The sequence below is a fragment of the Salvia hispanica genome, chromosome 2, assembly GCF_029641045.1.
Source record: "Salvia hispanica isolate PSC_SH4W2 chromosome 2, Shi_PSC_v1, whole genome shotgun sequence".
Classification (NCBI taxonomy): domain Eukaryota; kingdom Viridiplantae; phylum Streptophyta; class Magnoliopsida; order Lamiales; family Lamiaceae; genus Salvia; species Salvia hispanica.
This window is the reverse complement of record NC_142693.1, coordinates 65498555-65776325: the sequence shown is the minus strand read 5'-3', so window position 1 is coordinate 65776325 and position 277771 is coordinate 65498555. Positions and strand designations below refer to the sequence as shown.

Below are 277771 nucleotides of genomic sequence, written 5' to 3'. Positions count from 1 at the left end.
TAGTTTAACAATGTTTCTTTCTCCACTCATTCTCTCTCTAATGTGTTTTCATTTCTTGTATTTTCTTTCAATTAAGCCCTCTTTTCTCTTTTTGTTCTGAAAATCTAAATGGAGTGTACAATTTTATTCTAAATCGCAAGAGATGGAATGATGGAAGGGGCTGAATTGAAAATTTGAAGAAATAAAAGGCTATAATAGTGAATATTGAAATCTGCCCCATGCCACAGTCTGCACTCCTCGGTCGGTCCTACAAATCTGCAAATATTGAATATTGAATATTGAATATTGAATATTGAATATTACAGAAGGCATTGGGCTTACAACTTGGTCCATTACTTATTTAATTATTGGGCTTTATTAGATTTTTAACTTTTATTGAAGCCCAATTTTCCAAATTACACAACTTTGCCGAGTAGTAGTCGACGTCATTTGAAATTACTCGTTACAATAGCAATATGGTAAAATTTGATAATCAAGATTCAAGTATATAGGTTACATACACCTTATGATATGGTGTATACGTCTGCATATCAGTACAACTTTATACCTATTTTGAATTTGTGATGAGCCACAATGATATTCGACATAATTAATTGGTTGCATGTGGTCTAATATTATTTCATTCTTATTAAAAAAGTGGATGGAATAAAGTTAGTGGAATATAAGTCTTATATTAGTTTTAAATGAAATGTGAGTAAAAATGAGTTGGTGGAAGGTGAGACCCTACTATTTGTGGTAAAAGTGAACCGGGACTCCTATTCACGGATGGACTAAAATGAAAAAACGGGAATCTTATTCGCGGGCGGAGGGAGTAATGTATAGGTTCACATCTGACATGCTGACCATCTCTGTAATCCCAACTTCCTCTGCAATCTCTCGTCAAAATATGGGTACAATGAGCATCCACTTTTACCATTTCAACAATTGAACCTTTTCTCATTGAAGAATCTATGCTTCTGTAATTGATATAATAGTGTTTCACTTTCAAATGCTAGGTGCTTATTTTCATGATAACACTAGCCATGCCTAGGTGATCCATTAAATATACACTCACGCATGTATGAGGCAAATGAAAGTGATTTTTTATAAAAGTAAAAAATGTGAAGGTTGAAATTAAATGTAGTATCGTATATATACATGAATTAGTGTAGTTGGAGTACAAAAGAATAGGACTCTTTTATGAGATATGAAAGTTGAAATCATTGTTAAGTACTTAAGTAGTTTTGACATGAATCAATAATCACCTAATATGTAATATCCGCAAAAAAAAATGTTTAGGAAATGTATATCGCATGAGCTATTATTGTATGACTAATTGAACAATATATTGAAAACTATTTAGATTTTGTAATTTTTATATCGAGATTGGATACAATTCACGCGGATTTATCGTCAAAATTTGTTAACCAAGAAAGTTGAAATTTTTGCTCTGTCTATACTTGACTAATGCTTAAAAAATTGAAAAGATAAGAAATTTATCTAGGAGGAGTACGATCTTATACTTAAAATTCTAAATTAAATACAAATGCTACACCTATGCTCTATAATTAAAAAAGTAATAATAAAACAAAGAAGTGGAGCCATTTCCATGCATATTTAATCACTTTCTTAACTTGAAATATTTAAAAAAAAAATTATTTGTGTTAATCTAGTAATGAAATGGTTAATTCCCTATATCATATGCTCTAAAATGAGTAGACCGTGGCCACGATCTCTAGAATTTCTATTTATTTATTCATAAAAAATAAATAATTAAAAAAAAAACCAAAATATTTGATTAAATTCTAGTATGTTTCTTAATTTTGAAAATCAATCAAAAATAATAATGAACTTTGAATATGCTATAAGTAATATAATAAAGAAAAATTATGATTGCCTACATACTAGTATAATATATTGGTCATTTTGTTCAACCAAGTGATTTCTATTTCTTTATGCTAAGTCAAGTTTAATTCATTGGTACTGAATAATGTGATATCCACTTAGTATAATTTTTCTAACTTTCCGACGAAAGTTTAGCATAGAATAATTGAAAATCCAAGCTTCATAATTTCAAAATAGCACGGACCGAATTAATTTTTTTCTTTCCATCAATTTCAATACACGCATTTAAGGGCCCATCCACTTTCAAATTTTCTTTTATATATATATTCAGTACGGGCAATGAGACCCATTCAGTTTTAATTTTGTTTATATACATCTTCCTTAAGCGACGGAACTAGGAATTTTAATAAGCCAGAGCTGAAAATTTTAAAATTTACTATATCCGTCCCATTTAAGGTGATTCACTTTTTTTTTTTTTTTTTTAACTTATCCAAAATAAGATGACACATTTCTACTTTTAGAAACTTTCTTTCTCAATACACTCGACCACTTGATCTCTCCCCAATTAAATATTCAACTATCTTTTTCTCTCTATTTAATACTTACGCTCACCTTTTCTCTTTTTAATTAAACACATTAATCAACAACTCTTAAAATTTAGTGCCGACAAAGAAATGTGTCATATTAGTCGGGACAGAGGGATACTAATAATATTAGTAAAATATTAAATTTTACATATAACAAGCATTAGCATTAGATAATTTAATTGTTATAGACGAATCGTCATATCAGTTTTCATTGTTTGGGATAATTAAATACTTTGTGATGATTTGATTTTAGTGGAATTAAAGTATGATAAAAGTATTTTATAAGATAAAAAATTAAACAAATCAGACCCCGATCCACCCTTATACAAATATGTTAGGGAGAACAAAATAAATAAAATAGAGATATTTACATCTATTTTTTCTACCATTGACACGTCTAAAGTTTTACCGTCGTCCAATGTGTAGTGTGTACTACTATAGAGCAGTAGTATGTATTGAATATAAAAATCAGATCTTGTCTACTTCTTCCCTATTCATCTTTCTTCTCCACTTCCCTTTTTCTTCTTTCCATAAGTCCTCTCATTGCATACATGATACACATTTACAACCATTTCTCTCGGTCCTCTTCTCCACTTGGTCGCCCAAGTTTGTGTTCTCCTACCTAATTAAATTTTCAATTTTAGAAAATCAGGCGGCGGGATTCGTTGGCTCGTGAGGACGGCCATGTAACGGGGAGTCAAAGTCTGAGGCCAGCCCATGTAGTTCCTTCTTTTTCTCTCTTTTCACCACTCCCTCTTTACCTCTCACTTCTATCTCTTTCTATCTTTTTCACACATCTCCCTAAAGCTCACATCACACATATTGAAATGCATAATCTCTCATTTCTACCACCTATCTCTATTCGCATACAACAGCTCGAACTATGCACCCTCGCGGTGTTTAAAGAGCATCCTAACTGGGCGGGCACCCTCTGCTTTGGTGTCATTCCTCACTATTAGAGTGTCGGCCCAATTCGGACGTTGATTCAGGAGGACTCGAACGCCTATAATTTCCGTGTAGGAGGATACGCCATTTCTCTACTCTTAGCACTATCGGCGTATCCTCCTACGCGGAAGAATGGGGAAATCCGAAGCCATTTCTCTACCCTTAGCACCATCGGCGTATCCTCCTACGCGGAAGAATGGAGAAATCCGAAGCTGTGTTTTCATGTTCGATCTCCAATTTCTCCAACTCTTCTAGTTTGTAAAGCTCAGTTTTATATTTGGATCATGTTGGATTGTGTTTTAATTCACCTATGTTATGAAAGATTTATCTTTTTTATACGTAGTACTGGTTAAATACTTAAAATAGATATGCCGATTGGTATATAATACTAATACTATATGTTATATATAAATAATTAATTATATCTATATTATATTATTATGCTCATTGGTAACAATGTGGTAATTGAATCCAATTATGATTTTTACATTACTCCTCAACCATTGGTGCGATTTGTGGAGGTTTGCCGAAACTATTTACATATATTGTTAGTGAAAATGTAACATACTTTTAAAAAAATATGAATAATGTTTGTAAGTTTTAAAGAGTTGTAGCATCATATCAATGATGACTAACAAAATCAGTTCTCATTATAGTCGTTGCCATGAAAATCCCCAAATATCCCATATAATGTACTAATATTTTATGAACAACTCACCTTCTTGTCCAAAGCTCCAGTATTACTAAGTTGCACAACACATCCACTTCTCAAAAGAAAGAGCATCAAGAAACAAGGTTGATAGCATCACGAATCACAATGGATTCAAGATTCAACCTTTCGTAACTAAGACAAGTTCAAACACACTACAAAAAAGTCACACTCCAGTTTCGAGAGGCGATCAATGGACATTTTCAATTTGAGAGATAATTGAATTGTAAAACATTTAAAAGCAACGCAATTGAAGACTAAATGAAAGTCTGTGATTGGTCAGTTTAATGTTATTATAAGATAGAGACAAAGTTTTAAGGCCTTCGATGCCATGTGATCAATATTAATTCCACATATATATATATATAATATATATATAATTATATACTCCACTATTTAATTTCATATAGTACTATATTTTTTTCTAAAAACAATGCTAAACGTGCGTCAAACAAAAGTGGTGTATCATATTCATATCATTCCTCTAGTACTATATACTCCATCCGTTCCACAATAAAATCACACTTTGCCATTTTGGTCCATCCTACAATAAGAATCACATTTTCTTTTAAGAATTAGACCCTTATTATGAAACTGACCATGAATTGTACCCTTATTTCGAAAGGGGACATGTAAACTAATTATTTCATCTTTTTTAGTTATGGCAAACTCAAACCACCTCTTCAAATTGCAACAATCTGGAATGGACATATCGACCACCAACTCTTTTATTTGAATGTATCTATGTGAATCTAAGACATGATTGATCATACTTGCATACTTAAATTATATGTACAAGAACATGTTATAAGCTTAAGAATAACAAACATGGTGGAAAATATTTTAAGATTTAATTTAATGAAATGTTAAAAGTTCATAGAATCGTTTAAACATCTCTAAGTCTTTGTTTAATTCAAAATAACATATTTCTAAATATAAAAATATACAGACTTATTAAAACATGTAATAAGCTCAAGATCTTCAAACACAAAAAGTTCTGGAATCAACCAGGCAAGTAATTGCTTCAAAAAGTGAAACCTAATGTTTTTAGTTTTACATACACTACTTTTTTAGGTGCATTCAATTGGGCTTCATCTTTTCAAATAAAATTTTTTGTTAGGCTTTTCAAATAGCATAATCTATCGTGCAAAATCTAAAATCAAATTCAAGAATTACACAAATGATCAAATTAAAATGACATCAATAATTGTCTCAACAAAGCTAGAATTGTCATATCTAAATTATTATAATAACAACTTAACAAGGTAAAAATTGTTAGGATTATGAACATATATTTATCATTTCGTCAATTTATTCTTTTGTGCATTTCACAAAAGAAACAAAATTGTGTATGTAACCTGACTGGTAGTAGTAGGACAATAACAAATAAAATAAAAAAGGAGTAATACTAGCTTATATGATGTGGATGGGCCTCAACCGATCAGCTCTGAGACCCCACTCCATATGTCCCAATTCCATTGAAGTCTCACCAAGAAGAAAACAAATATGGTTATGATCCTCTTCAACCAAATCAAATCAGCAACCCATCCTTTTTAAACCTATGAGACCACCATACTTTACCCTTTTGTACACCCACTCCCATTTTGTACTACCACCACAAGAAATGCCAACCACCAATTAATGAGGGTATAGGAAAACTAAAGTAAAGGAGAGCTTTATGCATCAAGTTAACGAATAGTGAAGGATCAGCTCCCCTTATCCTCAAGGTACCCCACAAGCTGTGGAAAACAATTACTTCCCATTGACCTGAGTTTTAATAAATGTAATAGAAAGTGTGTTAAAAAAGTTAGTGACATGTGGTTTTGTAATAAAATATGAGTGAGAATGAGTTAGTGGAATATGAGATCTACTACTAAAAATGGTAAAAATGAAATGTGACAAATTTTTAACGATAGATCAATATAGAAATAAGTGACAAATTTTCAGCGACGGGTAGAGTAGTAATAGAAAAGCCAAGGAGGCCAGATTTGTATCATAAATAATACTCCATCTGTCCTATAATAGGTGTCACACTTTTCTTTTTTAATTTTCTTTAAATGTTTCCTAAACATTTTTTCTCCGGACAATAATTTTATGTTTATTAAACAATCTTAATAAATGCTAGATAATCCAAGCTAATTCCCGTTGCGTTCAAATCATGACTGACCTCCATTATTGGTTAAATTATCTAGATTGTGTGTATAAATTAATTATATATGTACATCTCTTCTTATAAGTTTGGTTTAAATTATTTTACGAACTACTCCCTCCGACCTACAAAATATGTCACAATTGTGGGACGACACCCTATACATCATCTCTCTAGCTCCCGTGAACTCTAAACCCTAAACCATTTTAGGTTAACGATGTGTTAGTTTGGCAAATATTTTTTTCAATGATTTGAGTGAAATATTAATAGTAGTATAAATTTTGATAATTAAGTAAATCATGAAGTGTTGTCCCTAAACAATAGACAATCAAAGGCCCAGTAAGGAATTACAACTTAGGCTGAAATCATACCACACGTGCAATAAATCTATATATGTGTGATATATGTGTACTTAATGATATAGGATATAACTATTGAAGAGCTAAACTATTAATATAAATATTAAAAATCAATACTACAGTACCTCCTCCGTCAGCCATTATGAGTCTCGGTCACTTTCGCGTACTCATTTTGTAAAAATGATAATAAATAGTAAAAGTGGAGAAATGATAAAATAAGAGAGAGAATAACTTAGATAAGACTCTTCTCAACATTATTCTTTATCTTACTTTACTATTTCTCCACTTTAACTAATACTATTTATTATCATTTTTATAAAATAAGTGTCCAAAAATGACCGGGACTCTTAATGACGGATGGAAGGAGTACAATATTACTACTTGAGAAATTTTATCTCCTTAACAACATGTAGATAAACGTCATATTAAAAAATCTGATACTTGTTCCCTCAACTACCAATGGTTAGATTTGATTAGAGTATCCCAAATAAATACTCAATAATCTTTTATTTCTTGTTTCTACCCAACTTAAAAATCTCAACTACCAATCTATTTTTAAGTATATTTTAAATACTCCATCCATCCCACATTTGGAGTCACATTTAGTTATGGCACGAGTTTTAAGGAATTGGTGGAGTGTGTAATTAATGAATTGAGACGGTGGAGTGTGTAATAAATGAAGTGAGACGATGGAGTGTGTAATAAATGAAGTGAGTCGGTTGAAAGTGGGTCCTTTTTGACTTTTTGGTTTTTTTTATTTTTGTTTTGGTTTATTTTAATGTAAATAATTACATTTTTATGTAATTTTGATGAACAATGGGATAAAATTGTATGACCAAATATTAAAATTCTAAATGTAACTCTAAAACTGGGACGAACTTTTATCGCAAGATGTGACTCCAAAATTGGGACGGAGTGAGTAATTCATAATTAATTATCTCAACTGTTTTATTTGCGCATGAGACTCCGTGTTCCGTGTAATATTAACTCCCGAATACTTGATTTGGTATTATGTGGAATTAGTGGCAATTTGAATAAAAGCAATTCAAATTGTTGGATCAGTATTAGTAGCGAGATCTATTCATAGTATTAAACATTAGTGGGCCGTATTATACATAGTATCAGCCAACAACTAAGATTAAGACAGATTTGAACGTTAGAGCATCGTCCGTCACTGCAGCATCGCAGACGATGGGTTAATCATCGTGCGTGGACGAAGTGCGGACGATGCTCATCGTCCGTCGCATCATCCGCCACTTTGGCGTCTCGGACGATGCTCACGCGTTTTTTTTTTTTTTTTTTTTTTTATTATTATTTAAACACTACAATTCGCTACCATTTCATACGCTCCAATTTCACATCTCTTCAATTTCTCTTCAATTATTCTCTCTCATCGTCTAAAAAATGAATCCCGACGACTACGATTTGAGTACATCGGATGGCTATAGACGGGCCTTGACTCGAGCCTTGTTCGATGCCGTTAATGAAGCCAAGGCGGAATGCTTGGCACAAATGCAGCAGGAGCAGGCGGCGACAGCGGAGGAGGCGGCGCGGGTCCCTCGCCCAATACGACGTCGGACGTATGTCCCCCGTGAGCATGACGTAGCGCACGAACGTCTGTTCGCAGATTATTTTGCCGAGAATCCAAGGTGGGGCCCGAATGTTTTCCACCGATGTTTTAGAATGAGCCGAGATCTTTTTCTCCACATTGTGCACACGTTGGAGGGACGTGATGAGTACTTCCAGTATAGGGAAGACGGGATCGGCAGACCCGGACTTACGTCATTGCAGAAGTGCACGGTTGCGATCCGCCAGTTGGCCTACGACACAACAACGGATATGTTCGACGAGTACCTTCACGTCGGGGAGACAACTGGCCGCGAATGTCTCAAGAAATTTTGTAAGTTAGTTGTGGAGGCTTTTGGTGACACATATTTGCGACGCCCGACTGCTGATGATTGCCAGAGCAGGATGCGGATGCACAAGACGGTGCACGGATTCCCTGGGATGCTAGGGAGTATCGACTGTATGCACTAGCAGTGGAAGAACTGCTCGACGGCATGGAGAGGCCAATTTACCAGTGGCTACAAGGGCAGCCACCCTACGATGATCCTGCACCGCCTCTGGATCTAGCATGCCTACTTCGGTGTAACCGGGTCGAACAACGACATCAACGTCCTCAACTCGTCCACCATATTCGCCAATCAGTGCAGGGGTCGCGGTCCGGCCATCCAATTCACTGCCAACGGCCGCACACATCATATGTGGTACTACTTGGCCGATGGCATATACCCAAGGTGGCCTGTTTTTTGGAAGACGATCAGCTGCCCAATTGGTGAGAGGAGAGTCTTGTTTGCGTCAAAGCAGGAGTCCGCGCGGAAGGATGTGGAGCGGGCTTTTGGGGTGCTCCCATCGCGGTGGGCAATCGTGAAAGGTCCGGCTCTGGTACAAGGAAGTCATCGCTGACGTCATGTATGCGTGCATCATCATGCATAACATGATAGTCGAACAAGAACGTGGACATGTCACCAATTGGGTGGATGATGAAGCCGGATCTAGCTCCAACAGGGCGACCTCGCCTGTCACTCGAGGATTACCGATGGGCATCGGTGCGGTTCTACAGCGACTGGAGTCAATGCGCAGCCAAGAAGACCATACTCAGCTCATGACCGACATGATTGAAGAAGTTTGGAACCGCAACTGCCGCCGTTGAGAAGTTGTAATTTTTTAATTTCGTATTGTAATGTTTTAATTTTAATGAAATGAAGTTTTTTTTTTCAAATTTTGAAGTATTTAAATATTCAAATAATAGATAAAATGCTTAGGGCGTCGCTTAGGACGGGCTATAGTCCGCCCCACTGCAGGTGGAATGGGAGGAGGATAAAATGATGACGTGGCGGTGCATAGGGCGTCGATTAGGGCGTCCCACTATGGATGCCCTTAGAGTCGACCGGGACTATGACCTTTTTTGTTGTCACTCTCTCCTTTGTTGTCACTCTCCCCTTTTTCTTAGTTTAAAGTTAAGAAAGTGATTAAATAATTGTACTAGAAGATATGGTTCGAAAGTATGCATGAAATATTGAAATCTGCTCCACGTCTTTGTTTATTTAATACTAATAGGGTATAGATGCAGCTAGTGTATATATTTAATTATACTATAAAATATAAGGTTGGAGACATTCGAAAATAAAATCTATCATGTTGTCAATTAGTATATGTAACGAACTGCAATTCGTAACACTTTATAGGCTAAAATAATGCTGATCGTATAAGACTTTAATACTTCATTAATTAACTTATACTCCGCACTTACTACTAGTATTTTTTTATCTCATAAGCATCTATGTAGTAGTATAAGAAAGGATCGATCTAATCTACCTATAAAAGGTCAATTAATAGTATTAATTTCGATTAATATTCATTTGTTTACTCACTATATAAAAGGAGTATTAGCTACACCTCAATATCTCATGCCACATCACCTCTTCACCTCTGAGTATATTTTTATTAGCTAGATGCTCCTTTTCATTGCTACTCAAAACTCCTTCAATCAATTTGAACATTAATCCTAATTTAGGCATTCATAGAAGCAAGTGCATACAGCTAGCAACAACTCAATTTTTCCCTGCAATCTGTTAATTCACAATAATTCAACCTTTACCATTTCAAGAATCTGTTTCATTGAGAAAAGAGTGAATGCTTTTGTACTTGTGAACAATACTCCCGCCGTCCCATTATAAGTGAGGTGTTTCTTTCTGGCCATGTTTTTATGAAGGTAATAATAAATAGTTAGAATTGAAAAAAATTAAAGTAAGATTCTTCTGCAATGAAAATACAATACTCCCCCCGTCCACGAATAAGAGTCTCGTTTGCTTTTTCGCACTTGTTTTGTAAAAATGATACTCCCTTCGTCCCATAAAAGTTGAGTGGTATTCCTTTTTAGTCTGTCCCAACAAAGTTGAGTCATTTCCTTTTTTAACAAAAGATAAAACATCTAATCACTCTTACTTTATTCAATCATTTACTTTAGTCTCTCTTATCTTTTCTACTTTTTTCATCTCTCCTATTTATTTAATATAATTCTTAATTTCCGTGCCCAAAAGTTATGTCTCAACTTTTATGGGACGGATGGAGTAATAAATAGAGTCTTGTCTACATTATTCTCTCTTTTAGTTTATCATTTGTTCACTTTAACTATTTATTATCATTTTTATAAAACAAGTGCGAAAAAGTGAACAAGACTCTTATTCGTGGACGAAGGGAGTACGTTATTACAACTTTTACATTATAAGAATATGATACATTATTGCAACTTTCTATTACAAGAATCTGATTTCAAGGATGAAATACTTAAAACACAAAAATACTTACTTAATCTAAAAGATATTAGAAATTGATAACTCAATATAGTTGAATGTGAATGACTATTATCGTTTTAATATATTTTTTACTAGAGTACATTATACTTAATTTATTTTTGTTTCATAATTTGTTTAATCAAGATGTAGAGTACATAAAAAAACCGTCATAATGAACATAATTTTTTAATCAAGATGTAGAGTACATAAGAAAACCGTCATAATGAACATAATTTTTTAATCAAGATGTAGAGTACATAAGAAAACCGTAATAATGAACATAATTTTTTAATCAAGATGTAAAGTACATAAGAAAACCGTCGTAATGAACATAATGACCATTAGTTAGTTGAATGAAAGTACTAAGAAATTAAGTATATTTATGTTATATACATAGTCATTTTTTAATTTATAATTTTAAAATTACTGAATAATGAAATAGTTGGACGTGAATGATTGTAATTATTATATCAAATTTATTTTTTTTCATGATTTTGAGTCAAGATTGAATACACAAAAAAATTATATTTAATGATCATCAGTTAGTTTGATGATAGTATTATGAAATTAAGTCTATATACATGTGGCCGTTTTATAGTTTACAATTTTAAAAATTATTTAATAAATAGTTTGATACTAGTACTAGGTTTTAATTTATTTTTTACTATTAATTTCATAAATTTGAGTTAAGATGTAAAGTACTCAAGGAAATTGACGTAATGATGTTTAATTTGTGATATGAATTAATTAAGTATATTTACTAGTTATTTTTATAATTTATAATATTTACTACTGTTATTTAATAATGGCATAGTTTGTTTTGAATAACTGTTTATTAATTTATCCTTTAAAATGATTTGAAATCATTTCATTTGTTTTAAGTTTTAACTATTAGTACCAACTATGTAGCATTTGGTTAGGCGTTGGATTGTTGAACTAATTTTGAAGGGTGTGGGTTCCAAATTAGGGTCATTTGACTCAACATGTGTTGGTATGTTTATGAGAATAAGGATAGAGAAAGACTTTAATAAGAAATAGATTCTTGAAATGGTGGAAATTGAAGTATTGTGAGTTAAAGGATTCCATAGAAAAATTAAATTGTTGCTAGCTGTCATGCACTTACTACTAGGAATGCCATAATTAGGATGAGTATTGAGGTGTAGCTAGTATGTTGTGAAAGGGGACACAGTCACAAACCCAAAAGAGTACTAGCATTAATTGACCTTTTATAGGTAGATTTGATAGACCCTTTCCTTTCAATAACAATCTTTAATTGAATTAAATAAAAAAAAGCTTGTAAGAACCTTTCACAATTGAAAACAAATAAACAACCCTAATCTCGAGGATGAAATACTTAAATAATTAAGTAAAACACAAAAATATTAAACTAATCTAAAAGAGCCCACCTATATTAGAAACTGATAATTGAAAAAATGAAATTTGACAGGAAAACACAAAAATATTAAACTAATCTAAAAGAGCCCTATAGTAGAAACTGATAATTGAAAAAATGAAATTTGACAGAGAAAAGATAGATACACATAATTGTATATATTTAATGACCCTCAATTTTTACTTCTTTGATTAAAATTTTTACCTTGCTTCTTTTTCTAATCTTGTCATTATATATTTATGTTCATAATTATTACTCCGTATATGGAGAACAAGAAGCCACCTCCAGGCTCCAATCCCAATGGCTGCTGCTATTAGTACTCCCTCCGTCCCGGCTAAGATGACACATTGCTTAGCCGGCACGGGGTTTTAGGAGTTATTGGTTAAAGTGTTTAATTGGAGAGAGAGAATGTGGGTGTAAGTATTAAAGTAGAGAGATAAAGAAAGATGAATATTTTAATATGAGTGAGAAAAAGTGGTTGAGTGTATCAATTGGAGAGAGAAAGTTACCAGAAAAGGAAATGTGTCATCTTAGTTGGGACAAACTAAAAAGGAAAACATGTCATCTTAAGCGGGACGGAGGGAGTATAAAATTGGGAGGACTACTAGGAAAGCTTGATTCTTGTTATGGATTGTTTGATTTTGCTAATTTGTGGAATTTATGGTTAATTATGTCCTGAAAAATAGCCTATTATTTTTATCCTGGTTATGTAGTCATAAGGATTCTGGTTTGCATTTTGCTGCACTAAATGCTAGTAGTTCGATTTTGGATGAATGGTATAATATACAAACATATTTACTAGTCTCCATTTTTGTATTACATATGAACAAACCGCAGCCTCTCCTCTTTCTATTTCTGTAGTATTTCTATTCTGATTTTATAGGAGTAATTAGGATTAAACAATGAAGACACTGACACACGGTAAGAATTGAAAATATTTAGCTAAAATATATGTCTGTCCTTAATTTTTTTTTTCTTTCGTTTAAATACTGATTTTTTTGTAAAATCTGAAAATAATAACTGGCGTTATATTGTTGAAATAAAATATTTTTAAAAAATGATAACTATAATTAATACAGTAAGAGTATTTGAAATTGAATGCCCCAAAATAAATGTTAATGAAATTATCAAATATATAAAATAACTAACAACGAAAGAAAAAAATCTTGGATAACATATTTTTGAGATAATTATTTTATTTCATGAATGATAACTATATTTAAACTACTTTATTAGTATTTAAAATTGAAAGATAAATATATTGCCAATTAAATGTTAATCAAATCACCAAATATGTCAACGAAAGAGAAAAAAAAAGCACAATATATTTTTGAGCTAAATACTTTTCTTTGAAGAATGATAATTATACTTAATATTTTCAGATCTTACAATGTTTTTGAATATTTAAAATTTTATGGAAAAAAGTGAAAGAAAGAGAAGGTACAACCGTACAATGTGTTGACTGATCCCATCCCGTGAAGAAAGACATAAAAAGCAAAACATGGAGCTGAGATATAATGGCATCCCAATTATTCCTAATCTCTCTCTCTCCCAGTATTGTGTATAGACAGTATAGCTGTATAGCTGTTGCAGGGATACAATTTGTGGGCCTGACAAATTGTTTCACTAGTTAATGTTACTCCCTCCGTTCCAGCTAAGATGACACATTGCTTAGCCGGCACGGGATTTTAGGAGTTATTGGTTAAAGTGTTTAATTGGAGAGAGAGAATGTGGGTGTAAGTATTAAAGTAGAGAGATAAAGAAAGATGGATATTTTAATAGAAGTGAGAAAAAGTGGTTGAGTGTATTAATTGGAGAGAGAAAGTTACCCAAAAAGGAAATGTGTCATTTTAGTTGGGACAAACTAAAAAGGAAAACGTGTCATCTTAAACGGGACGAAGGGAGTACTTTTTGTTGTGCATTTATAATAAGTATTTTAAAGTTGAAATGTTAATGCATTTTCCATCCTTTTCTTTTTACTTTTCAATTATATGAGTGAGTGGTCTCGTCAGAAATTGAGTGAGTTTCAAGATTTACACAAGAAAGAGTACCTCACTTTTATGAATTGCAGCGTTTCACTATTTGCTAATTATGGAAACTATGCTTTGAAATACTATAAGGTTTACCCATGCTCCGTGACAGAGTCAAAAATTTTAAATTGGTGGGCCCAAGTTTTAGATACTCCTTCCGTCCCATTAAATATCAAATATTTGATTCTGACATGTGATTTTTGTAGTGTTATTTTGTAAATTATTGGAGAGAGATGAAAAAGTAGAGATGATATTATTCATATTTTAGGAAACGTTTCGATTTTAATGGGACTATCCAAAAGAGAAAACATTTCATTTCTTATGGGACAAAGCGAGTATTTTTTTAATATCAGCATGGCCGAAAATTGTTGCAACATGGGCAATAGAGAGTTGCAAGAGATATAGATGAAGAATGAGAAAAATATAATATTAGAGAATGCATAATAGAAATTAGATATATATATGTTGGTCATCGTTAGAAAATAAGTTGCAAGTAAATTGAAAAATAAGACTAAAAATCAGACATGAAAATAAATAGCAGTTCGGGTAAAATTCTTGGATATAAAAGTGTAAGAAAATAAAACTAGGACTCATGAATATAATTCATGTATGAATCTCAAATGCAATTTCACCTAGAAATCTGCGGAGTATAATTAATTATAAAATTGTTAAAGCTATAAATGATCCCAAAGATTAAGTATTAAATTGCGAATAATAAAATAGACACAAATTTATATGACAAATAAATATGTCCATACAGTCATTTTAAACTATAGGGAAAAATCGAAGGAGTGTTATGGATATTGTTTGATTTTTGCTAATGTCTCCTCTTGGTTTTACTTTGGATATTATTTGTGGAATTTATGGTTATGTCCTGAAAAATAGCCTATTTCTGGTTTGCATTTTGCTGCACTAAATGCTACTCCTAGTTCGATTTTAGTTGAATAGGGTAATATACAAGCCAATAATTTCATTATTACGTTAAACAAAAGAATGGGCCAGTCCCAACCCACTAAATGATGTCCCTATGTTAATTTAATTTCACAGATTTGTCATGCTAATAAATTGTGAATGGTTTAAGATATATATAAAAACTGATTGTTATTGGACATTTCTTTTGAGGATAAAGCTAATGGTTTAAGATATATATAAAAACTGATTGTTATTGGACATTTCTTTTGAGGATAAAGCTATGTGGCCATAATTTGGCTGGCCATAATAGGGCATTATGGTAATTATAAGTAACAAGCAGATCATAAATTAAGTAACACTATTTAATGTTTATGTACTTTTACTAAACAACCCTTGACCAATATTAAAAAATTCTTTAATATACTTTTTGGAAATGGCGTGAAATATTGAAACGGCAAAATGGAGATAGTATAAAGTTAGTTTTAGTTAAAGTTTTAATTTATCATAATTTATTTATTTTAGATACTTTCATATTAGCATTTAAAATCAAAGATAACTTAAAATTAACTTATTTATATATTACGGAGATTTGTGTGTATACTGATTATTAGTATGAAAATTGTAATATCTTTACAATATACAATATTTAATTCACGCTATACAAAAACAAATTACTAAAAGTCAAAAAACATATACGCATTATTCCAATCTCTATTCCCTTATTAACTAAAACAATAATAAAACTTCAAGAAATCCACACTTTCCTCTTATTAATCTCTCTTGGCATAAGTAGTTTTGTTTTAAGCAAAAATATATGTCAAAATATTAGAGGGTACAATGTACATATATTTGATGCTTTTATTCGGTGATTTCACAGCCATTTTACAAAACTTATTTTAAATTTAATTTTTATCTACTTCAAATGTTTTTTAGATTATATATGTATGTGGAGTCCAAATTGTCGTATTATTAGTCGGATATATACAAATATACGAGTACTACTTATTTAAGATACAAATACAATATATTCTACTACTATAGTAAGTAAATATATTCTACTACAAAGTACTAGCATTAATATTTGAGGACATATTAGTCTTTAAAAAATTGTTATTCTCTAGATGCATAAATTTCAACAATTGAGCATTAATTATACAGAATTTTAATAATATTTTAAGATTATGGCTGGCCATAATGTGACCATTTAGCATCACTCTTATTTTGATTCCTAATTAAATCATGGAATAGAGTTAGTGATAAATTTACATAAATTTTATATCCATAATTGGACATTTTATAGTTATATAGTAATATCCACTCATTTAATCAAATCTTCCCATCTCTATCTCTCTAAAACCAAGCATTCCACAAATTAATCAGTCAAAAATCCAGAAATTCAGCCTCAATCAAAAACCGAAATAAGCAAAGATTTCCTCATACATTTGATGATGTGAAATTGGAAGTAAATGAAACTGATTTAGAAGTAGAGGAAGAAGAATTACTAATTAAGTTACTAACTGATTTGTAGAAAATGTGCATGCTTGATTTTAGTATTTAAAAGTGTGAAAGAAAAGGGGTGTGTATGTATAAGAAAGACAGAGATATAATATAATAGTACTACTCTTTTCTGAAACAGATTCTTGTAACGTGAAAGTTGTGATAATGTATCATATTCTTATGATGTGAAAGTTGTAACAATGTACTGTATTTTCATTGCAGAAAAATGAGATATCAACCAACATCATATAATCAGAATCATATAATCAAAATCAAAGCATTTAGGCAGAACCAAGAAAAAATAACCAAATTAATGCACTTTTAATTGAAATCATGCCAGTTCTCAGTTCCTAATACTTACTACCACATGAAGAGGCACTACGAAGAGTTTGCTTTGCTACTCTAAAAATGTCTACATAGTAGACACTTCACTAAATTTTCTCTGTATACTTGATTATTAGCTAGACTGAAATTATAGATTATTACATCGTATAAAAAATTATAAACTCAATTATGCAAGCCCAACTTTAACTAATATAAATTCCAAAATTATGCAAGTGCAATTCCACACAAAAATCATGAATTAAAAATATCTGCCATATGTAAAAAACAAAGAGGAAAAGGTAGAATTAGAGATAATTGCAAGAATCTGCAATTACATTTGATTTAATACATTCAAACCGCAATTACATCCATCCGAAAAGCAATTACATTTGAGTTAGATATTAGAGCTAACTCTGACAACACCATCATAGGGCTGCAAGTGACGGTTGAAGAATTCAACCTGACGAGGCCCCGACAGCGTCAAAGAAGGTCTTGACCTCAAAGTCTCACAAATCATTTGCAGAAGTGCTTCTTCCCTTTCAATTTTCTCTTCTAATTCACGCACTTCTTCCGCAGCCTTACTCAACAATTTCAATTGATGGCTCACATTGCTTGGATCCATTTTGCAGCGGTGAACACCAAATAATACTACTCCTACTAGGTTTTAGCTTATTATATAGAGCTTCAGGAGAGTGTCGGGCCTGTGGGCCGTGGGCCGTGGGTTTAACTTTCAATTTTATTTCTCTTACTCATATTAATCAAATTTCATTTGTACATGCCTTTTTAATCAATTACTGTAGAATAATAGTACTATATTGTACCATTATGCATCATGTTTAAAATTATACTCCCTCCGTCCCCCATTAGGAGTCACACTTTGACCGGGCACAAGTTTTAAGAAATGTAAAGAAGTTTGAAAAAGTTAGTGGAATGTGGGACCCATGTTTTTATATTAGTTTTATAATAAAATGTGAGTGAATGGAGTTAGTGGAATGTGGGACCTACTTACCATTTATGGTAAAAATGAAGTGTGACTCTTAATTGGGGACGGACCAAAATGGAAAAGTGTGACTCTTAATAGGGGACGGAGGAAGTAATACTTCATCGGTCATTTTAAAAATCGATCATATTTTTACCATTTTAGGACGTCGTTAAAAATATACCACTTTTACGTAAAAAAAAAAACTATTTTCTCCGTCCCACAAAAGATGTCACACTTTCCTTTTTAGTTTGTCCCATAAAAGATGTCACATTTCCCATTTTAGAAAATATTATATATCACATAAATATTAAAATTATATTTTCTCTCTCCATTTAACACACAAAATAGAACCTCCTAAAATCTCGTGTCGTCCCACAAGTGTGACATCTTTTGTGGGACGGAAGGAGTATTTTTTTTCACTAATGACAAATGAGGTGGATCTCATTCTTCACTAACAATACTTCAATCACGTTTTCTTTCTACCTCTATCTTACTTACCGATTGCACATTAAAACACGGGTTGATTTAAATGTTGTCTAATTTTTGGACGGATCGTGATGATATATTAAGGACTAAATTTCCAGTAAATAAAACAAAATATATATTGTATAGATGTATTGCTAATGCTATGTTACATCAGATATTTTTAAGTAAGGTAGTATGGTTTGGTGATAATGGAATTGGAGTGAAAGTAGTGAGGAATAAGATGGGGCCATAACTCACATGCCATGGAAATGGAAGAAGACTTGTACAATTTCTACCCAATTGGAATTCAAAACCAAACAAGATGGGGTCATATTTTTTACTTTGCTTTTCGTTTATTCTCTTTTAGGTACTCACGGGTTCGGCCAAGATTGGGTCAAGATTACGACCTTTGTATTTTAGTACAAGGCCCTCCACGACCATACATCAGATTTAGGTACAAGTCTTTAGATGGTATCCAAAGCTTCGAGATCCCTATTATTTGTTGTTCAAAGACTCTTCATCATTTACTTGATATATTTCAGGTAGGTTACTTAATTAAGAAAAATTATAAGTATATTAATATTTCACTCAATGGCGTAGCCAATATTTTTATATTGGGGTTTCACACTATTATTAAAATTATTGCATATTTTTAATATCGGCAGTACGAGAAAAATTTGAAAAGTTATGATAATAATATAAATTAAAGATGCATACAATAACAATATATATGACTGTTTTAACAAGTACTACTCCCTCCGTCCCGCTTTAGCAGTCCCATTGACTTTTCTGCCATCTTTTTGTAAAAATAATAAAAAATAGTTAAAGTGGAGAAATGGTAAAGTAAGAGACACAATAATGTAGATATGACTCTTCTCTATATTATTCTCTCTCTTAATTTACCATTTCACCTCTTTAACTATTTTTTATCATTTTTACAAAAAGAAGGCAGAAAAGTCAATGAGACTGCTAAAGCGGGACAGATGGAGTATTAAGCAACATCAATGACCATCAATGAACAAATAAACAAAAATTATAAGTACCAAATTACTAGTGTCAGAAAATAAAAAAGTACTCCCTCCGTCCCCCATTAAGAGAGTCACACTTTTCCATTTCGGTCCGTCCCCAATTAAGAGTCACACTTCATTTTTACTATAAATAGTAAGTAGGTCCTACATTCCACTAACTCAATTCACTCACATTTTATTATAAAACCAATATAAAAAATGGTCCCACATTCCACTAATTTTTGTAACCAACTTTTCTTTACATTTCTTAAAATCCATGCCCGAGTGACTCCTAATAGGGGACGGAGGGAGTATTAATTAATTAATTAATTACTAACTATGAGTATAAAAAATAAATTATTTAATAGACAAATGAATTAGTAATGAGAAAATTGAATAAAATAATTTTATGATCTGTTGGGCAGTCAAACTATTATTAGTGTAGTTTATTATCAAAATGCGGATCCCACGAGTAGTAGTGGGATAAAACAAGAAACTATGGTAAGGGAAAAAATATCCTCCATAAAATGATTTTGGGAAACAATGTTAATTGAGATTTGAAAATATTAAAAAAAAAACATATTTAAGACGTAAAGAAGGTAAGTGAATTATTATCTTCTTCTTGGAAATGCATCACCTCCTCCTCGATTTCCACCATGGTATAATATGGAGTATATGAAAGGTAAAACTTGTAAAGAAAAGCAAACATCATTACACAAAGAGGTATGAGCTGGGGCTGGCAATTTTTGACACGACACGATAACACCCACGAACCGACACGAAATTAATGGGTTTGGGTCAGATCTTATCGTGTTCGTGTCCTTATCGGGTCGACCCATTAAGGACACGAAAATTTCGTGTCGTGTTCGTGTCGGGTTCGTGTTATCCGTTAACAATGCGTGTTCGTGTTATCCGTTAACACATAATATTTTAATACTATTATTCTTATTAACACATAATGTTTTAATAGTATTATTATTATTATTTTCATTTTTCAATACTTATTTTTGTGTCATTAATGGGTTCGTGTCGTGTTGACCCGAAACGGTTCGTGTCGTTAATGGGTTCGTGTCGTATTCGTGTCTGAGGGTAGCGGGTCGTGTTCGTGTTCGTGTTTGAGGTTTTCTTAACGAGTCGTGTTCGTGTCGTTATCGTGTCGACACGATAACGACCCGACACACACGATTTGTCACCCCTAATATGAGCACAAGACTTGAATATAGCATTGTCTCAATACATAACAAATTTATTCTGTTGTTTCAATGGCTGTTGACTAAAACCTTTTTAGCTGATTATTAATATTTTAATATTACCCCAGATGAAAAAGTACCATGAGGTATTACTCCTAATAATAAACATGCACTTGTTTTTTTTCAATGATTAATGGAATGGGCTGAAGCTGTTAATAAAAGTTGGTCCATTATCTTTTATATTCTATCACAAGCCCAAAGACCAAGTCCCTTTCTATTTCATCAACTAGTATTACCCACGCGATTCATTTTTTTTTATTTAAACTTATATTATAATGTAAAATAATTTTAAAAATCTATAAAAATATCATTATATAAAATTTAAAATCATAAAAATATATAAAATTAAAAATAATTATTAAAAAATATATAATCAAACAAAGAAAAAAAATAACATACAAATATATTGATGGGTGATTTTGGAAAAAATATACATACATTATTATTAACATTATGATAGCTTAATTAAATTATTATTTACTTTAACTTCAATGTTTTCAGTTCAAAGCTGCTAGTATATTGAATTGGAACCGTAATTTTTTAAATTTCTCTTATTTTGCACTTTTCAGAATTTTGGAATTTGTATTAAAACATTTTTTTTTTCGTAATAGAGAAATACTAGCCAATTGAAATATAAAAATAAAATTTGAAATTTAATATGCAAATATGTTTAATATACACTTAAACTGGTCACGTATTGAATTATTTGCTAAAATAAATAATTAGACTAATATGTATCGATGTAATCAAATGCAAACTCTAAATAGAAATTAAATTTGAAGCAAATAAATCAATACAATATTTATATTTTTGCAGTGATGTTAATCCACTTTTAATATATTAGTAAAAATTTCATAATTATGATGTTTATTATCAAATTGATTACATTTACGATGTTAGCTCTATATTATAAATAATATTTTACCCAATTTTTGAGGAGATATTTTTATCGAATTGATTTTGAATTATAAATAATGTGTCACAATATATATTATTAATTCCAAATTACAATATCAATTTTTTCAATAATATAATTATTCACACACTAGTATTTAGGGGTGTGTCAATACAGCATCATTATACAGAAATTCGAATGAAATCCTTTTCTAAATAAACGTTGAACGGTAAATATATCATTATATTTTATTAATTAATCATCATAAATTTATCTTATTAAGGTAAAAATGTATAAAATGTGCAATTAAGGATGTGAAATTTATGCAAATTTACTAACTCAATTTCATGATTTAATCAGGAATCAAAATAAATGTCCAATAACAATCAATTTTTTTATATATCTTAAATTATTCACAATTTATTAGCTCGACATATTGATGTGAAAAATAAATGAAAGGCGACATCATTTAAGTGGATTGGACCTGGCCCATTCTTTTATTCAATTCTACTATATTAGAATAATTTGTTCAACACAAATAAAGAAAGTTATTGTTGTGTATATTAACTATTCATAAGGTAATAACTTCCATCAAATCCAACTTGCATTAGGTTGAAGCAAAATGCAAACCAGAATCCTCATTACTACATAACCAGAATAAACATAACCATATGCCGCTGCTCAGCCGCGCCTCCTTCCCACAGCCGCGGCTCATCTATAGTGAATGCTCAAGTTGTATAAATGGAATATACATTTTGAAATGAATCAGTGATACATATCTCGTCAATCATAAAATTAATTAAGTTGTATCCTTCGATTCCAATAAAATAATACTATCAACATTAGGCCCATTATTAAAACTCAGAGGCAAACGGACATTGTTATATGATCAATTCTAGTTAGTGGATACTACTATACTAATACAGGGGGCACATAATAAAATGTATGTGACATGTGATATACATCAGAAATAAATTAGTGAAATTGAGATTTTTTTTGATAATATTGATAGAAAAATTAAACAATCCATAAAAATATTCAAGCTTTCCTAGTTATTAGTGAACCTGTTGTTTCAAGAGCAATCAGAAAGGAGTAAGAGAGAGACTTTTATACAATTGGGAAGAAAATACACACAACAAACTAAAAGGAGTAAGAGACTTTGTATACAATTGGAAAGAAAATACACACAACAAACTATCTTTGGGAATCATATAATTAAATCAAACATGTTTTCCAATAAAATGCACTAAAAGAATCAAGAAAAGGGCATACTACATCAAGATGCTTAAAATCATATGCCATTCAAGATGTTCAGAGAGTAATATTTATAAAAATTTACAGTCAAAACGCTAGAAATTTTAACTAATCAAGAGTTATGCGTTTACAAACTTATTTCAAATGGGGTCCATGTTTCAATAGTGTACAAATTTTAGAGCTCAGAATATCTTGGATGAAGTTAGAATTAAACAACACATTTAATTTTCACATTTCAACAACCTATTTTTTCATAAAAGAGGCCTATGTTTTGTATGCGACTATAGTTTTTCATGTCTATCTCTCTCTTCTCTCATACACACAAACACACGCACACAAAAAAAAAAAAATAACAAAGCGAAGCGTCTTTTTCGTACACGTTTAGGAAAAATGATACTATATAATTATTAGAGTGGAGAAAGCTAAAAGCAAGAGAGAGAATAATATAAATAAGACTGGAACATATAAATGTTTGGAACGCGCCTCCCTCCCACAGCCGCGGCTCAGAGAGAGAAAAATGATACTATATAATTATTATGTTTATTTTTAATCATTAGTCTCACGCGACATCATATTATCAATTTTGTCCACCTTCAGTATATTTATTTTTTAAAATTATAAATTTAATATTAAGCTTATATTGTCATAACTAGACGTTATATAATAAATTAAAGCGAGAATGTACCATCTATTATGAGACGGTGGGAATATTTTATAGTGCAAGTAAAATCATCATTACATTAATTTATGGGGCAGTCGTTACGTTGTTTGATGCATTTTTTTAAATTTGTGTTACATTAATTTGCCCTTTCATTATTTAAGGAAATTAATCACGATCCTTATAATCTTCTCTATAATTATTCTTCACATATTTATGTTAATTTTGTTTATACAAAAACGTACTCCTACCTAATCTTTTGATGAATGGTTTATTTAAATAAAAAATATGATGATGTTAAAAAGATATTAATAATAATTTATACAAATAGTTAAATCTATATACACCTATATTTATATTCCATATTCAGCACCGCCGGACCTAATTCATCAGCCGATAGGTCCACAGCCCACCAAGAACATAAGACCACAATCCCAACAAATCTGACTCAACAAGATTGCAAGATTACGTTTAACATACCTCCAATATATCCCCAAATTCTGATTTACTATTTAAAATACGGTATACCGGAGTAACGATATGGTAACGGTGTTAAAAAATTATCATAACACAACTTTTGATACGATACGTTATGACATTCTTGGTGTGATATACCGTACCAATTTCAAAACAAATGTAACTCGGGATTATAATTTAATAAATCAAGATTGACTATTGTTTTAAAATAAATTTTTTTTCTGAAAAGTATTCGAATCTTCTCTATATATGTAATTTGTGTATGATCTAGGGGTTGAAACACATGACTACATTTTATACATTCTTGTATTCGTGCCCCTTTTTTTTTTTTTTTTTTTTTTTTTGCGTTGAAAAATCATGAAATTTGAATAAATTTTGATTCGTTCTGCATTTAAAACTTAATCAGAAAATTCATTAAGTTTAAATTTGTTTGCAATTTGGTAATATTGATTTGATATGGTCATAGTCGAATGATAATATGTAGACATCATTGTGGGTGAATTAAAAAAAATCATCTATTCATACAAAAAATAACATTGTTCAATTAAAAAATATTTGTAATATAGGAGTATTACATATTGACCGATGAACTTTTTTGCCATTAACTAATTGCAATGAAATCCAAATTTTAGGAGATGGAAATATCCAGCACATGTTCTGTCCATCCTACATCTTATTTATGATTTTCATTGTATCTATATTCACGATGTTTATAGTATTGATTTTGGTTTTTAAACGAAACCATTTTTTTTTTGTCAAAAAATATACAAATTTTTTTAATCTTTTGCATTTTGACCTAAATTTTACGAGTAATCATTAAAATTTTTAATCTTTTGCATTTTGTGATATATGTAATGCATACATTATTTATTAACATATTTTGAGTTCCAGCTTAGTTTTTATTCATTTATTGGCAACGCACACATGTAACATATTAGATCATTGAGGCAAAAGTATTGTTTCGATATTAGAGTCTTGATTTAACTTTTTTTTTTCTTCCATTTTTGTATAACTTGAAAAAGATATTGTATATTAGTATATTTATTCTAAAATGTATGGTTATTGGATATTCAGAAGGTTGGTTTAATTCATTAACCTTATATATCTACACACATAATTGTAGTGTAAATTTGAATTGAGCTCTTTTGAGGGATAAATCAAAACAATCATGTAGATTGCTTTGAAGTTTCTCTTGCATGTGACCTTCATACTGGAAAAACACGAGCATTTAGCATACCTTAGCTTGGTGAAGGTCATAGATAATAGATTAACACTTTTTGTTAGGATTGACACTTTCAAAATTACATGGTAGTATAAGAATAAAAGGTCATTTTTAATGATATTTGACACTTCTAAGATGCCTGCACGGTGCAGATAGATCTAACGCCTCTCTTACTTCGTCCTCTCTCGTTTCTCCTACTTTTTTCTCTTTAATTTTTTTCACTCCTAAAAACATGTGCCCAAAAGATTTGCCTCACATGAAATAGGAAGGAGGGAGGATATACAATGCGATTTCAATTTGACGGTGATAAATAGTACTACATGCAAAAAATACTCCATCCGTTCCATATTATTGGAGTCATTTTGTCATTTTGGTGCGTTCCATAGTAGTGGAGTCATTTACCTTTTAGATAAAAGTTAACATATTTCGCCTCTCTTACTTTACTCCCTCTTACTTTATTCTTCATTTATTTAACTCGCTTAACACAATTTTTCTTAATCTAGGTGCCGAAAAGAAATGTCTCCACTACTGTGGAACAGAGGGAGTAATAAATTAGCCTCGACATTAAACACTTGGCTATAAAAACGTATGATAAGAGATACACACAATCGCCCTCGCTCGTTAAATAATTCTCTATAATGAAAATGTGAATTTGTGTTGTCTTTAATTTCATAAGATTGATTACAAGAACCGAATGTGAAAACATAAAACAATTTAATAGGACTGAAATTGCATGATCCTTATAACACTACAATTTATAAAATTGTAGTTTTCCCATATATGTTTTTTTTTATGTGCAATGTCTAAAAATAACATTCGCTGAACAGCCTCATGAACTCATATAAAACTTGGGTTATTTACGAAATTAATAGGGCGTAATCTATTAATTAAATGAATACGTAATTTTATTTATAGCTAATTGTTTATTTATTTCCAATCAGTGTCGCATTAGTTGTCAAGAGTTGCAAATCAGAGCCTGAAGATATATAAGAATAAGCTATACTTTTTTGTTTTAATAAATGTTTAGATTTAAAATTTCTTCTTTGCATAATAAATTCAATTACATTTACTATAAATCGGACATTGATATATAGTTCTACTTTTTACTAAACTTACAATGTTATACTTAAATAAGAGTTACTCAATTAATAAATTTATCACTGTCAACAACAAATTACTTTAATTAAACTATGATTACTTGTATGGATTAACATACGGAGTATTTGTTAAACGTAAAAATTTTACTGTCTATACAATATATAAAAAAGGGGAGTTTTGGAGAAATTTAGAAGATTGCTATTTAATTTTAAAAATTATATTAAATTAAATATATTTAATTTAAAGACCATTAAACGTGTAATTAAATCAAACATGTTTTCCTACAAAATGCTATAAAAGAATCAAGAAAAAGGGCGTACTTGCATTTAGGCAGGACCATGATAAAATGATTCAATTATGCACTTTTATTTGAAATCATCTCAGTATTTGCAGTGGTTATTCACGACAAGATGAACCTTTCTTCTTTTGAACTTTTTTCTTGACAAGATGAACATATATATCGTGTTATGTGAGTGATTTTATGTTGAAACATGCTCTGTCTTGAGTTGTCGAATCTCGAATATTTAAATTTTGTCTATTAATTTTTGTGTCTTTTAAAATTTCTTCATATAATTTGATTCTTTCAAACTAATTACACAAGAGACAAATATTAATATTTATTTAATAAAATAATAATATAATTCATGTAATTGTAAGAAATAATGTCATTAGATTTGAGCCACGAAATTAAGCTGGACAAATTAAAATCTATTTATCATATCAATATTCAAACTAAGCGAGGTTATAATCAATAGAAAGGCATCAAACAAAGCATGTAAAGGAAGTTATGGAAAACTATTAAAGTGCATAATATTTATGTCTATAACTACTAATCCAGCCCTTCACAATAGTTAGTCGGAATACCACTTATTCTCTATCTCATACTTGTGCAACTCCCACCATCTAATAAAACTAGAACCCGTGTCATAATGGACGAAGGGAGTGTGTTGAAAAATCATGACGTGCACGAGCTAATGCCACTTGGTCACAGGACACGACAGTCAGTTTCTGGAGAGCTTTAGCATTATTGATGACGTCCAAAGCCAGTTTCCGTTGCCAAGAAGAGCCAAAATATCCCGTGATTTCCATATATTTTACTGGCAACTTTGCCCCCAGTTGTTGTTCCAAATATCCTGGTGCGGATTTTAGATGTCGACACCCACTACACTCTGCAGCAGGAGTAGGTTGATCCAAGCCCTTCACTTCCCTACACCCCTCACACATTACATGTTGACCAATAAAGTCACACTTCCCTACACTCCTCGCACATTGCAGGTGCATCTCTTAGAAAAGGATTTCAACCGAGAAGAAAAGATGTGGAAGGGAAGGATTCATTTTTATTTCTATGTGTATTTTCTCTTAGAAAAGGATTTCCGGAGATACTGATTGCTGCCTTGTTGTCGCAGTATAGTCGACTACTTTGGGTAGGTGGAAAACTCATTTCTGAAAGTAACCTTCGTAGCCATAAGATTTCTGTTATGCCACTTTTTACTCCACGAAATTCGGCCTCCGCACTTGACAAAGCTACTACCTTCTGTTTTTTACTTCTCCACGTCACCAAGTTTCCTCCAAGAAAAGTGAAGTACCCTGCTGTAGATCTTCTATCATTTGGATTGCTTGCCCAATCAACATCTGTGTATCTGTCAATCATTAAATGTTCCTTCTTCTCAAGGAATATCCCATATCCAGTTGTGCCTTTCAAATAGCGCACGATCCTCAATGTTGCCTCCATGTGACTCTCTTGGGGTTGGTGCATGAACTGGCTTACTACCCCTACAGCATAGGCTATGTCCGGCCGAGTATGTGCAAGGTAGATCAATTTTCCAACTAGGCGTTGGTACTTTCCCCGATCAGTCAACTTGCCTCCTTCTTCAATCTTCAATCCATGGTTCAGTATGATTGGGGTTTCTGCCGGTTTATGGCAGCTAATCCAGCGCCGATGCCTCCCGTTGGTGGCGGCTCCTTCAATTCAGGTTTGAGGACTCCGGAATTGATGGCTTCTCTTCGAATAATCCCATATGCTTGCTTTACTGTAGGAAGTGGATCTTTGTTGATGATCTCCTTCTTAACTGCTTCATACTTGTGATCTAGGGCTCGCAGGAATTGGTATACTCGAAACCTCTGTTCTCTCTGGTTGTATTTCTCGATTTCTGATGGGTAACTCATCGGGTTTGGGTCTCGGGTGTCAATCATGATCCATAAGTCCTGAAACTTGTTCCATAATTCCTCCAATGTCATTGTTCCTTGTCTCATATCGTATGCTTGTTGATGCAGATCCCATATTTGGACAGGATCTGAGCCGCTCCCATATGTGATAGCAAGTCCGTCCCATAGGTCTCTTGCCGTCTCATACCGGGATACCTCGTTTACCAGGCTTGTCTCGAGGTTGTTGATGATCCAATTGAACACCGTATCATCCCGTTGTTGCCATTTTGCGTAACCGGGATCTTCGATCGGGGGAGGTTTTGAAACTCCAACTATGTGGGACGCCAAACCTTTTCCCCCAATCGCTCGTTTCATGAGGGTTATCCATAGAGGATAGTTGTCTCCATCCAGTTTGGTTTTCACGGTGACTTCCCCGAAATTCTCGGGGTGGTCGGGTTGAGTAGGTTGGGTTGTTGCCTGTGGTATTACTGGCTTTATTTCTGGTGGCATATTGAAGGTTTGTTTCATGAATGCCACAAGTTGTGCAGCGAATTCGGGTGGGAAGCCAGATTGGCTGCCCTCGGTTGAGGTTTTTTTTGGAGTTTCTGGTTCGGAATCTGACATGGTTTTTGGTTGGCTGATTTGCAGGTTCTCGGTTGGAAAGGGTTAGGCTGAAGGCCGAGAAGGGTTAGGGACTATGATGACTCTGTTTCTGAGTCCCATGGAAGATTTAGCCTGCTCTGATACCATGATAGAAATCTATGGGTTCCATCCTAAAACTAATTGGTGATAGGAGGAGGGCCCATGAGACTTATATACTAGTTTCAGTTTTCTTTTGACACCGATGTGAGATAGTTATATGTTATTTTTCTAGTTTTAATTGCCAACACCCTCCCTCAAACCCTTCAAGGTGAACTTGGAGGGGTTGGGCTTTTTTTTCTGATCGATTGGACAACTGGCCCAATTTATTTTTTTTTGATCGGTTGGACCACTGACCCAATTTTTTTAAGCCCAGATATACTGCTGGGTCAGTTAAATTTGACCCATATCGGCGACCCGCTCTGATACCATCTTAGAAAAGGATTTCAACCGAGAAGAAAAGATGTGGAAGGGAAGGATTCATTTTTATTTCTGTGTTTATTTTCTGTATAGTCTTTACACTCTTTTATAGGTAGAAATATGTGTAACTAAGGCAGAGAATAAATCTATTCCTAATTGTAGCAATTACATATCAATTATATGCTAATTGTATTCTCTGCAATCTTCTCCCGGCTTAGATTATTCTCTGCAATCTTCCCTTCTTGACAGGATCCATGTCCATCACTTTCCCACACTCCTCACATTGCATCACTTCCCCTGTCTGATACATAAACTACAACACAAATTGAAAAAAATGCATCAAACAACATAACGACTGCCCCAAATTACAATTGATATCCAGTTAGTTTAAAGTTAATGCATATCTTTATCACAAGTTTTTCCAATGAACTACATGCTTCAATCAAACGGCGCACATAGTGTTGAAAAGGCTCGTCATATAAAAGATAACCGTTCGTGTCAATCACCAACTCTAGATGTTTTATATTTACAAGATCAACCCACAACAACTCATCATGATCAAGATCAATCTGCAAATTAAATTCACATTTATTATTGCTATATATACGGAGTATACAAAAAGAAAAAAGAAATTGAAGAAAAGATATTACCCAATACACAAAATAATAACACTCAAATGTAGTTGAGAGGCGTAGTAGTTGTAGTTGGTCGCGTACGCAAGATGGAATTTTGACAAGGAGCTCAGCAAGCGTGAGTAGTTCAGGAGTTTCTTGAAAATTGAGTTTGGTAAGCTTCGGAATGTTACTAAGTTTGACGGCACATCCAGTTGACAAATTATAGAGCGTTAAAGAAACGAGGCTTATTGCGTCGCGAATCACTATGGATTCAACCTTCCAAGCATGACATAGTTTTACATGCTTCAATTTTGAGTGCCCAACTATTAAGACATTTTTCAAGCTGATAGATGCTTCAATTCTCAAGCATTCAAGAGCAAGATAATTGAAAACCAAAAGCTCAAAATCTTGATCGGTCATTTTTATTACATTGCCTAGATACAAATCTTTAAGGCATTTTATACCATATGTAACTGGAAGTCTTAGAATTGGACCCTTTTTGCCATACCGACCACAGAAACATATTTTTTCAGCTTTCTTAATTAGGGCAAACTCGAACCACCTCTCAAATTTGTCAGAATTGTCACATTGTAGATAGTGCACATCCACCACCCACTCTTTTATTTGAGTGTCTCTATGTGAATCCAAGACATGATCGATCATACTTAAATAATTTGATTTTGTGTCAATCATATCTCTAAACTTTGGGAAATTGAGATGAGTCACGTAGGCATGGAGATGTCGCCAACAAGTTGAGAGTATACAAGTCAAAGTAGCTTCTTTCAGAGTCAATCGAGAGATTATAGATATCAGAATATCGCTAGGTAGTTGGCTGATTCTATCTTCACATGCGCAAGTCCAAGTAGCTTCATTCAATTGCAGTCGAGAGATTGATTAGCTGATACTATCTTCATGCAACATCTGCAATATTTCACATATTATAATTACTCTACATCCAATTAAAAACAAAAGCAGAAGACAAAAAAAATCATTTGCAATAATTCACTTATTAATTATTATAGTTACTCTATAATATTTTTAATAAAATAAGAGAAAAAGAGACGCATAAAAATCTTCACTAAAAAACATAAACTTCAGTTTGATTGAGTAAAACATACCGTTTGCACGCTTGGTCTGCTACGTTTCGACGTAGATTTAGTGTACTCTAAGAAACAAAAATAGGTGAAAAAAACAATGGCTAAAAGGTACAAATACTATAGAGAGAGAGCAATTGTTTTTTTAAACGAAATAAAGAAAAATTGTTGTATTAATTGACCTTTTATAGGTATATTACATCTACTCTTTCTTTTCACAACATGGGGAAAAAAAAACTATCTTAAATTGAATTAAATAGAAAAGGTTCTAAGAACCGTATGAATGGCAACCTTTCACAACATGGAAACAATAAACAATCCTAATTAAGGATGAAATACTTATAAAAACACAAAAATAATTACCTAATCTAAAAAAAATCCTATATTAGAAACTTATAATTTTAAAAAAAAAAGAAAAGAAAAGGAATTGATACAATTATTAAATATCGAAGATAAATTTTAAAGACTGGGAAATATTTGATAGAGAAATATTTACTCCATTAGTAATTTGCACTTTCATTATTTAAGGAAATTAATCATGATCCTTATAATCTTCTCTATAATTATTCTTCACATATTTATGTTAATTTTTTTCATACAAAAACGTACCTAATTTTTTGATGAATGGTTTATTTAAATAAAAATATGATGATGTTAAAAAGATATTAATAATAAATTACTAAAACAAATTTATAAATATCAAAAAAAAATATTGACTAATATATTTATTTACCAACATATTTCTATAAATATACAAATAGTTATATTTATATCCCCTATTACTTTCACTTTTATTTCTTTTATTTAACTATAGAATTTTCTTATTCACACTATTCAAATTCGAATAAATCAAATTTAATCTTGCCATATAGTGTCCATGGCCCATTCTTATGTTCAATATAATAATTTGTTCAACACAAATAAAGAAAGTTATTGGTATATATATTAAACTACTATTGACCAAGTAATAACATTCCATCAAATCCAAGTACTAGCATTTGTTGAAGCAAAATACAAACCATAAGCCTCATTACTACATAACCAGAATAAAAATAATAGGCTATTTCAGCACATAACCATAAATCCCACAAATAATTTCCAAAGTAAAACCAAGACACATAACCAAAATAAAACAATCCATAACAAGATTCAAGCTTTCCTAGTTGAACTCCTAACTTTCCTCTCAGTAATCCCCACAGACTTCTCCATACTCAGAGCAGCAGCCATTGGGATTGGAGGCTTCTTGTTCTCCTTGTTAGTGCTCCTCAGCGAATACCTCGGGGTCCGTGCCTCCCGCCTCTCGGCCACCGGCGTGGTGGTAGCAGCAGCAGCTGCCACGGCCGCCTTCCTCCGGCTGTCGAACTTGGTGGCCTCCACCCTCTTCTTTGCAGACTCAACTCTAACACCAAGGTCATAGGCAGGCTTCTTCTCATACCCCTCAACTTCACCCTTTGCCTTTCTCTTGAAGAGCCTCTCATTTCTTCTTGCAGAGTACTCATCATACATCCTCCCCCTCTCAAACAGAGGGCTCCTTCGACCCCCGAGAGCACCTCCATCGTTGAACGAGGAGCTCCCTTTTGTTCCAAGCTCTTGGTGCACCATTTGTGCTAGGGCCCTTAGCTCACAAGAAATAGTGTGGTATTCGGGGCGAAGCCCGGATTGTTCCATGTCCCAGCTGCGGTTGGGAATCTGGGATTTTGTGAGTGAACCTGTGTTTCAAAAGCAATCAGAAAGGAGTTGTTCCAATAAAAGGCAATAAAAGAATCAAGAAAAAGGACATTGAGTTTAGGCAGAACCAAAATAAAATGATTCAATTGTGCACTTTTATTTGAAATCATCTCAGTATTTGCAGTTTTTATTCATGACAAGATGAACATTTCTTGTTTTGAACTTTTCCCCCTCATAACTATTGATCAAATCACACAGTTTCAGGGACAAATTCAAGAAAAATGATCGAATCAAATCAATAAACCACACTCCCTCACAGAAAACCTCAGCTTGGATTAAATTAAGAGTTTCACGAAAACATAAACCGATTCCTCTCTTATTAAACAATCGCACAAATTGATTACATACAAAACCTAAAAAAAGCATTCCAATAAACAAAATCCACAAATTCTTCGAAAATCACAAATTATCAGATAAATTAAAGAAGAAAACAGATCGTATCAAATGAATAACATCCCCACACTCACCGAGCTAAAACCACAGCTCGGATCGAAAAAATTATGCGTTTCTGCCTTTCAAAAACACAACACTAAATTCTTCATTAAACACAATCTCCTCTTAAACAATCGCACAAATCGACTACACACAAAAACCTAAAAAGCATTCCAAAAAAATACGAAATTCAACCAATTCTTCAAAAATCAACCTGGCGGAGTGCGGGCGACGTTGTCGGCGGCGGGCTGCAGAGGCTTGCGCCGTGAACGGAGGCGAATCGGAGACCTTGCGAGTGGCGGCTTAGCGCTTGACCTCAACATCATCTTTGAAATGTTAAATCACAGCGAAAATTCAACGAATTCTTCAGAGAGAGAGAGATTGAGAAGAGAGAGAATGGTGAGGGATTTACTATTTTATTTTTGCGTTTTTATATATATATATTCGTCGGCAGTTTGAATTTTTAATTGGGGGGAGCGTTTCAACGGTCATTTTATTGATCGAACGGCTGAGATTGATCCATTTTGAAACGGGCGGCGATTGTTACGTGCTTTAATTAGGGTTTAATTTGTTACTAATTGTAATTATTTGCAAATCCCAAGTTTATTACTGAATAAGTAGTTTGTAATTTAATAATCCAAAGACAAAAACAGTCCATTTAATTTAATTAAGTAAATAATATTTTGAAAATTTGGAATCCTAATTGTCAGAATAAAAATTTAATACTACTATTACATGGAGTACTAGAATTTTGTAGTACATATCTTCATTTTTCTCGATTATTATATGACAAACTTTTCCTGAATTCGTAAAGCTAAAACTGCAGAACTTAGATTAAAAAAACTGTTGAATTTAGGGTATGAATATTTTAAATTTTAAAACCGTCTATGTAACGCACTAACGCACAGCAAATATTTATTTATTACATTTGATTTCAATAGATCATTCCTGTATATTTACGGTCATAATTATTCAAAAATCATAAATTTGCATGTTTCATAATTTTAATATTATATTCACTTTGATGGGTCTAATTATATAAATTAATCACTTGTTTACAGCCCATAAAAATGAACTACTACATAGCTATACAACAGAAAATTATAATACACATAAATAACAAATTGCTAACATTTTCAACTTGAAAAATAAAATTAAATTTGCAAACATTGTTGCTTCACTCAACATAAATGTGCTCTAACTATTTTTATTTATATGTTATCCGACCTTTTGCAAAATAAAAATAAAATTTAAAGACGTCTCTGCATCCGACATGCATGTATCCGACCTTTGCAAAATATCAAGTCAACTTTTTAGCAAATGCACATTTATTTCAGCAATTTATTTCCATAATAAAGTCAATAAGAGAATTCGATCATTTTCTTTGACATAAAAGGTCTTCAAATATTGCTATCACAATATACTTATAAATTGCTATCACAATATAATTCCTACGTTCATAAAAATAGAGATTAAATCCTCTTATTAGCCAAACAATATACTAATATTTTCTTAGTTTACAATTACATCACATAAGTTTTACTTTACTAATTGTGAGACCGACAATAATGTTATTTATAAAATTAATCAATGCCGTGACATTGATCTCTGCACCGTTGATCCTCAGATTAGTTGAGTTTGTAACATACCATTGGAAAATTTGATATTTCTATAAATAACTAAAACTATTAAATATCACCTCAAATTCAGTCGATGCATTTATAACATTGTCTCAATATCCATATGCTTCTTTTCACCTCTAACGAATTAAGTATTGAGGAGTTTGTCGTGTCTAGAAAAGTTTCTTAAGTTTAGAAACTTTTTTATATGGAGTATTAATGTATTATAAATCGATTTTGAAATTTGTGCTTGGTGCATTATTGGAACAACAAAAAACAACAAGAACTATTAACACCACATTGAATTGTTTCCCGTGCAATCGATATGACAAATATCGCAATTAGATTCATATCTTGAAATTCTGGCTCTACTTAAGTGCCAAAAAGTGACATGGGACAAATCTCTTATCTTGCAACTGATTTCATACCATAATATTTGACCCTTCTTAAGTGCCAAAAATCCCATCTCTTGCAACTAGTTTTAGTTGGTCCTATTAGGCCATCATTTCAAGTTCTCACCTCAAAAGATTAACTTATTAATTAGAGAGCTCATTTGATCTATAAACTTCATATTTATAGTCCGTACATCGGGTTTCGGTCCATATTAATAGTGAATCATGATAAAATTTTGGAAGGGACGAATCAATAGAAGTGAATTGAATAATGAAGCGTATTTTTTATTTAATCTCACAAATAATTAAATTTGAACTCATTCCACCCTTGGAGCAGAATTCATGAAATTAAATTCTCATTGACCTTTTGCAAAGTGTCAATCTGCAAGCATGCAGAAAAGAGTCAATAAATTCAACCATCTAAACAAGCACATGCACTGGTGGAACGTGCAATATCATTTTTTTCTTCATCTTCACACACAACACGGACTAAACCAAGCCAAAAAAAAAAAAAAAACTAGCTTGCCCTAATTAATCCGGCATGGCTGCGAAGAAAGTGGCGATCATTGGAGCCGGGATAAGCGGCATTCTCGCTTGCAAGCATGCTCTCGAAAAGGGGCTTGATCCCGTTGTTTTCGAGGCAAGAAGCTGCGTTGGGGGAGTGTGGTGCAGCACCATAGACTCGACCAGGCTGCAGACTCCCAAGGAGTATTTCGAGTTTTCGGATTTTGCTTGGCCGGATTCTGTGGCGGAAGCGTTCCCGGATCACAGCCAAGTGCTGGACTATGTTAGGTCCTATGCTATCCATTTTGAGGTTGTTCCAAGGATCAGGTTCGGCTCCAAGGTTTCTTCTCTCGACTATTGCTTGTCGTCTGATGGTGACGGTGGTGGTGGTGATTGGAGATTGTGGGGTGGGAGTGGTGAGGCATTCTCATGTAAAGGGAAATGGAAGGTTGTTGTTGAGAATGTTTTGCAGCCTCTACAGCCACCTATGGTGCTAATTCTCTCTTTCTCTATGTTTTTTTCTTTTATTTTTATTTTAAATAAAATCCTACATATAGGAGGAAATTACAAATGATGTCAAGAGGGCTCGAACTCGGCACCTAATACAATAATGTTTAAGCTCCTTCTGCTAGGACAAAGGCTCTAGACTTCTCTCTTTCTCTATGTGTGTGTAAGATATGTGTTAATTATAGGATGAAAATTTGTGATTTTTTTTAAAAATTGAAGTAAGTTTAGATATTGGAGTTTTATGTGTTTATGAATTGCAGTATGTAAAAGTTCAGTTATGGCATGTTTTTTAGTGTGTGTGTTTCTTTTATATATGAAGAATTTTTTTTAATTTGTTTGTTGGGGAAGTTCATTGATCTATCTATAAATTAAGTCATCCATGACCAAGAATATTTTTTGTGTTGATGAATTTTTTTGAAGGTGTATGAGATGGATTTTGTGATCCTTTGCATCGGCAAGTTCAGCGATGTCCCAAACATCCCAGATTTCGCCCCAAGCACGCGTGCCTTGTTCAAAGGCGAGGTCCTTCACTCCATGAACTATGCTGCAATGGAGAAAATCCATGCAGCAAAGTTCACGGAGAACAACAGAGTTGTTGTTGTTGGTTTCCAAAAGTCCGCAGTTGACACTGCAGCTGAGATCGCCAAAAACAACGGTAAGATCACCCAAAATCGAGCATTTTTTCAGCATAAGACCAATGTTTTTAACCCTTGTTTGTATTTTTTTATTTTTTAGGTCCGAAGCATCCGTGCACTCTGCTCTTCAGAAGAGTGCACTGGGCTGGTTCAGAAGATATGGTCAAATTCACATTCAAGAATTTAACCAGATTTTCCGAACTAATGGTTCATAAACCTGAAGAAGGGCTAATTCTATGGTTTTTAGCCCTTATACTCTCACCTTTGGTAACTATCCTCCAACTTTTTTTCAAATGTAGTAGCTTATTTTTGGGATAAGTATTTTGCTTTTTATTTCGAACTTTGGCTTATTTTTGAAAAACATTTTCAATTTACCTTATCTTTAGAAAATTTGTCAAGAAAAAGTTTGGCGATATAAAAATGAATCGCCTCGAAAAAAATTTATGTGGATTTCATGCAAAAAATTCCGATTTGCCCCTATTTTTATCTTCTTTTATCTAAAAATTTTGATTTTTAACTTTTTTTCATGGAAAATAATTCCACATAAAATCCACACGATAGTCAATCGAGTCGATTTATACCATAATCAAAGTTTTCTTCAACTTCAAAACTATACAAAAATAGACACAAATTGGTCACATTTTTTTTCAAGAAAAGGCCAAATTAAAAGTTCGGGTAAAAAACTAGGAATCGTGACACTAACCCGTCCACGTATCCCGCAGCGTTGGATCTTCTCGAAGCTCGTAGAATGCTACCTCCGATGGATCTACCCTCTCAACAAGTACAACATGATCCCCGAGCACTCGTTCCTCAAGCAAATTTGCTCGTGCATGTTCATGATCTTGCCTCGAGATTTCTACGGTCGAGTGAGGGAAGGGAGCCTCATCTTGAGGAAATCCAATGTGGTAGGATTCTACGAGAAGGGCCTCGTCCTCGATGGTGGGACGACCCATTTGGAGACGGACGTTGTCATCTTTGCCACTGGGTATAAGAGCGACGAGAAGATTGCTGGGATCTTCTCGTCGCTCGAGTTCAAGAAATGCATCACTGGATCCTCAGCTCCCTTTTATAGGTAACCAACCGATTTGGCATTGTTACATGTTTTTGGGCCTATTTTTATGGGCCGGACCGCTGTTGAACTATAGCCCAAACTTTAATCTCGTAGTGATTTTAAGTCCAAACTTAAAAATACAATGAACTTATATTGTATTAATCTAATTTGTTCGAATGTGACATAGTTACCTGTCACAAGATGTCACGATTTTATTTAATTCTTCAAAAATTATGTCACTACTAACATTTTTGTCCCAGGGAGTGCATACATCCTAGGATCCCGCAGCTCGCGATCCTAGGATACTCGGAGAGCCCGGCAACGTTGTTCACGTTCGAGATGAGGAGCAAGTGGCTGGCGCATTTCCTAGCGGGGAAGTTCCGGCTACCTCCGGTGGCGGAGATGGAGGCGAACGTGAGGAGATGGGAGGCAAACGCGCGTCGCTACAGCCGCGAAAACTACAAGAGGGCTTGCGTTGGTGTGATGCTGCAGCTGCATTGCAACGATGAGATATGTAGAGATATAGGGAGCAATCCAAAGAGGAAAAATTGGTTTTTTTCGGAAATGTTCTCTCCTTATCACCCTTCAGATTATGCACATTTGTGAATTGTTTTTAGTATTTTATTTTATGGACGTTAGTTCTTGAATCAGTCGAATCAAGTTAGTACGGAGTATAAATTCCATGATCAATTCATACCAAGTGGCATGATGATGTGGTATACCTAGGCATGCACAAACCGAACCGAATCGGCGGCTGAACCGCCGGTTTGTAACCTGGAACCGGAAACGGGCGCAGCGGTTTGAACCGCCAGACAGTTCGGCGGTTCGGACGGTTTGGTTCAGGTTCACGAATTTCGGCGGTTCGGACGGTTTGGTTCAGGTTCACGAATTTCAGAGATCGGAATAAAAATTTTAAAAAAATTATTTTTATTTCTAAATATTATACTGCTCGTGCGGTCCCTGCCCTCTCGGCGACCCCTTTCCATCGATGAACCATCACGGAAGTTACCATTAGGGTCTCGGGAGCAATAACCCCTTTCCCAAGGTTTCTGTTGGCGAAAATTAACATCATTGAATTCCTCTCCATCCTCGTATCCCAGCGCAGGTTCTATATCACGAGACAAAGCGAGTTCCCGGTTCTCAAACCGCCGATCAGTCTCATCTCTCCCGCTGTACCGATCTCTCCCTTCTCGGCCATAGCGGTTCCCTTCTTCGCGTCGCCCGCGTTCCCCTGACGGGCTGTCGCGAAAACTAGAAAATTGTCGTCGGGGTTTTATCCCCCAATCCCCTGTACTCTTTCGACGGAAACCATCATCATCACCATCGCCACCCTCCTCATAAGCTAAGGGCGGTTCAGTCTCGCGAGAAAGAGCGGAGCCGAGATATCCGAACCTCCGATCTGTCTAATCCCTCCAAACCTCCAACTTGTTGAATCGATCCAATAGACGGTCCAATTTGTTCCCCACCGATTCATCCTTACGCGTCTCATCGGATGGGCGAATCTCCAGTTCTGTATCATCAAACGAAGGGCGATTAAACCCTCCAAAATCTCGATGGCCCACCGGATGTTGACGTCGCGAATGGCCCTGCTGGAAATTGTCCGAGCTGGACGATCCCCACACTGCCCTGTTGTTGTTAAATCTTCTCATGAGTACATAGAATGAAAGCACCAATTTGTTAAGGACCTTCTCCTTTCCTTAACTGCGATCTGCAGTGTGTCTGCGGCGATCGAAAAGTGTTCCGGCGCCCTTCGTCGGGTTGGTGGAAATAATAGTTTCGAGTTGTGCGCGAGTTCCTCCCGTCGGGCAACGCGATAACTAGGCTGCTGATAGAATACTCCGGCGTCTAATCAGGATCGGCGGAAGGAATCCAAATTAGGATTGGAAAACATACGTTATCTTTGGAGAGAAATAATAATAATAATTCATTAATTGGTTGAATGAATGAATGAATACAATATCTCCTATTTATAACACTAGAATACTAGAAACAAATATTTAAACAAATCTAGAAAAGATACGGTAAATCAAAAATAACTAAATAATTGAGATTTCTAATGGTATGAGATCTGATATGGATGGAGGCTGTGTGCGCGATGAAAGCACCAGTTGATTCATTAATTGGTTGAATGAATGGAAATTTACATTTGATTCGGACTATAATATTTTTTATGGCTTGCCGTTTCAACGTTACGTGCGCCGTTTGATTGAAGCATGTGGTTCATTGGAAAAACTTGTGATAAAGGTATGCATTAACTTAAACTAACGGGACATCATGTTTAATTTGGGACGTTGTTTGATGGATTTCTTCATTTTGTGTTGCAGTTTGTGCATAAGCGGATGGGAGAAGATCAAGCCGTAATGTGCGAGTGGTGTAGGGAAGTGATGGACATAGTTAAATCTGGAGAGTGTGTAAAATGTCGTTGTTTGGAAAATATGGGCACATATCTACGACATGCAGAGTGTAACTTGTCTGTAAAGTATTTGGAAATAACAGGATATTTAGGCTCTTCATGGCAACAAAATTTGGCTTTATACGTCATCAACAATGCAACGGCTCTCCAAAAACTTACTGTAGTGTCTTGTGATCAAGAGGCGCTAGCTCGTGCACGTCATGACTTTCGACATACTCCCTTAGCCAATTTTGACACGGGTTCTAGTTTTATTGGACGAGACACGTTGTACTGGTATGATATACATAATAAGTGGTGTTCCGACTAATTTTTGTGGATAGTCTAATATGGAAAGACTGGATTAGTAGTTATAGACATAAATATTTATTTTAGTAGTTTTTCATAACTTTCTTCAAATGCTTTGTTTGATGCATTAGTATTGATTATAACCTCACTTAATTTAAATTAGAGATGATAAACAGATCATAATTAGTTAAGCTGTGTCGATTGATGAGATATGTACTATTGAATCGTTTCAACATGAGCACGTTCCAAACATTCGTTCAACTTTTTTAATATTGTTTAATTTTTCCTAAGTGTAATTCAAATAAGAATTTGATCAGGGGCCAACGACAAAAATAAACCAAAGCTGAATGAAGATGGCACATTATTTATTGGTTGCATTTTCTCTGCATTTAATGCAGCTGTATTTTCATAATAGTGGCTTAAATTAATTATGTTCAGAAATTGTGCTCACAAATTAGTATGTAAGTACTAATTATGAACATACATATAATGAAAAGATTAGAAAAAAAAAGAAGCAAGGCAAAAATAGTAATGGAGTGAAAATTTTAACCAAAGAAGGTAAAAAATTGAGGGTCATTAAATATATACAATTAAGTGTATTTATCTTTTCTCGGTCAAATATTTCCGAGTCTTTAAATTTTAGAGTGAACTACAAAATTGACCTCTAATATTTCTTATAATAACTAAACTAAAAACATAAATCATTCTTATAATAACTATTGAAAAGAAGTAAAATATTTTAGTTAAACTAAAATAAATTCTAATTTCTCAATTAGGTTAATATTAAAATTAAATAGAAGATGTTTAACTAAAATATTAAACATAAATCCTAGTATTTCGACAATCCATCTTCTATTTAGGTTAACTAAAATAAAAACATAAATCATTCTTATGATAACTATTGATAAGTATTTTAATTTATCAATCTAATTAAATTTACAATATTTATGGATTAAATGAAAATAATATTTTAATATAAAATAAAAAATATATAGTAATAAAAATGAGAAAGACAAACATCCTTGGTATTTCATTTATGTTAAAAGTGAGGGGAAAAGGGTATAAAAGTCTCAAAATAGTGAAAAGGGGTCTGAAATGATATTATACTCATACGTAGAGACTTACAATGCATTTTTTTAAACATGGGTACCTCTAGCGTTCGACTTGTCATACGTAGAGGCCAATTTTGTAGTTCACTCTAAATTTTATCTTTGATATTTAATAGTTCTATCAATTCTGTCTTTATTTTTTCAATTTCATGTCGTGAAAGGGTTGCCATTCCTACAACATGCTATATTTACAATCTGCCATGTATTCTTTACTCGATCTAATCCACCTATAAAAGGTCAATTAATAGTAGTAATTTTTTTTATTGCGATTAATATCTTTTGTTTACTCCCTCTATAGGGTTTTTCCCCTTTCACACAACATGTTAATGTCCTCAGTATCTCATACTCAAAACTCCTTCACAGGGCCGACAATCATTTTATACACAAACCAGCACTCGTCCTAATTTAGGCATTCTTAATTAGTAGCAACTGCACAACCAGCTAGCAAACATTCAATTTCTTGCATTCCATTTTAAGAATCTGTTTTTTCTGAAAAATGATTGTATGCTTTTGTACTCGACCATACCAATTTGTTGTCTCTCTCTCCCTTTTCTCTCACACACACCGATATACACACATACAAATGATCGTAGTATGGGCAGAGGAATTTTGATTTCACATGTTGATTCCAAGAATAAACAATTTCAAATTCCAATTAAACCCATTTTCGATTTATTTTAATCTAATATTCAATTTTTATTCTTTTTAAGAATGTAATCCAGCTCAAATTCCATATATTTAGACAACTAATTTCCATTCAATTATTATTAAGAAAAAATAATAGCGTAGTAGGTGTTGAGCAGGAAGGTAAAAACGAGAGGATTCTCCTAATCTCCTCTACTTTAATTTTTTGGCATAGTATTTATTTACGAAAAGCATTTCTCTTGAAAAAACCTTATTTATTTCTCTACTTATAATTGGGAAATTCGTCCCTTAATTAATTAACAGTTTTGTTTAGTACTGTAAAGTAGGAACACAAACATATACTCCCTCCGTCCCCCATTAAGAGTCACACTTTTCCATTACGGTCTGTCCCCAATTAAGAGTCACACTTCAATTTTACCATAAATAGTAAGTAGGTCTCACATTCCACTAACTCAATTCACTCACATTTTATTATAAAATCAATATAAAAAAAATGGGTCTCACATTCCACTAACTTTTTCAACCAACTTTCCTTTACATTTCTTAAAACCCGTGCCCGGTCACAGAGTGACTCCTAATAGGGGACGGAGGGAGTATATTATTACTAGAAAACACTGCATAGAGACAAAGTAGGAAAACACACAAAGTGGAGAATCCAAACGGAAAGATGAGAGAAGTAAGGTTAGAATCTAGGAGAGCTACAGATCCATAATAACCTAGTTTCAGTCATTATTACTACTGCCGAGGGGATGCATAGAGCCTTCCCTCTTCCATGTCCCTGTATTAACCGAACCGAGAAAAAGAGGAAATGAGAACACAATATAGGCAAATATAAATACCAAGAAAATCAATTATACCTTAATCGGACACAATTGTGATATTGTCAGTGTGATGCTCAAGCACCTTGCTAACAATATCCATCACATCCTGGTCAACGCCTCTAGGCATATACACGGTGCCCTTCCAGTCGGCATTTTCATTCATGAGGACTTTAAAGCATTCCGCCTCATGCAAGTCCCCTACTCGTATGAAGGTGAGGGTGGATGCCAGACGGACATCTGTACTCAACATCCGACCAAATACTTTAGCTTGGAACGATTCCCCCAGCTTCTGCTCTAGAGGGATTCCTAGTTGAATCAATTTAGTAACACTCCATTTACTCAGATCCATGAGGAAGAAGAGTGTATGGGTACTGAGGTGGAGTGGTGCGAGTAAAGAGGAGAAAGCCACCTATAAATAATAAAGAGAAGGGAGCAAAGTTAAAAAGTGGCCCGTGAGCTTTCTCAAATCATTTTCCCTGTTCGCCATTGTGTTGAAATGAGAGATTCTTTTAGAGAGAAATGTAAACAATGTATAGTATGTACTACTCCTATACAGTAGTTTGTGAGCGAGGTAAAAAGATGGGGCCATAGTGTGGTCGAGGCTCACCCGCCTTGAACGGACACGGGTCCATAAACTTGCACAGGTGGACCCGTGCTTGTAATTTTTGCAGTGTTTACAGAAATCACGGCTGCGGTTACTTTTGATACCGTGCACCGTTTTCCAGTGCTCGGTGATAGGTGGTAGAAATGAGAGATTATGCATTTCAATATGTGTGATGTGAGCTTTAGGGAGATGTGTGAAAAAGATAGAAAGAGATAGAAGTGAGAGGTAAAGAGGGAGTGGTGAAAACAGAGAAAAAGAAGGAACTACATGGGCCGGCCTCAGACCCATTACATGGCCGTCCTCAAGAGCCAACGAATCCCGCCGCCTGATTTTCTAAAATTGAAAATTTAATTAGGAAGGAGAACACAAACTTGGGCGACCAAGTGGAGAAGAGGACCGAGAGAAATGGTTGTAAATGTGTATCATGTATGCAAAGAGATGAATTATGGAAAGAAGAAAAGGGAGCGTTGGAGAAGAAAGATGAATAGGGAAGACAAGAGCTGATTTTTATATTCAATACATACTACTCTATAGTACTCCTACTATAGACGGTAAAACTTTAGACGTGTCAATGGTAAAAAAATAGAGGTAATATCTATATTTTACTCCTTCCGTCTCAGATTTGTAGTAACATTTTGCCATAAAAATTCGTTCCACATTTGGAGTAACATTTAGAATTTACCATATTTGTGTAACATCCCAGAACAAAAAAATATATATATATTTCGACGTGTCAAATAAATAAAGTATTATTTTATACTTTATGTTTTGTTCCTGATTTTGTATTAGTAATCAAGTGTTGATGTGAGAAAGAAAAATTGATCTAAGAGTTTGATGTGCAAGAACATACGAGAAATGGTGAAATAATTGTTCGTGTACAAGTTTAGTCCAAATGGATATTAAATGTCCATTTACATATAACAAAGTCTCTTCTCTACAAGTGAGAAAAATACTAGTAAAAAAATGGTTTCACTTTTATCCAATCTAGTCACTATGAATGATGATCAAAGACAAAGATGGCACTATGCACTTGAAAGTGACATCAATGCACACGAGAGTATATATATATATATATATGTGTAAATATATGTGTATGTGTATCTATTCATGAGTGGTGTGAATAGTAAGGAATAGTGATGAATAGTGAAAGACTATTCATTGTCACAAGAACTCCTCTTCATGTTGTAACTAAAAGGAATGGAGAACATGCATGACTTTATTAATTATTATCCACTTAAGACTATGAAGTCTAGAACGAATTATGGTCCATGGTTAAAATACATTGTTACTCATTCTCTGAAATTTTGGAAGAAAAATAGGCAAAAAATACACTGAATTTTTGAGCTTACACGTAGAAACAGTCAAAGCATTAATTATCATCACAAAGAATTGATGATCGTATCTGAGCTCTAATACCCAATCTTCGATTTATGTAAATATATTTTACATTTTTAGAGTTTTATTGACACAGATTATTCTAAATACAAATGAATCAAGCACTGGTGTCAAATCAAACACCAAAATTATATTCCAACTTCAATTTATTTCTGTATTTTAAAAATTAAATATAATAACTATCTCCAAAAATTTAAAAAAAAATTACTAACAAGAAATTATATAAGTAAATTCTTATGAGCTCAAATATGTTGACCATACAATACAGTGATACACCCAATTGCATAAGTAAATAAGTAATCTCAAATTACAATTTCAGATACATTACTATGATCAATTTTGTGCAGATTATATATAATATTGTCCAATACTCATAATCATAACGTATGGTGAAACTGTCATGGGAGATGCTTCAATTCTCCCATTACTTAAAAAAGTACTCCTACTAGTTTATTCATTTAAGTTTTAAATTTGATTATCAAATTAAAATATTAATAAGAATTGGAATACTATAATAATAATACTGGGAGAGAGAGATTAGAAATTACAGCTGCTTTATTTCCATTTAGGAGAGGGAGAAGCTGACCTCTTCCACTTACACATTTCTAAAATACACTTTTTTTTTCATTATCTCCCATTTTATATCTCAGCTCCATTTTTGTCTTTCTTCACGGGATGCGATCAGTGTAGAAGAAAAATATATTTTAGCAGTATCCATTGATGCTGATAGGACCAAATTAAGAAATCCAACACTGACCATTAACCAATCATCTATTTTAACCAAGTGTACATAATTGCATTCTCAAAAAAAATGTGAAAGGACCTTAAATTAATTTAAAATGCATTGTCGTTATCCATTACTATAGCAATATGGTAAATCAAGATTCAATAGAGAGATTAATATTATTGATAACATTTACACTATAATATGGTCATACGTGTGTGCACATGATCAGCAGTAGTACAATTCCTTTTCTTTTTCTTTTTCCTATTTTGTGTGATAGCCATAATAATATTGGGAATCAATTAGTTGGGGTTATTGATATGTGTTACTTGTTTGTGTTCTAAATAGTATATTTTGTTCTCTCCCTCTACACACACCCAAATAATAAATGTAAGTTCATGTATGTAACAAATCTGACCAATATCGCTTTCTATGAACAAACTTCTGATTTAGTTTATTTTATCATTAGTAAAGTAATTACTTGAAATGTATTAATTTTCCAAAAATAATTTGATCAGTGTAGAAATAACAAATATTAATAGTATCAATATTTTAACAATATTCATTGCTTAGGACCAATATTTAATAAATATCACTAAAATAATTTTACCAATAGGACCAATTTAAGAAGTCCAACACTAACTAATTATCATAATCTGTTTTAACTGTGGGCAAATATTTTTCCGTCCACCTCAATTCTTTCACATTGACATGGCCAAGCACATAAATAAGCCAAATTACTAACATGGTTTTTATTTTTTAAACATCATGACTACGAAACTATCCTAATAAGATCGAACTTAGCAAAACTTTTAAGGCCCACTTTAATTAAATAAATAAACAAATACAAAATTTAAACCAAATTAAAAGCGCTGCTTTTGTTTTCGTATTCGATCATCTTCTCCTTTTTTGTTAAACTATTTTCCTTTAATTCCCTCATACCATTTACAAAATAGACAGGGTTGGGTTTGGATTACAATTTTTAGGAGTACACCCAAATATGGGTCTGCATTATTGGAGATGATTTTTTTTAAATCCAAAAATATACAGTATTTTCCAAGATCCAATGATGAGACAAATAGATTCAATGGTTCAATGCTCTTTATGGGCCTAAGTGAAGGAGAGATGGATAATTTTTTTTTAATTATTTATAATTTATATTCATTAGCCGGAAATTATTTAGTCCGTGTATAGCACGGGTGCTAACGCTAGTTATAATCAAAGTCTGACTCATTATTTTGATGAATAAATTTTTTTGAGATGGAGAAATAAGCATGTCAAAATTAAAACCACGTTTATAAATTAAATGGGCCGTAAAGCCTAAGTGGCTTTAAAGAATTAGCTCGCCCACTGTAAAGTTCGAGATTGGGCTAAGCCCAATTATATTATGTCCATAATCCACGTGTTATCCATATGCATAATCTTTACCATTAAAAAGTCAGACAAAATAATAATAACAACTAAAAAATGTCAGTACAGTGTAAACAGAATATCAATATTTTGTCATTCGTTAATATTTTTTAATAATTCAAATTATAGTTTGAAATTTGTACAATATTTAGATTTTGCATTTTAACACAATCTATTTGTACTTATATTTTCTCTATCAAGGAGCTTTTAAAATTTATCTTTGACATTTAATAATTGTATCAATTCCTTCTTTAATTGTATCGATATTTAAAATTGATACAATAATTGTATCAATTCCTTCTTTATCTGTATCAATATTTAAAATTGATACAATAATTGTATCAATTCCTTCTTTAATTGTATCGATATTTAAAATTTATACAATAATTGTATCAATTCCTTCTTTATTTTTTAAAATTATCAGTTTCTAATATAGGACTTTTTTAGATTAGGTAAGTATTTTTGTGTTTTATAAATATTTCATCCTTGAGATTAGGGTTGTTTATTTGTTTCCATATTGTGAATGGGTGCCATTAATACAACCTTTTTTATTTTATTTTATTCGATTAAAGATTTTTTTTTTTGTTCCCATATTGTGAAAGGAAAGGATCGATCTAATATACCTATAAAAGGTCAATTAATATAACCAATTTATTTATTTCGATAAAAAAATTAATCTGCTCTCTCTTTAGAGTTTTCACCTTTTCGCCGTCGTGTTTTCCCCCCTTTTTATTGTTTCTTCGAGTACACTAAATCTATGACGCAAACGGTATGTTTTACTCAATCAAACTGATGTTTATGTTTTTTTAGTGAAGATTTTTTTGCGTCTCTTTTTCTCTTATTCTTTTTTAAATATTATAGAGTAACAATAATATGGTGAATTATTGCAGATGGTTTTTTTTTTTTTTTAATCTTCTGCTCTTGTTTTTAATTGGATGTAGAGTAATTATAATACGTGAAATATTGCAGATGTTGCATGAAGATAGAATTAGCAAATTATCTAATAAAATTTTGATATCTATAATATCTCGACTGACTTTGAAAGAAGCTACTTCGACTTGCATACTTTCAACTCGTTGGCGACATCTCCATACCTACGTGAGCCATCTCAATTTCCCAAAGTATAGATTTCCGATTAACACAAAGTCAAATTACATAGGTATGATTGATCATGTCTTGAATTCCCATAGAGGCACTCAAATAAAAGAGTTGGTGGTGGACATATTCATTCATAAATGTGACAATTTTGATAGGTGGTTCAATTTTGCCCTAAGTAAGGAAGCTGAAATAATTTGTTTACGTGGTTGTTTTAATAATAAGGGTCCAATTCTTAGACTTCCAATTACAAATGGTATTAAATGCCTTAAAGATTTACATCTATCTAGGGAGTATAATTGAAATGACTGATCAAGATTTTGAGCTTTTGGTTACCAATTGCTGTGCTCTTGAATGCTTGAGAATTGGAGCATGTACCAACTTGAAAAATGTCTCAATTGTTGGGCACACAAAACTAAAGCACGTAACCTTATCATGTGCTCGGTACGTTGAATCCATTGTGATTGGCGATGCAACAAACCTTATTTCCTTGACGTTATATGATTTGGGAATTGGATGTGCCGTCCAACTTAGTAATATTCCGAAGCTTACCAAACTCAATTTTGAAGAAAGTTTTAATTTACACATGCTTGCTGAGCTCCTTGTCAAAATTCCATCTTGCGTACGCGACCAACTACAACTACTATGCCTGTCAACTACATTTGAGTCTCATTCTCATATGTCTCGGGTAATAACTTTTCTTCAGTCTCTTTTTTCTCTTTATATACTTCATATATATAGGCTATAGCAAATATTTATAAATGTGAATTTAATTTGCAGATGGATCTTGATCATCATGAGTTGTTGTGGGTTGATCTTGTAAGTATAAAACATCTAGAGTTGGTGATTGAGACGAAAGATTATCTTTTTTATGAGGGGCCTTTTCAACGCTATGTGCGCCGTTTGATTGAAGCATGTGGTTCATTGGAAAAACTTGTGATAAAGGTATCCATTAACTTAAACATCAATTTTAATTTGGGGCAGTCATTACGTTGTTTGATGCATTTTTTTCAATTTGTGTTGCAGTTTATGCATGAGACAAGGGAAGTGATGCATGCAATGTGTGAGGAGGTGGGGAATGGATGGACATGGATCAACCTGCAATGTGTGAAGAGTGTAGGGAAGTGGACATTATTGATCAACAAGCAATGTGTGAGGGGTGTAGGGAAGTGATGGGCATTGATCAACCTGCTGCTACTGCAGAGTGTAGTGGGTGTCGACGTCAAAAATTCATACCAGGATATTTGGAACGACAACCGGGGGTAAAATTGCCCGTAAAGTATTTGGAAATCACGGGATATTTTGGCTCTTCTTGGCAACGTAAATTGGCTTTGGACGTCATCAATAATGCTAAAGCTCTCAAGAAACTAACTGTCATGTCCTGTGACCAAGTGACATTAGCTCGTGCACGTCATGATTTTCGACACGCTCCCTTCGTCCATTATGACACGGGTTCTAGTTTTAGTGGACGGGCTGAGTTGCACAAGTATGAGATAGAGAATAAGTGGTATTCCGACTAATTGCTGTGGGGAGTCTAAATATTATAGACATAAATATTATTCACTTTAATAGTTTTTCATAAATTCCTTTACATGCTTTGTTTGATGCCTTTCTATTCATTATAACCTCGCTTAGTTTGAATATAGATGTGATATATAGATCTTAATTTGTTCAGCTTAATTTTATGATTGATGAGATATATATAGCTGATTCATTTTGAAACGTATATTCCAAACATTTATACAACTTGAGCATCCACTATAGCTGAGCCGCGGCTGTGGGAGGGAGGCGCGTTCCAAACATTTATATGTTCCAGTCTTATTTATATTATTCTCTCTCTTGCTTTTAGCTTTCTCCACTCTAATAATTTTATAGTATCATTTTTCCTAAACGTGTACGAAAAAGAAACGCGTCGCTTTGTGTTTTTTTTTGTGTGCGTGTGTGTTTGAGTGTATGAGAGAAGAGAGAGATAGACATGAAAAAGTATAGTCGCATACAAAACATAGGCCTCTTTTATGAAAAAAAATAGGTTGTTGAAATGTGAAAGTTAAATGTGTTGTTTAATTCTAACTTCATCCAAGATATTCTGAGCTCTAAAATTTGTACACTGTTGAAACATGGACCCCATTTGAAATAAGTTTGTAAACGCATAATTCTTGATTAGTTAAAATTTCTAGCGTTTTGACCGTAAATTTTTCATAAATATTACTCTCTGAACATCTTGAATGGCATATGATTTTGAGTGGGTAGTTAAGTACTCCCTTCGTTCCATAGTAATAGGGGCGTTTTTCCATTTCCGTCCGTTCCATAGTAATAGAGTCATTTCCCTTTTTAGTGAAAGTCAACACATTTTTCCACACCTACTTTACTCTCTCTTACTTTTTTCTATCTCCATCTCTCTACCTTTTTCATTTTCCACTTTATTCTCTCTTTACATAACTCACCTAACACAATTTTTCTTAATCTCCATGCCGAAAAGTTTTGCCTTCATTACTATGGAACGGAGGGAGTATATGATAAAGTAAAGTTCAAAAGAAGAAATGTTTATGTTATCATGAATAACAACTGCAAATTCTGAGATGATTTCAAATAAAAGTGCATTATTTAATGTAGTATGCCCTTTTCTTGATTCTTTTAGTGCATTTTATTGGAAAACATGTTTGATTTAATTATATGATTCCCAAAGATAGTTTGTTGTGTGTATTTTCTTCCCAATTGTATACAAAGTCTCTTACTCCTTTATTTTGTTGTGTGTATTTTCTTCCCAATTGTATAAAAGTCTCTCTATTACTCCTTTCTGATTGCTCTTGAAACAACAGATTCACTAATAACTAGGAAAACTTGAATATTTTTAGGGATTGTTTAATTTTTCTATCAATATTAACAAAAAAATCTCGATTTCACTAATTTATTTCTGATGCATATCACATGTCACATGCATTTTACTATGTGCCCCCTATATTAGTATAGTAGTATCCACTAACTAGAATTGATCATATAACAATGTCCGTTTGCTTGTGAGTTTTAATAATGGGCATAAGGTTGATAGTATTATTTTATTGGAATCGAAGGATACAACTTACAGCTCGAGTACAGAATGAGTTCATGTAGTCAGTGCCAAAAGAATCTGAAATGCAGTTGAGACTTTCACTAGTATTTTTCTCTGTATGCATACATGATTTTCTTCATAGTAGTATTTGTTAAAAGGAGTATTTTTTTACCTCTTTATTATGGACTTATTCCAAATTCAACAGTGAATACTTTGAAGATATTGATCGACATGGGAGACATTGAGAAGACATTATGGATCATATTTTAACAAACCCGTCCAACTAAATAATCTCACAACTTATTTCACTACTATTTTTGTACTGTTAGGGGGTGTTCGGTTTGCAAGATTGTATTCGGGATTAAATTTGTAGTGCGTTTGGTTCATGAGATTTAACCTCACAACTCAATCCTAGATGGATAATCATGGGATAATTAGTCATAGCTAACCCCCTTTGACTAAAATAATCTCACAACTCAATCCTAGATTGTATCTTGTATTATTTTATCTTGGAAACCGAACACATCTTAGATTCTAGAATTTCAAAAGTATTAGATTCTATTTATTTTTAACGTATTCTATTTATTTCAAAATATTTCTATTATGAATTATATTCTAATTTAAATTACAAAAACCAGCAACTGTTTTTGGCATCACTGGATCCTCAGCTCCCTTTTATAGGTAACCAACCGATTTGGCATTGTTACATGTTTTTGGGCCTATTTTTATGGGCCGGACCGCTATTGAACTATAGCCCAAACTTAAAAATACAATGAACTTATATTGTATTTATCTAATTTGTTCAAATGTGACATAGTTACCTGTCACAAGATGTCACGATTTTATTTAGGACAATTCTTCAAAAATTATGTCACTACAGACATTTTGTAACAGGGAATGCATACATCCTAGGATCCCGCAGCTCGCGATCCTAGGATACTCGAAGAGCCCGGCAACATTGTTCACGTTCGAGATGAGGAGCAAGTGGCTGGCGCATTTCCTAGCGAGGAAGTTCCGGCTGCCTCCGGTGGTGGAGATGGAGGCGAACGTGAGGAGATGGGAGGCGAACGCGCATTGCTACAGCCGCGAAAACTACAAGAGGGCTTGCGTTGGTGTGATGCTGCAGCTGCATTGCAACGATAAGATATGTAGAGATATAGGGAACAATCCAATGAGGAAGAATTGGTTTTTTTCTGAAATGTTCTCTCCTTATCACCCTTCAGATTATGCAGATTTATGAGTTGTTTTTATTTTATTTTATGGATGTTATTCGAATTGTAGAAATGGTTAATTGCCTATTTAATTATGAAATGAGTTTGTCTAGCGTATTTTAAAATTGGGATATTGACATCTAATATCATGAAACTTTCAAAAAGTTGGATTTTTCCCCGAACTTTAAAATTGGCAAATAATATCACGAACTTTACCCCGTGTTTGTTTTTTCCCACTAATGAAAAAATTCCCAAAAATAATATTATGATACCGATTTTTTTTCGTAATTTCTCGACAACAATTTTGAAAGTTTCAAGTTTTTCAATTTTTGAAGATAGTTTTTCTTAAAGCACACCCTCCAAAATTGTTTTTCAATCTATTAAAATAACATGAATTTTTTTATTCGTGGAAAAAAATAAACACGGGGTAAAGTTCGTGATATTATTTGTCAATTTTAAAGTTCGTGGAAAAATCCAACTTTTTGAAAGTTTTATGATATTAGATGCCAATAACCCTTTAAAATTTAAACGACGAATCATCGACTTTCAAAATTTCCGATTGTCTCATCTAACTAAATTTATTTTATTTTTATTCAGTTTTTAGTTTTCAGTCCCAAAATAGCATTATTCAGACATCTGGATAGTCACGACTCACAATAATACACGTTTGCGACACTATTCATCTATACGAGCAAATTATGAATTTTTAAAGATTGTGATTTGTTTGAAATTTAAAAGACACACAAATCAAAATTTGACTAAACATGTAATTGTTCCAATAATTAAATCACCATGAAATCATTGCTGTGATTTTAACGTTTCGAAAGTTGTATGACATATCATATTTTTAATTTATACATACAGATCTGTTGGAAAGTTATGTGAAAATTGTATATCAAGATAAATGTTGCATTATTTCAGGGAGTTAACGTAATATAGAAAAAGTTTTAAATTCATTCTATGTGTTTTTATGATATAAGATCACATCATATCATAAATTTGCTAAACACATTATAGTATTTACTATTTAAAAGAAAAAAAATTCGCAGAATAATCAATCTACATATTTATATCGCGCGACTACATATATAATATCTAAATTCTTTCAATAAAGATATGATAATTTTAAAAAATAAAATTATTTCAAAATTACTCAATTTCTGAAATGGGAGTTGAAATAAATTGATTACTAGTTTGGCACATAATCAAATCAATAATAGTAGTAGTATATTGATTTGATGCATTTATAATCGGATTAATGGTCAAAACCAAAGCAGTTAGTGGTCACTTAGTGGTCTAATTACGGTTCAACTCACCTAATTACATTAAATAGTTTCCTTATTTATTGCGTATAACAATAACATTAAATTATTTCTTAAGAAAAAGGTAAATGACCGATTTAAAGAAATAAGTATAATAAAAGTTTTGCAATTAATAAGACTTTAGCTTAAGTTGTTATATTACAGAATCGTTTATATTTATAAGTAATTATTTTCTTAATTATAAATGGAAATTTACCAACAACGATATTTATATATACATAGATAGGATATAAGTGGTTGATCAGCTGATAAACATATTAAGTGAATAAATCAAATTAAGTGAGAATTGGACTAATAAATGTTATATCTAAAAAATATATATCTCCAAATATATTTCCATACAACATTTGTATGATTTTAAGATTATAGACTTTGAGTTAATTTTATTCCTTTGAGTAAAAAATACTACTTGTATGATTTCACACGATCTTCCAATTGCTTAGACTTTGAGTTTAATTTTATTCCTTTGGTAATTACTCCCTCCGTCCCACAAAGATAGTCCCACTTTGACCTGGCACGAGTTTTAAGAAATGTAATGAAAAGTGAGTTGAAAAAGTTGGTGGGATTTGGGTCCTACTTTTAAAGTATTAGTTTTATAATAAAATGTGAGTAGGAATAAGTTAGTGGAATATGGAGTCCACTACCAAAAATGGTAAAAAGGAAATGGGACAAACTTTGTGGGACGGACGAAAATGGAAAAATGGGACAATCTTTGTGGGACGGAGGGAGTAATAAGTAACTTAAATTTGAAATTTCAAATATTAGCCGAACTCCATAAATATCTAATGCATCGAATACTCGTTATTGGCTTAAATTTCACAGCCTAAAAGGAATATGTGTAATTAAGTCAAAGTATTTGAACCTAATTGATCATATTGAGAAAGAAAATCTCATTCATAAATTTAAAACCCAATTCATAAATTACATTACTACTTTGAGAGTGACATTTCAGGTGCCATAATTAATTTAGTTGACAAAATAAATGCTTTTCTTATACCACCAATCTCTTAATTTTGTTACACGTAATATTAGATTCATCGTCGAATTTGAGAGTTATGTTTTCCGTATAATAGTATTTTGAAAGTATTTGTAGATGGCCGAAAAAGTAAATTGTGATCCAATTTTCATGAATGGAATGAAATTGAATCATTTTTAAAGAAATTGAATATTAACTTAACAGATCTGGAATATTATTAATTTAATTAGCATGATTTTTGGAGTAGAGAAGAAAAAGATGTGTTTAACTTGCATTTACATGTTCATATAATTCAGTGGTCAAACCCTAAAAACACAAATCTCATTTTCCCCCAAATTAACATTCATTCACTCTGTACTTGGCTCGATTTCTACTCTCATCAACACGCAGTTACATACACCTATACGTACACTTGCATATATACATCACATGCAAACACGTTCGCCCATTATTAATTCAAGAGTCGTGAGGATCTGGTGGAGAGCTCAATTTCGCCCTTCTAATTCCGTTGCAGAATTCCAAAGGGGTAAATTTAGTTTTCCAATTTTTTTAACTGCATTTTGATCCGTGGTGATTTTTCAAGTGATGCGGAGTTGGATTTTGCTTCCGTTTCAGCTGAATTTGATGTTAGATCTGTGATTTTGGCGTGTTTTTGCGGGACTGAATGCGATCTGGGAGAATTTAAGGGTTTTGGGATTGGGACGTTAGATCTGATGGTGGTGGCATTTGAATGAATTTGAATTGCGGAAAATGGTTGATGTTTTGTGCTTCATATGTGAATCTAGGCATCTGTGTTGAAGATGAGAGTTTAAATTCTTCTTGATTTGCTAATCGATTTAGGATTGTGTTACCAGTTTGGAGTTTTAGATGGCGATTGATTTGGTGATCTGATTTATGTGATAAATACTTTTTCATCACTAAGATTTGGATTTTTTTTTAAAATTCTGTTCCATTATTGTCTTATAAATTTCTAGATTGATCAAGTATGGAATTAAAAACTGCTGCATACAACCATGGCTATATATATATTTTTTCATTGATACACTATAGTAGTAGTAGAAAATGTGTCCAACTGGGTACTTATTCTATAGCTGTTTTTTAGCTCAGAAAATTGTTTTCTGAGATTTATTTATGCTGAATCTGTTTAATTTGTTGCAGCTTTTACATTGGGGTAATTATATCAATGAAATGTTTAATAGTTGGCTTAGACCTTCTGACTGAAACAGTGACCATACAGGATATTTAGTGGAAAGATCTTTGGTTGGATGCGGTGGTCTTGTTGCTACTTTATGGTCCTATCAGGGTAAATATCGGCCCCTTGCGACACGAAGAAGGGAAATATAAAAGAAAACAAGATGCCATCAACAAGCAAAGCTGATAAGAAGGCTGCAGTTGATGCAGCAGCATGGATGTTCAATGTAGTCACTTCAGTTGGGATCATAATCGTCAACAAAGCACTAATGGCTACTTACGGCTTCAGCTTTGGTATAATTTCAGTCATTTATCAAGAGCAATTATTTCCATTTTGCATTGGTTGGGCTTAGCATGCACATTCGTGATCAAAATTTAACTATCGCTTGAGACATGCATATTCTCATGAACATTTGTTAGTGATTTCTGTAGCTTATGTTCTTAGGATAATGATGTATGATTTCGATTATTAACTTCTGTGGATTCCTTGGGTGTAAAAAGGAAGAGGAATGTTCCTTCTTGCTACTGAATTTTATTAATAGTCCTGCTCCGAAGCTACTTTTGTCTCTAGTTTAGAAGTTATAGACAATGTTATTCATCTTGATAATTTCAAACAAAAATTGCACTCTCTATGAAGAAACAAGTGATAAACAGATAGCAACTATGTTTTCGCCACGAATTAAAACAAGGAGGTAGCCTAGCTGAACTATAACAATGATATTTTCTGGTTTTAATGGTGAATTTTATGGAAAATGCTTCAACTTTTCAGTTTCTGTTTATTGTGGTTCCATTATAATGCAAGGTACTTAACTAGTTCCACTTGTGCAGCAACAACTTTAACTGGTTTGCATTTTGCTACCACAACCTTGATGACGGTTGTTCTAAGATGGTTAGGTTACATTCAACCTTCTCATCTACCGTACTCGGAGCTTCTTAAGTTTATCTTCTTTGCAAATTTTTCCATTGTTGGGATGAATGTCAGCTTAATGTGGAATTCAGTGGGATTCTACCAGGTATTTATTTATTGATGAAATTCTTTCATGGGTGTGTATATTTGTCCTTAAGATTTATGAATACACCCTGACCAATTTTATAGTTATAATTTTGATGCTAATGACTAAATTACCCTGAATTCATCTCTTGATTCTGGCCGCAATCTGCACCTGTTTCTGGTGGCGGTTGGGTGATCTTAGTGTATTTGTTTTTCTTCTCAATGTTCTCATTATGAGACAAAATTGATCCAGCTATTGGGTTGTTTGGGTCAAAGGGATGGTGGATGGCAGAGTAGGAGTGATGAATCTGATGATGGTGGGCTGTGGAGTTGAAAAGGGAGAGGAGATGAATTTGGGGTATTTTAATGTTTTGCTATTAAAAATAATTTGGGTACCTAGTAGTTCGGGTGTATCTGTGGATTATATGGACGTGAATATGTTCGCCGTTCATCCTTAGTGAAAATTTATCATTCACTAGATCAATAATTCTTGCTTCTCTTGCATACTTTCAGATCGCAAAACTGACTATGATACCTGTCTCCTGCTTGTTGGAAGTCGTGTTTGACAAGATCCGGTATTCAAGAGACACAAAGCTCAGCATCTTGATTGTTCTCCTGGGTGTTGCAGTCTGCACAGTTACTGATGTGAGTGTTAATGCCAAAGGATTTGCTGCTGCATTTATTGCAGTCTGGAGTACAGCACTGCAACAGTATGTAAGTTTCACTTTATTCACTATCGTAATGCCATACTTTCTTTCTAAGTAGTATCATATTTCTTCTTAGATGTATGGATTTGAGCAAGAAAGTGACTACCTACGTATACTTGGTTTGTGAAATCGTCACATTCTACTGCAACAGTTATACTTTACTCTTAAATTGTAGTGAGTTACATGTCGAGTGAAATATGCCCTTGAGTGCTATAATATGCTTCCAGTTTTACAGAATGTCAATCTCTGTCTGTGCCGATACCCGATAACTATTTTGTGCTCTTTTTGTATGCATTATTTGACAATTATATGATTGTGATTTGTATTTGCAGTATGTTCATTACCTCCAAAGGAAGTATTCCCTTACTTCCTTCAATCTACTGGGCCACACGGCCCCAGCCCAGGCTGGATCACTATTGTTGTTAGGCCCGTTTCTAGACTATTGGTTGACAAGCAAGAGAATTGATGAGTTTCAATTTCATCTTCCATCTCTCGTAAGTATCCCCACAGCCTTGTCCATTTGTTGTTCTTTATTGTTGTCAATTTTCCCTACCAACTTGCCATGAAAATTGTTGCATGTCTGGATCACTTCGCCTCAGGGTGGTGAAGGCTGTAAAACATTGCCAAACTGAGTCAACATACAATATAACCTTAATATTTTCCTTTTCAGGTGTTCTTGATCCTGTCATGTTCTATTGCAGTGGGAACGAATCTCAGCCAGTTCATCTGCATAGGCAGATTTACTGCCGTTTCCTTCCAAGTCCTCGGCCACATGAAGACTATCCTTGTGCTGATCCTCGGCTTCCTATTCTTCGGGAAAGAGGGTCTGAACATACAAGTGGTGGTTGGCATGATCATTGCCGTCATTGGGATGGTCTGGTATGGCAATGCCTCATCAAAACCCGGTGGCAAAGAACGACGCAGCCACTCAATGCCTAGAAACGGTCAGCAGAAGCACGGAGGGTCGCCAGAATCTTCTGAAGCCGATGAAAAGGTGTAAGGCTCTCGAACAGTCTACATGTTAGCACACGAAAAAAGGTTAGCTCACTCCGCGATTCTTTTATGGTCTGACTCTAGATACAGTGGAAACTCCAAAATTGGTCCTTAGTAGAGTCTGCTCATACAAAAGCACAACTGAGGATTAAACAAGAACAGGAAATTTTGTATTTCTGATAAATAGTGACATTAATTCCTCATAATTTATAGTGTCGTTTATATCAGAAGGGGTGATTATTTTACTGGTGTTGTAAGGCCTATTGTGCATTATGTTTTCATGTAAAATTTGTATGAGTTTCACGTTGTAATGTGTAAGAAACCAAGAGAGATTTTTTGCCCCTTTTATTGTATTTTGAGAATTGTTGATTGCTTTTTAAATATGCTGATATATTTACAGAGTCGAATACTACTACATCTCAAATTATTATCAATGTTTCAATTCTACCCTTAATTAATACCAAAACTATGATAAATTATGCAAAATTACTTGTAGGACATTTTTCTCGAAACCTTCATACTTTATATTGATTACATTATTTTTACACATAATTGTTTAGTCTCCTTTCATAGCTCCAAGAGTGGAAGAATATCTTTTCTATTTAATTCTTTTAGTTTTTTTGGGCTATGAATTGGTTTTCTATAATTAAAAGGGGTAGGCTTGGGATTTAATTTGAACCCATTTTTCATATTCACAATCTTCTTCCAAGAAAGCCCAAAATATTTTTGCATTCGAAGGTTTTTAATTATTTGAAATAATGTTGAACCCTCATCACAACACATCATATGTTCATAGAATCATAGGGTAGTCTACTTCTTAAATGTAATTAATTAGTTTAGTTTAGTGCTAAATCACATCATACAAATAGAATATTGTCATGCTTTCAAATTTCAAACCGACCAAAACTTGTCCACTAGTTCAGTTAGCATGGGTCCCACACAGCTCCGACAATGACACCATCGACGGCTTTGGTTGCGCCACGTGGGCATTGGACGGTCCTAGATTTTCTTTCCTATTAAATTAGTGTTTCATGCTACTCCTACTTGGTAATTAATAGAGTAACTATCAATGATAAATTGACACACAAATTTTTTTGATTTTATTTTTTATTTTACGTAGTTGACAAATTTTAACTATATAAAAATGAAACGACCCTTTATTCCATGACCCATTTTCATTCCAGATTGTTCCAAAAGCTTGGCCTTGTGGCCCCAATAAAATAAAGATGATTCTTTTCTACTACTATGTTTTTTGATGTTAATACATTGTTGTAAAGTGTCACTTTATTGGTGGGACGATAACTTAACAACTTGTGATACCTTGTATAGCTCAAAATAGAAATCATTTTCTCAAATTTATATAGAGTCACACTCCTGTGAGGACTCACTCACAGTGTGTTGTCGGACCGGATCGGACTCGGAAGGATCTCGTGACTCTCGATTCTGAATTGATTTCTCTTTGTTTTATGTATAATCATAATAACTTTTGGTTATATTAACGATAATTTTCACGATTGTTATGTAATTTTGATTTATAACAAATGTAACTTCTATACAACAGATTGTGGATATGACCCATGGGTCGGGGGAGTCAGGAAGGTCCGAGCCGACCTAGCTAGCACGCAACATTTGGGTGTGGGTACTAGAGATTACATTATTTATAATATTACTTTAATTATTTTTAATTTGTAAAGTTTTGAGAAGCCTAATAAAACAATCTATCAAATAATTTATAGTACTATGATAATTCTTGCAATAACTTAAACAATTGAGTGTTGGATAACATTACGTGTTCAATGACATCATTAAGGAAACTTCGAGAAACTATACTTACTAAGATTTCTTCTGTTCCAAACATTAAATAATACTATCTCACTTCGGACATAATTAAAGATTGAAATATAGTTAATATGCATTGTAACGTAACATTTTTTTCATCGTTATCACGAGAAAGATAAAAATGTTAGATTGGATAAAATAAAGTAACGTTACTTTCATGGATTATGACTCACGAGGTATATACCTTTTCTAACACAAGCATATATATTATTATAATATGTGATTTTTTACTATGAGACATTATACAATTACTACACGCAATTAATTTCTGACTATGAAAATCATATGTCACAAGGTTAAAATATTGGGGCTAATTACATTTTATATTTGATATAGGGTCTAGTTGTAAATATAGATTTTATGTTTAATTACATTAAAAATTAACTTAGTATATATTGAGTTTTAGGAATTATAAAAAGCAAATTTCGATTGATTAATTTATTAATTATATGATTAGGACATTGATATATTTATACATTACATTGTAAAGGTCTGCACCCCCCCTCCCCCACCAAATAAAAATATTTTTGGGTGACAGTATTATATTTCCACCGCAAACCCACGAAAGTGGGAGAAAATAATTATTTAAAGGCATGTCCATTTCTCTATTTTTATTTTCTTTATTTTTGGGCTTGAAACTTATTCATGTTATAAATTTTCAGATAGGTTAATTTCATATTTTACCATATCTTAAGATTATGATTTTCCGTGGGGTGATGAACTAATGTCAATTTTAGTTCGTTCACCAAAATTAGTAATACTATCTATTTATTTAGTATTTAGGGTAGATTTTTCTTTGCAAATTTCATTTTTCAGAATACTTCCAATCAATTCTTTCTCTCATAACTCTTTCTATTTTATCAATTTTACATTAAAATCTACATTGTCCATTACTAAGGCCAAGTATATAAGTTAAGGATTCTCATTTGGGACTGTGGTAAACTCTATAGTATTTTTTGATAGTGTGACTAGTATGAAAAGGGGTAAGGTCTAAAATTTAATCTTTAGCTTTAACGAATGTGTCATTGAACCACGTGGCATTAAATACGACTACTCACATGAACATTATATTTGCACGTGACAGTAATGCATTGCTCACGATTATGAATGCACAACGGTTTTCATCCAAAAAATATAACAAAAACTCGCACAAAGATCTAATCATAAAGTATACGTGTGTGAATCCATGACATATATATCTATAATTCTAATGTCATTATGGGATTACAGACTCAACTCCCAAGTCTCGACCTAGCCATCGAATTACGACTCAACGCCCAAGTCTCGACCCGTCCATCGAATTACGACTCAAAGCCACCATGTGTCACAAGACTCTTCAAAAATAAATATATATTCTTTACATATTAGTATAGTGCATGCTCAAATATTTGGTTGCTCGTGACATGTAATAATCACATAAAACTATGATGATAGAGCATACATGCATAACCCCATACATACATATATACACATGCATGTAGTGTAGAAAAGCATCATAGACATGAAGCATACCCATGAGAGTGGGTCCCACCAGCCTATGGGCAAGTTGGGAAAGGAAAAAAGGAAATAAATAATCAGATCAGAAATGATACTATGAAGATATAAAACAAGAATTTGGTTGAGCCACGTCTTCGTAATTATTATTATGGATTAAAAACTCGTAATTAAAATAAAGAAATATTCTTTTATATCTAAAGCTTAATCCCTATTGGATGCGAAAATATCCAAGGAGTAGTGACCAGATATTTTGAGCTGCCCGTTTCAATCGCAGCCACCGAATTCTCATTGGCTCGCTAGGCTTTTTGCCTCGGGCAGCTGCTGCCCGTGTTTCCCGACATGGACACCCACCACTAGGCCAAACTATTCCTTTTTACATGTTTATATATCTATCTACAGCTACTCTTTCATCTCTTTTTTTTTTCTTTTTTTTTTAATTAAGGTGAATATATTTGAGTGGATTCTTGGAATATTCGAAATTAAGCACGTATCAACGACGAAAAATGTTACTCCACGAACATGAAATAGATCAAGGCTAGGATTTGTATTTCGGCTGATAGATCATTGGATACTGATTGAATTTGAAATTCAATTATTTTAAGGTGGGACGATTTCGTATAAATATTTGCTTATATTACTTATTTATTGTCTCACGACTTATTACACTTCTGGTTCTTCGGATATTTGAATTCAAGTGTATCAACGAAGAAAAATGTTACACGCGACGCTTGGATCATGAAAACGATTAAAAGTAAAAGTACAATGATTGCAATCTACTTAAAATTGGAGCAAGAGAGTGCTTCAAACACTGTGCAAATTGCAAATTGCAAATTGAGATTTATGTATATTAAACCATCAATGAAACAAATCAAAAAATACCAATATATGAAGAACAATTACTCACACTACACATGACACATCCATGCATAGTATCAAAGAAAGTCAAATCAAAATGAAACTTATATAATTGCACTGGCACATTAAAATAAAAATTAGTGGATTTTAAGTCAACCCAATAACACTTGCGAAAGATGTGGAATATCTTCTTATTTTCATACTCAGAATATTATTTATTTTCTACCTTTTACTTAATAACCACTTTCAAGATTTAAAACTCCTTTAGTTTTTCAGTTATGTGTGAGACACACCATGCTGTTATGGACCTTATGGTAAACCTAATTTAAATAAAACAATTAGATATATTTTCCGACATATAGTGAGGAATATTAATGGACCTGGTTAGTTCCCACAATATTTATTTACATTAGTAACCATCCATCACTTGGTAGTGATAAAATGCGAACTTATATATTGTACAAACTCAAAACTCATCAACACAGTTTCAACACAATTTCAATACAATATCAACACAGTGCAAAATTTCAAGATTTTAATGTCAACACAGTATCAACACAATATCAACACAGCATCAATCATTGACCAATGTTGAAATTCTGTTGACATTTTCCTGTTGATGTTTTTTGTGATCCGTTGACATTTTTCAATGGTCCAGATCATGGTTTTGAGTTTGCACAATATTTAGAGTTTTCATTTGATCACATTCCCCATTGCGTATACGATTATATTTGATCACCTATAATTAAAACTATACGAAGTATTATTTATAACTATAAATTCAAAAGTACTTACGCTTTTTTTCTCTTAAAAACAATAATTTAGCATCACGTATATATCTATATGATTTAGGAAAAAAGATGGGAAATACAAGTTGACAACATGGTTTGCTTTTTTTAATTTATTAGATATTTGACACTATTGTTTACCAAACTATTTGGCTGAAAGTATATAGACATAAACCAACTATGCACAAACTGACCAAACATCGAAAGAAGTTATTTAGTTAGTTTAGTTACATATACATTTCATTTATTTAATAAGTAATAGTACTCCATTAAAGACGTCATTTAGCTAATTAATTTAGTTATAGGTTATTTTTTTTGTGAAAAATGTTTTAGATTTTCTTGGAAACAAATTAACAAACAATATATGTTGATTGTCGAGGTCGTAGTTTGATTTTGTAATAAATTATCAAAATCAATTTAGTGCTCAGGTGCTCTCAAGTCTCAACTCTCAAAAAATTAAATATTGTGGGAATAATTTCGAACTTGATGATAACGGAGTATAATAAGTATTAATAAAGAAAGTATACACTCTGTACAACTTATAAATGTGCTCAAGTTATGATTTAATATCCATCAAAATAACATCTAAAATTTTCTCTATCATAGTATATTATTACACAAATTAAAATATAGTATATTTTTAGTATTGGAATAAAAAAGTTCTATTGCATGAGAAAAATTTTGCTTGTTGCTTTAAAATCTTAGTAGATATTTTTAGTATTCTCATTTACACCACGACGACTAGAATCTCCAATCTATTGAATAGAGGAGAAGTGCTGCACTACATAGTCGATTTTTAAATCTTACTACCTTCGTCCAACATTAAGTGTTACATTTAGTGCGAACACGAGTTTTAGAAACATAAAGAAAAGTGGGTTGAATAAGTTAGTGGATTATGAGTCTCACTTATACAAGATATTAATTTTATAATAAAAAGTGTGAGTAGAATTGGTTGGTGGAATACTTACCATTTATGGTAAAAGTGGAATGTGACTCTTATTATGGGACGAACCAGAATAACAAAATGTGATACTTATTGTGAGACGGTGGTAGTGTTTCTTGAAGCAGTCTTATTTAATTTATTAAATGATGAATCTCCAACCTATTGGATTTAATTCTCATGATGATGACATGCATGGTGATTGACATGATTAATTGATGTACATGGCATGCCACATGGCTTAGCTGAGGCATGAGGAAAATATCATAGCCACGTATGCAGAAGGGAGATTCCAGTTAAAGATCTCATTCTCTCTCCCATTTCTCTCTCTAACCTCTCTCTCTGTTTTCTCTCTCTAATCTCTCTCCACCCAAAAAATCCTACCTCGGAAACTGCAGCCTCTTCGTCTCAGGATACAGTAATTACTCCCCTTGTTTCGCTCTGATTTAACACTCAATCCAGGTGCGACTGTCTCTGCTTTCATAATTAGTATTGTTTGTGTTAGTGATTTGTGATTTAAATTTGTTTAGCTCTAGAAAATGCTGTGATTTAAGCTTCCTGAGAGGATTAGGTATCGGATGATTGAGGAAAATTACGGAACTGTGCTCAGGCAGAGCTTGTGTTTTGATTGCTTCAGAATTTAGATTTACTTTTGAGGATGATGATTTATTCCTAAAGGGAAAGGGAAAAGAAATTAAGTGAAGGAGTTGTTATACTGTGGCTAGAAAAATGCAGTAATTTTTTAGGTGTTGAGTTTTGGAGGATTTTAGGAAATTATTTAACTCAGCTGGCACAGAGTTTGTATTTAGTAGCTTTGGATTTGATTATGTTCGTTATAATAAGTGCTTCTTAATTAGGAAAATAATTGAACACGAGGAGATTTATACATGTGGATCCTCATCATAATTGAACTTATTTGGGTTTTAACTCAGATTATATAAATCATTTTAGTTTATATACTGTTTTTTAGGAAAGTATGTTTAATTCATAATTGGTAAGATGTAATCTTTATAAAAATCAAAGATTAAGTATAAGAGAAAAAAGTGCAGTTGAGCTTAATTTTCTAATTTCTGGTGGATAAAATTACGTTCTTCTTCTTCTTCTTCTTAAGGTGCCAAAGTTTGACTATTTGGATGAGGTTTACTCTTTGACATAATCAAGTTGGTTCTGAGCTGGTTTGACCACCCCCCACGTAAAGTGGTTAATTCGAACTTCCATGATTTTGTGGTCTTGCAGGGCACACTCTGTACACTCAGATTATTTCGTGTGCAAGCTTGCATGCTGTAAATTTCTTCCACTATTTGACTCTAAACTTGGAGCTATGTTGCATCCATAATCAATGTTTGAACGAGCTATCCTTTTAATTTGGATTCATAAAATGCTGAATTATAGTCTGTTGATCCTGGATTGGTAGAGCTTTTATGGAAATCGTTGCTTTACTTACTGCTTGCACCTTGCTTAAATAGATAGGTTTATGGCAACATCAAATGAGAAGTGGATCGACAGTTTGCAGTTCTCTTCATTATTTTGGCCGCCTCCACAAGATGCAGAACAACGAAAGGTGTATTTCCAAAATTAAACAATTGTGGCTCCACATCCTGATAAGCTGCAGTCTTTCATTTTTCTTCTCTTTTTGGGTTATAAATAGTGCATGGTTTAATTAACCCTTTTTGGTAACAGATATTTTCACTATTTTATTCATATTATAATTTGTTACGATTTATTTTATAACTATTGATCTCGTATACATGTAATATTTGTTTCTAAAGTTTGTGAATATTTTTCCTTTCAGATACTAACATCCTAAATGAATTATGAACTTCATTGTAGGCTCAAATTACTGCATATGTTGAATATTTCGGACAGTTCACCTCAGAACAATTTGCTGATGACATAGCAGAGGTATTTTCTTTTCACTATGACATGTTATTGTTATCTAAATAGAAACAACCTAAAGGGGAAACCGTTTTCTTTTTTCTTACAGTTTGTTTGTTTGCTGAAGCAAAATTTTCTTAATAAAATTTTAATGCTTGTTTTGCAGTTAATCCGTAGCCGGTATCCGTCCAAGGAGAACAGACTTTTTGACGATGTTCTTGGTATTTTTCATATAATGGTTGAATTGTTATATAAAGTTCATGTTGCTTCGTGATTCCCTTTTAACTTTTATTTTCCTTCTTTACAGCTACTTTTGTTCTTCACCATCCGGAGCATGGCCATGCTGTTCTACTTCCTATTATTTCATGTATTATCGATTGCACACTTGAATATGACAGAAGTGGTCCACCATTTGCTTCTTTCATTTCCTTGTTTTGTCCAAACAGCGAGGTACTACGAGTTTACCAATTTACTGCCTGTTATTACTCTGAATTTGCTTTGATTTCATTTTTATGTACTGATGTGATGTATGTGTGATTTCTCTCCACTATCAGCTAGTATTTCTTTTATATTGTCTCCTGATGGCATTATTTTCTTTTTAATATTTGAACTGATTTTAAATACTCAAAATTCAAAAAGATACATGGCAGTGATTATATCATCTTTAATTGCAGAATGAGTATTCGGAGCAGTGGGCCCTTGCATGTGGTGAGATACTAAGAATATTGACCCACTATAACAGGCCAATTTACAAATTGGAACGCCATGAAAATTTACCCGATAGAAGTAGCAGTGGAGATCATGCATCAACTAGCAAGTCAATAGATGGAGAGCCTTCTTCTTCACCCTCCTCGCTGGCAGAGAGGAAACCTTTGAGGCCACTGTCTCCCTGGATCACTGATATTTTGCTTGCCACACCTCTTGGTATAAGGAGTGATTATTTTCGATGGTAAGTAGTGCCACGAATGGACTGTTGCACGCCAGCACTTATTACATTATTATCCAAATTCGAAATTACACCTTACTGTTCGAAAGAAACTAAAGATTGCGACTGTATACCTCATTATTATGTATCCTCAAATTTTTAAAAATATTTCTTCCCGATATGCAAATTTTGCATGCATGATCATGTACTCCTTTCATTATGCATCTTTTATTGAATTAAATTGGTTTGCATCCAAGGTAGCTACATAAATGTCTGACTCTTTTCAACATATTTTGTAGGTGCGGTGGTGTTATGGGAAAATATGCTGCTGGAGAGTTAAAACCGCCTATTACTGGTAAGTCGTGTTTTCATCAACAAGTCTATGTTGAACATTCTTTTAACTATTAAAAATAAAGTCACTCTTGTTGCCAGAAATTCTTCTGTTTTGCATTATAAATAGCTTAATCACATTCACTGCCGTATTGCTTGACAGATTTGGTAAGTTTGGGACTTTCCACAAAATCATTTGGAAAAAGAGCTTATTACCATAAGTTTGGTTTAGTAATTTATGGAAGCAAGTGTCACTACAATATTTTTTTATAGCAGATTGGATACATCTGTTATGGAGTAATATTGATATGTCTGCAGAGCATCAATGGAAAAATAATGTGTTATCTCATATTAAATCAAATAATGCTCCGTAAGATTTTTGTTTTTGCACCTTAAATGCTCTTTATAATGCTCACTACCATACTAAATTTACAGCTATTTGAAACTCTGGTTTGTCTTTCTGACGTTTTAGTAGAGCTGAAGCACAACCAATTTTCCTGACAATAATTATTACCACTTATAATCTCAGCCACTTCTCGTGGATCTGGGAAGCATCCCCAGCTTATGCCATCAACTCCGAGGTGGGCCGTTGCTAATGGCGCTGGAGTTATACTTAGTGTATGTGACGAGGAAGTAGCTCGATATGAAACTGCTACTTTGACTGCAGCCGCCGTCCCTGCACTTCTTCTTCCACCTCCAACAACACCTATGGATGAACATCTAGTCGCTGGTCTGCCAGCACTTGAACCTTATGCACGTCTCTTTCACAGGTTTGTTTCTGTATTCGTGTTTTAGTAGATACAAGGATTCTATCATGAGGTTAATTTTCCTTTCTGGTTTTAGATACTATGCAATTGCTAGTCCAAGTGCCACCCAAAGGCTCCTTCTTGGACTTCTAGAGGCTCCGCCCTCCTGGGCTCCAGATGCTCTTGATGCTGCTGTACAACTAGTGGAACTTCTTCGAGCAGCAGAAGACTATGCCACAGGCATGAGGGTATATTATACTTACTCTTCTCTTTCTCTCAATCTACAAACTTCTAACAATCAATTGAAAATTATAGGATCAATGAGCGAAGTTGCAATCCAAAGAATATTAGATATAAAGTCAAAAGATTTATGTGTGACTAATCTGAATATAGATATGTTGGCACTTAAAAAGCTCTAGGTCTATTGTAAATGGGAAGATCTGTCTCTGATTAATCTGCATGAAAATCTTGATTGTTTGCTATTATGATCCAGCTCCCAAGGAATTGGATGCACTTGCATTTCCTACGAGCAATTGGGATTGCGATGTCTATGCGAGCTGGAATTGCTGCAGATGCTGCAGCTGCCTTACTTTTCCGAATACTTTCTCAACCAGCTTTACTTTTTCCCCCATTGAGACAAGTTGATGGTATTGAACTTCAGCACCAGCCTCTAGGTGGTTATATTTCGTCTGAAAGAAAGCAGGTACTTCATCTGCTAAAGGCTCAGAATGGCCGTAATCTTGACATAATTTTGTTTGTCAATCATTCGTGCATTTTAACCAGCAGCTGCTTATTATTTTCAGCAACGAGAATTGCCAGCAGCAGAAGCTACAGTAGAAGCTACTGCCCAAGGGATTGTATCTATGCTTTGTGCACATGGTCCAGAGGTTGAATGGCGAATTTGTACGATATGGGAAGCTGCTTACGGTTTGATACCTTTAAGTTCTTCTGCAGTTGATCTTCCAGATATCATAGTCGCAACACCACTGCAGCCTCCCGTACTATCATGGAACTTGTACATTCCTCTTCTTAAAGTACTTGAATATCTTCCTCGTGGAAGCCCATCCGAAACCTGTCTTATGAAAATATTTGTTGCTACCGTTGAAGCAATTCTACAAAGGACATTCCCACCTGAGTCCTCTAGAGAACAAACTAGGAAGACCAGATATATTTTTGGGTCTGCATCCAAGAATCTTGCTGTGGCGGAGCTTCGCACAATGGTTCACGCACTATTCTTAGAGTCGTGTGCTTCTGTAGAGCTTGCCTCCCGCCTTCTTTTTGTTGTCTTAACTGTCTGTGTCAGCCATGAAGCGCAGCCCAATAGCAGCAAGCGCCCCAAAGGTGAAAAATCTCATTCTGAATATGTAGGTGAAGACGGGTGGAAGGAAAGGGAATCAGAAATTGATAAACAGTGCAAGAAACAGGGGCCTGTAGCAGCATTTGATTCTTACGTTATTGCTGCTGTTTGTGCCTTATCATGTGAACTCCAGCTCTTCCCTTTGATCTCAAAAGGAAGTAACGGCGTAGGTGCGAGAAATGTTTCTGACATTGCTAAGCCTGCGAAAGTGAATGACCTGTCCAGTCAGTTGCAGAGTGGTATTGATTCAGCAGTTGATCACACTCGCAGAATATTAGCAATCCTAGAGGCCCTTTTCTCTTTGAAACCATCTTCGATTGGCACTTCTTGGAGCTACAGTTCAAATGAAATAGTGGCTGCCGCTATGGTTGCAGCTCATGTTTCTGATTTGTTTAGACGTTCAAAGGCATGCATGCGTGCTCTTTCCACCCTGGTGAGATGCAAGTGGGACAGTGAAATTTATTCTAGGGCGTCGTCCCTCTTCAATCTGATTGATATTCACAGCAAAGTTGTTGCGTCTATAGTCAACAAAGCTGAGCCATTGGAGGCTCACCTACTCCATGCGCCATCACTGAAGGAAATATCTTCATGTTTTCATGGTAAAAAGCTTAAAAATTGTGGTAGCTGTCGCCAATCAGAACCAGATCGTCCCTCTTTGTCACCATGTGAAAACTTGCCTCGTTCTGAAGATTTAGTTATTCATAGGAAGTATGATTCTGGCGAAGCTGGAAGATGTTCAATGGACAAAGGAATTGCAAATTTCCCTATAGATGCTTCGGATTTGGCCAACTTCTTGACGATGGATAGGCATATAGGATTTAATTGCAGTGGGAATGTTCTTCTGAGGTCTGTCCTTGCTGAAAAGCAAGAACTATGTTTTTCTGTTGTTTCACTGCTTTGGCACAAACTGATTGTTTCACCTGAGACACAACCCAGTGCTGAGAGCACGTCTGCCCAGCAAGGATGGAGACAGGTATGAATTGAACTTCTCGTTCGCCTTTCCTAATTGTGTACTTTTTTTTCGCCTCCCTTTGATTGTAAGCCTAATACAGTGTTTATTTGTTTCCATTGAAAAAATTTACAGGTGGTGGCTGCACTCTGCAATGTAGTATCGGCATCACCAGCAAAAGCTGCAACAGCCGTTGTCCTTCAGGTCCCGATTTTGTTTTACTTGAATTTCTGCTCTCAATTTATTGTGAACTCTCTTTCGCTAGAGTCAATAGTTATTATATGCATTTCAGTTGTGTTTGTTTTATCAATTACATACCATCTGTTTAGTCACTTTCCTGGATTTTATTTGTTTGTCAGGCGGAGAGGGAATTGAAACCTTGGATTGCTAAGGACGACGATCTTGGGCAAAAGATGTGGAGAGTCAACCAGAGAATTGTGAAAGTGATTGTCGAGTTAATGAGGAATCACGAGGCCGCAGAGTCGCTAGTAATTCTTGCTAGTGCATCAGACGTCCTCCTCCGTGCCACGGACGGGATGCTTGTTGATGGAGAAGCATGCACTTTACCTCAGCTGGAGGTAAAATTTCTTCGGATAGGAATTCCCATCTCTAAGAAATAATGCCCGTTTGTTGTATTACTCACTTCTTCGTTACCTGAAATATCGAACAGCTTCTGGAAGTAACGGCAAGAGCAGTTCAAGCCGTGCTTGAATGGGGAGAGTCAGGATTAGCAGTTGTAGATGGCCTCTCAAACCTCTTGAAGGTACTAAAAACTCTTCTTCATCACGTCTCGTGTCCAATGCATAAACGCGAATTCATAGAAAACGACGTGTTCCTACACTTGTTTCTGATCACAGCATGGGTAATTTATTTTGCAGTGTCGCCTCCCAGCCACAGTTCGCTGCGTTTCTCACCCGAGCGCCCATGTCCGCGCGCTCAGCACCTCGGTTCTCCGCGCAATCCTACACAACGGTTCACTGAAGCCAAAGACCAAACCACCGGATGTGAACATAATCCACAACCCGCGGTACCAGCAGTACTTGAACAAGATAGGCACCATTGACTGGCAAGCTGACATCGAGAAGTGCTTGACGTGGGAAGCGCACAGCCGGCTCGCAACGGGGCTGCCCATCGAGTTTGTGGGTTCGGCTGCGAAGGAATTAGGGTGTGCTATATCTGTGTGAAAGTAGAGGCTGAAATTGATGAAAGGAAGCAAAAGGTACTATAGTTGGGGCTAAGTTCCATTATCGTTTGATGTTTGTTTGAGCTAAAGAAACACAACTCTGACTCAGACTGCAAAATAGATATTACCACTCACTCTTCTTGTAATAATTTTCTAGACTACTCCCATGTATCCATATCAGTTCTTATTGTTTGGATAACTCATTCTCTCTCTCTCTCTCTCTGGTGTGTGTGTGTGTAAATAATGATTTTTTTACACTTTATTTGGCAATAATCACCTCACTTTCAAAGAGTTATGAATTCATATCCAACAAATTAAGTATTTTTTTTGTGTGTGGAAGACAGTGGAAATGTGGAGTCTTAATTTGATAGTGTATTGAATGAAATAGGCAATGAGAAGCAATTTCAAGTTGAATAATTTTGTACAACATTATATAGCATACTATAACATACAGCTTCCTCACTATATCCACATTGTTAAATCAAGATCAACTATGAGATTGATCGTTAAAAGCTTGACACGGCCTCCAGCCCGCCTTCCTCGTCCACTAGTGTCTCGAGATGGTTCAACAATAGATTGAAGTCATCGTCGCCTTTGAGCAGGCTGAGACGAACGTAGTGGTCATCGACGCTGAACCTGCTGCCGGCCCGACCGATGATGTTTGCTTCCCGGAGAACTCTTGTGCAATCTAGGTCTTCTTCTCTTTCACATTTCACCCATGCATAACCTAACAATATTATTATGTTATATTAATATAGCTATTTTTTAAAAAGAGGGTGAATGAATAATAAACAAATAAATAGTTTTGAGACAATTTTTGAAATGTTTCAATAACACCACTACATATAGTTTGATCATAGCAACAACACAATCTTGAATTCTCCATCAAATTCAGGAATGCAAGAAACCAATTTTTATTTATTATTCTTTTAAATAAACATCCAAGTAATATTCAAGATTTAAGTCCAGATGATCACCTGGAGAAGGCCCCCGAACTTTATCAAAGAAGTTGCAGTACAATGGTGGGATTTCTTGGATGGAGAAACGCTTCGACTTTGAGAAAATCCGGCTTATTTTTCCCCAACGAGCACTCATCTTCTCAAATGCATAATCGAAGATCTCCTTGCCATCTCCACGAAGAATTGCTTTCATAAGCTGCAGAGCTCTAAGTTGAGTCTCTCTTGAGATTCCCATCTCTGCTACTGATATGTACATCATCATGTTGTTGTATACTTCCTCATCTTTCACGAGAGCCCATCTGTCGTCAGACATCGAGAAATCTGAGGTTTTCGTTGTGGTGAAACAGGGGAGGTTGCAGCCTTGTTGGTTACAAGTTAGAATTAACAATTGTGATCTTTCCAAATTATTGAATGGATTATTCTAGTATGATTTAATTGCTGATTTTGTGGTAGAATCAAGAATGTGACATGATATTTTTTTATTTACTAAAATAAAAAAGGAATCTTGAAAAAGAGTGATAAGCAATGTGGTGAAACAGGGGAGATTGCAGCCCATTCTTGAAAAAAAATGGGAAAATGAAGGATGAATCGTTACCCGAATCTGCTTCCTGCATGACCGGTGAGCTTAGACATGGTAAAAATCATGACATCCTCATCAGCAGGGGAAGGAATTGCTGTAAAATGAGGCCAAAAATAGGCATGATCATAAATAGCTCTGACATTAGGTCCTTTGCACACAGCCTCCTTCAGATTCCCATCTGGATTGTTGGGGGAGGTCACGAACTCGATCACGTTCGTGTTTGCATACGAGGCGTTGCTCATCAACGAGGCTTCCCCTTTGAACGCGTAGTTCTTGTTTTGGAAGAAATCTGTTTGAGTCTTGTAAAGCTACAAGATGGAAACAAAGTTTATTAGAGGATGGATTTAGTTAGCCATTTAGGGTTGTCAAGGGAGGCGAACCGGGTAGAAAGGCGCGGATGCAACGACGCTTGCTGGGGAGGAGAGGTTGGCGGAGAGGGCGTAGACGGCTGCGTTGAGGAGCTGTGTGGATCCGCCACCAAAGACGATGTATTTGCCATCGGTTAGGGCGTTTTTGGCCACGTGGTGGAGGCGTCGGATGTGGCTATCGAGCACCTCGGAGATGGCGGTCGAGCCGGGGAAGCTGTAGCTCATTCTGTGGCAACCTGAGATAAGAACTGCACTGCTGGATGCATGGTGCATCCAAAAGGGCTCCAGGAATAGTGGATCACCACTACACTTGGACAAAAAAATAACTTTAGAGGCAAAATTGTTGGTTTTGAATTGTGATGGGCCATAACAACATGACCCGATCGGAATTTTTCGGTCCGATTTCTCCTATTGGCTTGGCCGAGCCATTGGCCAGGTCGGACCGATGCTTTCACGGCTCTTAACCATAAATGGTCCGAAGTCAGGCTTTCTTTACCTTCCTTTTCTTAACATTTATTTTAGAAGAAAAACTAAAACAGTGCTCCACCACCCATAAAAATAGAGACATATGGAACTGCATGCGAATTACTGCATAATTAATAAAGTAAAAGACAAAAGAAGGAGAAGGGTAGTTAAAATAGTATTAATGGATAGTGAGAATGGTGGGCCCTAGGTATAAATTTCAAATAAATTAATATATATGAGAATGGACATTAATAGAAATAAACTACTTTTATGAAATGGACAAAAAAGAAAAGTGTATCAAATTTTACGAGAAGTATAATTTTGTTACGGTGAAATATCTCACTTTTTCACGTTTTTAAATACGGGTGAAAACGTTACGTATAAAATCCCAACTAGGCTTTACAACACCGAAAATCACTGACAAGGCTAAAATTGGCACCAAGCCTATGTAAGTATTTATGAGGAGTATATTAGTTTTTATTATGAAGGTAAAGTCTCATTTACAATGAAATAAGTATTATATTCATATTTGACCCCTTCCGTGGGACGTGCATGAAGTTCCAATTTATGAAGGTAAAGTCTCATTTTCAATGAAATTATTATATTGATATTTAACTTTAGTGTCTCTTTGATTAGTTGATCACTTCATATATTCTCTATTTGACCAAGACACCATAGAATTCAAGCAATCTATTATATTAATCTAATCTCCCAAAATAAAAAATAGACAACATTTAAAACGGTACTGGCTTTAATATACAATTTGTAAAGTAGGAGAGAGATAAAAAGAAAAGTGATTGAAGTATTGTTAGTGAAAAATAATACTCATTTCATCAGAAAGTAAAAGTTTTCATAAATAACATGATTAATTAGTTGCAATTTGGAGAGAGAGAGAGACAAATTCATACGACATGATTTACTTCAAACTACACAAAGAAAGGGATATGAATCCTATGTTGCGCAATTTTGCACAGCAGAAGGTGGTGACAAAGGAATAAAAAAATCAAATAAATTAAATTAATAAATTAATACTATAAATATATATTATTTTATTTGTGTATTAGAAACAGCACGAGATGCTGTGCAATTTTGCACAGCAGATGATCCAGTCCCCAAAGAAAGAAGAGAGAAGACAGAAGAGAGAGAACCTATCAGCATCAGCAGCACAATCAGGTGATAATAAAGAGCAATCAGAACCAGCATAGCAAGTGTGACACTCACAAACAGGCTTCCCATCAAATGATGAAACAACTCCATCCAAATAAGCCCTTCCATGATTTGAACAATATATAGATGCAACTTCTTCTGCTTTTGCTGCACCTTCTTCACTCCAACTCACCTTCCCCTTCCCATCAATATATAAATCACTCAAAAAGTATATATTAACAATTGTAGAACCCAATAAACACAAACTCAACCAACAATAACTCTTTCCCTTTCCACCCATAACCATGGACCTTAATATCTCTCCTTTTCTTTTTCTCTTACTATAATAAATTGCAGCCTTATATGGAGAAATTCATTATTTCTTTTATAAGAAAATCTATTGGACTATATGAAATATGTAGCCCTACCTTGACTTCATTATCATATACTATATGCTGCATGCTTTTTTTATTGACAATACTATTATGTTGATGAAAGCTACTTAAACATGGTTAAAAGTCACAAAATGGTCCATGAAAGAATGTAGACTTTGACATTGAATTTTTTCTAAATGGTAGTAATAAACAAGGTACTTTTGTTACTACTAATTTTCATTTTTATCATAGAACTTTCCTGGTTCACTATTTAAATAGATTGATCGAGTATATTTTTGACTAATTATGGAGAAAAGTTGGATGAATAGCAAGTGGGTTAAGAATAATATTCCGTTTTATCTTAATGTTAACTAATATCAAAACGATAAATTTAACTGGGTCCATTGCAAATAAATTGATAATGTGGAGTCTTAATTTGATATTTTGAATTAAATAGGCAATGAGAAGCAATTTCAAGTTGAATGATTTTGTACAACATTATGTAGAATATAACATACAGCTCCTATTAAATCAAGATCAACTATGAGATTGATCGTTAAAAGCTTGACACGGCCTCCGGCCCGCCTTCCTCGTCCACTAGTGTCTCGAGACGATTCAACAATAGATTGAAATCATCGTCGCCCTTGAGCAGGCTGAGACGGACGTGGCGGTCAGCGACGCTGAACCTGCTGCCTGCCCGACCGATGATGTTTGCTTCCCCGAGAACTCTTGTGCAATTTAGGTCTTCTTCTCTTTCACATTTCACCCATGCATAACCTAACAACATTATAGTATGTTATATTAATGTAACTTTTGATCAATCTTGAATACTTCTGAAACAACTTTTGAAATGTTTTCAATAACACCACTACATATAGTTTGATCATAGCAACAACACAATCTTAAATCCTCCATCAAATTCAAAGATGCAAGAAACCATTATTTATTTATTTTTCTTTTAAATTAACATCTATAAGCATAATAATATTCAAGATTTGAGTCCAAATGATCACCTGGAGAAGGTCCCCTAACTTTATCAAAGAAGTTGCAGTACAATGGTGGGATTTCTTGAATGGAGAAACGCTTCGACTTTGAGAAAACTCGGCTTATTTTTCCCCAACGATCACTCATCTTCTCGAATGCATAATCGAAGATCTCCTTGCCATCTCCACGAAGAATTGCTTTCATAAGCTGCAGAGCTCTAAGCTGAGTCTCTCTTGAGATTCCAATCTCTGCTACTGATATGTACGTCATCATGTTGTTGTATACTTCCTCATCTTTCACGAGAGCCCATCTGTCGTTAGACATCGAGAAATCTGAGGTTTTCATTGCGGTGAAACAGGGGAGATTGCAGCCTTACTTACAAGTTAGAACTAACAATAGTAATTTTTTAAAATTATTAAATGGTATTCTAGTATGATTTGGCTGCTGATTTTGTGGTAGAATGTGACATAACATTTTATTTGCTAAAATAAAAATGGAATCTTGAAAAAGATTGATAAGCAATGTGGTGAAACAGGGGAGATTGCAGCCTTGCTTACAAGTTAGAACTAACAATAGTGATTCTTTCCAAATTATAACAATAGTGTTTGGCTGATGATTTTGTGGTAGATGTGACATGATATTTTATTTACTAAAATAAAAATGGAATCTTGAAAAAGATTGAAATTGCTCATGTTATATATAAAGCAATGTGGTGAAACAGGGGAGATTGCAGCCTACTTACTGTCCTATTCTTGAATAATTTGGTTTTGATTCTTGAAAAAATGGGAAAATGAAGGATGAATCATTACCCGAATCTGCTTCCCGCGTGACCGGTGAGCTTAGACATGGTAAAAATCATGACATCCTCATCAGCAGGGGAAGGAATTGCTGTAAAATGAGGCCAAAAATAGGCATGATCATAAATAGCTCTCACATTAGGCCCTTTGCACACAGCCTCCTTCAGATTCCCATCTGGATTGTTGGGGGAGGTCACGAACTCGATCACGTTCGTGTTTGCATACGAGGCGTTGCTCATCAACGAGGCTTCCCCTTTGAACGCGTAGTTCTCGTTTTGGAAGAAGTCTGTCTGACTCTTGTAAATCTACAAGGTGGAAAAAAGCAAGGGTAGAGGTGAGAGTGTTTTTAGAGGATCCATTTAAGGTTACGAAGGGAGACGAACCGGGTAGAAAGGTGCGGATGCAACGACGCTTGCTGGGGAGGAGAGGTTGGCGGAGAGGGCGTAGACGGCTGCGTTGAGGAGCTGTGTGGATCCGGCACCAAAGACTATGTATTTGCCATCGGTTAGGGCGTTTTTGGCCACGTGGTGGATGCGTCGGATGTGGCTGTCGAGCACCTCGGAGATGGGGGTCGGGCCGGGGAAGCTGTAGCTCATTCTATGCCAACCTGAGATAAGAACTGCACTGCTGGATGCATGGTGCATCCAGAAGGGCTCCAAGAATAGTGGATCACCACTACACTTGGACAAAACAAATAGTATAAAGAGTTAAAAGATCATAGTAGATGAAAAAGCACAAGCAAAATTGTTGGTTTTGAGTTGTGATGGGCCATAATAACATGACCCGGTCGGAATTCTCCTATTGGCCTGGCCGAGCCATCGGCCAGGCCAAACCGACGTTTTGAAGCCTCTGAAACATAAAGGGCAGTTTCGGACCTAACGGTCCGAAGTCAGTTTTTTATCATCGTTCATTTTCTTAATACATTAATTGGACAAGAAAAATTAAAACAATAGTAGTACTCCACTAATTTTGCTACCGTAAAATATCTCGCTAATGTATATATGGGTGTCGGACTACCAACTAGGTTTTACCGTTCGAAAATCACAATGGCATAGAATTGGCACCAAGCCTATTTAAGTATTTGTGAGGATTGAATTAGAGGTGCTCAAGGTTTACGGTTCCGGCAGTTAACCACGAAATCGTGAGAATTTACCCGAACCGAAACCGTCGATTATAGAACCGTGGTTCGGTTCAGATTCCAAAATTTTTGAACCGAAACCTTACCGGAACTGTGAAATCGAGCCGGAACCGCCAAAAACCGGCGATTTAGAACTGTGAAAAACCGTCGGAAAACCACCGGTTCGGAACCAAAACCGAAACCGGCGGTTTTGGAACCGAAACCATAACCGCAAAACACCCTCGCAGTTTGGTTCCGGTTCGGAAATTTTCAAAACCGAAACCTGCGGTTCTGAACCGTAACCGTCGATTCTGGAACCGTGGGCACCTCTAGATTGAATAATACAATAATTAGTAATCAATTTATGAAGTTAAACTAATGTATTACCTAAGTTATTTATTTTTCATAGTGACACTCCACATAAAGATTTGCATAATGTATGCTACTACATGAATAATCATGAAATAAAAATTAAATTCCCTCATATGCTTTAAAATTTGTACACCCAAAATCCCATGCATCGTATTTATTGTTTTGGCGGAAGTTGCAAGAGAAAACCATTGTGATCGTCATTTTCAATGAAATTATTTTATTGATTTATTTTGGTGGCTCTTTTATTAGTTGATCATATATTCTCTATTTGACCAAGACTCTAACCTACTAGCAATCCCTAGTTGAATTATCGGTTTTCTCAAACCTCTATCACAATTCACAACCATCCATAATGATATAACTACTACCCCCGTCCCACGATAAAAATCACATTTTATCATTTTAATCCATTTCAGGATAAGAGTCACAGTTCACTTTTACCATAAATGATAAGTATGCCTCACATTCCATCAATTTATTCAGCTCACATTATTTTATAAAACTAATACCATAGTTAACTAACTTATTTAACCCATTTTTCTTTATATTTCTTAAAATTCGTGTCCACACTAAATATAACTCTTATTTTGGGACAGAAGTAGTATGTATTATGCATATATACAGTCACCATATAATAACATCTGCAAGACTGTCCATATTGCGTTCTCCATCATATGACCACCATCATTCTAACATGTTTGGTAGGGTAGAAAACTTATCCGATATTTTTGATCATAAAATTCAGAACATAATTGAGCTACATAATAGCCATTGAATTCCAAATAACGATAAGTTATCTATCCTACCAAACATGTTTTAACTGTTTTATATCTTCTACAAGACAATACATAGAGAGACTAATTATACCATCTACAAGACATTCCATATCCTCATATGATCCATCATACAACATGATTTACTTCAAACTACATAAAGAAATAAGAGAGAGAGAGAGAGAACCTGTCAACATCAGCTGCACAATGAGGTAATAACAAAGAGCAATCAGAGCCAGCATAGCAAGTGTGGCACTCACAAACAGGCTTCCCATCTTCACCAATAACTCCATCCAAATAAGCCCTTCCATGATTTGAACAATATATAGATGCAACTTCTTCTGCTTTTGCTGCACCTTCTTCACTCCAACTCACCTTCCCCTTCCCATCAATATATAAATCACTCAAAAAGTATATATTAACAATTGTAGAACCCAATAAACACAAACTCAACCAACAATAACTCTTTCCCTTTCCACCCATAACCATGGACCTTAATATCTCTCCTTTTCTTTTTCTCTTACTATAATAAATTGTAGCCTTATATGGAGAAATTCATTATTTCTTTTATAAGAAAATCTATTGGACTATATATGTAGCCCCACCTTGACTTTTTTATTGACAATAAATACTATTTATGTTGATGAAAACTATCTTAATTTATAAAAAAAAAATGAAAAATCCTTATATTTTTATTTGAATTTTCAACCCAAAATTTGACGACTTGTACTTGTCTATTTCATTTAATTGATATCATGACTATAGAAAAGTTGGTGGTCATGAAAAGCATGTAGACTTTGATATTGATTTTTTTCTAAATGGTAGTAATAAACAAGGTATTTTTGTTACTAATTTTCATTTTCATCGTAGAACTTTCTTGGTTCACTATTTAAATAGATTGATCGAGTATATTTTTGACTAATTATGGAGAAAAGTTGGATGGATGAATAGCAAGTGGGTTAAGAATATAATATTTTTTTTATTTTTTCTGTTGAATAAACAGTATCAAGCTGAAACAATGAACAGAATTTATGTGAAGGAAAAAAATTCGGACCACAAAGTCAGAGATATTTTTTGTTTTTGAGAAAGCAAGTGGAATTCTTATCCTCGATTATCACGTGAGAATATTAGGGCATGAAATTGCAAGAGCGAATCAAGCTAAGAAATTCATTATCACGTCATTTTGACTAATTAATATATCATGCAATGGTGAAACTAATACACTTTTAATATATGTATATAGCATATAATATCAATCAATGTTAATAAAAAATGCTATTATTGAAATAAATATAATTCGATTACGTGAGAAGATAACACACGTGAACTTCATTTTTCTTGGACATCTATTGATTATAGATAAGATAACGCTATTGATTAATTAGTGTGGAATTTTATATCTGTGGTTTGTGTAGAAAAGTAATGAACCTATTGTCAAAGTAAGCAATAATTAGCCACAATTACATTTATTATGCTAGAGTTCCTAGAACACATTAATACTTTTAAGGTTCTAACGTATTGTAGAGTTCCTACTACATTGATTAAGGTTGTCATGTATTGCCAACTACATTGAATAGTGTATTAAAGAGTCTCAAATAACTCTATAAATACTGGGGTGATGTGCTTCTCAAATACATACTGTAGTACAAGAAATACAAAGCATTCTCTGCTTCAAAAATACTCCTTCTGTGATTCTTCTCTACATTATTCTCTCATCATTTTAACTATTATTATTATTTTATCAAAACTGAGTGCAGAAATGAAATGAATGTGGAATGGATGGAATACTCACTGTATGAAATACCTCATGAATCTCAACTTTCTCGATTGCCAGCTTAAGACATATTTTCCACATTGGGATTTTTTTTCTAAATCTAAAGTCGTTTGAAGACAAGTCCTTCCTCTCTCTTTCTTGTCACTTTCTATTGAAGTGGCCTCATTTTATTTATATATTTCTTCTATTTCATCAATTGTGTACTAGAATTTATGCCATTGTTAAATTTTCTAGTATTTTTTTGGGGATGAAGATAATATTATTTTTAGACATCGCACATGCAAATGGGAAACTACAACGTTTTGGTTCCAAATAAAGTTTAAAAATGTCGTTTTAGTTGTATTCAATCTATACAAAATCCTATTTAAATTCTTTTTATATTTTGCATATATATTTGTTATCGTACAAATTTACTTCATTTATATACGAACCGTAACAAGAGCGTGGACAATTGTGCGTAGCTCCAAACAAATTATAGCCGAAGTATTTAATATTGAGTTTATTACAAGATTTAGTAGTAGGAGTAATTTTTATTGTGCAAGTAGTACTATTATCATCGTGAAAGTGCAAATTACATTGTAAATTTGTAATATGACGAGATTAATTGAAATCATTTTACAAAGATCATGACAAAAAAGTGAAAAAAAGAGTAAGTAGAGTAACTATTTTGGGACTAAGTGAGTTTTCGCCATATGCCTCCTTTGGAGGAAGCTTGCAGACACTTCACTTTAGAGAAAACGAAGCCTCGTTTTGGAGGAACTCCGTCAACGAGAGAATGTTCGTATATCTCTTTGCATTCCTGAATCACCTGTTTCACAGAGTAGCCAAAACATCAGATCACTCGAAGCTGAGTTCGCTCAGACTCATGTGAGGACATCTGCACGTACGATCGGGCGTGCAGACCTCTTAAAAGTGTCAATTATCATAAAAATGACATTGAAGTGTCAATCCTAAAAATTGTGTTGGTTATATTGATAGTACGATTTCAGATCTGTCTGCACCGTGCAGACGTGTCTCCTAAAGAAAAGTGTCGATTATACTTAATAGTGTCGACCTCTACATTTCTATATCGGCTGTCACAGTATAGAAGAAGTGAGTTATATCATTGTACCTCTTTAGCATCCTTTCGAGGTATGCCTTCTCTTAAGCTCACCAATTTTTCGACAACTTCCGGCTGCAAAAGTAAAATACAAATGTAGATGTATTGAATTAATAATCAATCCTATTTTGATTTGATTTCAACAAAATAAATGAATGTGGGACTTACAGGGCAGTCTGGTTGGTGGTCGAGAATATTTGTGTATACAAGTGTGAAGGTATCTGGGCTTTCTGCTGAAGCAAGTTCTCTTAATTCAGCAAGTACCTTCACCCTGGTTTCAACTTTCTGCAATTCCACAAGTTATCTTACAATTGTAAGGTTGAAATCAGTATAAAAATCCAGCATCCAAAACGTTCATAAGTAACAAGACCCGAAAGCAAGAACGTTCAACATATGGTGAGGCCTGTTTTACCATCATGGTACAAAAAGAGAGAGTTGCTTAGTAAAATAGTGCTTACAGTGTTGGTCATATACTCCAAGAAGAATTCCATGATGACATCTTCATCGAGCTTCATCCGTTCAACTGTATCTTCTTTGATATAGTTTTTCTACAGAGAAGAATCAAGGGAATTGGCATGTTCACAGATTGTTGAAAGTTAATTGGTAAATGATTGGAACCTGTATGAGCAGACGGTCAGCATAGACGATGACAGTCTCTTCAAGGCAGGCCTCAAGAAATCGCCTAAATGATCTTTCTTCAATATACCTTTTATGTGATCACAAAGGGATAATGAATAAACCGAATCATCCAGGAACAGATAAGTCGACTACCTGAACCAAGTAAATAACTCACGTCTTGACATCGGAGAAGTAATCACGAAATGTAGCAATTAGGTATTCGGTTACCTGTCCCTCCATCCAATCTGTAAATGAAAAAAGACACTATCTGAATAAGTGCAATTGTTACAAATTTAGCCTGTTAAGATTGTGCTTTAACTAACATCCTGTGAAATTACTTTTCCACATATAGTGAATCCATACTCCTTCTGGATCACTTGGAGAAGACCATTGGCACGATACAGTTCACAATGAAAATATTATCCTTTCTTGAAGTAAATACTTTAAGTGGTCGAAACTATAATCATAAGGAAGTTACTCCATTCTTGAAGCAGGTTCTCTTCGGTCGAGTTTATCTGATTAAGGTGTGTTGTTTTCAAAATTATCCTTTTCTAAGTGTGCAAGTTGAAATATCAGCATAAGAACAAAAGGAGCCAAAATGTACCATGTGCAAACAGATAATCCACTGACTTCATATGAGGCATACCTTTCTGATACAACTTTACAAGTAGCTCCTGAACTCCCGGATCTTCAAAAATGACAGTAACCGTTTGGCGTACAGCTTCCTAGTTATTATACATTATACCACTTTACGATCATAAAAAAAGATATGGCATACTTATTACTCATGCAGACAATATTTGTCCAATGGAAGGGAGTTCTGAGAAGAGAAGTAAGGCCAGAAAAATATTGATGCTAGACAGATGATAAAAATACCATAAAGTAGTCTTTCACTCAGAAGATTAAAATTACTATCGCACCTTTGCAACCAAGAGGAAGCCTTTGCTAGATTCATCAAAACTTATCTGTACACATGACAAAGAATCAGCTCAAAGAATCATCAAGACTTGTTATCCATTATGGTAAGATCATGTATCAAGAAACCATATTAATGTTTGGTTCTTCTAAGTATATGTCAATATAGAAGTGACTAGAGCTTTGTCAAATCAACAAAAATCAAAGAATATCACTCTATTAGACCATGCCTTCTGCTTTTCTGGTGTTAATATCACGCTTAAAGGAGGGCCCTGCCAAGATCAAATGTAGAGATGAAGGAGCATTGTGCTACTTCCTGATTTTCTTTAAGAGAACAATGCACTCGTTCGATACATCAGAAGTGTAGAATGAACTATGACAGTTGAATGAAAAGAACAATAAATTTGAAAGTAATGCTATGGAAATATTTCCTAGGTTTAGTACTCAATGTAAAAGAATTGTGGAGTAAACCTCACCGCACAATACTAGAAAGGCATAAAGTGTTTCCTATCGAACATGGAAAAATAGAAGCTGAAGAATGTTGTAGAGAAGAAAACTAGCATATTGTATTGTTTCTCTAATTCATTTAATTAGACTTAATTGCTAGATAATGTGATAAGTAAACCAGTCTAGTTATCTTGACTAAGACGTTTATGAGTTAAATAAAAATAAAAAGTACAGAACGAGCGACTTATTAGTAAATTATCTCATACTAGACTAAGGTGGCCCATAAGCCTTAACTAAGTGGATGTAGCACAAGTTCAAAGGATAAAGTTCATCCACCTAAGTGTGATTACGAATTTAGAAGGTTTGACTTTCACATTTAGGACTAAAGGATAAGTTATAGGTGGCATAGATAGTAAACTTTGAATTTTGCTGAAACTCTGTACTGAGGTAAAAGTTCCCTATCACATATTTACCTGCTCGGCATAATTCTCTGGCAGAGCCTCAAGTGTGGTAGTACTTAGCTCCGAGGCAAGATCATAGCAGCGGAGATTGTTATTTATCTGTCATAAAATGATAGGAATGAGAAGCTCGGATAAGTGTTTGATGTCACTATCACATATTATGTGTTTGCATAATTCACATACCATGGCACACAAAACTTCTAGACCAACTTCAGAAGGAGGTTGTTCTAAGCTCTTCATTTCAGCTGCTTGAAAATCAATCATTACCTGCAAGGAGAAGAAAAGCAAAACCGTTGGCAATTACCATTGAGTTGATGTTCAGAAGTACCTCTTCATACACCCGTTTATAATAGTAATGGATAATACAATTGCCCTTAGCTTAGATAATATAATTGGAATATATCAGGAAAACCAATGTTGTAAAATAAGGCTCTTTGGTATACATGTATTCAGATCTGAAAAGACAGTATACTGCACATTTCAAAAGATCTCTTTCTCTTTCTTAATGAATCATATTTTTTTCAAAGGGATAATAGCTTCTCTATGTAGTAACATAAGCAAATATAACAGGTGCATAAATTGGAGATGATCAAAAACAGATTTTCATTCTAAACAGTCATAGTTAATGGAATCAGTAAAGCCAGTGTGACAAAATAACAGCTTTGTCAAGGTTCGTAAGCTACTCAAGTTGAACCTACCTGGATGATGGATAGAGCAATTCTGTATAGCATGAGGGTAGTGCTATTTTCTCGTACTATCTGTACTTGTTCTCCAAGGATACGAAACAAATCCACTGCAGCTGGGGTGTACAACTTTCCACTCTCTGTTTTCTTTGGTGCCTGTACTTTGTCCGCCTCTAATATGTTCATATACCATTTCTACAAAACGCAAGAAGCCTTTAGCTTGGCCAGATAATGGCGATCTGATATGAAAGAAAGCATCAGAAATGCTCTCTCAGTTACCTGTGTTGTGGCTTGCATTCGTTCTACATAAGCATTCATAAGTGGGTCCATTGCACCACTCTCAGAACAAACTTGGGCAAAAGTCTCATCAACACCAAGTTCAACTAGATTATTTTGGTAACGAAGTATCCAGCCAGTTACCTGAAGCAAGTATGCGTTCAAAGTAGAGAACAGATAATAAAATAATCGATATTTTATATTATCGTTTTAAGTTTTGCACCAAAATCTGTAGGTTCAGATGAATGTACCTTTAATATTTCTATATTTGTCAGATCATTGGCCCTGTCACTGAGTAACCTCAGCCACTGGACAAACCTCTCAGTATAAAGATTTACAGCGAGCTGGAAGATTTCAAATCTGAAGGAACAAAAATTTCAATAACCAAGCTACTTTTTTCATCGAGAAGAAACAAAAAAATAGCCAAATAGGCCTCTTCAAGGGGGTGACTAAACAATCCCAATGAACAAAGTCATGTTTGCAAATAAAAATAGCAAACCTGGGAGGAAAGCAAGGGGTGGCATGGTCATATATGTCTCCAAGTTCATCGCCAATCTGACAATAACCAGAAAACTCCACAGAATCAGAAATTCTTTAAAACTTTTTGCTCTATAATGTGAATGCCATATGTCCAAAGGAAAAAAAATGTAAGAGACCAAATAGAGAAAAGAAAAATTAGTATTGCAAAGGAATATATATGGCAGGAAGTAAATATATACCGTTTTAGCCTCCTCTATAGCTCCCTTCACATCCTCAAATAAAAGCTGAAACCACATTTCATTGCTAGTTAAATGAGAACTAACATATAAATGTAGACTTATGTATAGAAGCAAGGAAAACATGAACCTCAGAGAGCAATCGCTCGAAACGTGACTCAATAGATGTCCTTACTTCCTCATAGCATTTATCTTTGTAGCCTTTACCTTTAGTGTTCCTATATGCAAGAACATGCAGGTTCCCGTTTTTATTAATAAAGGAAAAACTTAGATTAACAACTTCTGTTGTTTTTATGCATTAACATGAACAATATATCGAGTTCCAAAATAAACTCCTAGGCCAACGCTACATACTCGGTATTTCTTTGAGACTGCATTCCACCATCTCCTTCAGCCTCTGCTGCTTCAGTAGCTATTTCTAGATCCAAGATTTCTTGCATTTCGACAATCCTTTCCATTTTAAGCATTATGAAAAAAAGATGAATTAATATGCAGACGATCCTGGTCAAAAGTTCATGTGGAAATTGTTTCACTCAGATTATACATACCTCAATGCCCGAACTAGTGTTTTAGGGCTGCAAATCAAAATAAACTCCAGTGATAATCAGAAAAAAGATATGCTTGGGAGAGTGGTTAAATTCTAGTCAAAGATCTGGAAAGGAATGCGAAATATTGTGGCATATTTTTTTAAGTATTACTGTAAAAGATGATTGATCAAATAGAACTGTCCTAGCCTAAATTTTCAAACTTATTTTGTATACATTTCAAATTTGACGTATAATTCATCATGTCTTTTGGTAAATGACCACTAAAACGTTTAGGCAAGCCAGCAAGTCATGGCTTTAATTTTTAAAACTGCCATGTCATTTACAATTTGAAGTCTTCCTGAAACAAGTTTTTGCAAACTAGTGAGAGCAGTTCAGTGGAAGTTCGCTGCACTATGTCACCCAGAAATGTAGACACCAAAGAGGCAAGAAAACGGAGTTTCTATAATAGCAAAAGGCAGGCATACCTTTCTTTGGAAAGATTAATGAAGTTCGAAACATGACCCCATAATGTCTTCTCGAATGTCTCCCATGTGCGATCAATATCTTCAAAGTATTCACTGTTGAATTCGGAATAACCATCATAAAGAGGTAAAAGTACACTTTTTTACAAATATGAATAAAATCCTTTATGCATACAAAGAAAAGAATGAGTGGAAGTCTCAACTACATTTCAGATTCTTTTAATGGGATTAGGACTACATGAATTCATTCTATACACGGAGCCTTAACTTTTATCCTTCAGTTATAGTAAGGCCCATTATAGAAACTCACAAACAAACAAAACCTAGAATTGACACCATTCTATGGAGTAAACCATTTACGTTGAAGGTTACAGTCTGGCTTCTAACAAAATATGCAGGTATTGCCAATTAGTCTATTTAATGTTTATATATATACTGATAAAAAAATATGTCCAGTTATGATTAGTTAAAACGCATTCTTTTGCATAAAAACCTTATGATAAAAATTCAAGCACACTTTCTGACCTCAGCCGGCCAACCTCTTCTTCATTTGATGATACAGCTGCCAATGCAAACCTTCGTTTCCCATCCAGTTTAGTTAATCTCTAGAGTTGTGACAAAGCTAGTTCAGTAGCATAATTTTTCATATTTGACTAATTAGAAAAAGTTATAGAAGCACACAGATATATCAACCTCATAGGTGTTGATAAGTTCATTGTCATCATTCAAAGAACTGCGTGCAGCAGCAGCCTCAGTAGAGATGGACATCATGCCTTGCACATCCTGCAAAAGCACAATGAAATAATATGGCATAATATGAGACGTTTTAATTTTAACAGAGACAAATGGAAGCACAAGCTGTGAAAGTGCCAAGAAACAAGTTCCTTACACTTCTAGGTATACTGCAATCATGCAATTGTAAAGATTTAATGTTGTGTTTAGGTGCTGCTCACCTTCAATGTTGTGTTTAGGTTGTTCCTCACATTACTAAGGATCTTTATTTGGTCATGATTTTCTATCAATGTTTGACATTGTTGACATAGCCTGTGATAAAGATGATTTCTCGTCAGCCTTAAAATTCCATAATTCAAGACAAAAAACTGGGGAAAGAGAGAGTTGTAGGGTATGTTAAATCATATTCGTACTTTTCAATATTAGAGAAATTTTCTCTGAGCTGATTTATCGTCGTTTGGGACCAGTTCAGTGATTTTAGACCCGACTGTGCCTGCTCAACCTGAATCAAGCCATTACCAAATAAAGATTAGTACTATATCCAAGAATCACTCAATAATTGATTACAGGACAGTTAAAAGAAAGCTAAAAATGGAAGGATTTAGATTTTAGGTTGGGAATTCAACACACAAGTAAGAATGTTATGGTACATGGTCCATCTATACCTGTTCAGCAACCATTGTACTGAGTTGTGCATCGTTTGCCTGACACCAAACAATGGTAAACAAGTCAACTAAATATACTCACTATAGTAACATCAGCAAGAAACAAAAATAATTCAAGAAGGAACCAAAAATTCCAACACTAAATAAACAGCATCCATCAATATGTCTGACAAAGCTATGAATACAAAACAAGTAATGATCCTTCTACAAACCTTCAATTTATCTCTTCAGCCATTGGTCTTTAAATCTACATTTTAAGAATTACTATTCCTTAACAAACTGATTCCAATTACAACCATGAATTCAGAATTTTCCAAGCAAAATCACTTATTCACATAAGTAATTCATACAAACTCATCAATTACCAGATAATGGACATAAATTTCACTGTACAAAATGCAGAATCCATCAACTAATCATTGAAAACAACCTGTTGACGGGCAATGTAATCAGCTTTAATCGAAGCAATGGACTGCAAGAGCTCCGGCAGCGGCAGAAGCTTCGCCACCTCCCTCACCGACGCCTCCTTCGCCTCCACCCCTAAATCCTCCGCCATCATCTTGTTATCTACGAAAACAATCCCTCAAATCAATCAAATTCCGAGAAAATGTACGGACAATTGGCTGAATTCAGAGAATTCAACTCACATTTCAATCGCGACTCGCTCGTATAGAAACGCAGCGCCCTGTCAAACTATAATCGACGAAAGTTTACGTTTAGGCTTCCAATCCGAGGCGTTACGAACTCAACGGAACAGATTCGATATTATGCCAGTTCATCACCGCCATTGAAGCATATGTCCATGAATTTCAACAATAATTCAGCTGTGTGTGTGTGTTTGAGAGAGAGAGAGAGAGCACGCGAAGAGAATGATCGAACATCATAACTCACAACGATTGACGGTTATAACTGTCCACCGATTTATTCGCTTTATTTTTATTTAGATCAAAATATATTTCACCAAAATTATGGAGTAAAAAAAATCATTTCAAATACTAAACGGGCCGATAACTCGGGCCGAGTCGCTATGCCCAAAAACAATTCGGGTTGGGCTCACCCGATTGTTGGGCCTCTAGTTGGGCGGTGCTAACTTGTGTTTAATATGTTATAACTTTTAATGGAGTAATTTCATTTGCATTAATGAAATGTCTCTAATTTTATTTTTTTAACAAGATATGAATCCAACAAAATAAGCTTACCTTATGAAAATGGCTATTGGTCTTTAAAATTACAAACTAGGTTAAATTTTGGTTTACCCACGTACTCAAATTAGGATAAAAAATCATGTATTCTGACGATATAGGCAATCTTCCACATTTTAGGATTCCGCACATTGGTTGGCGGCGGCATAGTCATTGTCGTTGTTGGTGGAAATACGATCGGTGGTGGATGTAGGAATGTGCGAAGTGAGAAGAGAGAGATCAATGAGAGAAAAAAAATATTTATATACATACAATTGTCAATGTCATTGACACGTAAGCGTCGCATCAATTCGACTTGGTAGAATTCACAATTTAAATTCATGAAAAATATCTAAATATATCTACGGTTTATAATTTAACGGCCAATAGCCTTCATACACATTATCAAATTCAAACCCTGTAATAGCTATATTGCACATTCACGTCTTTTCAATTTTCATGAAAAATTATTTTAGAGCACATTCATGTCTTTTCAATTTTCATGAACAATGATTTTAGAGATTTTTAAAGTATTCAAATTGGGTAAGAAAATTTAGCAATTAGTTACGTACTAGTAATAACAATATAATAATAGTAGTAACTTAGTATTATTATTTTGGGAGGGCAAATTAATTGGTGCGACACCAATAGAGCTGGCACCTTATTGAGAAAGGTAGCATATGATATATGTCCCACTTTATGATACTTTGACCAAATCACACCACACATAACTTTATTTTTATACAATTCGATACTTGTATAGTTTAAGAGTACTAGTCGATTATTAGAGATATTAAATTTTATAAATAATTTATGGAGAATAAGCACTAATTTTATGATGCAACGTTTCACAATGGTGGATTGTACGAAACCATACAAATTGCAAAAATATAGTCCGTTGATAGTGATTCCCAAACAATGATAGCTAGAACATATACTTTGGAATCTTCTCTTTTCTTAAGTCATTAATATAAATATTTCCAATACGATCAACATACAACAATAAAGGCAGCAATTTGCATCTTACAATGATCACTCTTTTTATTTAAAAACTAACAAATCGCTAACTTTTTGTAGTTAGTGCAAATTTGCTACTGTTTATATTTCATTCGTACTAAGTTTTAATTAATTAGTTGAGTCGTACTTATTTTTTGAAAAAAAAAAGACAAAACATTTCAATCACTTTTATTTTATTCAATCACTTACTTTACTCTTTATTTATCTTTCCTATTTTATTTTCTTCTCCTATTTTTAAACACAATTTTTTAGTCTTCATGCCTAAAAGATTTGACTCGACATAGTTCAGACTAAAGGAGTATTAGTATAATACTATTATATTAAGATATATATGGATAAAATCATTTATGAACAGGTGACAGGCATTAATATTTCAATGCCACTATTTTTTTATAATAAGAACTACATTATTTTGGTCAAGCAATATTCAAAGAAAACGTAATGGCCTTGAATAAAGTTTTATATTGTCCTATTATTTAGAGATCCAGTTCAACTTTATAAGATTTCTAATATATTTAAATGATTGATTAATCATCGATCATGGTGGTGATGGTGGTGGTGGTCCAAAAATTTAATTTGGAATCATCAAGATTTTGTGTTTGTATTTTATTCTAAAAGCATGATTTTAGATTGTTATATACAAAAGGTGTATTAATAACACTAAACTCATAATTGTCACAAAAATGGAAACCATTGCTTTTTTTTACGCGAGAAATAATTTCTATATTAATGGGGTTTCTTTAGAATAAAGACAGTTATTCTACCACTAATAAAAAGCAATCATTTTGCATCACATATAAAGAATTATAGCCTTTTAATTTAGGTTATAAACAAGTCATGTTAAGTCGAATATTTTGAGTACTTAATTTCTTAATTTTTTCTTCATTCTATTTTTGATCTACATGCCTCTAATTGTCTAATCATGTTGAAATTGTCAATCTTGAAAATTGAAATTCTATCTACATATATACAAACTTTCTTTATTTGACTAGCTCTATCCTGATTTGTAATCAGTTGGGTGGTTTATATATATAACAACATTCTAATGAAATTTTTTATAGTTACGTTGTAATCTAACTTAAATCGTGCATGCTCCACTTAGCAAAAAATTCCACAAAAATAACGAATTCGAAATATTTAGCTGATTTTAAAGAGTGGAAAATTTATGCACCTCACTCGCCGCCATTGATAACCTACTACATTTATTTAATTATTTGAAGATTAAAAACAAAAATTAAAGTATAAATTGTGTATATATTAAGTACATATATTTAATGCAAGTGTATTGAATCATCAAAACTCAGAAGTCAATGAAGTAGATACTTATTTGATTTTTTGCGTGTGGGACATAGAAATGTTGCTCCCAATTTTTTTAGTCAATTATTGACGCAAGAATAATATATAGTACTAGTAAATAATAAATGACGATACTTTGTTGCTTTCTTACTTTGACCTCCTGGAATTGGACTGTGTTTATACATGTTTCCCACAACAGAACCATAATTTAACTAGTACTTTTTGGTGGGTACATAATAGATTTATATACGTTACATATTTTAAAGCCTTATCTTTATATTCACTGAGATATGGAGTATATTATAATTTAATAATAGTACTTAATTATGAAAGTAAAAGTTAAAAAGTAAAATGATTTTATATATAGATTCTTGTTAAGCATATCGAACATCACCTTAATTTACTCAAATGCGAGTCAATTTTCAATAATTTAATTATTTCATACTAGAGGAGATTGAGCTAAAAGGGAATGTAATCTAAGAATGAAAACACATTGATGGGTTTTGTAATCATTTAACCGAGTAAAAATTCCATTATTCTTTCATACCAAGTTGACATAGTGATTTAGTGTACCTCACCAATAATTTCTTGACAAATCAAAATACTTAAGCTCCTTATGCCACGTCAATTAAACACCAATTCAATAAAACTAATTGCACAAAATAGACCTCTACTAATTTCGGAAAGTAGCAAAGAATATGGATTACATATTTACATTCATATAATAAGCGTGCAATATACTATTTCTACAATATATATTTATAGACTTCCTTAATATTATACTACTATATATCACATAAAAAATAATCATATTACAACACTACTCTTTGACAATACCATTTTAAAATTGTATTAGTGAGACTTTTTTTTCTTATTTTATATTTATATATATATATATACAAAAATAATTTACAAATACAAATTATGACGATAACTTAAGAGTGTGATAACAAAATATTATAATTATAATTTTTATTTGTATAAAGTTTTCGTATATATATAAATATAAAATAAAAAAAGTTCTCACCAATAAAACCTCAAACTAGTACTATCAAATAATAATTTTTTTTCTTGACATGAAATGTACAGTAATATGATTACTTTTTTTTTATATTAAAATATTACTCCTATTATGTTAAGAGGACAATATACATGTATATATATATGTACTAGTAGTATATTACACGCCTACTCTATGATGGCAATTTTCAAAGTTAATAATAGTAATATAATTCTACTTTCCAAAATTAGTGGATGTTTATTTTGTGTAATTAATTTAATTGAATTAGTGTGTAATTGATGTGGTATGAGGGATTATTTATTTTCATTTATTAAAAAATTATTGGCTATTGGCGTATAAAAGGATCATGAAATTTTTACACTACGTAACCATTCTCAATTTTCAAGCATTGAAAATAAATACTTCCAATATAATTTCATGTATAGTTTAGAATCTTGGTAACGATAAAGAGAATCTCTTATCCCGATTCTCTTATACAGAATCAGTCATATCTAGAAGAGAAAAGATAAAAACCAATTTATTACAATCTTATCCAAAAAATCTTGAATAACAAAAATATCCAAAATCAAAACCAAATAATCTAATCCGCTACGTGGCAATAATCTAGCGGCTCATTGACTTTGAATAAAATAGGCAGTTCATTTTTCCCGGCAAATGCTCACCTGCACACGTGTCTTCACCCTATTGGCGGACACATGCCGGCACGCGTATGTATGCGTGTGATTAGCGCTGTTACAAAATTAACCGTTTTTGAAATCTCAGTCACAAATAATTAAAAAATATATTTAAAATTAATTTTGAATGAGAAAAGGAGAAACTATAGCAAGATCAAAAGCTGATTCTTGGTGTATTATGATTGATTCTTTCATTATTATTTAAATTATTTTTATCCCATATTTTCAACGTTTTCATCTCTATAAATGCAGACTCTTCTCTTCTCTCCCTTCATATTGCAGAAGTTGAAACATTTCCAAGACTTGTTTTTTATTTTATTTTCGAGGGTTTAATATATTTTCTTAATTGGTAAGTAATTAGTTTGTGCGATTTTCATTGAATTCGTTGATTTTCTGTGTATCAATTGAAAATGGTGGGAGCTAACTTGAGCTGAATTTGCAGAAGTTGAAGCATTTTTGGAGGATTAACATGTGAGTATGGAAATTCCTTAATTTGAATTGAATTTATGGATTCTTTTGATTGAGCAATTTCGATTCTCTGATTTTGTTTTGGAAATGTTGGGAGCTGAATTGACCAATGAATCTTGTTGTTTGTGAAGAAAAGAGATGGCGGTGAAGACGAATGGATTTGTGGAGGGAATTTGGCCGGAGGGATTGAGGAAGCTTTTGATGTCTCTTGCTTCGAATTGGGGCGAAGTGTTTGATGTTGAGGGTTTGAAGGTGGTTCATTTGAGTGGTGCGATGACTAATGTGGTGTATAGACTTAGTTGGCCTATTAAGAAGGTTGATGGAGATGATTGTGGCGGTGGAGTGAGGACGGTGTTGGTTCGGGTTTATGGGGATGGGCTCGATCTGTTTTTTAACCGGGAGGAGGAGATTAGGACGTTCGAGTGCTTGTCGGAGCATGGCTACGGGCCTAGGCTCTTGGGGCATTTCAAAGTGGGAAGAGTTGAGGAGTTCATCTATGCAAGGGTATGTAGTTGTTTCACATTTTTGGATGTGGTGATTTCTTGTTTATTTATATTTTGAGTGATTCTTGAGGTTGAAGTGTTTTTGCTTTCAATTTTGGGCTTTTCATTGGATTATTCTTGATGTTGATTCTTTTTCATGTGAAGCTTCTCATTGACATGATTCTTGATCTTGATTTGATGACTTTTATTTTTGTTCCATTTTTAGCTTTCAATTTTGAGATTCCCATTGGAGTGATTCATCATGTTGATTCTTCTGTTGGTTGTGGTCTGATTGTTGATCTAAATTGTTGATCTTGTTCGTGTTTTCGCCTTCGATTTGAGCTTCAAATGATGTTGATTCTTGTTCGTGTTTGTGCCTTCAACATTTGAGCTTCTCATTGAAGAAATTTCTGATCTTGATTTTCTTCATTTCTTTAGCTTTTTGTTAAAATGTTGAATGAGTAGAGTTTTGAAAGTGATTCTTGCTTATAATTTGATCTTTCCTCAGAAGTAATGATACTACAAAATTTGAAGGTTAATTCAAGAAGAAAACTAAGATTAAAATCAACAATTAATCATCTTTAGATTTCTGCAATTTCTTGAATACCATTTTCCCTCTTGTTGAAAATCTGTTCACTTGTCCAGACTCTATCATCCGCTGATCTCCGCGACCCCGAGACGTCCGCCCTCATAGCAGCGAAGATGAGGGATTTCCACGAGCTCGAAATGCCACCTCCAAAAGAGCCACTCCTATGGAACAGACTGAGGTACCAACAATCTGTTACCACTCACCAATATGTAAAGTAAACCTCATGAGACCTGTTATGATTGCTCGTTTTCGCCTCGTGCAGAAACTGGCTCTCCGAGGCCAAGAGCCTGTGCTCCCCTGGTGACGCCAACGATTACAAACTACACATCTTGGAGCAAGAAATCATCCTGCTAGAGGAGGCCATATCAATGGATCACCAAGAAATCGGCTTCTGCCACAACGATATGCAGTACGGGAACATCATGATCGATGACAACGACTCAACCATAACTATAATCGTACGTCTCCCTTCGAAGTTTCTGAGCTTCAATGAGCAGTAGCATTTATTTATTTTTGTAACTTTTTGTGGAAATTTATTTGCAGGATTATGAATATGCAAGCTATAATCCTATTGCATATGACATTGCTAATCATTTTTGTGAAATGGCTGCAAATTATCACACTGATACACCTCACATATTGGACTACACTAATTATCCAGGTTAGTTAGTGTGTGTTTGTGTGTGAATCAAGATCCATTTTTTAAAAAGTTTGTATATTCATCTTTTCTATTTAATTTGTTGAAAAGGTGAAGAAGAGAGGAAGAGATTCATAAGGAAATATCTGAGCTCTTCAGGTTGGTTTTCTTCATTTATTTTTATTCTTTTCAAATTTATAAACCAGGACTCGAACTTGAAACCTCTCGATGTTGCATACGATGGCTGTCCAATCACACGTGTATGGTGGAATTATTCATCGGGTGTAACATATACGAATGGTAGAAGAGATTACAACTTAAAACCTCTCGATGTTGTATTTGATGGGTGCCCAATCACACGGTGGAACATCTAACGAACGGTCGAAAAAAATAAAAAAGTAGAATACTTAACAAACCATTAGAAGTAGGCAATATTTTCAAATATGTAGCAAGAATCGAACTTTTAACATCTTGATGGTGCATTCGATCGTTGTCCAATCACACGTGTATGGTGGAATTATTCATCGAGTGTAGCATCTACGAACGGTCGAAGAAAAACATCAAAAAAGTAGATTACTCAATAAACCAATAGAAGAGAAGTAGGTATAAGTCATTGTTGATATATCTTTTTCACATTAGAAAAATGTCAAATCTTGATCCAATGTCTGTCTATTCTCCCAATTCATACATCTATGTCAAACGTGACATAAATATCAAAGACTATTTCTTTCATTTTTTTAAAACATCTTCATCCTTATCTACTTTCATTTATTTATTTCGAAATTTTCATTGAATTTTCACAGGAAAAGAAGCAAGTGAGACATCAGTAGATCAGCTAGCAGATGATGTGGAGAGATACGCTCTAGCAAACCACCTCTTCTGGGGGCTGTGGGGGCTGATCTCGGTACATACTCGCTTTTCGTGTTGATTTTTCGACAGGATTTATAGCATGATTTAATACTAAACTAATAAAAAAAATTTCATTAAAAATGCAGGCATATGTGAGCCACATTGAGTTTGATTACAAGGAGTATGCAAGGCAGAGGTTTGAACAGTACTGGTTGAGAAAGCCGGAAATCTTGAAAGGCGGAGGCGGGGACGAGACGCCTGTGAACTCGGCTAGAGATGTGTAGGGAAGAGCCAAGAAAGTGTTCATTCTTGAACCCCTTCTTTTTCATAAAAATTATGTATTGTATAGTGATACTATAATTTAAGTGTTCAATCTATACATATTGTGTTTAGTAGTTTTGATAATGAATTGGACTTCACTCACACACCCAAACACAAACACATAGAAAATTTGTGTGTATAGTGATACATATGTAACAAATGTTCAATCAATATCTAGTGTTTAGTAGTTTTGATGAATTGGACAAACATATTTTCCTCAGTGAGATATTAAACCTCTCTCTCTATATATATTAATATATATAGTATATAGTTTCACTATAAATTGGCCATACTATGGAGTTTACCTACAATGGAGTCTATAGCAGAATATGAGTCCTTTGTGGCTGTGAAAGGCAGGTGCTTAGGTGCCTCAGCCCGGTCGAAGTAGAACCCTCCCGAGACAAGCTTCTCTTTAGGTTGTAGGGCTAGCCATATCACCGTATCAGCACCTTCATCGCTTGTTCTAAGGTTGCCCGATAGCCTGCAAGCACAAGCTCGGTTTAGGTTAAAAGTCCCGAGACTTGGAAGTAGGGCGCGTTCACTTTGGCAAACAAGCTTACCATTTTGAGAAATCAGGCAGACTCTTGGAAACTAAGGGCGTCTCTGCCCACCCCGGGTGCACCGAGTAGAACCCGATGCCCTTGTCCGTATTTGCCTCTACCCACTTTTCTGTCAATGCCACCTGCACTCGTTTGTTCCGGGCATATTGTTCAACTCCGTTGAATTCCCTGCTGTTAAACTACGAAAGTATACCCGGTTTAACGAGATGGAGCGCGAGCTTCATAGACGAGGTAAATGGTTGCAAAGATTAGGTCAAGTTACCTGCAGATCTTCCATCAATGGACAGGTGTATATAGCACCTGTTGAAACCGTGATGACACGTGCATCGGGTGCAGCCTTTTCTAGCAACGGCAGCATGAGCTCGGTCATGGTGTACGTGCCAAGAACATTCACCGCAAAATTCATCTCGTGCCTAGATTTTCAAAAGGGAATAAACTGTCGTAGTAGATAGAGGAACGTTATGCTACACCGGCTTACCCTTCGGAGGTAGTGAGACGCTTTCTCTCGATCAAACCGGCATTGTTCACCTTCAAAGCATCAAAATTTGTAAATATCAAATATGGAATGGTGGGACTTAGAATTAGGGTAAATATCACTCTCAAGATAAAAGAATGCATGTTTTTCAATAATACTAATACTCAATAAATTTACCAGAATATGCACAGGCTCATCCATAGCACGAAACCGAGACGCCAAAGTTTTCACATCGGCAATGGAAGAAATATCACAAATCTGCAACGGGGCGAGTAAGTGCAGATTCAAGCATGGAAGCGACGCAGAAAAGGATACATTACCTCCAAATGGACATTCTTATTGCCCGTTGCAGACTGGATCTTTGAGCGTGCTGCCTCGCCCCTCTCCTTGCTCCGGCACACTATATACACCGTTGCTCCACTGCAGTAACACGAAAAAAACATGAGAAATCATATATGCATGATATGGCTGTGGAATTGAAGATCTTTGAGAGGAATGTCGAACCGTGCAGCTAGGCCCTCTGCAGTTGCATAGCCAATGCCAGAATTCGCCCCTGTCACAACGCACTTCTTCCCTTCTATTCGTCCTTGCTCGTCTTCTGATCTGAAATTCTTTGCATGCTCCCTGACATAGGAGATTATCAAGGTGCAATTCACACACACACACACACACAAATACACATGTATGATTATATTTCTAAGACATGATGACAAGTATGATTTTGTTCACCAATAACAAAAAGAACAGATCGAGATTTTTCAAAAAGATCAACAAGTTTGATCAATAATTCATTAACTAACAATATCAAAGTTGCTTAATTTTGCCTAAATCAAGATTTGACAAAGAATCCACAGTCACATACACACACAATGCTGCTTTCAAACTGTCAACAAATTTTATAATAAATCCATTGTACTAAAAAAGGTGAAGTTGATTAAATTGTTACATGTCTTAGCTCAAATCAAGATTTAACAAAGAATTGAACTCTCACACACACAACTTAGATGAAGTAACACAATGATGCTTTCAAATTGTCAACAAGTTTGATCATAAACTCATTTTACTAAAAGTGAAGTTAATTAATAAAGATTTAACAAAATAATTATGACACATGAAGCAGAACATAGATGCTTTCGACTGATGACAAGTTCGATCACGAATTCATTAGCTAAAAAAGACCAAAACTTGATCAATTTTGACTCCACAAAATAAATCAAGCTTTGGATAACTAATAAAAAAGGCCCCAAAAAAGGATGAATCATCGAAATGGGACTCACAAAAAACCTTTTTTGGTAAATTTCTGGTATCCATATACCCCAAATGCTACTAATCTCCATGCCTGCAATCACACCACCGAAACGACAACGTATTAAAGCAAAAAAAATGTATAAAAATAAATAAAAATAATTCTGTTTTTCCTAACCTTGAGAAGAAACATGGCGACTGATGAAACTGAAATATGAATTTGAATGTGAATGGAAAAATCAATTTTCCCTCGAAAGAAATGTTGGCGTGCACCACTGTTAGCATAGAGCTCCTTGCAATTGGCTAATATGCTTCCACGTGGACACATCATCCTATATTTTCAGTTAAAAACGGTTGGATTAAATCTTTCAACCACAAAATCTATTTTTCACTTGTTATGTTACCATTTTTCATTTCAGCCCCAACACATGCAATAAATACCAAAATAACCCCAACTTATTTTACTATTTTTACCTTTTTTTTCTCCATATTTTCGAGTTAGCATATGAAATAAAATTGCAAAATAGCATCTATTTTAAAACACAATATAAAAGCCTACGTAATATTAGAATGCAAAAGAAAGTACAAAAAAAAAATTACAAGCAAACTTCAATAATTACTGGTCCTAATTTCTTCGGTCAAATGAGTTGATCCAAAGTGTGTCTATTTCTCCCAATTAATACATCTATGTCAAACTTGACATAAATATCAAAGACTATTTATTTCATTTTTAAAACATCTTCATCCTTATCTAGTCGGAAAAATACATTAAAAATGCTGGAATATGTGAGCCACATTGAGTTTGAGCCAAGAAAGTGTTCATTCTTGAACTCCTTTTTCACCATATTTGTGTATCCTATAGTGCTACTATAGTTTAAGTGTTCAATCCATACATTTAGTGTTAGTAGTTTTGATGAATTGGACATACAAACAGATTTTCCTCAGTGAGATATCAAACCTCTCTCTATAGTACTATATTATATAGTTTCACTATAAATTGGCCATACTATGGAGTTTAACTATAATGGAGTCTATAGCAGAATGTGAGCCCTTTGTGGCTGTGAAAGCCAGGTGCTTAGGCGCCTCAGCCCGGTCAAAGTAGAACCCTCCCGAGACGAGCTTCTCTTTAGGTTGTAGGGCTAGCCATATCACCGTATCAGCGCCTTCCTCGCTCGTTCTTAGGTTTCCCGAGAACCTGCAAGCACGATCTCGATTTAGGTTGAAAGTCCCGAGACATGGAAGTATGTCACGTTTACTTTGAGTTACACGAGGATTATACGGGAAAACGAGCTTACGTTTTTGAGAAATCAGGCAGACTCTTGGAGACACCGGGCGTCTCTGCCCACCCCGGGTGCATTGAGTAGAACCCGATGCCCTTGTCCTTGTTCGTCTCTGCCCATTTTTCTGTCAACGCCACCTGCACTCGTTTGTTCCGGGCATATTGTTCGACTCCGTTGAATTCCTTGTTGTTGAACTGCGAAGATAAACCCGGTTTAACGAGCCAGGGGGACGAGCTTCGTTGGCAACGTAAACGGTTGCTAAATTAGGTCAAGTTACCTGCAGATCTTCCGTCAATGGAGAGGTGTACATTCCGCCCGATGCAACCGTGATGACCCGAGCATCGGGTGCAGCCTTCTCTAGCAATGGCAGCATGAGCTCGGTCATGGTGTACGTGCCAAGAACATTCACCGCGAAATTCATCTCGTGCCTAGATTTTTAAAATGGCAAAAACCGTCTTAGTAGATGGAGGAACGTTATGCTACTCACAGTTATGAATCGGGCTTACCCTTCGGAGGTAGTGAGACGGTTTTGCTCGAGCACACCAGCATTGTTAACCTTCAAAGATGGATCAAATCATCCAAAATTAGGAGACTAAAAAGTAACAAAGTTGGTTGAAGTATCAAAATTTACCAGAATATGCACAGGCTCATCCTTCACTGAAAATCGCGAAGCCAAAGTTTTCACATCGCCAATGCGAGAAACATCACAAATCTGCAAGAAACGGGGCGTGTAAATGCAGATTCAAGCGTGGAAACGATGCAGAAAATGATACAATACCTCCAAATGGACATTCTGATTGCCCGTTGCAGACTGGATCTTTGAGCGTGCGGCCTCGCCCCTCTCCTTGCTCCGGCACACTATATGCACTGTTGCTCCACTGCAGAAACACGAAAACACGATACACATGAGATATGCATGATATGGCTGTGGAATGGGAGATCTTTGGCAAGGAAGTCGAACCGTGCAGCTAGGCCCTCTGCAGTTGCATAGCCAATGCCAGAATTCGCCCCTGTCACAACGCAGTTCTTCCCTTCGATTCGTGCTTGCATGTCTTCTGATCTGAAGTTTTTAGAATGCTCCCTGGCATAGGAAGATTATTAAGGTGAAGAATTATATTTCTAAGAGATGGTGTTAAGTTTGATTGTATGATTTTGTATACCAAAAAGAGAAAAGGTGATCAATTTAAGCCAACTTTGTCTCCTTGAAACAAATCAAGATTTGATAAAGAATTCCAACACACACAAAACTTAGATAAACAGATTAATGATGCTTTCTGCTGTCAACAAATTTGATCATAAATTCATTGTACTAACAAGAGCAGAGTTGATTAATTTTGACGTAACACAACTCAAATTCAGCAATGTCCCAAATCAAGATTTGACAAAGAAATTGAACTCACACACACACACACACACACACACACACACAACACAACACACACAAAACTTAGATGAAGTAGAACAATGATACTTTCAAACTGTGAACAAATTTGATCATGAATTCATTTACTAACAAGAGCAAAGTTGATTAATTTTGACAAAACACAACTCGAATTCAGAAATATCCCAAATCAAGATTTGACAAAGATTTTAAAATCTCACACACAACTTAGAAGGAGTAGAGCTATGATGCTTTCAAACAGTCACAAGTTTGATCATTATAACATTTACTAAAAAGAGTAAAGTTGATTCATTTTGACACAACACAGCTCAAAATCAGAAATATCCCAAATCAAGATTTCACAAAGAGATCTCACACCCAACTTAGATGGAGCAGAATAGTGATGCTTTCAACCTGTCAGCAAATTTGATCATAAACTCATTTTACCAAGTAAAAGTGAAGTTGATTAATTTTGACATAACAAGCTCAATTTCAGCAACTTTGTCTTCATAAAGCAAAATCAAGAGTTGACAAAGAATTGCAACACACACACACACACACACACACACACACGCACCTTAGATGAAGCAATACAGTGATGCTTTCAAGTTTCAACTGATAACAAGTTTGATCATAAAATCATTCACTAAAAAGGACCAAGAGTTAGTATAAATTCAGACATAAACACAGCTCAATTTCAGCAATATGAGTCAACTTAGTCTCCACAAAACAAATCAAGGGTTGACAAACAAATAAACGCAGCTAAAATATTCCTAAATATTCAGAGCAGAATGCACAACCCCAAAAAAATTAGTTTTTTTACAGAATTGTGAAAATGGGACTCACAAAAAACCCTTTTTGGTGAAATTCTGGTATCCATAAACCCCAAATGCTATTGATCTCCATGTCTGCAATCACAGCACCAAAACGAAAATATATCAAAGCAAAAAAAATTATACAAATAAATAAAAGGGAGGCTAAAATTTTCAATTTTTTTTTCTTACCTTGAGAAGAAACATGGCGACTAATGAAATTGAAATACGAATTTGAATGTGAATTGAAAAATCGGATTTTCCCATGAATTGGGAGTAGACAAAGAAATGGTAGCGTGCATCACTGTTAGCATAGAGCTCCTGTGCTATTGGCTAATATGCGTCCACGTGGACAGAGCGGTGATCAGTCCTGTGTTTTCATCAGTTAAAAAAAGTTAAACTAGTTAGATTAAAGAGAATGTTTTTGAGTTGGTGAATAACGAAGTTTGATTAAATTTTCCAATTCTATTCGAATTTTTTTATGGATAATTTGCTTCCATTCAAAAAATAGAATCTAAGTTTGTAGTATGCTCTTTGTCTTGTTGGAATAGCTGTAGTTAGATGAGAATTATTTTGAAGTTATTCGCAAGTAAAAGAATAAGTTAATAAACTCCAGACTATTCATCTTTTCGGAAGATAAAACTTAAAAGGGGTAACTGCTTTTAAAGTCACTAACTTTTCATGAATTCCGGTTTTTCCCACGAACTTTAAAAAGTTCGTGTAATGTCACGAACTTTATTGTCGGTTGCCATTTTTCCATATCAGGTTTTCCGATCTGATTCAAACAGTTCGTTTCCTATTAAGACAATGTCCAAATTCTTTTATCTTACTATCGTTATCTTTGTCTTTGAAATAGCTTCGCGTGGGTACCTTGTACGCCTCAACCGGAACTCGGATGAAGAAGTTATGGCCATTATGATAGTACAAGGTCGCACAAAGGTCGCGGCCTTCATCAAATGGCCATAACTTCTTCATCTGAATTTCGATTGAGGCGTACAAGATACCCACGCGAAGCTATTTTAAAGACGAAGATAATGATAGTAAGATAAAAGAATTTGGATATTGTCTTAATAGGAAACGAGCTGTTTGAATCAGACTGGAAAAACATGGGAAAATGACAACCGACAATTAAATTCGTGATATTACACGAACTTTTTAAAGTTCGTGGGAAAAATCGGAATTCATGAAAAGTTGGTGACTTTAAAAGCAGTTACCCCAACTTAAAAATGTATAAAATCCACCTTTGTCTTCAAAATAAATTATGAAGTTTTAAATTTCTTCAGTTTTCCTTGATCCTATCATTATGTAAGAGCACTCCAAATGGCGACGGCGAAAATCCGGCGATTTTTCGCCGGATATCGCCGACTTATCGCCGGCCATTGGGAGGAGTTCGGCGATTTTTCGGCGAAATTCCTAGCGATTTTACGCCAAGCGGCGTTTTAACGCCGGGCTATCGCCGGATCATCGCCGGCCACTGTGGGGAGCTGTTCGGCGATTTTTCGGCGATGATCAAATTTTTTTTTTTTTTTCCTCAACGGTCATATTCTAATTTCCACCCCTATAAATATTTCATCCTCTTCCTCAACGGTCATATTCTAATTGCCGATATCATGTATGCGTGCATCATCATGCATAACATGATCATCGATGATGAACACGAAGGCGTCCTCGACGTCACCAACGACCCAAGTGTTGCATCATCGAGTCACGGTGTCTCAACTGAGTCCGCCCGCCAGGGTGTACCGCACAACGAACATGAACGGTTTCAGGCGTTCATGGACATACACCAGAAGGAGGCCCATCAAGCACTACAACACGATATCATCGAAGAATTGTGGGCAAATAGAAACCGCGCCCACCGCCCTTGAATTTTTTTTTCTTTGAATTTTTTTTTTGATTTTTTTTTCCATTCGTGTACTTTTTTTTTTTTTTTAATTTTCTTCGTTGTAATGTGTACCCGTGTTTAATACAACGAACTTTATTACTATTATTTGTTTTATCTTATAAATTAAATAAGCTAGCTTTATTATATATAAAAATAAAACAATTAAATTAGTGATGATGTAAAAATGAAATGTTGAGTTAGGGAGAAATAAGGGAGAAATAAGGGAGAAACCATTGCAGAGGTTGGCTAAAAGTTGACTAAAAATTGGGGATAAATTTTGGTGCTGATGTGGCGCTGATGTGGCAGGAGTTAGGGAGAAATAAGGGAGTTTATCCCCAAACCATTGGGAGTGCTCTAAAACGATAATAATACTCGAAATGATATTGATTGAATTAATTAAATAGTTCTTTCTCCTTTCTTTTCTTATTCTATCAATGAAAAATTATTGAAACTTCGTGATTTAAACCACTATTATCTCATGGTTATTTATTTTCATTTATACAAAAACATAACCTTATTTCTTTCGAAATTTGAAAAACTATATTTATATTGTACATTTTGAAGTAGTATCTATAATTACATAAAATTTAGAAATTTCATTTTGGGTATAGTAAATAAATTTACCAAACTAAATTAATAACCCACAAAATATGGAGTATAATTCTTTTGGGCCTTAATGAATTAGCCCAAGCTAATTTAGGGCCTATTGGGAGTTCGATAAATTAAAAGGAAACAATAGAAACCCTAATTTCACTCAGTCAGCAGCTACTTCTTCTTCTCATTCCTCTGCATTTGCCGATTCAGCTACGATTCAAGTAAGAATTTTTTCTTCTTTTACAGTTCCGATTTGTTTGGTTGCATTTCATTTTTGGAATAACGACTGCATAGAGTATGATTCATGAATTATGTTCTTTATTGCTCTTTAAAAATCGGGCGCAATAGAAATTCATATTGACTAGCGTGATTTGAAGCATAAATTGACCTAGCAATTAGCAAAGATGATGCTCGAAGTGTAAAAAGGTTGAGTCTTTTTAGATATTAGATAGCTGTGATTGACTATTGCAAAATGAAAAATGAAATAAATCGCCTTCCTTCTTCTTTGGCCTGATCTTCCCATATTCTTCCTCGATATCATACTTTATTTTGTTGATAACGAGTGTTTACAGCTGAAAAACAGTTTTCATCATATTTAGTGGCTTTTATAGATAAAAAATTATAAATTAGTGACCAATGCTTGCAAAATTGCTTATGGTGTGTGCCTGTTTGGTGCCAACTGGACACTAATTTCCTTATATATAGATAGATATCTGACTGTAGAAGTAGTTTATTTCTGCATCAGGTTGTGTCAGTCATTCTTGTTTGAGTTTTAGGCTGTATTTTTTTTGAAAAGATGTGTTTGTTATTTGAAGAACTGATCAGGGATGTTTGGTTTTGGTGTAGATGGCTGAGAAGGGGGGACAAATTGTTCCGGAGTCTGTTTTGAAGAAACAGAAGAGAGCCGAGGAATGGGCTTTGGCGAAAAAGCAGGAGGTTGCAGCTCTCAAGGAAAAGAAATCTGCAAACAGGAAGCTGATCTACAACAGAGCTAAGGACTACGCGAAGGAATATGCGGCACAGGTGTGTGTTACCAGAGACTGTTGCCATCTGACGTGGGTTGTGTTACTGTTTGGTTTTGCTCACTATCTCTGTGATGATTATTGGTGCCTTAGGAAAGGGAACTCATTCAGTTGAAGCGTGAGGCGAGGTTGAAAGGAGGATTCTATGTGAACCCGGAAGCTAAGTTGCTGTTCATCATTCGCATTCGTGGGTATGCACATTTTGTTATGTGGAGTGATGTGATTGGTTTTGTGTGATTGATATTGTCAAACTTACATGCCTTTCTTCCTTGATCACTCAGTATTAATGCGATGCATCCCACAACCAAGAAGATTTTGCAGCTTCTGCGTCTGCGTCAGGTGATGCTGCATCTCTTTTATTTTCCTTTACAGCTGTCTAAATAGGATTCATGGTCGTGGCTCTCTTTTCGTAGTGTTCATGATCAATTTCTTAAGGTTGCTGATTAGATAGATAGCCTTTTTGTGAAACTGTAGCTCTATAAATTGATGTCCTGCTTGATTGTCTGTGATCTGTTCAAATAGCTAAGCATAGCTATTTTCTGATAGTGCTACCTTGAAACGTTAAGTTCATCAATACATACCGATTTTGTGTTTATATCTCTTTTGTTGGACCCTATTGCCTTTGAACCTGTTTGTGTAACTCTAATACGATTTCAATTTCAAACTTGTGGATGCAGATTTTTAATGGAGTGTTCCTAAAGGTTAACAAGGCAACAGTGAACATGTTGCACAGGGTCGAACCATATGTGACTTTTGGTTACCCGAACTTGAAGAGCGTGAAAGAATTGATATACAAGAGGGGTTTTGGCAAAGTGAACAAGCAGCGTATTGCTTTGACAGACAACTCAATCATAGAACAGGTTAGTAGCTTATTCCTTCAACTCCCTAGCTTTGACTATTTTCAATTTTTCACTGATACCTGGCCATTCATTCCCAGACCCTTGGCAAGCACGGGATCATCTGCATCGAAGATCTTATCCATGAGATCTTGACAGTTGGGCCTCACTTCAAGGAAGCCAACAACTTCCTCTGGCCATTCCAACTCTCTGCACCCTTGGGTGGTCTGCAGAGGAAGAGGAATCACTACGTCGAAGGAGGAGATGCTGGAAACCGCGAAGACTATATCAACGAGCTCATCAGAAGGATGAACTAGGTTTTGCAATAGTAGTAAACATTTTGAGAGGTTGTTTTGCTTCATCAAACAAGTCTTTTTTGTTCAGGCTATATAGTTATCTTAAGACAATTTTGTGCTTAAATTTACATGAGATGATTTATGAGGCATCTCCTTTCTTCATAAATTGCCTATTTCTGTTGTACCCTTTTTTTCTGTTGCATTAAGTAATTCCAGATGATTTCTGAGGCATCTACTTACATATTTTTTGTGTTGATATTAATCTTCTAATTAGAAGTCATGGATGATGTAATGTAATAAAAGAATCTTTTCAACGAGCTGTTAGTGTGGGATGTGTGTGATTGGTTAATACTTCACCTAAAAATAACTGCACATAAAATAATTGTTTATAATTACAATAATTCAGTAGTTTTAACTAAATAAGATGCTTAAAAACTACAATCAATTCCAGTAAATGAATTGTAATCCCAAACATGAATGAGGCATTGGCTCTATTAACCATTTCTGCCTACATCTATCCTATCTCTCTCTACTCCTCATCTCACTGAAAAAACAACTGCACATAAAAAAAATACATATACACACCAAACACCACACTAGAAAACTCCCAACATATCTGGCAAAGAATCAAAAGAATGGATGTGTTTGTTACCAGTGACTCGTTTGAAACTTTCTCGCACGAGTCAATGGGACCTCTATTACGCGTTTCTTCAGGAGGTTGAGGCCCTTCACCGCTCCCAGTATGTCTTATCCTGTACACGAACACATCACGACTATGTAACTTCATTCATAGTCATATTACCAAGTCGAGACCTATCATTTTCTGGCGATGATATGTTGCCTGGAGTTTATACTAAACAAATCAAGAAAAAGATGTTTTTTGTTCATTTTATGGATTTATCGAGTGGTGAGTTATATACCTCTTCCAAGAGAAACTGGTTTAAATCGGCACCAAGTCCCATTTCTGTCACGATCTCATTTTGTTCAATTTCTGCATCAGTATAGGTGAGCGCTCGCTGCAACTTTCGAGGTGAAAATACTTCGACCTCGACCATGTAAGAGGCTGTCACAGGGCGATGGTCTGATAGCTTACATTCTGACCGCTTATAACTTAGTAACTTCATTCCTGTTCCGTATGATAGTATACGATCACACCTGCATGAATTGCATATAGAGAACGTTAACAAAGTACAAAATTTTCAGTGTATAAATAACTAAAAAGAGACAAATACAAATTTCATACAACCACAGTTTCTTCATCAACTTGCCAAGATTTATGTATTTTCACTTGAAAACTACTACGTAGAAAGAATAGAAGCTTAAACGGGATCCGCTCGTGAAATTATAAGGCCGTATCAATAAACAAACCAAATGAACTTTAATAGAAATATAAGAGCCATATTATGAACGAAAAGGAATTTTTTGAAGAGGATGGTGTATACCAGGCTGGAGTTCGCCTGCCAGCCTTTGGCTCCTCGGCACTGTAAGAATCTGAGTTGAATTCATATTTGTATGTCGGAGCGAAGGTCAAAGTACCTTCAGACCATCCGTCAAATGCACGCCCTTTTCTGAATTCCTTCGATAGCTGCAAAAGGGAGTCCAGTAAAATAAATTCTAACAATTTCACTTTCTGCAACAATGAGCAAACAGAGAAGCTAAAAAGAAAAAAAAAACTGTAGAGTTTACACTCTTACTAATGCTCCATCTTTCCCCAGAACAACGTATAAGATTTACTTGTCGAGGTTTTAATAAGAGTTCAGAAAGCTAGATTTAAAATAAATAGATAGTTAGTGTAAAATAAATAGATAGACTGAGAAAAATTTGGGGAAACAATGTTTCCATCATGAAATCTTATTGAACCAATTATGGACACAGCTTACACAGGTGAAAACATAAGGAAGGTACTTAACAAAGTCAGATGTTAGTATTTTACTGTACCAAATTTAAAAGAAGAAAGAGTAAGAACATGAAGTCTCACCTGATCCCGCTCGACTAACTTGGACCAGTCCTTTTTGGAAATAAGTTCTCTAGTCCGCTCAAAGGGCAAATTGATTCGATAGTTTAGGTCACCCAGCCAGATTATTCTCCTACAACCAGTAAGAATTTATGTCACATATATTCATTTCAAATGCATTACCATTTGGAACTGTAATGCATGGTAATACTACTAGATCCCATAAAAACAAAATCTCTTATTTAACCTTACATCAGGCTATTAATCAGGAATTGCAATTTAACTAAACAATTTGAGCCAAGTATCTATGCTCATTACTTCAAGCTTATTTTAAACAATTATTGATAATGTTCATGGTTCTTACACATCATATGTTATGACCAATTTAATTTTAACACTTAATTCTATAACAAAAAAGAATGAGAAAAAAGGACAGTCATACTTACTCATGGTCATATATTTTCTTGGGATGCCCCAAACCAGCAAGTGAATTAAAGTGTGTCCGTCGATGAATTTCATGCACATCATTATTCCTTTTGTTAGCATCTCCCTCTTTTTCGCCAGATGTTAGATGGGTACATATAAAACAGAAGAATGTCTGATGAATAGACATGCTCACTGATATCGATCCCTATATGAAAAAGTGAGAGAGTCATGCCACTTGACATCTATCTATCACCAAAAGAAAAAGGCAAGTGGAAGATCTAAGCACGACACATCCTGAAGACGAGAGATGGTCCGGAGAAAATTCATGAACAGTATCAAGAGAAAAAAGCTGAATAATAAAGAGGAATATGCATACACATTGATTTCATGACTGCTGTGCCACACATGAAGTAAAGGAAAAGAAAAAATGGAAGTATGCGTTAGGATCTACTGAAAGTTCACAAACATGTGTTCTAAATAGTGAATACAGAAACTGTAATTACAGACCCTGGTATTTACCAAAAGGCTAGATAAATATCAAAAGAACAAACCTTGTTGCCGATGTAGCCCATAATACCAACACCAACGGTAGATACTTTCAAGTTTTGTATATGCTTCCGCAAGCTCCTGCGAACCCATATGGTAACAAAGATGCCAACCATTTGCTTGCTTATAATTCTAACATATGATGGTCTTCTCTTCCGGTTAATTAGAGATTCAAGGTCAAGTTCTGCTAGTGAAGCTAACTCCGCTCGTATTCTGTTATCATTGAATGCGGTTGATTTGAAAGAACTATATGTTCTGAAAGACTTGGATGTCTTGAAAGACTTGGAGGATTTGAAGGAGTTGTGTCTATCAAAAACATGCTGACCTAAGAGATTAAGTGGTGGCTCTGGCCAGCTTAAGCCTATCCTTTCTGTCCCACTGATTGTTCTCGTTAATTTTTTATTATAGTTGGTATCTGTTACGTCTGCACTTTCTTCAGAATCTCCTGTTCTGGAGAAATACAATCTGTCCAGCATCTTTGGAGAAGATAACTGCCGCTGTAAATCTCTGTTAACGGAATTCCTCGAGTTGTTATGGCCATTAGAGACAGATGGATCAGCACAGACAAAATCATCTCCTATAACCCTTCTATCCTCAATTTCCTCAAAAACATTAGGGTCTTCATTCAGTGGGTGGATTTCCTCCTCAACATCACTGTCAGATTCAAGCAAAATTTCCTCTTCAATGTCGGGGGCATCCTCAGATGGCTTATACTTTGATGGTGAAGGTGGATCACTGTAGCTCTTAAACTTAGTCGCTGGCGGAACTTGATTCAGAGTTTCACGGATTAAATTTTCCCATTTTGAAACTGGGCGGTTGTCTTCAGCTCCAAATATATTTCCAGCATTTAAGGGGATAATCTCCTGAAGGCTAGACATGCATAACAAATCAAATGTGACATTGTTAAATTCACATAAATTAGGATTTCACCTATTATGCATTACAGGTACGTTTTGGCAAAAGAACCACAAAATGAAATTGTACTATGATATAATTCAGAAACCTCACAATCTGTTCAATATGTGATAAGGAGGATAACATATACAGAAGGATCAGAGACAAATGTCATGACTACATAATTACATAATGAAATGTTGGATAAGTAACAAAAGGCGCATTTAAAAGCATATAATGAACTCACCCAATTACATAAACATCGGCAGGATTATCAATATCTAACCAATCATCGAGGTCTATGTCATCAGGTGGAATTCTGCCCCCAACATTCCATGTGGCAGCACATACTCTAATAAAGACAAAGAAAGAAGATAATAGAATTCAGTACCCACATTTCTAACTTAACCTTATGATTAGCAGATGATTAATTTGCTACATCAATAAGCTGCTTTCACAAAGAAAATGCAAAAAGCTACCTACCTGATTTCCTTTGTGTCTATATACTGAGCTCGAAATGTCTCTGATTTTCGTCTTCTTAACCTGGGAAGAGCGTCAAGAGCATCTGATCGAGAAAATGTGACAGAGATAACAAGTAAATACCTCTATAAACAACTAGTTCAAAGCTCGAGCCATAATAGCATTGATGGCATGAGATGAAGAAAAACTGCCATGAATAAGAAAAATTGCTCAAACCATTTAAGGCAGTCTAAGAGAGCATGTCTTTGTTAAGTTTGTTATAACAAATTAACTACAAATGTGTGTCATAAACTCAGCATCTGAAAGCGCCATCACACACTCAAATATGTTCTCTTTGATGGTTCACACACCAAACTCTATAACATCTCAAGTATTATACTCAACTGTAAGACAACAGAATTAAAAAGTTGATCGGCTCAGATCATGTCAAAAACAAATAAAGAGCTTATCAGGGTGTAGTTTTTCTAATAGAAGCAATCCTGTTGCCATATATGCAGGCAGTAAAATTATCTAAACAGCCAACCAAGTGATTCCTGGAAAAAGCAATAGCAAAATATGTTTTTTTTACCACTTGAAGCAATCTATCTAATTCTAATATTGATTTGGAATATGTAGGTTCCATAAAATTACCTAAGGAGAATAACTTATTCGTCAATGCCACATACCAAATTTTATGCCTAAATAGGCCATTCTTGTTTATTAATAGGAAAACATAACAGCCAAGGATAGATCAATTAGATGACACCAAACTGCTCATTTGACAATAATTACATGCCTAACTCTGATGTTTATTACAGTGGCTGGTAAACTAGACATCACATATTTCCAGCTGATACATGTTTCCCGGAGAGGAGACCATTTACCCTTCATCACTCTAGAGTCAAATCAATAAACAAGACAAATTTGAACAATAGGAAAATAGATATAGACTTCACATATTTCCAGTAGATTACAAAATAAACTCTCTGAACTATCAAAGTAGTTTGGCACAAGTCATTATGACTCAACCAAATCCTTATCCAGAATTCATTAAATGTAAAGTAATGCACCAACTCCAAGCAAGACTTTTATATTATAAAAACCGATACTCTGCCTCACGATGTAGGAAACACCACCACATCCACATGCTTCGACTCAAACAAATTGTCTAACTTTGACCAAATAAACACTGAGAATTGAAAATTAGCAACGATGATAATCGGAAGCACGTTACCAGCAGCATCAACCTGAAGTCCGATCAGCTTTTCATTTTTGAACCGCGATTCTCCCACATAATCAGTAATTTCTGCACAATTATAAAACGAAATTACACATAGTCATAAAAAAGTGCGAGCAAAACGACGACGGATCGGAGAGGCGCACCTGATTCCGAATCGGAGTCGGTGTCAGTATCCGCAGAGTAATCAGAGTTGCTGGTGGCGATGTTGAGCCACTTCCGCACCACGAGACGCTTCCACGATAGCTGTAGGCACGCGCAAGCGAAACACAATATTTCAGCCCAATTTTTCTGCAATTCTCCACAGGTAACCACCAAAAACCACAGAAAAATAAAAAGCAGTCGCATTCCAGCTAGATAGAGAGTGAAGAGAGAGAGATAATACCTCATGCTGCTGCTGCTGATGCGGATGATGAGTTCTGGAGTTGATCTTCCTCATATCGAAATAATCAATAAAATTGAAGATTCTAGAATGCGAATTGAATCAACAAAAATCGAAAATGATAAATTTAGGGGGAGAATTGAGCTGCCGATCTCGGTGGGGGCGGCGGTGGATTATGATGACTAACCGTGTAAATGTGGACCAATATAGCAACCGAAACAGCTAGCAGATTTATACAACTCCTAAATAGGAATTGTGACACTCAACAGTTAGCTTGGCGCCACTAAACAATTTGGGAAATCTTTTGCTATTACTATTATCTTCACTCTTCTTTCTCCACCTCACAATCTATCATTATATATAGAGAGCAAATTATTATTAATATTATACTCTCCCGTGCGCTATAAATAGAGCATTTCCTTTTCGGCACGAGATTTCATGTAGCGTTGTTTTGTGAATAAAGTAGAGAAAGGAAAAAGTAAGAGCAATAAAAAAATAGGGAGAATGATGTTTCACTATTTAGGGTGGGACGTCCCCAAAAAAAATGTGTCATTTGGGATGAGACGGAATGAATAGTAATTTGTACGGTATTCGGTTTGCAAAATTACATCTCATGATTAAATTTGTATTATGCTTGGTTCATGAGATTGAATCTTATGACTTAATTCTGAATGATAGTCATGTGATAAGTAGTCATAGCCAACCCCCTCGTACTAAATAATCTCCACAATAAATATTTCCTCTGTCTCAAGATATTAGACTCATTTCTTTTGGCATAAGAATTTAGGAGGTGTTGTTTACACTTTTGTACGAAAAAGATACCTTTCGGGTATGTTTAAAATGATGTTATTTTATTAGTAGTAATAAAGAAGAAATTTTGTAATTTATCCACCTTTTTTTTAATTGAAATTAATCAATATTGTTTTCAACATCACCTAAAATATGATACGAGACAACTAAGAAAACTTGAAATAGTGTGATTTAATATTTTATTTTTAAAATTTAACAAGGATTTGTAATTTGAATGATTATTATCTATTTTTTTAATACAATTAGACATAATAAATATGTGAACTTCACTTTCCCTTAAGCTCTAAGAAATAATTATTGCTCTAAACATCAAAATAACTTTGTTAAATATCATTGTGTTTATGATTAGTACATTTTCTAAGAGCACCTCTTACTATCATAGTGTAAATGCACCTTTCATGCTTTATTGAGAATGCACATAGCTCAGTCCCCACATTAACATGACTCGCAATCGCAATATCATATGAATTAATGTACACAAAATACATAGATTTTATTTACCTACTTCAATAATGGCTGATCATTTTAGAGTGTCGCATTTTTTCAATTATTTGATAATGACTTTGACCATTATATTTCCGATGATCCTATTCCTACTAAGGTTTTAGGCTTTTAGCCTTTAGACACAAAAAAAATATGTAGTGATTGAGTTATATTATTACCAGAGCTTTTTCCTTTTATGAAATAAAATATAAAAAATGATAAATATGTTACGTGATGAAGAATTATAATTTAATATACATTGCATTGGTGTGATTGGTGAATTCTTGGTAAATTAGAATCGTGCCTATGTCCAAATAGGATATAGTTATTGTATTATAGTGGGTTAGTTGTAGTGTTCCAAATTCCAATATCCCAGTGATTAATTTTAATTAATGACAGCTTAAGGTTTAATTAATCATGAAAATTGTATTGTTATGAGCTAATTAGTGGGTTAAAGATAATTTATGTGATAGTGGGAACTGGGAACGACAAATTACCCTACTTTTGCACAAAATAAATATTCCTAAAAATTGAAGATGTCTATTTTTTATCATCACATATATTTCACGTTGGCTATTAGTAATTCATTGTGCACTTTAGTAAAGTTTTTTGTGTGGCTACAAATTATTTGATCGAAAAGGGAACTTCAGGGTGACGTTTATTTTATAACTCAAAATTTGAGGATTTTTCAACAATGATTTTTTGTTATTCGTTTGAGCCCTTCGAACATTGTAGAGAGTTCTAAAATTTTAAGAATAAACAAAAATTCGGGCCATTTCAAAATTTCTAAAATTAAGATCATAAACTTCATTTAATCCTAATATTTATACCTAATACATAGATTAAAATAGTTGAATTGAATTGAAATGAAATGAGGAAAAGTATAATGTAACCAAATTGTTCTCTCAGTAACATGTAACTTACTTTAATTTTTTGTTAACACAACTTGTTTTATTTCATGCATTATTCATTTATGATATGGATAGTTCACGATCCAGATCACCTACAACTTTTCCTACAACATTCTCTATTCCATCCTTCACAAACATAAAATATAAAGATGGATCTATTATTTATATTTGTGAGGAGTGGAGTATGGGATGTTGTAAGAAAAATTGTAGGTGATCCAGGCTGAGTTCATAGGCCCTACTTAGTAAATACAGTTAAGTTTAAAAGTCGGCAGGATTCAAATTGAGACCTTTGGTCTCAAATAGTACACCACATATCCTTAGTTTATTCTTATTACAAGACTTACATTTTTTTTACATTAGAAAAATTCGAGTGTGACCCAAGACTTTAATATAAAATGAATATTAATTTTAATATAATTAATCTAAAAGAGGCGTGCTATTTATTTTGTTAATTACTTATTGTATTTGGTTAAAAAGGTAGACCACTTTTTTACTCACCAACACCACATAGTGCATATCCTACGCAAAGTGGGGTTACTTTCTTATGCGTGTATATATTTAATTTGTGAGACAATAAAAATAAAATAAAATAAATAGTGTTGTTACTTGTATTTATAACCATAGGGATGTGTAGAAAGTACAACTAATTTAAACATTAAATGTAATTATTAATTTTAAATTAAAAATTTCTAGTTTTACTTAATATATTTTCACATATACTAAGGCTTAATTAATTGTTTTATGATAATATAGTATATTATAATATTATTATATAAATATCGTGGATAATCGATGATCCAAATTTATTATATAAGGTATTAAAAAATATATATGTTACTTACTATATTCGGTCATCTCTTTATATATTATCAAATTTATAATAGGTATTGTATAGTAGGTGCATTTTATTTAATAGGTTCAAGATAAACTCAAATTTTAGTTAATTTTTCTTGGGAGAAATCAATTCGATCTCTTCCAATTATATCATACTCCTACAATTACAAACATACATACATATGAATTGTCCAATAATCATCACAAGATGTCGATCGAGACACATTATTATTATTCTTCTATTAATAAAAGAGGAAACACCTCACATACCATGTTACATTTAGTTACATGTTCACATACTTTCTTGGAATCTCATTATTATCCACAGACGTACATTATAAATTTCACAACTACATCTCTACATACATCCACGTATATTAGTCTTAAAAACAATAATATTAATTTACTAATTAATAGTCATAAAAACTCCAAACAACTTTTACAAACGTATTCCATTATTTTAGTCTAATACTAATAGTTTTTTGTTATAATAGTTTTTGTATTTTATATGATCCAATTTAATCATTTAAACATGATAAACCCAATATTAATTAGAATCTTTCATTTAAAAATTAAAATTGACCAATCAATATCGTCAACTAATTAATTCATATTATTAAGCATTAAATTTTGTCAATTTGTAAATAAATATTCTCATATATTTATAACCATCTTCAAATTTCCTCAGAGAATCCGACAATACTCCTTGACTTCATAAGCGCCCAAGGTTTGTCTCAAAATAGATTAATTAATAAATAAATAAACCAAAACAAAGAAAATGAAAAACAGGTTGAAACATAAATCTTGTCTTAGCTAAAGACAATTTCCACCGACGAGACATTTTTCAAATCCAAATGAATAATTAGTCCAATTTATTTTTAAGTGAATCATGCATGAGTACATATAATTGATCATTGACCCTTCGAATATTGTTTAGCAGCCGCATAATAATAATTGGACCAAAAATAATTAATCATTGTATCTATATGCCCTTAGATAGGAAATGTAGCCAAACATATGCTCCAACATAAGAGTACAAGACAATAGTCCTTATTAATAATTTATAAATAATTTAAGAATATGTTTTCTGCCAAAATTTAAATTTGGTCCCATATTCCTCAAACCCTCAAGAAAATAGTCCTTATAAATATTTTTTTTTGTGACATCTTTTCATGGCACAAGAATGGAAATCTGGGGTCTTGTGTTTGATTAGATGTATATGAGTGGAATATTGAATAATTTTACCATATGTCATGTCTGATTTCTTTAAAATATAATAAGAAAAAGATATTGATCATTTGAAGTAACTATTTTTTATTTGTTTAATAAATGTGCAAAAGCCAATTAATGGCATGTTTATAATGATAATTACTATTTAGATTATAGAACGTGAGTAGAAATTATCAAATTATTATTAAGCTAAATCTGAGAGAGAGAGAGATTATGTAATCCATTATAATGCTAATTTTTCTTAAATTTCAACTTACTAACTTATCAACATAGTGTATAAAAAATGTCAATACGACCACATTAAAATGACAGCATAAATTTGTGTTGATATTTTAATACATTGTTTTAAATGTCAGCATAATGTATTAAAATATCAACTAAGTTTATGTTGGCGTTTCAATGCCATCGAATTGACATTTTTAATATATTATATTGATGAATTAGGAAAATAGCAACTTAACAAAATTCGCTACGGATTACACTTAAGATAATATATTATGAATGATTTTATTTTATAGTACTAATGTACAATTTAAAACTCAGCATACACGTCATGCACATGCACGTAATACGTAATAATAATTCGATGATACAATCAACCTGAATTTTATGCGCACACAATTTTTTTTTTATGTAATCCATACATATATCCAAACATGCAGACATAGTGTATGTATTTTCTAAAAATATGGATATAAATGATATCATAGTTATGCTACCTCGTCCATGAAATGATGATAAGAATCAAGAAAAAAAAGCAGCCCTAAAATCAATTTTTAAATTCAATATTGCATCCATTTCAGAGTACAGCTGTTTATTCCAAAAATATCAGAAAACATTGAACTTCGCAATCGTAGTCAAATTCTTCTTCCGTCTCACAAAAGATGTCACACTTATTGGACGACACATAATTTTAAGAGGTTTTGTTTTGTGTGTTAAATGGAGAGAGAAAATATAATTTTTATATTCATATGAGAGAGAACTTTTTTTCAAAAAGAGAAATATGACATCTTTTATGAGACAAACTAAAAAGGAAAGTGTGATATCTTTTGTGGGATGGAGGGAGTACAAATGATGAATATACAAACTTCTCTAATAATTAATTAAATTCTTGATTCAAGAATCAGTGTTTAATCATCTTAAACCTAGCCACCGATTAATGAAATCATAAGTAAATTAAGAAGATAAATACCTGAATATTAGAGCATCCGCATCGCTGACTCGATGCGAGCTCGGTCTCGTCTCGATGAGACGAGCCAGCATCGAGACAGCGTTGCGTTGCGAGGCTCGTCTCGTCTCGACGAGACGAGACATCTCGTTGCGCGACGCCTGCCGGCGAGACGACGCGTACGCCCACGTGGCGCGCGCTGGAGCATTGCGTGACGCCCACTCGTCGGCCCGCGAGTGGGCGTCGGAATTATGACGTAATAAATTTTTTTTTTATAAATTCGAAAAATTCGAATTTAATAAAAAAAAAATTCAAATTATGACCGTTGGGAACAAATGGTCGAATTTTTTTTAAAAAAATTTCTTTTATTATTCTATAAATATACTTCATACTCCATTCACCATTTTATACACAAACACTACTCTCATTCCTCTTCCATTTTACACACAAACACTACTCTCAAATTGTTGAAAAAATGTCCGGCGGGTTCGACTTGAACTCGTTCGACGATTGGGCGAGCATGTACAACTGTTTGGGTACTCCCGGTTCGTCGCCGGGCACCCAAGGCTCGACCACCCCGCCGGCGTACCAAACACCACATTTTGATGTGTATGCATACTATCGTCCCTCCCCCCCCCCCCCCCCCCCGAGGTACGGGCAATTGCCGGGATTATCCCGAATTCCGGAGAAGTTTTTGGTGCCTGAACGCAGTTTGCCCGACTGGCCAATTGGTGGAGGCTCCGGCTCCGGCTCTGGTAGGATCAGCCTCAGGCTCGGCGTCAATGCCGAGGAGGAAGAGGAGGAAGCGGAGGCAGAGGTTGTAGGAGACGGCACCCGTCATCCATACAGCCAAGCCGAGACGTTGGCTCTGTACGACGCTTGGATCAGCGTCTCGTACGATCCTGTCGTCGGGAATCAACAAACCCACGAGTGTTTTTGGCTAAAAGTCACCGAAGTTTACAATGCACGAAGGCCGAAGAATACCGTTGCCCGCAACGTGAAGATGCTCGACAGTCATTGGGACCGATGCGACAGAGATGTCAAAATTTTTTGCGCGATATACAGGGAGAAGAGGCGAATTATCAGAGCGGAGCCAGTGGAGCCGACATTCTGAGAGCGGCGTTGCAGGTCTTCAAAGACGACGTCGGCAAAGATTTCAAGCTTGTCGATGTTTGGTCGCAAGTCCACCACCTTGAAAGGTGGGCTGGCGGTGTCGAGTCGGGCTCGAAACGCACGAAGCACGGCGCGTGGCCACTACTCGTCTAGTGATGGCGGCGAAGGCAACACCTCACGTGAGAGCACACCAACCGATGTGCAGGGGGGTCTTCTTCCGGTACACGACGTCGGCCGCAAGGGAACAAGGCGGCGAAGGAGGCTAGAGCGAGGGGAGAGGGAGAGGGAGAGGGAGAGGGAGAGGGAGGGGCCGCGGCGAATCAAGCCAGGCGGGCGAGGGCTCGGGCTCCGGCACGGGCATGGGCTCGCACACCCTAATGTCCATGTACCTGGTCGCCACGATGGCGAACCTTTCAAAAATGACTCCTGGCCAAGTTTCAGCCCATTTGGCCGGAATTGTGTATATGAGAGCTCAACTTGGTATAGGTGCACCGCCGCCTTCGGGGTATGATGATTCGCCGGCGGAGTAGTTTTTATGGTTTAATTTAGAGTATTTTAATTATGTATTTTTTTTATTTTTTAGAATTTTAAATTATGTATTTTTATTTTATTTTATAGGCTTTTAAATTGTAATATTTATTTTATTTTAATGAAGTGTGTTTTTATTAATTGAATTTGTTGGAATTAAAAATAAAAATAAAATTGAATGAATAGTTAAGAGATGGTTAAGAGATGTAGGGATGCAGGTGCTGTCTCTTAGTTAAGAGATGAACTGAAAAGTACAGTGGGGTCTATGAATAGTGAAGAGATGAGACGGTTAAGAGACGGATAAGAGACAGCGTTGCGGATGGCCTTAGCTGGAACTAAGCTTGTAGATTTTTTGTGTCGGCTCAGAAAATAATTAGTTTTTTTATTTTTTGTTATTTACTAATGCATGATTATCTAAAAACAGTATGGATAATAAAATTGGAAAATTTGAATTACATTTAGTTGAGATTAGTTATATACTATCCATACTATTTGACAAGATACAACTTGATTGTAGATAATTATTTAATTGAGTACGCGCGTACGACCATGAGATTTAATTGAGTTATGACAGAATTAAAATGAACCAGTTGTAACATTTTTTTTATAGGAAATATACCAATAACACTAGACCCTAATTTAATGCAAAATACTTATCTTTTTTATTTATTGGCAGTATTAATTATAGCTGTTTATATTTAGTTGAAAATATGCACATACTTATTTTTTTAACACTACAATTACGAATGATGTGTCATTCTTTTCTATGGGATTAATTAAATAGCTTGGATACATCATACTAGTAGTAAAAATTGTTATGTTAATATTAATTTACAAAATACATCAAAATCAAAGTTGAAATGTAAAAAAATTGAACTTTTCATATGTTACTGTGACGTTAATATTTTACAATTTGTAATTAGACAAAAATAAATTTATAGGAGTATGACAAAAAAAAAGAAGAATAATAGTATTGACTATGATTCGGAGAAAAGTTGTGGACGGTGACCGTGAAAGTGAAATTCAACGTAACCTTATTTATTTTCATTTTAATATTCATTAGATCTCCGATAATAATTATTTAGTGATATCGACGTGATCCTATTATTACTTTGAAATCATAGAAAAATTATTTTTTTTTCTCCCCTTCACCATAATTATGATAAGTTTTTCAAGAGTGAAATCAATTGGTGTAAATTATTCAATTGAAGAATTCCTTAACATTTAGCGATCTCGAATGTTTCTATATGGAAGAAGACTTTTGACAAATCATTTTTTCGATAGAAACGATATTTATACAATGGGCTATTTTGATAAAGTAATTGAGCCAGCAAGATTATAGGAGTTAGCTCACCCATTGTAAATTTATGAGATTGGGCCAAGCCCATTTTATAGCCATGTGGTATCTATGCACATAGAAAGTTGACGGCGCGAAGCTGTGATCACTGGTGATCCTGAGGTCACATGTTCAAACCCTACCATTTATTGGGAGGCTTTTCGACTTTGATCTGCAAAGCTGATCAAGCAATAAGATTAGTCGAATCTTGCCAAAGATAAATTCGATACGTATGTGGCAAAAAAAAAATAAACTTTCTTTCTAACTATAGAAAATTCTCACATCTTAACACTAAATTGACCACAAAGAATCCACAAAGAATATATCTGAGAATGAATGTTCCCAAATACGTAAAGTGAATAAATCAACAATAACAATGATCTAACTCAATGGTCAATGGTGAGTTCATTGTGGTTATCGCCGTTATTGACTGAAATTAGGATTTTTTATTTTTGCCTATGTATATGAATCTGTCCCAAATAATTGAAATTCTAATTTGGTACATTCCAAATATAAATACACATTGTAGTAACAATCTAGATACACAATTATATTATCTTTATTTCGTTTATTTCTTAGAGGGTTGCGTACTATTGAAGCATGGCAATCAAAATATAAATGAATAAATCAGAATATACTAAATTAATAACAAAACATTTTTCCAATCCAAAAAGTGGGTGCAATGCACCCACGGCGCACGAAATAACTCCCTAGAAACGGATAAAAAGAAGCGGCAAAGAAAATACGCCGTCGACGAGGTGCGCAGGATAAGCAGCGATGCAACTGACTCACCACACCTCTTGTAATAACTCAGCTCTCTTCACCAATCCTTCTCTCTCCACCGCCATTTCCCCGCTCTCCTCCTTCTCCCGTTCAAATTCCACCACAAATTTAAAATTACCAAAACTCAGACGCGCCCACGTCCCTCTCTGCACTAAAAATGGAGTCTTTGAGCGATCCAAGGAAGCCCCTTTTCCCAAAAAGGCTGAGAACGATGAAGAGCTAGAAGAGCTTGAGCTGCTCAACAAGCCCTCTCCGAAGCCAGTGAGCGATTTCGAGGCCGTGGAAGAGGAAGAGGTGAAGAAGGTCGATGCTGATGAGATTTTAGCCCCTTTCTACAAGCTGTTTAGGTCACCAGAGGAAGAAATTGATCAAATTGATAGGGAAATTGAGGGTGAAATTGAGGGGAAATTGGGGGAATTTGGTGTGGAGTATTATGAGCCTAAGCAAGGGGATTTTGTGGTGGGGGTGGTGGTTTCTGGCAATGAGAATAAGCTTGATGTGAATGTGGGAGCAGATATGCTGGGGATAATGCTGACAAAGGATGTGCTGCCTTTGTATGATAAGGAGATGGGGGATTTGCTGTGTGATGTGGAGAAGGATGCTGAGGAGTTTTTGGTTCGTGGGAAGATGGGGATTCTGAGGAACGACGAGGCGATGGGCGGTGTGGCTTTGCCGGGGAGGCCTGTGGTGGATGTGGGGACTGTTCTGTTTGCTGAGGTCTTGGGGAGGACACTTGGTGGGAGGCCGTTGCTTTCGTGTAGGAAGCTATTTAGGCGGATTGCGTGGCACCGAGTGAGGCAGGTTTTTTTCTTGCTGATCTGATTGCTAGAATGTGGATTCTTGATTTGTGTTTTTGCTGCTTTTTATGCTTGTGGATTGTGTTTCATGAAGTATTAGAGGGTTAGAGAGGGAGTGGTGATGCTAAATTGCTAATGGTATTGAAATTGGGGGATTGAAGTAATGGCTGGTTTGGAAGAAGAATGGAGAGTTGTCAAGATGTTGTGTTTTCACATTGTTTCATGTATAAGTGAATTTTGGGGCATATTTTGGATGTTGTTTCTGAGTTTTGTAGATTAAAATATTAGGGAATTGAGTTTTTGCTACCTTACTTTTTCAATGTTTGTTGCTTATGTGTGATGGTATTGAATATTAATTATGTAATGTTAATACCTAATTTGGAAGAAGAATGGACAGCTCTTAAATGATATTGTCATCGGGAGTACTGGTACCATGTTTAGATTACTAAAGACTAGTACTGAATTGAGAGGTGGCGTCTCAAGGGTATTGCTCCTGTGCTCAGGCCCCCTAGTTCTTGTGTTCGCTGGTTTGATCCTATGGTTCGCTAGTTTTCTTTCTAAACGTAACAACTCCATTTGTGCTTAATACAACCTTGTACTTTACCACCATTACCTTCTTTTAGCAATCGGTGTATATCTCTAGTCAGCTGTTTGGTGCCTCGAAATACAATAAAATTAGGGTTCATTTTCACTGAACATATAATAGTTTAGACCATTTCTATCATTACGTGAACTTAAGAATGTAAATTTTGTCTTTTAACGAATTTAATATTTAGGTGATCGATATTAATGCCGGTTCGTTCACTTAGAGAGCCATTGTCAAGAACTCATCTTCTCTATTGATTTGTGCAAATATATATAGCATTGCTTAAATCACCACAATATTAGGAAAGTAGCTCAGCTTAGCTGCATCTAGTTGAGAGTCTCAGTTCTTCGACTTTCCCTTCATAATCATGTGTATTGTTTATTTGTTGTAGTTACTTTGTGGTAAATCATTTTCGAGGAGAAATGTCCATTTTCCACCCACATTGCTAGTATTGCTTAAATCACAATATTAGAACAGTAGCTCAACTTAGCTGTAAAATCACTTCACCATTCTTGAAGTTTATATTGGCCTTTCTTGGCAGATTATGCAACTAAATGAACCGATTCTGGTTAAAATCACGGAGTGGAATACTGGCGGCCTCCTTACAAGACTGGAGGTGAGCTCCATCTGTCTATATCTCAGATTCGCGCTTAGCTAGAAACCACCTTATCTAATTCAACGGTTATACATGATTTCTGTCTGTACAGGGGCTGAGGGCTTTTCTTCCAAAAGCCGAATTGATCAACAGAGTTAACAATTACACAGAACTTAAAGAGAATGTATGATCAATTACAACTCTCTTTTCTTGGCATGTATTGTTGTATTACTAGAAGATAAGGGAGATATCTCGATGATGCAGGTTGGAAGGAGGCTCTACGTGCAGATTACTAGAATCAATGAAAACACCAACGACTTGATACTCAGCGAGAAGGAGGCTTGGGTTTGCATTTCTCGTTTTAATGTTTATTTATTGCTCTGCAGCAACAACTTTTTGCCTGATACTGTTCCGCTTCGTTTCCAATTGTGCAGGCGATGATGAATCTTCAAGAGGGAACACTTCTAAATGGAACGGTCAAGAAGATTTTCCCGTATGGTGCACAGATAAGGATAGGTGATACAAATAGGAGGTGATCACTGCATTACTGAATATGATATTTCTTGAATGTGATTTCCTAACTTCTCGAAATCTCGACATTTATTTTCTTCTTTCCAAATGATTGCCGTGTTTGGCAGTGGATTGCTGCATATTTCAAACATATCTCGAGGGCATACCACTTCTGTCAGCGACTATCTTGCAATTGACGACGAGGTTAAAGTTCTTGTTATAAAGTCAATGTTTCCTGGGAAAATTTCTCTGAGGTATGCCGCATTTCTTACTTCACGTCTACAATTTGCCGAAGTCTTTGTTGTTGCATATGATGTAGGAAACCTCATAGCTTCATTAGATTCTGTTATTACAGATAATCAACGAATTGGCCTAAATTATCACTAATAGTTGTTTAATTGGACTTTCAAGCAAAACGAGCCCTTAGTAATCGAGAAAGAGAGGCTTTAAGTTTGAGCCAGACGAAGTTGTATTTGGTAGCTTTTCTATTGAGGAGTCGTATTTCCTCGTCCAAAAGTCGTACTTACAATGCTCGATTACTATGTTGGAATCTTTCTTTGCACGATTGGTACTTCGCTTCTTCTCTTTTATCCTCTTATATTGAATCTTTTTCATGCAGCATTGCTGATCTCGAAAGCGAGCCCGGTCTATTCCTGTCGAACAAGGAGGTATTATTTTTATGTTCTGAAGAAAAAAACAACTTGAGGCATTTGTCGATAATCCCTTTCTTTTCCGTGCAGAAAGTATTATCGGAAGCTGAGGATATGGCGAAGAAGTACAGGCGGAGGATGGCAACCGTCTCCACCAAAAGAAAGATAGAAGCCCTCCCTGTGGACGGCCTGCCATTCGGAGATGAAGAGAAGCTCTATGCTAACTGGCAATGGTTCAGGTTTGAGAGAAACAACGAGCTCAACCCGTGAGTACTCTAGAAATTCGGGTGGAACGAGAACCATCAAAAGAAGAAGGAAGTAGGGCGGTCTCTAACGAGACTCCTCTCCTTCCTCGTTCAACACGCTGAGGAGGTGTTCATCAAGACGGCTGTCGCTACAGTCCAAATGACTCTGCTGTTGTTAGCGCATTCTTCATCAAGGCGAGAAGGGACTCACTCGCGCAACAACCCCTTCCCCGGTTCTCATAAATCGAGCTGTTCATACCCTAATCTCGAATTTTTTGCATAAAATGTGATAGTTGTTTATATCAAGAAAAAAAGAAGCATAATAGTGTTAGAGAAAATCCCTCTTTTCTTTCTTCCACTCTTCTTTAATGTTGTAAGTTTCTACTGAATGCTTCATAAGTTTTATTTAAGATAAGATTTGAAGGTTGTTTATGGTTGAAAAAAAATATTGAAATCATGTTTCATTTGTTTGGTGTGTAAGCTTATCAGCTTATGGTGGAATCTACAATTGTCAATTGACTTGTAAGAAGAGAACAAAAAATAAACATACTTTTTATTACTTCTATCTTCCAATGGATTCTGCAAGTCCAATTCACTTAACTAAGAATTAAGTGATAGTATCAAAATACTGAAGGATCTATTATAGAAACCTATGAATATTGAATATATTTAATTTCAGAGTTGTGACTTGTGTATATAATCGATTTTAGTTTTCAATTCCTTCACCTCTCTCTCTCTCTCGGATACGCATTAGATTAAAAAAAATAAGCATATGTAATCTCAAATCAGATTTATTACTATAGTACGTATTAATTAAATAGGATATGATGAATCTCAAATCAGATTTATTACTACTAATTGTTGAATGAATATATTATATATTGTTTCCTTTGTAGATAAATCATAAATTATTATAAGAGTAAAGACCAAATGTGGTCCCTAACATATGACCGTTTTATCAATTTGGTCCTTAACATTATCTTTTTGATTATTTGGTCCCTCAGAAATAAACTCGGACCCGAATCGGTCCTCACTTAACAGAATCGTAAAAAAATAGACGATGACCACAATTTGACTATATTAAATTACTAATGGTAATTAATTATACATAATTATAATTAGGTATAATTAATTACCATTAGTAATTTAATATAGTCAAATTGCAATCACCGTCTATTTTTTGACGGTTCTGTTAAGTGAGCACCGATTCGGGTCCGAGTTTATTTGTGAGGGACCAAATAATAAAAAAGATAATGTTAAGGACCAAATTGATAAAACGGCCATATGTTAGGGACCACATTTGGCCTTTACTCTTATTATAATTAAGGGTGCCTTGTTGAATGAAGCAACCAAAAAGAGAGATGAATCACATTAATGGTTTCGATTTCTTTGGAGAGCTTCCACGAGAAATCACCATAGATATAATCTCCGGACTTCCCGATCGGAACCATTATCCGGTCCAAGCTCGTCTCCAAGGCATGGCGTGACGTAATCAAGTCTCACGACTTTGCCGAGACCTACCTTTCTAAACACGGACACAAACACAAACACGACACTTTTTTTGTGCGGAATAGCTTTGGAGGTCCAAAAGCATACAAATTGTTAGAAGGATACGGAAGCAGCACCCCCACCACCACCACTATATCCCGCACGGGCACGTTGGCAAAGTATAAACCCATCCTCCCATATAGCTCGTCGGTCATGGGTTTAATGTTGCTTTTGGGCCCTCGTTCGGAAGTCCTTTTGATATGCAATCCGGTCACTCGTGAGTACGTGAGAATTCCCCCGCCTCCGTCTCATAAGATTCTCGATCATCTTTTCGATATGCACCTCCCTAAATTTCATAGATGTTTAAGTTACGGAATCGGGGTGAGCAATAAAAGCAAGCAATATAAACTAGTTTATATGGACGGGTCTTACGGATGCTACATATACACTCTAGGAACAGGACAATGGAGGGTGGGCCCGAGCCCACCCATAATCAATGTTTTTTTCTTTGGTGGAGGAAATTGGGCATCCTTGGACGGGAAGCTTTACTGGATAGAAGATAATGAGAATATTTGCTCATTCGATCTTGAAAGCGAGGTTTTTACCAATTTCTCGGCCCCGCTTTGTCCCAATCAAATAGTTTATATCTCGAGGAGAGTGTGTGTTTTGGAAGAGGGCCTGTGTGTATGTGATGTTGCAAAATCCTCACAATATAGTGTGGATATGCTAATATGGATAATGAGGGGAGAAGGGGATTGGAGATTGTTATGTAGGATACCTCAGGATAAGATTAGGGTAGATATGCTTATGTCTCTCCCAATCAAAGTATTGGGTAAGGGTAACACAATCTTGATGGCATCCGAAGATGGCTGTGGTAAACGATATTGGTACGACACTAACAACGCTTCAACCACTCAAATCGGCTATCTCGCTCTTGGCTCCCTCAATCAACAATATACCTATGCATGCCCTTTCAATCCTACTTTTGTTCCACTCAAGACCTTGTTCCAACACCAAGACAAAGATATCATTTACTCCTTTTGATTTTAATTTCTAGGTGTTAGGGAAAATTAGTGATTCATTCTCTTGTTAGATGGAATTTATGAGGCAATACTATTTAATCATGTTTTTTTTTTAACTTCAAAATCTACAAATGAACTTCGAAATGCATATTTGTAATGAAATGAAAGAGGTATACCCATTAACTACAGGCAATAATTCTGTGGTTTTACTTGGAGCCAGATTAATGAATAGGTGTGATTGCTTAGCTCATTGTATAAATCTATACAGATTCAATGTTGAACTCTTTGAACATCTATTCATTCAAATATTAATTAAATCATATGGTTTAGGTTTATCAATCGAATCTAATCTATCACATGAAGTAACCATCATAATTGAGATATAAACTATTACAAGTTTACTTAGAAATACTACACTAAAACTCAACAAAAATCAAACGTCTTCTTTCCAAGAACTCTATAAAACGAAATGGAATTACACTCCACCCAATATATTCATTATTTTATGGTATACATATTTTATGCTTCACCGCAACTTTCATAGCCACATTAATTAATTGATGGTAAAAAAAACTAACTACTACCAGTATATATGGTGCACAAATATATCTCTCGATTTCTTCCCTATATGAATGGTCATGCATGATGCCTTTGTTATGATTTTGAAATTTAAAATACTGTTTTCTTTTATTTGGATCATCACTTTATAATCGACACTTTATATTTTAATCTCCAGTTGTAATACTAGTAACTCTCCTAAAAATAAAATGTAGTGAAATTTATTAATAAGGGTAAAAAAGTTGCGGTGAATAATAGTAGTATTACATATAGTAATTTACACATACGTACAATATTAGGATATAAATTTAATTTCCATGACTAATGAATTTTTTGTCCACTCCACAAGCAATCTAATATATTCATACAAGGATACTAATAACATAACAATATTCTAATCAAGTAAAGAAGATTTCCCTTTCCCTAGTTAGATCAAATTGCATTTATTGGAGATGAAAAATAAATACCCAACAAGGACATTGTGCAAATTTTGTTTAGAAATCCATAAAAAGTGGATTTTTTTGAGATTAGTGTTTGACCAAAGTAAAACTTCTTCTTTCACATATATAAAACATAGAATCTCTATCACTATATGCGAGGAAATGGACTTATTATCAACACTTTATGTTTTAATTTCCGTTTGTAATACTATATTACATATATTCATAGTTCTCCTAAAATAAAATGTAGTGAAACTAATTAATAAGGGTAAAAAAGTTGCGGTCAATGCATAATTTACATATATTTTCCTATGATCATAAATTTATAGGAAAGGTTTCTTATTTTAAAATAACGAATATACGGTATATGTTAATTTCCATGACTAATGAATTTTCTAATCAAGTAAAGGAGATCAACTCCAAATTTCGATTTCCATATCTCTATATTTTTTCCTTTTTCTAGTTAGATGGAATAAATAAATGGTAATATTATAAATAAAGGGTGCATTGTTGAATGAAGCAAGCAAACATAGAGATGAATCACACTAATGGTTTCGATTTCTTTGGAGAGCTACCACAAGAAATTATCATAGATATAATCTCCAGACTTCCGATCGGTAGCATTCTCCGTTCCAAGCTTGCGTCCAAGGCATGCCGCGATGTGGTCAAGTCCCGGGAGTTCGCAGACTCCCATCTCTCTAAACACGAACACAAACACAAACACGACACTTTCTTCGTATACACCACCGATGCAAAGCTCTACGAACACAAATACGACACTTTCTTTTTAGGTGGAAAGTCATCATACAAAATCCTTGAAATAGAAGAGGATGAAACCACCACCACTACCACCACCACCACCATGTGCCCCGGGCACACGTTGTCAGAGTATAAGCCCCTCAAACATAGCTCCCCGGTGAACGGCCTAATCTTGCTGTTTAGCCCGCAATCGCAAAGCCTTTCCATATGCAATCCAGTCACTCGTGAGTACGTGAGAGTCGCCATCCCTCCGCCTCCTCCGGGGTATATTAGTCCTCTATCCATGATTGCCATCGATCCGACCACCGGTAAATCCATGCACGTCCCCGTTCCTCCGTTCCTCCGGTGGAGTGTGGAGATGTTAATTACGGATTCGGGGTGAGCAGAGAAACCAAGCAATATAAAATAGTTTGGATCTTCCGTCATCACGAATGTCTAGTATACACTCTAGGGACAGGACAATGGAGGGTGGGCCCGAGCCCACCCAAAATCCGTGGTCAAAACAAATGTGCATCCGCGGGCGGGAAGCTTTACTGGCTGCATGATTGTAAGAAAGTTCGTTCCTTCGATCTAGAAACAGAGGTTTTTACAAGATTCGCGGCTCCGCCTCAATATCTAAAGCATTGTTACAAGAGGAGACTATGTGTTTTGGAGGATTGTTTGTGTGTATGTGATTATGATGATGAAGACAATATCCTAATATGGATGATGAGTGGAGAAGAAGGAGAATGGAGTCTGGAATTTATGATACCTAAGGATAAGGATGAGAGAGGTATGTCTCCCATATTCAAAGTGTTGGGTGACATAATATTGTTGGGTGACATAATCTTGAAGGATCCCAACACCACAACTAATCAAATTAGCCATGATTTTGGCTTTTTCAATGAAGAAACCATTGCATACCTTTACAAGCCCATCTTTGTATCACTCAAAACCTTGTTCCAACACCAAGAGATCATTCACTCCTTTTAAGTTTTTCGTCTATTTTGTATCTTTGGGGAATTTATACACTAGTCTAGATTCACTCCTTATTTGCCTTATTGTCTATCAGCACTTCATTACTTAATTTCCATTGTAATACTATTTCATGTATTCAGAGATCTCATAAATAAAAATAGAAGTGAAATTAATTAACTGGGGTAAAAAAGTTGTGGTGAATAATTACATAATTACATATTATACTATACTAGGATCATAAATTTAAACGAAAGTTTTCACGAAAGTTTCATATTTTAAAATAATGAATATACTTATATGTTAATTTTCATGACTAATGTTTTTTTTCTCTCCACCCCACCCACAAGTAAATTAATACTCTCTCCACCATGCCTTGTCTGAGTGGGTAGTCGGATTGACCGGTAAGTACTGTGCGCATAGTGTGAAGCGCGGAAGGCTGGCTTATTGCCCACCCCACAAGTAAATTAATACTCGTTCCGTTTCTTAAAAATAGAAATATTTGAAACAATATGAATTAATGTAAAATTGGTAAAGTAGAAGAGAGAGAAAAAAATGTGTTAATGGAAAATATGTTCCACTTTATTTGAAAGAAAAAAATTCTCAAAATATGAGTTTCTAATTTTAGGAAATGGACTAAAAAAAGCAATTAGTAATTTCACAAGGAAACTAATAACATAGTAATAAAAATTCTATTCAAGTAAAGAAGACAAACTCCGAATTTGTTCACGTATGAATTCTGTCATATTTCTGTCACTAACTTCTTGATTTACTTTAATGCAAATACTTTTGATATTTTTATATATATTGGACCCTTAATTAACAATGCTCTTTAATTCTGGATGACAAAGTTGAAATATTATAAAAAGTAGATTCCAAAATAGTTCATCTTTTTAATCCCATACATTCGAGAGAGAAATACGTAAGTTTGTTGGATGACGAGTTTCATATACACAAGGTATAAATATGTTCTTTTCTTGGACGAGAAGATTGATTTAATTAAACTGTTTTGAGTGAGTTAAATTTGATTTCAATAATTCTAAGGATTGATCATTTTTATTGTAATCAATTTATCTCAATCCAATTTAAAATAAGGGAATATAGATTGAAAACAAAATAAACATAATGACTAATCACTCTCGATGCACGATCGTAAAATGGAAATATGATTTTCTAAACAAGTAAATTAGATCAACTCCAAATTAGATTCTATAGGTATATATTTATATAGTTTCCTAATTAGAATAAGGTATATTATTATATATATTACATCTCAAATTTAAAATCGGATATATAGTTACTTGAATTATTAATAAGTTAAGGCTTATTGTTGAAAGAAGCAATCAAAGATGAAACGCAACAATGGTTTCAATGTGTTTGAAAATCTTCCACAAGAAATCACTATAAATATAATCTCCAGACTTCCCTACGGTAGCATCATCCGATCCAAGCTTGCGTCCAAGGCATTCCGTGACGCTGTCGAATCCCGGGACTTCCCCGGGCTCCATCATTCCAAACACGAACACGAACACGACACTGTCTTCGTATGCGTGGAATTGTCGCGCAACGTCGTCCACGACCCCGAGCACGGCCACGTCCTCGTAAACCACACCGGCTCACACTCGTTCAAAATCGTGGATTTGATGAAAAACGGAACCACCACCACCACCACCGCCACCCCCGTCCCGTTGCCCCCGTTCCACACGCTGGCGTTATTTTATGGGATATTGGTTTCTAAAACTATAAACTTTGGATAAATTTTGTTATTTACCATGAACTTTAAAATTGGTCTAAAATATCACAAACAATACATTTTGTTTGTTATTTACCAGACTGACCCAATATGATATTTTCGGCAAAAACTTATTTTATATGGGCAACCATGAAACGTATATGGTATTTTAAATTACTTTTTAAGTTTGTGCTACGTAATATAAAAAGCCACGTAGAAAGCCATGTTTGATTTATTTGTGCCAAAAAGGATAAAAAAAGTAACATACGTTAATCGAGTATGGTGATTGACATGTGGTGTAAAGATTGTGATATTTTAGACAAAATAATAAAGTTCACGAGAAATACCATAATTTCACCAAAGTTTAAGGTTTTATGGACCAATATCCGTTGTTTTATTTGTTTGAACTCATCAGTGTACATTTGCGAATGTTAGGTATCCGGTCACCCATAGACGTCAGGTGGAGCGCTACGACATTAACTATGGATTCGGATTGAGCAAGAAAAGCAAGCAATTTAAACTAGTTTGGATAATCCAAGGCCAAAAATGTCAGGTACACACTCTAGGGACAGGACACTGGAGGGTGGGCCAGAGCCCACCCATAATCATAGGTAAACAAAATTGTGCATCCGTGAGCGGGAAGCTTCACTGGCTACAACATTGCGAGAGAGTTTGCTCGTTCGATCTTGAAAGCGAGGTTTTCACCAGTTTCCCAGCTCCGCCTCGTTCCAATGGCTTTCGGAGACTATGTGTTTTGGAGGATTGTTTGTGTGTGTGTGATTGTAATCAGGATGGGATAAGAATGTGGATAATGAGGGGAGAAGGGGATTGGAGTGTGCAATTTGTGATACCTAAGAATATGGTTGTGAGAGATATGAAGAGGTCTCTTCCAATCAAAGCGTTGGGTAATGACATGATCTTGATGGAGGCTAGAGAAGAACGATATTGCTACGACAACACCACCAAAACTACTCGAGTTTGCCATGGTTTTGGCTCTTTCAATCAAGATAGCATTGCATGCCATTTCAAGCCATCCTTTGTTTCGCTTAAAACTTTGCTTGAACACAAAGAGTTCATTTACTCCTTTTAAGATAGAATAATTAAATAGATTTTGGCTATTGTTAGAATTATTGATTTATGTATATTTTTAAAAAATTATATGAGTAGTAATGTGGCTATTACTCATAAGGGACACATGTAAAATGTTACCCAAATTTTGTCTTATTTGTTAGTGTTAAGGAATTTATTGCTTGCTAGCTAGAGGGATTTGTGATCTTTTACAATATTTTCAAGGGATATTAGTCCGTAATATCATAAAATTTTTAAAAAGTTGAATTTTTTCCACAAACTTTAAAATTAACAAATAATATCATGAACTTTACTCAAATTTGTTATTTCCACTGTTGAAAAAGTTATGGAAAATAATATCATGATACTGATACTTTTCCTAATTTCTAGACAACTTTGAGAGTTCTAAGTTCTTCAATATTTGAGAATAGTTTTTCTTGAAGTACACCCTCCAAAATTATTCTTCAATCCATTAATATATACGGAATTTTTTATGTTGGTGGAAAATAATAAACCAGGATAAAGTTCTTGATATTATTACCAATTTTAAAATTCGTGAAAAAAAGCCCAATTTTTTTTAAAGTTCCATCATACACGGGCCAATTTCCCTATTTTCAAATCTACTCTAATCTTTGTAAAACACTATCAATTTTATATCCAATCTTTTATCAAATCTATCTTCTTCAATTTTGTTTTTGACATATCATGCCACATTTCATTTAATATCATCAATGTTATACTAGAAACTGATTTATCTGATTAATAGATTTGATAAGAGTTTTAAAACTGAAAATATTATGAAAAAATGATTAACCCAATTTATTCAAAAAAAATCTAGTGTAAAATGAGTAATAATCATATTTTGACTATATCAATAGAAAAACAAATCACATAACAGAATGCCATGTCATCACTCCCCAGCCTCTTGTTTGAATCAGTTAGTTGCAACTCAACCGTATAAAACACCAACCACAACGTTCTTCCTTCGCCTTCAAATTTTGGAATTTCTAGAGAGAGAAAGATGAGAGGCTTGTTATTCGAATCGATCGGAATTCTAGATCACATGTGATTCCTACACCGTTACCAGCTGTCGATCGCAATCCTAGATTAAGAGTTAGGCTTTCGGCATGGCGGCGACGGCGATTCCGCCACCGGCGTTGATGGCGGCAGCTCCGGCGGTGGCCGTGCCGGGCGCTGTTTTCCCTAACTCGTCGCTCTACGTCGGCGATCTGGACGCCGCGGTGGACGAGAGCAAGCTCTACGATCTGTTCAGCCACGTGGCGCCCGTCGCCTCCGTCAGGATTTGCAGAGATGTCACGCGCCGATCGTCGCTCGGATATGCCTACGTCAATTTCAATTCTCCGATCGACGGTGATCGCAATTCATTCTGTTTTTCATTAGCATGCATCTCCGATTCATTCCTCCACGTTTTTTTTTTTGGAATATGATTGAATTAATAGTGATGATGGTGTGATTTGATTATTCGGATCCCCAATCTGAATTGTATGGGCGTAAATATATAACTCATACAAAATGTTTTACATTTGTTTCATATTAGTACACAAAGTTTGAAGTTTACATAAATCATTCAAAAAATTTCATTCGTGTTTAATTTAGTATATTCCTGTATAAACAATTTTTGTTTAAACGACGTTAACTCTTTACAAAATATTTCATAATTGTTTTATGTTAGTAGAAAAAGTATTATCACTGTTTTACATTGGTTCAAAAAATTTCATCGTTTTATGGTTGGTGTGCCACATAAGTACAAAGTTAGAGTCGTTTAAACAAAAAAACGGAATGTACTAAATTGAATCACGAATAAACTTTTATTGGATATATGTACACTTCAAACTTTTTGTACTAATCTGAAACAAATGTGAAACATTTTGTGTGAATTATGTATTTACCCCGAATTGTGTGCGTACAATTTTCCAATTCGTATTTCCTTATGATTCTCATTTAGCTTAGATAAAATATCCTGAATGAAATGTTTTATGTTTGATGGCTTAAAATTGTGACAATGTGCAGCTTCTAATGCAAAGGATGCTTTGAATTTCACTCATGTCAATGGAAAGCCAATCCGGATCATGTACTCTCACAGAGATCCTAGCCTCCGGAAGAGTGGATATGCTAATCTCTTCATCAAGAATTTGGATCAAGCAATCGACACAAAGGCGCTCTTCGAGACCTTCTCTGCCTTCGGAACCGTGCTCTCTTGCAAGATCGCGGTCGACCACAACGAGAACTCGAGGGGCTATGGCTTCGTGCAGTTCGACAAGGAGGAAGCCGCGCAAAACGCCATCCAAAGGCTGAATGGCATGCTGATAAACGACAAGAAAGTCTACGTGGGGATTTTTGTGCGTCGACAGGAGAGAAACCGGGGGAAAGGATCGCCCAAATTCACGAACGTTTACGTGAAAAACCTGCCCGAGAGTGCCACGGATGAGAGCCTTAGGAAAATGTTCGAAAAGTTTGGAGGGATCACTAGCGCGGTGATCATGAGAGATGGCAATGGGAAGTCGAAATGCTTTGGCTTCGTGAATTTCGAGAGCCCTGACTCTGCAGCTGCTGCAGTTGAGAATCTGAACGGATCCTCATCGGATGATAAGGTGTTGTATGTTGCAAGGGCTGAGAAGAAGGCGGAAAGAGAGGCGGAACTCAAGTCTCAGTTCGAGCAGGAGAGGAATAGTCGGTTCGAGAAATTAAAGGGTGCTAACCTTTATTTGAAGAATCTTGATGATAGTGTGAATGAAGAGAGGCTGAAGGAACTATTTTCAGAGTTTGGAAACATTACATCAAGCAAGGTACTTTTTAGATTTGATATTATTGTTTCAAATGTTGCTGATATGTTTTCTGCCTCTGTGTTAGCTCGTGCGTGATTTGAATGGACTGAGCAAGGGCTCGGGTTTTGTGGCATTCGCGAGTCCTGAAGAAGCGACCAAAGCTGTAAGGCCATTCTTCAATCTTGTGTTTTTAGATTTAAAGCTTTTATTGGAGTTCATTACATTTCAGTTTATTTTTTCTTGAGTTGTTAAGAGCTCTTCATTCAATTGCAGTTGAATGAAATGAATGGGAAGATTATTGGGAGGAAACCTTTATATGTTGCAGTGGCTCAAAGAAAAGATGAAAGGAAAGCTTGGTTGCAGGTAAATTCACTAATCACTACCTTTGCATAGTATGCATACTTTTCGTGTATGATAGTCTCGTTGCAAGATCATTTGTCCGTATGTAGAAGTGAGTTTGAAATTTGCACGACGTTTTTCATTACGATTGTTCAGGCACATTTTGCTCAGACGCGATCCTCTGGCAGCATGTCTCCACTTATGCCGGGGTTCCACTCCACCTCACCGAGGCTTGCTCATCAGCAAGTTTACTTCGGTCAAGTTGGTCCCGGGCTCATCCCTCAGACGCCCGGGTATGGATTTCAGCAGCAGCACATGCCCGCTCTACAGCCGGGAGTCCCATCAAATTTCGTCTTGCCATTCCAACTTCAGCAGCAAACTCAGCCCGGTCCCCGCCCGGATCCTAGGAGAGGTGCAAATTCTCCACAGCCTCAGCAACAGGTTTCTTCGTCCATCACGTGTCTCTTCAATGATGGCTCGTTCGTATATCTGTACTAATGTGATGTGTGCGCGCGTTTGTGTGCAGGTGTACGGAAATCAAGGTTTCAACAGATACATGCCGAATGCGCGAAACGGCGTCAACCCCTCCATGGTTCCACAAGGCCTAATGGGACCAATGATGCCACTACCTCTCGATGCATCATCTCCAACATCGGGAGCTTCTCTAGACGTCCCGATATCACTACCATTGCCTCGACCAACCCTCGCCTCAGCCTTGGCGTCTGCATCACCGGAAAATCAGCGCATGGTTAGTCCATTTCCATCGCACCATCTCCTCTCTTTACCCTTTTCATCTCATAGATTCAAACACTGCAGATGCTCGGCGAACAACTCTACCCTCTGGTCGAGCGTCTTGAGCGCAACCACGCGGGAAAAGTCACTGGCATGCTGCTGGAGATGGACCAAACTGAGGTGCTTCACCTGATAGAGTCACCGGACGCCCTCAAGAAGAAAGTCGTCGAGGCGATGAACGTGCTCCGTTTGGCATCGAGCGGGTCCGACATCAGCGATCAACTTGGATCCTTGTCTTAAAACCAATAAGCAAACCACCCATTTTTTTGCCTTTGCTAAGGTCTTTATTTATTCTAAACTCAAAATTCTTTTTTTATGCTGCTTACCTAGCCTTAGTCCCTGTCTAGATAGATATATTAATTTCCCTTTCATCTATGATCAAAACTAGTTCAAACTAGTTCATGTGTTTTGGGTCAAGTTTATGCTTGCATACGCCATTTCGATTACTTATAGCAAAATGTTCGTTCTTGAAATAGTTTATTGATTTATACTATTTCGAGATTTCATCTCGTCCGTGGCATCATTCACTCAACCATCACATAATTCCCTACCTGTTTCGTATCGGTTCCGGGCAAGGCTCACAGCATATTTTGAACTCCAAAAACGGTTTAAAATAAGCAGATATAAGCAAACAGGATGTTTAAAATGTTGAATGTTGATGAATTTTCAGAGGAAATCAGGGTGGATATCTTCCTCTAATCTCTCATCGTTCATCCACAACTGTTGGAAATGATCTTCACCATCTTTTCTCTTCTCAATACTCTTCGAGGTTTGATGATCCTCGTCCTCGTCCTCTGCAGTTATGTAGCTACTCCACTTTGAAACCGTGTTCTTGCCTGCTGAATCGCGTTTCTCTGGTTTCTCTCCCCCAACTAAATCGCGTTTTTCTCGAATTTGTGCCATGAAACTGTTCCATTTCAAATCCAAACCCTTTTCTTTAGCATTTACCACATTGGAATTTCTTCCCAAATCTGCACAAAAACATCAATTGCTCAAAAGTCTAACTCAAAACTGCAGTTTTATAGAGCAAAAATCCATCTAATGGATAGTATTCTTTATTTCCGTTGCATATCATTAGATGATAACGAGAATAACTAACATTTCCATCTCAAAATTCATAACGGCGAAGAATTTAACTAAATTTACCTTCATTTTGCTGCAGTTTGCCATCTCTTCTGTTTGGAAACGAAGGTCTCAAAAGCTTTTCCCCTCTGCAAGAGTAGTTCCTCACTTTAGGCTTCGAGAACGTCGCTTTCGGCATCTCCGTCACAACCAATGGCTCGATTCCACCATCCCCTGCTAAATTCAAACATCAAAAAACACAAACAAAAAAACAGCAAAATCACAGATCGAGCGATTGCTCTTGTAACCATTTCATCGAACACCTTGTGCAGAATTCACCCCTAGCTCGAATTTCGCAGAGCATTCCTCCTGATCGTCGTTGTCGATGTACTCCGTCCAATCGCTCCTTTTCCTCTTCTGTTCTTCCTTTTTTGGAGAGTCTCCGGTGATCTGAGGCTCTTCGCCGGAGATCGGATGCTGCTGATCGGCAATTTGGCGAGACATGTTGAAATTCTGGACGACTTTTCGCACATCCTTCGCCATGAACGACTGCGCGAACACCTTCTGAACGGATTGCTTCTGATTGCACACCACGCAGATCCATTTGTTGCTGCTCTTCTTCTGCTGCTTCACCTGCTTTGAAATTTCTCTAATATTCATCTTCACACACAACAACAGATAGATAGAGAGAGAGAGAGAGGGAGAGATTGCCTGCATGGTGGAGCACTCGAAACACTGGACGGCGATGAAAGAGATCGGCATTTTCGCATCCGGCGATTGCTTGAGCGTGTGAAAGTGAGAAAGAGAGAAGAGATGCGCAATTTGGCGGGAAAATTCAATTTGAAAATGCGCGCTTCTTTTGCGTATCCCTTTGAATTTGGTTTGGGCCTCGTTCTGAATTTACTGTGGGCCTCAGCCTTAAATGAATGGGCCTAAATGGGCCAGCAAGTATAAATCATACTCCTATGGTCCAAGCCCACATGAGCTGCGTGACCATTGTTAACTAATTTTAGAGATGAATATTGATTACAAGTTCAATTTATTTCGATATCTAATATCAAGATTCAAGGGCTATTTCGATGTTGTAAAGATATCCGGCACGGGGAGTCTTATATTGTTAACTCAATCCTTAATTGCTAACTACAACTCAATAATAGCCATTAGATATTCAAATTAAAGGCCTAGATCATTAATCACAAAATGTCAATACGATCAACAAAAAACGTCAATAAGGCTATAGAAATTCCAATAAAAATCAATAGGGGTATTAATGTCAAGTTAGTTATAATTAACTTTTAAATGAAATTCCAAAACTTTAAATTCATATAACATATATCAAATTAAAGATAATTTTATAAGGATTCCAACGATATACTACATGCATATGTTCCGACGTCAAAATTTGAAAAAAAAAATTAGAATTTTCGTATTTTTCGAAAGCATTGTGTTGATATTTTCGAAACACTATAGTGACATTTTCAAAGCATTGTGTTGATATTTTCGAAACACTATATTGACATTTTCATCCAAAACCCTAATTTGACGTTTTTTTTAAATTTTTTTCGATTTAATTAATAAAAACGCAAATTACACGTGGCAAATTGTAGACCACACGTTTTTAAAATCATGTGGCCTTGAATTAGTTGTAGTTAGCAATTAAATGATGAGTTAGCAATTGATCACTCCCCTATCCGGCATTATATAAACTTCTATTTATTTCGGATATCTACTATCAAGTGTTTCAGTACGGTAGAGATATCATATACTCCCTCTGTCCCATTAAATATGAAACGTTTTCCTTTTTTGGTTGTCCCATTAAAAATGAAACGTTTCCTAAAATGGAAACAACTCTATCTCTACTTTTTCATCTCTCTTACTTTACTCTCTTTTCATTAACTCACACAACAACACTGCATAAAATCCCGTGCCGATTCCCAAATGTTTCATTTTAAGTGAGACGGAGGGAATACTTGACTTATTCAGATATTCATTGTCAACTTTCGATGTTCAATAGTGTAAAGATATCACACGACTTCAATTAATTTTGATGTCTTTTGTGAACTGCCATGCTCAATCTAATATCACTCTAATAAAGACTTTGTACTCCCTTTTTTGGCATTGCATAACATACATTTATTGTGGTGTTTTGTATGCCATATTTGAGCATTTAAGATTTGTTGTATGCATGCTAAGAAAAAAATATGGCAAAACACATTCTTAGGTCCTTATACTTTAATTAAAATGTTCATTAGATCCTCGTACAATTTTTTCATTTTAATAGGTCCTTATACATTTCTCATAAATTTCATCACATCCTCGTACAATTTTTTCGTTTTAGTAGGTCCTTATACTTTGATAATAACTTTTATTAGGTCCTTATATAATTTTTTTTTAAGATATTCTTTTACTTTTTTCTTAGATAATAATTTATATTTAATTAAATTTAATAAACCTTTTAATTTTATTATTTAACTTATCTTATAATTATAAATATTTAGGAAAATGTATCTTTCAATGTAAATATAAATAATCAATTGAAAATTCAGATAGTTATTCTAAAAAAAACTTCGATTTTAATCTTCAATCATCACGGTTAATCTTTTTATTATTCTCTACAACTTATAGAGATTATTGGATAACAAGATGATATTATCTTTATAGACTATGCTAAGTTAAATAATGGAATATTAAAAAAGTTCATTAAGTTTAATTAAATTTAGATTATTATCCAAGATAAATGTAAAAAAGTCCCTAAAATAAAAAATTGTACAAGGACCTAATGAAAGTTATGATAAAAGTATAAGAACCTACTAAAGCGAAAAATTGTACGCGGACTTGATAAAAATATTGTAAAAAGTATAAGGACCTATTAAAGCGAAAAAATTGTACAAGGACTTAATGAACACTTTGACTAAAGTATAAGGACCTAAGAATGTATTTTGCCAAAAAATATTGACATGTGCATATCAGATATACTCCTTCGTCTCATTTATAGTGACTCGATTTCTTTTATGCGTCATCTCATTTGAATGTCGGAGTATTTCTTATACTCAAAATATCTCGTACCGAAATGAAAATGTTTCACGATGAATCATCCAAAAAAAATAAAAAATAATCCACGAGTAAAAAGAAAAGGCTAAAAAACATGTACTAGATGATTCTCCACAGACAAAACCAGCCAATCATGAACTGCCACGTCACTCATTATCCCACCAACGTAGAAAAAGGTAGAGATTCAGTAACGCCGTTATGTCATCCATCCCTTTGTCTTTACCTTTTTTTCACTTTAATTTTTGTTCTTACAAAAAGAAAAGTAAAAGCAAAGCAGTTTTCCCAAACACTAAGACAATTCATCAAAAAGAACAAAAAGAAAGAGAAAAAGAAAGAAATCAGATTGCAGATTAGATCTAGCCATTGCTTTTCCTTTTGCCTTTCACACATACCTTCTTCACATACACACACACAGAATTTCCTTCATTAGCTGATTAATTCATCAGTGAGCTTCCGCAGATCTCAACAATGGAAATGTGAGCATTTTCTTTTAGCTCAGGTACTGAAATTCGTCTCTGATATTTCCAATTTGGTAGTTTTAATTTGATGGGCCTTGCTATTTTCGTGTTGATTGTAATGGGTTTCTTTCATTTTACTATTTTCTGTTGCAAGTTTGAAGCTTGGAGTTTTACTCAGTGTGTGTGTTCTTGTTGGTGCTGTTTGGATAATGATGTGATGCTGTGGAGAATTTGTTGGGAGGTTGGTGAATATTGTCAACCTCAGTAGTGGCAACAACAATTTTATTCCTTTTAATTTCTAGTGGGGTCGCTTTCAGCATATTTGAAACAAAAAAATTATGCATATATTTGGGTCCAAAATTGGAATGGAATTATTTGTTGTTACAACTGACAAAAACTCAATGACAAGTTCCAATATCTGGATGGGTTAGAATTGGAAGTATGTGAGCTTCTATTGTGGGAGTTCAAGGTGTAAAGTAAATTTTTTAAAAAAAGTAAAAAAAAAAATGATTCTTTAGAACTGTCTTTGTTGGCCAATTCTTTATATTAGGTAACATTTATAGAGGCTATCTTACTAGCATTGGTTTTCTTGAAAATAAGTATGCTTGTTTAGTGCATTCTTCATATGTAATATTGGTTTCTTGTGTTTTGAATAACAGAGCGGAGATATTAAAAGAGTTGCAAAGTGTCCTCAACAATTTGTGAGTTGGGTGGATTCTATTCCCATTATTAGGAGTTAAGACGAAAGATTTTGGTTGTGTTGTGCCTTCGAACCCAACTTGGCCATGGCGTCAGAGCAGATTAGGTTTCTGCAGCCACAGCAAGCACCGGCTTCCCGGGTATATTGCATTATGAACCCTAAGCTTTTATCGTCTCCGCCTGTGATTGATTGCATGCCTGGGGTGGAATTTACGACTGTCTTGCTTCGATGCTTTAGTGATCTTGAGCTTGGTGGAGTGTCATATATGCTTTTATCCATTTTAGTATTTGGGACGTTGATATGGTGTTGCGTTAGATACTGTAGAACTGCCAATGGCCTAATCGTTAACTTGTTTGAGATATTAAACTCATAAAGATACAAAAAAGAAGAAAATATTTTCTCAGGTTTGATTGGCATCCTGATTTGGTAAGTGATATTAATATGGTGCACGGTTTTAGAGATAGTCGTTTTAACTTATGCCGCGTGACTCTGTGCAGCTGTGGCTTAAGTAGTCGGATGTATGATATATCAACTGTCATTGTACTGCGATGATAGATGTATATTTCACTGCTAATCCATCAGTTAATCTTTTTTAAATCCGAGTTCTTGTGATGTAAACGGCCATAAGTTCTTGAACATGCATCAATCTATCAATTAGTATGACTTAGTTATTTATTCTTGATCACTTCTAGTCTTCTACTTTACTTTCACATAATTATTATGTGACCATATCATTTCATATTATTAGAAGTTTACATAATCCATGCCTCGAAAAACGCCTGTTTTCTATGGCTCCTCTTCCAAATTCTTTGCTTGATTCTTTCATTAGGATTGTGTTTCCCTTTTAAAGCATCTCTTTATTTGATGGAACATTGTTGCTAATGGTATCACTTTATTTGCAGCGCAAGAGGTGGGGAGGTTGTTGGACTGGACTTTCTTGTTTTGGTAAAAACAAAGGCGGAAAACGGATCGTGCCCGCATCAAGAATGCCCGAAGGGAACCAAGTATCGAATCAGCCGAACGGCCCCCAAGCCATTGGGCTGCCTAATCAGACGACCGGAATCCCCCAGTCTCTTTATGCTCCGCCATCTTCACCTGCTTCTTTCTCGAATTCTGCACTCCCGTCTACAGCTCCGTCTCCCAACTGTTTCTTGTCTGCTAACTCTCCCAGCGGTCCTTCGTCTACTATGTTCGTCACGGGCCCATATGCCCACGAGACGCAGCTGGTATCCCCTCCCGTGTTCTCGACTTTCACAACCGAGCCATCCACAGCTCCTTATACACCTCCGCCGGAGTTGGCGCATTTGACCACCCCGTCTTCTCCCGACGTGCCTTACGCCCATTTCCTCTCGTCTTCCACCAATATGAAAGGCGCTGATAGGCACAGTTATTTCGCTGCAAATGATCTGCACGCTACGTATTCGCTCTACCCAGGAAGCCCGGCAAGTGCCCTCAGGTCGCCGGTTTCTATGACGCCAGAGAAAGAGTATCCCTCTCAGTGGAGTCCTTCGACCCCTTCAAAAGAGCCTGGGTATTCGAAATCCGGGCCGGGCCAGTATATCGGGCTTGATGCTGATGGCGGTGGAAAGTCGCGGCAAGATTCCAATTTCTTCTGTCCCGAGACATTTGCGCAGTTCTATCTTGACCAGTCCTCGCTTTCTCAATCCGGTGGTAGGCTAAGTATCTCCCGAGAATCGGATGCTTACTCGAACGGAGGAAACGTGCACCAAAACAGGCAGGCGAAGGTTTCCAAACCTGATCCCGAGGAACTGGAGGCTTATAGGGCTTCTTTCGGGTTCAGTGCTGATGAAATTGTCACCACAGCACATTATGTTGAGATATCAAACGTGTCGGACGACTCCTTCAGCATGACGCCGCTAACCCCCGACAAACCCCCCGGGGAAGGAAACATCTTAAATGCACCATCAAGAGAGGGGACGGAGACAGGCAAGAGGCAAGAAGGCTTTCCTGCTCTGCAGCTTGGAGATGCAGGATTGACTCATCCCGGCTCGTACAACAGCCCCGAAGGTAAATATGCTTACCTCTTTGTATCTTCACTTAGCCACAGTCTATATGAAGTCATACATGCCTATGTTTCCTCATTGGATGCTGACTAGGTTCGATTACACCGTGCATGGTCGATTCGTTGTGTGAATTTGCTCGTCTCTTTTCTTTTTCGGGAGTGTCTACCTTGGGTCATACTAGCATAGTTAGACAAAGATAACTTAGACTAAACCATGGTTACACATTTACTTAATCCTACAAATACTCAATCATACGTATTGTCAATCTAATTTATCGTATAAAATGATCCAACGCCACCTCTTAATGATGCCTTGTTGACAAGAAAATTGCTATCTTTTCTTTCTTTTCTCAGATCAAGCCCCGCAAAAGCAGCAAGGGTTGCCAAGTAGCCACATCCCAAGCGATGATGAAGACATATACTCGAAGATGGGGGCTCCTAGAAACAGCCGGAAGTATCCGTTTGGTTCGTCCAATTCTGATGCGGAGATTGAGTACAGGAGAGGGCGAAGCCTGAGAGAACAACATAACCGGAGGTAAAGCTGAGGCCACGGAGGCTGATGCTGCGAACGCCCTAAAATCGCTTGTGTATGTATTTGCAGCCCTTGCTATCATCTATGCTTCTTAGCTTGTTAACATCTGATGATCCAACCTTCCTTTTGTGTGAGTGTCTGTTATATATAAATACATTCAAGAATTCTGCATCAAGTGTAGAGACTACAACTTTTGGCATATAGTTGAGTTGGAGAAAGAATGCAATGTGCACTTTTTTGTATGTAAATATTACTAGTATATGTTAAACTATGAAAATATCTTTATTTGGGCATTTCTAGCTGTTGTTAATGTTATATACTCACTCTATTGATAAACCTAAACAATATGATATATAGTATTTGAAGGATTAGATGATCAAACGAGTTTAATATTAGTTAGTCCATCTACTACGATTCTATCTAACAAGAAAATGAATCACTAATTTCCCTAACAGCTAGAAATTAACTAAGACATTGATAAATCAAAAGGATTGAATGATATCTTTATCTTGGTGTTGGAACAAGGTCTTGAGTGGAACGAAAGTAGGATTGAACGGGCATGCATAGGTATACTGTTGATTGAGGGAGCCGAGAGCGACATAGCTGATTCGAGTGGTTGAAGCGTTGTAAATGTCGTAGCAATATCGTTCACCACAGCCTTCTTCGGATGCCATCAAGATTTTGTTACCCTTATCCAACACTTTGATTGGGAGAGACCTACGCATATCTCCCATAAGCTTATCCTTAGGTATCCTACATAGCAATCTCCAATCTCCTTCTCCCCTCATTATCCATATTAGCATATCAATATCCCAATATCCTCTTGCGGCATCACATACACACAGGCCCTCTTCCAAAACACACACTCTCCTCGAGTGATTTATTCCGTAAGGAATAGGTAAAAATTGACTGGTACGTGGAGCCGAGAAAGTGGTAAAAACCTCGCTTTCAAGATCGAATGAGCAAATATTCTCCATATCTTTTACCCAGTAAAGCTTCCCGTCCAGGGTTGCCCAATTTCCTCCACCAGAGAAATAATCTTCGGTTATGGGTGGGCTCGGGCCCACCCTCCATTGTCCTGTTCCTAGAGTGTATACATAGCATCCGTAAGACCCGAAGATATAAACTAGTTTATACTGCTTGCTTTTTTGCTCACCCTGATTCCGTAACTACAACATATATGCCAATATTTGGGGTCAAGTCTACCAATCGGATCGAGAACCTTATGAGACGGAGGGAGGGGAACTCTGACGTACTCACGAGTGACCGGATTGCATATGGAAAAGACTTCGAAACGAGGGCACAAAAGCAACATTAAACGACGAGCTATATGGGAGGAGGGGATTATACTCCGCCAACGTGCCCGTGCGGCATATAGTAGTGGTGGTGCGGGCGCTGCTTCCATATCCTTCCAACAATTTGTATGCTTTTGAATCTCCTAAGCTAGTCTCTACAAAGAAAGTGTCGTGTTTGTGTTTGTAGAATGATGAGCCTCGACAAACTCGTGAGACTTGATTGCATCACGCCATGCCTTGGAGACGAGCTTGGACCGGATAATGGTTCCGAACGGAAGTCTGGAGAGTATATCTATGATGATTTCTCGTGGAAGCTCTCCAAAGAAATCGAAACCATTAATGTGATTCATCTCTGCTTTTGCTTGCTTCATTCAACAATGCACCCTTTATTTATAATAATTTTTCTAACTAGGAAACAATTTATTCATTTATTCATTAGTAATGAATCTGACATGACAATGCACCCTTATTTACAAAAATAAGGAAACAATATATTCATTCATTAACTAGTAGTAATAAATCTGATTTGAGATTTCATTGTAGATTTCGAACTGAAATAATGGCAATCTCAAGGAACAAATAATAAGATTCTTAGTCGATATAATCTGTACTAGTAATAGTTTATATGTTAATTATGATTGTTACTTCATGTGATAGATTAGATACAATTGATAAACCTATAAACCATATAGTTTAGAATTTGAATGATTAGTAATGATCTGTATAGATTTATGCAATGATCATGAAAATATATGAAGTCACAGTCTATATGAAGTCACACATTTCAAAAACTAAAAAAGATGCCTATGCTCGTCTCTTCTCTTTTTCGGGAGTGCCTACCTTGGGTCATCGCATAGTTAGATAAAGATAACATAGACTAAACCATGGTTGCACATTCATGTAATCCTACAAATACTCAGTCGTACGTATTGTCAATTTTGTCTCATGATCCAATGGACTACAAGCGTTTTAATTTTAAACACTATTTAACTTATGAATCTGAATACATCCCCTTTCCTATATTCTTTAATTACCTATGTGGAAAAAAAAGGTTTCGTGGCTTTAATATTGTAAATTCCAATTTTTACTTTTTTATTTTCTTTTCTTTTCCTTTATTTCTTTACAATTCCATTATACAAATATTTATTTAAAAAAAAAAAAATTAAGAATGAAAATATGAAAAAAATGTCATGCATTGACCGTGTAGTTTAATTCATATAGGATTCTACGTATAGTTTGTTTCAAGTTTAACGTGCTCACATCGAATATTTTGTAGTTGTCTCAAGTAATATTTTTACCTTTTTTTTCCCACTACTTATAACAATATTTTGAGCTATTCATTAGTACTTAAAAAATTATATTGTTTATCTGTGATTAAGTGTCTTACTTTGATTTAGTCCGAGTTTTAAGAATTACGTTAGCAATGAATAAAGAAAGTTAGTGGAATATGAGTTATAGTTTAATAATAAATCGTGATTGAGACGAGTTAGTGGAATGTGTAGACTACTTATTGAAGTAAAAATGAGACCATTGTTCGCGGACGAAGTAAGTATATAGTTCAGGCCCTACTATGATTTTTTTCTGCGTCCGCCACTGGCCCTTGCTATCATCTGTGCTTCGTAGCTTGCTATATGATTTAACATCTGATGGTCTAACGTTCCTTTTGTGTGAGAGCTGTTATAATTTTTGAAGAGTGTTATTTATAGATAAATGCATACAACTTTTGGCATATAGTTCAGTTGGAGAAAGAATGCAATGTGCACTTTGTTGTATGTAAATGTTAGTATATGTTAAACTATGAAAATAGACTGAAAGTATATATATTTGGGCAATTTTAGCTGTTGTTAATGTTATATACTCGCTCTATTGATAAACATAAGATTTAGTATTTGAAGGATTAGATGATCAAACGAGTTTAATATTAGTTAGTCCATTTATGATTCTATCTAACAAGAAAATGAATCACTAATTTCCCTAACACATATAGGATCTCTTGATTGAGTGATCGAAATTTGTCTAAAAAAACATTTGTACTCTGTTCAAGAGTGATCGAAATTTATTGAAAATCTCGTGCTAAATAATGTTACCTAAACTGCTTAAAAATAAATTAAAGCCTTCAATCAAAGGTAAATTGGATCAAGAAAGTTGGATTGAAAGGGCAAGCATAGGTATGTTGTTGGTTGAGGGAGCCTTGTGTTGGTGTTCGTGTTTAGAAAGATGGGCCTCAACACACTCGTGAGACTCGATGGTGTCGCACCATGCCTTGGAGACGAGCTTGGACCGGGTAAGGGTAACAATGGGAAGTCTGGAGAGTATATCTATAGTGATTTCTCATAGTAGCACTCCAAATAAATCCAAACCATTAATTAATGCAGTTCATCTCTGCTTTTGCTTGCTATAATCCAAATATGACTTGGCTGTTGTTAGCACTTCTTCATCAAGTTCGCTTACCCTAATCTCGATTTTTGGCATAAAATGTGATCAGAGTAGTTGTTTATATCAAGAAGAAAAGAAGTATGGTAGGGTTAGAGAAAATCCGTCTTTCTTTCTTCCACTCTTCTTTAATGTTGTAAGTTTATATTGAATGCTTTAAAGTGGTTGACAAAAATATATTGAAATCATGTTTCATTTGTTTGGTCTGTAACCTTATGGAATCCACATACCACATTTGTCAATTGACTAGTAAGAAGAGAATAAAAAATAATTACAATTATTATTATTATTATTATCTTCCAATGGATTCTGCTAGTGGAGTACAATTTAAATTGACTAAGCATTTCTGCTAGTGGAGTACAATTTAAATACGGCTAGTGGAGTACTATATAAATTGAAGGATCTAATAAAGAAACCTATAAATATTGAATATATTTAATTTCATAGCTGTGCAGTCGATTTTAATTTTCAAGTAGCGTTAACCCCTGCATCATGCGCTGCCCAAAATATTTTCATTCTATTCTTAATGACAAGTTGACAACTGTCCATTCTACTTCCACAGGTGTTAGTCCATTTCCCAATACCAATTGCATTATCATCTAAGAACGGTCTATTCTTCATCCATAGGGAAGTATAAGGTACTAGCAAAAACCAATTATTCGAAAACAATGCCTAAAATATGCCAAAATATGTCATAACCAATTATTCGATCTAAATCCAATATTTGATTAATAGCAAAAACCAATTATTCGAAAACAATTCGAAAACAATGCCTAAAATATGCCAAAATATGTCATATCCAATTATTTGATCATTCACTGCCTCTGTGAATCTCTTTCTTGATCATTCACTGCCTCTGTGAAATCTCTTTCTTGAATCTGTTTCTTTGCCCTGCATATGAAGCAAATCATTAGCATTTAGCACAATCATATGTATATTTATTCTATTTAGCAAATAGACTTACCCATACTCCAATCTATTTCAGTATTTAAATCACTCACAGCCTTTCCCAGAATCTCTTTCTTTCTTTGGCCTGCATAGTGAAAAGATCATTAGCACATCTTCTTTGTATTTATTCTATTTAACAAATTAGACTCACATGTCAAACAGTCTATTCATGGAGAATGAATGGAGGGCTGGATGGAGGAAGCTATCCCAATCAAGCTTTTTATCGAAAGGATATCTCAATACCCATACATATGGTAAGTCAGTCAAAAAGTGAAACACATCAGGTCTACGAATCAATAGCAAACAATCAGAATCTCTCTGCCCCTCATCCTTCTCTCCGAAAATCTTAATCAAGCGGTAGTTATGTTCCTCATTATCGTGCCCTAAGCGAGAATACATGGCCAGGGTCGCCACTTTTGTCCACTCATTCTTGTCAAGCTCTTCTCTAACCCATACTTGGAGTATTCCACGAGAGAGTTCCCCACAAATAGTGATCTTCCCATCCTGCTCCGAGATTTGGCTGCACTCGGGTATACTCACTCCATCAGGATAATTGATAAGAGGAGGGGGAGAAATAGTAGAAAATTCCTCTGACTCAAAGTCAAACACCAGAATTATGGCATCCTTCTTGCTTGTGTCATGTCCAACCCAGTATTGTCTCTTATCCAGAAGACAGGTATTGAACTTGTCATAACTAAACCTAGTGTTATCAAAAGATTTGTATTTCCACTGATCTGTCCCCAACTGATTGATTGCACAGTAAGAATCACCCACAAACACAATCTTGTAAGTATCCCCAAGTCTTGCAAATCCAACCCTGTCCCAGTTACTAATAGGAGAAACAACCGTTACCAACTCATGGGTTAATGGGTTTAAGAGACTAAACCCATTCTCACCTGTGGCTAGCATGAGAAATCCATCAACTGAGTATATTATGTGATGCACTCCTGGCACCCTGAACTGTAGTTGTACTTCATTAATAGAATCCCAAGTTTTCCTAATACATTCCGGATTCATAGTGCGAAACTGAAAAAGCGTCTCCCGATGACGCTCTGTTTCTTTCCCTTTATGAGGGGATTTCCATAGGCTTACGGCTAGTACTGGAGGTGTAATCTTCTTATCAGCATGATGCCTAGCGAATTCTCTATCTTGAATTGTATCATTCCACCTTCTACTTAGTAATCTCAAATTCCATAACATTAATGCTGGAATGCATTCTAAAATATTGACAAATATGTCATTTGGAATGAGATCAAGTCCCTGTAATATCAAAATATAAAACAAAGTACAAGCAATTAAACAATAGTAAAATACAATAACTGATATATTAGCCCAACCAAAGCCCAAACATGACCATCTGATTTGGCCCAGCCCAAAACCATGAATTTACTGCATCATTCAATACTCTGTTTTGGACTGAGTCAATCTATAGTAAACTGCAATTAACTAGCATATTGTTTTGGCATGAGTCAATCTATACTAATCTGCAGTTAATTAGCATCAATTGGTAAAACAGAGTAAATCTAGACTAATCTGCAGTCAATACTCTGTTTAGGCATGAGTCAATCTATATTAATCTGCAATTAACTAGCATCAATCGGTAAAACAGAGGCAATCTAGACTAATCTGCAATCAATACTCTGTTTAATTAACTAGCATCAATTAACTAATCTGCAATCAATTAACTAGCATCAATCGGTACTATGTTTTGTACTGCGTCAATCTACACTAATCTGCAATTAATTAGTATATAACTGTAAATTACCTGATCAGCACAGATTGATTCCCCTTTCCCCTCGCCGATTAATTTTCCTCCAAATTCACCCATTGCTTCTGCTTCAGCGGTTCCTGATTTTCCTTCACCAGTTGCTGCTGATTTGCAAGCCTCTCCGATTGCTTTTCCCGATTTTACTTCAGATTTTCCTTCATGTTGAGAATAGGTTTCACCTTCACCAGTTGCTGCTGATTTGCAAGCCTCTCCGATTGCTTTTCCCGATTTTACGTCAGATTTTTCTTCACCTTGGATTGCTTTTCCCGATTTTCCTTCCGCAGATGATTTTCCTTCACCCCCCTCACCGGTTGCTGCAGATTTGCTAGCTTCTCCAGCCATTGGAGAGATTATGCAGAGAAATTGAGGTGTGGAGAAAAAAATGGTATGAGATTTTTGATTCGATGTATTGAAATATAATTGCTGAAAAATAGTATATAAAGTGGAAGAGTGTGCTCGTGAAAATAAGAAGAGAGTTAGTTAAAGTTAGTTAGAAGAGAATTGTTTGTGTGCGGTCAGTTGTATGCACCCGCGCACATGCTTGTTGCGCTGCTTCTCTTGTATCTCATTTTAAAATATGTTTTCTCTCATCTTATCAGTGAAAAATTTTGAATTCCGCTTCCTGCTGGAGGTGGTAATGCCGGACATATTGCCGCCTCAAGTTCTCATCGCCTCAAATTATCTCAACCACCGCCTTGTTGGCTAAAACAAGCTGCTATTTGTCAACGGCGGCAATGAAGATCATCTAATCTTTGCGCACTGGATTCGCTATATAATATGTAAATCATGAACAACTTAATTTCACTTCATTTTGTTTTAGATATAATAGTATTAATAATGGCAATTAAAATATACTAACACGTGATGATCAAAAATCGAAATATAATATTAATTATTTTACATATAGAAACAATTAACAAAGGCCAGCATCATGCATGACCATTTAAATTTGAAGAAATCTAGAAATATTTTCCTACACCATATATACAACTCCCTTCCCGCCATTTATTATCTTATTTCATTTAGTATTTGAATGAAACGCCAAACTGTGCATATTTTAGTTTTATTCCTTTTCCTCATTAATTACCTGAAGCAAAACTAAATCAAATCATACCACCGCGCTCCTGTATTGCGTTCGAAATCCTTATTGCTGCGTTTTTTACACATTGTTATGAATAATACTAATACAAAATTAATTGTTTGTAGGTGTAATAATTAGTGAAAAAATATACTCCTACTCCATTAAAACTTACTTTTTATGTAATTACATTAATTAATACTATTACATGGGAGAGAGTGGCCCACATGACGTGGTCTGCTTAGTGGTGATTTCAATCGGTTTGGTTCAAGTAATTAAAAAAAATCATCTAACTATGAAAGGAAGCAATAGAGAGATGAAATCGAATTTTGGAGCTGATCATCTTTACTTGGTTAGAATATTATTATGTTATTAATTTCCTTGTACGAAATTATTGGTTTAGTTGTGGGGAGAGAGACTGATCAGTAGTCAGAAAAAATCAATTATACTAGAGTACTATATAAATATAGGACATATTTTTATAGACGTGAGGAAGTATTATGGTAAGTATGTACAAAATTTATAACTATGAAATTTGTGGTGGAAAAATGTCACCTAACCGAAAAAATATCTAAATTAGAATATGGTTGCCACGTGAAATAGAGCATAAAATAAAATGAAACCCTTCAATGTAAGTTTAATACTTAAGTTGATATAAATAACAAAACATGATTAAATAGTAATGAATCATAAATTCCATCTAGTGAATTTCCCTAAAACTTAGAAATTAAGAAAAAGTAGTAGACAAATCAAAAGGAGTGAATGATATCTTTATCTTGGTGTTGGAACAAGGTTTTGAGTGGAACAAAAGTAGGATTGAAAGGGCATGCATAGGTATATTGTTGATCGAGGGAGTCGCCAGCGACATAGCCGATTTGAGTGATTGAAGTATTGTTAATGTCGTAGCAATATCGCTCACCACAGCCTTCACTAGATGCCATCAAGATTTTGTTACCCTTATCCAACACTTTGATTGGGAGAGACATATACATATCTCCCTTAAACACATCCTTACGTATCGTACATAGCAATCTCCAATCTCCTTCTCCCCTCATTGTCCATATTAGCATAACAATATCCACATATGTTCTTGCGACATCACATACGCAGAGCCGCTCCTCCAAAAAACACACTCTCCTCGAGTAACAAATTTTTCCGACAGGAACACCTAAATATTGACGGGCACAAAGTGGAGCCGAGAAAGTGGTAAAAACCTCGCTTTCAAGATCGAATGAGCAAATATTCTCCTTATCTTTTACCCAGTAAAGCTTCCCGTCCAGGGATGCCCAATTTCCTCCACCAAAGAAATGACTATAACCTTCAATTTTGGGTGGGCTCGGGCCCACCCTCCATTGTCCTGTTCCTAGAGTGTATATGTGGCATCCGTAACACCCGCGGATATAAACTAGTTTATATTGCTTGCTTTTATTGCTCAACCCGATTCCGTAACTAAAACATGTAACGTGAAATTTAGGGAAGTGCAGAACTCTACCCACCCGATCGAGAATCTTACCAGATGGAGACGGAGGGAGGGGAACTCTCACGTACTCACGAGTGACCGGATTGCATATGGAAAAAACTTCGGAAAGAGGGCAAAAAAGCAACATTAAACCCATGACCGACGAGCTATATGGGAGGAGGGGCTTATACTCCGCCAACGTGCCCGTGCAGGGTATAGTGGTGGTGGTGGGGATGCTACTTCCATATCCTTCTAACAATTTGTATCCTTCTGAGTCTCCACAGCTAGTCTCTACAGAGTCTCCATAGCTAGTCCCTACAAAGAAAGTGTCGTGTTCGTGTTTGTGTTCGCCTTTCAAACGATGGGCCTCGACAAACTCGTGAGACTTGATTGCATCACGCCATGCCTTGGAGACGAGCTTGGACCGGATTACGGTTCCGATCGGAAGTCTGGAGAGTATATCGATAGTGATTTCTAGTGGAAGCTCTCCAAAGAAATCGAAACCATTAATGTGATTCATCTCTGCTTATGCCTTGCTTCATTCAACAATGCACCCTTATTTATAATAAATTTTCTATCTAGGAAAGGAAACAATATATTCATTCATTAAATAGTAGTAGTAATAAATCTGATTTGAGATTTCATTGTATATTTCTAATCCAATTCGTATCAGAATTACTATCATAATAATCTGATTTGAGATTTCATACATTTTTTTAACATAATGTGTATCTTAAAATTTATCTAAAATGTATAAAAAAATCTAATTTAGTGTCGATCTTCTTTTTCCTCCTCCAGATATAAATAAACTAAGTCGATTTGTAATAATCGCAATCTCAAGGAATATAGTGTAAGATTCTAAGTCGATTTGTAATAATTTATATGTCAATTATGATGTGATATATTAGATTCAATTGATAAACCAAAAACATAGTAATATGATTTAGTATTGGGAAATTGGTCTCTAAAACCATGAACTTTGCCCAAAATTTGGTATTTCCCATGAACTTTGAAATTGGTATATAATATCACGAACTTTGCATTTTGTTTGGTATTTCCCAAACTCACTCAAATAAGATATTTTCATCAAAATCTTATTTAACATAGGCAACCGTGATATGTTATATAATATTTGAAACCACTTTTTAATTTCATAACATGTAGCATAAAAAGTCACGTTGAAAACCACGTTGATTTAATTGTGTCAAGTATGATAAAAGCCTCGTAAGTTAGTCAAATATAGTAATAAACATGTCATGGGAAATACCAAACAAAATGCAAAGTTCGTGATATTATATACTAATTTCAAAGTTCATGGGAAATACCAAATTTTGGGCAAAGTTCATGGTTTTAGAGACCAATTTCCCTTTAGTATTTGAGTGATTAGACGTTCAAAGAGTTCTACATTGAATCTGTATAGATATTTAGAATGAGCATGAAACTATATATAAGCAATCACACCTATTCATGCATCTTCTCATTTATAAAGTGAAGAAGAATGTTTTCACTAATAGAAAAGTCAAAGAAACCATGGGAGATTTTGCCTTCATTCTCTTGCAATTGGTGTTTGGACAAAAGTAATATGGTTCGAATGTTTTGGCATAAATCTTGATTGTGTTACAAGTTTGATTCTTGTTAGTAATGGCTGAATACTTGAATTTGTGCATTCCCTCTGGTCTAGAAAAAGTATCATATTTTAGAATTCTATAGAAAAATAATGTCAAATTTTCATTTACAAGGCTCTTAATCTTAATTATAGTACTAGATTTTTCGTGTAAAAATTAGATTTATCCATGTAATTTTATGTTTATCAGTGTGTGATGGTTATATTGATTCATGATGGGTGAAATTGTGGTTTTGGTTATTTATTTCAATATTCATTATATCCTGATAAATGTTTCGTTTATAAATTTTCTTAAAATAAATATTAGTTGCATACTTTGGTTAATTATAACAAATTTTAACATTATTCTGATTATAGTTATTGTGAAAAGAAAGACTTTTTTTGGGGAACAACTGCGGATTAAATAAAAGTATTGTGAAAAGAAAAACTTAATTAATATTGAAATAATTAAGTAAACACTGAAATCTCACACTTCAGGAATCAAAATAACCATTATACACCGATAAATACTCCCTCCGTCCCAATCTAAATGAGACATTCTATTTTGGCACATAAATTTAGTAGTGGTGTTAAATGAATTAAATTATTAATAGTAAAATATATAAAATAAGAAAGAGATTAAAGTAAGAAAGATAAATAGAGAATAAAATAAGAGAGATGATAAAGTAGGAGAGACAAGTGGGTTAATTTTGTTAAAAAAAGTCTTCTTTAAATTGGGACGTACCAAAAAAAAAATACGTTTCACTTAGTTCCCTATAGTACAAAATTATTATTTTACTTGTGGAGAGAGATAGATCAGTAGTTGAAAAAATTGAATTCTGAAATCAATTACACTATATAGTAGAGTATGGAGTAATATACTTATAACTTATAAGACTATACAATGAGACATATACCATAATTTATAGGTCCTATACTTTTATTTTATTTGTCTGAGGGGTGCCTGTATATTTATATTCATTAGTGGGATCATGCTTTACCACAAGCAGAATTTTATTTTATATGAATAATAATAATGAGACATCTCTTGTTGAATGTACTTGAGTGGTTTCCTTTTATTACTTGTTTAACTTTTTCTTGTATTATGTTAAGTACGTGTAAAATTTATTTTGAAATTTGTGGTGGAATTTATTCAGTAATTTTAATTTGAAGCCAATAATTTAGAAAATCTCATGCTAAATAATGTCACCTAATTAAACAGAAAAATATTCAAATTAGAATATGGTTGCCACATGAAATAGAGCATAAAATAAAATAAAACCCTTCAATGGAAGTTCAATAATTAATTCGATATAATTAAATAGCAACGCATCATAAATTCCATCTAACAAGAAAATGAATCACTAATTTCCCTAACACCTAGAAATTAAAATCAAAAGGAGTGAATGATATCTTTGTCTTGGTGTTGGAACAAGGTTTTGAGTGAAAGGGCATGCATAGGTATATTGTTGGTTTTGAGTGATTGAAGCGTTGTTAGTGCCGTACCAATATCGTTCTCCACAGCCTTCTTCGGATGCCAACAAGATTGTTTTTCCCTTACCCAACACTTTAATTGGGAGAGACATATGCATATCTCCCCTAATGTTAGCCTTAACTATCCTACATTGCAATCTCCAAACTCCTTCTCTCCTCATTATCCATATTAGCATATCCAGATCATGTGTTGAGGATTGTGCAGCATCACATACACACAGGCCCTCTTCCAAAACACACACTCTCCTCAAGAAAGAACCTTTATGAACAGATTCACCTACAACTTGGTTGGGACAAGGCGGGGCCGAGAAACTGGTAAAAACCTCGCTTTCAAGATCGAATGAGCAAATATTCTCCATATCTTTTACCCAGTAAAGCTTCCCGTCCAGGGATGCCCAATTTCCCCCACCAGAGAAATAATCTTCGGTTATGGGTGGGCTCGGGCCCACCCTCCACTGTCCTGTTCCTAGAGTGTATACTTGGCATCCGTGACACCCAAATATAAACACTAGTTTATATTGTTTGCTTTTTTTGCTCACCCCGATTCCGTAACTAAAACATCTATAAAGTTTAGGGAGGCGCATATCGTAAAGATGATCGAGACTCTTAGGAGGCGGAGGGACGGGAACTCTGACATACTCACGAGTAACCGGGTTGCATATGGAAAAGACATCGGAACGAGGGCCTAAAAGCAACATCAAGCCCATGACCGACGAGCTATACGGGAGGAGGGGCTTATACTTTGCCAACGTGCCCGTGCGGCATATAGTGGTGGTGGTGGTGGGGGTGCTGCTTCCGTATCCTTCTAACAATTTGTATGCTTCCGAACCTCCAGAGCTAGTCTTTACAAAGAAAGTGTCGTGTTCGTGTCTGTGTTCGCGTTTAGAATGATGTGCCTCGACAAACTCGTGAGACTTGATTACGTCACGCCATGCCTTGGAGACGAGCTTGGACCGGATAACGGTTCCGATCGGAAGTCTGGAGAGTATATCGATAGTGATTTCTAGTGGAAGCTCTCTAAACAAATCAAAACCATTATTGTGATTCATCTCTGCTTTTGCTTGCTTAATTCAACAATGCACCCTTATTTATAATAATTTTTCTACCTAGGAAAGGAAACAATATATTCATTCATTAATAGTAGTAATAAATCTGATTTGAGATTTCATTGTATATTTTTAATACAATTCGTATCATAATTACTATATTAATAATCTGATTTGAGATTTCATGCATTTTTTTAATATAAGGCTTGTATATAAATTTATCTAAAATGTATAAAAAAAATCTAATTTAGCGTCGATCTTTTTCCTCCTAAAGTTTGACGATATAAATAAACTGAAATAATCGAAATCTCAAGGAATATAGAGTAAGATTCTAATTAAGTCGATTTGTAATAGTTTATTTCTCAATTATGAAGGTTACTTCGTGTGATAAACCTAAACCATATGATTTAGTATTTGAATGATTGGATGAGCAAAGAGTTCAACATTGAATCTGTATAGATATTTAGAATGAGCATGAAACTATATATAAGCAATCACACCTATTCATGCATCTTCTCATTTATAAAGAGAAGAAGAGTGTTTTCACTACTAGAAAAGTCAAAGAAACGATGGGAGATTTTGCCTTCATTCTCTTGCAATTGGTGTTTGGACAAAAGGAATATGGTTTGAATGTTTTGGCATAAATATTGATTGTGTTAAAAGTTTGATTCTTGTTATCAACGTAATTAATGGTTGAATTGGTGCATTCCCTCTGATCTAGAAAAAGAATCTATTATAAAATTCTATAGAAAAATAATGTCAAATTTTCATTTACCATAATCTTACTTACTACTAGATTTTTTGTAAGAATTCCATTTATTTTTTTTTAAAAAATTCATATTTCAGCAAACAAGCTTTTCCTTCTGTAGAGTTCCTTCATAGCCATCGTTTACTGCCCTGGCATAGTCAAGAAACGATCTGTTCAGAATGATTTAGTCGCGTAAACTACGTTACAGTAGGCTAATGAATCCTATTGAAACACGAAATATACGATATTCATGAACTTGCCTGATGTCATCGTTCAAGAGAACGAGGTGCACGGGGTCTTGAGGTGAGATACGAAAGAGCTGTAAGGCAACGTAAGCGCTCGTGCCAGCACTGAAACAAAATCGAATATGTTACAAGTGGAACATAACAAGTAAAGACGTTTTCTAGCAACATTTGATCTATATTAAAAAAAATGAACTATTTGCCAATAATATCACGGACTTTGTCTCATTTTGCAATTTCGACACCATACTTTTTGGAAGAATCTTGCAGCAATGCCTACTGATAAAGGAACAACATTAACGTAGAAATCAACGAGCGTCGCACACATCCACCTGCGCAGACATAGTTGATGGCGAAACACGAACAAAAACATAGGGCTAGTGCAAGAATGTGTTTTCTGTAATTATACATAGATCAAAATTCAAAACTATGGTCTTTGTGAGGATATAAGACGAATTGGACGCGTTTAATGAAGGGCTTACGGAGTTTAAATCTCTTGGTGAAATGGCGAGCCACCTGTGGCAATGGTGCAAACCAATGTTTCTAGCATGAGACAGCACAAGCCGAGGAAGAAACTATGTATTAATGTCAACACAATGTATTAAAATATCAACTTAAGTTTATGTTGATATTTTAATGTGATCGCGTTGACATTTTTAATACACTACGTTGATGAGTTAGCAAGTTAGCAATGGATCACACCCCTAGTACTTGTTGAATGTACTTGAATGTACTTGATGAGAAGACATCTCTTGTTGTATGTACTTGAATGGTTTCGTTTTATTACTTGTTCAACTTTTTCTTGTATTATGTTAAGTACGTGTAAAATTTATTATGAAATTTGTGGTGGAATTTATTCAGTAAGTTTAATTTGGAGCCAATAATTTAGAAAAACTCGTGCTAAATAATGTACCTAAACAGAAAAATATTCAAATTAGAATATGGTTGCCTTCAATGAAAGTGTCAAATGTAAATTTAATAACTAATATGATATAAATAACGAAACATGATTAAATAGTAATGAATCATAAATTCCATATAACAAGAAAATGAATCACTAATTTCCCTAACACATAGAAATTAAGAAATGGTAGAAAAATTAAAAGGAGTAAATGATATCTTGGTCTTGGTGTTGGAACAAGGTCTTGAGTGGAACAAAAGTAGGATTGAAAGGGCATGCATAGGTATATTGTTGATCGAGGGAGTCGCGAGCGACATAGCCGATTTGAGTGATTGAAGTATTGTTAATGTCGTAGCAATATCGTTCACCACAGCCTTCACTAGATGCCATCAAGATTTTGTTACCCTTATCCAACACTTTGATTGGGAGAGACATATGCATATCTCCCTTAAGCTCATCCTTAGGCATCCTACATAGCAATCTCCAATCTCCTTCTCCCCTCATTATCCATATTAGCATATCAATATCCACAAAGTTTCTTGCGGCATCACATACGCACAGCCACTCCTCCAAAAAACACACTCTCCTCGAGTAACAAATTTTTCCGTAAGGAAGACCTAAAAATTGACCGGCACAAGGTGGAGCCGAGAAAGTGGTAAAAACCTCGCTTTCAAGATCGAATGAGCAAATATTCTCCATATCTTTTACCCAGTAAAGCTTCCCGTCCAGGGATGCCCAATTTCCTCCACCAAAGAAAAAACCTTCGATTGTGGGTGGGCTCGGGCCCACCCTCCATTGTCCTGTCCCTAGAGTGTATATGTGGCATCCGTAACACCCGCGGATATAAACTAGTTTATATTGCTTGCTTTTATTGCTCACCCCGATTCCGTAACTAAAACATGTACTATCTTGAAATTTAGGGAAGTGCACAACTCTACCCACCAGATTGAGAATCTTACGAGACGGAGACGGAGGGAGGGGAACTCTCACGTACTCACGAGTGACCGGATTGCATATGGAAAAGACTTCGTAATGAGGGCAAAAAAGCAACATTAAACCCATGGCCGACGAGCTATATGGGAGGAGGGGCTTATACTCCGCCAACGAGTCCATGCGGGGTATAGTGGTGGTGGTTGGGGTGCTACTTCCATATCCCTCTAACAATTTGTATCCTTCCGAGTCTCCAAAGCTAGCCTCTACAAAGAAAGTGTCGTGTTCGTGTTTGTGTTCGCGTTTAGAAAGATGGGCCTCAACAAACTCATGAGACTTGATTGCATCACGCCATGCCTTGGAGACGAGCTTGGACCGGATAATGGTTCCGATCGGAAGTCTGGAGAGTATATCGATAGTGATTTCTAGTGGAAGCACTCCAAACAAATCGACACCATTAATGCGTTTCATCTCTGCTTTTGCTTGGTTCATTCAACAATGCATCCTTATTTATAATAACTTTTCTACTTAGGAAAGGAAACAATTTATTAAGTTAGTAATGACTAATGAATATATATGCTTTCATTGATTAGTAGTAATAAATCTGATTTGAGATTTCATAGTATATTTTTAATCCAATTGTATCATAATTAATGTTACTATAGTAATAATCTGATTTGAGATTTCATATATATTTTAATATAATGTCGTTGATATAAATACAAAATGGAAAATGTTTTGGAGACATAATGTCTCCAAGCCATAATGTTTAAAATGGTAAGTATATATTATATTATATTTTTAATTAAATTTATATTTTATATATATACTTTATTACCCCTACATTAATTTGTTTACTAAATACACCTATTTAAGGATATAAATTTGTTTACTAAATACACCTACATTAATTTTTTATCCAAAATTTCAGTTTCTTAATTCTTAATATTTAAATATATATAATTAATATTTTCTTTTTTATAGCTCGTTGCACAATTCTTTAATATTTTAATGTTATAGTTCATATTTTCTCTTTTTTTTTAATAAAATATTAAAATTTTTAACTAAATTCACTATATCATGAAACAAAGTAAAATTCTGTCTATAACGTGTTAATACTAATTGAGTATGTGGTTTTGATTTTAAAATTTTCATAAGTTTGATAGTATTAATTTTTTACGTTCCAAAATTTTATTTTTTAAAAAATTACAATTCGATTAAAAATATAAACACATGTTCTTAACTTATATATTTAACATTTTAAAGCTACATATTTAATATTCCCTCTCTCTTTTTTGTAAATATTAGATTCCTAACTCTAAACAAATAATACTCCGCACTATCTTATAATATTAGCAGAGTTTATGATTCTTATTACTTTTAATTATTAATTAATTAGTAGTAGTTGACATATGGTATATTAAAATAATCTAAAATGAGAAAAGTAGATTCATCCAATTATTTTTGTATTAAATTAATAATTTCTTTGATTTTTAACATTTAAAACGATAGATTTGAATCTGAATAAAAATTAATTGTATTTTCTTAACTCATCTATTTAATATTTTAAAACTATATAGTTATATTAAAATATTAGACGCCCTAACTTAATTAAATAAAAAATATTAAATTTAGTTAAAAGCAAAGAAAAATAACAAAAAATTGAAAAGATAATGAAAAAATAGTATATTATTTTATTATATAAACCAATTTGAATAAGATAAATGTTTAATTTTTTACATATTTTTTCATATACTATTAAGTGAATGATTTCATTGTTACTAATGTTTTAGAAAATTTAAGGAAAAAAATAAGTTATGAAAGAATAGCACAACGTAAAATCTATTTGAAAAAGCATATGATGCTATTTAAGTAATCAAATTATTTTACAATTAAATATAATAATTTAGTTATGTAATGTGTTAATTAATACTTGTAATCTAAATTACTGATTTTTTAATTAATTGTTTTAAAAATTTACACGACAAGAATGGTTTTGATTGAAAAATTTTTAAATTCATTACTCTAGTTGCATGACTAAGTTTATCTCCAATTAAAATATATGCATTTAGATAAGAATAATTAATTTGGTTAAATTTTCCTTAATTAGGGATATATATATTTAATACTTTAATGTTAGGGTAAATTAGTCACAATGTTATTATGGCTTGGAGACATTATGTCTCTAAATCACTACTCATATAAAATATATCAACATGTATAAAAAAATCTAATTTAGTGTCGATCTTGTTTTTCTCCTCTTTAATGATATCTTTACATGTTATAAATAAACTGAAAGAATCGCAATCTCAAGGAATATAAAGTAAGATTCTAAGTCGTTTCGTTTTAATGTCCGATTTCTTCATCACTTTTAACCAAAGTGAGCAAATGGAGTAAATATTTTTAAATGAAAATGTGCAAAAAATATGTATATAAGGATATGATGCTTTTACATTTAAAGTTTGTCCATCGATCCAAATTTCACACATTATTTCAGATAATTCCATGAGAGCCTATGCATTTAGTTATTTTAAATTCTAATTTCAACAAACAAGCTTGTCCTTGTGTAGAGTTCCTTCATAGCCGTCGTTTACTGCCCTGCCATAGTCAAGAAAAGATCTGTTCAGAATAATTTAGTAGCGTAAACTATGTTACAGTAGGCTAATGAATCCTAGTAAAACACGAAATATACGATATTCATGAACTTGCCTGCTGTCTTCGTTCAAGAGAACGAGGTGCACAGGGTCTTGAGGTGACATACGAAAGAGTTGTAGGGCAACATAAGCGCTCGTGCCAGCACTGAAACAAAATCGAATATTTTACGAGTGGAACAGAACAAGGATAAATATGTCTTTCTTTCTAGCAACATTTGATCTATATAAAAAAAATAAACTATTTGCCAATAATATCACGAACTCTGTCTCATTTTGCAATTTCGACACCGTACATTTTGAATTAAGTAGCCCTGACTAGAGAAACGGCATCGTACCTTCCGAAGCATATCAACATAATTATCCATAATGCTGATCTTGTCCAGCTAGACTCCTTATAAACCACCCAAACCTATCACAAAAAATTTCATCAAAACAATTTCCTATAATAACACTTGAAAGTTTGCAAATCAAATTCCAATTTGAAAGAATGTTTCAGCAATGCCTACCGATGAAGGAACCACATTAACGTAGAAATCAACGAGAATCGCACACATCCACCTGCGCAGACATAGTTGATGACGAAACACGAACAAATACAGAGGACTAGCTAGTGCATTGTGAGGATATAAGACGAATTGAGCGCGTTTAAGGAAGGGCGTACGGAGTATAGATCTCTTGATGAAATGGCGAGCCACCTATTGCAATGGTGCAAACCAATGTAGCTAGCATGAGACATCCCAGGCCGAGGAAGAGAAACCTCGCACCTACAACAGAGAGTATACTCTTATTCGACTCCACTTCCTCCGTAGAAGGACTATCACCAAAAACTCGAAAGGGTTAGATTGATCAGTGCATTTCTACACAATGGTCAAGTAATTAATGGTTGGTCAATGGTTAGTCACCTTTTGAGCAAAACAAAGTGTATAGGATCTGAGTGTGATTCATGAGGAGTGAGCTTACTGAGCTGCAAAACGACGTACAAACATGTGGCGATGCTGCAAGGGACGAAGAAGGACGAGTTAGCATTGTTGAGGCAATGACAAAGAAGAAGAGTTTATACATACTAATACAGAACTAGCCTGTTAGGTGAGAGAGCCTGTTTACACTGTATAGCCCACACCAGTTGTTCTCACAACACATACCTTCCAAACCATATAAGCAAAAGCATCCAAATAAGTGAAGAAATCCAGCTAGATTCCTTGTAGATTATCCACATCTGATATCATAATATGAGAATGAGATGATGCCATATGCATTAGTATGACATTGGAGAGAAAGGGCATACCCCTATGGCTATGGTATTGATATAGAAATCAATCAAGGATGATGTGAACCACCTGCATCAACAACTTCATCATTATTGTTTTGTCTATATTCAAAATAAAAGATGCTACTAAAATTGTGAATTTTGAGTTCAAATTGTATTAGTTTTAGAAATCAGAGAGATGTGTAAATACGGGGAGTAGATTTCTTTGTGGAAACCATGAGTGACGACGGTGTAGGTGATGGTGGCGGTGGTTACACATCCGAGCACCGCAAACGCCGCCCTCAGCCTTGCTTCCGCCATAGATCACTACTTTGCAAGCTCTGAATTACGCTTCTAAGCTGGATCTCTATGTATATATATTTATAATGAGAGAGACGAGGATGAGAGTTTGATTAGTTGGTAAGTTGGAAATCCAAGACAATTAGTCAATTATGCACGTGACTAAATGACATGAACTGAAACATCAAAAACATCGTCTTAAAACACTAGTATGTTAGATATTTTAGTGTAACTGGATTAACTTGAATGATCGGTTATTGTTATAATGATACATCATTTTAAGTATGGAGGTGCGGAGTGCACGCTTATTTGAATTCGTTATAATATTAGGAGCGAAGCTCCTAGATAGATGAATGGGGGTCCGGGGGCAGCGCCCCCGGGTAGCGGGGTCCAAGGGGCGGCAGCCCCTGGCTGGGGTCGAGCTGACCATTGAATTTTGGAAAGTCGAAGGACTAAATTGCAATTTTGGAAACCTTTGAATTTCGGTTATTTTCGGTTTCATTTCCCAACAGTTGCAATGTTTCATTGCACTTGTTTCATCTTCTTCTTCTACTGATCATTTTCTGGTTCATTCATTATCGAATATACAACCATATGAGATTCTAATACTCTGAATTTTATCCGATCAAACATTTTGGTGGAACCCCGAAATTGATTTAATCTGAAAGTGATAAACACGACTTTCAGATATCCGGTTTTCGATTCTCTGTTTTCTTTTTATATCCCTGACATAGTAGGCAAAGTCAAATATGGTAGTATAAAAATTGGCAAAACAAAGTTAAAAATGGTATATAAATTGTACAAATTGGAGTGCCAATGTGCAAAACAAAGTTTAAAATTTGTACAAATTGGATTGCCAATGTGCAAATCAAAGTCAAAGATGGTCTGAATAGTAGAAATTGGAGTGCTAATTTGCAACATGTCACTATTCAAAAGTGGAATGTTAGGCCATAATTTGTTAATTAGGAAATTAATAAGATAAGTATATTTAACATTTTTTTTAATTTTAGGCAAATTAAATTTCCGATTTTACGCTTCTCCTTAATCAAAATTATTTATTTCTTCGATTTTTCATGTAACAAATAAGAGTGAAAGAATTGGATTTATCCATGTATTTATATATTTATCAGTGTATGATGGTTATTTTGATTCTTGATATGTGATATTTCAGAGTTTAGTTAATTATTTCAATATTAAGCCTTTCTTTTAACAATACTTTTAATCAATCCACTGTTGTTCCCTCAAGAAAAAGTCTTTCTTTTCACAAGAACTATTATCAGAATAATGATAAAATTTGTTATAATTAACCGAAGTGTGCAACTAATATTTATCTTAAAGAAAATGTATAAACGAAACATTTGTCAGGATATGGTGCTTTTACATTCATAGTTTGTCCATGCATCTAAATTTTACACTATATTTTCAGCTCATTTCTCATCCCACATTCGAAAATTTAGAAAGCACTATTGCAATATTATTCACATGAAAAAAAAAAAAAAATTGTTCCATAAAAGCGTATCAGCATTTATCTTGTTCAAAAATTCCAATTTCACCTAACAAGCTTTGTATATGTTTCCTTTTGTAGAGTTCCTTTATAGCCGTCGTTTACTGCCCTGGCATAATCAAGAAAAGATCTATTCAGATTAATTTAGTCGTGTAAACTACGTTACAGTTGCAACGAATAGGCTACGCGACTAATGAATCCGACTGAAACACGAAATATAACACAATCAAAACGCTAGACGCACATCATGAACTTGCCTGCTGTCACTGTTGAAGAGAACAAAGTGCACGGGGTCCTGAGGCGAGAGACGGAAGAGCTGTAGGGCAACGTAAGCGCACGTGGTAGCACTGAGACAAAATCGAATATTCAGTATAAATTTATGAACTACTATTTGCTAATATATCATGAACTCTGTCTCATTTTGCAATTTCGACACAAATACTTTTTGAATTATTGCAATAATGACACCACGTCTTGATTTATAATCGTTCCGACACCTAACCCTAACCGGAGAAGCCTCATACCTTCCGAAGCATATCAACAAAATGATCCATAATGCTGATCTCATCCAGCTCGGCTCCTTATACGCCACCCAAACCTATCACAGAAAGGATTTCATCAAACCAACTTGCTAAAACACAACTTTTCAAATCAAACTCCATTTTGGAAGAATCTTGCAGCAGTGCCTACCGATATAGCAATCACGTTAACATAGAAATCAATGAGCGTCGCTGACATCCACCTGCAGACATTGTCAAAACGTAGGATTAATACAAGAGAGGACGAAACACGAACAGAAATATAGGACAAGTGTAAATAGATCAAAAGTATGAGCAGAGCTTTGACACTGTGAAGATATAAGACGATTTAATGAACGCGTTTGGGGAAGGGCTTACGGAGTCAAAAGCTCTTGGCGAAAGGGTGAGCCATCTGTGGCGATGGTGTAAACCAATGTAGCTACCATGAGACAGCCCAAGACAGAGAAAAGAAACCGCGCACCTACAACGGATAGTATACTCTTCTTCGACTCCACTTCCTCCGTAGAAGGACTATAGCAAAAAACTCGAAAGAGTGAGTGTATTTCTACATAACAAATTCTTCACTATGCATGTCTAATCAAAGAGAAACAGAACACCAAACATTTTTGCATTGGATGAAAAAAAATCAGATAAACCTCAAATTAACTAATGCTCAAGTAAATAATGGTTACTTACCTTTTCTTATTTCTGAGCAAAACAAAGTAGATGGGATCTAACTGTGATTCTTGAGGAGTGAGCCTTAGGAACTGCAAAACGACGTACAAACATGTGGTGATGCTGCAAAGGAGAAGGAGTTACGGAAGTTTAGTAATGTCGACTTAACATCTGAGGCGATGAAGGAGTAAAGAGGATCGAAACGAAGAAAATGAGCCTATACATACCTTCCAAAACATATAAGCAAAACCATCCAAACAAGTGAGGAAATCCAGTTAGATTCCTTGTAGATTATCCACATCTGATATCATAATATGAGAATGAGATGATGATGCTTATTTTGGAATTAAAACTCATTCCAACATCATATGCATTAGAATCACATAGTTAATCTTAGATTGAGGTGATATTTGAGAGAAAGGGCATACCCCTGTGGCTAGGATATTGATATAGAAATCAACTAAGGTTGCTGCCATCCATCTGCATCAACAAGATCATTACCAATTTCTCATTTGTAGTCTAAATTCAATATGAATTATGCTAATTAACAGTCTCAAAACACTAAAATCGTCTGAAAATATATGGACTGTGTACATGAACAAAAAGCAGTAGGGAAATCGATTATGAACTCAATTTTTTTAGAAATCAGAGATCAAGTGATGCAGTAAAATATTATAAAAGCAATTTTGTGCATAATTTCATATTTCTGCAACTGAATATCTAGAGATAGAGAGAGAGAAAGGTGCGGTACGGGGTGAGGAGCTCTTTGCGGAAAGGGAGGCCGTCAGTGACGACGGTGTAGATGACGGTGGCGGTGGCTAGAAATCCGAGCACCACAAACGCCGTCCTCAGCCCAATTGCAAGCGATGCTTCCGCCATTGATGACTACTTTACAAGCTTCGAATTACGGTTGTAAGCTGGAAAGAGAAGAGAAGAAAATATATGAGAGTTTGAGACGAAAATATATGAGGATGGCATGAGTCCACGTTATCACACTAGTCATTCTATAAGTCTTGATTTTGATTACGTTTAATTGTTTTGTTCGCGACGAGTGAAGCAGGAGATGGTGCAGGAAAAGAATTAGGTGATTCGGACTACATTTTAAGACTCTAATGATTTGTAAATTTTTATTAGTAGTCTTTTGAAATTAGCCCATTTTAACACATGTGTTCCTAATCCATTTTCGGCGAATTGGATTAATCCTGCTCGATCGGATTTGTGGATTAAGATCGACAGTCTCACAACAAATAGTGAGGTTTCAATCTATAAAATTATACGCGTAAACTTGAATTGGCGAAATTGGAGTGCCAATTTGGCAAAACATGTCCCATTATGAAACATTGGAATTTTAAGTCATAATTTGTTAACATACTTATAAACTTATGTTGGGAAATTAATATGATAATTATTTAACATTTTTTAATACTTATAATTCTGATAATTCGTATTTCGTAGTTAAATATAGATCGATAGTAGGAGAATGAAATTTGACAGGTTACAATTTGGGGAGGAGAAATAGTTAAATTATGTGAAAAGTTCTTGAATAACACGCACTTCAATATGAAACACATTTTATTTTCTTTTTTCTGATATTTCATGCAAAAATTCCAACAAATCTCAAACGTCATACAAAAATTAGATCACTACATGTGCAAACTGGAATGTGAATAATATTTTCAAATTTAACCACTCTTGTATATAATGTTCCACAAACCCACACTAAAAGGGAAATTTCTAACAAAAAATGGGACTATAAAAATAGTTGTACAAATTAATCAATAGGATGTTTGTCAGCCTGTTTAGAAGTGTAATGAGCAGAGAGCAAAACCAGAGAGAGGAAAGAACTTGCTGCAAATATTGCGTCGAACCAACGATGGTAGAAGTCGAATTGAATGTCACCACCCAACACATCTGTTATGATCATCCTGCAAAGCAAAGCAACCACCACTTCAGACATAACGAAAACTAGAAGCGGGAAGATCCATAGTCAAGTTGAGGTAAGCAATCGTATAGTCGGGCTCAGAACAGCCAGAATGAGAAAAGGTCGGTTTACGAAATTGTACCTGTACTCGGTGGCCAAGCTTTTCCTGATTAATAAAATGGAAGACACAAAGTACATTCCCATTATTTCAGAGAGGAAAAGGACAACGTTGCTTGAAGATCCACTCCCAACTCTCGAGACAGCAAAAAAGAACTGTTCAAATGCCATAAGAGTTAGGTCAGAGCAACGTAAGATGGATTCTGAGATCAGACAACCAATAGTCTTATTTGAGAAAATAAGTGAAACTTACTTTCATCAAATTGGATAAGAATCCCCGTACAGATATGACGATCATCATCCCAATGAATAGAAGGGAAACGTACTGCACAGAATGAAGGAAAACATTATATAAAGCAAAGACTGTTAAGGTAATTAGGTAGTAGTACAAGGTAGCATAACGATCACTCATCACTGAACTCGTCTATCCTGATAGAAATAGGTTGTTCTCGAGGCTAACTTATCTCCATAGTCATAAGTCAGGAAGCATCAGTTCTTTTAAGCCATTTCACAGTGATCCCCTCTGTATTAAGAAGGTGATTTACAAATTCATACCCCACCCTTCCCCAACTTTACACGTATAAAAATAAGAATGCATCTGATGCACACAGCACACTGACGAAAGAGCTCAATATTTTCTCTGACTTGACTGACAATTCATGTTTGAAATACAGAGGCATTGCATACAACAGATACATGGGGGAAGTTGTCGAAGCAATACCAAGGAGAACTAACCTGTGATAATAAAGTTACGTTGATGCCAATATCAAAAAACTGCAGAAAGATGCTGATTGTCCTAGTAACGGGATCAACGGAACCAGCCTGAAAAAAGTGTTGGCATTAAACCAGAACATTTCCAACTCCAGAATAGGAAACTTTGAGGTGAATGTAATAATACTAAGTAGAACAATGAGGAGATAAGCATAGCAGAGTTGTAGTATTACCTCCTTGAACACAACACTTTGCAAAGACTGCACAATAAAGGAAACAAAGATAATTCAACAGTCAGTACTTGAGAATATCCAGAATGTTTAGTCCTGATAAATTTTAAACATTGTGAAATCAAATTATCTTTTAATCATGTCAAAAGTCACATTTACCTTTAACATTTTATACACACAATATATCGAACAGACATATCCTAATAGATTCTGCATGTGACCCTTCCAAGTTCGAGAATATGCTGCAGCTTCCTGAATAAGAGAGATGGAAGAGAAAGTTTTTTCACAAGAATATTAAAGTCAGTCTGCAATTGCTTTCAATCTTACTCTTCTGAATCTTCAACTTGCAACATACAGGAAAAGACATGAGCATTTAGCATACCTTAGCTTGGCGAAGCTCATAGATTTCCAGAAATAGCTGCTTTGAGAGCTCCTCCAAAGCTTGTACCTCTGCTTCCAAGGTTCTGATATCTACACAAAGAAAGAGTCAACAACAAGAAAAGTAAGAAAGCAGAACACAAAGATCTAACACCCCAATACATGTGCGACAATTACTAACCTTGCTCCTTTTGGTCATCCTGTACAGATCGAACAACTGTGCCAACTAATCGCTTTAGGAAGGACCTATTGTTTGATTTCTGTTACATTAAAGTTCAACAGAAATCAGACTCAAAGGTCACGGATAAGATCTTATAGAGAATATCTCATGGAGTATTTTTTTTTTTAGAGAAAAACAGTGATTCATATGGTTTGTTATCAAAATGCCACAAGCAGTAGTGGGATGAAACAAGAAACTAGGGTAAGGGACAAAGCATTCTCCATAGAACGAGAAAAAGGGTTTTTGGAAAAAAATGTTAATTGAACTGTACAATGAGATTTTAAAAAAAACATATTTAATACATAGAAAGTAAGTGAACCTCTTCGGACCCTTGTTTTCGCTCTATCTCCATTTGACAAAGAATTATCTTCTTCTTCTTGGATATGCAAGTCTCTATTGACTGCATAAGCTGCCTCTCGATTCCCTTTATTTCTGTTTCCTCAATTTCTCTTCATTTCAAAAGCAAAGGAAATTATATTAAACCAGTATATCATTGTTCTGAGAACCGTGGAATAATATATAAAAGGTAAAACTTCTACAGAAAAGCAAACATCATTAAACAAAGAGCTATGAGCAGAACTCTAATGCGTGTACTAAGAAGCCTGTTGAAGGTTAAGACTAATTATAGTATTATCTCTTAGAGATGTTTGGGGAGCTCAATACATAACAAACATATGTTGTTGTTCATGGCTGTTTATTATTACCAATTAAATTTAGAATAGAAAGTACAATGAACTATTAACCACGACGATACAGATAACATGCACACCCATGCTCACACACAAAAAGGAAAGAAAAGGTTCCACTCAAGACTTCCATGTTTTTAATTGGGCTTTATGCGCGATGCTAATTACAATATGCAAAACAATATTCAGTTCAGTAATCCAAGCCACAGATCTCACATAACTCTTACCTAATAAAGAGAGAAAGGTAACTGTAGGGTAAATTGACTGCTCCAAAACCAGAAAGTATAGCCATGACAGTCACACCAATGACCCCAATCCTGCTCACTAACTGGGGCATGGTGAAGAATCCTGACAAGAAATATTATTATATACTTACCAAAAAACAAAAAACAGAACAAAAAAAATATAAGTAGTACTATTTAAAAGAAACATATCAAATGCAATATATTGTAACATGTCACTTTATGTTTTCAGATTACACTATATGGATTGAAAGCGCAAATAGTAGGAGAAATGGAGTGGCTAGATGTGAAGGCGAACAGTAGTTTAGCATAGTTAACCTCATGACGAGGTAATTGAACCAAACATGGCATTTTACACACAAAAAGAAGATGACCAGGAAGGTACTAGTGATTATATACTTTGAAGCCGTTAGCACCATAAAACAAATCCTAACCTTTATCCGGTGAAGGCATCGGAAAATGAATACCCAGTCGCCAAAAGCCATAAAGATAGACCAACAAGAATATAACAGCACCGAGTGAGGCCCGCTCCTTTCTAATACCTAAAAGAAAAGCAGATAATATAGCTTTAACCGGATATGTATGTGAAATGAAAATAGAGCGAGGAATAAAAGGTACCACACTACCACCCACCCTCACCTCACCCACATTCACCGCGAAAAAGCAGTATTAGAAATTAAAATCACCCACCTTCCATGACCATATGTTTAAAAGAAAACAATTAAAATGGAGACAAAAGTACACTCTAAATTTATATAAAAGCTGCCAAACTTACCACTGTTCGAAAGCATCAGATAGCAATGATAGTAAGGCAACATGAAAACGAGCAACATTATCAAACAAAACAAATCCACCTTCCAATTCATCCACCTTGCCCTGCAGATAATATAGCAAATGAAACAATCTCAGATCAGATCAAACTCCTCAATGGCCTCCGTGAAGACGGAGCAACAAGTATCACAAATCCAAACAAACTAAACAAAGTTCTTCATTACTTTCACAAAGAGATGATAACAAAACACGTACACTAGTTCAAAAATGTAAAGAAAACGAATAAAGATCGCAAGAGCACTAAGGCTTTACGTGGTTCGACGTAAGTCTACATCTAAGGAAAAGAGACTAATCTATGTTATTCACTTGACCAAGAAATTACAATGAATGAACACTCGAACTACAAAATGAAACTCAAAACCACAAGTTGAATCTCACTCATGTATATGCTATCTATCATCTTCTATCCTAGCAATTAATCATTTATACACCAACCAAATGCAGCGAAAGATAACTACTAATTGCATCACGTTTCAAACCTTACGGTAATTTGCACGGTCACAACCCAACAGATAAGGTTTGTGATCTGAATATCCAAACGCTCATTGATAGCAACTAAACTAGACTACAGTGTCCAATTAAATCAGGAATTTCCGAATTAACTAAAAAAATTGTAAATCAACACATGCTAGAAAATGAATAGTTAACGCTTTCTCGACCTAGAAATTAGGGGAAAAGCACAAGGTGCAACAGCTAACTGCTTACTCTTTGGAGAGAATGGGAATAATCTCGAACAGGACGAGCTCGAACAGATTGCAAGAGAAGGCAAAAACAACACTGAATATGATCTGAACCAGCACCCGCTTCTCCTCATACTCCTTGTAAAGCCGGCGGTTCAGGAACCACAAGCCGCCCCATCCAAGCAGCAGCAGCGACCCCACCGCCACCACCCCCTCGTACACCACCCTACCCCACCCCATCCTACAATATGCGCTCTCGAAACCCCTCTCGCTCGCTCTCTTCAGCTCCGCTCTTCAATCCACCGCCACTCCGGTTCCGCGGTGGTCATCAATCGATGAATTCGAAGCTTCCGAGATTTGCAGGAATTAGTAGAAAACCTTCGAGATTGCGTTTGATGATGGATCGATCATGGATTTTTGAGATGCAATTGCTGATTTGTGCTAAAGCATTTGGGCGTTGAATAGCTGGATTTGATTGAGATTTGTGTTAGCTTAGAAACTCATAAAAATGAATTCAATCATTTACTGAGGTTTTTCAATTGTTTTTTTAAATTTTGTTTAAGCAATGATGTTTCTTATTTTTAAGCTTGGGGATTTTTTATATTTATTTACGGTTATATTTTATGATTAGAATAATTTTAAAATTGAATAAAATGATTTTAAGAAAAGCATGATTGTATTCATCCGATGCACAATTATTAGGAAAATATATATATAAAAAATAATACTAAATACACATTATCCACATAATATCACAGCACCCAAATGGTAGTACCAAAAAATTTATGCTATTATTACCGTAACATTTGCCAAAATTATTATTCACTTACCTAATCCCATAGGTCGTACCATATAACTACGTTTATTTCATTTTTGAATTATTTTAAAATTAAATTTATTGTATATTTGTAAATTTATAAAATGGAAATTATTTCTTATTTTTATGGTCATTGGATATTCAAAAGGTTAGTCATTTCGTTAACCTTATGTATCCACACCCATAATTCTAGTTGTAAATTTGAAGTGAGCTCTCTTTGAGGGATAAAACAATACCGTAGATTTCATCAAAAAATCATATCAACAATAGTTTCTCATTCCTCTCGGTAGAAGGAAAAATGTCTTACTAACTTCTCTTATAAACAAGATCTAGTATAACACCATCGATCTACCTTAGAACTCAAAAGGTATGGTCAAGTGGCACGGGACTCGTTAATTTTTTTTTTTAAAAAAAAAACATCGATCTACCTTGCTGCAGCTCTTGCACTCATGGACGTATGGTAGTTTGTACTTCTCTGTTTCCTGTAAGAAGAGTACACGTCGCCGTATTGGCTTGGCTCGTTCGGGTCTGCAGTTGCCCCGAGTCCCAGCCTTCCAGAACTGCTCGATCCGGGCTTTCTCTCTACACCTCCATCAGGAAGAGTCCCAGTATCCCGGTCGACATTCAAGCCGAGGGGTGGGGGAATGCAGGCTCCTCCCTTACGGGACGGCGATCTTCTCTCGTACTCATGATCGTCGTCGTCATCGTCAGCACCCCTTGATTCGGATGGCTTCATGGATCCTTCCAAAGGGTTGACCTCTCCAATCTCTCTGAATTGTGACATATTCGAGGGTGGAATCACAGTGGGGATATCCAGAGGGCTCATCGAGGAGTAAGGTACCCCACTGCCTATCTGCAGCTTTCTGACCATACCTGGAATGAGACCGGGCGGGAACAAGAGATACGGGGGAAGCTTTTCGCCAACATTTCCGGGAGAAGGTGCAGTTTGTAGATTTGTTAGTTGAACAGCGGAAGGCATGGGCATTGATCCAGCGAAGCCACCAGAAGGAGCTGAAGAGAGATGGAATTGCTGGTTTGGTAGAGCTGAGACGAGGGGGACTTGTTTGTCTGCGTATTCTTGGTTGAGTATGTTTGGAACGGAGCTCTGCTTATCCGGCTGCCATTGTATATGGTTTGGCGCCCAGTTCATCCCTAAAGTAGGTTGCATAAATTAACGAATTCGTATTCCTAAATTTATACGGAAAAAATAAATAACGGGAAGTACCTGTAGCAGCAGAATGATCTCCTGATGCATCAGGGTGGGCACCTGGAAAAGAATTTGGCTGCAACCCACTCAGCATGTCGCTTTCAAGCCCGTAGATTGTATCTTGGTCATATACTTCTTTCGAGGCCCAAAACTGCAAGATTTTCTGAAGACGTGACTGGTTTTCATCCTTGTTATGAGGGTTGTGGTATATCTTTGCAAGCATAGAACCCAAGACTGGCTTGAATGCAAGCGCCTCGTTGTCGAGTTCCTGCGGGTTGACCCGTCTCTGCAAGCTGTATATTCCAGAAATCAAGATGTAAATATATCATAGGAAAAACTTGTACTAATTCCATAGATTATACTTTGCTCAAATATAATTACTAGTAATTCAAATCGGTTGATCTTGATTGATACGAAATTTCTCCACTAGTGTAAGGTTTAAGAAAAGTGGCATCATACAAAAAATTTCAGAAGATTACAAAAATTGAAGACTTCTTGCATATAACCATCCAATATGGAATGATAGTAAGTTAATATATGCACAAGCACAAGGATATAATTAATCAAGCATGACGAATTAGTAGAGAACTCGGTAACTTGAAGTAATCAAAACCAACCTATCAAAGAGGATATCGTTGGCAAGGTAAACTATATGCAACTGCCTCTCAGAATCATCGAGGGACAGCCAGGCCAGGAGCAAATGGAGCCCTCTGCATAAACCAAGTCTTGGCACCTTTTATCGACTCCTTTGTACCAGTGAGACTGTTCAGAACACCATTCATCTCCATCTCAACATCAGAAGGAAGTGGTCGAGATAGACCTTTAAAAGGTCGGTAAGGTTGATCAAATTCAGGATGGCTATGACCCACCATCGGCTGAGAGTGATGAGGGTGCTGCTGCTCATAGAACGGTGAAAAGGGAGGTTGCTGCGGGTGAGCAGATCCCCCAGCAGAAGAATTTGGAGCATTAATGGGTGCTGGACTCATCATGGGGTTGGGAGGATGCAACACTGGCAGCGAAGCTGGGAATGGAGGGTTGAAAGGACCCATGAGTGGTCTAGTTGCCATCCAAAGCTTATAGCGGTAGTAGATATGGCCTTCACCTCCAAAAAGAAAACCATAGGCAGGATTATCTTGCTCTCTTTCCCGGACCACAGCTTCAAACTCCGGGCCATTCTTCACAGCATACTCAACCAATTTGCCGATGCGCTTATGGCGCTGGAATTAATAAATAAACCTCTCATATATATTGCTACTGCATCTTATTTTCAATCAAGGGAGGCAAATCAAGGTGTCATGCCATATATTTTTGTAGTTAATCTTTGCAACTAACTTAAGAGGGCAAAATGAAACTAACAATAAGGCAACAAAACATGTGAAAAAGTATTCCAAAACATAAAGGACTTTTTTCAAATAGCTCCCGCTTCATTTCAATTTCCAACGAGAAAATTACACAACACATACGGAAAATTTCTATTTTTATTAATGCATGTTAGTAGAATTCCATTTTAATGAAGGGCTTTAGTTTTATTCCAACTTAGGGAGTGACGCATAATCATTATGCGTCTTTAAAAAGTAAAACGCACAACGGTTATATGTCTTTAATGAATGACGCATAATCATTATGCGTCGTCGAGCAAAAACGCACAAACAATTTGCGTTTTAGAGTGACGCACAACACTGATGCGTCTTTAGTCAGTGACGCATAACCCATATGCGTCTTTAGTAAGTGACGCATAAGGGTTATGCGTCTTTCATGAAAGACGCATGATGATTATGCGTTTTTAAAGACGCATGACGATTATGCGTCATTAGTTGAAGACGCATAACCCTTATGCGTCTTTAAGTAGTGACGCATAACCTTTATGCGTCACTCCTAAAGATGGAATAAAACTAAACTCCTTCATTCAAATAGAATTCAACTATCATGCTAGAACAAAAAAAGAAAGAAGTCCAACACATACAGATAGATACAACTGCACATGGGATATGGCTGTTTATGCTTACTCAAACACACTCTCCACATAGCTCACAAGGGCATTACGAAAAATATAGAATAAATTAAGGGAAATCGGTCCCTAATATCATGAACTTTGCCCAAATTTTGATATTTCCCATGAACTTTCAAATTAGTACCATAAATCATGAACTTTCAAATTGGTTTGGTATTTCCCCAATAATCCAAGAACTTTTGAAGAAATTCCCTAAAATGTGTTCCTAGCGTTTGTGAAAGAGAGAAACAAGATTTTGTATTTTAATTTTTGTAGTGTAGCGTCACATGTGTGTGTTTCTAATTGAAAGTTCATGATTTATGGTACTAATTTGAAAGTTCATGGAAAATACCAAAATCTGGGCAAAGTTCATGATATTAGGGATCAATTTCTATAAATTAACCAATACACAAAAATAAGTGCAAAAAATGACAAACACAATTCACCATGTGAGCTACCGCAAAACAAGAGAACAATTTGAAGATTTCGGAAATATACATGTGTCTGAGCTGGGACTCGGATTGAGGCACAGCATGAGATGCTGTGCTCAAAACGCAGAGTTTTCTATATGAAACGCCGATGTTGTCATATAGAAAACTCTGGGTTTTGTGGTGACATTTGATACCTTATCCATAAGTAAATGGGACAAGCTGGAAACGTGTAGTGTATAGCTGTATTATAGCTTGCAAATGTTGACTTTTTCAACTTTTATACTTATAAAAAAGCCTTAGTTTAATTTCTACTTATCCTCCATATTTCATAGTTGAGAGTTCCTATAATGTGTGTCAAATATCCAACAATATATGTGTGTGTTTGGACTTTGGGTGATTTATAAACATAAAAAAATGAGGTGGTTGCTCGGGCTGATGTTATTGGCTGTGTGGCAAGTGGTGAATTCAGACCCGCAGACATTGAGTTTGGGTAATGGATGCAGCAGTGAAGTACGCAAAGATGCATCTAACTTTGGCAGCAACCTGAATGCCACCTTTCTTCAACTCCGAGCTACTCTGTCAGATGGCAGTAAGTTCGCCACAGCTTCATCGGGGGCTGTTTACGCCATGGTGCAATGCAGAAACTACATGTCTGAAACCGACTGCTTGGCCTGCTACGACGTTGCTGAGTCCACAATTACCAAATGCTCAGGCAACGGTGGCCGGGCCGTCTTTGATGGCTGTTTCCTCAGGTAATTAACTATTGTATCTCCTTATTTATGTTATGTACTCCTACTAACTAATGTAGTTGAGAACTCAATCGAATAGCCTACAACTTTTTAAAAGTTTTTTCGTTTAATTATCTGATCCATAAATAAATCATTAGTCCTTTTCAACATTGTGTTCAATGGTTCGGATCTGTGTCCCATCTTCCATGAGCATAGGAGAAAATCCAACCTCACAATCACAACCACAACCCCCAAATTTCAATCCAAATCGCCTTTTGAGACAGCCTGGTGCCGGCGTCTAAAAAGTGAAAGCTAAGGCGTAGGAGAAACGAGTATAAATATATTTATCAAATTGAACAACTCATGAGCATGCATGTATAGATTGTTTGTCAAACAGATTTAAATCAAAGATTAAAATGGATATTAGAGAATAGAGTAGAATAAAAGTATTTCCTTACTTATGTAGAAATGTAGTAGAGAATTCAATCAAGCAAGCTAATGTAATGTACCACATACCCTCTTTAACGTTGTTTGATTTTAGCATTTTAATTCTATTTTACAACAGTTAAATCATTTATAATCGACATGTTAGGTACGAGAACTACGACTTCTTCCAAAAGACAAGCGAAAGTTGGAGAAGTTGTGAGAGTGTTTCATCCTCGGCGGCCGGTTTCTCCGACGAGAGAAATGGATTGCTGAATGATCTTCAAGAAGCAACTCCGAGGATGAAAGGGACGTATTTTGCAGCGAGTCACCGGAATAAGATGGTTTATGCGGTGGCGCAGTGTGCTCTCACAGTCACCCAACTCGGCTGCCAAGCTTGCGTGCAGGCGGCATACAAAAGCTTACAGAATTGTAACAATGCAGCAGGCGGCAGGGTAGTTGATGTTGCCTGTTTTATGAGATATTCCGATCAATCATTTTTTCCCGACAATCAGACAACAAATATCAAACTACCAGAACCAGGGTTCAATGAAAAGGTGGTCATATGGAGCTCTGTTGGAGGTTCTCTACTACTAATTGTATTTGTTGCCATTGTTTTCATGTTGTATAGGCACCTCAAACATCCTCTAGCAGGTTCATTACTTCTCTCTCTGGATAATTAAGCTACCATCTTCATCTTGATAATCTCTCCTTGTTGTTTGTGTTTGTACAGCTAACATATTTTGGGGGGTGGGATCCTCTGCTGTCCCTAATAGAGTATTAAAATAATATATAAATATTTTATTTATTTACTTGAATTTTTTTATCATGGTGTGTGTAGCAGCAGGGGCTGCTGTGCTAAATAGCACAGCAGAGGATCCCCATCCCATATTTGGGGCAACACAGTTGCAACTTCCGAAGACATACAGCTACACTGATTTGAAAGAAGCAACAAACAATTTCAGTGAGGAAAATATATTAGGAAAGGGAGGTTTTGGTACCGTATACAAGGTAATATTATTAATTCATGGTTGTAATTAGTTTGGGTAAGTGTTGTTGGATTAAAAGATAGGGCGATATTGATGAATATACAGGCGACACTGGGAGATGGTATTGTTGTAGCAGTGAAGAAGCTGCTTATGACACACAGCAAAGCAAAGGAAGATTTCGAGAGCGAAGTAAGAATTGTAAGTAATGTTCATCATCACAACCTTGTCCGCCTCTTGGGATGGTCCAAAAACGAAATGGGTCCCGACCTGCTTCTCGTATATGAGTTCATGGAGAACAAAAGCCTCGACATATGGTTATATGGTATGTTTATATGCTGCTGGGTCAGTAAAGTTGCTTATACAGTGGTTTCAGTTTTTTCTTTACATCAGGTAAAAAGCGAGGAAAGTTGAGTTGGGAACAAAGGGCGGATATAATATATGGGACGGCCAAGGGGATTGAATATTTGCTCGAGCATTACCACCAAACCATCATACATCGAGACATCAAATCCTGTAATATACTAGTCGACAATCGCTTCCAAGCTAAGATTGCCGATTTTGGTTTGGCTAGGCTTCTGCCGGAGGATATAACACATACCCACACTGGATTTAAAGGCACATTGTAAGTCATTAATTGCTGTTTCGTTCTCATCTCAATATCTATAATACCTCAGTTCACTACCGATAATCTTGGTAGTGGATGATGCGAATTTTAATGCAAAATTGGTAGCATATGAGAGAAAATGTGATTAGAGTATTATTAGTGAACAACGAGTCCCACTTCATGTATGAGAGAAACTTACAAAAAATGTGGAATGGGACTAATTTTTGTGAACCAACCAAAATGAAAAAACATGACGGAATGTGTATAGTATAATATTTATATATATATATATATATATATACATATGATCAGGGGGTATGCAGCACCGGAATACGTCAATAGGAAGCATTTGTCTGAGAAAGTTGACATCTACAGCTTCGGAATTGTGATGCTCGAAATCATCAGCGGCAGACAAGCAACTGAGGTCAACCCAGACGGTGAATATTTACTTATTGAGGTAATTAAATATACATGGATCATTTAAAGTAGATTTGTGGAAGGTACTGATTATGTATGCAGGCGAGGAAGTTACGCAAGAGAGGCATGCACCAAGAGCTAGCTGACTCGGAGTTGAAACTGGAAGAATATAAAGTGGAAGATCTGAAAGAACTGGTGGAAATTGCTCTACTGTGTGTAGAGGAGTCGCATGAATTGAGGCCAACCATGTCTGAAGTTATTTTCAAGCTTTCCGGCAATGGATCCATTGGGGTGCGCCGAACCCGAACCCCTTATTCCAGTTATGAAACTGCAGTTGATAGTGATTTGCCTAGTATACAAGAATCTGATGATGCCGTAACGCTTTCCGATTCCGGCAATGGATCCACTGGGGTGCAGATGGCTGTCCGAACGCCTTCTTCCAGTTATGACACTGGACTACTTGATACTGATTTGCCTTCTGCCTCTGAATCTCATGCTACCTCCTTACTCACCCACCCAGGGAGGACCAAAAGTACACTGATAAGGATACAATGCCTCAACTGGAGAGAGAGATGCCGGAGGAAGTAGAAGAGCATGGCGATGACAGCAGTGAAGAAGAAGAAGACGTGAGGGAGGAACCGCGAAGGTTTATGAGGCAGAAGGGAAAGTCCGCGTGGTTCAAAGATTATGTTTCACGCTAGTTAGAGTTATTTTAGTCTTTTATTATTTTTAATATTGTCGCGTCTTTTATTTTTGGAACTTTTGAGTCGAGCAGAATATAAGCTCCGTTTCGGGTTTTCTTGTTGGTTCTTTCTCGGAATGATCGAGTCGAACCAAACCTAGGGTCCTTAGAATAATTATAAATAAGGATTCTGTGCATTGAAACTGGCATATATCAATACACAAGAATTTTCCTAATTTCTGTATTTTTACTTTTCACGCAAGTTTCTCTCGCCCAAACCCTAGTTGGGCGAAAACCTAGGCTGCTCGACGGAGGGTCTCCGCGAACGAACCTACCTATCCTCTGGTGACTCCTCGTTGCCGGAACTGATACGATACATCATCGTATCATACACACATTTGGGTAATTTCATGTTTTGATGTTTGCATTTTTGTCATTCTTACTTTGGTCACAATGCGTGTATCAATATCAATATGTTTTATGATTGTTTGCATAATGTAGTACAATGTCTGTAACAACAAAGGTATTCATATCAGAAGATCATAGTAAAATCAAATCAAACTTGCCAATACTATAGAACAAGATTTGTCTCTAGCTTATAAATTTTGCGGCTCCCATTTAAAACTAGTACCTTTGAATAACTTAAGGAGGATCAAACTACTAGAATTTGCCCTGTGCTGGAGCATAGGGCCGAGTACGCAGCTCGGGCACGCAGAGATCAAGTCGAACCCACTCATAGTCCCCAGCCTCCGCCTCGGCTCCTGTTTTTCAGAAACAATATCAATTCTCTGCACACAAAAATTACTTACGAGATCTTAAACTAAGACTTTCTTGAAACAAAAGTTTTACACAAGTCATGATTTTTATATATTTAGTCTTTCATGTCCCTCTCCAATAATTAATATCCAATAGGAAGATTTGGTAAGAAAACACAATCAGCAAACAGTTAATGTACTACCTCTGTCCCTGAAAATTTGATACAGTTTACCATTTCGGTCCGTCCCTAAAAATTTGATACACTTCACTTTTACCATTTTTGGTAGTGGACCTCATATTCCACTAACTCATTCCTACTCACATTTTATTATAAAACTAATACTTTAAAAGTAGGACCCACATCCCACCAACTTTTTCAACTCACTTTCCATTACATTTCTTAAAATCCGTGTCGGGTCAAAGTGTAGCAAATTTTGGGGGACGGAGGTAGTATATAATAAACAATCATTATGAAAAATGAGTCATTAATTTCTGGAGAAAGAACGTGGTTGCATAGAAGACTTGAAGGTTGACGGACCAAGTCTTTTTTCTTTATATATTATACTATTTCTTAAATGAGACAACTTGAAATTGAATACTCCCTCTGTCCCATTAAAAATGAAACGTTTTTCTTTTTTGGTTGTTCCATTAAAAATGAAACGTTTCCTAAAATGGAAACAATTCTATATATACTTTTTCATCTCTCTTACTTTACTCTCTCTTCATCTACTCACAAAACAACACTACATAAAATCTCGTGCCGGTTTCCAAATGTTTCATTTTAAGTGGGACGGAGGAAGTACATATCATAAATATAGTAAGACATTTCAACTCAAATTTTATGTATATTAGTTTTCACAACCGTCCAATTTATTTTCCTCTTGCTAATTTCACATTATTGATTAATCAATTGAAATTTGAAATGAAATAACAATATCATTACACTGAATATAAAGTTAAGAAATGTACTATAAAAAAGATTTAGACAACAAAAAATATATAATTAAATCAATTTGAAATTAAAACAACACAACTATATAAGTTGATTACAACACTTTTGGATCTCTACTACAAAAAAATAAATCACACTTTAAGAATTTATATTATTCAAAACATCAATATAAAATAATTAATCCACAACTTATATTACTCAATATATAAAATCCATGACCATAAAAATAATAATCATATATGTGTACAAAAACAATTTAAGTTATTAAATGCTCGAGACAAGGGTTTTCAAAGCATCATTGTCATCTATCAATAAAATATCACTAAGAAAATCTATATTTACATGATCAACATTTGGATGCCTCCAATAACCACATAAGAATTGATGAATCATTTGTAAGCTCTAACATAACTTAAAATGCATATTTGATATTGGAGAAAGACAAAATATTTTATTACCAATGAAAATACATCTTTGAAATAAATTATTTGCAATTAAAATTTATAAACTGTCTCGTCTTGTTTAAAAGTAAACATGTTCATTCGAACACGTCACACTTGGAGATATAAATATTATAACTATATAAATTTAAAATACTTCCCATCTTATTCAGAAGTAAATAAAATGCAATTTTGCATGCCATGAAATCGATCTTCTTCTTATTCTTCCTTCATCTCTTCCCCTCATTTGTTAGAATCAAAATTATTGAACTGAAATTCGTTTTTGGAATATATTATTTCTTAAAGCAATCTCACTATTTAGAAAATGGTTTAACCTATTGATTTTGTCAAAAATACAGTACTCCCCTTCATAAAACTCACTACCCCTTATTATTTTTCTTTCACCATATCAATTAATTTATATAAAAATTAAATAGACTAACATATTTACTTAATATTTATAATTGAATACAATACACATTTTTCTTTGATTTCAGTTTTATGTGGTTTAGTTGAATTTTTTACAATTTTATTGTATCTTATTAGGGTACACAATTATTTTTTGAATTTGGTTTCATTTTTACTAGATAAAATTGGCTAGTAAGGCTAGAAAATGAGCGCCAAGAAAATTTCGAATGAGCAACTTATAGAAATCAGAATCTATCATATATATACACACACAGAGAAAAACATGCCCGTCAAATCCAAACGTTTTACTATACAAGAAATATTTTAATGCAAAGATTGTAACTTGATCGGAGAAGTATCCTCTGCTCTGGTTAAAACCACAGCAGCCCATGCTGTGCCACAAAACGCAAAATTTTTCTAATGAAACGGCACTAACCATTTAATATTCAATTCATCACCCCACCCCCACCCCACCATGCCCCCTTATTCCCTATTCCTACCCCACCTTTTCTTGTAATCCATTTACATATTTCTTTGGATGCAACAAATATTTATATATTCATTTCATCTCCCGCAGTAAGGTTATAAACAATTCTTTTAATCTCCACTTAACTTTATTATTTTAATCATTTAGCAGGAAACTTGGCATGAACTATTTCTTTTAATTCATTTATTTATTTTTTAAGTAACAAATTCTATTGAATTCTTTTCATTATTATAATATTTTTAGTTTTATTTCTTATTGAATTCATTCACATTAATTTAATTTTTATTACATTAAAAATTCCATTGAATCCTTTATAATCATTTTCTTAATATTTCGTATTTATTAATTTTTTTTGTAAATTGACTACTATGATTGAGTTTTAATAACACGCACTTGATTTAAAAGTACGTAAATTTTTGCCCAGCCATTTTAATTTTTTCATTTTGATAACTAAATTTAAGGTGTTTTTTTTACTAAACAAACAAATAAAAGTATACCATAAAAAAATAAAATATTAAGGAAAAGAAGTAAATTTCTGTTAAACCACAACATACACTTCTTTTTCTTTTAATATTTTTTCTGGAACATCTTTTTTATTTTAATAACAAAATCTAATTTAAATATCAAAAAATGACTTATAACTAAAAAAATTAGAAAAAAAAACATTTAAATATATAAAATACTGTATAAGAAAGAAATCCTAATATAGAATTAAAGGATTTAGTAGTACACAGTCTCTGAGTTTATATTCAGACAAAATGTAAATGGATTACAAGAAAACGTGGGGTAAGAATAGGGAGTGGGGGGTGATGAATTGAATATTAAATGGTTGGTGCCGTTTCATTAGAAAAATTTTGCGTTTTGTGGCACAGCATGGGCTACTGTAGTTTTAACCACAGCAGAGGATCCTTCTCCAACTTGATCACCTATAAATAACATAAGCATAGGTCAAATCTGCTTTGCTTTATTCCTCGAACTAGGGGGCCTGCCTCTGGCCTTCTTCGCTGTGGGCGAGCCCGATCCATCAATCTCCATATGCGCTGGTGGAGGGGTTACCAAGAAATACACAATTTCCGACCAAAATACAAATAAAATAACACCCGTAAAATCAGACCAAAATTCAGAAAAAATCAACAAAAATAAGGAATATCTTACCAAGAAAATAGGGGATTTTTCTGCAGCACTGGAAAAATAACAAGCGCGAAAAGACGGCGGCAGCTAATTTCCCAGGAATTGTAAGTAGAGAAATAAATTAGGGTTTTTGAAGAGAAATGCTTTTCGTAAATAAAAAATTATAATTATAATCAAAATAATCCAGCCCAATTATAACTAGTTTTTACTACTTTTTTACTCAATAAAATAAAATTTGGGTACTAATGTAATTTTATTTGAATTTTATGTTTATGTTACCACTTACCACGGTGTTTTATTTTTTTCATTTGGAGGTGGTGGCATATTGGACATTGCACTCTCTTATGTTAGTGACTTTTGACAAAAAGAACTAGCAAGAATATTATTTAATTTTATTTCTCTCATGAATTTCTTCGTGGATTTTTATCAGTATTTTCCATCTTAATTCATGTTAGTATTACGCCTCTATATATCTCTATATACTGCATAAAAATAGAGACTGGCAAAGCTACATATATAGAAAAAAAAGGGGGGATTACAAAATAAATAAAGATTCCTAAACATTAACTGTTAACTAAAACATTTGGTTTGTTTTGTGCAATCCTAGTTTCTCCGCATGAAAACTACACAAAATTAAACTCTACATATTGTATGAATATACTATCATAACACAAGATGATCTTTCAAGACCTGTCTAGCAAGATCAAATGCCCCACTTTGCTTATATATCAGGTGAAGATTGTAAGCTGCTTCACAACGAAGATCACAGTAGAATACGTAGCCCCATTTGAGGAATTATGCAACGCAAGTGGTATAATTCATCAAACGACTGCTCCATATTCACCACAATCTAATGGAGTTGCAGAACGCAAGAATCGAACTCTAAAAGAGATGATGAATGCATTGCTGCTCAGTTCAGGGATGCCCCAAAACATGTGGAGGGAAGCTGTTTTGACAGCCAACTACATCCTAAATAAAATCCGACTCAAAGGTAAGGATGTTACTCCTTATGAGTTATGGAAGGGAAGGAAGTCATCCTACAAATACCTCAAAGTGTGGGGTGTTTGGCAAATGTGATGGTTCCTCCGCCCAAAGAAGTGACGATTGGTCTTAAAACGGTTGATTGCATCTTTATTGGGTATGCACTTAATAGTAGTGCATATCGATTTGTTGTCCACAAGTCTGAAATACCGACTATGACCGTGGGAACAACAATCGAGTCAAGGAATGCCCCATTATGAGCTACGGCCCCATTACTACCCACATCATGCTTGTAATACTTAATTATATTGATATTTCAATCCTCTTTAATTAAACTTAAACTTTATACACCTTGACAAAAATTCTTCTAATTTCTTCAGTTTCAATCTTACATAAAATTCACACACTTAATTCTCATAGCATTGTATATTCATATAGATTAATACTATTTGATTTAATTCCTCTGCAATATTGAATTAATCGCAGAAAACATCTTATCAATGTCTTAGAAATTCTAACATCTCATCATAATTTTTTTAGACTTATAAAACTATCAACTATATTTAGTAATTATTGCTATTTTTCAATATCAAATTATTCACAAAAAGTCCTAATTCTCCAATTTCCTAATCAGAATTGCAAGTTCCGTCTAGGGCCAATTTTGGGATGTTACAAGGGTCCCACCTTATTAGAAAGAAAAGAGTTACCAAAATAAGAAAATACATATTCTTGTAGGACGAACTAAAATGGAAAGAATGCATATTCTTATAGGACGGAGGAGTATGAAAAAGACCATGATCTGAATCAGTTAAAGATATACTCTCTTCATACCGGGTCATATAAAAATAGAAATACACTAATGCATAACCAAAACCAATCTAGAATCATTAGATTTTAAAAAGAAATATTCCCGTCATACCGGGTCATATTAAAATAGAATTACACTAATGCATAACCAGGACCAATGTAGAATCAGAGCACTCCCAATGCACTTGGCGTTAAATCCGGCGTTTTATCGCTGAAAATTTGCCGGCAATAGAGAGGAATCGGCGATAATCTGGCGTTAATTCTACCGAATTAACGCCAAATCCCGAAAATTCGCCGGATTATCGCCGACCACTGTGGGCGATAATCCGGCGATAAAAATAGCTTTTTTTTAGTTTTTTTAATTTCCCCCCCCCCCCCCCTATAAATTTAAAATTTAATAATTAATTTAAAATAATTTCCCCCCTATTTTTTTTTTAAATTTTCGTCGTTGTAATTTTTTACTCGTGTTTAATACAACGAACTTTATTACTATTATTTGTCTTGTCTTATAAATTAGCTAGCTTTATTATATACAAAAATAAAACAATTAAATTAGTAATGATGTAAAAATGAAATGTTGAGTTAGGGAGAAATAAGGGAGAAACCATTGAAGCAGTTGGCTAAAAGTTGGCTAAAAACTGGGGATAAATTTTGGTGCTGATGTGGCGCTGATGTGGCAGGAGTTAGGGAGAAATAAGGGAGTTTTTAAGGAGAGCATTGGAAGTGCTCTCATTATACTTTAAAATGAGTGGACAAACTAATTAATGCACAAAATATCAACAAAGGCGTAAAATTGTCACTATATGTGGTTCTCTTTATATCAATATAGTATAGTATTAAAAATATCCACAGTCAACACAATGAATGAGTATTTCAACACAGTTATATTGATATTGTTAATATATTATATTAAAATATTTCGATAGGTATATTAAAATAAAATTATTTATTGAAACATACGAAAATCTAAATAACAATTATCAAATTTCATCATCTGAATCTATGAAATTATTTAATTTTATGTTTGCTAAAAAGTAACTTATGCAAATTTAAAATTTTGAAATAATTTTTAGGAGAGAAAGTGGTTAGTTTTAATAACGAATCGACAGTATTAACATTTTTTATTAATTTAATAATTTTATAAAATTATTCACTTGGCATTATTTTAATAACTATATCTTCAAATTTAATGGTTAAGAATTGTTCTTAGTTATTATATGCGCTCTAGTTATTTTTTTTAATACACCCTCCTACATCCCCTTTTGATCTCTTTCACATTCTCAATTTTACATTAAAACTCTCACTTTTAAATTTTCTATTTTATGAACGGAGTGAGTATTTTAGAATAAAATTTAAAAATGTAGCTCTTACCAATCCTTTTTTCTACCTCTGGCTTGTAGAATTGGTAATACTCGCATACGAAGAAAGTGTCGTATTCGTATTTAGGAACATAGAACTCGGCAAACTCTCGAGACTCGACCACATCACGGCATGCCTTAGACGCAAGCTTGGAGTTGACAATGCTTACAATCGAAAGTCTAGAGATTATATCTATCGTGATTTCTCGTGGTAGCTCTCCAAACAAATCAGACCCCTTAATGCGTTTCATCTTTCTTGCTTGCTTCCTTCAACAATACACCTTTTTATAGTAATTCATGTACAGTATAATATTTTATTGACTATTCATTCATTGATTTATAATATCATCTCTTACTCGTATAGAAAGTAATCAAAATATTATATGAGATTTCATATATATATCGTTTTATAGTTAAAATAGGAATATAGGATGGGCATAGATTGATTAAATTTATTTATATATGAAATCTCAAATCGGATTTTGATTATTTTAGAAATATAAATATGATATTATTTCTTATTTGACCCCATATTTTGGAGATCGATATGATAATTAAATGGGAAATTGGTCCCTAATATCATGAACTTTGCTCAGATTTTGGTTTTTCCCATGAATTTTTAAATTAGTATCATAAATCATGAACTTTCAGATTGGTTTGGTATTTCCCACGGCGGATCAAATGTAAAATCCGGCTAATTTATATAGCATTTTGAATCCTATTTAGTAGCATGCTTATAAGTTGCATGTCATGTTGGCATAACTATTTGGAATATTAAACACAATACTACTTTTATTTGACAAAACAAAACTCTAAAAATAAAGAAAACAAAATAAATTTAATAAAAACACAAAGAATTTAATTAGAAACACTCATCTGTGACGCTACGCTACAAAAATTAAAACACAAAACCTTGTTTCTCTCTTTCACAAACGCTAGGAACACATTTTAGGGAATTTCCTAAAAAAATCTTGGATGAACGGGGAAATACCAAACCAATTTGAAAGTTCATGATTTATGGTACTAATTTGAAAGTTCATGGGAAAAAACAAAATCTGGGCAAAGTTCATGATATTAGGGACCAATTTCCCTAATTAAATTGTAACCAATTTTCAGAAATACAATGTCCATAGTACCTAGAGAGCGTTTTGTAGATCAAGGTAGTTGAGTTGTATTCTTTTCAAACCTTCCCACATTTCGTTGAGTAATTTAATATTTTGCAAAAACTTCGTTCTCACTCTTACTCTTTTTCTTTCATACTTTATTCTTTTTCTTACTTTATACCGAGTACTTTTCATTTTAATCTTTGAATATCAATTCCATAAATTTCGTGTCCAAAAGAAACATATCAAGTACCCTAAGATGGCGGGAGTAACTCTTATATGGCTTTAAGTGTGGCTATAAAGTAATCCACTTTTAATGGGTTAGAGTTAGAGTTCATTCGAGTAACATCGAATACTCGATTCGAAAAAACAGGTATTCGAACCCGAAAATTCCAAAACGTGCACTTGGTACCCGACCTCAAAATATTTTGGATACCTCAGTACCCGATTTGGGTATCCGATCCCTGGAAACCAGGTATCCAAAAACCCGATTTAATTATTATCTGATAGATCTTCTCTCTTTGTTTTTCCACCAGAGCTTCTACACTAGTAGCTTTGGAAGTTGCACCTAGATAGTGGGATGAAAGTACAATGACTCCCTTCATCTTTCTCACTCTCTACTCTATTTGAGTAGATATATTGTCGAAGCTATTTAGAGTCAACATAACATGAAATTTTATCTTTTGCATCAAACATGAATTAAAAATAAGGTAAATTTTCAACTTACTTATCAAATACACCAACTAGTATGTAACTTGCATAAATCAATAGTAATACATATCATAGTCATTCCTAACTAGCTGAATCATGCATAGCCTAATAGTCCTAACAAATGAAAACCTGCCAAAGATACAAAATAGTTGTCATAGACAAAATTAAAAGTAGTGAATGGTCTCACGTTGTGGGAACAATGTTTTGAGTGATACTAAGTCTGGTTTGAAAAAGCAAGCAATGGTCCCTTGACTGAAATTGCCAAAATTACATATTTGAAGAGTTGTGGTTCTGATGTTGTACCAATATAGTCTACCACAGCCATTGTCCATCAAGATTGTATGTCTTCCCAACACTTTGATTGGTAAAGACATTCTCATACCCCTCACAACCTTAGCCATAGGTATCACAAGTTGTAGAATCCAATCTCCTTCTCCCCTCATTATCCATGTTCGAATCCCATCATAATAAACATAATCACATACACACAAACACTCCTCCAACACACACACTCTTCTACAACTACGCTTCTCGGCTTCGGGACAAGGTGGGGCCGGAAAGGTGGTGAAAACCTCGCTTTCAAGATCGAACGAGCAAATATTCTCCCAATTTTGTACCCAGTAAAGCTTCCCGCCCAGGGATGCACATGCATTTCTATGACGGATTTTGGGTGGGCTCGGACCCACCCTCCACTGCCCTGTTCCCAGAGTGTATACTTGGCATCCGTGGTCCCGGACTATCCAGACTAGTTTATATTGCTTGCTTGCTTTGCTCACCCCAAATCCATAATTAACATCGGCACGCTCCACTGGAGGAATGGGGACTCTCGCGCGCTTACGCGCGATCGGATCAATAACTACCTTGAACACGAGGACATTTTTACTATCCTCCGGAGCCGGAGGAATGGTGACTCTCACGCACTCACAAGTGATCGGGTTGCTCACGAAAAGGCCGTGCGAACGAGGGCACCATAGCAAAATCAAACCCTCGACCGACGAGCTATGTGGGAGGGGCTTATACTCTGGCAACGTGTGTGAGGGGCTCATAGTGGTGGTGTTGATTCCATCCTCCCTTAATTCTAAGATTTTGTATGAATGTGAACCTGAAAAGACAATGTCGTATTCGTGTTCATGTTCATGTTCATGGCAGTGGCGAACACACCTTAAGGGACAATGTGTAGATAACTCGTCTATTTCAGAGTTATATAAACTAAAAATAAGCTAAAATGAGTGTTCCATGTATCTTCCCTACCAAACTGTCCCTAAGGGGCTTCAGCCCTATTTTAACTATTTTCTTTCATATAATTTTTAAATTTATGTGATAATTTGCTATGCAAAAGACTAAGTCCAAGATCTGAAGAATCTAAAGATATATAAAATTTATAAAATTAATATAGCCCTTACCAATATATTTTTCTCCGGCGGTGTATACAAAGAAAGTGTCGCATTCGTACTCGGAAAGACAGAACTCGGTGAACTCCCGAGACTCGACCGCGTCACGGCATGCCCGGGACGCAACCTTGGATCGGATAATGCATACAAACGAAAGTCTGGACAGTATATCTATTATGACTTCTTGTGGTAGCTTTCGAAATAAATCAAAACCCTTGATGCGTTTCATCTTTGCTTGATTCCTTCCTTCAACAATTCACCCTTATTAATAGTTATTCACTTATTCAAGTATCGTATCCATCAACAATACACCCTTATTTATAGTAATAATATACCCTACTCTAATCTTTCAACCACACACCCTTATTTATAGTAAATCATGTATTCACTACAAAAAAAGCGGCTGTTTGTGACCACTTTATTGCGAGCACTGACTTTTGCTCGCAAACTTGTGACCACTTTATTACGAGCACCGACTTTTGCTCGCAAACTTGCGAGCATAATAGCGAGCATACACGAAAACAACATCCATTTACACCCATTTTTTGCCGGCTGGAATAAAATGAGGGATTTTGCGAGCACACCTATAGTGCTCGAAAGTTTGCGAGCAAAGGGTGCTCGCATCTGTCACAAAATATACATGTGCTCGCAAATTAGTGAGCAATAATAGCTGCTAGCAAATTAGTGAGCAAAAATAGGTGCTCGCAAACTTTAGTTCTTATCCAAATCTACTTTCTTCTTTTCTCATTTGTTACCTTTCTCCACACCGTAGATTCCATCCCTTCCATCCCTTCTGCCATCAGCTTCCACTCATTGCAAAAATTTTGCCAGATCTACTTACATAAAAGTTGGGAGTAGAGATATGGGGAAGCAAGCTTATTAAATTTTGATATTTTCACATTATTGAAAATTGGGGGTAGAAAAATGTGGGGAAGCAAGCTCATCAAATTTTGATATTTTTCAATTATTGAAAGGTAAAACTTTGATTTGCTAGTTATTCTTCTAAAGTTGTGGGCTAAATTATTATACTTGATTTGTTAGATATTCTTAAAAGTTGTGGGCTAAATTATTATACATGATTTGTAAGATATTTCTTCTAAAGTTGTGGGCTAAATTATTATACATGATTTGTTAGCTATTCTTTTAAATTTGTGGGCTAAATTATTATATACTTGATTTGTTAGATATTCTTTTAAATTTGTGGGCTAAATAATTCACAATATTATTATACTTGATTTGTTAGATGTTTTTCTAAATTTGTGGGCTTAATAATTCAAAATATTGGTGTACTCGATTTGATCTATATTATGATATTTGATTTGTTAGTTATTCTTATTTGTGGGCTAAATAACTCAAAGTATTATTACACTTGATTTGATTTATATTGTTTCTTGACTAAGATTTATGCGATTTGGAGGTGTTTCCGCTACCCGTCGGCCCAACTTGGCATTTTCCAATTATTAAAAGGTAAAACTTTGATTTGCTAGTTATTCTTCTAAAGTTGTGGGCTAAATTATTATACTTGATTTGTTAGATATTCTTTAAAGTTGTGGGCTAAATTATTATACATAATTTGTAAGACATTCTTCTAAAGTTGTGGGCTAAATTATTATACATGATTTGTTAGCTATTCTTCTAAATTTGTGGGCTAAATTATTATATACTTGATTTGTTAGATATTCTTTTAAATTTGTGGACTAAATAATTCACAATATTATTATACTCGATTTGATCTATATTATGATATTTGATTTGTTAGTTATTCTTATTTGTGGGCTAAATAACTCAAAGTATTATTACACTTGATTTGATTTATATTGTTTCTTGCCTAAGATTTTTGCGATTTGGAGGTGTTTCCGCTACCCGTCGGCCCAGCTTGGCATTTTCCAATTATTAAAAGGTAAAACTTTTATTTGATGAATATTTTAATTTGTGGGCTAAATAATTCAAAAATATTATTGTACTTTATTTGATTTATATTGTTTGTGTATGATAGATAGTAAAATGAATCAAATTCCGGGAAGAGAGTGGATGTATGAGAGAAAATTTTCCACCGGAGAATTGAATCTTGATTTTATTGATGGTTTGGATAAGTTTATAAATTTTGCTGTGCAACATCCCTCTAGAATGGATGGTTCGAAAATTAGGTGTCCATGTGCACGATGTGATAATAAAAATTTTCTTTATACGGACACGGTGAAGGAACATCTTGTGAGAAGGGGGTTTACTAAAAATTATTATGATTGGAGATTTCACTATGATGTTGAAGCGTCGTCCAGCTCAAGACAAATAGAATCCATGCATTGTGATCCACCATTGAATCCGTACCAGCACATGGTGCATGATGCGTGGGGACAATCAGGTGCTCACGAGCATTGGCAGTATGTTCTGCCTACATACATGCCAGAGCCCCCATTCAATGAGTCGCAGCAGTTCTATAATTTGTTAGAAGCGTCTAAGTCTGATTTGTGGGATGGGTGTGATTATTCTGAGCTGTCAACAAATGCTCGAATAATGACTATGAAATCTGAACATCGAATGTCTCAGCGAGCTGTTGACGAATTGTGTCAGTTTATGGAGGAGCGTTTGCCAAAGCCAAATCGTATGCCTAACAGTTTCTACAAGTGCAAGAAACAAATGCAGACTTTAGATATGCCCCATCTGAAGATACATTGTTGCAAGAAAGGATGCATGATCTATTGGAGAGAAGACGAGAATAGGACCGAATGCAAAGTTTGTGGTCAGGCTAGATTCAAGGATAATGGTAGGAGTCCATTCAAGAAGATGTATTATTTTCCTCTGGGCCCAAGATTAAGACGATTATATGCGTCTGAAGTTACAGCTCAATCCATGCGATGGCACGCAGAGCACGCCCAGACTCCAGGAGAGATGCGCCATCCAGCTGATTCTATAGCCTGGAAAACTTTCGACAAGTCACATCCCTTATTTGCTTCTGAATCAAGAAATGTCAGGTTGGCACTTAGCACAGATGGATTTCAGCCATTCGGCCAAAGTGGTTCACAATACTCATTATGGCCGGTAATTTTAACTCCATACAATTTGCCGCCGTGGATGTGCATGAAAGATCCATACATGTTTCTCACTGTGATCGTGCCAGGTCCGAAGAGTCCAAAACAGAAAATTGATGTATTTCTACAACCCTTGATTGCAGAGCTCAACGATTTATGGGCTGAAGGAATTCCAGCATACGATATATCTAGAAAACAAAACTTCCAGTTGCGTGCAGCACTGATGTGGACTATCAGCGACTTCCCCGCATATTCAATGTTATCAGGATGGAGTACATCTGGGCACCGTGCATGTCCGTATTGTATGGAGGACTCACAAGCTTTTTCCTTGAAGCATGGACGGAAAACTACTTGGTTTGATTGTCACAGGAGGTTTCTCAATAGAAATCACCGGTTCCGCAGAGATAAAAAGAATTTCATAAAGAACAGAACCGAACATTCCGGTCCTCCTTCGATCTTAAACGGAGAACAGATACTTGATAACTTGGAACAATTTGAGTACAAGAGAGTGTTTGATGAAGGTGCAGAAACAGCAAACTCCGAGTTGAGCAAGATTTTTGGATGGAATAAACGAAGCATATTTTGGGATCTTCCGTATTGGAAGACAAATGTGATTCGTCACAATCTGGATGTCATGCACATAGAAAAAAATGTTTTTGACAATATCTTTAATACCATCATGAATGTGGAAGGCAAGACAAAAGATAATGCTAATGCAAGAAGAGATTTGGAAGAACTTGGTATACGGCCTGAACTTTGGCCGTGTGATGGGAAATATCACAAGGCTAATTTCACACTTGATAAAGAAAGTATGAAATTATTGCTCAAGTGGCTCAACATTTTGAAATTCCCAGATGGTTATGTTTCTAACTTGTCAAGATGCATTGATATGAAGAAACATAAGTTGTACGGTATGAAAAGCCACGACTGTCATGTGTTTATGCAACGATTGCTACCAATTGGACTTCGTGAGTTACTTCCACACGATGTATGGGAGCCTCTGACAGAGTTGAGCAATTTCTTTAGAGATCTTACTGCTACAGTGATACGAGAGGCTGATATGACAAAGTACAGTGAGTCGATTGTGGTTACCTTGTGCAAGCTTGAGATGATATTTCCTCCGTCTTTCTTTGACTCCATGGAGCATCTTCCAGTCCACTTAGCATATGAGGCATTGATCGCAGGACCGGTACAATTTCGATGGATGTATCCATTTGAACGGTACATGCGCAAGTTGAAGTTAAATGTAAAGAACAAGGCTGCTGTGGAAGCATCAATATGTAATGCGTATTTGACTGAGGAATCATCTCACTTTTGCACTCATTACTTTGAGTCACATGTCCGTTGTCGAGGTAGAGATGTTCCTCGTAATGACGACGGAGGGGGATCTACTCACTCCACAGATATGCTTCAAATTTTCACATTTGATACCAGATGTGTTGGGAAGGGACGTGCACGATTCTTGTCAGAAGTCGAGTACAGAGCGGCACACACTTACATATTGTTGAATACTCAAGAAGCAAAGGAATATGAGCAGTAAGTTTGATTTCCTTAAATTCGTTTATTGAACTAAATAGATGCTACTTATTTAATTACTTTTTTCATAAAACAGCATGTTCGTCGAGCAATTGCGCGAATGCTTTCCAAGAATAACACCGTCAGAGATAGAGCAACAATTAGAAAGTCAATATGCGTCATGGTTTAATGCATATGTAAGTTTTCTATATATTTTTATTTTGTACATTTTTAACTGTCGGAAATATGTAACTTATTCACTAAGTGGTTGATATACAGGGTCAAAATAACCTACCTCACGATAGTCATTTATACTATTTGTCACAAGGACCATTGACCGGGGTCACGAGTTATAATGCTTGTATTGTCAATGGATATAAATTCCACACAGACTCTTATGGAAAGAGTAAATCCACATTCAACAGTGGGGTTTGCGTCAGAGGGTCGAATTACAACTATGACGAGGATGACTTTTATGGCATTTTGAAAGAAGTTGTGGAGGTCAAATATCGTGCAAGACCAATTAAGAAAGTTGTCTTGTTCAACTGTTTATGGTATAATCCGGGTCCACCTCCACGTGGTGGTACAATTGTTCATCCGAGGTACAAAATTACAGAAGTAAATATTCAGAAGGAGTACCCAAAATATGATCCCTTCGTCTTAGCTAAACAAGCATCTCAAGTTTATTTTGTACCTTTTCCGAGCAAGAAAAAAGACAGGGCGAACTGGCGAGCAGTGTTCAAGGTTCGAGCAAAGAAATTCGATTCTAGTTACATCGCCATGAAAGAGGTAGAAGAAGATATAGCTTTCCAAGAAGATGAACTGGAAGTTCACGAAATATCTGATGATGTACAATTCATAAACCCACCACATCGTGACCCTAGCGGCGCAATGATTCCAATTTTTAGAGAGATTATAGATGAGGATGAAGATGAGGATGAGGATGAGGATGAGGATGAAGAAGAAGAAGAAGAAGAAGAAGAAGAAGAAGAAGAAGAAGAAGAGGAAGATGGCGATGAAGATGAAGATGACTACGACTAGTTCTTGGACATTGATGCTATCTCAAAATGTAAGTACTATCTTATTTTTATTGTTTCGTCTAATTATTGAAATTTCGTAAAATCTAAAAATATTAATTGTTGTTATCATTTTTGAAATATTTTATTTTAAAAATGATAACTATAATTAATTAATATTAATAAAATTATAAAATGTAAAATATAGACTTAATTGTGTATTGGGAGAAAGCAATCGTGAAGTCCAACATATTGAAAATGCAATTCTGAAGTCTTGGAAATGAAAAAGACTTAAATTCCTTGAAGTGGTATTCTCATAAATCTCTCGATATAATTCTCACCTCTCCTCCCCCAATTCTCACAGATTCTCCTTCCCCAATTCTCATCTCCTCCCCCTAATTCTCACCGATTCTACCGTGATATGAAAAACGATACCGATAGTTTTCTGGTCTTCGATAGATTCTCACCGTGATATGAATTTGCAACAGTTTCTGGTCTTCGATAGATTCTCACCGTGATATGAATTTGCAACAGTTTCTGGTCTTCGAGAGATTCTCACCGTCACGGAGCAGATTTCACTGACCTCGTTTCCCTGCTTGATCGTCTGCAATAGGCGATTCCTCTATGCTCGACGACGATGCAGTTTTTCTCTCTCTCTGACTTCGTTTGCATGCTCGATCATCTGCAATAGGTGATTCCTCTCTTCCTTTTCACGGCTTGCTTACGGAATTCTCCACAATTTTCTGTTTTGATTGTTACAATTTCCGGAAAAGTGTTGGTCGGCATTTGCTTGCTTATTTTCTATTTGCAACTGTTTAATTTGAAAGAGGTTATTGATCCTCTCATCGATTCACTGATCCTCACCAATACATAATAGTTGCTGAATTTGATTTTGCAGATCTTAATCAAACATTCATAGTTCTGTGTGATATTTTTAGTTAGGCTACCTATTTTAGCTTGAAACCCATCAGCCGTAGTTGCGCCGCCTTCAACCTCTCCTGGAGACATCCTGTAGTTTTGGAGGTGAATTTTGTTTCTGAAAACCAACAATTGAATAGAGTGATGAAAACTGCACTGTGATCAATATGTTGTAAAATTTCCTAATTTCTGGAATATGAATCAAATCATGGATGAAAGTTTTACAGAGCTGTTGTATTGATGGCGCACTGAAATTCCTTTTCAATTTGCAAAAAATTAGTTTTGGGAACTTATTAGTGGTTTTGCTGAAACTAGATGATTGATTCCAGGCTTGTGAATTTTTAGTTGCTAAGGAAATGCTTCAAGAGAAATGAGTTTGATATTTGCAGTTCTGTGCAGATCAGTTATTGTTGTACTTACTACTGTTTTGCACAAGAGGGGGGCTGTTCAGGCAGGGAGAATTCATTGCTGCCTTTCGTTTAACATCTCAATCTCAGATCAGCGTTTAACATAACTCAGGTAACAACTCATATATACTAATTTTAATTTTACATCTCTGCTTTCGTTTGTTTGTTAAGAATTTTACAAGATCTTGCTATTATTACCACAAGGCTTTGGGAAATGAAAATTTTGATTTCTTGTACATGCAAAATAAACGAGATTTTGAATAATTATCTGTATTAGACTCAACTCAGTAATTATGCTTTTCATCTTCTAAATGTGGTTGTATGTTAATTTTGACTTTTGTTTTCAAGTTTTAATTTTTTCTTACTTGCTACATGTTTAAATATAGTGATGATGCTGTTTAGAATTAGAGGAGAATGGAAGTGGATCTGATCTCTATGATATGCTTTTATTGTGCTTCATCTTTTTGACTTGATTATATGATCTTACATCCATTTTAAATTCATGTGTTACTGTTTTGAGTTGTGTGCTATTCAGGGCCTGGGTGTTCATCAATTGCCTATGGGCTGGCTGATGAAATTGGACCATTGCATATTGAGAAGGATGGGTAGTTTCTATATGCCTCTTGTAGTTTTTTGTTTGGTTGAAACTGAAGTAATTGAAATGGACCCTCAAGTTGTTGAAACAGCAGCTATAGAAGATTTCGTTTTAGGTTGCGTTCGAGTTTGAGATATGCAAAGGATATTATATCAACTAATGGTCATTTGGACTGTATAGATGTCTACCTGAAACGTACAGTGTTTGATGCTCTAGCTTGATGTTTTGCACCCATCTTCTTAGTTTTCTAGCTATGATCTTGATGAGTCATTTAATCAAGCTGATTATGGTTATTATGTCTTATATATTGCTGTTTCCTTTTTAATTTACTCCTCACAAAGTGGATATGATCTTGTAATAATAAAAAAAGATAATCCTACATTGGCTGCTCTACTTGCCTGTTTTGTTACCCTACTTTATGTGCTTTATTTTCAAAAGTAGACAATTACATCCATTCAGAATAAGATATGAAATTTTCTCTGTTTATAGGGTACATCTGGTACTTTATATGAAATGTTTCTCTGTTTATCTATGTGTATGTGTTAGTAAATTCAAATGGGGCGTTTTTATGTCAGTACCTAATTAATTAACCTCATTTAGTGGCTGTGTGAAATGAATGTTGAACTAAACTGTCTGGCATTCTATTAATCTGGCTATTCTTTTGTAGTTTATGTTGATCTGCTGCTACTGGCCCTAGACTGAAAGGCCTAACTGAAGCTTCATCTTATTGGTGAGTATAGCTTGGTTTATATTAATCTAGCATGATGTTACTGATAAGTTCATAGAATATTGTTTAAAATTGTATGCATTAACATATAGCTTATGCACTTAAATCTTTCTATGTTTGGTCACATGTGGGTCTTATAGTATTGCCTCCTTACAATATTCTATAGAATGATACTCTGAATAGAAATCTGAGGAAATTGTATTTTTAGGCTTGACATGGCAGCAATAGGCTCGCAGATTGGATAATACTTACTATTACTCTTATCGTCAGTAGTAGGTTGGATAGAAAAATGCGAGGAGGATTTACAAGACGAGGACGCAGGTTGGCTCTTCTCGATGATGATGAAGAAAATGCTCATGAGGAAGAAATTCATGTCGAAGAGGAAGAATTGGAGGAAAATGATACAGTGAGCGGAAATGGTACAGTGAAGGACCATCCTACACATGATCAAGAAGGCCGTATATTCATTCATCTCAGGAATGATGGATTGTAAGTGGATAGATAATTTTATACATTTTTTTATAAATTTTAAAGTTTATAACTATATATTGATATGCAGATTGTACCCTTCCAGAGCTGTGGCGAACATATTGAAAGATGCTTTCCAAAATATAGTGCACCCAACTGCATTCTCACAAGCAAAACTTGATGATTCATGCATTGAATCCTATTGGCAAGAATTTAAGGTAATTGTATAAACTATAATCCATTAGAGTAAAGAATGGTCAATGTTTTACTTGATATTCTAATTGTAGCTTAGAATTTCTTGATCTAACTGAATTCTTTTCTTTATTAACATTTGCTGGGAAGTCTATAGAATTTTTATATATTTTATTTAATATTTTGTTATATAACTTTTTTTTTTCTTTTCTTTTATATGATTTGGCAGGCCCATGCCAATATTGAGAACTATAATCAAGACCTTGCCAAAAGTGCTTTTCACACAAGATGCAAGCGTAAGTATGGCAATCATATCTACAGACTGAAAAATAGGAAAAGAAAGCCTGCTTACTTCACGGATGCATTGTGGGAAGACTACACTAAAGCATGGAATACGGCTGCGTCTATCAAGGTTTCCGAGAGATGCTCGAAGAATCGTAAACAAGGATATGAGAAAGCCCCCGGCACACATTGTAACGGATCTGTTTCATTTGACGTTACAGTGGAAAAGATGGTAGACATTACATTTTGTAGTTTAACTTGTTCATTTTTTAATTATCATTAATCATTTTGAATATTCTTTGCAGATTAAAGAGAATAATGGGAAGATGCCTAAGTTTGTAGAATTTTATATAAGGGTTCACACGCGAAGAGGCAAAGATTCACCGGGGGAGTTGTGTTCGCAGCGCGCCATAGAAAAAATGGTAATCTCAAATTAATTTGCTTACAAATTTATTTATATATAATTAATATTTTAGTGACAACTGCTGGAAGTAAATATGAATATGATGGTAGTAGTGACTATGATAATCACTTGATCCTTTGATGATCACCCCCAAAATATGAAATTAAATAAGATATCAAGCATTTTTTGGTCTTGCATCTTTGGGATTTTAAATGAAGAAAAATGGGTACTGCCTTGCATCTATGCTATGCTTCCATGATTGATTCTATGTGAGCATTTCATGAAAAACCAAGGCAGTGTTGAAGGGGGTTTACCATTTGCTGATATCATTACTGTTGAAATAAAAGGTTTGTTATGAAGGAGTGAACAGGTGATGAGCATATATGTGAGTGTGCTATATAAATCTGATTCTTGATTACTCTTGAAATAAGAGGTGTTGTAGTTTGGAAACCTCACCATCTTCTCATTTCATGTATTAAATTGTTTTCTTGGCTCTTTTGATTTATGAGAGTAGCAGATAAAATCCTTTAGCACCATTTCAGATTGAATTTGGCAGCAATGCATTGCTTTCTACGAGTTTTAGGGTCATATGCAGGTTGTAATAGACCGTATATAGCATGTGCATGCATTGGTTGGAGTAGACCATATCTTGATTGATTAATATCTGTATCTTTTAGTTATGCAAACAAGGGGCATTGATGCTTACTGTTTTCTTCTTTTAGTTCTGATGCTTAACTGATGCTTACTTGCTTATTGTTATCTTTTAGTTACTGCATTGGTTTGAAGTCTTATTATACATGTTCATAGGAGCAAGTTAAGGCAAGAGCCGATGAGTTGCGGGCTGCTGGGGAAGTAGATCCAGATTTTGATCGCATTTACCTTGACCTTTTTGTGAAGAATATGAAGAGAAAACAAATTCCCGGAGCTGGACAGGCCACAAGCATTTATTTCGCTGATGCTAGCAGTTCGTCCACTGGGGGCTCAGGCGTTAGCACGGAAGAGTTACAAGCAATGCGAGAACAAATCACAATTGAGATGCGCGCGGAGCAGGAGCAGCGATATGCGGAGCTGGAGATGCAAAATGCAGCGTTGAAAGCGGAGCTGGATAGTCAAAGTGCAGAGCGTGATGCTGCTTTAGCGCGTCAAAAAATGGAGTTACGCGCTGAATTTGAGAAAGAAAATGAGAGGATGTTAGAACTATTGTTGGATCTTACTAAAAAGGTTAACCGAATTAGTAAAAACTGAAAGTGTAAGTTTTGAACTATTGTTTTGTTTTAGAACTATTGTTGGATTTAATGTAAGTTTTGAATTTTGTTCTTTATAAATTGTCAATTTCAATTTTGTTCTTTATGGTTATCCAGATAATAAATTAGAAAAATAATGAGCACAAGAGGTGCTAGCAGAAAGAGCTGTCGATAATGCGAGAACAAATCACAATTTTGTGCTAGCAGAAAGAGCTGTCGATAATGAGCACAAGAGGTGCTAGAAAATTTGCGAGCAAAATGGAGGTGCTAGAAGAATTGCGAGCAAAATGGAGGTGCTAGGAATATTGCGAGCAAAATGGAGGTGCTAGAAGAATTGCGAGCAAAATGGAGGTGCTAGGAATATTGCGAGCACATACATAGTTTAATCGACATCCACCATTAGCGAGCAAAAAGGTGGTCGCAAATGAACTTCTGCTCGCAAAAACTACTCACAAATTTGCTACAAGCGCTATAGCGAGCAGAGTTTTTGCTCACAATCTGCTAGCAAAACTTATATTTGCGAGCACTTTTATATAGTTTTGCTAGCACTCTGGTGCTCACAAACGAGCGCTTTTTTTGTAGTGATTCTATTCAAAAATATATATTCTATTAACTCCCGTAGAAAGTAATAAATCTGATTTGAGATTTCATATATATAAATAATTTTAATCAATCTATGTCTATCCTCATCTAACTACGAAACGATATTTGATCTAATTTGGAGAAGATATTTATAAAATTATGTTATACGTGGAGAAATTAAATTATGTTTGGTTGGCTATAATTAAGACAATTTTATTAAGTTATTTTCTAGTCAAGTTTAATTAGAAACAAGATTGAGTATATTTGTTTTATTTAATTTATTGGCAACTTAAACAATTAAAATTGATTAATAATAATCCAAACTTATTTATTTTAGTAAAAGTAAATGAAATGAAATCAAATAGTGCAAATTTAGCATAATCATTTCAATGCTAACAATATCATTTTAATTTTATTTTTCTAGTTTGGAGTTTCAGCAAAGCATTTCATTGAAAAGGATTCCACAACTGATTCATAAAACTGATTTTTGATGTCTCATGTGCCAGAAAACATTGATTTCAAGGATGTCTCTTGGTGATATGTTCGAGAAGCCTCGTTTGAACAGGTTCAGATGGCGGTCGCAGTGTGCAGACCATCTCCTTCGTCTTCCCAAAATAGACCTGATCCAGCGAGTACCTCAGCTTGCTCTCCATTTCTTCGATCATCTTTCCCATATTACAGAGATGACCCTCTGCAACCGGAAGATCCATATTCATCTGTATGGGGAAAATGACCGAGATGTGGCATGAGAAGCGGATAAATTAATACCAAATCGCCACCATTTGTAGTCCAAGTGGAAAATACCTGTCTTCTGATCGATCCTGACAAGTTGAAGCTGCCTGAGGACTCATCGTTTGTGGTCAACGAGAGCATCACAGAGCTAGTCAAACAATAACGAGCAGTTGCCTCCTCTAGAGGAACCACCTATAAATATGAAAACGTATGAGCATAACTATGACCACATGGAGTCTGTTTCAGAGTCGGATGACATACCTCAATGACATGTATTGCTTCCCAAGATCCTTCTTCTAAATAACCTCTTCTGCCATCTGCAGTCCTCGAGCCATCTTTGAAAGCGAAAATCAATGCATAAGTAGAGGAAGAAGAGTAACAAAAATAAATAAATGGGAGAAAAATTGTCACCTTTTTTTATTAAGAAGCAAGCAACGAAACCTTCGTATTCGTGCTCCCAGATATACACTGATGAAGTACCACCTTCATAGTACCTATTGATTGATTGGTCCACTTAAGCTACTTGAACTCTCAGAGAAAAAAAAAAAAAAAAAGGAAATAGTAACGATGACAATAAAATTATAGATACATAAATATTATACCAACAAATACAACATCACTTCTTAGAGTAGTTAGGAAGCAGTGTAATTCATTATTTTTTGCAAGAAGTTTGTATATAGTTGAATAAATTAAGTAAAAGACCTCACTGGTCACAATAAACCATGAAGACATCATTTGCTTCCACTTCAAGTTTCCTCAGCTCCTGAGATGGATAAACCCCGTCGTCTAGTGGGGGATGGTATTTATTTGACCAAGGTGACCTTCAGGAGCCAAAACAAGAAACAACCGAAATAACCATGTTTCAGTAAGGCTGATTATAAACATAATAAACCATTGGCCCTTGATGATGTTATTTCACAAGAATTAAAGGAAGCATACACTATTGCGTGTGCGGCATACCTATAAGAATCTGCATCTCGGTTATATTCGCATAATATGAACTCCTTCCCACTATCAACATCACATAAAACCTGAGGAACAACATTATGTTTAGCAAAATAACCTAGTAAAAAATAACTTTGTTTGCAGTAAAGATCACAGTAAGGTCATAGTACTTTGCATAAAGAGAAGTCTGCTTGTAAAAAGTACAATGAAGACCAAATTTAAATGCACGACATGCAGTTCAGATCATGCCAAATAAGAGACTAATCATCTTCCTATCCATCGGTATATAGGATTGCAACAAACCAAGAAAAAAAAGTAATAACAAGCAGAATATATGTATGAAATGATCCTGATACCCCAGATGTTCTTCATCCCTACGGACCTACTACAGCTATGGCTCAAAACTCCTTCACGAATCAACATCATCAAATAAAGCAAAAAATCCCACAGCAATTCATAAATCAAAAGATAACAAACACGAGAATCAATTCATTTTGAGCTATTTATGACAAAATCGAAGATACAGCCAGCATGTTATTATGAAAATGGAATTAATTGTCTCGGTTCATGAGTCCAATTTCAGAACCTAGACTTAGAGAAGAAACCATAAAAAAATTACACAATTACTGATTAGGAACTCAAAATCCAATGTACAGCTGAATTATACATCGCCACAACAATTCCGCCAACAATACCACTATTTTCCCCAAAAAATTGCAGAAAAAAACTGAGAATACAAAATCCAATTGCCACGGAAAAAAAAGTGATCTTCAAAATTCAAATCGCATAACCTATTAATCTCTGATAAAATTCTCAATCTAGACGATTTCGAGCATACGCACACATATATATACATATATTCTTGTAATTCAATCGAATTAATCCAATTAAACTTGTACGAGGCATTGCAACGATTTCACCTGAAGAGGCTGGTCAACTTGAGAGAGGAGATCGGAGGAATGATGCGGTAAAAGGCTCAACAATGCCGTTAGCGCCGCTTCCGAATGCTTGGGCGGAATTCTTCGCATCAATCCCATTGCTGCCTCCATTATGAGCTCTTTCGCTTCTTCCTTTTCAGATCAATTTAATGTGGAGTAATATTTGTTTGAGAGAAAATGATTTTAAAATGTCATTTTTAGCTTTTCCTATGATTGCGCTATGGAACTAATTTATAGCTAAAAAAATGAGACACTATTTTATTTTGGCTAAATATAGTAAATATGGAAATAAATTTAAAGATTCATGATTTTTAATTGTGTATTAGTATAACATTATTTGCCACAAATGTCATGTTTTCATTTGGTTCAAAGTTGTTTTAGTTACAATAAGGATACTTAGTGACATAAGTTTACTGATGTTCGTAAACTTTCTTTCTAAGTTTACTGATGAAATTTCATGTTCACGATACTATTATGTCATCCATTGATTCAAATGTTAGAGGAATATTTTTTGTCTATGGTTATAGAGGTACTGGTAAAACTTTCATATGGAGGTCTTTATAAGTCGGGATTCGTTCGAGGGGTGAAATTGTTTTAAATGTAGTATCCAGTGGCATAGCTTCTTTGTTGTTGCCTGGAGGTAGAACAGCTCATTCTCGCTTTAAGATTCCCATCATTGTTGATGAAGATTCCATGTGCAACATAAAACCTGGGAGTGCGCTTGCTGAACTCATTGTTAGAGCTAAGCTTATCATATGGGATGAAGCTCCGATGGTTCATAAACATGTGATTGAAGCTGTCGACAGGATCTTTAGAGATATCATGTGTGTATGTGACGAGGGCAGTATGCAGAAACCATTTGGTGGAAAAACTATTGTTTTTGGTGGTGACTTTAGCCAAATCTTGCTTGTTGTTCCAAAGGGTAGTAGGCAAGATGTTGTGAATGTTGTTATCAACTCTTCTTACCTTTGGAAGTATTGTACGGTTTTGAGGCTTACGAAAAATATGAGACTGTTGAGTGTTGCATCATGTGATGAAGCGGAACGTTTGAAGGAATTTTCTTCTTGGGTTGCTTCAGTAGGGGATGGTGTTCTTGGTGGTCCAAATGACGGTGAAGTGACTATTGGTCTTCCTTCTGACATTGTTTTGTCTGATTCTGGTGATCCTTTGAAAACAATTGTTTCCAATATGAATCATGATGAGTTGAGCGGTTGTTTGTGTCATCGTGCTATACTTGCTCCTACGTTGGAGATTGTTGACGAGGTTAATCAATTCATGATGTCGTTGGATCAGTCCGAAGGTCGTCTTTATTTGAGCTCTGATAGTATTGCTAACTCAGATTCGACATCGGGTAGTTCAGCTGCGCTACGTTCAGTTGAGTTTTTGAACAACTTGAAGTGTTCAGGTACACCTAATCATGAATTGTTGCTGAAAGTTGGTACTCATGTTATGCTCCTAAGGATTATAGATCACTCGAACAGATTATGTAATGGCACAAGATTGTTGATTACACGATTAGGTGATTATGTTCTGGAGGCTAAAGTGTTGGCTGGTCATAATGTTGGGCATAAAGTTTTGATCCCTCGAATGTCTTTCCTTATGATCCAAGGTTGCCGTTCAAATTACAATGACGGCAATCCCTGTGGCTGTATCGTATGCAATGACCATTAACAAAAGTCAAGGTCAATCTTTGGCTCATGTTGGATTATTCCTACGGAAACCAGTATTCAGTCATGGACAGTTGTATGTTACTATATCTCGAGTCACGAGTTGCGCAGGTCTGAAGATTTTGGCATGTAAAGACGAGGATGATGATAGTAGGGGTGATTCGACTGTTAATGTTGTTTACAAAGAGGTTTTCCAAAATTTATGAACTAATATTGTTTTGTATATAATATTTTGTTGAGTTGTTTGTCTTTTGCTATATAGTCTGTTGTTAATTTTTTTTGCATATGGTTTATATTCTTATCTGTTTTATATATTTATTTATACTTCTAATTTCTTTTTCATCAGACCTCACGCAATTTTATCTTTATTTACACATATTTTAAACGTCTTATGTCTCGTGCATAGCACGGGTGTTGACACTAGTTTATAGCTATAAAATGAGACACTATTTTATTTTGGCCAAATATAGTAAATATGGAAATAAATTTAAAGATTCATGATTTGTAATTGTGTATTAGTATAACATTATTTGCCACAAATGTCATGTTTACATTTGTTTCAAAGTTGATTTAGTTACAATTGGGATACTTAGTGACATAAGTTGATATGGATACGAAGAGGAAAAAGTTCAAACTTATCGATAAGTTTAATCTTAATTTTACCGAATTATTGTAGCATCATAATTCACTAGTCTTCTTGAAATAGCTCTTGTAGATGAAAATGAATGTCGAATTATTCAAAAAATAAAAAAATAAAAAAAAATCATTGGATTGAGTTGAAGCCTTGCCAGTGGAGGTAACACATTCTTTTTTTTTTTTAGTCCATTAAAATTAAAATTTATCATGCCATTCATTTATAGTCTATTTCATTTTATCAAACATTTTGTATACTTAAACTTTTCAATAATCTCTATATGAAATACTTTGTGTGCTTGCTATCTTTTTTGCTCTCACCAATCCTCGTGTTCCATTTTATTAGTATTATCATGATTAGAATGGAATTAAATATAAATTCTAAATATTGTATAAATTATAAATTATGATTTAGACCGTCAGAAAATGTCAACAGATTACAAAATATTAGCAACAGAAAATATCAACATAGTGTACGATTGATGCTATGTTGATATTGTGTTGACATTTTCTATAACTACTATTTTATCATCTGTTGACATTTTTTAACGGTCAAGATCATAGTTTATAGTTTGTACAATATTTAGAGTTTGCATTTTATTAATACTCCATTACTATTATACATAAATATGTTCAATCTAACATTTTCAAGAGTTGGTATAATTAGGGTGTCTAAAATTATTTGGAATCAAGGTTCCACGAGACTAGTTATCATAGTAATGATCTGAAAATGCAATTATACTAAAAAAGAAAATTTCAATAACTAAATTTAAAAAGAATATGAGTATATAACTATACTAAATTTATTTTGAACATAATAAAAACTATACTATAAATATTTCAACAATTGCCCCAATTTCTCTCGACTCTGGAATGAGTTGAACTGAATCTTCTTCAACAATCCAATTTCCCCCTAAAAAAATCACTGCAATTTCTGCTATCGCAGCAATGGCAGAAACGCAAATTCTCGACGGAAAATCAGGTATACGAGCCTCAATTTTCGAGGAAGACTCTCGAAACAGCGCTCTCTTTCTGGAACTGAAGCACAGCTGCGTGCAGCTGCTGGACCTCCTTCGGAACCCCGACGCTGATCCCTCCTTTCTCTCCCATCTCCTCCACCTACTCCAGAACTCCTCCGCGCTCTCTCTCCAGCCGCTTTTCGAGTATGCCTTCGCTTCTCTAATTCGTCTAATTGGCTAATGATAGGTTATTTGTTTCAGTTGAATTTTATGATATTTCATTTGCTGGAACTTTAACAGAGGAACTAGTGAATTAACGTGCTAAAACATGTGGAGATGATAGGTTAATTCATTATCGAGATACTATTGTGTTTGCTTATTGAATGCTTAATGTGCAGATGATCCGTTGTTTATCTAATTTTTTGTATTTTTTTCTCAGCTTTATTTTGTTCCCGTTGCTGCTTCTGTTCGACGCATCAGTCGAATGTAGGTCGTCGATGAAAATTGATTCCAAAGATGATTCTCTAGTATCTAGCACCTTACGGGTGGAACATAAAGTGAGTGACTCGGTGGCGGAGGGCGTGGTTCTCTGCTTGGAGGAAGTGTTGAAGAAGTGCCAATTAGGATCTATTGATCAGGTACCTAAAGCTAGAGGGGAATTTTAATATGACATACTATATGTTTTCACCGTTGCGGACTTACACTGCACAGATAGTTGGTTCTTTATATTTCCACATTGCCATTATTTGCATTCTTAGGCATAGTTTTAAACTTATTGCATAATACTTATAGAGGATTATCTATTCTAAATATATAAGTCATTCTAGATGCAAGATATAATCAAAGAACTTTGCTTTTCAGTGCTTGTAGTTGCCAGTATTAATTTTGGGATTTTAGTATTTACCTTAGAATTCGATCCTTTGACATTCAGTTCAACTTATTTTTCTCATGCCATATATTTAGGAAAAGTTGTTTGTGTTGTCCATCGAAGTTGTTCTCATAATGATTTCTATACTGCGTAGATGGTTGTTATACTGAAGAAATTGACACTTGGAGCTATGCTTTCTCCATTGGAAGCTTCAGAAGAATTTCGTGAAGGAGTGATAAGGTGCTTCAGGGCCGTGTTGCTGAATTTGTGTCCTTGTTCAGATGATTCATGTCCTTGCAAGCGAATAAGTAATAGGCCTATTCTTCCAGATGAAAAAGAATGGCAATTTTCAGGACATATTTCCGTTTCAAAAGAGTGTCCATTAGCATTTCTTCAGTCTCAACCTGCTTCTGCAGCGATTGGACACTGGCTGTCTCTTATGCTCAAGGCATGTATATGTCCTCATAGATGAGTTTCTATAAGAGAAATAGTGATTAAGCAGGTTGTCCTTTTGATCATGTGGCATGATTCTATGTCTAACTAGATGTCTACTTGAAGGCTGCAGATATTGAGGTCACACGAGGTCATCGAGGCAGTTCTAGGCTTCGAGTTGAAGCTTTGATAACACTTCGAGTGCTAATTGCAAAGGTGACTTATTATTCTTTTCTTTACTGTGCTATTTAGTAATATAAGGCATGCACATATGTACAGCCTGCCAAACATATTGAGGGACTTTATTTGGAAAGATTCGCACATTTTCGAAGTTTCAAAATGTTACTCATCAGGAAATAAGAAGCTGTAGTGTATAATTTTGTGTCGACCTTGCAGGTTGGATCGGCAGATGCCTTGGCTTTTTATTTACCAGGCGTTGTAAGTCAACTGGGGAAGGTGTTGCACACATCAAGATCTATGATTAGTGGTGCCGCAGGAAGTACAAAAGCCTTGGATCAGGCAGTTAGAGCATTGGCTGAATACCTTGTTGTGGTTCTCGATGATGGCGTTTCTACACCTCATGGTGCCCAGGTGGAGGACATTTCTGGCTTCTCATCAACTAAAGAGAAACCACTTTCTTCATTCCTAGAGGAACTCCGTCACCTACCTGCTCAAAAAACAACTCAGGGTGATATCAGAGATTCTACTGAATCCATAGAGAAAGGCAGCATAATATCCGTAGGAGATAATGTGCAGGGCGCTGTTGACCTTAACGCTCGATCACTGCATGTAAACCGTACAGAGGAGTGGTTAACAAATACTGCTGCTCATGTTAATAAACTTTTATCTGCAACATTTCCTCTTGTAAGATTAACATGTCTGTTTTCTAGCATAGTTTATAGTACTGTGTTATGTTGCCTGTTACTGTACTTATTTGGAACTCCTTTTCTTTCCTCTTGCAGCTTTGTGTTCATCCTAGCAAAAATGTGAGACTAGGACTTTTGGCTTCTCTACAGGGGCTCTTATGTAAATGCAATTACACATTGAAAGAAAGCAGATTAACACTTCTGGTGAGCTAGAACCTAGAATGTTAACAAATCACCCTTTTATGTGCTTTTGGCAATGTCCTGGCATTCTCGAATTGATAACAACGTAGAGATAAATATTTGAACAGTTAGTTTCAAGAACGCGATTGACCTTCCCCATCTGTTTGGCTCAAGAGTTCAACGAGCCAATGGTTGTTCTAAGCTCTACAGTTGTTTAGTGCACTGCTCCTCTCGAGCCATATATACCCAATAATTCCCATTATGGAGTGAACATTAGAATCGCGCGAGACTTGAAAAGAGAGATGTTATCCTCTACTCCATTCTGCTCCTCTTAGTGCCGTTTTGGTACCAGCCAGTTTTTTTTTGTGTGTGGCGTCAAAATGTTTGAGCATACCAATGACCTAGCTATGAGATGTCTTTAGGGTTTTGCCTATTAGGTGCAGTTCTGTATGATTAACCTCTTATGATGAATCACTTCACTCTATCTAAATAATCAAATTCTCTTTTTCTTTGTTAGCATCTGTGGTATAAAAATATGAGCTGGTTTTTGTGCAGGAATGCTTGTGTGTGTTGGTTTGTGATGATCTTGGAGATGTGTCTTCATCAGCCCAGGCCTTTTTTGGACTTCTGGTTTCATCGAAAGAAAAGCATCAAACAAAACATGAGATTGTTGAACTTTTTAGCAGGTAAGTAAATTTCATTGTATTATGTTGTTTTTGTCGTGAAACCTTGAATTGACTATAACTTTGTTTACGCACACATACATACAGGTTGATTGAAAAACTTCCTCAAGTGGTACTGGGTAATGAGGAGTCACTTGCACTATCACATGCCCGAAAGTTGCTAGCAATTACATATTTCGGTGGTCCCAAACTTGTCGCAGACTACCTTCTTCTTTCCCCTGTAGGCTTTCCATTTAACTCTTGTTTAGCTTTGTAAAGGGCACCTAAGACTTAGATATCTCAGTTCCCGAAATCTCATCCTTGTTTGGTGGCCTTATATTACTTGACTTCTTCTAGGTGACAGCTGCCCGTTTCTTGGATGTGTTTGCGCTCTGTCTAAGTCAAAACACTGTTTATGCTGGTTCACTCAACAAGCTTGCAGCAGCAAGACCCACATCATCCGGCTTCATGCATTCAATAGCTGAGATCCAGGCCGTTACTAGTGCTGAAGGTTCTCGGGGATCAGGTTTCCAGAATAGGAAAATTTCAAATGTATACGAACATGGAAATAATGAATATAAGCTGCCTAGCATTCCACCTTGGTTGACCAATATGGATAGTCAGAAGCTGTACCAGACTCTTTCAGGAATCCTGAGGCTAGTCAGTCTATATGTACTCACAGGTGGTTTATTTAGGTGTTTTTTCCAACTAATATTTGTGCTCACAACTTCATGCAATTGATAAGGTTATTTTATTTCAGACTCTCGAAGTCAGGGTTCGTACTCTGGTTTAATTGATATTCTCCTTGAACACTTCCATAAACTGATATCTGAGCTGCGACTGAAAGAACTCCATAAGGAAAGCTGGCAGTCTTGGTATAAAAGAACGGCGTCAGGGCATTTGGTGCGGCAAGCTAGTACTGCTGCATGCATCCTCAATGAAATGATTTTTGGGCTGTCTGACCAGGCCATGACATCTTTAAATGGAATGTTCGGTCATCGTCTACACCATACAAGTAATGGTGTTGATGATGCTTTGGTAGAAAATCATGCTCAGGAGAGGTACCAGAAGTCTAGTGCCAGGGCTTATTTGATTGATTGCATCGGTAGTATCCTACATGAATATTTATCACCTGAAGTCTGGGATCTCCCACTTGGACTATCAGCTTCTCCCTCTGGAGAAGGCGACGTAAATATGCATTTTTTCAGTGACAATGCAATGCTGCAGCAGGTTTCTTTGACTTAAAATTTGCTTAGGGTTTAGCCATTTATATGCAATACAGATTTGTGCAATGTAACACTGATATTGTACACATTTCCCCATATCAGGTCATTATTGAAGGAATAGGCATATTCAATATTTGCCTGGGCAAAGAATTTTCATCGTGTGGATTTCTTCACTCCTCTCTCTATATGTTACTTGAAAATATCATATGCTCAGATTTTCAAGTCAGGAGGGCTGCTGATACTGTCCTACATGTTATCTCTGCTACACACAACTGTCCAACTGTGAGTATTCGTTATGCAGTTTCTTATGTAAGCATTTGAATCTACAAGTATTACTATAACTGCATACAATTGGTTCAGGTGGGCCACTTGGTTGTCGACAACTCAGATTATGTGATTGACTCCGTATGTAGGCAACTGCGACATCTAGATTGTAATCCTCACGTGCCTAATGTTCTCTCCGCCGTGCTCTCTTATGTTGGGATAGCTGACAAAATATTGCCACTGTTGGAGGAGCCGGTACGAGTTTAATGTCTTCCGGATGTTAATTGTTAAAAATTGTTGGCAATCCTGATAACCTGATGTTTTTGACTTGTATAGATGCATACAGTCTCCATGGAGCTTGAAATTCTTGGGAGGCATCATCACCCTAATTTGACTGTCCCCTTCTTAAAGGTTAGTTTTAGGAAGCACTTCCGTAATATCTTTAGTTGATAGTCTTAAGTTCTTAATTTTTCTTTGTTTAGGCCGTAGCAGAAATAGCCAAAGCCTCTAAACGGGAGGCTGGTGAGCTTTCCGGTCAATTAGAGTTGTACAAGAATGATGTCAATTCAAAAATGTTGAATGAAGAGAAAAGAACAGGAAATAATGTTCGGCATTCAGGATCAAATGCTAATAATATTGACTCCGGTGAGTACTTCTCATTTAGTCATATGTTAAATTCTTATGTGTTTTTTGACATTGTATTTTCATGGCTCAGTATTGGTGCAGATTAGATATATCAGTAACATATGATGCTTTAAGCCTATAACCTCTCTGGTTGAGCTCTATGAAACTATTGATTAATGTGAGAACTAGAAGGCGGCCACATTTCACTTGATTTTGGTTTTCTTTTCCATCAACCGAGAACATAAAAGATCTTCATGATATAGCCTTCATAATAGGAAGCTTTTCAGTTTTGATATCTCTGATTTTACTGTCATAGTCTTGACTTGTGTGGACTTTTTGTCGTTCTGCAATAAGAATATCTGTTTGCCAAGATATCTGAAACTAGTATAATATCTGAAATATCTGGAGATGATTGGTACGAAGATATGAACTAGAAGGTTATAAAGAAATAATGAATTCCAACTCTAGATGCAGAACAGCAGTCTGACTCAAAGCTGTTTCTGGAGCATCGAAACAGATGATGTTCAATATTTAGTTTTGCAGTTAACAGGAAACTTGGCTTACTCACCTTTGTCCATTTTTCCCCAGAAATAGATGAGGAAGGATGCGCCATTGAATGGGAGTCTGTCGTATTCAAGTTTAACGATTCAAAAAGATATCGGCGTATAGTTGGATCTATTGCAGGATCATGCATTGTTGCTGTTACTCCACTAATTGCTTCTGCTGATGCAGCAGCATGCTTGACAGCTCTGGATATAGTTGAGGTCACTTTCATTTCCACATTTTACCATGTTGTGCCTGATAAATATTCCCAATAATTCTCGAAAATCGGACTATAGGTTTTTATTTTTGAATAAATTCAACTGAATCTTTGTCATACCTTGGTTTTCTTTTAGGATGGTATTACCACACTTGTCAAAGTGGAAGAAGCCTACAAGCACGAGAGTGAGACGAAAGAAGCAATCGAACAAGTCATTCAGTCATGTTCGTTATACCATCTTCTCGACACTCTCGGTGCTGCTGAGGATGAAGCTTCAGAGAATAGATCACTTCCTGCAATGAACAAAATCTGGCCTTTCTTGATTACCTGTTTTCGGAATAAGAATCTAGTGGTAAGAAAAAGAGCAGTTTCATAGTGAAATCTTTACGATCTAAGGGCCGAAAACGGTTCTTATTATGTTCTGTCTCGCTCCACAGGCCATCCGAAGATGCTGTCGCACGATCAGCACCGTAGTGCAAATCTGCGGTGGGGAGTTCTTCGCTCGTCGCTTCCACACCGACGGCGTCCACATCTGGAGACTCCTAAGCACGTCGCCGTTTCAAAAGAAAACCCGCTCCAAGGAAGAACGAACCCCCCTCCAACTCCCTTACAGGAGGAGCCTCACATCTTCCGAAGATTCGCCTGCCGAGCTATCAACCCTGAAAGTCCAGGTAGCGATCCTCGACATGATCGCAGACCTAGCTCGGAGCAAAAGAAGCGCTCCGGCACTGGAGCCGGTCCTCAAGAAGGTCAGCGGCGTCGTGGTCGGGATGGTGTGCAGCGGCGTCAAGGGCCTTCAGGACGCTTGCATTAACGCCCTCGCGGCGCTGGCATCCATCGACCCTGACCTGATATGGCTGCTTCTTGCCGACGTGTACTACTCGCGGGCGAAAAGCCCGCCTCCGCCCCCGTCCGGCGAGTTCCCCGAGATCTCTGAGGTGTTGCCTCCGCCACCATCGCTCAAAGACTACTTGTACGTGTTGTATGCAGGTCAGAGCTATGGATTCGATGTTGATTTTGCCGCTGTGGAAACTGCCTTAGATAAATTAAACTCTATTGTTTTTACATCGCAAATGTACAAATAATTGTTTTTTGGTTAAATTTCTGGTTTTGTACTAGAATAAGGGCTTCATTATATTTACATTTTTAGGTTGTGTTTTGTTTTGTAGTACTCCCTCCGTCCCGCTTTAGCAGTCCCATTGACTCTTCTGCCATCTTTTTGTACATTTAGCAGAAAGATGACAGAAAAATTAATGGGACTGCTAAAGCGGGACAGAGAGAGTATTATAATGTATTTAAATATTCCCGAGTAGAGAAAAACAACCCCCAATTCAAATTATCTACATATATATACTTTCAAAACACTTTGCCTCAAAACTAAACCTCTATTCCACACTCCAACTACCCTTCCCTCCCCATCTCCAGCATACCTAAAAATGTCAACACCTCCGATCAAATTCGGAATCCTCGGCTGCGCGACGATCGCCCGCAAGGTCTCCCGCGCCATCGCCCTCTCCGGAAACGCATCCATCTCTGCCATCGGCAGCCGATCGGCCGAGAAGGCTGCCGAGTTCGCGCGGGAGAACGCCTTCCCGGAGACGGCCAGATCCTACGGCTCGTACGACGCCGTTCTGGATGATCCGGACGTGGACGCGGTGTACGTGCCGCTGCCGACGAGCCTGCACGTGCAGTGGGGCGTGCTGGCGGCCCGGAAGGGGAAGCACGTGCTGCTGGAGAAGCCCGTGGCGCTCAGCGTGGCGGAGCTGGATGTGATACTGGCGGAGTGCGAATCGAGTGGGGTGCAGTTCATGGACGCTACCATGTGGATGCACCACCCCCGGACCCACCGGATGAAGGACTTCCTCTCCGATTCTTCCTCCTTTGGCCACCTCAAATCAGTACGTTTCATTTTTTGCATTTTTAATTCACCAAAATATCGGTTTTTTTTTCCTATTTTGGAATAGTCATATAAACACAAAATAACTGTTTTTTTTATTGGAAAATTGGTCTCTAAAACCATGAAGTTTGCCCAAAATTTGGTATTTCCTATGAACTTTGAAATTGATATATAATATCACGAACTTTGCATTTTGTTTGGTATTTCCCAAACTCACTCAAATAAGATATTTTCATCAAAATCTTATTTAACATAGGCAACCGTGATATGTTATATAATATTTGAAACCACTTTTTAATTTCATAACATGTAGCATAAAAAGTCACGTTGAAAACCACGTTGATTTAATTGTGTCAAGTATGATAAAAGCCTCGTAAGTTAGTCAAATATAGTAATAAACACGTCATGGGAAATACCAAACAAAATGCAAAGTTCGTGATATTATATACTAATTTCAAAGTTCATGGAAATACCAAATTTTGGGCAAAGTTCATGGTTTTAGAGACCAATTTCCCTTTTTTATTATTAAAGTATTGTTTTGAGCTTAATTTACATGAATAGACTTAATTCACAGCCATTATAGAAAAATGTGGTTAATTTACTACTCCTACTATTATTCCGTAATTTTGACATCTTTAATCATTTTAGCGGTAAATTTGAGTGGAATGACATCGTTTTATCTTCAATTTAGGATAAAATTTTTGTAATTTAGGATGAAATTTGCAGTGCTTCTACTTCTAGCAATGTACTAATTTCTAGTGTTTCTAGATTTATAGAGGCTAATCTCTGTTGTATTAGTAAATTAGAATTAAAAAAATAAGTAAAGTATAAAATAAGATCGTGACAGAGTTCGTCTTTTAATTGATGTTTGTGACTTACGTGTTTGGATTAAATTGGGAACTTACTTTTCAAATTTAAATAAGACAGTTGGTTACGTGATTTAGAGGAACTTCTCATAATTTCAATATCGTTATCGAAATTTCGTGTCAAAATAGGAAGTGGACTATATTTTTGAGGCATTATTGTGTTAGTTGAGAATTTGATTTTTTTTCCCCATATTTTCCCCCTGTTTTCCTACTCTAGTCCACTTATTGCTAATTTGTAGTAGTAATAAAATGCGTGATATTAATTGATTCCGTATCTCTTTTATTAGTACTTTATTATTTTTGTTTTGAACTGTTTCATTAATAATATTGTAGCTTTTTCACTCGTTACTTTTAGCTCCGAGCATTCCTCTTCGTGTAAAAAAAAACATATTTCAATTTTCAAACATAAATAAGGAGTGTATTATTTTTCAATAGGTGGAGAGTAAATTTATATTTCCGGCGGGCAAGGATTTTTTAGAAAACAACATTCGTGTTAAGCCGGATCTCGATGCCCTAGGCGTTCTCGGTGATGCAGGATGGTACTGCATTCGATCGATCCTGTGGGCCGCCGATTACGAGCTACCTAAGTCCGTAATCGCTTCACCCGACGCGGTCCTGAACAATGCCGGCATCATCTTGTCTTGCAGTGCTAAACTGCAATGGCAAGATGGCAGGGCCGGGACCTTCCGTTGCTCGTTCCTAGGTGACCGAAACATGGACCTGACAATAGCTGGAACGGAGGGCACTTTGTCCGTTCGCGACTATGTGGGCCCATTCGAGGAGAAAAAGGCTAGTTTCACCACGGTCGTGAAATCGGGTGCGACGTTAGAATCTCGTGAGCATGTCGTTACGACGGAGCTTCCTCAGGAGGCTCTCATGGTGAGGGAGTTTTCTAGGTTGGTTGGGAGCATCAAATTTGAAGGAGCCAAACCGGAGAAAGAATGGCCAACTCTTAGTAGGAAGACTCAAGCTGTGGTGGATGCGGTGAAGGTGTCTATTGATAGGGGTTATGAAATTGTTGAGGTTGTGTATTAGAATGGTTTAGGCGTTCGTGTTTGTGTCGGTGTTCGTAACACTATAGACTATATGTGAGGTGTATTAATAAAGTGACACATTGCTTGAATGGGTGTCTACTTTGCTAAATTTTCTTTACTTTTATATTACCTCAGTCTTTTAAAAATTGAAACTTTTGAAATAACATAAGGTTTTAATGTCCTATTGATAAATTAAAAATAGTTGAAGTATTGTTAGTGAAGAATGAGTCCTGAGAAAAATATTTTAAAATAAAAAAATTTAATTTTAAGGAACAAACCAAAATGAAAATAGTTAATAGTGGAGTAGTATTATTACTCCCTCCGTTGAAAAATAAAATAGACACATTTTGTCATATTTGGATATCCACAAAAAATAGTCTCATAAATTACCCATTATACTTTATCCATTTTTTGTCCTCACTCCCATACTTTGTCTATTTTTTTCTATATCTTTTTTACTTTGTCTATAATATATACTACCTCCGTCCCTCAAATTTTGACACAGTTTACCATTTCGGTCCGTCCTTGAAAGTTTGACACACTTTACTTTTTACCATTTTTGATAGTGGACCACATATTCCACTAACTCATTTATACACACATTTTATTATAAAACTAATACTTTAAAAGTAGGATCCACATCCATCAACTTTTTCAACACACTTTCCATTACATTTCTTAAAACCCGTGCCGGGTCAAACCGTGTTAAAATTTGGGGGACGGAGGTAGTAATAAGTATAATAAATTTGATTTTGAAGCTATGCATGTAATTTGTTTGCGGCTTTTTTCAGTAATTTTTGTTAGTTTTTTCATATTCAATTATTTTATGGATTTTCACACACTAGTAATTTTTATTGATTTTTCACTAGTAATTTTATACTACCTTCGTCCACCAAGATTTGTCTCATTTTTCCATTTCCTTCCGTCCCCCAAAATTTGTCCCATTTCACTTTTACCATTTTTGGTAGTAGACCTCATATTTCACTAACTCATTCCTACTTACATTTTATTATAAAACTAATATATAAAAGTAGAACCCACAATCCACTAACTTTTTCAACTCACTTTCCATTACATTTCTTAAAACCCGTATCGGGTCAAAGTGGAACAAATTTTGATGGACGGAGGTAGTATATATATATCACTTCAATTTATAATCATAAAAAATGATTTTATGATTTAAGAAAATAAAATAATGTTTTAATTTCATACATATTTTATAATATTATATGATTATAAAAATAAATTTTAATGTGATTCTCTTTACTATAAAAAATTTATAATAGAAAATAGCATTTGATTTAATAAATATCAAAATATATCATATGATCTATAAATATATAAAGCCACAATTTTAGCTATTCACTTTTTCTGCCAAACTTAATAAAAAAATACCCAAATTGTTTGGAGTTGTCATTTAACATATGTCAAATAGATACAAAGTAATTGCCCACAAACTACTAAAAACATTGGATAATAATACACATTACAAAGCTGCCAATTTTACATATTGAGTAATAGAGATAATAGTAGTATTATAGAAACATTTAGTTTCAATCTTCAGCCATGTGCTTTGAATCAATATAATGTCAATCAACCTGAACAATTTCACTTTAGGGGCTTGTTTATGAAATAAGCCTATCAGAAATTTACTCAAGGCTGAAATGAATTTATTAAAATTAAAATCCATTCAAAATGGAGGTAAAATAACTAAAACTTTGCCTATAAATACCAGCTCTCTTAAACGAGGGTGTGCATGTTAGAGTTTGTATACTAGAAATCACGTTTCGAGTGATTGAATACTGTAAAACTCTTATTTTATTTTTCAATGAATAAAACAGATTATTTTTGTCATAATGTTGTTATGTTTTACATTTAATGGATGTTAATGCATGTTTAAATGTATAAGTTAACTTAACAAAGTCTAAGTCTTTGTTTCAGTAGACCGGTTGTGGACGTCGTCCACTTTAAGGTAATACGGTCAGTTCTAAACAAAGAAAAATATGAATTTCACAACCTAGATGGAATTAGACTAACCATCGAGAAAGGTTGCAATGTCAGTCCGCATATTTCTAAGCCTTACTGAAATAAGATGACATTGGTGTGGTATAGCACTGAACGGATCTAACAGCAAGACTTGCCTTAGGCTATCTACTGAAAGGCGAGGTCTTGATAAATATTTATTTCTTAATCAATGTAGGTTAGCATTGAGCATACGGTATTGATTATGCATTGCTTTGACTTATCAAATGGTGCGGGTTTTTCGTAGCCCAATTATCCTGATATATTGGGCAGTGGTGATCGATATCTAGCGGTGCTAGGATTGCTATTATATTGAATCGTGCACGAGGTGAGTCTCGTTTGATAATGTCCTCAAGAGGAGCGCGAAACGAAGTTTTATTATTCGGAACCTAGCTAGTTGGAGTATGATTACTCTATGAATAATAAATAAGTGTTTCATGCTAAGTCCACTCTTGGAATTAATAAGAAGTTAATTAATTAAGTCAATAGTAGACATTAATTAATTAATGGACATATTAATCTTAAGCACGGGAAATGAAAGATAAACGGAAACCCGGATTACTTATAATTTCGGATTTGGATGGGGAGAGTTCAATATTACTTCTGTAGTGACTGCTCGTAATATTCCAATTATAACTTATATTAAATTGTGGGTTCAATTTAATTAGTAAAAAGTAAATTGGATGAGCCCATATCCAAAGCCTTCCATAGATCCTTGTCTGGGCCCAAAAGGAACTTAATATAAATTGGAGAATAAAGGAGACAGAAAACACAATTTCTCATTATTGTGATTTTCGAAAATTCCCTCTCCTAAGCTGAGGAGAATTTCGAAATCCTCTCCTATTCCAAAAAGGATTTCTTCTGTCTTCTTTATTTAAGTCCTAGTATTCTAGTAAGATCAGTCCACACTGATATTGGAGTACAGTTCGGGAACCAGAGAGAAGATTTGTGGTCTAGTACTCAAAGCATCACGTGGAGAAGTAGCTAGCCATCTTCAATTCTTTGGAGAATTAATTAGGTATTTTTCTGCTCCGTAGAAAAGCATATTTTAGGTTTTCAATATTCTTAAAGCATGATTAATTCAAGTTATGAGCATGATACATGTGATAATTACGCGAATAGATTTTGTCTAAATAATCTACTAAATAGATCTGATTATTATATGATTTATTATGAAACGCACGCTTTCGCTGCCAGCACCAACAGTGCATATTTTCAAAACAAGAAATCAACTTCTTTTCTCTAAATTTGTTGTATAAAATTAATGGTTCATATATTAGAAATCATGAACCTGTTTTAGTTGTTTTTTCTTTCAATGCTGTTTATTTGCACTAATGTAAATGTAAATGATGTAAATGTTAATGAGGTAGTAAATAATTAGAAGAAGATTTACAGATTTAAGGAGATGAAAATTTTCAGATGTGGTAAAAAATCTTTGCGGAAGAGGTCAAAAAGTTGAGAAGAATCTCAAAGAGAAATACACTAAACATTATAAAGTCTGAAAGGGTAAATAAAGATCATTTTCAAAGAAATAGAATTGAAATTATATATTTATAATAATCTCATTTCCACTATGTCAAGGTTTTAGAATAAAATCATCCATCATGAAGTAAGTTCAAAAACCAATAACCCCACAAGAATAAAAGATTATTTGGAAGAGAACAAGGATGAAACAAGAATTTTTCAAATTGAAAAACTATACTGTATATCTGAATGAAAATTAAATGACAAAATCAAATAAAAAACTTAACTTTGAACAATGGGCAGAGCTATTGTGAGTGACAAGATTTGTTTGCCTGGTTGGTGTTTTTAACAAAGCCCAAATAAAAGTAAATAACGAAAGCCTGAAGGAAAATAATTGTACTTTTATCTTTTTATATTGACGTTTTAGTGAAGAAAAATGAAGGTATTGGACTTCTTTTAGTTCTTTATTTCTCAATAAATTTAATCTGAATATATATTGATCCTCACTACTCGAATGAAATTACATGATTTCATGAAGTACTTATCATTTCTAACTAATCTACACTAAATTTTGATTAAACAATACGAGTACTATTAATTAAAATTAAGTCTACAAAAATACATTTTAACTATCTCAATTTAAATATCAAAAATTTATTCCATCTATAAAAATGTTTTATTTTCAGTAATAAAATAGAAACAATCATTTGGGAACATATTTTTTGATTTTTTATTTTTATATCATTTTATAGAATGTATAATTTGCAATTAGTTTTTAATACATTAATGTATATCATACTTGAATATTTCAATGATAATTTTTTACTTCTTTTTTATAACAAAAGTAATTATTTTATTAGTTGTGATTTTATGTATAAACTGAAGCTATAGATGATAAACATATGCTAATAAGTTTACTTATTGCAATATTTGTTGTAAATATCATTAAACCATTACACTTATATATATCAGAAATAACTAATTTGTTTTAAAAAATAAATATGGATTTAATAAAGTGTTAGAATACAAATGAGATATGTCATATTCTAATTTATTAAAATGGAAACATAATTATTTCAACGTTATAGTATGTTTTACTTTGTTCCTTATCCACTCAACTCACAAAATAAAAATATAAAATACTATGCCGAATAGGAAATGTTTCATTTAGAGTGAGAAGAGAGAAGTACATTTTTTAAAGTGTATATAAGATATAAGTTTTTATTTCTGTTGAATTATTCATATTTATAGAAGTATTCATTAAGTGAAAATCATATGTCCCGTGCATAGCACGGGAGTTAATACTAGTATTAGTAAAATATGTGTTATGCTCTAAAAAATCTATTCACGAATTAATTTTCTCACCAACCATTTTTCACGTGTCGATTACGTAGTATTTTGGGCCCTATATGTGTTATGCTCTAAAAAATCTATTCCCTAATTAATTTTCTCACCGACCGTTTTTCAGTGTCGAATATTTTAGCCCCCACCATTAAAGTTTTGGCTCCACCACTGCAACCTCATACAGTTATCCATAACTATCGATGCAAATTGATAGTAGCCAATAAATATTTACACCAAACATAGCACCATTTTCACAAAAAATGGCCACCGATTCTCCTCTGGCGCCGGCGCCGGTGCGCTTCGGCATCGTGGGCTGCGCCAACATAGCGCGCAAGGTGTCGCGCGCCATCCTCCTCTCCCCCAACTCCACCATCGTCGCCGTGGGCAGCCGCTCCGCGGCCAAGGCCGCCGCCTTCGCCGCGGAAAACGGCTTCCCCGCCGCCGCCAAGGCGTACGGCTCCTACGACGCCGTGCTGGACGACCCCGACGTCGACGCCGTGTACATTCCGCTTCCCACGAGCCTCCACCGCCGCTGGGCCGTGGCGGCGGCGCAGAAGAGGAAGCACGTGCTGCTGGAGAAGCCGGTGGCGCTGAACGCCGCCGAGCTGGATGAGATCCTGGCGGCGTGCGAGTCCGGTGGGGTGCAGTACATGGACGCCACCATGTGGGTGCACCATCCTCGCACGGCCGAGATGGAGGCGTTTCTTGCCGATCAACAGCGCTTCGGCCGCCTCAAAGCGGTGAGTATTTTTTTATTTTATACTAGAATTAAAAAACGGAGCGTTTTACCAACTAAGTTATCTGAGATCCGAGCTATTTGTAAAGTTGATTTATGTAAAAAAATTCAAATTGGGTTAAAAACATATGAGCAAAGTATTATCCAATGATTTGCTCAAAATGATGTATCTTAGGATTGTGAGTAATTATGGTTAGTACATTTGGATGAAATTGAACTAAAAATCCAGCACCAAAATTATATACATAAACTAAACAAAGGGATAGTTTTGTTGAATTTATTGATTTGTTCCTTCAAAAAACTAAAAGTAATGTACATCATATACTTTAATTTTGTATGTGTCCAAAAAATGACCTTTTTGAAAATTGTTTTCTGTGTTTTTTTTTCATTAAATTGGGTTATATATATAAAAAATTATACCCAATGATTATTCAACGCATCTTAGAATTAGTCAACTGAACTAAAAAAAAATCTCAGTACCAAAACTCTTTACATACACCAAATGAAGGGATAGTTTTATTGAATTTATTGAATTGTTCATTCAATTTTTCTAGTTAACTTAAGTAGTTGTATGGAGTTGCTACTTTAGTAGTCCAGATTGCAATAATTAGAAGGATCATTTAGCATCCGGTGATAATATAATGATCATATCACTTATATATAAATAATCATATTGCAATCGAATCATATATACCATATAATACTTTTTCATGTGTATATTTATAAAATTTCGACTCATTTAACAGATACATTGCATTTTCTCACATTGTGTTGACCAAGATTTCCTCAAAAATGACATCCGTGTAAAGCCGGATCTCGACGCTCTAGGCGTCCTAGGGGATGCCGGGTGGTATTGCATCCGGGCGAGTCTTTGGGCAGTCAACTATCGCCTCCCAAAGACCGTTACCGCTTTCAAAGGTGCAGAGTTGAACGAAGCAGGGGTGATCCTTTCTTGTGGCGCGTCCCTGCTTTTCCCTGATGGTGAGGTGGCGACCTTTTATTGCTCGTTCCTAAGCAATTTGACTATGGAGATGAGCGTTCTCGGTGTCAATGGATTCTTCCGTCTCCACGACTTTATAATACCATTTCAAGAGAATGTTGGGGCGTTCTATGTCAATTCCAACACTAAATTTGCCCATCTATCATTAGGGATCGAGCCCGAGCCAACAAAGCAAGTTGCTCGGGCGGACCTACCTCAAGAAGCCCTAATGGTGAAGGAGTTTGCCTCTTTGGTGACCAAGATTCGAGACCATGGGTCGGAATCGGAGAAAAAATGGCCTACTATAAGTAGGAAGACTCAGCTAGTCGTCGACGCCGTGAAGGCGTCGATCGACAAGGGCTACGTGGCAGTTGAGATTGTGGAGTAGCTTTTAATTTGCATATTCAGCTACAATATAAAAATGTATGTGAGGTTGTTTCAAGTAAAATAATTATGTAGATTGTACGATGCATGTATATTTGGTTTGTTTTGTCTCATACGGCAATTTTGCTTAGAACCAAACTAATTAGTTAATAAATTTGAATCCATGCTACATAGTACTCCTCGGTTCTTTATTAATAGTTAGCATTTCTTTTTGGCATATACTCTCTCTGTTCGCGAATATGAGTCCCATTTTTCTATTTTAGTCTGTTCGCGAATAAGAGTCCCGGTTGACTTTTACCATAAATGGTAATAGGGTCTCACATTCACCTAAATCATTCCACTCACATTTCATTTAAAACTAATATATACAAGTGAGACCTCTATTCCACTAACCTTTTTCCATCCACTTTTTTCAACAGTTTTTAAAATCCGTACCGCCAAGGAATGAGACTCCTAATGGCGGACGGAGAGAGTACTACTAGTTTAAGAATGGTATGTTAAGTGGATAGTTAATAAAGTAAGAAAGAATAGAGTAGAGAAAATAAAATATATAAATGGAGGAATTATTTTTTATCAAAAACAAAAATAATTTGATTATGTTAAAACTTTCTAAAAAAAAATGACTCAGTTGACATGAAATAGAGGGAGGACATTCATATGCTGGAGGGAGTACTTTTATTGGCTTATACTTTAAAAATCATAGTAAATTAATTAGAGATATGTAACCTGATTTCAATATACCGATCTAATCCAATTTGATGTTAGCACTGAATTTGAAGCCCAACAAAACAAAATAATGTGAATATAGTATATATTGGCCCATTAACCATGTAGCAGTAACAGCTTCGTTTATTATTTAAATAAAGGGATGAAAATTTTTTAAGAAAAAAAGAACAATCAAATTCAATAATAAACACCAAAAAGTGGTAGTACAACTGAAGGCTAATTTTTCTAGGGTTAATCACCCATTCATGTGCAAAAGGACCATTAAATTTCGAGAAACTTTTGAGTTGTAATATTTAAGCAAGTGATATGGGTGGGCGAGCTTAGCAAAATTGTCAACGATTATATGCCTAAATAAATCATAATTAACTCGTTCAAGAAAACAAACATTCATATTTGGATCTTAAATAAGCGAGTTTGGAAAGTAGTCTATAATCGGACGTAACATAATTAAATATTCGTGTGCACAAATAGAAGTAGAACCATAAAGGAAGTTATCTCACACGTTCGCATATGTACGTTAATAGGAGAACAAAGTTTCATTTATTTTTTCAATTTTTCTTAGAAACAAGGAAAGTAATAAAAACAAATAAAAGTAACACCAATTTGTTTTGGGCTCCAATACGCTTATATGTAAAATGTTAGTAGTATTTTGTATATACACAATATAGTTTATTTATTTTCTTTGTTATAGCTTAATTTACTGATAGAAATTTATGAATTTCATCTTGAAAATAAATTGATAATAGGAGGAAAGGCTTATAAGTCTTGTATAGTGGATCAAGCCTTTGTGTACATCAATGTGTATCTGTTTTGATACCATTATAGAAATCTATGGATTTCATCCTAAAATCAATTGGTGATAGGAGGAGAAGTCATGAGACTATATAGTGGATTAAGCTCTTTGTGTACACTAGTGTGGAATATTGTTAAATTCATTTTATGTTTAATTGCCGACATTTACATTTAATATGTACATACAAATATAGGGAGTATAAATTATGAGATTTATTAGAAATGGGTCACCCCTTAAAATGCCTTGTAAAGGAGAAGGTTATCCATGCTATTATAGGTGAGCTAGGATCGTTACCAAGCCGGTGTGAGATAAGATATTAAGAAATTTAACACGCCCCCTCACGTGTGGGCCGGAATGACACATCGGACTTCCATCACATGGGTAGGCAAGAAAAGAGATAAACTCATCATCGACTTGAGCCCGCTCTGATACCATATTAGAAATGAGCCACTCACCCCTTAAAAGACTTTATATAGGAGAGAGTTATCCATACTCTTATAGGTGAGCTAGAATCGTTACCAAACCGGTGTGAGATAAGATATTAAGAAATTTAACAAGATTCTAAACAATAATATTGGTGAATCTTGGTACTATAACTAACAATTGTTTTTATGTTTATCTTGGAATCGTCAATTCGTGTGGAATTGAGATTTGTGCATATTTTTTTGCTCAAATTTATGAATTCTGGAAAAGAGTTACCAATTGTAGAAATTAATTGATCTTTAAGTTCTTGTAAGTTATTTTTAAAAACCATTTTATCTAAAAAATTTTGTAATGAAGCCGATATATTTTGTTATCCCCTTTTTGTTCACAATAATATTTGGGACATAAAAGGCCTAGCTACGTATCTAGAAATGCATGATTCAACTTATGAAACAATATTATTAACCTTCATTAATCTTGAGATTGCCTCGATGATATATATCCATCGGTTAATTAAAAATAAATACTTATTGGGTTTTGAATTTCTCAATTATAGAGATGTCCACCTTTATAGTCTTTTTTGATGTTACAATATTACAATATCAATATGGAAGAAATCTCCCAAAACGACCTTCAATCTACCCGAGGCAAGAGAGCTTAGCGTGCGTTTGAGATAAATTTCATTTTTATATATATAGGAGATAAATTGTCAAAATATTCATAGATTTCGCACATAGTAAATTAAAATAGATCAGTTTATATATTGAATGAGTCCTAATTCAATCTTTCATTACGGGTTTGAGATGAAATTCAGTAATATTTTATATATTGAATGAGTCCTAATTCAATCTTTTACTACGGGTTTGAGATGAAATTCGATAATTTTCCTAGTGTTGAACCGTTGAATCAACACAGAGTTATTATTATTAAATAATATGGAGCATATCTAGGATCATTGTAGTTAATTTATTCTTTCTAGAATGAACTAAAAAGATATAAAAATGAACTAATTATTAAATTAAATGTAAAAACAAACTAAAATTAACTTTGTTTTATCTAACAATATTCTAAAACGTACTAAAAAATGGATTATTCAATCGACACTAGAGATTAGTTTAACATTAATCATGATCCAATAAAATAAAATGGTTATACATAAATGATTACACAATTAAAATACATGAATGCTCAAATCACTAATAGCTACGTATATACCCTACGTGTAATCACCTCGTAAATCCATCGAAATTACATGGCTATATTTTTCTTAAAAATTATTATAATTATTGAATTTATGTTTCTTTTGGATCAACGTGGAATACTGAAATGTGATCCAGTTCCTAGGTGTCCAAATTAATCAAGCCCTTTCAATATTTAATTTTCTTATGCACTTTCTTCTATTTTCTCCCAAGAAATTGATCTCTCTATTCAAGAATTCCCATCTATTTAAACACCATTGTTCCAACCTTCATTTCCACCAATCTCACACCTCACCTAACACCTCTATCTCTCTCTCACACATACACAGTCATGGGATTGGCAAATACTTATGAAGACACAAACATTTTGGTTTTTTCCCTGCCAGCAATTCTTGAAATAAAGAAATATTGTGACATAAATTTGATCCTGTTTTATATGTTTGTAACTTTCCTGATTTGTGGGCTCATCAACTGGGCCTTTTCATCCGGTGGGCCCGCATGGAAAAACGGCCGCAACAAAATGGGCCGGACCCCAATCCCGGGGCCCATTGGGCTTCCCATTTTCGGCAGCCTATTCAGCTTGAGCCGCGGCTTGGCTCACCGCAAGCTAGCCCGCACGGCTTCGAGCCACGCCGCGACTAGGCTCATGGCCTTTAGCTTGGGCTCGACTCCCGCGGTAGTCACCGCTGACACGTGCATCGCACGTGAGATCCTGACCAGCCCGCACTTCGCCAGCCGCCCGATCAAGGCATCGGCTAAGCAGCTCATGTTCAGCCGAGCCATCGGGTTCGCCCCCGACGGGCCCCACTGGCAGATGCTGAGGAGCGTCGCCTCAGCCCACCTCTTTGGGCCCAGGCGCATCCTGGCCCACCAGGGGGCCCGCCAGCTAGAGTGCTCAGCCATGCTGAGCGCAGTAGCTGGCGAGCAATCCCTGAAGGGACATGTGCTGCTCAGGAAGCACCTGCAGGCCATGTCCCTGAACACGATCACAGAGGTCGTGTTTGGGAAGAGGTATGACGTGGCGGAGCATGATGACGAAGCCCTAGAATTGAATGAGCTAGTGAGAGAGGGATTTGAGCTCTTGGGAGCTTTCAATTGGTCCGATCATCTCCCGTGGCTAAAGTATTTCTATGACCCGTCCCATGTTCGAGAACGGTGCGCGGCTTTGGTGCCTCGAGTCGAGAGATTCGTTAAGAAAATTATCGAGGAACATCGCGATAGAGATGGTAGTACTGAAAAAACACGCGACGAATATGACTTCGTTGACGTGTTGCTATCTCTCTATGGAGATGAGAAACTTGAGGAGGATGATATGGTGGCTGTGTTGTGGGTAATTAGCTATTTCTCTATCTCATTTCGATCCAATTTTCATGGAAAACTCATTTGATATTCTTTGTTGATCAACAATAATCGCATGCATGAATGAAATCACAACTATTACATGTCCTAAGTTTTTTTGAAAAAAAAATGGTTTTATTTAGGGTTGACAACTTTTACTATTTTGAACTCTTAATCCTCAGTTTTTTAGTTGACAATTTTTTAGTTTTATTTTTGCAATACTATTTTCAAGAATGCTAATTTTACCATTTTGTAATAGGAAATGATATTCCGAGGCACCGACACGACAGCCCTACTAATAGAATGGACAATGGCAGAATTAATCCTAAACCCTAAAATCCAAGCAAATCTCCACAAAGAACTCCAAACCCTAGTGCCAAACACCTCATCATCTGACGTCATCATCTCGGACACCGAAGTTGCCAGGTCACCCTACCTAGAGGCGGTGGTGAAGGAGGCGCTCCGGCGCCACCCACCGGGCCCACTTCTATCGTGGGCCCGCCTCTCAACGGCCGATGTCCCCCTCAGCAACGGCATGGTGATACCGGCCGACACGACCGCTATGGTTAACATGTGGGCCATAGCTCACGATCTGATGATCTGGGGCGACGACCCCTTCGAGTTTAGGCCGGAGAGGTTTCTGGCCTCGGCCGGTGGGGCCAGTGTTGATGTTAGGGGTGGTGATTTGAGGCTGGCGCCGTTCGGGGCAGGCCGCCGGGTCTGCCCCGGACGGAAATTAGGGTTAGCCAGTGTGTCTATGTGTGTGGCTGAGTTGGTGATGAAGTTTGAATGGATTGAAGACAAAAGTAGGCCAGTTGATTTGAGTGAAGAGTTGAAGCTTTCTTGTGAGATGAAGAAGCCACTCTTTGCTATTGTGATTCCAAGGGTTGATTGAGGGTTTTATTTGTTGTCTAGGGTTTCTTTCTATCTATGTATAATTTAATAATATATAATGTGGTGTGACTATAAATAAGGTTGTATTAGGTCTAGGTATGGACAAATCACTAGGCCTATATGTGACTCCTATCTATGATTTTGTTTCATGGGAAGTTTACTTAAATATGTTCGTTTGAAATGTTCTATTTGTAATATAAGGTTATACTCCATATGAATAAGATTGTAATTTCATTCCAATATATTATAGATCTTGCAGTCCCATTAACTAACTAATTAGTCATCTATTTGTCAAGTATTCAAAATCTACATTCTTTTTTGATATGGTACAAACGGTCTTGGAATCAAAAGATTGGCGAAGTAACAGTATAGAAGCAACTCTTCAAAATCTACAATTAATTGATAAACCTATATATTCGAACTCAATTTATTCTGACCCTAATGTAAATATCGAGAGACTTATAATTAATTATACGCATTGTATGTATGTATGTATAATAGTAAAATACTCCTATGAGGATTACCACAAGATAAAAGTGTGACAATTAAAAGAAACAAATGATCAATATACCATCATGCTTTTACGTATACTTAAAATAAATCTATATTTTTCTCTCTTTCTAGCTAAAGTACAATTAATCTTAATTTAAATTTTGTGAAAACTTAACATATATTCTCTCACACACACATCAGCATCTTGGGAAATCTGGAGGTGGAGGATCCATTTGAGCAGAAGGGCTCTTCCCATTTTTAGTGATGAACACCATCATCATTCCCCAGCTTAGATGTCTCTCCAAATGGCAATGCAACAGCCAAACCCCTTACAAATTGTAAAATTGAATTAGTATATAAATATTTAAGACTTTCAAAAATAAATAACTCTACATGATTTTGCACACATTTGTGAGCACCACTCATGTTTGACCCACATTAGCTTTTCTCTTTTCGGATTCTCTTCCTCTCCTTATAACGTAGAACTCGATACCGAGTTTTTCATATTTATAAATTGCATAAATATCAACACCCCATTCATTATTTTTATTCACCCTTTCTAAAAAATCAGGTCTTGAATAAATCTATTACCTCGATCACAAACTCTAAGCATAATAAAATTCTTAGAACAAAAAGTACTAAACATCGCGCGTGTGACATATATATAATATATCAAAAACTCGACTAAATATTCGAAACGAAAGAAGCAAAAAAACCTGGATTATCAGCCCGGAACCTAATAGTAGTCCATCCATTGACCGGAACTGCGATGGTATTCATCAATGGCGGATCGACAAGATTATAGCTCCCCGGATCCGTCTTCTCGTCGAAATCCCCAAATCCACTACCAACAACGTAGAAGCTATACCCGTGCAAATGCATCGGATGATCAACTCCTCTCACCGTGTTTGTCCCTTGAAAAACGATCTCCACTGTCGAATTGTAGTCGAGATACCTCACCTTCGTCCCATTGGCCGGGACCCACAGCTCCCTCGGGACGGATGCCTCCGTGTAGTTGAAGGCCAGCGGTGGCCTTACCGGGAAATCCCCGCGGTAGACGCCATTGATCCCTTTGTAATAAGCTTCGAGGATTGAGATTTTTGGTTGGTCGAATGTTAGATTGTTTATGCTTGTGGAAAACCTATCCCCAAATGGGCCTAAGCAGGTGGAGTTGGGGCATGGGAGAGTGTTCATTGAGAGAGTGAAGAAGAGTTTTGTGGAAGGGTTTAAGGGGACGTTGATTGGGCGATTTTTTAGGGTTAGGGTTTTCAATTTTCGGGTGAAGTCGGCCGAGGCGAGGGTGTTGTTGGATTCAGGGAGGAGGGGGAGCGGTGGGGGTGAGGGTGTAGGGGTCGAGGGGGTGGTGCGGTACTCGAGTAGGGCGGTGGTGGTGGTGTTGTCGAAGGTTCCGGCAACGGAGTAGGGACCAACGGCCATGTAATAGTTGTGGCTAGAAGGAAAAAAAATGATGTGATTTATAAAAAACATTAGCATATAAAAACCATTAGTGTATATAAAAAACATGATGTTTTACTATAGTAAAACATCATGTTTTTACCTTCATAAAAGAAAAATGTTCTTATCCCTCTCTTGTTAATTTGTTCACTTCATGTGCAACTATTTATACTTGCTAAAATTATATTCTGAATCCGTCACATTCTTATATACTTACTAGGGTACTAATCATATATCAACTATAGTTTAACACAAGATGAAATATTTTTGTGTGGTACCTTTTTTGGTTGGCGAGGAGTAGGAAGTCGATGGTTTGGCCTGGGGAGATGGCGATGTAGTCGGTGGTGAAGGGTTTGAGGTAAGCCCCGTCAGTGCCAACGACGGTGACATTGTGGCTGCCTATTTTGAGGAACATGATGGTGTTCATCACGGCGTTGATTACCCGGATTAGGTATCTCTTGCCATGGTCGACGGTAATCTTGAATGTATCTGCATGAAGTTAAAATGGATTAAAAGCTCGAGCTATAATTTAATTATCATAAACAATATGTTAATGAAGTATTAATAGCCATTGTCTACATATATGGTGTTTCATTTCCTTTTCTCGCGACATTACAAATTACTTAATTTTGTATAAATATTTTTTCTTCACATGAACGTAGCAAAATTAAAGTAGATAGTCTTTTTCCTTACGCTTGCTGTGATATATTTGAAGGCTACGTTGAATTAATGTGCTATTATTGGAAATATTTCAAGTAATTACTTAATTATATCACCTTTCATCATTCTATATATAGTTGTTTATCATGTGTACTTGTAAGCAAAGGTCAAATCATGAAAATATATATTTCTAAACCCAAATTTTTGGAAACAAACGTGGTCAATGAATAATCACCTAAACCGTAATTAATTAATTAGTGTTAATCAATCAACTTTCATATGTGAGGGATGACAATTATATTCCATTTAGAATAGAGAGTTGCAGAACACACTCTTCCTTTTTAATGAGGAAATAATATCAAATAACAACATGATTTTTGAAAATAATCATGAAATACAACTTAGTTGCTACGAAGTTTTCCCAAGTCGGAGATTGAGTCATCATGATGGTAGAAATCTGATGATAGAAAAACTCATAAATTCGAATACTTACCTCGTGCACTTGATCCCCACGATGCGAACCAGCAATTAAAAACCATAAATTAAATTAGAGTAAGAAGCTCAAACCTTTTCTCGAGCAAGGGTACAAGTCACCTGGTTGACCATTTATAAGAAAAGCATCAGAAATATTAGGTTCCCCTCCATTTTCAAGAAATTCACTAAGAACTTCTTGAACATCACTTTTCCACCACTCCCCTACAACAAAAAATAGCATAGAAAGCAATTTATTTAAAAAATAATTTTCCAAGTATCTAGCTACTTGCCTATTTATAACTAAAATATAATTACCTAATATGATTGGAATTTCAGCATGAGGCACTGGAAAAGGATAATCATCCTTCTTCTTGGGATGTATAATCACTGCTCCGTGCACCGTGGCACGTGACCAATCACTATGTGCGTGCCACCAAAGAGTCCCAATCTCATCAGTAAATTCAATCTTCTGACTAAAATTAGTCCCGGGCCGAATAGGGCACTGGGTTATGTACTCAGGCCCATCTGACCACGGATATCTTGGTTGCTTCACCCCATGCCTACAATTAAATCAACTCAATTACTATTTCAATTTTTTTTGGGACGAGGTAAATAAGGGTTCCCGTTTTTGTGCAATAAATTGCAATTTTCACGAAAATATTGGTGGGATTCGAACGAGAGGAGAGAAATCGAGACTTTACCAATGGATGGTTATATTTTGTCGTGCTTTGTTGGCGACTACGACCACAATGGTTTCTCCCTCAGTTACATATATAGTTGGTCCTGGAAATTGCCCATTTACAGTCATTATAGTCTTGTTGCTGCACAACCTACTGTATGGTGTTTCAACTACCTACAAAAATATAATATCAAGAAATTTTCATGAGAGAAAGAGAGAGAGTATTGCTATTATATTTCCAAAGATAAAAAAATTTGTAGCTGAAATTAAATCTATCATCAAGAAACTAATTAATTACCTCGAAGTTATAGTAAGTTGTAGCATAGCAATAAATCACTCCACAATGTAAGAGAAGAGCTACTAAAATGTGCAAGATCATCGCCTTCTTAGTTCCCATCTTCTTGATTATTGTTATAACTGTATAACTATTTGTGGATATATACTTTTATGAATAAGTTTGAACTCCAACTTTTCTATATGCATATGTATAGAGTATATATATGTGTGTGTGGTCGAAGAAATCAAAATGTGAATTTGATTTGGTCATGATCTTCTGCACACGTCTTCCAATAGGAATTTGGGTGTTCTTCCTCATATTTAGAAGACATACCACCTAATATTGTATTTACAATCTTAAGTTTTGACTTATTATAGCAAAATTTATGTTAATATTCATCAGCCCACAAGTGGTGGAACCACCTTATTAGTTTATTTAGTACTAGTAGTAGTAACTTTTAGTTCAGAAATTATTTTTAAAACTGGTTGATTAGGAAAAATCATACTGTTTTTATCATTTAGGGGTGTACGTAATTGATTTAAGTGGTGTTATTTATAATCCTTTTATTTTAACTTCACCTAAAAATCTCTTTTTTATTTACTTCTAGATTAACACGTGTCGGCACTTCTTCATGATTCGAATATTCATTAAGGAAACATATTATATTTGGTAGCTTGCACTCTTAATTATTCTTTACCCACGAAATTTAGAGGTTTGAAATTGATTATATAAAATGACTTTATTGATATGGTTCACACATTTATGGTTATTTAATCACTACCAATCTCTGTCTAGTCGTTTTATTTACTGTGACTAGTTTTATCAGCCAATTAGTAGCGATAGTCCAACTATATATGTTACTTGATTTTGTAAAATCAATTACTCTACTTTCGAATTATATAGTTCCATTGTTGAAGAAGAAAGCCCTTTAAATTTTCTCTCTTTTCATTTTTTTTTCTAAAGTCAAGGTTGAGTTCATTTATTTTCTTTTATAATTAAAATTACACGTTATATATAAGTTGGATTAATAGTCTACCAAAGTTATGTAGAATATATATCCCAATAAAATGATACCACGTTTGATCTGAGGAATAAACTAATACTCCATCCGTCCCTGAAAATTTGTCACATATTTCCTTTTTTGTCCGTCCCTACAAATTTGTCATCTTTCACTTTTACCATTTTTTGTAGTGGACCTCATATTCCACTAACTCATTCCGACTCACATTTTATTATGAAACTAATATATAAAACTAGGGTACACATGTCACCAACTTTTTCAACCCACTTTCTATTACATTTCTTAAAATCCGTGCCGGATCAAATGATGACAAATTATGGGGGACGGAGGAAGTATTTTTTCAATCACGATAAAGCAATATATAGCCATCGGCCACCTAATTTCTCACGGATTAATGTAATATTTGTGTGTTTGAATACGAGCTTTGAAAATGGAGTTTATAAATGAAAACCAAACCTTAATAATTAAAATCAATAGATTAAATCTCTGTGAATTCGTTTCTCTTAAAATAAATTGTACATAAGGATTTTAAGATTTTATTATTTTTTGAGAAATGCTTATGTGAAAAAGATTAATATTAGTAATTGATAAATAAAAATTAATAAATTTTAAAATTTGAGAAAAAATATAAGATAATTAAAGGTTATTTAATTGTTAACGAGAAAATATAGTAGTATCTCTTTCATAAAAATATTATAATGGGTAATAATCCACACAAACTTTTCTTGTTATTGAGCCAATTAAAAGCCCACTGGACGCTCTACCCGATTTTTTGTCGGGCTGATACCCGACCCGAATCCAAATAACATAAGTCGATTCAGTCCTATAATCAGAGTACTCCCTCCGTCCGATTAGGAGTCCCGGTCACTTTTGCGCACTCATTTTATAAAAATGTATAAAATGATAAAAAAAATAGTTAAAGTGGAGATATGGAAAAGTAAAAGAGAGAATAATGTTGAGAAGACTCTTGTCAACATTATTCTCTTACTTAGTTTATCATTTCTCCATTTTAACTATTTTTTTATAATTTTTTAAAAATAGGCGTACAAAATAATTGCGGACGGATGGAATACTTTTTTTTTTTCTTTAAGGCGAGATTCCAATTTCTTTCTCAAAATGGGAATCTTTTCTTAATTCAGCTATGGGAGAAACACGTCATTTCGCGTGGTTAAAACAAACGGCCCTCATATTTAATCATGCAAATCAGTTACGCGTAATTTCAAAAATATCATTGCAAATATCAATAATATTATTGCTTCAATTTCTTAACCCAATCTGATCAATATCATTGGAAATTATACTACTACTCTCTCCGTCCCGCTTAAGATGACACGTTTTCTTTTTTAGTTTGTCCCAACTAAGATGACACATTTCCTTTTTTGGTAACTTTCTCTCTCCAATTAATACACTCAACCACTTTTTCTCACTCCTATTAAACTATCCATCTTTCTTTATCTCTCTATTTTAATACTTACACCCACCTTCTCTCTCTCCAATTAAACACTTTAACCAATAACTCCTAAAACCCCGTGCCGGCTAAGCAATATGTCATCTTAGCCGGGACGGAGGGAGTATTATTTACTTCAATTTCTATATTAGTACTCCCTCCGTGTCCCCAAGATCAGTTCTCAATTTTTTTGGAAATAACCTCCTCTCTCATCTCTCGTCATTAAAATATTAAATTACTACTTCCGTCTCCGTTCCTGAAAATTTGTCATTTATTTCATTTTTCGTCCGTCCCTAAAAATTTGTCACTTTTTACTTTTATCATTTTTGATAAATCTCACATTCCACTAACTCATTGTCACTCACATTTTATTACTCCCTCCGTTCCGCTTAAGATGACACGTTTTTTCTTTTTAGTTTGTCCCAACCAAGATGACACATTTCCTTTTTTGGAAACTTTCTCTCTCCAATTAATACACTCAACCACTTTTTCTCACCCCTATTAAAATATTCACCTTTCTTTCTCTTTTTATTTTAATACTTTCACCCACCTTTTTTCTCTCCAATCAAACACATTAAACAATTACTCCTAAAACCCCGTGCCGGCTAAGGGATGTGTCATCTTAGCCGGGACGGAGGGAGTATAAAACTAATACTCCCTCCGTCCATTTAAATATGCAACATTTACTTTTTGGCACAAGATTTTATGTAGTGTTGTTTTGTGAGTTAAGGAAGAGAGAGTAAAGTAAGAGGGAAGAAAAAGTAGAGAGAGTATTGTTTCCATTTTTAGAAACGTCTCATTTTTAATGGGACAGACAAAAAAGGAAAACGTTTCATTTATAATGAGACAGAGGGAGTATATAACTAACTTTATATTATACACTTAAAATCCGTATCTGATCAAATAGTGCCAAATTTTTATGGACAGAGGGAGTATTTTTTTTCCTCTCTACAACAATTCCTAAAATTTCGTGCTACTCAATGTCATCTTCGGTGGGACGAGGGATTATTAAATTTCAACACGATCCAATTAAGACTATTTTATGACTACGTAACTAATTCGGAACAAAAAGAGGAAGTGTACTACAGAGCTGAGCGCTCCGGTTAATCGGAGGGATTTAAGCTTGGAACGATGATGGCGGAGGATCTAGGCGTGGAGGCAAAGGAGGCGGCGGTTCGGGAGGTAGTGAAGCTGCTGTCGCTGCCGGAGCATTTGCTGTTCATCGCTTCGATCAAAGCTGATTACATTTCGCGCCAACAGGTTAGGTTTGGAGGTTTTAGCATTACGCCGAATTACTGCTGAAACTTAATCGGATTCTGTGTTCATATTTGTGTTCTGCTTTAGTAGACCTCCTTGCTTTTATTCTCTATGAAGATGAGAAATGTCCTTGATTGCCACAATTGGCAAATTAAATCTGGTTTAGGATATAATCATGTCATCTAGCTATCTGCACCATGTATTCACTTAATTCTGCACACGATTGCCACTGCTTTATTCAACAGGAGTTTCTCACCTTGTGCTTCTTTTCCGAATTATTAAAAGTTAAGATGTTGATACTCAATTTGTGTTTGTTCTCGTTTCTTTTCATTATTTCTAGTTTGTGCTAAAATGATTTGGTGATTGGCTCTTTCGGTATGGGTTGGTTTCAGGCAAATGATGCACAACTCAGTACAATGGTTGTCGAACAGGTATAAATTGAGCCGGTAAACCTTCTTTTTTTGAAAATCAAATTATTGTAGTGGAAGTTCAATATCTTCCACTCTGAGATGCACGGTTGGAGCCTGCGAAATTTCATTTTCCTTGATCTATTACAGTCATCTAACTTTTCTCTCTGAAATTTTCAAATTCAGGTTGAGCAGGCACAAGAAGGTCTAGAGTCATTGTCCTTGTCAGAGACAACAACAAGTCATCTCAGAGAAAATTTTGTTGGGATTGAAAAGTAGGAATGTGATCTCATGGTTTATGAATGTTCTCCATCCTTGCATGTCATGCATGGCTTTGTTTATGCTTTAAGATGATCTTGGATTTTCTTTTATAATAGGTTATGCCAAGAATGTCAAACATTGATTCATGATCATGACCAAATAAAACTCCTCAGCAATGCAAGGAATAACCTAAACACAACTCTGAAGGTGAGTGTGTGACTGGTGTGATTTTGTACAAATGGATTTTACCCTTATCCCTGTATCCTTATGGTAAACCTATACCGAGCTGGACTGAATATACTTATGCTCTCCTTTACTACTTCATTGTTAGTTTTTATGGTTAGCAGTCTAATTCAGTTTTGTTTTCTTTATAATCTCTGGGGTAGAACTTGATTGCTCTTTTGTAGGATGTCGAGGGTATGATGTCAATCTCTAGTGAGGCTTCTGAAGCACATGATTCTTTAAATGATGACAAAGAACTAATCAATACCTATGAGGTTGTGACTTTTTCTTGGCTTGATTGTTATTATAAATTTCAAAAGCTTTGCTTCTTATCTGGGTGTGTTAAATGGAATATAGAGGTTAACTGCACTGGATGGAAAACGAAGGTTTGCATTAGCTGCTGCATCATCTCATGAAGACGAGATTGGTCAGCTGAGGTCAGAGAGCTCATCTGCATGTATTGTGTAGAGGAGTCCTGTTTTTGAGTTGCACTCTTCCTATTAACAATTTATCTTTCAATAATCTATATTATTACCTAGTACCGACTAGTTACAAATCAGCAGTCCTCATATTATCATGTCGTTCACTTAAGCGTATCTTCAGAACATTTTACTCTTTTAAAAATTTAATAAAATGATGCTGCATTGATTATTTGTGCTTTTCTAATAAGACCTTCATATTCAGTGTGCCTTACAGTTCTTTCAACCAGTTAAATACTCCAAAAAAAAGAACACATATTTTGATGTTATTACTCCTTTTGTTTGAATATGGGAAGCAGTTATCCCATATGTTTTTATTCACTGACCTTTCAAAGATGAGCAATTTACTTTTGCTGAAGTAGTTGTAAAATGTTGCAGGGAATACTTTGAAGATATAGATCGTACATGGGAGATATTCGAGAAGACTTTGTGGGGTCATATAAGCAACTTCTTTCAACTTGCTAAAGACAGGTATCTTAGTTTTATGGTTTTGCTTTCATTGGGATGCGCTTTTCTGGTTCTTTAGCTTTGGCATTCACATTAATGGCTGCAAAATCAGCAGTTTTAATTGTCACAAACTTGTCTTTGTGCATTTAGAGAGAATAATGTTATGAGGGCCTTGGTTTACACATGATATTTCTGTTGAATACCTTGAAGATATAAACTAATTTAAAACTTTAGGAGGAAAACAGATTTTACATGCGCTCATATACATTTTGAATTAGGTTGAGGTGCCATTTTATGTAGGAGAAAAAACATATATGGTCCCTAGACTTGCCCTTTTTCTCTTTTCTTTTATACTTGGTACCCAATGGCAGAGCCACATTTTTCTTTTTACAGATGAGTCCTTATATTTTCAATAGAAGTCCTTGATACTATTATTTGCCTCAAAACATAACAGAATTTCAAATATAGGGACTTAGTCATTATGAATATATATATGGGGACGACTAGGAAAAAGTGAAATTATGAGGACCCCAATATACCTTTTCATTTTTAGATGAAAACAACTTGCATAAATAAATAGTGCATTCCATTTTCATGTCTTACACTTCTGCAGTCATTCGGAAAGTTATGCCAAGTGTTTGTGCTAATCATCTATTGCGATTATTTTGCTTTGCAGACCACAAACACTTGTTCGTGCATTGAGGTATGTCTGAGTTAAGTTGATAAGATATTTTTTGGCTGGTTCCATCTTGGTATAATGGTATTGATGCATCGTATTTTCATTATTAATAAAACAAAAAGGGTTGTTGAAATGCAAGAGACCCTGGATCAACAACTAGCTACAGAAGCAGCTGAGGCAGAAGGAGATGGTGCCTTGAAAACTATAACTAATCCTCGCAAAAATGCCAAGTACTTACCTGGTCAAACTGATTCATCTACCCATTGCCTCGTTTAGTTTCCTCCAAGTTTTGGGCATATTAGGGTAGCATAATTTTGTTGATGTTATGTTTTCTTCTTTTTTTGTATTACAAAAACTACAACTACAATGTCATCTTCTAGGAATATTGCACAGAAGAAGTTGAACTTTCAGGGCAAAGGATACAAGGATAAATGTTATGAGGAAATAAGGAAGTCTGTTGAAGCGCGTTTTAGCCGATTGCTCTCTGAGGTTGACGTTCATTCTTCTGTTGCTAAATGCAAATCCTGAGTTTTTTGAGTTGTCATTTACTGATGATGTTTCTTTCAGTTTGAAATTCAGGACCTAATAGGATCTTTAGAGGAGGCTAAAAAGGTATTCGTCTAGTATTTTCATGGTTTGTGTGGGACGGTGGAAGTCAGTTAAATTATCTATAACTATTGCTCTCTTAAGTAAGCGAGAAATGGAAAGTTAAGAAGTTGATATTCTGTTTTGATGTAAAAACCATAGAATATCATCTTTATTATTTTTGAAATAGCATATATATTCTTTATGGGATCAGTTAACTAAATAACAAATGTTTGGTAACATTCTTCATATTCAAGATGCATGTGTTCAATTAATTTATGAAACTAGTGAATATTCTGGAATCCTGTACTTTATACTTGTTTGATTTTTTGATGAACTTATGTCTTTGCCACTTTTCACTTTTACCTTTGCTGGCATTGTTTAAATAACTTTAGGAAATTATATATTTATCTGATTATTTGGCTATTGTTCCTTATTGACGTCAGATTGGTGAAGAGCTTGGAGATATATATGACTATGTTGCTCCATGCTTTCCCCCAAGGTTGGCCATCTATGTTGGTATACACAACAGTGTATGTTAATTGAGATATGTTGTAGTCCCGAAGCTTTGCTGGGATATATAGTTTTGTTGTTTTTGTGATAATTCTGCTTCTTAATTTGAATTCCTTTCTTTCAGATACAACATATTCCAGCTCATGGTGAACCTATACACAGAGCGTTTTATTCACTGGCTACGATTACTGAGTGATAGAGCTGATGATCTGTCAGCTATGGATATTTTAAAGGCATGTTATCTGCATCTGTAGTTCTTGATATTAAATAAATACTCCATATAATATGGAGAACCATTTTTGTTACACTAATTCCTGAAGTTGCACTCTGCTACAAACCATTGCTTGATAAGATAAATTGGAGCTGTTGTTAATTTCTGAATGTCTTCTTCTGATAATAGGTAACTGGATGGGTAATTGAGTACCAAGATAATCTGATTGGACTTGGTGTTGACGACTCTCTAGCTCAAGTTTGTTCTGAAAGTGGTGCCATGGACCCCCTTATGAATGCTTATGTTGAACGAATGCAAGCTACAACAAGGGTAACTGGACTAGAGAGTATTTCCATTACTTTCAATGATATCAAGTCACCTTTCAAGTCAAATAATCAACTAAATCCATCCTATTCTGTAGAAATGGTACCTGAATATACTCGATGCTGATAAGGACCAGCCACCAAAGAAAACAGACGATGGGAAGCTTTTCACCCCAGCTGCTGTTGATTTCTTTCGCATTCTTGGAGAGCAAGTACAAATTGTACGAGACAATAGCACGGATGTCATGTTATATAGAATTTCATTGGCCATCATTCAGGTAGACAACTTAAAGAATGCATTATACTTATACCAAAAGCCCGCTTTTTAGGGAACAAATACACTATTTTATTTTCAGTCTTTCTCTTTGATTTCAAGTTGGGGAAAAGATACTCAAGTCTGTCTTCAACTTTATCTACTGAAAATATGGTACCATATGATTTTGTCCATTGCGAAACTATTTTACCACTTTCTCATGCCACCTAATCTCCCAGCCGAAAAGAATGGAAAGATAAACACGAAAAGAACAAATTAAATGGATAAAACATTTGCTGAGCCTCCCACCCTCCCAACCAATTTCAGGTTATGATTGATTTTCAAGGAGCTGAAAGGCTGAGATTGGAAGAACCTGCTTCAAAAATTGAAGCTTTATGTGTTATGGTATGTGAATAACGCCAGCTTATATACTTATTTGTCCAAATGATTATACAAGTCATCTTTATATCTCGTGATGAATCATTTTATGACAGATTAATAACAACCTTCGCTGCTATGATCTTGCCATGGAGCTGAGCTCGAGCACCCTTGAAGCTCTTCCTCAAAATTATGCAGAGCAGGTGTGCATATTTAGAACTTCTATTCCTTTCATTCTTCTTTTTGCAGCATGTTCTTTTTGCCTTCAGTCACAGTGTGATTTACCTTTTAAATATTCCCAGTGTGGATTCGTTGATCTTCTTGACATTGTGTCACCATCACATTTACAGGTTAATTTTGACGACGCTTGCAAAGGCTTCCTGGAGGTTGCAAAGGTATGTTGATCGAATCTTTTGATTCCAGTATGCAATTTCAACACCAACTGCATGGCTATTTTTACAATTTTAGACTCATACATCACAACTATGATAATTCTTAATTGACGTTAGGAAGCTGTACATGAAACTGTCAGTTTCATTTTTGAAGACCCGGGAGTTCAGGGGTTGCTTATAAAGCTGTATCAGAAAGGTAATAGATTTTCCCTGTTGGCGAACTTCTTGTTGGGAACTTTCCCCATTCCTGAATCAGTAGTGTCTACAAAACAACACTTCACTGGGTTATTTGTATAGGATGGTTCAAAAGAAAATAGAAAAAATACACAAAATGCCATTTTTCTTCTCGAAGGCTTGGCACATTGCTACATTCTCATTTGTATTCTGTGAACATTGCTTTTCTGTTCTTATTTCAGATTGGCTGGAAGGACAGGTAACCGAGTTCCTAGTTGAAACATTTGGTGATTACTTTGCAGACGTCAGAACGTAAGTTACTGAAATGCTAATTAAATGGAGCCTGAAAAACTGGCAAATCCAGCAATTCACTACTTATATTTTTCCAGTGCTCCAATCATTTTCTATCTCAATGTTTGCCATCGTATGTGAAGGTACGTTGAAGAAAGATCATTTAGGCGATTTGTTGAGGCCTGTGTTGAAGAAACTATTGTTGTCTACGTCGACCATATGCTTGTGCAGGTTACTATCACGGAAGCATTTCATATAGAGAATAGACAGTTCACGTTCCAGTTGTATCATTCTGTAGATTTGACTCATTGTGTCTGCTCGGCAGAAAAATTACATTAAAGAAGAGACGATTGAAAGAATGAAGCTAGACGAAGAGGTTCTCATGGACTTTTTCCAGGAGTACATTAGCATTTCTGTAAGTATTGCTGCACTTTGATGGAACTCGAATGCTCGGTTCAATAGTCTGAGATATTTGTGACATACTAATACTATAACGTGATGTAGAAAGTCGAAAGTAGAGTAAGGGTACTGGTTGACTTGAGAGAACTTGCTTCAGCCGAGACCCCGGATTCTTTCACACTCGTGTACACAAATATTCTCGAACATCAACCAGACTGTCCCGTAAGGCTATTTACTTGTACTATCCTTGCAGCGTATACTCGCTTGTAATCTCTATTCTCATTTCAACGCTTCCGACACTGCAGCCAGAGGTGGTCGACAAGTTGATGAGCTTACGCGAAGGTATACTGAGGAAAGATGCCAAAGAGGTAAGCAAATTAAGCTAATTAACTCCAATCCTGCTTAAACGAATCATTCCAAGACGAGCAACTGCTTTACTAGGTTGACGTTGCTTACTCTGTGGAACAGGTCGTTAAGCAGTGCAGAGAAATCTACGAAAACTCTCTCGTTGATGGCAATCCTCCGAAGGCGGGCTTCGTCTTCCCCAAACTGAAGGCCGTGTCGGCTTCCAGAGGACGATTATGGCGAATGCTCACCTAGTTCAGTTATCAGTTTTTCACTAATATTTGTATATTGTGGTACGTATAATTATTTGTATATATTTTTGTTACTTTTATTAATTTTATACTTCTTACTCCCGATTATATAACATAAATGTTTTATTCAAGCAAAGAAGATTTTCACTAAAATCAAATTTGAGGTCCCTAATATTCTGAGAAGTACTATCACTTAATAATAATGAGAATAACCATGAAAGAAGAAACAAAATAAAAAGAAAAAGAAATACTCCCTCCGTCCCAGAAAGATTGTCCCAGTTTATTTTTTGCACTCGTTTTGCAAAAATAATAATAAATAGGTAAAGTTGAAAGAGAGTACAATAAGAGAAAGAATAATATATGTAAGACTATTCTCTACGTTATTCTCTCTTTTACTTTACTCTCTCTCTATTTTAACTATTTATTATTATTTTAGCAAAACGAGTGTGAAAAAGGAAATGGGACAATCTTTCTGGGACGGAGGGAGTACTAGAAAATTGACAAAAATCAAATCATAACAAGAAAGGTGCCTAGTAAATTATCCCTCCGTCCCACTTAAAATGAAACATTTGGGAATCTGCATGGGATTTTATGTAGTGTTGTTTTGTGAGTTGATGAGTAGAGAGTAAAGTAAGAGAGATGAAAAAGTAGAGATAGAGTTATTTTCATTTTAGGAAACGTTTCATTTTTAATGGGACAAACAAAAAAGGAAAACGTTTCATTTTTAATGGGATAAACAAAAAAGGAAAACGTTTCATTTTTAATGGGAAAGAGGGAGTATTTAATATAGTTTAAGTATTTTTTAAATAGAAAATATAGTCAATGAATAAAAATGCCCCTTAAAGTGAATAAATGAAATAAAAGGATTAAAAATACGCAAAATCATATGGAGTTGATGGAGTTATCTAATTGTTTTTCTTTTGGGCCTGAAATGAGAAAAGGTAGTACGTTTTGGACTATGATTTAACTATTAACTGAATTACTATTACTTGAATCATGATTAAATGAATTAAAAATGATACTGATAGTTTGCTTTAACTAAATTAGACTTTCTGGTTTGGACCAATTTTAATATAAGCCGAGACATAATAATATGAGATCTATTAGCATATAATGTCATTAATTGATTAGTGAAAAAATTAAACATTTTTTAGTGAAAAAATTAAACATAGCGTAACTATAGATGAATGAATTGAAATTCCTTAGCAGTCCTAAATAAAAACTAAATTATCTGTTTTAAGTTACATTAAATCATAAGAATCTACAATTTTCTACAATACATTAATTGTATATGTAAAAAACAGTACAATACTAAAAGGTATGACTAAATTAAAATATTTAGAATAATCTAGACATGTTTTTCACTTTTCAATGGAATCATCTACATACTTACTCTATACTATAAATATAATAGTATGAATGCTTAAAATGTTTAGAATAATTCACATCACTCTTCATTAACTTTTCACGGTTAATCAACGTCATACAAACCCCTTTATAATCTCTTCAAACTTTGATGGCCTCTTAAAATAAATAAAATATAGCAAAAATTTATAATAATAAGAAATTGTAAAATTCATATTGACCTCAAAAATGGAGAGAAAGCCTAATGCTACTAAACTAATGTTATTGGTGGTACTGATAAATATTTGTGTCAAATTAGATATCACGTTAGAGTAATTAAAAACAATAATTTTTGAAGGCCAGCCTCGCACACAGGAGGAGCTTCCTCATGAAAATGCATCCGGCCTTCAATTGAACTAAATTTACTATTTCAATTTGGTTTGGCAATGTAAGAGAGCATTCAACCTAAGTCTAAGAGAGCATTCAATCTTAAGTCTTGGAGACCACTCAGTCTCGGAAAAACCATCTGTGACACTTTTCTAAAGTCCGATAATGAAGTGAGAATGAAGTGCAATTCCCTTCTCGCCAAAAAAAATGCACGTAGAATTAGATTCTTAGGATCGTTTGATAATGAAGATATATAAAGAAAAATGTAATAAGAACTCATTTTCGAAACAAAAAGAAACAACTTTAGAGTACAAAGAAATATCATAGAAGCTGACAAAGGTTAGCATAGAAACTAAAATTTATCTGAAAATGAAACATGAACAAAGGTTAGCGTAGAAACAAATGTCAAGCTGTCAAACCTATATACACAATTCATTAAAATTAAACAAAAAAAAAAAGATTACATCAAAAAATAAAACATAACACTAAACAAATAACTAACAAACTTACAAACCATTTACCAATCCCTTCAAGTAAACTTCAACACAAATTATGCAACAACTCAAGAAAAACATTCTTCCACCAAATACTACTTGATTTTCATGATCTTTATATGCACTTCATGACCAAGTTTTCGACCCGTGCTTACGCCCAAAACGAGGCTACGGATCGGCCAAAACTCATCTCACGTCCCCGGTGAGCAACAAATCCCATTCACTCTAGCTACATATCTGCACTTTTCCAAAGTTAGGTTCGGTTCAAAATTAATTCTAACCCTATCCTCGTGTCTCAAGATGCAGAAACGAGGGAGCAAACGTGCATGAACTAAACGAGAATATCGGGGACTTTACCTTTCATCAAGGTTTTGACATGCCTATCCTTCCTCTCAAAATCATCACCCAAGTCATCCTTAACGTCATTTCCCATATCACTCTCGCTGGCCGTTTCCCATTCCGAGTCCTCCGTCTCTTGGCCACAGTGGTCGCCAGCATCGCCTTCACATTGCACGCCTCCGTGTTTGACAGAAGCCTCTCTAAACAACCAGGCAGCCCGCATCTGTTTCTTGACCAAGCGCTCTGCATAGTCGGGCACTTTGTTCTGCCTCAAGGAGAGATCGGGATCAGCGGACTGGGAGAACTCGTTTATAAACAAAATAGCATCTAGAAGGCTCTCTTTGGCCAAACCAAGCATGTCGTAGGCCTGCGCTCGTCTCCACAGGCTTCTAGCATGGCGGTTGACGGGGCTGTGAAGACAAAGTGCGCGAGTGGCATCACTTATCGCGGCCAACGGTTGCTGCAGCAGGAGATGGCATTGCGCTCGATTACTGTACAGCACCACCCTTTCCTTCTTCGACCTCATCGGGCACAAAGCTAACGCTTCGGAATATTTTGAAGCGGCCGCAGAAATATCCCCGGACGAAAACAGGGAGTTCCCTTCGAGTTTAACCACCAATGCAGCCGCATGTTTGATATGAAGATCCTCTTTCGGCATGCTTTTTTCCCATTTTAATCTTTGTCGAGCAGCGAGGAGTTCCTCGATCTCTTCTTTTGCACTGCTGCTTATCGAGTTTCTACCTGTTCCGGACAACTGCATACATTCTTCAAGAACACTAACAATGGAATCTCCTAGCTTCTTATGATCCCCCAACGTTGTTATTTCTGCAAGGTCGATCAGTGTAGGCACGACTTTATCGCTAACCTGCATAATTAGATCAAATAGGGCATGAGCAGCAAGTTCAAACTTTGCCACGACCCGGTTTTTCACTTGGCTTCCAAATTTTGTTCTCGAACATACAGACGTTACATAGTTTGCAACTTTCTACTAATTTCATTTTTCGACAAATTTAAAGCCGGCTTCAAAATCTCAGAAAGTGAAATTAGGAGAAAAAGTTGTGAACAATGTAAAGTCCGTGTATTCGAGGACAAGATCCGAAAGTCATGTGCAAAACCAAAACCACTTAGCCAAAACAGTCGTTAACGATATTTAGATGACTTCGGAAGCAAATTACCTTATGACAGGTGCTCGGGTCTTGGAGCAACCAAAGAAGGCAATCGATGGCCATATATTGCCAGTCGTCCGAAGATCGTGCTATGTTGCACAGCGCATCTATAACTCCGGAAGAGCTTGCAATCGGGCCTCTACCGAACTTATGATGGCAAATTGTTCTTAACAATCCAATTCCAGCCGGTGAATTCTCGTTAACAAGCCCTCCCCACATCCCGGGAAGTTTTGCTAGAAACTCTGGCTTGCATATAGTTGTAAGAAACTCGGGTTTGAAAGCAAAGCAATTGATGAGCTGAAGGGACCAGCACTGCAGCTGACTAGCCCACTCCTCAGCCTTTCTCGACTCCATTTCAACGCCTCCCATACCACGCGTGAGGAGATCACAGTGGTAACTAAGCCTCCTGTCGACGTACTGGTAAAAGTGAGTGTAAACAATCTCGAGAGAGCTCACCGCAAGCTGCATCGACAGCTCCAAGATCTCTCCATGGCTCGCTACAGCAGGAAACGTCGCAGCGTAAGTCGCTAAGTGGCCTAAAGCTCGGACCGCCACTCGTTGTTCGACCCAAGTTAGCCTCCCTCTCAGAAGCTCGACCAGAGCCGGAATGACTCCAGCGTGCACCGCCATCTCAGCGAACTCCTCCACATTCATAGTGTACGATCCGATTATGTGTGCTGCGTAGTAAGGGATGTAAATGTTCTGGTCATGAGATAGCCAGCGTCGGTTCTTTAAGCCCTTCCAGATGAGTGCTGACATGCATTCGAAAATCCCCAACTCGATGAATTCGGGATCATTAGGATGTGCCATGGCAGTGTTCCAAAGGCCACTGATCGGGAGGACTTGGCCGTCATCGTCTTGAGAGGGGAGTTCTCGGAAGAATTTCAATAAACTCGATCTACGCTTGCTTGGATTCCCTTCTTTCATCACGCAGAAGAAGCAACCGGGGTACGGACAGTCCGGGGAACCTTTATCCATGCTCACAAAATAACGGGGACTTCGCCTTCACACACACACACGGCGACTAGTTTCTCATAACCAGTTACCTAAGACAGATATATGCAAAAGTAATTCATTAGAATGCTTACTCCTGAGCTGAAATTTCAGAAGAAAAACTCTGATTCTTCCACAAAACACGCGAAAAATCAACGAACTAGTACTAATTACATGAGAGTCCATTCAGTAGGCTTAAATGATAAACTAGTATCACGTTCCTAGTAGAAAATGTCGAGCCAAGCAGTCCGCTTACTGACTATAATAAACATTTTATGCAATCGGATTGAGCTCACACAACCAAATACCATAAAAAATCAATCTTGCAAGATGGAAATCCAAGTTGATATGTTTTAAACTCAATGTCTCGATTAAACTAAGGCAGTAGCGATCATTTGATCATCCTTCATCCTGATCGAGCATCGAAATTCGAATATTCAAACTCCATTTGTATCCTAATAATCAAATGCTTCACTATTATACTTAAAAGCAACATGATGATAAGGAAAATTGCCACAAAACCATTCTTAGGTAAGATTCCGTTTTATTCGAATGCAACACCTCTTCTTATATCTGGGGTGTCATATTTTTCTATTCTGTAGTTCATATTTCTATAGATTATATTTATGTAGATTAGATCTCAAACACTACTTTTTTCTTATATTTGAGTGTCTCCATAGAAAATTCATTGACTAAGTTTTATTGTTTCTGTTCTAAGTAATAAACTTCCAATCAGCCTAAGAAAATTACAAATCTTGAACCCAATGAAACATTGCTTTCTAATCATTCCCCATCATTTTTGTTAGGAAATTCAACCAATTTAAGCTGGTAAAAGAGTGGTCTTTTTCCTAAATTCAGCAATAAACAAACTAAAGGTAGCTATCTAACTATATTACACCAATTTGGGCTTAAAAACAAGATAATAGCCATCACCAAATTCCACCAAATTAACAATAAATCCAACCATTCATCATTCTTGACACCTCATTTTCTTGATGGATCTAATGAAGAGCAATCAAGAGCATCAACAAACAGCAAAATCAAGTCTTTAAGAAAAATCTCGATCCCCCCAAAATTCCCAGCAGCCCCAAAACACTCAAAGCATCACCAAATGACAAAAAAACAGCACCAAGAAGAGAACCCACTTCAGTTTTCACACCAATAGACATAATTGAAACAAGAAAAGAGCAAAAAATCAAATCTTGGAAGTGGGAAATGAGATAGATAGAGATACCTGAAAGATTTGGTAGACTCTGAATCTTGCACGAGAAAACTATGAACACACTTCAATTTTTCTTCTATTTCCCGTGGGCTGTTGAAAAGCAAATTGCTTTAGTAGTTTATACACATTAACTTTTTTTAATTCTTTTTCAGAGAAGAATGTGGAGGTTTTTCTGCAAAGATTGAGACTAAAAGATCTCCTTTTTCTTTCTTTTTTGGTATGAACTTAATCAGCTAGACATCAAAGAGCAGATCTTGTAATAAAAAATTTCCTTTTGTTCATTTACATTTCTAACGAAAGGTTGAAACTTGAATTGATAAATTATTAATTAAATCAAAATTAAATCTCAGGGGATCATTTATGATTCATATAGTAGCTAAATTAATTAATTAAATAAGACAGCATTGATTGTTTATTGTTTTTAGATTATGTGATGAGTAGTAGCAAAGTAGTACTATGAGTTGGGTGAGTAAATAATAATGGTGGGACATTGGCATTATTATGGGAAGAATTATTGCGATTGCAAATTGGTTTATTAATAATAAATTGACATTTTTGGGGACCTTGGTTACCGTTGCTGCCTATAATCTTTATGTACTACATTCAACTTTTTCTTGCTAAAATATTAAATAAATAAATGAAATTGAAACTAAAAGTAGTAAAGACAAAATGGGCGTTTACTTTAGGATATTCTTAAATCAATAAATTTATAGAGAATTTTACAATCTCGTTTACAAGGTTGGATTCAAATTCAAATATTAGTCCAAAATTAATGAAATAATATCCCTTATTTGTTCGTCAATGAATTAATTCGAATGTATTAATCGTTTTAAAGTAATAGCATCCTTTAATTTGTGGGCTATTGTGTATATAGGAGATAAAAAATTATACTGGATTCCAATTCAATTTAGATTAATGTATTAAATATACCGGATTCAAATATTCAATTGAATTAGTCAGAGGTTTATTCTTTTGGAGGAGTTTATATCCAAGTAATATATATTATACTCCGAGGTATATTTATAGCAATAGTTGAATTGTTATATGCATTTAAAATTTATAAATAGCAAATAAATTAAATACGTGAACATATAGTGCAAATGGATTAGAGAGATTTGTAATTTTCAACTATTGGGCCAAAATTAAAGTATAAACATAGCTAAAGAGGTATATTATGGCCCATTTCCAAATTGAAAAAACCCATTAATAATGATTTACGTAAAAAATGTTCATCTTAATTTTCGAATGTATACATTAACACAATTTACATAGTATTTAGAGGTATTAACAATCTACTCCCTCCGTCCCCCATTAGGAGTCACACTTCCGTTTCTGCACTCGTTTTATAAAAATGATAATAAATAGTTAAAGTGGAGAAATGGTAAAGTAAGAGAGAGAATAACGTAGATAAAACTTTTCTCTACATTATTCTCCATCTTATTTTACCATTTCTCCACTTTAACTATTTATTATCATTTTTATAAAACGGGTGCAGAAACGGAAGTGTGACTCCTAATGGGGGACGGAGGGAGTATATACTATTTCAATCTTTTTATTTGATTTTTCTACCAAAATCAATATATTAATAATAATAATAGGGAGAAGAGAAGGAGGTAGATGGTAATAAATTTCGTAAATGAATTGTGAATAAATTAATGCATCTGGCATATTCTTAATTCATGAATAAATTCATTCAAGTCATGACAACTATTTCATGTCAGGTAATGAATGCTAGCAATTATTCAACTAAAATCACTAAAAGCAAAACAATAGTAGTGTTTCGATTTCAACATATGATATCATCATGAATAACATTCAAATTCAATGATCATATATAATCATACACATGAATATGTTAGTACATCACAATCATCATCACAATAGGAAGAAAGCAACTTCACATTCTCAAAACAGTAACACATAAATTAAATAAACAATTTAGCAACATATGCAGTGTCACACATATCATGAAGAATCTTGATACAAAATAACACTACACAAATATACACACAACAAACAACAAACAAAGAAAAACAAATATCAACTTCCAAAACCCCACTCTCCAACACTCTATATGTGTGAGAGAGAAAGAACTCAAAGAAGCCCTAAAACATGAGCTTGCAAAGAAAAAACAAGGCTTGAAATTACATAAAATAAATCACCAAATCAATACTACTAAATAACCTAATTAGGGATTGAGTTGGTCTGAGGGCCGCCGCCGCCACGTATGACCGGCCTTGGCGGCACTCTGACCAGTGCAGCCAAAACCATTGGGGAATCCGCGGTGGAGGAAGACTCTTCCTCCACCGTCTGCGCTCCCTCGCTGCTTTCTCGGCCGTCGGAATTGAAACCTAGGCATCTGAGCACAGCCCTCATGAATTCTTGAAAATAATTGCATGGATTTTGAAGAGAAATGTAGTCTTCATCTGCAGATTTCACCTCCATTTTTTGTGTGAATAGTAGTATTATTCTCTGTGTGGAATTTATGGATGAGTTGGTGGTGTGAAATTTATTGCAGCTGTGTCAGCTTAAATAGGATTGACATATACGTACGTATATTAATATAAATGAAAATACACACACAAATATACACACATACACACACAGCTTAACTTAATTGTATACTTATTTTAAGGTTTTAGCAAATTAAATTCATATATACTCTCTCAAGTTTTTTAAATCATGTATTATTACTATGTTAATGTGCGATTGAATTTCATGGTTTATATATGATACTATAATAAGTTATTAATAATCAAATTATAGATACCTATTCCAATCCACTTAACTCCACTAGTTACCTATCATAGAAAAATGTTAACGCTACATGAATAAGAGACGCAATACAATTTGACTCTTAAGTAAAATTGCTATATATGTTTAATAGGGACTATTATAATTTTTTTGTATTAACATAAATTAAATAAAAAAGAATATTAACAATTGCATTAAAAAAAACTTATAAGGTCGAAATGCGAACGAAAATTGCATCTGAAATTGTTCTTTTACAATAAGCCCATTAGTTGAACTGGTAATGGGCCTCAACAGTAGTCTGTTAAGTGATTAACAATTTAGAATACCCAACCCAATTCACTTAAGGAAACGTGACAAAAAAATGTGGAAATATTTTTACACATTTAGTTCGACAAAAGAGGTCCATTATGATCTTTGATTTCTTTTTATTTGTAATTATTCTAACAAGTCATAATAACATTATGAATTAATTTTAAGTAATTATCTTTTTTTTTTTATTATTATAGAATATAGAGTAAAGATTAAAACTGGTTCTGAACATAAAATATACTACTCTCTCCGTCCCACTGAAGATGACACACTTTTCTTTTTGGTTTTCTCAACTAAGATGACACATTACTTAAAATGGAAACACATTTATCTCTACTTTATTTCTTTTACTTTACTTTACTTTCTCCTCTTAACACACAAAATATAACTGCATAAAATCTCGTGTCGCCCAAGAAAGGAGTCATCTTCTTTGGGACGGAGGGAGTACTATATGCTATCGCCTAGAAAAATAGGCAAAGAGAGAAATATTTAATATCGTTTTGGATTTGTATACAAGTATGCATTTATTACACTATTACTTCAAAATTTCATATAATTTCTCAATATATATTGCACAATCCTAAAATAATTGGACCAGTTATCGATTTGAATATACTATAAATCCATTATAACTATTATTAAAATCGAACGTGTATTCTAAATTTGACAATTCACACAAACTTTAAAATCGAACGTGTGTTCTCAAATTGACAATTTATACAAACTCTGGCATAATAATAACGACAACAATAAATAAATAAATTATTCAAACTGCATTTTGGCCCTATTAATTATTAATGATAAATAAAGCTGACCCACATTTAATATCTGGGGAAAAAGAATATTGAAAGGTGCTTTTCTTTGAACGGGGTTATGATTCTAGTGTCCCGTCACTTTCTACGACTTCTATTTTATTTCGAAATTCTAAATTTCATAAAATGATAAAATATCACTTTTTCCATAATAGTGGAGAATTTCAAGAAATGTAACTTTATTTTTCTGGTCGAATAATTCTGCCCCCATATTTATACTAGGAATACTTAATTATTTAACTCACCTTTTGAATTTTGATATATTCGCAAAATAAAGTTAGATGGGGATGGAATCTTTTCTGAAAGTTCAAAATTTTCTCTATCTGAAGATATTCTCTTTGGCTATGTAATGCTTTATTTGTTATTATGATTGTATAATGATAATAATTACTATAGATGACAAAACATGAACAATTTATTTTCAATATAACATGATACGTTGATTAAATTTTGCTAAAAATTATACCACGACCTTTACAGAGTATAACATCAAAAATATTTAGGCCCAATTAAGCTTTTCATCACACTAGAAAAGTATACTTCAGTCTGTAAATCACTCAAATTAAAATGATTATATTTTAAACCAAAGTTCAGATATTGTAGTATTATAAATAAGAAAGTGAGCATAATAATATCATTATATACAATTAATCATAAAATAAGACAATTTACATATATTTGTAATGGGGTGTGTTAGGTTTGTGTTAAAATGACAACCCCTCTTAAAATGACACCGTGACACCACTTATACAGCAATATTATAAACGCTACACATCAATATTACAAACACTACACAGCAATTTATAGATTGTTGTATAGTGTGTCGGATATTGCTGGATAAGAAATATTGCTAGATAAAGACCAGAAAATTGTTAACCGTCTTTTTCAAAAAAAAAAAAATAATTTGCCACGTGGCAGCTTATTATTCGTCCATGTGTACAAATGATTGGATAGGAATGGTGGTATAATGTTATTTTAAGGGTTGGTGGCATCCTAACATGCCCCGGGTGTGTTATATTGCTAACTTAGCAACATAGTGTATTAAAAATGTTAATACGATGACATTCAAATGTCAACACAAAATGTCAATAAAATTATGCATTGACATTTTAATGTCATTGTGTTGATTTTTTAATACATTGCGTTGATGAGTTAACAGAGTTAACAACTTTAAAAGTTAAGCGATTTGATCACACCTACATCTACATATATTATTTATTTAGTGTGTTTTGTCAATTTTTTAGCTTTAGCAAATTATATTGTTTCTAAACAATGCTTTAGAAGTCGAATTTTTCGATATAAAGATTATTCATTAATACTTTTATCATTTAATGTATTTTCCTCCAACTTATTTATGACTTTCTTAAAAAAAGGAAACGGCAAAAAAGAAAGAAAAGCTCAAAAGAAAAAAAGAGTGTTGTAGTATGAGCTCGAAGCCGTTCTAGGCTATGGAGACGGGCAGATAGGGCAGCCTCTTCACACCGTTCGGGCAGCTCTCGAACAGTGAACAATTCACACACACCCCCCAAAAAAGAAAAACGATTATTATCCCACACCCCCCTCACTCTCTCACCTCCACACTTCTCACTACAGAGAGAGAGAGAGGTGATATCCATTCTATACAGAGCGAAACCGAAAAGCAAAGTACAGAGGTAAAAAAGTTTGCAGAGAGCTATTAAAAGTGCTGGGAAAGTATCAAGACTACTAAAGTACACATTTTTACTCACACATTCAAGAAAAAAAAAATACTCATTTCGATTTCTGGGGTTTCCCAAGTCCAGGTTGTGTGATGGGATCGGTTTCTTGAGAGGAGAAAATCATAAAAATCGAATCTTTTGGGCTAAATGAGGGAGAATGGCATCTGGGTTTTTGTGGGTTTTCTGTAAATGCTGTGGATTTCACCGTTTGGATCTGAGGTGCTGTGGGTTTGAGCTATAGATACAGTTTCTTTGTGTGTATGTGTGGGGATGATGATGGGGAAGTTGATGGGGAGATGGAGCTTGGTTTCTCTGGTGGTTTGGTTGATCTTGGTGGTGCATATTTTTGCTAATATGGAAGGTTTGTATTCTTTGATGTTGATATTTACCTAATATTGGGCCTTTTTTTGTTTTGAAAGGGATTCTTGATTTGTTCCTTTGAATGTGCTTTTCTATTTCTGGTTTGAGCAATTTCAGCTGTTTGATTTTTAGTTTGATTTTGCAGCTGTTTTGTATAGGTGAGATGGAAAATGTATTTTTGTTTATGCCCTTATTGGATTATTGATTGAATTCCTTCCATAATTTTTTGAGTTTGTTCATTTAGATATGTGTGTTAAGCAAGAAATTTGAGATTATTCTTGCAGATATGCTACTTTATGGGCATTTCTTGTGATAAATTAGGGCTGTTTTGCAATGTGCTTGGAAATTTATTGCGAATCGGATGTTATTAGGGATTAGAAGCGTAGGAGTTGTAATTGGAATTGCTTGATTTCATGTTTGTGCACAAAATGTGTGTTTGAGATACATTTATGCAATATGTGTTACCCAACGAGCTGTTGATGCGTTGATAGTTTTACTCGTAGCGTCTGATTTTGGCCGTGGCATGTTTGAATAGGTGATGCCTTGCATAGCCTTAGGACAAACTTACAAGATCCTAACAATGTGCTGCAAAGCTGGGACCCGACCCTTGTCAACCCCTGCACGTGGTTTCACGTCACCTGCAACAACGATAACAGTGTGATAAGAGTGTAAGAATCTGTTTGTTGTACCCCTCCGTCTCATGCTTGTTCGAGTGTTGGCCTAATCTGTTTTGATCGCCTCTGTTTTCAGTGATCTAGGAAATGCTGCTTTGTCGGGTCAATTGGTCCCACAACTCGGCCTATTGAAGAATTTGCAGTACCTGTAAGCATCGTTCGTGGCTTTTCCTTTTTTCGTGTTTTCGACTATTGATTTTGAAGAGAAATGCAGAAGCATTATGATATGATTTTGATGCCTTGACATAACAATAAGCGAATATGCTCGATTTTTGTATCTTATTTTCGATCAAAAGCAATGAATAAGTAGCTGTGTTAGTATAAAGTGTGTATCCTATTTGCACTCATGTCGTTTCTGTTGATTTATATGGCGCGACAGTGAGTTATACAGTAACAACATTAGCGGGCCAGTTCCGAGTGATCTAGGAAATCTGACTAATCTGGTGAGCCTGGACCTGTACTTGAACAGTTTCACGGGTCCCATACCTGAATCGTTGGGGAAGCTGTCAAAACTGCGATTCCTGTGAGTGAAATTCTCTTAGTTGAGCAAATAGGATATGCACTTCTATTAACAACCTATCCTTGCTTCGTGAATCTTATTGTTTGCTGTTATGTTTTTGTAAGGATAGCCGGCTTAACAACAACAGCTTATCGGGCCCCATCCCTATGTCATTGACCAACGTCTCGGCCCTACAAGTGCTGTGAGTCTCTGGAGTTCGTCTAAAATACTTATTTTCTGTTCTTGACGCGCATCTAAGAAACATGGTAGTGATTATCATCGCGTTGTCGTGAATCGTGCAGGGATTTATCGAATAACCAGCTCTCGGGTGTGGTTCCGGATAACGGCTCCTTTTCGTTGTTCACGCCTATCAGGTATTCCGATCATGCTTCTATTAGCACTAATTGGGAACAATGTTTTCCAGTGCTCCCTCCCTCTTTTATTGGCTTCTGACATAGATGATGTGCGTTCGCAGTTTTGCAAATAATATGAACCTGTGCGGCCCTGTCACTGGACGGCCATGCCCAGGATCTCCTCCGTTTTCTCCACCCCCTCCTTTTATCCCGCCACCCCCTATCTCGTTGCCAGGTATTCTTAGTTTTAAATCATAGCTTTTTCAGCGACTCGATAAAATTGAATTTCCTTGTATTCCTACTTACTTGATGTAAATGCAGGAGGGAATAGTGTCACGGGAGCCATTGCTGGTGGAGTTGCCGCCGGCGCTGCTCTGCTATTCGCTGCACCGGCAATCGCCTTTGCGTGGTGGCGTAGGAGAAAACCACAGGAATATTTCTTTGATGTACCAGGTAAAGTGATTTTGATTCAGCATTGTAACTCTATGGAACAATCTTGTCGTTTCTCGTTAACTTATCGGATCACGCTTGCAGCCGAGGAGGACCCCGAAGTGCATCTCGGACAGCTCAAGAGATTCTCTCTCCGAGAGCTGCAAGTCGCGACCGACACTTTCAGCAACAAGAATATTCTGGGGAGAGGCGGCTTCGGGAAGGTATATAAAGGACGTCTCGCCGATGGCACTCTGGTTGCCGTTAAACGACTCAAGGAGGAGAGGACACCTGGCGGAGAGCTTCAGTTTCAAACAGAGGTCGAGATGATAAGTATGGCCGTGCATCGTAACCTTCTTAGACTCCGTGGCTTTTGTATGACTCCGACGGAACGGTTGCTCGTTTATCCGTACATGGCGAATGGAAGCGTTGCATCATGTTTACGAGGTGCCTTCCTTTTTTTCATTGAATAATATTTACTTCGATGTTAAGTGTTTTTAGAAGCTAAAGAAACTCGTCCATTTGCGTCTGTTGCAGAACGTCCGCCTAATGAGCCGCCACTCGATTGGCCAACTAGGAAGCGCATCGCTCTCGGATCCGCCCGGGGCTTGTCCTATTTGCACGACCACTGCGACCCCAAGATCATTCACCGTGACGTCAAAGCTGCGAACATCTTGCTAGACGAGGAGTTCGAGGCCGTTGTTGGAGATTTCGGCTTGGCTAAACTAATGGATTATAAGGATACCCATGTGACGACTGCTGTACGTGGAACTATCGGACATATAGCTCCGGAGTACCTATCCACGGGAAAATCATCTGAGAAAACCGACGTCTTTGGATATGGGATCATGCTTCTCGAACTGATAACCGGGCAGAGAGCTTTCGATCTGGCTCGCCTTGCGAATGACGATGATGTCATGTTGCTCGATTGGGTACGTAATCGCCTTTTTATTCGTTAAATTTATTATATTCGAATTTCAGAGTGAAGATTGGATAGGTAGGAATTTTGCATTTCACTAGACAGTCTTAGTGTGATTGTAGAGAAATGAGATAACAATCTCAGTTCAATAATTATAAGTAGTTGGTATAATTAATGAATAGTCAAATGAATAATTTTATAAATGATTAAAGCTAAGGTTAATTAGTGTTGACCTAAGAATTATTAAACATTATTTTTCAGCTATGGTTTGACCTATGAGTAACTTAGAAGATTTTATTTATTGTTTACTCCATTTTCTTACATTTAGTATATGAGTATGACCAACCTACAAAAATAGTAAGATTTCATAAGCAAGATTTTGTAAATTCTTGAACTTTCTTGACACATGACGATGACCCAATCAATGCAATATGAGACGTTGCACACGATGCTAGGTTGTTTCGTTATCCCTGTATTTACTAAAGGGGACCGGATTCTTAAACGGGTCTGGCCATTTTCAGGTCAAGGGACTTCTGAAAGAGAAGAAGCTCGAAATGCTGGTCGATCCGGATCTGCAGAGCAATTACATTGAATCAGAAGTCGAGCAGCTAATCCAGGTCGCTCTCCTCTGTACGCAGAGCTCCCCTATGGACCGGCCCAAGATGTCGGAAGTGGTGAGGATGCTAGAAGGCGACGGGCTGGCTGAGAAATGGGACGAGTGGCAGAAGGTGGAGGTTCATCGCCAGGAGGTGGAGCTCGCCCCCCACCCGACTTCCGATTGGATAGTCGACTCGACTGAAAATTTACACGCATTCGAGTTGTCTGGTCCCAGGTGACCTACATGGAGAAAACAAGAAGAAGAAAATTGTTAGGCACTTTAATTTTTTGAGATGTCACTTTATTTTTTGTTATTATTAGGGTTGAGGAATTAACAAATTTGATTATGGTAGGGGGTGGGAATGGGATTGTGAACTTTGTCTTGTCACATTTGTGCATAGATTGTTCAAGCCTTTTGTAATCCATGGCCCTTATTTGGCTACGAAAAAAAAAAGAAAAGCTAAAAATTTTAACGAATTGACTGGTTTTACTTTTCATTTTGTCTGTATGAAAGATAAATTGCTTATATCTAAGAAGAGAAATAACTTGTACAGAGAGCAATAACTTTTTTGTTTTTTTGAGATTTTCATTTCAAATAACATCTGTCCCACCTCTTCAAGATAGTAGTTATGCAGCGGCGGAGTCAGCTTTTCAGTGTCTGACATGCTCGCACCCACGGGAGAAGAGTCGTCAATGGAAGCACCAATTGATAGGATTAAAATTTCCTATCAAGGGGATTAGAGAGCATGCGTGAGACTTGTAGAGGAATTAACGTGTTTTCGAACAAGATGAATGAGAAATCGAACAATTTATAGACTCCCGCCTGCTTGATTTGATTTTACGACTCCGGAAGGACTCAAGAATAAAATCCGAGAAGGTCGACTCAAATCAATCTAAAGATAGTTTTAGTTCAACAAAACAAAAGGGAACAGAATATCAACTAATGGGAACTAAAATCCTAGAATCTTGCTGGCTTGAGGTCTTTCTTTTGGACGCCCGCCATCCTTCTTCTCGGTGATGGGCTCTTCGTGATTTGCACGTCTCGGGCTGCATGGTGGTGTGTTCGGTTGACGGGAGGCTCTGAATGGCGGGGTCACCTTGTTAACTTATTGGTTGCTGCCAAATAACTTGTTTTAGTATGTAAATGTAATAAATGGTTGATTATGCCACATTGCTAACTTATTGGCTACCAAATGGAGTAACTAATAAGGCAAGATAACTCTTCTATCTTGGATCCATCTACCAAACATAGATGCCTAATTCTCATTCAAATACTAGTATGGAAGAAAGAAGCCAACAGCCTAATACACACATAAGACAATAACATATAACCAAAATATGTCAAGTTTATAGTTAAGAAATAAATGAATCAATGTGATTTGAATAAATTAAATGAAGTAGGAAGGCTAACCTGTAACCTGTTAGCCAAGTTGGGAGTCTAGCTACGACGTCTCGACTCAAAAAGTAGAGTAGCCACGAACTCTGAAGAGAGAATATGGTAATTTCAAGGCAGAAGCAACAACTACAGGACTGCACTCAACTAATTCAATTGTTGCTCTGATTATAGAAGGATCACGTTGCCAATCGAGCTGTTGTAATTTGTAGCAATGCCGTATGCTTAGGAGGTCGAGACATGGGAGGCTTCCATGTTGAGCTCTCCATCGCACCAAATCAGTGTCTTCAATTACAAGTGTACGAAGTTTCAAAAAACCCCGCAATTCTACATCCCACTCCGCGCCTCGAAAGGCATAGCACTCTAAATGGAGTGAGTTGAGATTTGGTAGCAGCAAACCAATATCATTCATGTACTTCCACGGACACCCTAATCCATACAAAGACAACTTCGTCAAACTTGATGGGAACATCGAAAGAGGAACTCTATGCTCATACTTTATGTCAGGGTTCCTGACCATATATGCTAGATTCTCCAAATTATGGAGATCTTCCAAGGTATAATCCGAGCCACTGAATGGGTTGTTACCATCGTCATCGTCATAAGGCTTCAACTCCATCTGAATTAACAAAAGAATTAAATTAGGGATTCTTTTGAGAACCTCTCTAGTGCAACTCTTTGCAGTAACACCAGTGAGATAATGGAGTTTGTCCAAAGTAGCATCACAATTAGGGGTTGGTAAGTCTTTTCCGTAGACTCTAATATTTTGTAGTGCTTGCATATTCCATATTTCCACCGGCATATATGACGGAGCTCCACGCCTGTTAATGTTCATATGATGTTCGATAATCAAGTATTGAAGGTGAAGAAGGTTGGATATGGAAGAAGGGAGCTCTTTGTTGCAAGTTAGTGCAAGGTACCTTAGACAAACTAGTTTCACAATTTCAAGCGGGAAATAGTAAAATCGGACTGCATTAGCATGTAGTACTCTGAGCAACTTGAAATCCATGGCATGTATTGGCACTGGATATTGGTTGTAAGGACCATGACAAAGGAGTGAACGGGCAGTGGATGAACAATCACTTTTTATTGAATCATACACTTGTTTGAAGGCAAACAACATGTTACCATGAGCACACAAACGACGCTGGTCTTCCATAACTTCATCACAACTTTGTAAAACATGCAAAAACTTGATCTTACTAGCTTCTTTCTTACACAAGTGCATCCAACAAGAATGCACGTAGAACTTATTTTCTGAAAACCAAGATTTTGTTCCCCTCTCAAATTGAATAAGATGATAGTGGCGAGAAAGCTTTTTCAAGCACTTATTAAGATAACCTTTGGAAGTATGTTTTACAGATGGTTCGAAAAACCCATCAGATATCACCAGATAGGTAGCACTTAACAAGTCGATGTTTTCATATGGAGGGAAAGCTCCAACATAGAGAAAAAGCATTTTTAGATATTGAGGTAAATATTCATAACTTGGAAAAAATACCTCGGATATTTGATCACATGCACCCACGAAAACGGAATTATGTTGTGTTCCAGCTACCTCAGTCCAATATTCTGGGGTCTTATCTTCTTTGGATAGGAACTCTGCAACTGTAACTATCATAAGTGGAAGACCTTCACATTTGTAGACAATAATCTTTCCCAACTCCTCCAGGTGAGGAGGTATGCCCTTCTCACCGAATACCTTCTTACCAAATAACTTCATACTTTCTTTAAAAGTCAAGAATCGTACTTTGACATAAAACGGAGATTCTTTAATTCTTAGCCTGCTTGTAACCAAGATTCGGACATTCTCTTGTATCAAGATATCCATTAGTTGTGTGTCAGTTTCCCATACATCATCCAACACAATGAGACATTTCTTATCCTTCACTCTCTCTTCGAAAAGTTCGGCTAATTTCTGGTTGTCAGCATCCTCTCCTTGGGTAAGCATTTGATCGTGTGTGTCGGGATCCACTTGAGCTAGAATGCATCGTAATATTTCATTGAACTCACACTTTCTGCCCACTTTAATCCATGCTCGAAGCTCAAAATGTCTCTGGATCAACTGATCATCAAATATTTTCTTAGCCAGAGTTGTCTTTCCAACCCCAGCCATCCCCGTGACTAATAACCAATTCACTATATGAAGATCTTCATCAAAAAACCTATTCCATTGATATTCATTTTTTTCTTCATTTTCATCTTGATCTACATCTAATAACCAATGCCATTCATCTTCTTCACTTTCACTTTCACTTTCACCTTCATTTTCATCTCCAATTTCACTTTCACTTTCACTCTCACCTTCATCTTCACTTTCACCTTCTCTTTCACTCTCACCTTCATCTTCACTTTCACCTTCACTTTCACCTTCATTTTCATCTCCAATTTCACTTTCACTTTCACTCTCACTCTCACCTTCACTTTCACATTCACTTTCACTCTCACCTTCACTTTCAACTTCACCTTCACTTTCACCTTCACCTTCACTTTCAAGTTCACTATCTGCAAGAAGATAACCCCTGATTTTTTTAAATACATCAGATAATCCAACCATCTCTGAGTTGATTCCACTAAAATCAATTCTTGAGCAAATAGGTTCGCCTTCTTCTTCAGGCATAGTCACCACTTGAATATAGTAGTCCTTCAACATCTCCATCAGCTCTTCGACTAAGCAATCAACACTCTCTCGCAAACTCTGCAGATCTACAGAGAAAGACAAGTGATCTCCCTCGCTTTCGAGTTGTGCAAGAATCTGATCGGTGAAACAGGTTTCTAGTAGATCTTCAAATTTCCATACGACCTCTTTGATTCGTTCATCCAAAGCATTCACCTTCGTCCTGATCTTGTTGTACCCGGTCCCCTCCAATTTCTGCAGGGTTTTCTGCAACAAACACATGTGGATGTAGGCCGGTTTTATGATTTCCCGAGAAGGGCCAACCAGATTAATGCGGGACGAATGGACAATACGCGTAATCGTATTCTTAAGAGAAACGGCTGCGCCGTAAGCCGCCATCACTAGGTAGAGTTGTGGTGGAGAAGAGGAGTTGGCAACGGCGTTAGATGGTGGTGGGATTTAGTATTGCTAATCACGTGTATTGATTAACGTGTAAAACTACAGATTAAGAAAATAATTGATGGTACAAATGTCATAAGCTCTGTTTTTAAAGCTGTCTCCATGTGTTTGTTAATATAGTTGCATGTTTTTGTGAGTTGAAGGATATTTAAATAATGCAGACCCATAAGTAAAGTACTTCCTCGGTCGAGATGTTTATTTTCGGCACGGGTTTGAAAAAAAAGTTGTATTAAGTGAGTTAAGTAATTTCATATTCCCTACGTCCACAAAATGTTGTCCAAATTTGACTTGACACGAGTTTTAAGAAATGTGAAGAAAAATTAGTGGAAAAAGTTAATGTAATGTAAGTCTCACATTTATATATAGTTTTTATAATAGAATGTGAGTGTAATGAGTTAGTTGAAAGTAAGATCCATTTATTAAAAATGGAAAAAAGCAAAGTGGACAACATTTTACAGGTGGATCAAAATGGTAAAACTGGACAGCATTTCACGGACGGAGGGAGTAATAAAATAGGAAAGCGAACAAGTAGAGAGATGAAGAGAGAACAAAGTAAGAGAGAGTAAAGTAAGAGAAAAGAAAAGTTGTTGTTTTTTGCCAAAAAAGGAAACAACTCAACTACAGTCAGACAACCCAAAAAGAAATACTCCCTTCGTCCACGAAAATTTGTCCCATTTTTCCATTTCCGTTCGTCCCCCAAAATTTGTCTCATTTCACTTTTACCATTTTTGGTAGTGGACCCCATATTCCACTAACTCATTCCTACTCATATTTTATTATAAAACTAATATATAAAAGTAGGACCCACAATCCACTAACTTTTTCAACCCACTTTCCATTCCATTTCTTAAAACCCGTGCCCGGTCAAACCGGGATGAATTTTCGTGGACGGAGAGAGTATAACTCAGCTACATAGGGACAGAGGGAGTAAGTTTTTTCCAAGAAAATTCAATTTGTTGTCAATAAAACTTAATTTGGTGGACTATAGTCCACTGTCCACTAATCATGGTCTAAGTTAATCAACCCATAAATTTCTTACTATAAGATTGCTATGATCCACCCACTTTCCAAGATTATAAGTTCGTGTTTTTTATGTCCTCGGTTACATATGTGGGATGTCGCATATATCAACGGAGTATATTATAGATGAATAACAAAAAAAAGTACTAGTATCCATTTTTTTTTGTCAATAATGTTGGTTTGAAAAACTATAAACTTGTGATTAAATATGATATTTCTCTAAAATTTAAAAGTGGTCAATAAAAGTGATCAATTTTGCATAATGTGCAAATTTCTCACGGCGAGTCATTTCGACAATCATTAAAATCGACATGGCACATTTAATTCCAAGTGGCATCTAATCCTATTTGGCTGAAAACATTGCATTTGTGCGACTTTGCCCTCCATCTTGTTCAACCGAATCGTATTTCTTACCGTTGGTGGCTCAATTTTCGTCGAGGCGACTTCGACGCTTGAGAGATATTAACGTTCACACAGCTCAAAATGGTATCATAATTAAGTAAAACTTGTAGTATTATTAAGAAATAAGAGTCTTGTTTGATTCAAACACTACGACATGGGAAAAGAACCAAACGAAGAAAAACCCATGAAGGAGCTTATAACATGCCCACACGCGATTAAAACTCGATTACAAAAAACGACTTAAAAATACAACGGACTCGATAACAAATCACAATCCTTAGTAGATTCAAGAAACAAACCATTAATATAGTTAAAACGATGGCATAACTTGACGTCTTATCCCTTCTGCTCTCTCATTTCCCTGAAAACAATAAATGAATAACAAAAACATATCAAGTTCAAATCACAAAAAACAATTAAAGTTAAGAAAGATTGATACGATTTGTGCAAATTACATGAAGCAGGAAGACTAATATGTATAGTGCAATGTTTAGTAAAGAAATGAGAATAAACATACCTGGGTTTTATTTTTCATGCCATCTAAAACAGACAAAGACTATTTATACATAGTGACCTAACCTATGCAGTTCGACTCTCTTACAACAATCCAGGAACGAACCGTCAAAGAAAACCCCAGGAGTAAATTACTATATTCACTCGACTCTCTTACATAAAATACTTGACTCGATTAACAACATAACTAACTCCGACGTAGACTTGGCGGAACCACACTGTGACGTAGTCGGAAGAGAGGACCTCCAAAGGCGGTCCTCTCAGACTAAGCTGTACATGGCTCAGCTATTTTGGTTCACGCTGAGCCATGTACAGTGAGTTCCGTATCAACAAATGAAAGAGAAAATACAAATACATATGAGCTTACATAAATAATCAAACATTATTCAACAAAATCCACCAATTCACAATCCTTGACGCAGCGTCTGACAGTCTTTTTACTCTCTCATTTGCCTATAAATCGATAAATGAATAAATGATGTGAGCACACATAAATATCATTGTGACAGAATAGAGTAATTGTGTAATCTAGACAAGAACAGACGTAAAGAGACACATAATTTACATGTTTCACCAACGTTGTGTTAGCTACGTCCTCGGGCAGAAAACGGAGAACAGATTGTATTCAGATTGTTTTCATATTACAGAGTAATGCAACCTACTTCTATATTATAGAATAGGCACAGAGACGACGGGCTAAGCCCAATATAACAATTAGGACCCGAAACAGAAATATTAGTATATCATAGCGTCGGGCTAGGCACACAGCGAGACCCCGTTTGGCTAGCGGCAAGCTATGCATATTCAAGATATACTAACAAATATCTTTAATATGTTATATGTATTAAACAACAACTACATGTCAAATTCTCATTCATAATAAACTAACTAGAAACGAAAATTAGATCAAATAACATAATAAAACATAAGACATCTAATTCATACTTTGATATCAGTGAATTTTAGATATGGAAATATTAGAGGGTCAAACCTGTAAGCCAAGTTGAGAGTAGCAAAAACTTCTCTTCTCAAACAATATAGTTGAAATGAATTTGAAAGAGAGATCGTGGTAACTGCAGGGCAGAAGTGACACCTAATGGGTTGCACTCATATAATTCAATTAGAGTTGTTAACATTGAGGGATCACGCGCCCAATCGAATTGTTGCAATTTGTAGCAATGTCGCATGCTTAGAAGCTTAAGCATGGGGAGGCCTCCATGTTGAACTTTCCATCGCACCAGATCAGTGTCTTCAATTACAAGTATCTCAAGTTTCAAAAACCAACCACTTTTTATCTCCCACTCTGGTCCTCGAAAGGCATAGTGTTCTAGTTTGAGTTCTTGAAGATTTGGTAGCAGCAAACCAATGTCATTCATGTGCTTCCATGGACACCCTAAGCCGCTCAGCTGCACAATTTCAAGACCTGACGAGAACATTGAAAGAGGAACCATAAACTCATATTTCATGTCAGGGTTCGGTACAGAGTACACAAGCTTCCCCAAATTCTGGAGTTCTACTGAGATATTATCCAAGCCACTTAGTGGACTGATATCACCATCGTCGTCGTAAGGCTTCAACTCCATACGAATTCCTAATATCCCTAAATTACGGATTCTTTTCAAAATTTCTCTAGTGCAACTCTTTGCACTCACACCCCAAAGACAAAAGAGTTTTTCCAAAGTAACATTAGAATTAGGGGTTGGTAGGTCTCTTCCTTCGACCTCAATATGTTGTAGTTCTTGCATGCTCCATACTTCCACCGGTATACATGAAAAAACTCCATACTTTTTAATCGTCGCATGCGTTTTGACAATCAAGGTTTCAAGGTGAAACAGGTTGGATATGGAATTAGGGAGTTCTTTGTTGCAAGTTAGGGAAAGGTACTTTAGACAAACTAGTTTCATAATTTCAAGGGGGATATGGTAAAATCGGACACTACAAGCATTTAGTACTCTGAGCAACTTGAAATCCATGGCATGTATTGGCACCGGATACATGTGGTTAGGACCATAACAAAGGAAAGAACGGGCAGTAGATGCACAATCACTTTTTATTGAATCATATACTTCTTTGAAGGAAAATAAAGCGTTCCAATGGGCACATAACCGACGTTGGTCTTTCATAACTTCATCCCAACTTTTTAAAACATGCAAAAACTTGATCATAGTAGCTTCTTTATTACATACGTGCTGCCAGACAGAATGCACATACAACTTGTACGGTGAAAACAGAGAATTTGTATCGCCTTCTTCAAGAACAAGATTATACCACTTAATAAGCTTTGTGAAGCAGTTCTGGGTATATTCTCTTAAAGTGTATTCTGTAATCGGTTCAACAAATCCTTCAGCTATTATCTGATGCACGAATTCCCTTTCATGGATATTACAATATGGAGGGTAAGCTCCAAAATAGATAAAGAACATTTTCAAATGTTGAAGCAAGTATTCATAGCTTGGATAAAGTACCTTTGATATTTGATCATGTGCATCCACAAAAACTGAATTCTGTTGTTTTTCTGCTACCTCAGTCCAGTATTGTTTTTCTGCTTCCTCAGTCCAGTGTTGTGGGGTCATGTATTCTTTGGATAGAAGCTTTGCAACTGTGACTATCAAAAGTGGAAGACCATCACATTTTTGGGCAATCTTCTCTCCCAATTTCTCAAGGTGAGGAGGGAATTCCTTTTCACCGAACACCTTCTCAGCAAGTAATTTCGTACTCTTTTTTATATCTAACTTGCGCATTCTTAGAAAAGTTGGAGTTTGTTTCATTCTAAGCCTGCTTGTAAGCAAGATTTGCACATTCTCTTTTGGCAAGTTATCCATTAGTCGCGTGTCCCATTCCCATACATCATCCAACACAATGAGACATTTCTTATCCTTCAATCTCTCTTCCAAGATTCTAGCTAACTTCTTGCCATCATCATCATCATCATCATCATCATCATCATCATCATCATCGTCTCCTTGGGTAACCATTTGGTTGCGAGTGTTGGGATCCGCTTGAGCTAGAATACATCGTAATGTTTCAATTGATTCACATTTCCTCCCCACTTTGACCCATGCTCGAAGCTCGAAATGTGTCTGAACCAATGGATCGTCAAATAATTTCTTAGCTAGAGTTGTCTTTCCAACCCCTGCCATGCCAGTTAATAATAACGGATTGCTTATATCTTCTGAAAGAAGATAATCCATGGCATGTTCAAAAAAATCAGATAATCCAACCATGTATGAGTTGATTCCACCAAAATCAATTCTTGAGGAAATCGTTTCGCCTTCTTCTTCAGGCATGCTCACCAGCTCACTATCGTACTCTGTCTCCATCACCGTCACCCTCTCGATGAAGTTATCAACACTCTCTCGCAGATTCTGCAGATCTAGAGAGAAAGAGGAGTGATCCCTCTCACTTTCGAGCTGTGGAAGAATTTGTTGGGCGTAATGGGATTCGAGTAAATCTTCGAATTCCCACACGACCTCTTTGATTCGTTCATCCAGAGCATTCACCTTCGTCCTGATCTTGCTGTAGCTTGTCTCGTCCAATTTCAGCAAAACTTTCTGCAAGCGACACATGGCCTCGTAGGCCGGTTGTAGGATTTGTGGAGAGGGAGGAACCAGCGAAATACGAGCCGATTGTAGAATACACTGAATTGTATTCTTGAGAGAGATCGCTGCGGCATAAGCCGCCATCACTTGATGGAAATATGAATGATCAAGGCAGAGTAGGCTGCAATTGTTGTTGTTGTTGGTGGTGGTGGTATAATGAAATTGTATGCTGCATTTGGTAAGAAATGAGCTGCTGAATGGAATAATAAATCACATAATACAACATAATATAAATTTGTAACAAATGGCCAAATACACTAAATTCGTAAAATGGACATATGTACATGACTAATTTTAGTCTTAATTCAATAAACTACACCCTTTTAAATAAAGTCATACCAAAAATACAACATAACAATCATCCTACTATATACTAATATCTCGCTTCTCTATTTGACTAATAGTATAATTTAAATATGACCATACCTGCTCAATTATTGAAGTCAACAATCAGCATGGCTAATAGAAGAACAAAAATAATTTAAATATGACCATACCTGCTCAATTATTGAAGGCAATAATCAGCATGGCTAATACAAAACTAAAACAATAATTTTCAATTAAAACAACCATCAATTTTTTATGGCAAATTCTCTTTCATAGACTAATAGTATAATTTAAATATGACCATACCTGCTCAATTATTGAAGTCAACAATCAGCATGGCTAATAGAAGAACAAAAATAATTTAAATATGACCATACCTGCTCAATTATTGAAGGCAATAATCAGCATGGCTAATACAAAACTAAAACAATAAGTTTCAATTAAAACAACCATCAATTTTTTATGGCAAATTCTCTTTCATAGACTAACTAGTAACGAAAAGATCAACAATCGGCATTCCTAATACATACTTAAAGGTTAAAACAACGATTTTCATTTGTAACAACTACTCCCTCCGTCCACCAATACAAGATGAGTTTTGACCGGACACATGTTTTATGAAATGTAGCAGTAGAAAATTGGTTGAAATAGTTAGTAGAATGTGAGTCCAATATTTATATATTACTTTTATAATAAAATGTAAGTAAGAAAAATTTAATTAAATATAAGATCCAATACCACTACAAAAAACTGTAAAATTATCAACGGAATTTTCCGTCGGTAATGTGTTTGCCGACGGAAATACCGACGGATATTTTCCATTTGTAAACTTCACGTCAGTAATATTTACCGACAGAATACATTCCGTTCGTATATTTTTCCGACGGATTCCCCGACCTAATGCTACCGTCAATAAATTTAGTGCATCATCCGTCAGTAAATACTGACGTGCTTATTCCCACTATTTCCGTCTGTAATTAATGGGTATTTTTCACAAATTAATTCAGTAATTACTGTGTAACACCTATTTTCATTTATACAATCAAATCACCTATAATAGCTAAAATAATTCCATAATAGCAACAAACCAATAATAATAGCCTAAAGGTATATTAGTTAACCATCACCAAAGTACAAATAAAAAAGAACACATAATAGGGAGTTTATATTTAATATGTATCAAGTCTGTGAAGCATCATCATCAATGAGTCGTGAGAAATTGAATTGTTGGGAAATCATGATCCGGTTCATCTTCTCTTCCATCGCTGAAATTTTCACACTTTGCACATCTAAATCTTGTCGAATTCCCCCCTAATTATATTTTCCCTCTTAATTCCCCCCTTAATTCAGCCCTTAATTCATCATTTATTTCCTTATGCAATTCATCTCGCAAGGAAAAGGATCCAAGGTTGTTGCTCTTGTAGACTGTGTCTAGGTGTAAACCACGAGGTTAATTAGGTGCCAAGTTTCATGTCCCAAACATCCTCTTCTTCTTGTCGAGCTTTCCTCAACAAAAATCATTAATGAAGATGTCACTCAAATTTTGATTTTCGCCCTTTATTGCTGCAATCGCTTGCACCATCGCCTAGATAATAAGAAAATTATACACATAACTTAAAACATTGAACTAAACCTCAAAAAACATATTATAACGAGTGTAGGCAGACCATGAATAAGAGACAAAATAAAAGGAAAGCAGCTTACCCTTGAAGCTAAACTCTTCTCTTCAACTACAAGCTATAAATCTCCTAGCTCCGCTCATTGAATAAGAGACAACTGCAAAAAAACAAAAATTGGTGATTAATCAGTACACATGCCCTATTTATACTTAGTTTGTGAAATAACATGAGTAAAGGTCAAATGTGGTCCCTAACATATGACCGTTTTATCAATTTGGTCCTTAACATTATCATTTTGATTATTTGGTCCCTCACAAATAAACTCGGACCCGAATCGGTCCCCACTTAATAGAACCGCCAAAAAATAGACGGTGATTGCAATTTGACTATATTAAATTACTAATGGTAATTAATTATACCTAATTATAATTCTTAATTCCTATTAAATTACAAATTATTCATTTCATTTTGCAACTGATACTATCTTTTTTCCAATTTTGCTTATAGGAAAAGAATTATAATTGTATAATTAATTACCATTAGTAATTTAATATAGTCAAATTGCGGTCATCGACTATTTTTTTACGGTTCTGTTAAGTGAGGACCGATTCAGGTCTGAGTTTATTTGTGAGGGACCAAATAATAAAAAAGATAATGTTAAGGACCAAATTGATAAAACGGTCATATGTTAGGGACCACATTTGGCCTTTACTCAAATAACATTGATTTGATGCACGTATATTGACTTAATACCACCAGGAAGAAATGAAATTCACAAACATGGTGCCTAGTAAGGAAGATGAAGTCATTATAGATTAAGCAAGAAAAGAGAATTTACGTACATGCCTACATGCAAGATACTGTTATCGAAAAATCCATAGGAAAAGAAAGCAGAATGAATGAGCAGAATACTAATGTTATCCTCACATTAACGAAAAATGACTAATAATGAAAGCTACATAACTCATCGTTGTCATAATGATATCTGCAAATTACCACTGGGTTTTATTACTGTAAGTATGTAGTTCTTGCATTTTCTCCTCTTTATATGGCCTAAAGACTTGTGGTGTTTCATTTCAGATAAAACTGATAAAAATAAAAGATTTAGGTGCAATATAGACCTGTGGTGTTTCATTTCAGTACTCTTAAAAGGATTTTGTTCACAAGCTTGTGAGAACCTTTTAGAATACTGATGTTAGAAAACCCCAAAAAATCATAAATTAAATAAATTTAAAGAGTACTATAAGTTTAATATAATCATCCTTGCTTCTCGATTTGTTTAATAGTAGTACTATAATTTAAATATACCATACCTGCTCAATTATTGAAGTCAACAATCGGCATTCTTAAGACAATACCTACATGCTAAAACAATGATTTTCAATTGTAACAACTATCTCATTTTATGTGTAAAATTCTCGTTCATGGACTAATTAACTAGAAAAAAAGATCAACTAACATCTAATAACATGATATGACAAAATTTATGTTTATAATTTGCTTATAAAAAAGTGTTGGAATGGGCACACAACTCTATTTATTCATATCATCATCCCAATTTTGTAAACATGCAAAAATTTGATCTTACTAGCATTTGATTATTGATTCGATTCTAACAAAACAAGATGGTATCCACGAGAGGCTCCATCGAGCAATCGATCTTAATATATTAGTTTGCCTTCATTTAATGCTCCATATATAATTTATATGAGTCATTTAATAAGATTATTCAGTAAATGAATACACGTCTATTAAAATTAAATAAAAAAATTGAATTGTAATTCAGTACATCCTTATCGATTTATTTTACGCTCAATATTTTAATTATGGGCTCCCACAAGCTATAAGTAATAATTTCCCTTTGCAAGTGAAACCTAAAACACTGGCTATATATTCAAAACAACAGGTATAATAGTAAAAAGTAAAAAATTCGATGGTCCGGACACATTGTATATTGGTGTATCAAACTAAGGCCATCCGCATCCCTGTCTCTTAACCGTCTCATCTCTTCACTATTTATGGGTCCCACTGTACTTTTCAGTCCATCTCTTAACTAAGAGACAATACGTGCATCCCTCCATCTCTTAACCATCTCATCCCTTAACTATTAATTCAATTTCATTTTTTATTTTAATTTCCAACAAATTCAATTAATAAAAACACACTTCATTAAATAAAATAAAATTATAATTTAAAAACCTAAAAATTTAAAAAAGACATAATTAAAAAAATCAAAAAATCGAATTTTTATTTTTTTAGACATAAAAAAGACATAATCACAATTTCATTACATAATTTAAATAAAA

General features: G+C 35.3%; 36 protein-coding genes, 1 long non-coding RNA gene and 2 pseudogenes across 65 annotated transcripts; 18 read left to right on the top strand and 21 right to left on the bottom strand.

Moving 5' to 3' along the window:
• Positions 1-28285: 28285 nt before the first annotated feature.
• On the bottom strand, positions 28286-29164 carry LOC148932972 (uncharacterized). Its single transcript, XM_089065307.1, has one exon. It carries the CDS (start codon positions 29162-29164, stop codon positions 28286-28288), a length of 879 nt encoding a protein of 292 aa, XP_088921433.1.
• A 3064-nt stretch (positions 29165-32228) lies between these two features.
• Positions 32229-33873, bottom strand: LOC125201787 (uncharacterized). The gene is made up of 2 exons (XM_048100037.2): positions 33682-33873; positions 32229-33016 (listed from the first exon to the last, which is right to left on the bottom strand). Exons 1-2 carry the CDS (start codon positions 33791-33793, stop codon positions 32457-32459), a joined length of 672 nt encoding a protein of 223 aa, XP_047955994.2. The 5' UTR covers positions 33794-33873; the 3' UTR covers positions 32229-32456.
• A 2113-nt stretch (positions 33874-35986) lies between these two features.
• Positions 35987-38805, top strand: LOC125205021 (putative flavin-containing monooxygenase 1). The gene is made up of 5 exons (XM_048103822.2): positions 35987-36472; positions 36910-37144; positions 37225-37391; positions 37847-38196; positions 38436-38805. The coding sequence occupies exons 1-5, from the start codon at positions 36020-36022 to the stop codon at positions 38779-38781; spliced, it is 1551 nt and encodes a 516-aa protein (XP_047959779.2). The 5' UTR covers positions 35987-36019; the 3' UTR covers positions 38782-38805.
• A 4305-nt stretch (positions 38806-43110) lies between these two features.
• LOC125200672 (uncharacterized) lies at positions 43111-44509 on the bottom strand. The gene is made up of 3 exons (XR_016134883.1): positions 44056-44509; positions 43485-43857; positions 43111-43405 (listed from the first exon to the last, which is right to left on the bottom strand). It is a non-coding gene; the product is annotated as an uncharacterized LOC125200672 (long non-coding RNA).
• An 11014-nt stretch (positions 44510-55523) lies between these two features.
• On the top strand, positions 55524-59497 carry LOC125202708 (UDP-rhamnose/UDP-galactose transporter 6-like). The gene is made up of 6 exons (XM_048101154.2): positions 55524-55760; positions 56472-56719; positions 57254-57438; positions 57930-58130; positions 58456-58617; positions 58794-59497. The coding sequence occupies exons 2-6, from the start codon at positions 56590-56592 to the stop codon at positions 59121-59123; spliced, it is 1008 nt and encodes a 335-aa protein (XP_047957111.1). The 5' UTR covers positions 55524-55760; positions 56472-56589; the 3' UTR covers positions 59124-59497.
• Positions 59498-65339: 5842 nt separating this feature from the next.
• Positions 65340-72599, top strand: LOC125201827 (protein GIGANTEA). 7 transcript variants are annotated; one of them, XM_048100086.2, is made up of 16 exons: positions 65340-65497; positions 66272-66318; positions 66506-66596; positions 66866-66937; positions 67077-67131; positions 67218-67360; positions 67585-67859; positions 68135-68190; positions 68695-68935; positions 69009-69159; positions 69405-69614; positions 69715-71241; positions 71353-71421; positions 71577-71795; positions 71888-71980; positions 72096-72599. In XM_048100086.2, exons 2-16 carry the CDS (start codon positions 66314-66316, stop codon positions 72399-72401), a joined length of 3513 nt encoding a protein of 1170 aa, XP_047956043.1. In that variant the 5' UTR covers positions 65340-65497; positions 66272-66313; the 3' UTR covers positions 72402-72599. The 7 variants fall into 7 exon arrangements, with proteins under 7 accessions (XP_047956043.1, XP_047956045.1, XP_047956046.1 ...); XM_048100088.2 differs by having other exon boundaries at positions 66502-66596; XM_048100089.2 differs by having other exon boundaries at positions 66272-66376; positions 66502-66596.
• Positions 72600-72752: 153 nt separating this feature from the next.
• Positions 72753-76265, bottom strand: LOC125201828 (tryptophan aminotransferase-related protein 3-like). The gene is made up of 5 exons (XM_048100091.2): positions 75921-76265; positions 74320-74611; positions 73955-74247; positions 73378-73658; positions 72753-73127 (listed from the first exon to the last, which is right to left on the bottom strand). The coding sequence occupies exons 1-5, from the start codon at positions 76223-76225 to the stop codon at positions 72907-72909; spliced, it is 1392 nt and encodes a 463-aa protein (XP_047956048.1). The 5' UTR covers positions 76226-76265; the 3' UTR covers positions 72753-72906.
• A 451-nt stretch (positions 76266-76716) lies between these two features.
• LOC125202268 (tryptophan aminotransferase-related protein 3-like) lies at positions 76717-80876 on the bottom strand. Of its 2 annotated transcripts, XM_048100637.2 has the most exons (6): positions 80523-80875; positions 79298-79519; positions 78457-78748; positions 78086-78378; positions 77306-77586; positions 76717-77069 (listed from the first exon to the last, which is right to left on the bottom strand). In XM_048100637.2, exons 1-6 carry the CDS (start codon positions 80822-80824, stop codon positions 76849-76851), a joined length of 1611 nt encoding a protein of 536 aa, XP_047956594.1. In that variant the 5' UTR covers positions 80825-80875; the 3' UTR covers positions 76717-76848. The 2 variants fall into 2 exon arrangements, with proteins under 2 accessions (XP_047956594.1, XP_047956595.1); XM_048100638.2 differs by lacking the exon at positions 79298-79519 and having other exon boundaries at positions 80523-80876.
• Positions 80877-82619: 1743 nt separating this feature from the next.
• LOC125206838 (exocyst complex component SEC6-like) lies at positions 82620-90626 on the bottom strand. Its single transcript, XM_048106061.2, has 26 exons — positions 90378-90626; positions 90161-90297; positions 89731-89769; positions 89479-89567; positions 89287-89377; positions 89027-89116; positions 88859-88938; positions 88337-88429; positions 87873-87899; positions 87679-87774; positions 87455-87542; positions 87328-87372; positions 87108-87163; positions 86860-86968; positions 86612-86752; positions 86348-86527; positions 85833-85916; positions 85662-85748; positions 84747-84791; positions 84473-84551; positions 84002-84071; positions 83827-83914; positions 83667-83756; positions 83377-83493; positions 83221-83283; positions 82620-82917 (listed from the first exon to the last, which is right to left on the bottom strand). Exons 2-26 carry the CDS (start codon positions 90287-90289, stop codon positions 82783-82785), a joined length of 2211 nt encoding a protein of 736 aa, XP_047962018.1. The 5' UTR covers positions 90290-90297; positions 90378-90626; the 3' UTR covers positions 82620-82782.
• Positions 90627-95048: 4422 nt separating this feature from the next.
• CK1 (choline kinase 1) lies at positions 95049-98349 on the top strand. 2 transcript variants are annotated; one of them, XM_048121837.2, is made up of 9 exons: positions 95049-95268; positions 95362-95390; positions 95524-95891; positions 96515-96636; positions 96721-96916; positions 97002-97119; positions 97207-97254; positions 97899-97999; positions 98091-98349. In XM_048121837.2, the coding sequence occupies exons 3-9, from the start codon at positions 95526-95528 to the stop codon at positions 98226-98228; spliced, it is 1089 nt and encodes a 362-aa protein (XP_047977794.2). In that variant the 5' UTR covers positions 95049-95268; positions 95362-95390; positions 95524-95525; the 3' UTR covers positions 98229-98349. The 2 variants fall into 2 exon arrangements, with proteins under 2 accessions (XP_047977794.2, XP_047977787.2); XM_048121830.2 differs by having other exon boundaries at positions 95519-95891.
• A 38-nt stretch (positions 98350-98387) lies between these two features.
• LOC125219791 (uncharacterized) lies at positions 98388-100855 on the bottom strand. 2 transcript variants are annotated; one of them, XM_048121862.2, is made up of 9 exons: positions 100724-100855; positions 100578-100639; positions 99805-99924; positions 99621-99720; positions 99478-99558; positions 99304-99353; positions 99088-99238; positions 98826-99004; positions 98388-98746 (listed from the first exon to the last, which is right to left on the bottom strand). In XM_048121862.2, the coding sequence occupies exons 1-9, from the start codon at positions 100736-100738 to the stop codon at positions 98542-98544; spliced, it is 963 nt and encodes a 320-aa protein (XP_047977819.2). In that variant the 5' UTR covers positions 100739-100855; the 3' UTR covers positions 98388-98541. The 2 variants fall into 2 exon arrangements, with proteins under 2 accessions (XP_047977819.2, XP_047977827.2); XM_048121870.2 differs by having other exon boundaries at positions 100585-100639; positions 100724-100849.
• A 560-nt stretch (positions 100856-101415) lies between these two features.
• LOC125219783 (uncharacterized) lies at positions 101416-104334 on the bottom strand. Of its 2 annotated transcripts, none has more exons than XM_048121850.2 (9): positions 104211-104334; positions 104053-104114; positions 102787-102906; positions 102604-102703; positions 102457-102537; positions 102332-102381; positions 102103-102253; positions 101841-102019; positions 101416-101740 (listed from the first exon to the last, which is right to left on the bottom strand). In XM_048121850.2, the coding sequence occupies exons 1-9, from the start codon at positions 104283-104285 to the stop codon at positions 101536-101538; spliced, it is 1023 nt and encodes a 340-aa protein (XP_047977807.2). In that variant the 5' UTR covers positions 104286-104334; the 3' UTR covers positions 101416-101535. The 2 variants fall into 2 exon arrangements, with proteins under 2 accessions (XP_047977807.2, XP_088920269.1); XM_089064143.1 differs by lacking the exon at positions 104211-104334 and adding an exon at positions 103784-103852 and having other exon boundaries at positions 104053-104102.
• Positions 104335-106605: 2271 nt separating this feature from the next.
• On the top strand, positions 106606-108882 carry LOC125202246 (large ribosomal subunit protein uL30w-like). The gene is made up of 6 exons (XM_048100611.2): positions 106606-106718; positions 107344-107520; positions 107613-107710; positions 107801-107858; positions 108197-108379; positions 108457-108882. The coding sequence occupies exons 2-6, from the start codon at positions 107344-107346 to the stop codon at positions 108670-108672; spliced, it is 732 nt and encodes a 243-aa protein (XP_047956568.2). The 5' UTR covers positions 106606-106718; the 3' UTR covers positions 108673-108882.
• A 137-nt stretch (positions 108883-109019) lies between these two features.
• LOC125202244 (DNAse I-like superfamily protein) lies at positions 109020-114878 on the bottom strand. 5 transcript variants are annotated; one of them, XM_048100607.2, is made up of 12 exons: positions 114737-114871; positions 114553-114634; positions 114314-114458; positions 114165-114236; positions 112955-113036; positions 112719-112823; positions 111583-112447; positions 111052-111236; positions 110630-110738; positions 110094-110236; positions 109572-109806; positions 109020-109492 (listed from the first exon to the last, which is right to left on the bottom strand). In XM_048100607.2, the coding sequence occupies exons 2-12, from the start codon at positions 114604-114606 to the stop codon at positions 109445-109447; spliced, it is 2043 nt and encodes a 680-aa protein (XP_047956564.2). In that variant the 5' UTR covers positions 114607-114634; positions 114737-114871; the 3' UTR covers positions 109020-109444. The 5 variants fall into 5 exon arrangements, with proteins under 5 accessions (XP_047956564.2, XP_047956567.2, XP_047956563.2 ...); XM_048100610.2 differs by having other exon boundaries at positions 114314-114413; XM_048100606.2 differs by having other exon boundaries at positions 114553-114878.
• An 8747-nt stretch (positions 114879-123625) lies between these two features.
• On the top strand, positions 123626-127558 carry PDE338 (Nucleic acid-binding proteins superfamily). The gene is made up of 8 exons (XM_048100878.2): positions 123626-124546; positions 125670-125744; positions 125836-125907; positions 125988-126068; positions 126158-126255; positions 126362-126487; positions 126853-126901; positions 126974-127558. Exons 1-8 carry the CDS (start codon positions 123740-123742, stop codon positions 127151-127153), a joined length of 1488 nt encoding a protein of 495 aa, XP_047956835.2. The 5' UTR covers positions 123626-123739; the 3' UTR covers positions 127154-127558.
• An 8596-nt stretch (positions 127559-136154) lies between these two features.
• Positions 136155-139539, top strand: LOC125201636 (polyadenylate-binding protein 3). The gene is made up of 7 exons (XM_048099825.2): positions 136155-136520; positions 137181-137956; positions 138021-138098; positions 138209-138298; positions 138431-138715; positions 138801-139022; positions 139091-139539. The coding sequence occupies exons 1-7, from the start codon at positions 136277-136279 to the stop codon at positions 139304-139306; spliced, it is 1911 nt and encodes a 636-aa protein (XP_047955782.1). The 5' UTR covers positions 136155-136276; the 3' UTR covers positions 139307-139539.
• A 115-nt stretch (positions 139540-139654) lies between these two features.
• On the bottom strand, positions 139655-140939 carry LOC125201638 (uncharacterized). 2 transcript variants are annotated; one of them, XM_048099829.2, is made up of 4 exons: positions 140840-140939; positions 140452-140761; positions 140213-140365; positions 139655-140037 (listed from the first exon to the last, which is right to left on the bottom strand). In XM_048099829.2, the coding sequence occupies exons 1-4, from the start codon at positions 140888-140890 to the stop codon at positions 139733-139735; spliced, it is 819 nt and encodes a 272-aa protein (XP_047955786.1). In that variant the 5' UTR covers positions 140891-140939; the 3' UTR covers positions 139655-139732. The 2 variants fall into 2 exon arrangements, with proteins under 2 accessions (XP_047955786.1, XP_047955787.1); XM_048099830.2 differs by having other exon boundaries at positions 140213-140362.
• Positions 140940-143441: 2502 nt separating this feature from the next.
• On the top strand, positions 143442-147185 carry LOC125201637 (uncharacterized protein At1g76660-like). 2 transcript variants are annotated; one of them, XM_048099827.2, is made up of 5 exons: positions 143442-143678; positions 143792-143878; positions 144297-144476; positions 145240-146365; positions 146715-147185. In XM_048099827.2, the coding sequence occupies exons 3-5, from the start codon at positions 144423-144425 to the stop codon at positions 146897-146899; spliced, it is 1365 nt and encodes a 454-aa protein (XP_047955784.1). In that variant the 5' UTR covers positions 143442-143678; positions 143792-143878; positions 144297-144422; the 3' UTR covers positions 146900-147185. The 2 variants fall into 2 exon arrangements, with proteins under 2 accessions (XP_047955784.1, XP_047955783.1); XM_048099826.2 differs by lacking the exon at positions 143792-143878.
• A 4044-nt stretch (positions 147186-151229) lies between these two features.
• LOC125203360 (putative F-box protein At3g52320) lies at positions 151230-153716 on the bottom strand. The gene is made up of 4 exons (XM_048101689.2): positions 153334-153716; positions 151720-152828; positions 151585-151653; positions 151230-151511 (listed from the first exon to the last, which is right to left on the bottom strand). The coding sequence occupies exons 1-3, from the start codon at positions 153676-153678 to the stop codon at positions 151614-151616; spliced, it is 1494 nt and encodes a 497-aa protein (XP_047957646.2). The 5' UTR covers positions 153679-153716; the 3' UTR covers positions 151230-151511; positions 151585-151613.
• A 1447-nt stretch (positions 153717-155163) lies between these two features.
• On the bottom strand, positions 155164-156393 carry LOC125200520 (F-box protein At1g11270-like). The gene has a single exon (XM_048098155.1). The coding sequence runs from the start codon at positions 156391-156393 to the stop codon at positions 155164-155166; it is 1230 nt and encodes a 409-aa protein (XP_047954112.1).
• Positions 156394-158849: 2456 nt separating this feature from the next.
• Positions 158850-160019, bottom strand: LOC125200519 (putative F-box protein At2g02030). The gene has a single exon (XM_048098154.1). It carries the CDS (start codon positions 160017-160019, stop codon positions 158850-158852), a length of 1170 nt encoding a protein of 389 aa, XP_047954111.1.
• An 839-nt stretch (positions 160020-160858) lies between these two features.
• Positions 160859-167058, bottom strand: LOC125200517 (uncharacterized). The gene is made up of 9 exons (XM_089064112.1): positions 166949-167058; positions 166777-166828; positions 166634-166707; positions 166394-166486; positions 166153-166305; positions 165998-166049; positions 165827-165900; positions 165547-165636; positions 160859-160913 (listed from the first exon to the last, which is right to left on the bottom strand). The coding sequence occupies exons 1-9, from the start codon at positions 167056-167058 to the stop codon at positions 160859-160861; spliced, it is 753 nt and encodes a 250-aa protein (XP_088920238.1).
• LOC125201551 (uncharacterized) lies at positions 165366-170710 on the bottom strand. Of its 3 annotated transcripts, none has more exons than XM_089064111.1 (9): positions 170486-170710; positions 170163-170214; positions 169962-170035; positions 169756-169857; positions 169438-169590; positions 169232-169283; positions 169066-169139; positions 168799-168888; positions 165366-165435 (listed from the first exon to the last, which is right to left on the bottom strand). In XM_089064111.1, exons 1-9 carry the CDS (start codon positions 170611-170613, stop codon positions 165381-165383), a joined length of 780 nt encoding a protein of 259 aa, XP_088920237.1. In that variant the 5' UTR covers positions 170614-170710; the 3' UTR covers positions 165366-165380. The 3 variants fall into 3 exon arrangements, with proteins under 3 accessions (XP_088920237.1, XP_047955673.1, XP_047955672.1); XM_048099716.2 differs by lacking the exon at positions 165366-165435 and adding an exon at positions 168490-168650 and having other exon boundaries at positions 168786-168888; positions 170486-170709; XM_048099715.2 differs by lacking the exon at positions 165366-165435 and adding an exon at positions 168490-168650 and having other exon boundaries at positions 170486-170708.
• Positions 170711-171288: 578 nt separating this feature from the next.
• On the bottom strand, positions 171289-176300 carry LOC125200952 (GPCR-type G protein 1-like). The gene is made up of 13 exons (XM_048098804.2): positions 175776-176300; positions 175015-175115; positions 174674-174781; positions 174225-174345; positions 173631-173760; positions 173273-173351; positions 173096-173184; positions 172873-172965; positions 172717-172743; positions 172508-172594; positions 172026-172097; positions 171798-171928; positions 171289-171659 (listed from the first exon to the last, which is right to left on the bottom strand). The coding sequence occupies exons 1-13, from the start codon at positions 175988-175990 to the stop codon at positions 171506-171508; spliced, it is 1407 nt and encodes a 468-aa protein (XP_047954761.1). The 5' UTR covers positions 175991-176300; the 3' UTR covers positions 171289-171505.
• Positions 176301-176985: 685 nt separating this feature from the next.
• Positions 176986-179487, bottom strand: LOC125200516 (SUPPRESSOR-OF-WHITE-APRICOT/SURP RNA-binding domain containing protein 1-like; annotated as a pseudogene). Its single transcript, XR_016135610.1, has 4 exons — positions 179422-179487; positions 178392-178991; positions 177793-178067; positions 176986-177719 (listed from the first exon to the last, which is right to left on the bottom strand). The product of XR_016135610.1 is annotated as an SUPPRESSOR-OF-WHITE-APRICOT/SURP RNA-binding domain containing protein 1-like (transcript).
• Positions 179488-180509: 1022 nt separating this feature from the next.
• On the top strand, positions 180510-184274 carry LOC125202136 (cysteine-rich receptor-like protein kinase 2). 3 transcript variants are annotated; one of them, XM_048100482.2, is made up of 7 exons: positions 180510-180947; positions 181516-182000; positions 182191-182357; positions 182441-182657; positions 182726-182957; positions 183252-183396; positions 183459-184274. In XM_048100482.2, the coding sequence occupies exons 1-7, from the start codon at positions 180568-180570 to the stop codon at positions 183942-183944; spliced, it is 2112 nt and encodes a 703-aa protein (XP_047956439.1). In that variant the 5' UTR covers positions 180510-180567; the 3' UTR covers positions 183945-184274. The 3 variants fall into 3 exon arrangements, with proteins under 3 accessions (XP_047956439.1, XP_047956440.1, XP_047956437.1); XM_048100483.2 differs by having other exon boundaries at positions 182188-182357; positions 183315-183396; XM_048100480.2 differs by having other exon boundaries at positions 182188-182357.
• A 12587-nt stretch (positions 184275-196861) lies between these two features.
• On the top strand, positions 196862-202175 carry LOC125206577 (uncharacterized). The gene is made up of 4 exons (XM_089065305.1): positions 196862-199128; positions 199205-199304; positions 199387-199956; positions 201984-202175. The coding sequence occupies exons 1-4, from the start codon at positions 196862-196864 to the stop codon at positions 202173-202175; spliced, it is 3129 nt and encodes a 1042-aa protein (XP_088921431.1).
• Positions 200471-205460, top strand: LOC148932971 (uncharacterized). 3 transcript variants are annotated; one of them, XM_089066191.1, is made up of 8 exons: positions 200471-200814; positions 201441-201560; positions 202711-202773; positions 203044-203259; positions 203330-203456; positions 203660-203944; positions 204018-204134; positions 204923-205460. In XM_089066191.1, exons 4-8 carry the CDS (start codon positions 203060-203062, stop codon positions 205358-205360), a joined length of 1167 nt encoding a protein of 388 aa, XP_088922317.1. In that variant the 5' UTR covers positions 200471-200814; positions 201441-201560; positions 202711-202773; positions 203044-203059; the 3' UTR covers positions 205361-205460. The 3 variants fall into 3 exon arrangements, with proteins under 3 accessions (XP_088922317.1, XP_088922318.1, XP_088922319.1); XM_089066192.1 differs by lacking the exons at positions 200471-200814; positions 201441-201560 and adding an exon at positions 201924-202053; XM_089066193.1 differs by lacking the exons at positions 200471-200814; positions 201441-201560 and having other exon boundaries at positions 202556-202773.
• Positions 205461-206303: 843 nt separating this feature from the next.
• On the bottom strand, positions 206304-208746 carry LOC125201541 (F-actin-capping protein subunit beta-like). The gene is made up of 7 exons (XM_048099702.2): positions 208539-208746; positions 207634-207704; positions 207381-207494; positions 207085-207167; positions 206935-207008; positions 206746-206865; positions 206304-206657 (listed from the first exon to the last, which is right to left on the bottom strand). Exons 1-7 carry the CDS (start codon positions 208665-208667, stop codon positions 206460-206462), a joined length of 789 nt encoding a protein of 262 aa, XP_047955659.1. The 5' UTR covers positions 208668-208746; the 3' UTR covers positions 206304-206459.
• Positions 208747-209030: 284 nt separating this feature from the next.
• LOC125200514 (uncharacterized) lies at positions 209031-210429 on the top strand. The gene is made up of 4 exons (XM_048098151.1): positions 209031-209085; positions 209161-209961; positions 210076-210165; positions 210281-210429. The coding sequence occupies exons 1-4, from the start codon at positions 209031-209033 to the stop codon at positions 210427-210429; spliced, it is 1095 nt and encodes a 364-aa protein (XP_047954108.1).
• Positions 210430-211706: 1277 nt separating this feature from the next.
• Positions 211707-218856, top strand: LOC125221733 (ARM repeat superfamily protein). 2 transcript variants are annotated; one of them, XM_048123954.2, is made up of 17 exons: positions 211707-212019; positions 212255-212453; positions 212838-213131; positions 213242-213331; positions 213512-213979; positions 214078-214185; positions 214717-214847; positions 214932-215064; positions 215181-215505; positions 215584-216053; positions 216152-216331; positions 216410-216568; positions 216650-216724; positions 216796-216958; positions 217526-217701; positions 217834-218049; positions 218135-218856. In XM_048123954.2, exons 1-17 carry the CDS (start codon positions 211805-211807, stop codon positions 218780-218782), a joined length of 4050 nt encoding a protein of 1349 aa, XP_047979911.1. In that variant the 5' UTR covers positions 211707-211804; the 3' UTR covers positions 218783-218856. The 2 variants fall into 2 exon arrangements, with proteins under 2 accessions (XP_047979911.1, XP_047979927.1); XM_048123970.2 differs by lacking the exons at positions 211707-212019; positions 212255-212453 and having other exon boundaries at positions 212885-213131; positions 213249-213331.
• A 187-nt stretch (positions 218857-219043) lies between these two features.
• On the top strand, positions 219044-221583 carry LOC125221752 (putative oxidoreductase At4g09670). The gene is made up of 2 exons (XM_048123983.2): positions 219044-219595; positions 220896-221583. Exons 1-2 carry the CDS (start codon positions 219134-219136, stop codon positions 221493-221495), a joined length of 1062 nt encoding a protein of 353 aa, XP_047979940.1. The 5' UTR covers positions 219044-219133; the 3' UTR covers positions 221496-221583.
• A 4899-nt stretch (positions 221584-226482) lies between these two features.
• LOC148932970 (putative oxidoreductase At4g09670) lies at positions 226483-228599 on the top strand. The gene is made up of 2 exons (XM_089065470.1): positions 226483-227064; positions 227807-228599. The coding sequence occupies exons 1-2, from the start codon at positions 226585-226587 to the stop codon at positions 228425-228427; spliced, it is 1101 nt and encodes a 366-aa protein (XP_088921596.1). The 5' UTR covers positions 226483-226584; the 3' UTR covers positions 228428-228599.
• Positions 228600-231895: 3296 nt separating this feature from the next.
• On the top strand, positions 231896-233797 carry LOC148932969 (cytochrome P450 78A7 pseudogene; annotated as a pseudogene).
• A 579-nt stretch (positions 233798-234376) lies between these two features.
• On the bottom strand, positions 234377-238006 carry LOC148932968 (laccase-14-like). The gene is made up of 7 exons (XM_089065469.1): positions 237855-238006; positions 237579-237730; positions 237193-237437; positions 236971-237099; positions 236022-236232; positions 235005-235738; positions 234377-234616 (listed from the first exon to the last, which is right to left on the bottom strand). The coding sequence occupies exons 1-7, from the start codon at positions 237951-237953 to the stop codon at positions 234486-234488; spliced, it is 1701 nt and encodes a 566-aa protein (XP_088921595.1). The 5' UTR covers positions 237954-238006; the 3' UTR covers positions 234377-234485.
• A 3352-nt stretch (positions 238007-241358) lies between these two features.
• On the top strand, positions 241359-248287 carry LOC125201612 (exocyst complex component SEC6-like). 2 transcript variants are annotated; one of them, XM_048099796.2, is made up of 25 exons: positions 241359-241561; positions 241951-241989; positions 242152-242240; positions 242343-242433; positions 242634-242723; positions 242806-242885; positions 243306-243398; positions 244051-244077; positions 244176-244283; positions 244434-244542; positions 244621-244665; positions 245085-245140; positions 245276-245384; positions 245552-245692; positions 245784-245963; positions 246266-246343; positions 246433-246519; positions 246667-246711; positions 246826-246904; positions 247125-247194; positions 247317-247404; positions 247499-247588; positions 247678-247794; positions 247878-247940; positions 248041-248287. In XM_048099796.2, the coding sequence occupies exons 1-25, from the start codon at positions 241433-241435 to the stop codon at positions 248170-248172; spliced, it is 2235 nt and encodes a 744-aa protein (XP_047955753.2). In that variant the 5' UTR covers positions 241359-241432; the 3' UTR covers positions 248173-248287. The 2 variants fall into 2 exon arrangements, 1 of the variants encoding a protein (XP_047955753.2); XR_007172945.2 differs by lacking the exon at positions 248041-248287 and having other exon boundaries at positions 247682-247794.
• A 1989-nt stretch (positions 248288-250276) lies between these two features.
• LOC125202144 (uncharacterized) lies at positions 250277-254423 on the bottom strand. 4 transcript variants are annotated; one of them, XM_048100495.2, is made up of 4 exons: positions 254126-254423; positions 251908-252944; positions 250751-251597; positions 250277-250630 (listed from the first exon to the last, which is right to left on the bottom strand). In XM_048100495.2, the coding sequence occupies exons 2-4, from the start codon at positions 252874-252876 to the stop codon at positions 250623-250625; spliced, it is 1824 nt and encodes a 607-aa protein (XP_047956452.1). In that variant the 5' UTR covers positions 252877-252944; positions 254126-254423; the 3' UTR covers positions 250277-250622. The 4 variants fall into 4 exon arrangements, with proteins under 4 accessions (XP_047956452.1, XP_088922216.1, XP_047956453.1 ...); XM_089066090.1 differs by lacking the exon at positions 254126-254423 and adding an exon at positions 254037-254087; XM_048100496.2 differs by lacking the exon at positions 254126-254423 and adding an exon at positions 253856-254030.
• Positions 254424-259397: 4974 nt separating this feature from the next.
• LOC125201197 (somatic embryogenesis receptor kinase 2) lies at positions 259398-263993 on the top strand. The gene is made up of 11 exons (XM_048099213.2): positions 259398-260046; positions 260581-260713; positions 260796-260867; positions 261099-261242; positions 261349-261420; positions 261521-261592; positions 261694-261806; positions 261893-262024; positions 262106-262447; positions 262538-262932; positions 263441-263993. Exons 1-11 carry the CDS (start codon positions 259956-259958, stop codon positions 263753-263755), a joined length of 1881 nt encoding a protein of 626 aa, XP_047955170.1. The 5' UTR covers positions 259398-259955; the 3' UTR covers positions 263756-263993.
• A 391-nt stretch (positions 263994-264384) lies between these two features.
• On the bottom strand, positions 264385-273811 carry LOC125200511 (uncharacterized). Its single transcript, XM_089065304.1, has 3 exons — positions 270955-273811; positions 264928-267985; positions 264385-264632 (listed from the first exon to the last, which is right to left on the bottom strand). Exons 1-2 carry the CDS (start codon positions 273601-273603, stop codon positions 264974-264976), a joined length of 5661 nt encoding a protein of 1886 aa, XP_088921430.1. The 5' UTR covers positions 273604-273811; the 3' UTR covers positions 264385-264632; positions 264928-264973.
• Between the last annotated feature and the right edge of the window lie 3960 nt (positions 273812-277771).

Excerpts from the sequence above, each read along its gene's own strand:
- LOC125206838 (XM_048106061.2), bottom strand. The coding sequence starts at position 90,289 with ATGATGGCGGAGGATTTAGGGGTGGAGGCGAAGGAGGCGTCGGTGAGG. Across the intron at positions 87,775-87,872 it reads ACACTAGTTCGGGCATTGAG|GATTGTCGAAATGCAAGAAA; the intron begins GTATGTATAATC and ends TAAAATGGAAAG. Across the intron at positions 83,757-83,826 it reads CTGACCGTCTGCTCATACAG|AAAAACTATATCAAAGAAGA; the intron begins GTTCCAATCATT and ends TCTTCTCTGTAG.
- LOC125202244 (XM_048100606.2), bottom strand. The coding sequence starts at position 114,606 with ATGAGGAAGATCAACTCCAGAACTCATCATCCGCATCAGCAGCAGCAG. Across the intron at positions 112,448-112,718 it reads GCCGATGTTTATGTAATTGG|CCTTCAGGAGATTATCCCCT; the intron begins GTGAGTTCATTA and ends ATGCATGTCTAG. Across the intron at positions 111,237-111,582 it reads TGGGCTACATCGGCAACAAG|GGATCGATATCAGTGAGCAT; the intron begins GTTTGTTCTTTT and ends TTTTTCATATAG.
- LOC125203360 (XM_048101689.2), bottom strand. The coding sequence starts at position 153,678 with ATGGCTGGAGAAGCTAGCAAATCTGCAGCAACCGGTGAGGGGGGTGAA. Across the intron at positions 152,829-153,333 it reads AATCAATCTGTGCTGATCAG|GGACTTGATCTCATTCCAAA; the intron begins GTAATTTACAGT and ends TTGATATTACAG. Across the intron at positions 151,654-151,719 it reads ATGAATAGACTGTTTGACAT|GCCAAAGAAAGAAAGAGATT; the intron begins GTGAGTCTAATT and ends TTCACTATGCAG.
- LOC125202268 (XM_048100637.2), bottom strand. The coding sequence starts at position 80,824 with ATGGTTATGGGTGGAAAGGGAAAGAGTTATTGTTGGTTGAGTTTGTGT. Across the intron at positions 79,520-80,522 it reads TGTGCAGCTGATGTTGACAG|AGGTGCCCACGGTTCCAGAA; the intron begins GTTCTCTCTCTC and ends TATTCAATCTAG. Across the intron at positions 78,749-79,297 it reads GGCTCGATTTCACAGTTCCG|TGGTGATCCACTATTCTTGG; the intron begins GTAAGGTTTCGG and ends GTCCAAGTGTAG.
- LOC125221752 (XM_048123983.2), top strand. The coding sequence starts at position 219,134 with ATGTCAACACCTCCGATCAAATTCGGAATCCTCGGCTGCGCGACGATC. Across the intron at positions 219,596-220,895 it reads CCTTTGGCCACCTCAAATCA|GTGGAGAGTAAATTTATATT; the intron begins GTACGTTTCATT and ends ATTTTTCAATAG.
- LOC125202136 (XM_048100480.2), top strand. The coding sequence starts at position 180,568 with ATGTGTGTGTTTGGACTTTGGGTGATTTATAAACATAAAAAAATGAGG. Across the intron at positions 182,658-182,725 it reads CCTCGACATATGGTTATATG|GTAAAAAGCGAGGAAAGTTG; the intron begins GTATGTTTATAT and ends TCTTTACATCAG. Across the intron at positions 183,397-183,458 it reads GTGAATATTTACTTATTGAG|GCGAGGAAGTTACGCAAGAG; the intron begins GTAATTAAATAT and ends TTATGTATGCAG.
- LOC148932971 (XM_089066191.1), top strand. The coding sequence starts at position 203,060 with ATGCGAGGAGGATTTACAAGACGAGGACGCAGGTTGGCTCTTCTCGAT. Across the intron at positions 203,260-203,329 it reads CATCTCAGGAATGATGGATT|ATTGTACCCTTCCAGAGCTG; the intron begins GTAAGTGGATAG and ends ATTGATATGCAG. Across the intron at positions 203,457-203,659 it reads CCTATTGGCAAGAATTTAAG|GCCCATGCCAATATTGAGAA; the intron begins GTAATTGTATAA and ends ATGATTTGGCAG.
- LOC125200520 (XM_048098155.1), bottom strand. The coding sequence starts at position 156,393 with ATGAATCACATTAATGGTTTCGATTTCTTTGGAGAGCTTCCACTAGAA.
- LOC148932970 (XM_089065470.1), top strand. The coding sequence starts at position 226,585 with ATGGCCACCGATTCTCCTCTGGCGCCGGCGCCGGTGCGCTTCGGCATC. Across the intron at positions 227,065-227,806 it reads GCTTCGGCCGCCTCAAAGCG|ATACATTGCATTTTCTCACA; the intron begins GTGAGTATTTTT and ends CTCATTTAACAG.
- LOC125201551 (XM_048099715.2), bottom strand. The coding sequence starts at position 170,613 with ATGGCGGAAGCATCGCTTGCAATTGGGCTGAGGACGGCGTTTGTGGTG. Across the intron at positions 169,284-169,437 it reads CGCCAAGAGCTTTTGACTCC|GTGGATGTCAGCGACGCTCA; the intron begins GTAAGCCCTTCC and ends CAATGTCTGCAG. Across the intron at positions 168,889-169,065 it reads TTGTTGATATGCTTCGGAAG|TGCTACCACGTGCGCTTACG; the intron begins GTATGAGGCTTC and ends ATTTTGTCTCAG.
- LOC125201787 (XM_048100037.2), bottom strand. The coding sequence starts at position 33,793 with ATGATGTTGAGGTCAAGCGCTAAGCCGCCACTCGCAAGGTCTCCGATT. Across the intron at positions 33,017-33,681 it reads CGTCGCCCGCACTCCGCCAG|GTTCACTCACAAAATCCCAG; the intron begins GTTGATTTTTGA and ends TTTGAAACACAG.
- LOC148932968 (XM_089065469.1), bottom strand. The coding sequence starts at position 237,953 with ATGGGAACTAAGAAGGCGATGATCTTGCACATTTTAGTAGCTCTTCTC. Across the intron at positions 237,731-237,854 it reads CAACTTACTATAACTTCGAG|GTAGTTGAAACACCATACAG; the intron begins GTAATTAATTAG and ends ATATTTTTGTAG. Across the intron at positions 236,233-236,970 it reads GTACCCTTGCTCGAGAAAAG|ATACATTCAAGATTACCGTC; the intron begins GTTTGAGCTTCT and ends AACTTCATGCAG.
- CK1 (XM_048121837.2), top strand. The coding sequence starts at position 95,526 with ATGGCGGTGAAGACGAATGGATTTGTGGAGGGAATTTGGCCGGAGGGA. Across the intron at positions 96,637-96,720 it reads CTCCTATGGAACAGACTGAG|AAACTGGCTCTCCGAGGCCA; the intron begins GTACCAACAATC and ends CGCCTCGTGCAG. Across the intron at positions 98,000-98,090 it reads GGCTGTGGGGGCTGATCTCG|GCATATGTGAGCCACATTGA; the intron begins GTACATACTCGC and ends TTAAAAATGCAG.
- LOC125201197 (XM_048099213.2), top strand. The coding sequence starts at position 259,956 with ATGATGATGGGGAAGTTGATGGGGAGATGGAGCTTGGTTTCTCTGGTG. Across the intron at positions 260,868-261,098 it reads TTGAAGAATTTGCAGTACCT|TGAGTTATACAGTAACAACA; the intron begins GTAAGCATCGTT and ends ATGGCGCGACAG. Across the intron at positions 261,593-261,693 it reads TCGTTGTTCACGCCTATCAG|TTTTGCAAATAATATGAACC; the intron begins GTATTCCGATCA and ends GTGCGTTCGCAG.
- LOC125200952 (XM_048098804.2), bottom strand. The coding sequence starts at position 175,990 with ATGGGGTGGGGTAGGGTGGTGTACGAGGGGGTGGTGGCGGTGGGGTCG. Across the intron at positions 173,352-173,630 it reads GAAAACAAGGGTCCGAAGAG|AAATCAAACAATAGGTCCTT; the intron begins GTTCACTTACTT and ends TTAATGTAACAG. Across the intron at positions 172,098-172,507 it reads ACGTAACTTTATTATCACAG|TACGTTTCCCTTCTATTCAT; the intron begins GTTAGTTCTCCT and ends CATTCTGTGCAG.
- LOC148932972 (XM_089065307.1), bottom strand. The coding sequence starts at position 29,164 with ATGTCAGATTCCGAACCAGAAACTCCAAAAAAAACCTCAACCGAGGGC.
- LOC125205021 (XM_048103822.2), top strand. The coding sequence starts at position 36,020 with ATGGCTGCGAAGAAAGTGGCGATCATTGGAGCCGGGATAAGCGGCATT. Across the intron at positions 37,145-37,224 it reads TGAGATCGCCAAAAACAACG|GTCCGAAGCATCCGTGCACT; the intron begins GTAAGATCACCC and ends TTTATTTTTTAG. Across the intron at positions 37,392-37,846 it reads CCCTTATACTCTCACCTTTG|CGTTGGATCTTCTCGAAGCT; the intron begins GTAACTATCCTC and ends CGTATCCCGCAG.
- LOC125200517 (XM_089064112.1), bottom strand. The coding sequence starts at position 167,058 with ATGGCGGAAGCAAGGCTGAGGGCGGCGTTTGCGGTGCTCGGATGTGTA. Across the intron at positions 166,829-166,948 it reads CACAAAGAAATCTACTCCCC|GTGGTTCACATCATCCTTGA; the intron begins GTATTTACACAT and ends TTGTTGATGCAG. Across the intron at positions 165,901-165,997 it reads TTAATGTGGTTCCTTCATCG|GTTTGGGTGGTTTATAAGGA; the intron begins GTAGGCATTGCT and ends TTTTTGTGATAG.
- LOC125221733 (XM_048123954.2), top strand. The coding sequence starts at position 211,805 with ATGGCAGAAACGCAAATTCTCGACGGAAAATCAGGTATACGAGCCTCA. Across the intron at positions 213,332-213,511 it reads TTCGAGTGCTAATTGCAAAG|GTTGGATCGGCAGATGCCTT; the intron begins GTGACTTATTAT and ends TCGACCTTGCAG. Across the intron at positions 216,959-217,525 it reads TGCTAATAATATTGACTCCG|AAATAGATGAGGAAGGATGC; the intron begins GTGAGTACTTCT and ends ATTTTTCCCCAG.
- LOC125201638 (XM_048099829.2), bottom strand. The coding sequence starts at position 140,890 with ATGCCGATCTCTTTCATCGCCGTCCAGTGTTTCGAGTGCTCCACCATG. Across the intron at positions 140,762-140,839 it reads TCGAGTGCTCCACCATGCAG|GTGAAGCAGCAGAAGAAGAG; the intron begins GCAATCTCTCCC and ends ATTTCAAAGCAG. Across the intron at positions 140,038-140,212 it reads CAAACTGCAGCAAAATGAAG|ATTTGGGAAGAAATTCCAAT; the intron begins GTAAATTTAGTT and ends GTTTTTGTGCAG.
- LOC125202246 (XM_048100611.2), top strand. The coding sequence starts at position 107,344 with ATGGCTGAGAAGGGGGGACAAATTGTTCCGGAGTCTGTTTTGAAGAAA. Across the intron at positions 107,859-108,196 it reads AGCTTCTGCGTCTGCGTCAG|ATTTTTAATGGAGTGTTCCT; the intron begins GTGATGCTGCAT and ends TTGTGGATGCAG. Across the intron at positions 108,380-108,456 it reads ACAACTCAATCATAGAACAG|ACCCTTGGCAAGCACGGGAT; the intron begins GTTAGTAGCTTA and ends ATTCATTCCCAG.
- LOC125219791 (XM_048121862.2), bottom strand. Across the intron at positions 99,721-99,804 it reads GCAGAGGGCCTAGCTGCACG|TGGAGCAACGGTGTATATAG; the intron begins GTTCGACATTCC and ends GTGTTACTGCAG. Across the intron at positions 99,005-99,087 it reads CATTGATGGAAGATCTGCAG|TTTAACAGCAGGGAATTCAA; the intron begins GTAACTTGACCT and ends ATACTTTCGTAG.
- LOC125200511 (XM_089065304.1), bottom strand. The coding sequence starts at position 273,603 with ATGGCGGCTTATGCCGCAGCGATCTCTCTCAAGAATACAATTCAGTGT. Across the intron at positions 267,986-270,954 it reads AAATTCATTTCAACTATATT|ATCCCACCACCATCTAACGC; the intron begins GTTTGAGAAGAG and ends TAGCAATACTAA.
- LOC125219783 (XM_048121850.2), bottom strand. The coding sequence starts at position 104,285 with ATGGGAAAATCCGATTTTTCAATTCACATTCAAATTCGTATTTCAATT. Across the intron at positions 102,254-102,331 it reads CGTCTCACTACCTCCGAAGG|GCACGAGATGAATTTCGCGG; the intron begins GTAAGCCCGATT and ends TTAAAAATCTAG. Across the intron at positions 102,020-102,102 it reads CATTGACGGAAGATCTGCAG|TTCAACAACAAGGAATTCAA; the intron begins GTAACTTGACCT and ends TTATCTTCGCAG.
- LOC125201828 (XM_048100091.2), bottom strand. The coding sequence starts at position 76,225 with ATGGTTATGGGTGGAAAGGGAAAGAGTTATTGTTGGTTGAGTTTGTGT. Across the intron at positions 74,612-75,920 it reads TGTGCTGCTGATGCTGATAG|TGGTGATCCACTATTCCTGG; the intron begins GTTCTCTCTCTT and ends GTCCAAGTGTAG. Across the intron at positions 74,248-74,319 it reads CATCCGCGCCTTTCTACCCG|CTTTACAAGACTCAAACAGA; the intron begins GTTCGCCTCCCT and ends TCCATCTTGTAG.
- PDE338 (XM_048100878.2), top strand. The coding sequence starts at position 123,740 with ATGCAACTGACTCACCACACCTCTTGTAATAACTCAGCTCTCTTCACC. Across the intron at positions 126,488-126,852 it reads CCTGGGAAAATTTCTCTGAG|CATTGCTGATCTCGAAAGCG; the intron begins GTATGCCGCATT and ends TTTTTCATGCAG. Across the intron at positions 126,902-126,973 it reads TATTCCTGTCGAACAAGGAG|AAAGTATTATCGGAAGCTGA; the intron begins GTATTATTTTTA and ends TTTTCCGTGCAG.
- LOC125201612 (XM_048099796.2), top strand. The coding sequence starts at position 241,433 with ATGATGGCGGAGGATCTAGGCGTGGAGGCAAAGGAGGCGGCGGTTCGG. Across the intron at positions 244,543-244,620 it reads TTAGCCGATTGCTCTCTGAG|TTTGAAATTCAGGACCTAAT; the intron begins GTTGACGTTCAT and ends TGTTTCTTTCAG. Across the intron at positions 246,344-246,432 it reads TTGAAGCTTTATGTGTTATG|ATTAATAACAACCTTCGCTG; the intron begins GTATGTGAATAA and ends ATTTTATGACAG.
- LOC125202708 (XM_048101154.2), top strand. The coding sequence starts at position 56,590 with ATGCCATCAACAAGCAAAGCTGATAAGAAGGCTGCAGTTGATGCAGCA. Across the intron at positions 56,720-57,253 it reads TACTTACGGCTTCAGCTTTG|CAACAACTTTAACTGGTTTG; the intron begins GTATAATTTCAG and ends CCACTTGTGCAG. Across the intron at positions 57,439-57,929 it reads ATTCAGTGGGATTCTACCAG|ATCGCAAAACTGACTATGAT; the intron begins GTATTTATTTAT and ends GCATACTTTCAG.
- LOC125201541 (XM_048099702.2), bottom strand. The coding sequence starts at position 208,667 with ATGGAGGCAGCAATGGGATTGATGCGAAGAATTCCGCCCAAGCATTCG. Across the intron at positions 207,009-207,084 it reads TTGCTTCTTAATAAAAAAAG|ATGGCTCGAGGACTGCAGAT; the intron begins GTGACAATTTTT and ends TCGCTTTCAAAG. Across the intron at positions 206,658-206,745 it reads CAGGATCGATCAGAAGACAG|ATGAATATGGATCTTCCGGT; the intron begins GTATTTTCCACT and ends TTCCCCATACAG.
- LOC125202144 (XM_048100495.2), bottom strand. The coding sequence starts at position 252,876 with ATGGATAAAGGTTCCCCGGACTGTCCGTACCCCGGTTGCTTCTTCTGC. Across the intron at positions 251,598-251,907 it reads ACCCGAGCACCTGTCATAAG|GTTAGCGATAAAGTCGTGCC; the intron begins GTAATTTGCTTC and ends CTAATTATGCAG.
- LOC125201636 (XM_048099825.2), top strand. The coding sequence starts at position 136,277 with ATGGCGGCGACGGCGATTCCGCCACCGGCGTTGATGGCGGCAGCTCCG. Across the intron at positions 137,957-138,020 it reads GAAACATTACATCAAGCAAG|CTCGTGCGTGATTTGAATGG; the intron begins GTACTTTTTAGA and ends CCTCTGTGTTAG. Across the intron at positions 139,023-139,090 it reads CACCGGAAAATCAGCGCATG|ATGCTCGGCGAACAACTCTA; the intron begins GTTAGTCCATTT and ends CAAACACTGCAG.
- LOC125200519 (XM_048098154.1), bottom strand. The coding sequence starts at position 160,019 with ATGAATCACAATAATGGTTTTGATTTGTTTAGAGAGCTTCCACTAGAA.
- LOC125201827 (XM_048100086.2), top strand. Across the intron at positions 66,597-66,865 it reads AAGATGCAGAACAACGAAAG|GCTCAAATTACTGCATATGT; the intron begins GTGTATTTCCAA and ends ACTTCATTGTAG. Across the intron at positions 67,132-67,217 it reads ACTTTTTGACGATGTTCTTG|CTACTTTTGTTCTTCACCAT; the intron begins GTATTTTTCATA and ends CCTTCTTTACAG.
- LOC125201637 (XM_048099826.2), top strand. The coding sequence starts at position 144,423 with ATGGCGTCAGAGCAGATTAGGTTTCTGCAGCCACAGCAAGCACCGGCT. Across the intron at positions 144,477-145,239 it reads AGCAAGCACCGGCTTCCCGG|CGCAAGAGGTGGGGAGGTTG; the intron begins GTATATTGCATT and ends CTTTATTTGCAG. Across the intron at positions 146,366-146,714 it reads CTCGTACAACAGCCCCGAAG|ATCAAGCCCCGCAAAAGCAG; the intron begins GTAAATATGCTT and ends TTCTTTTCTCAG.
- LOC125200514 (XM_048098151.1), top strand. The coding sequence starts at position 209,031 with ATGTCATCCATTGATTCAAATGTTAGAGGAATATTTTTTGTCTATGGT. Across the intron at positions 209,086-209,160 it reads TTTTGTCTATGGTTATAGAG|TATCCAGTGGCATAGCTTCT; the intron begins GTACTGGTAAAA and ends TTTTAAATGTAG. Across the intron at positions 209,962-210,075 it reads GAACAACTTGAAGTGTTCAG|GTGATTATGTTCTGGAGGCT; the intron begins GTACACCTAATC and ends TTACACGATTAG.
- LOC125206577 (XM_089065305.1), top strand. The coding sequence starts at position 196,862 with ATGCATTGTGATCCACCATTGAATCCGTACCAGCACATGGTGCATGAT. Across the intron at positions 199,129-199,204 it reads GAAGCAAAGGAATATGAGCA|CATGTTCGTCGAGCAATTGC; the intron begins GTAAGTTTGATT and ends TTCATAAAACAG. Across the intron at positions 199,957-201,983 it reads TTCACGAAATATCTGATGAT|GGCCTGGGTGTTCATCAATT; the intron begins GTACAATTCATA and ends TGTGCTATTCAG.